We start from the raw sequence: 288,358 nt of genomic DNA, 5'->3' as shown, positions 1-288,358 counted from the left end.
TAAGACCCCTTTGCAGAAGCTTACGGCAGCAGCAACAACATGAAAGTATAACATGATTTAGTGAGAATATCACCTTCTACTTAGCACACTCCCTTTTCTGTAGCTTACAGGACTACAGTTAGACCACCACACTTACCGTAGTTGGTTCCACACAAAGAGCAAGCAGGAAGTCAAAAGTCATCATTAAAAGACTCATGAGGAATGAGGAGAATATGTTCCTCATGCAAAGCTACAGCACTTTGGCTCAGATTGGGGCTAAACTGATAACATACCACATCCCATGCTAAGCGGAGGGAATTTTAAAGCATCTTCTAAGTTAATTTCTCACTAACAAGTACCTTGGAATTCAAAATAGTGCCTATATTTCACAAACAGTTTACTGAAAACTCAAATATTTAATTGTCATCAGATTACACAGCTTACATTCTTCATCACTCTGAAACAAGACATTTAGCTAGGAAACCAAAAAATAATTTGTGAATGATGAAACAAGAAAAACAACAACTAGTTGCATTAAATATCTCGTGGAAAAATTTTATAGCGTGATAAAGTAGCGGAAAGAATGGACATCTGGATGACAGTTTATCAACTGCCTTCTATCCATTAATCTCAGGGCCTCTGAAATCTACTAAAGTCCATCCCCTGTACAGTAAGTATTATAACAGTTGTTTCACTGAGAGGTAAACTGGGATACAGAGATCTTTTTTACGTCTCAAGTCTCTAAAAAAAAGAAAAAAAAAAATCATGCCAAGAAAAAAAAACACAGAATGAAATCAGCAGTTTCTGTTTTCTTAGCTGTCACACCACTCCTTCTCTCAGCTTTATCCCAACAAAACGGTATTTGAAATTGTCCTCATCAAGTTACCAAAAAAAAAAAAAAAGAAAAAGTAAGAGAATAAGCAAAGGAGATCCTACCATCACTGTTATGCTCTCTCCAGACACAAGGGCGTCATAAAACCATCATCTTCAACCTTCATCCATTGCCATCAGCTTATTATATAAGCACAGCTACTACCGCTGTCCCTCTCTCTCTCTTCCCATTCATACAAGTACTGGACCTGCCACCAATAAATAAATAAATAAAGGCTGTATGATCTGTGCTGGTTTCAATGACCAGAAAACTCTTCCCACTAGGAAGATGGCTCCAAATTACAAGAAGCAAATGCAATGCCTTTTTTTTTTTTTTACAAGCACTAGCAAAGAAAGCTAGCATACCTGCAGATCTGCAATCACCTGTGCATAATGGCACACACTAATACTTCTGTTATGTAAAAGAAACTACCCACATGCACAAAGCTAAGCAATGGTATAAGCTCTACATAAAGAAACAAATTTTCTTACTCTGTCATTATGTTAGTAAAGCACTGAAGAACTTTGGGACTGTTCCTAACATCTGAAGATTTAGTTCTCAGGGTACACAAACAACGATGAGCAAGGAGTTCTGCTTATTTAAGATTTTAAATAGATGCACACAAAGATTTCCAACCTCTGCTTGATAAAATGCATCACATAGCTAATAATTAAATGAAAGAGATCTAATAAGATGTTTTCATATTAGGCAAGAAAACTTAGAAAAGCACATATGTACTGTTACAACCATTCAGTAAACTGAATACTACTCACTGCTTCAGGAAGTGGAAAGAAGAAAAAAAAAATACATGTACTAATCAGAAGCAGATGGTGGCTGCTCAGGAATGCTAAATCCTACAGCTGATACTGCCTTTCCTCCATGATCCCTGCCACACTGGAGGACTGGTTCCTCCAGCTTGGGAAGGAAGAAACTATTCATTACAAAAGTACAGCTTCTCCCCGCTTCCCTCCAGTGGAGCCCAACTGCAGAACTCAGGAACATTGCAGGGGTTTGAAGTGGTGCAGAAGTGCAGCGTATATTTTAAATTTCAGATTTTAGAAAATAACTTCCCTTTTTGTTCTTAGGCCTCTCTCTGACAGAAGGATCAGGAGAACTCTGCAGATGCAGTGTTGCAAATATCCCCCACATCATCCCAACCCAGGGATAACCTTGAACACTTGAGCTCCAAACTTTCCCTCCCCATGACTGCTGGGGTATGCAAATACAGAGATAAAAAAAAAAATACTCTCTTCTCTTTCTCTTCACTCAGCACTGCCGTTCCCATAATCACTACCCGCTACATTTAGGTTTAATCCTAATTATGAGCAAACAAGCAGTCATAATCTCAAAAAGCAACTTTAACGTATTAATGCCTATTAGCTTAACAAAGTCCATTCTCTTTCCTCCAAAAAAATCAATTAGCAATAAACAAGCCCACAGACTATGAGTTTTATTAAGAGTTATTTTTTCAGGCATTAACAGGACAAGAGTATAATACTACAGAATTTTTACTACAAAAGTTTAAAAAAAGCTATTTTGTGGAAAAAAATGGTAAAGAAATTCTGTACTAAAGCAGCAGGGGAAAGGATTTGGAAGCTGTATGGCAGCTGTTTCAAATAACCATCATTTGCAACTATACTACAGATTTTTGATTTTACCTTCACAAAGTAACACAAATCTTCATGAACTGTGTACCGTTGAATTTTGTATTAAAGCATTACAGTTAGGGCTGTTTATTTCAGATATACAGAAGATAGTAAAGCTCATTTTCAAATAAAATTATCCATGTATCAGAAAGCTATGTAGAGATGAAATAGTACTGGGTAGAAATTCAAGCTAGAAGGAAGCTACAAAAACATTGCCTTGCTTGAGTACAGTCTAGTAGAGTGCACATATAGAATGTGGCTTTTTGTATTTAGAGATCATCGTTAAGTATTTTATGAGCATCAAAGCTCTGTTAAAAAGCAGATTTGTTTTCTTGAAGAAAAGCAGACACTCATTTTCCTTCTGAGCCTGTTGCTTTGTTCATTTTTTTAAACAGCCTTACAGCCCATCATGAGTGCACTGTGTCACTAAATACAAAGTGATAGTTCTCATTTCTCTCATTTAGTGATGAGGCCACTTTTCAAAAAACAGTTGACTTAGTTTTACATCACTCTTTCATCAGCTCATCTTGCTCCTCTAGGTTATCCTAGCCACTTATCACCCCAAATTACATGCAAAAATGAGTCCAAAAGTCATCTGATTTGCTGTCTTCTCACATTTGCACAGCTTCCACCATAAAGCATGGGAGGACACTCTTTTAACCATTAAGGTGGCAGAAGGAGGGAAGGCACAGGCTCAGTTCTGGTTCTATTCAAATCTTTCATTCTCCTTAGCCTGTAATGGAAACATCAAATATTTTAAGGCATTTACTTTTTTGCAAGTGGCTTGCGTATGTGTGTTGGAAAATTAACAAGAAAGAGCTAATCTAAAGTGACAGATGTATTTCCATCTGAAACTTATTTCTGTGGCCTGTCTTATCCTTGAAAAGGGTGAGCTCCGCACCCTGACCATTGCCGGTCACTGGAGCCCTCCGAGCCTCTCACTGGGGGCCGCTGCTGGCAAAGCCGGGATGGAGCGCCAGCCTCACCTCTCAGGCAGCTAAAGCCACAGTCAAGCCATCATCTTCCCCTCAGAACGTCCCAAATCAGGCAAGACAAACCCTTATGAAGCCCCTATCCATCTTAATAAACACCACTGAATGAAAAGCTGCCTTGACCATGCAGGGCTCAGCTCCAACCGTGTCTATCTCAGCTCACTGAAAGCAGGTCATGAAATGATCTCACTGCCCACAGACGCCTCACTCCTCCCTTGCAAATGAGGTATTTGACACCTGCTTTACTAACTCCCGTGACTTCACATGTCTCCAAAGCTGGTTTTGGTTTTGAGATGCCCAGCCTCTTCCTCCTCAAGTCTATCTTCAATACAGAAAATGCCTTTTTCATGTCCTTTGTGCCAGAGTTTATCTGTCATAAAAGTAAAATATTTCAGGCAGTGCCATGACGAACATTAAGAAAATACTGAGGACACTGCACCACAGATTCCAGTCAGACTAGCTTGCAAGCAACACAAGTACATGTTTGCAAAAATAGCAATGCCTAACAAAAATAAAAATATCCTTTCCACCAGTGTTGATAACTTATGTGTATTTCTTTTGTCAGCAAGCTGTATTTTTTCCTTTTAAACTTTTATAGCAGCCAAAAATATATCTTAAAACATAACTCAAGTTATAATAAATGATGGATCAATGAAAATAGCGACTATAGGCAATATGGTGGCTTGAAGTTCATCACAGATGATGACTGCCTGAATGCAATATTTTAGAATTCAAGTGTTCTGTAATTGTTGCAGATTTTTCACACTTCCAACAGCATACATTTTTAATGCTTGGTTTAAAAATGTTTATAACCACTAAAAGTGTTTAGTGGTTATGTAGGAATCAGAAAAATGTAATTGAAGGTTACAGGACAAATTAATTTGCAAAGTAACTACAGATTTCCATAGAGCCTCCATTGTCAGGTTTTTTCTTCCAACAAAGCTATTCCAAATTTGTGATAACATTAGTGAAACCAAAACCACACAAGTAGGAGGGAATAAAGGAAGGACCAGCGTATCTCTTGCTGAGTTCATACAGCCTCTACAGATGCACTTAACAGCTATACAGTGTTCTCAGTGGTGCCTACATTTGCTGAATTAGTATCTCTCTTCCAAGGACATACACTTTGAAACAAAAATGGATTAAATGTGTTGCTTGAGTTTCCAGAGAGATATAACAGTTACATTAATAGTGACCATATTTAGGGAAAAACACAAGAAAAGTTATTTTTATTTGTTGCCCTTAAGGAAACTTGGAGTCAAGATCAAAGGGCACTTTGATTTGTTTGAAAGTTGTAAATGATCCATTTCCAGATTTTATAAAGTTAGTGTGCAATCTGTGAGTACTTGTGCCATAATCGAGAAGGAAGGCTCTTCAGCTTCACATGTCAATGCTGTAAGCATGTAAATCTGGAAAATATTTTCGAAGCAGGCAGCCATGTGTAAAATTTACAAAACCTGTCATGAAAGAACTGCAGCTGCAGAAGTGCAAACTTCTCGCTGCGTCTTGAAGAATCCAGATGGGGGGATGTGAGAGATTATTTTTTCCCATCATGGAGGGTTCCAGCTGGACTGAGTTGTTGATGCCATCAACTTTTAAAGCAACACTTCACCCAGTAATGAAACACTGATTATCCAATCACAAACAACAGAACAGAGGAATCTCTTTAAAAATAAAATAGAAAAAAATCTTAAGTTAATTACACCAGTATGTGAAAGACTGTGGGCTAATTTATGATCATTTTGCAACATGTCCAGATGTCACTGTGCTAAGACCACCTAAGTTATACCACATGAAAATAAAAAAAGTAAGGAAAAATATCAATTCAGGATAAAACAGCAGTCCAGAGACGCTCTTGAAAAGCAAACATAGGAAACTGAGATTTGAAATATATGTATTCATGTTGTGTATATGTGCATATACACACACACACACTCAGTCTCAAAATCACTCACACCTTACAGTCCTTCTGTGGAATCTTAGGTAAAATAAAGTTTTGACCACCTCTTCACCCAAGTCCTCTCATCACTGCGGAGAAATGGGAGAGTAGAGTCATGTTCCTCCCTTACTAACCCTGCGGTCCCAGATGCTTGGCACTGGACCTCTATTTACCCTCTGCCACCTCCAGCATGTTTGAAAGGACCAATTCAACCAGTTGCTGTAAGCATACAAGGAGGAGAATAATTCTGAGAAGGCTGAAGAGGAGTAATAAGCACACCCCACCCATTTTCCCCACATACTATCCGGTCATCTACTCTTTTCCAGCTCATTTTCTTTGAAGATGCCAGGAAATACAGGGACCGATATGCAGCAGAAGTCTTTGTCAGTGCTTATAGCATCATTATACAATACTGTCCACCAAAGATCAGTGCAGTAGGAAGAGTTAAGCAGAGAATCCCGGGATCAAAAAAAGGCCCTATTTCCAGTTGAGGTAGGCTATCACAGTACTGTGGCTGGTTTACATAAGTTAGAATGTAGTTGAAGAAACAGTGAGAAGTCTTAAATAAAAATTACTATTAAATCACATACCTAAAAAGATACAATTGTCAAATTTAAATCCATGATCTCCCTATAATGGTTCAGAAAAGTTTAGTCTTTTGGTTTAAAAATCGTCCCTTGACACTGAAGCCAATTCTGGGAGATCATCTGTGCCAACCGCCTTCTAAAATCTTCACGGAACTATGCAGTATTTGCTTTCCAATTATAGTTATATTAAAAACCTCTTAGGATATATTTAAAAATGACATGTATAAACTACCAGATGGCACAGAAAACAACGACAATTTGATGAATATAGAAATCAGTGCAACTATTTCTAATACCATTAATATGTAATATTTGTGATATGTAATATTCTGGTATAATATACACTATTTCAAATGAAATCTGCACTTAAATGCCAATATCCTCTCCTTCTGGCTTCTCACTTTATGACACTGACATAGGATCTCATTCACCAAGCCAATTGAAATTTTAATAAAAGAAAGCTGGAGTTTCTAATAAACTCCCGCAGCGAGCGGATAATACTAAACATCTTTAGCAGCATGGTGTTTTTTATTATTATTTTAGCTGTATATTAATATGCTAGTATTTGTAAACTCTCTAGTGTCACCAGATTTATTTCAAAAGGCTTCTCTGGTTTCTTCTTTTGAGAAAAGTGTATGTGACAACGAAATAATAATGTCAGTGGGTCTTTATTATATAGATGTCTAAACTGAAAAAAGAAGATACATCTTACCTTACAAAGGAAAGTTTCAATATTATTTATTTGCCATTTGGGAAGACAATATATTGAATTTTCTTGTTGAGGATAAAATTATAACAGCAAGACTGGCAGCATTTGCCATGTGAAGATTTATTACAGGTTCTGATACAGATAAACTCGTGCTTTTTCCTGCCTCAGCTCTGCACGCACAGCCAGGTGAAATGTGCATAGAATATGCTGCCCAAACACCGGCCAAAACCTACAACTGCTCGCAGCCAACAGTGTGCCGTGTAGTTAGAGAAAGGCTGCTTTAAATATTTTTCAGACCTCATCAGCATCACTCGCAGTCCTGCAAAGTGCCGTCCACCCACAGAGAGCACTGGAAGGCATCAGAGTCCAGACCCAAGCTTTCGCTTTCCACTCTGGCAACAAAGAGCTTTTCCCCATGGGACGCCGGTCGCTGGTCTGCTCCATCTCCTCTCCTTTCCCCTAGGCTTCTAGGATTTTAACACTGCTGCCATTAGTTGTTGCAAGAGACCGAGTAAAGCCTTTGAAATCAATCCCAAAATGGCCCTTTGTCTTCAGCAGATGTAGGGGAAGACATCTAGGAATCAAGTTCTCTTCTTTTGAGCAGAAAAATCTGTCTACAGTTTTTAATTCAAGCAGGTTGCCTGCAGTATTTGTGCAGCAAATCAATTAGCAGCATGTTTAATAACATACACCTAAAACCTTGTACTAATTTTCATAGATACTAAATTTATCTTTCACTTGCTAAAAACACACACACGCAACTCTCTTATCTCGTTTCATAATAATAGCTGTGATTGTCAATGACAAAAAAAAAAATCACTTATTTGATTCCCAAGCTGCCTGTACACTACCATTAATTCATTATCTCTTTCATCTTATTAGTTATGTTCTCAAACTGTACAGTGCGCAAACATTAATTTGAACAGTCAGCTGCCCTTAAAATGCCAAAGTTTGTATTAGGTTTTGGCAACTTTAAAAAAACCTGCACTCATTGGCTTGCAAATGAAATGTATTCACAGAAAAAAATTCCTCCCATAAGCTGAAGCAGCTCATCATTAACATTCAAGGAATGTGAACACAGGCTTCATAGAAAACCATTAAAATATAAGGCAGCTTTCAGCCTATTTTAAGAATTTCAGAGAAATTTTGCATTCTCTTTCCCATGATGCCATGGTGATGTCAGGCTGCATTTCAAGTAAAATGACAAGTGAAATCATTTCAATTCCATGCAATGTGCAAAAAAAAGTCAATTTTTCTCTTGGCAAACCGAAGTCTAAAGTAATTAAGCACTGCTGTGTGGGTGGCAGCTTCTTCCTCTGAAGTCAGCCTGAGATAATTACCATATTAAAGTCAAAACATCATGTGCTGCACTGATAGATAGATGGATGGAGAGATTGGGCATCTATTAAATGATCCATTTTGTTATGCTACCCTGGGAAATGTGCCATTGATGCCAATTAAAAATATATATTCCCTATGTGAGTATTTCTAAGTGACAAAAACTTCTATTCAGTAAATTGAATTTATTATTTACTGATCATGAAGTACTTAAAGACATAAAAAAATCTGGATCGAAAAGAACCTAGGAGGAGAATTACATACTTTACGAAGTTTACAAACCCCTCATTACCCAATTGCCACATTCACATAATGTGCTCTACCACACCATTTTTAGCTAAGACACCGAGCTATTTCCCTTGATCAGAAAATCTGTAACTAAGGTGGAAATATGATACAGTACATAAAACAAACATCATCTAAGACTTCTGAATTCACAAATGTTCTATTGTAAAAAAAAAAAGATCTTTTTCAATTTTAATAATAAAATATCCCTCAGTACACATTCATAATTAAATGTCTTCAAGTCTACATTTTTGGTGTCAGAAAAGTAAATGGACCAAAACTAAGGCATACCAGCAATGATTAATCTGCGCTGTTTGTTGAGATGTATCACAGCAAGGCTTAGCATGATAAAAACGCCCCAAAAATTCCATGTTTAACTAGTATAAACACGTATTACCAACACTGTCTTTAGCGCATTCTACTGTCACTCCAACACTAAAATGTTTCCGTCATTAGGATGTGAAGAAAACACTTCCACTAAAATTTAAAGAGAGAGCTCGGATTTGGCTTTTATTTGCAGGGATTTCAGAGCCCGGCCACTTGCGCTAATGCCAATTTAGCCTGGTATCAAAAGACATTTATGTCGTGTTTTAACAACAAAGGGCTAAAGGCAAGGTTTTGCTATCAGAAGCCTTACAAAAAGAGCCGAATCTCCATTCTACCTACACTGCAGGTTATGTTTGATCTCATTTAAATGCTTTGAATGAGATTTACTCTTCACTGTTGCTATGATAAAAGTCAAAGAACTAAAACTATGTCTCTAAAAATAAGGATAGGAATTTCTGAGGCTCAGAAGAAGGGCTTTTTCATATTGACCAAACATAAATTAAAAGAATGTCATATGAAAATACACATGCACTGATATTAAAATGCTAATGAGTTTTCTCAGCAAGAAATCTAATCAATATTTTATCTCAAATATCAGACTCAGATCTTGCTCTGAAGCACCTTGCTCAAGGTACTCAGATTCGAGAGAGGCCAGTATTTGAGTAAGCCCAGTATTTATGTTACTGTCTACAGAAAACTCTGACAGAGAGTGTTAAGACCTTTCTGTTTAACAGATTTAAGCTAAAATCCTAGGCTGAGTGAAGCTTTCAAATTATCCTGAGGAAAGTTTAAGAATCTGTAAGGACTCAGTCTCACAGCAACTGCAATCCAAATATATTATCCGTAACAGCAGAATTTATTCAGAGTTGTATTGTATTTTCAATTGAACAATTTTCCAAATACCAGCATAATTCAATTTTTAACGTATGGTATAAAATATATAACTTCCGGTATACTAACATGCATATACCTTTGCTACCTCTTATGAGGTATTTAGCACAATGGCACAGATGCTATGAGAATGAAAAAAATTTACATATTCAAAAAAAAAAGGAAAAAATGGTCCTATAAAAGAGTGTAAGTGGGGAAGAAGGCAGAGCAGAGTGAATGAGTCTCCTTACCATCCCCTTATTCAAGGTCAATGGAGTTACTGTAGATTTACTTTAGTTTAATGAAAAACAAATTCTAACAATTTCTGACAACAAATTCAAAGCCTTCCAAAATTAGTATGTTAAATACTAGCAGAAGTAAACTAAAGATTTCTAAATAAATAAAAAATGATGAAAAATTAACTATGTACTGACTTTAAAAATTTGTACTTAAAAAATAACCTATGTAAAGCTTGTTTTAATGTCTCCTCATTTTGAACTTTTTTCAAGGTTCATTATTCACTTTCAGCATTTTTTTCAAGCTTTCCTTTTAACCTAGAAATTTTTCCTTACAATTAATGAAATTTGAAGTTCTCTAATACATATATGAAGTCAAGGGGTGGACATTTAGAAAAACTAAAAACATTGCATGAGGCAAGCAATCAGGCAACAGAAGTGCATTTTCCGTTGAAAAATCAGCCTTTCATTTAAAAAGGTGATTATTGCCGATAGCTTCCCATGCACACTTCCCCCCCACCCCAGTCATCTTTGACAGCCAATTTGCTTTTTGGTTCCCCAGTGCTGCTGCTCACCTGCTGCTTCAGAAAATGTGGAATGTTTAAATCCTTTACAAGTTCTACATTTTCTTCTTATTTAAATTGAATTTTTGGATGGTAGTTTATGATACTTTCATTAGTTTATGGATTTTTTTTAGGAATATCCAAATGTATAAATGTAAATAATCTTTGGTAATTAAAATCTAGAAATTGTACAAAAATGCAGGTTTAATTAATCTCCATTCCTCCCACATTCTTCTCAAATTTTACCCACAATCATAATGCTCAATTTAAAAAAATAAAAAATAAATTTAAAAAAAGTCAAGAAGCAGTTCTCAAATAATCCCCAAGAACATTCCTCCTCCCATCAAATGTAACACACAGCCCCTGATTATAAATTTTAAAGAGAAATCAACATAAGATGACTTCTTGGCAAACCTCCTCTCCAATCCAACATGAAATCACCTTGCATAGGAAGCAAAACCATTTACACACCTGTAGGCATCCTTCCAATTCCTACTAAATCTTTCTTCAGCTTGTGTCATTGCATCTGCATTACTTATCAGCCCCTCCTGTAGAGACGTTTTCCAATTTAACACAGACAAGGAGCTTGTCAGGGCCCAGTCTGCTGGCAGAATTTTTGGAAGGATTTTGAAAACTGAAGTTCAGAGGTCTGACTTTCCCCTCACCAAAATTTGGCACAAGCAAACCCATTTTTGACTTGTGCCATCATCATATTCCTTTTATTAGACCATCACAACCAGCCTCAGACTTACCAAAATTTCATTCTTCTACCCTGTAGATACAATAATCTTGACCTCAGAGCTCTGGCAAAAAAATCCTGTAATGTACTATAAATGGAAGTGTGGACATTGGCCAGTTCTTTTCAAAAGAATACCACCTCATCTCTAGGAAACCTTGAACCAGGATTTCACATCCCCTCTCCCTGCCTCTCGACTGATTATGAAGCAACTGAGGCTACCGCAGTGACCGAGACAGTGGGAGACCTGCCTGTGAGTGCACAGACCACTCCACAACTCAGGTGCAGAGAACAGACCAGACGAAAGCCAGGTCCTTCCTAGTGCAGCGTAGTGTGAAGCCAGAGAACTGGCTAGTTCTAAACCAGAGAACTGCTTGCTCTCTTGAGCAGGTTCCCTTTCTTTTTCTTTATTTCCTCAATAAAGACAGATGTTCATCAATTATTTGATGTGCTATATTCCTATATGGTTTTATAACAGATGTAATATATATATTCACTATATATCAGCATTATAACTAATCTGAGGAGCTTTACAACGTCAGCAAAACTTTGTGTTCCTACAACATTCTGCCAGTGAAATTTCTCTTTGAAAATGCAGAAACATTTTCAATTTATAGAGGACACCAAGGCTCAAAGAAATAGGATAATTTGTCAATTGTCACAAAAGAGAAGTCAGTACATGAAGTAGGCAGACAGCAGAGGTGTCCTAAATACCAACCTCCATAACCTCTTTCAAGCTTAGGTCATGCTTCCTTCCCTCAATTATCTACCTGAAGCCCCTCAACAATCACACCTGCAAAGTGGACACCACAGCAGATTCACATCACACATCTCTTTTTTTTTTTTCTCCAGTGTGTGCAGAGAATATACATGTGTAACTTCCTCAACTGCCAGAGGCACAGTTCTATTTTATTCTTACAAAGTCCAACACCTTTCTGCAGAGGACAACTTACAAAGAAAAGTATTCTCCAAAAAAACAGGGATTAATTTAAATCATGAGAGCGAAAATTCAGGACAAGTGACAGGTTACCAGGCACGCACTTGCCTCTAGCACATCCTATTAACAATTTCAGTGTTGAACAACAGATGAGAAAAGTGAGGCAACAGATGTTGCCCATCTGTGCTGAAGACCGAAGGAAGTCTCCTGCAAACTGAAGCAGAAGACCAAGACAGTAACCCATAAAGCAAGAAAAATTGAGAACTTCAGATGAACGTACTCTCACAATAATGAGGACTCTACATTAGTAGTCCTATTTATAATAGCAACACTACAGGTGCTCATGAGAGTGTTACTTTGTTATGTTACTTGCAATTATGTTTCAATGTAACCCATAATTCTGTCAAAACAAAGCAAGCAATTAGGAATTTCCACATGAACAGGCAAGGTTTCTCCTTCCCACACAAATGGCACAAGCAAACACCTTAACTCACGTGCCTGGTGGGGATTAGGCACCGAAACCTCCTCCTGCCTAGTGCTGCCAAGTTTTGTGCTGCTCCATGTGTAACACTTTTATGACAATTATTAAATGAACTGATTTTCAGTTGCAAATAATCTGCATATTAACTAGGAACTTTAGTTTACAGACTAAGTAAAAAGAGATTACAAAAAAAAAAAAAAAGAAACAGAAGGAAGAAGCATATGCATACTACAGCAAGTCTACGGACAGGCAGTAGCTGGAAGGAAAATGTCTTGGGGGGAAGCCGAGGTACAGCCGAAGGTCTCTCGCCATCATTGTTCCCCTCTTGAACAAAGTCCCTGTTTGTCCTTGGTGTCAGCAGCTGGTCCTTCTCCGCTTGCAACTTTCAGGGGAGCAGCAAGAGGAAGAGCAGAGAGAGGAGGCCATATGGCTTCCAGCACATCAAGCATCAGTGAGCTCCCGATGGCAAGCTGCAATGGTGGCAAAAAGGCCAGCTCATGGTTTCTTTGCCATGGAGACAAAATGCAATTTTCTGACAAAAAAAATTTCTCCTAGTTGAAGAGAACAGAAAAGTGATTATTCTGCTATTGATAAAAAAAAATACATATGAAATTGTATGTAAGCTCTTAAAACCTGGGAGCCTGAAAGAGTGGAAGTCAAGGAACGTCAAAGCAGTAAGAGGCCAGGAAGAGAGGAATAAACAGCAAAATGTTGTGCTGCATCCATTTTCCAGATATTTTTGAAAATTGCTGTTATCAAATAGAAATACACAGCCAGGTAGAAAGGATAGTTTCACACAGTTTTAGAAAGCTCCAGATTACTTCAGACAGTTTAATTTTCCATTAAAAAATTGTTTTAATAGTTAAAAAGAACTAGACTCCATACATTTCTATTTATCACAATTAGCAGTGTTCAAAATTCTCAATTGATAAAGCATTTTATTTCGATGACTATAATTTAGTTTGTCCCTTGTCATAAATAGGGTAAGTGCTCAGAAATATTTAGAAGTACTGTATCTTTTATATAGTACAAGGCACAGTGTTTGTATTCTTGAAGACAGAGTGACACCTAAAGGGATTTTGAAATGCTCAAATCTTGCACACTGAATCCAAACTGACAAAGTCAAGGGCATTTCATATTTTTGAAAACTGATGAGTTTTCAGGTTTGCTGTGGTTGATTGTCCCAAGTAACCATGAAAAAAGGATCAAATTCCAATTTTAATGACATGCCTCAGGGTGCCTGGAGGACAACTGCCATTTTTATCTTAGATTCTGCAGGTCCTCAGTGAACAAAAGGGGGAAATCATCTTTGAATGGATTCCTTGCACTGTTGTCAAAAGTAATCCAACTGCTCTAAATATCTATATCCTAAAATATTTTCTTACAGCAGTTTTTATTAATCTGAAGCATTAAACAGAGCAGAATATTTAAATGGCATTTTTAGCTATCAATTCTCCAAGCAGATCTCACGTTCCCTAACAAATAGGTATTATAACTGGAGCCTTTCATAACTGGAGTCTCTCTATCCAATATACGTACACACGCTAAAAAAAAAAAAAATCAAAATACGGAATCTACTGGCTAGATTTGGAATCCAGGGTGGTATTTGTACGCGTACAAATACTTCTACTATATGTTAGAAATATTCATTAAATTATATCATTCCAGATATACTCCTGAATATAAAAGCCAATTTATGGGAAAAAAAAATAAAAATCAAGTTTATAATATCAAAGACAACAGTACAGCAGAAATGCACATCATGCACGTGGTAATGACGAGTTAGGTACCTTTACAATGGACCTTTCTTTCATTCTCCTGTTAAGTATCTTCCTGAACTCACTGACAGGAAAAAAAAAAACCCTACATTAAAAACATTTTTCCCCTCTTGGGCTGAAATCATAGTAAACTTTTGTGAATTTGTTTCTAGGGACCTGGGGGCAGGGGGGTGAGACATTGTCTTTAACTGTCTATTCCTTAGACATAGAGCATCTTCTGATGCAGTTTTGTTTATTTATGAAAAAAAAAAAAAACATGAACAGTTGTCTGGATGCTATATCTCATTTACTGTCACAATGCCCCAATGAACTACTTAAATGTAGCTCAGCAGCAAAGCGCTGGCAGCTGAGTTAACTGTTTCTGGCTAAAGAGACAATGTATCTCAGCTTTGAAGACATGTATTTACTAGAGGAGAGAAAAACAAGCATTTCATCAGCAAAGTAATACTTGTAGCAAACCCCTAGTAAGAAAAGAACATGGAAAACAGCTCTGAAAAGCTGTTCAAAAGACTATTTACTGTATATCTGTTGTAGGAAAGTGATGTCTTCTGCCTTAAGATAATATTTATTTGTGCAACTGATTTTGTTTTTTGTTGGGTTTTATTTTAAAAAGAGACTCAGTCCTATTAAACTTCTCTAAAACTACAGTAGTTCCTTTTCAAGTCAGAGGTAGTTGGCAGAGCTAATGTAAAACAAAAAGTGGGACCTGAGGCACTCAGACAATAAATAATGACAGACCCTTTCAGCAAGTCTTAATCAAGGAGATTAAAGTAACATGTAACTCCAGATGCATGTTAATAAAACAAGTGGTGAAAAATAATAAACGGAACACACAGAAAGATACCTATCTCTACGTTTCAATTAGTCTTTGTGAACACTATCTTTTTTCTTCCTCCCCAAGCACTTTCAAACATATTGTAACTGTCTTAATTTTTTGACAGTTTTCAAAAGAAGAGTTCACATAAAGAGGAATCTTTGAGTTCTTATTTAAAATATTATTCCTTAATCCAGTACATTTTGTTGGCAGGCTATTTGAAATGGCCTGTGATTAATGCTGGGTTTGGGCCCCATTCAGATCCCGACCAATTTCCCAGGGTGATCCAGGTTCTCACTCTGTCTGCTAGGATTCTGATAAGGATTCCCAGACAGACAGGGCTGTAAAGTCTTGAAGAAAGAGCAGAATTAGAATGGTCTTTATTAGACCACAGATGAGTGTCTATGCCTGCAAAGAAATTCGTTTGCACTGTCTCTACAATGCAGTTTGAACTTTTCCTTTGTTTGGCAAAGCACATCAAGTCTGATTTAATAATTCTCTTTGTGGCTTTGCTTTTCTCTCTACAGCTTCATATATTTACAAAAGGATAGATGCATGAAGACTTCTGAGAAAGTACCAAAAAAATAGCCACTACTTTACATCCTTGTATACAATTGAGAATCATCACCTTATGAAGTAAATAGTATATTAATAGAAGGTATGAGTTATAAAAATCCCTCTGCATATCGAAGTCATGACAATGTCAGCTGCTAGCATTTTACAAGTCATGGTCACTTACTTCACCAAGGAAAAACACAAATCTCATTGTGCATTGAGAAAGTAAGCATTTAGCTCTCCCACTAACAATGCGAAGTAAAAGCTGGTATCCACAAAGCTGAGTTTCTGGCGTGAACTGCTTACAAGTAGCACCTACTACACAATTCACATGCTGTCAATACTGACATTACATTTTATTCCTGAAGCATTCCTAGTTAATAATATCCACAAGCAAAACAAAAGTTAGTTTGTTCAGCAGCAGCAACCCGGCGTTTTGATAGAGACCAGGACTGCACTGGGAGAGGCCCTCTCCAGACCAAGGGTAAGCAATGGTCCCTGTTTGAACACCTCGACATGGAATTAGTAGGAGAGTGTAAGAAATGGAAAGCAGAACAACACTGATTTGCCCAAGCTCAGTGACAGGGAAGGGGGTTCCTGACTCCCCAGCAGGTCACGCAGCCTCTTCTGGAGTCCACAAAAAGTAACACAGGACTTATCTGATGGAGAAAAAGAACATAGCCCTGCAGTCAATGCAAAATACAAACCTGTATAGATTGAGAATACTTTTTCAAAACCAAAACTTAAATTTAGCAGATTTATTTTATATCTATACTGGGGTTTTTTTGTTGTTCATTCTCTTTTGAAATTTAAAGAAATTAAGTTGCTACGGAGTAGATCAAGTGGGGTTCTGAATTTGAATTTTAGGAGGATGTAAGCAGAAAAATATCCACCACTAATTCACTAAAATCACCAAATTTTGAAACATAAAAAATAAGCCACGGGATATTTTTTTTCCCCAAACATTCTTTAACCAGAGGTGGGATTTGTTCATTTAAGGGAAAATATATATCTCTCAATGCTTTTTCTAAAGGGTAAAGAGGCTAAGAAAATAATATATTCAGTTCACAGTAGAATGAGTCACAGATGCAAAATCTCAAATATTCAGCTATCTTTGCTACAGCTTATGCACATAGCAGTTTCAGCAGGAGAAAAAAAGCAAGCTCAAATAAGAAGATTGATCAAGCAACAAAGGAACACAGAAAATGAGACAATAGCAAAAATTAATTAAGTAAATATATCTGAGTACATCTCATGTGCACGAAAGCAGAAACAGACAAACTTCATTAGTTCATGAATGTCCAGTTGCCTCCTCTGAGCAGCAATCCTTCTGCCACAATGCCCCCCCCCTTCCCCAATTTTTCCATATAAATATTCACATTATAAATTACCTAGAGCCAGAAAGAGCTTTTCAGTTTCTCTCAACTACATATCCCTGAGTCAGGATGTGCAGACATGGCGGACAGCAAGGACTGGCATGCAAAACCACTGCACTTCAGAAATACTTGGAGAAATGGGACAGTAATAGACACACTGCTCTATTCCTTTCATTTTTGCTGGATCCCTGTTGTGTTCCTGGAGCATAAAGAGAGAAGCAGCAGAGACAGAGGGTACTCACCCATTCAATCCATGCTGCAAGTGTCTGCCAGCATTAGTTCACTCAGTACACTCCTACCCTGTCCCTCATGAGGGGCACCCCTTCATTCCAAGCCAGGAGGAGGACATAGAGAAGGCCAATGCTTGGCTCCTGTCAGAGCCATAAACCTTTTTCCTAAATATCCAAACCTTTCTCCTCTCTCTTGTCTTGGTGCATAATCAAATAAAACAGATCCATCAGGAAGGACTGTGAGAAACCCGTAACAGAATACCATCCAACAAATGATAAATGAAGGTCATCTGGGAAAGTCGCCAAACCAGAGACATCCCAGTTAGACAAAGGAGAATGTCTCTAACACACATCAAAAAGGTGCCAAGTTTCCCCCAGCTTCTGTATGGAGCTCAGTTAAGTATAGACATCCCACATCAAACACAAACACCAATGAAAATTAAAATCAAGCTACAGCCCTCCAGTGACACCCCAACAATTCATCTAAAGTTAACAGGTTCAACGGATATATTAGAAAAACCAAAATTTGCCAGTGCCCCCTTTTTGGAATTATCTTAAATCTGAAGTACGAGACAGACACTTCTACATTCTGAGGGGTGACCTCATTAATGTTTATAAATATGTAAAGGGCAAGTGTCATGAGGATGGAGCCAGGCTCTTCTCAGTGACATCCATTGACAGGACAAGGGGCAATGGGTGCAAGCTGGAACACAGGAGGTTCCACATAAATATGAGGAAAAACTTCTTTACAGTGAGGGTGACTGAACACTGGAACAGGCTGCCCAGAGGTTGTGGAGTCTCCTTCTCTGGAGACATTCAAAACCCGCCTGGATGCATTCCTGTGTGATATGGTCTAGGCAATCCTGCTCCGGCAGGGGGATTGGAGTAGATGATCTTTCGAGGTCCCTTCTAATCCCTAACATTCTGTGATTCTGTGATTGATTCTCAATTAAAGTAGTAGTCAGTAACACATGACCAGTAATTTACATAAGACATTTTTTCCAGTATTTCATGCTGCTCTCTTTATAGTAGGTTCAGTAACTTTGGTGTTTACAGATCAAGAGAAAAGTTAACCAAAACTATCTATTCAAAGATTCCGAATGCTAAAGCTTGTTTTAAGTTACATATGTATTTCAATTCACATGCTCACTCTTTGAAAACTAAGATCTCAAAACATTATTCTGACATTTTATCCCATTCCAAGAAAATTACATGAACACAGCTATTTAGGAACACATCAGTATAGAAAATATACTGGAAAGGACCTCCTAGATTATTCAGTGATGGTTATACCACCATATGTTTTATACTGCCATATGGACATGTGCATATACCAACGATGGTACATGATGGTAAGAAACCTTTAATTTCCGATTTAATTGCAGGCTATTCGTATCTGTTTGTTGGTATTTGAACATCATCCTTAAACTTCCATAACTTTTTCCTTTGTGTTGTTTGACATAAAATAGGCTCTCCACTGCCCTAAGCACTCCAGAAGGCTTCTCTCACCCTTCCTACATCGAATTTATCATTCTTGAATAGGGGTGATCAAGAATGTACAATGGTATTAATACTTACCTGTCCTCACTGAAAGAAAAACACCTGATGAATGCTATGACCACATTTATTGTTTTCAATGTTGGTATCCCACAGCCATCCCTCCAACCTCTTCACATATCTATCTTTTTCTTTTTTTTTTTTTTTTTTTTTTTCATTTTTCTGTTATCTCTTATTCTGAAGCCCTTCAATATTAAAGTAAACAATCTGGTTTCAACTGAAGAGCATTTTACATCAGAACACCAAACTCCAGGCCAAGGCTACCTTCAGTCCATGTAAGGAAAGCCAGGAGTGGAGGGGGAAGGAGGGGAATCAATGACCAAATGAATGTAGCTTTTAAACTAAAAAAAAAAATAATTAAAAAAAGAACAACATTGTATAAGGTCCTGCCTTACAGAGGTCAGTTAAGAAATCATTTTGAATATCAGAGGCTTTCCAATGCACAGCTTTCACTACATACAGTACAGTGCCAGACTAGCTGGGTTGCTTTGTCAATGCTTTGCTTTCAGAAGCCAACTCAGATCTTTAGAATCACAATATCCTTTAGCCCAAATTCCTCATATTAACCACCTGGTAGTAAGTAGAGCCTTTCTATGTCAATAAAGGTTATTTCTATTCACTCCCCACATCTACTTGTGTGCATTATAGCACTTTTATTTGTCCCTTCTGAAAAATATATCACTACGAAAACTCCAAAGCTCTCCCCCCCGCCCACCAATCTCTTTCACAGTACTAAGAATTGAGAAAATCGCTTTATGTAAAAAGTCTGGAGTATTCGGTCTTGTAGAGAAAAGCAGAACACAGATAAAAGTTCATCTGACATAAAAAAGAAGGATGGTCAAGACAAAGTGTGCTTTGTGAACAGCAAGCCTCAGTGGCCCTCTGAATGAAGAATGGTCCTTCCCGAGGTTAGGAGGCATCTTTTTTCACTGTGGGTGATCCAGGATTAATCTCAAGCAAAGAAGTAATGATTACAAATTACAGACCAATTTCTATCTTGCCTGCTGTGACAAAGATTACAGAAAAATTGGTTCACTCACCAATGATGAGCTCTCCAACATGGTACACACTGAAATTATACAGCACTATCATCCAGATTTTTGGCCCCAATGGAATTCAAATGGCCCTGGAAACATGACCAGCAGTTTCTTCTGCACACAGATCAACAGTCACATTTCTGTGTCTGTGGTCATGAATTCATAAGCCTTAGGGAATTTTTTTTTTAGTTTTACTTTTTCCAGAATTTGTGCCAGTATACTGTAGCAATGAAACTGGCTAGTGAATATGCTCTGTCTGCATTTAGCCTGCACCCAAGGCTAAACAATAACCAGTTGTTCCATCACCCAGTCTCCCCTCCCCAACCGAGAAAGGGAATTGGGAAAAGGAGGGAGACTCGTGGGTTGAAATTTAAGCAGATTTAATAAAATAAGAAAACCAATATCAATGCTAATACAAAAGACAGAGTTATACTTAGCTCATAGAGTGGTGGCAAGTCCCTCCAAGGATAGTTACCATTGAGAAGTAGAAGGAGGTAGAGGAGAGCAAAGAGCCCCCCCATCCCCACAAGCTTTCCCATTTATAGTGAATGTGACGTTAATGTTACAGAACACACCTGTGGGCCAGCCTGGGGCAGTTGCCCTGGCTTTCACTGCTAATGGCCTTGATCACCAGACCACAGCTGGACACAAACTGAAACAAAATATTACAGAAAATGGATTCTATAAATTTTATCCCCATGAAACCAGGACAGCTCAAATTATGGGGCTAGTCCTCAATGGGTGCCTCCACTCGCTTTTTCACAATGTTCATGTGGGTCTGGGGGAAACAAAACAAAGAATGTTTCATTTCATGTTTAAATTCCTTTCGCCATGTAACTCATACCAGTTAGGTCTACTCATAGAAGCCCAAAATAGAACTATATTTTTTTCTGCGGGACATATCACTGCATCAGAAGAGATGAATAATATGGTGATACCCAAGCAGAGGACAAGTACTGAACAGTGGAGAGGATGCTTTTATGGGATATATGGTAACTTTAACAACAAGACAAAAACACACCTCCTGGGGAACAGGTCTTACTAGGCTGAAATAAGGTGCTGTTTCCTCCAATGCTCAGATCTCTATTCTAATTGGTTTATAAATTGTTATCCTTGGATGCTCTAAATGTGTTTTACAAGCACAGAAAATTCAGAAGGGCAATATTCTTCCACAGTGGCATTTCATTCAATACAGTACAGGAAACATACACTCTAGAATTGCTCTTTTCCAGTTCAGGGGCTTTTTGAGTCACAGAAAAATAAGAGCAAAATTCTCCCACAGAAAAGAAAGAGGGTCCTCTCAGGCTAGCTGGAGAGGAGGCAAGGTAGATCGTACAAATCAGAACAACAATTGTAACCAGCCTGATAAGCCTAGTCCCAGTTGAATTTGGAGACAAGACAAATGGTAAAAAGTAGATCATGACACAAATACTCAGGCAGGAGGTTACTGTGTACAGAAATGGTAAGCTAGGGTTGCGATGGGGGGAGTGGGCTGGGGGTTAACGCATCTTTGCCAAAAAGCATCTTTCAATTGAGAATATTAAAGCATTTTTAAAAAGGCAGAACAAAGTGTTATTCTCTCAAGTTTACAGGTAAGGAAACTGAAGATTGGAAAGGCAGATTATTCAGTGTCACGCAATAAGATGTAAAGAGGGCAGAAACAGCTCCCAGGTCTCTTGATCTCAAAATCTCTCCATTCATTTAATTAACTTGCCTCCCAGATGCAGAGAGATATTATAGTGCCTTAGGGCAAATCCAGATTTTCATAACTAAGCAGAATGTGAATCAAAATGGATAAGGAATTTCATCCTAAGTAAAACTCTTGCTTAAGACATAAAAATGCAAAGATGTGTTTTTAAACATCAAATAGTTTGGAAAGACACCTTAGCTCAACAAAGCAGAAGAGGTTTCTTCCTGCCTCACCCTCTACAAACTCATAGAATATACATTCAAAATTTCCCCAGATGAGCTACTGAGTTGGGTGCTTGAAATTTTGTAAGTTTTACCATAATCAGAAAACTGGGAGCATGGCGAGACTGGGGGTGAGGAATAAATAAATGAACACTTTCAACATTTCTGCATCTAGAAAGATCTTGAAGAATGGCACAATGTGCTGGGCAGGCGTGCCTCACGCCGCAAATGCATCGGAGAAAGCTGGACAAAAGTTGCGGGACAACAATTCCCAACCCATGTTTTATGGGTAATCCATTACTTGCAAAAGCCTTCAGTACTGTTAATAGTCATGAGATATTAAGGCAATAGAGAACACAAGAGAGAGCACAAGGCAAAGCATGATGCTGTCCACAGCGCAGGACTTGTTCAGTACTGTCACCAGTGGACCTGCAAGGATTGGAAAAATGCTGTTCTAATTTCATTTAGCCGACTTAAAGACTTGGAGGAAACCGAAATACAGCTTTATTTAATGTTCTAAACTGCTCTCAGTGTATGAGGTGATTGGACAGCCACGCCAGTTTGTGTTCAGTCTACATGTTATGTTTATGTGAGCTTATATCTTTCTAATGCAGCACGGTTACACTTACAGCAGTTTGCAGCTTCCCCAGGAAACCATTGTAAATGGGACCTGTGCCCAATTGTTTTTATCCCAGTTAAGTAAATAAATGAAATATGCTAATTAGCACCCTATTAGCTCACAGCAGGGAGTAATCCAGGGCACTTTGATTGGAAATTATTCTGTCATCCAGGAAGCTGCTCTGTAACAGAATGTAAACTGGCTCAGTTTTCTCTTTTTACCAACTGTGGATGTCATCCAAATAACAGCGACGCCACTGAGCACAATCTATAGGACATAGTGATGTTTCAATGAAACCTCCTTTCAGTCTCCCACAAGTCTGGCCTACAGATATACTGGCAAATCCTAGGACTAGAGATGCTGTCTGCATTTAAATTTGGGGGTCATCTTGTCAAAATCAATTTCAAGCACATTGTTTATTTTCCTCCCTACAACTGCCATTTCTAATAATGCTCCAGAATACTTTCTGAACTTATCACAAGTCATATTAATGTTGGTTTTTTTTTTTTTAAAATGCCAGAAATATTGAGGCTGGGACACACCAGAGGTACATCTGTACAGAACAGGAAAATGTGGGATAAAATAGCCATAAATTCCCAACTTCAATATTTTCAAACTGTAAGCAAAAACAATTACATTTTTACATAATTTATATAAAATATATAGTTTAAATACATGTAATTATATATATTTTACCTCCTAGCTAACAAAGCAGAATTGCCAGCCTATTAGTGACTATCTCTACAGTCAGCCTTGCAACAAGATGATACTATAAGTAATACAGGCACTGAGAAAAAAAAGCTTAATAAAAAAGCAGCATGTTTTCGAATCTGGTCTTTCAGAAACACCCATTTTCAAAGAGCTTTGGGGCTTTTGGGGATTAGATGCTATGACACATCTGTCAGGTTGCCACTGAGCATGTCAAAATCTCCATCGTGGTTTGAGTTACGCAATGAAGCTTAGTTATGTTATAGAGATAACTGGTAGCACACTTTCTTTTGTTATCAAATTTATATGAAAAGTTACAGGGATTACCTGTGGATTTTCTGACTGCCATTTAAACCAGAGACGGACCTCAATTTTTAATCTGCTGAATAGAGAGGCAGTTTGGAGCAATTTCTCTACAAAACTTCTAGGTCTTCCTTCTGAAAAGACCTTCATCGAAGCATTACTATATTGCATAGATTTAAGGCCCCAAAATACAAATAATTTTTTATATTAAAAATGTAATTAGTGATAACAAGCAATTTTATTTTTATTTAAAGCAGTAGAATCTTTCAACTGACATAAGATCTAGTTTTGTTTTGCATGAAATTACAGTCTTAATTCATTAATAAAATTGTGCTACTCATGTTCACTATCATGCCAGAGTTATTTAAACTTGATATCCATTTACGCCATAATTGCAGTATTTACATATGTGAGCGATGGAACCAGTGTTTTAAATTGCAAAGGTTCCATTTTAAAGTTGGGAAATTCAAATTAAGGAAAACAAGACCTTGAGTAGCACACCACAGTCCTCTAGTGTTTCAAATCTACACTAATTACTGTTTCAAAATGGAATTTTTTAAACATAAAGGAAGAGAAGATCATACCATCAAGTGGCTAATTTAATATGGGTCTGCTGCCTCCGGCTTAGCAATGCCAGTTAGGTTACCCAAGGATCAGGTCTTGCTCGTGCTCTCAGGAAGGATAGTTTTCTTCTGTATGCTTACAATCCCTGACAAAATGCAACTCTGGTTCTCAGGGATCCTCTCCTTTAATAACTAAGAATATTGTGTGTTGAGTATCCAGAACTGTTCAGAAACATGCCCAATGGGTTTGTTCATAATAAGTTTATTTTTATTTTTCCTTTACAGCTGAGATGCTGGGGTCTTCACTGAAAACTAAATAGAAAACAGCAGTGACTCGCAGCATGATGTGAACAGACTCAAAGGACTGTTTATATATCTGTAGAGAATATATAACATATATCTGTCTATCTGCCTTTTGGGAATAACCCCTTTTATCCTTAGAATATATGCTTTCCCTCATGCAAAATTGGACCTTGTTTTTTTCAGTACAGAACAAAAAATTACAGCTTCCACAATGTAACACATAAGCAAGTGGTATTTAGAGAAATGAAGCAGCTAAGAAAACTGCAGCCCTCTGACCCAGCATTGCTCCTGAACAGCCGCAGAAGTACTCAGGGAGACAGCCACAACAGAGAACCTGCTGGTGCAAAACCCTCCTGTGAAGTATCCTGTAAATACTCTCACTCCACATCTGATCTCGGAGCAGATCCGAGCCCATCTGTTCCTTCACTACTGGCAAATGTTGACTGAGGAGAGACTAAAAAGCTACATGTCTCTCACCAGTAGTTGATATCATCGAGTCAGCATCGGAGAACACCAGAATATCTAGAAAGAAGCCAGTAGAACCGAAATGCTGCACTGCTGGCGAGGAGACACCATGATCAGCTTAGCATTTATCAGCTCCAGTAACTGTGGATCACGTAGTTGAGTATCCGTCTGCTACATACATTTATTTAACCTGTTGAAAAGTCATGTGGAGAGGTGAACGAGTTCTGAATGCTTTTACACATTTACAGTTGCTGGGAAAAACATTTCCTTGAAATCCATGTGTTCAATATATCCATCTCACTTTGAGTCTGGCCTGCTGAAAAAAATTCACAGCCTGGCATTGGGAACGAAAAAACAGAGAGAAAAATCCCTATTGACACATTAAATTAGACATGTTTGCAGGGCCGCCAGAGATAGCAATTACTCTGCTGCAGCTTCTGTGGATGGATTACAGCAGAAAACACTGACTGCTACCAGGTAATTCTACCTGCTAATTACTTGGGAAGACTCAGGTACTAAACTGACCTGAATGTTTTCATGGGTCCTGGGACCCATTAAAGGAAAGAACTTTAAAAAGCCACACAGTGATGCTGACAGGAACTCTGGAGCTGTTGAAAATCCATCAAAAATATTCTTGCAGTATAGTGATTAGAGTTTCAGTCAGTCCCAATCTGTGCAGGCATTCGCATTTACCAGTGGTTACAACAAAAAGAAGTGCTTTAATGGGGTGGTGATTTTTTTTTCATATAAATTTATTTTTGCAAATGATTACTATAAAAAGCACCCACAGAGCTGGTGCTGGTGCCTGCCAAACAGTGAGGCACCACCAGTTTCAGCTGAGCAGAGGTTAGAGAGCCTTGAAATGCTTCCATTTTGAAACAAGACGGTTGAACTCACTAAGTTACACCAATAATCAAACAGGGGGGAAAACAAAAAAAAAACAAACCAGGAGAAATTTGCACAGTTCTGGAGCACCACCCGTTGCCCCAGCGCCGCCCTGGGCTGCCCACCCCGCCGCTGCTCTGCACTGCAAGGCCAAGGCACTGGTGACTTCCAGGGGAAAACACCCATCACTTTACTCTAAAATTGCTTCTTCTCAAGCAAAAACCGCAATTTGGGGAGGGGAGCACTCATTGGCCGCAGCACTGCAAAGGTGTATTGCTTTAGCGAAGAGCTGGTGGGTAGAAGAAACCTGCGGGACAGCAGGTCTGCCCTGCCTGCCGAGCCCAGCCTCCCCGAAACTGAGGGGCAGAAGCCAAAAGCTGATGCTGAGACCCTGCTGCATGTCTAGGCTTCACCCAAGACATGCAGTCCTTCAGCACAAACCAACCAAGCCTCTCCAACAGGGAGCTAATGCAGGTGGCATTCTCTGCTGCAGAATGGCCCCACACAGATCGTTTTGCCTTGCTATGTAGGATGGGTCAGTCCTGCGACAGAGATGCCCTCCATGGCACAGTGAGCTCTGGTACAACTGTTCTGAGCTACCAGGACTTGCGGGTTGCTGCACAGAAAGCATGAGCTGGAGCTCCAGCACTGCTCTCAAGGGCTTGCTGTGAGGGATAAAATAGACTGTCAGATCCAAACCATTAACCCTCCGAAGAGGTGATGCCTTGCAATTTTTTTTTGTGCCATGCTGAGATGACACCTGCAAAGCTCAGAATTGGGGACCCAAGTTGCAAACAACTTCTATTGTGGCAATAACCTGCCTCTAACCCTGCTGTCAAAGAACACTACGGTCAGCAAATCCTTTCTTTGGCAGCTATTTGCGAAAAGCACTCTTGACTGTGGGATGTCCAAAAAGAAACCCAGACCGAGACAAAAAGATCTTTCCATCATGAAGAAGGTTCTGCATTCAGTCAGGGAGGCAGGAAAAAGACCAGAGGAAAAAGGAAGCTTTCTGTAAGTAAATCTGCATCTACCACCACTTTCCACCCAGCACACTCCCCCCATGGGGGACTGGAGTTGTCCAGTGTCAGACAATAAATCAGGCCAAGGTGTCATGGTCAGGAGCACATAACAAACATTGTAGACACATTGCTAACTTACATCTCTTTGCAGCATTTCTTTTAGTGTCTTCTACAGTACAAAGGACAGTGGAAAAATCCAACAGAGCTCCAATACATAGGCAAAACCCAGATAATCCAGGACCCACACAACCTGCATTTCACATCTAAAAATTCAGATCTTTTACCTGAGACAACCTGCCATTTGTCATTCTGTAAGAATTTGGGTATAATTAAATACTGCTAGAGATGCAAGAAAAGCTGTGTTATTTCCTGTGAGGAGAAAAAGGTGACTTAGAGGTTTTTAATATTATAGTTATTGCTTTTCAGAAACTCTCCTCAGGAAACGTTGGAAAAATCCCTTCTCTCCAAATAGACAAGCCTAAAATTACAGATTCATTAAAGCAGTGTGTGGGTAAGAAGTTTCTTCATATAGTATCACTATGTTTAAAACACAGAAAACAAAACCTACTTTCATCTGCTGAGGATGAGAAATCTACAACAAAAAGGGAATATATAAACAAAGCACACTGCTCCTTGGCACAGTCTTTGCTGTCAAAACTTCCTCCTGCTCAGGGTCTTTTTCCCCATCCTACCTATATTTAAACTATCACTATGCCCAACTGTTATTTCAGGGTTGCATTAAACACTTGAGGATTTACTTATTTAGTAAGCAGTGATGCCACCAACCCCAGCTTGACACAGAAAACATCTGATCAAGGCTCTGCAACAGAACTTAATCCACTAGGCAGCTGCCTAACGTGAGAAAATATTCTCTACACAATGTGTCTCATCACACACTTCTGAACAAAAATATTCTCTTTATCATACTCAACAAAGAGTCCACTAATCTTTTTTTGAGATCATGACACACATAAAATTATTAAGAACAGTGCAGCAGGGACATTAAATAAACAAGGCCCACAGATGAAACCAGTTGAAAATACTCGATATATGCAGTGTAGGTCAATTTGGTTATCTTCCAGCCAGTGTAACTAAACAAAACGAGCAAGGAGTAAACACTTTAATAAACTTAAATACTTTGAGCTGCACTAATTTATCTATTCCATCTGACTAATCTAATTTATCTGACTCAGTAAACAACAAAAGAAATGTGAGCTGCTCACATTTTCCCATAAATAATATCCTGCCATGTTGCCTGTGACCGCAACAACTCTCAGCCGTGTTCCACCAGACTTTCACAAATATTACCATTAGGAACTATTTTTTCTCCTCCAGGCTTCACTTCTCTTCTGTAAAATGAGCAGCTATTATCAACATGCTAGTTCTCCAGCTAGAAAGGGAACCAGGTGTCCAAATCAGGGCTCAGTGGAAGCTGATAATTATGTACATCTACAGATTCTCTGGTTTAGCGGATCCGTGCTACCTCCCAAGCCAACACACAACTCTTGATAATGAGGCTCAGAGGCAGCAGCTGCCCTCTGGCTCTGTACTTCTGCAGAGATGCAAACCTCTTTATGGCAGCTTTGTTAAAGCTGAATTTTTAGTTTCTTGCCTATGACTATACGTTGCTTCAGCAAGGTGCTTAGATCTGTAAGCTATTTTAAATAGGACAACAGTCCCACTGAAAGGAAAGGTCCAATGGGCTTGAAGTTAAATATGCACTTAACAGCCTTGCTCGGTGGTTGCTTCTTTTTGCAGTTCTCCAGATGGCTGCCACAGCAGCTTACTGCAGAGGTGTACTATGTTGCACATGCAGTAAGCTGGTGTCACACTACACAGACACACTGAGAAAACACTCAGAAGGATCATCTTGATGCATCTGTGAATGCAGGACAGGCAAACAGGTTTCCCTCAGTTACACCACATTCCAGCAGTGATTTCCCCTACGACTGTGAGAAAATAATTTCGTTTCTAGTCTCTGTTGCCAATATATAAAAGGGACTAATACTTGCATAATGTCACATTTGCAAAATTTCACCAACTCATGGCATATTGCAAACATTAATGCCCATAAAGCACAATGAGCAGGAGACTGATAAGACTTACTATTCCTACTCCAAGACAGCCCCCAGTGGCTCATTAGCTCATTAGTTGACTTTACAGTTACACACAAAATTTTCCACATGGGCCACCTCCTAGGGAAAACAGATGGTGAGAAAGAGAATTCCTTCCCTTCACCACCATCCCTCCAAAGAAGTAACTTCCCCATTTTGACAGGTATTTTCCCATCATTAACATTTAACTTCACAAAAAAAAAGAAAAAAGTACTGGTGTGTCTTGGACAAATAAACAGCTATACATAGGAGAAACTAACACATTCAGAAGAAAAGGGATATTTCTGCATTTGGAAAATTACATATTTATCCTTGCTCCTTTGCAATAATATTTATCTATGAGGTAAAACCACATATGAATCACTGGGTCGTATTTTCTCCTGACACAGGGATGTTGGTTTAGATAAAGCCACAGACACAAAGCTTCCTTCTTCAGCATTAACACAAAACATTCCAAAAAGATGTTAAAAGGAGGTACCATCTATTTCTGAAAGGTAGAGATGTTTTCCCCAGGTCACCCATGTTTCATATCTCTTTCTCTGCTTGTGTTGTAACGGATTTAAAAGTATTTTTAAAAGACAAAGATTCAGGTATTTTATTTGCAAAACCTATTGCATTGCTTTCAATAATTAACTGCTGATACCTTTGAATGGAAAAGGATGCAAGAGGACCATCACAGTAGCCCAGCACATAGGCAGAAGCACACACACTAATGAACTGTCTAGCTCTTCAATAACAGATGATTTATATAACTACACTGGTTTCTACTGAGTTAAATGTATTTATAACACATTGCAACATATAAATATGCAGCAGGAGGGGACCCCATGCTTTGCATGTCTTTTGATCAGGCACTGTGTTTATTGTCACTCATTTTGAAATTAGATGCCAAAGTAGAAGGGACTTCAATCACAGTAACCCTATCTCATGGTGGTTTCAGAGAGCGCCCTTCAGCAAAATGCCTAATTAGCAGCATTTTCTGAAGATTTGGGGCAGCCAACTTGAGATAATCTGTGTCTGACTTCCAGAAATGCTGAACTTCCAGAAATTCAGAAATGCTGAATTCATAGTTTGCATTGGATCAGCAACAGCACAAGGTAGCTCAGCCTGAAAAGGCAGAGATGCTTCAGAAGACTAGGCATTATAAGACACATAACGGGTGGTCACTTCAGTCTGCACGCACACCCAGCAGCATCACAAAACCTTACATGTTGCCCGACTCCATCAGCATAAAATTAAGCTTCTTCTTAAGAGACAAGCAAAATGAACAGGAAGTCCGTGGTTTGTATTTGAATTGCTGTTTTGAAGATTGTGGCATCTCTTGGTATGTATCTGTTGTAGAGTTAAGCATGAGCAGCATCCCATGCACAGACTCATTTATCTTGGTATGTATTCTCTATATTTTACGTTGTTCTTGATTTCTATTTCTTTCCCTAGGATTCCTTACGTATAGAATTGTGACTTTGGAATCATAAGGTACATCCAAGCACTACTTGAAAGTATTCCTTACAGCAGGAATGAAACTCAAGAAATTTAGGTAAGTTTACAAAATGCCTCGATAATGCTAGAATTAAAAGGATACGGGTAGAGAATCCCCTGTGCCTCCAGCACTTTGAAGCAAAAGAAAGAGATATTCTTTCTTTCCTTTTTTGTCAGGAAAAGAGGTGTTAAAATGGCTAAAATGGATCACAGAACAAAAATGGTCACATTTCCTTTATGCACACAGTGACACAGGATAGATAGAATATTTATATCACCAAAATTTCTACATCTAGACAAGTCAGGAAAGAAAGTGCTTGGTCTAGAGAGTGTGGCAACTTTTTCCTGGTGAGGGGATAATTTTTGTTTTTTTAAAATCTAGTGAACAGTATTTTTGCTTTATAGCTTCTTTTACAGCTGCTGGTTAAGCAGCTGACATGTGAATAGGAAGACATTGCACTGTTTTTATTAATAAGAGCAGCAAGCATCCAAAGGCTGACCCAAACAAAAATGATGTCATGGTTGCAAAGATTTGAATCCACATTTGAATTTAAATTCTTGCAATTACTCAACTGCATTTTTACTTTTAGGCTACAGGGTGTTGTAGGCACAATGTTAAAACAGACCCGCTGCAGAGGAAGTGGACACCAAACCCTCCAATGGCGATCTCCAACTAAGAACTATTTGAACTGTTCCAGCCATGTGCTCATGGGAAAGTGAAACAAGCCTCCAAATTTAGACAACTGTTACTAAAGCTATAGTTTATCTAGCAGAGTTACTGCTTTAAAGACAAATATTTCCAATCCATGCAAGCAAACTGACACTAAGGTACCAGGAAGGGATAGTTTTCAATTCCCATGAGCATAAACTAGTCCAGTTGAAAATTTTGCACAGTGACAATTTTAGCTCCTTGTGACTTAAAAGTTTCATTGCTACAGTAAGTAGCAGTGTGTTCATACCCTCCACAAATTATCAGTATCCTGTGTACCCATCGCAATATGCTGTTACCAGGTAAACCCATTTACTCTCCATGGATGTGATAAAGGAAGGATAAGAAGCACTGTACTCTCCAATAAATAAAAAAAAAAAAAGAAGCAGCTGCCACCACCCACAGTTGTTAATCTCTTCCACTCAAGAATTATGAAGAGGAAAGTAATACAGACTGTAAATTGTACAGCCAGCCCAGAAAGCTCAGTTCAGTGGCACACCACATCAGTCATGTGGCCGTGGTGTGACTTGTTAATAGTCTTTATGGGATTCTCGGGGAGGAGGGTCAGGACGAGGTGGACAACTTCTCCAGGCAATCCACAGCCCAGAGGCATCTGGCAGCTTTTCGTTCCCTGTATTACATAGATACTTTATAAACATGCCTACCCAGTCGTAAGGGTTTTTCTTACAGGTTGCCAAGTGTTTGTTAAAGGTTGATCCTTGCTTAGAGAGCAAGAGAAGGCACCTATTCCATGAGGTTGCCACGGCCCAGCCATAGATTCAGTCACATAGATGCTGAAGCAAAACAGTCAGGGTCATTTAGAGAAGATAAAGATGATCTCCAACCAGGAATCTTCAACAGACAAAAACAAACAAACGTGATCACTACAGAAATCTAAACCAATCTGAGAGGTACCTTACAAGTATGTCTCTCTACTTGCTAGCAGCAAAATCTCCATATGGCTGCATCTTTCTTTGGATTAATTCATCAATCAGCTCAAATGGATATCAACTTGACTTCTCCCTGCCTTGCAAAATTTTTCCCTGCACTGTTACCCTGCTAAAACAACTGGCATCATGTTGTTTCACAATTTCAGAGGAGCAAAGCCTGTCCTAGGACAGGATCTTCAGGTTCAGAGTCAGCAGAAATGCAGACTGTCAAATTCTGCTGCAGCAATGCTGTTCTAGGGTAGCGCTGGCCCTTGCTTTGAGAACTGATCCACAGCTGTAACTCAGCTCTGCTACAGAGGAAGCCCAGACCAAGGGATGAACATGATACTTGCTGTTCCATATCATACAGATTAAAGACACAGGTCAATTCTGTTGGGAGGAAGATAAATATTCTCCATGTTACTACTACAATTAGTAAAATGAGAGCTTGGATTTCACATTAACTATGATCTGATACAAAAAAAACAAAGCATGTACAGTATCATCCTCCATACTGTACATCCAGGAACTGTGAAGAGAAGGGAAAATCCAGTCTTCATGGCTGGGGAAAGTTATAAAAAATTCAGAAGTATTTAATAATTTACACAGTTGGACCACTGACCTTAAAAGTTGTGTTAAAAAATTAAGAACCTTAAAGAAAAGTTATTCAAAAATACAGATTGTACTTAAAATAGGTTATTAGTTCCCCAAAATTATTAAGTATGACTGAATTTAATAACAAATTTCATATGAACACAATTACACGTATAAGTAAATGTGATCAGATTTGAGAACTTCAGAGCACAGCTATGCAGCATCAAGCTGAGGCAGTGAGTGAGTGTGACATCTACAGAAAAAGCCTAGCTGAGGCACTAACAACTCTCAGCTGTGCTCAGCTGCTGTCTGGCATAATACCGAGGATATTGGCAGTCTGGCAAAATATTTATTGTGAAACTCATCTGAATTTAGATTTCATTATAAATGAGACAACAACCCCCTTCTCCATCATACCTCACATATGAAAAATTATCTCTAATTGTCAGATTCTTCCCCTCTATTTTATTACCCCTAATCTATTCACCACACAGGCCAAAGTAAAACAGCACTTGAACAGTGAATTAAGAAACATGGGTATGATCTGAAACCTGGCATAAACAAGGATGTGTTTGTTAACTGTCACTAACATGTCATTCAGTGGAATAAGCGTTAACATGCTACCTGAACAAAAACAGAGATGCAATTAAAAGTGAACAACATATTCTTCACATCTCATTAAAACTGTTATACAGTTTTATTGGTACAGAATTTCAGTATTTTGGCCTGTTGGCCAGCAAGCAATCCCTAGATATACATTCTGTAAAGCACTTCATGATTCGCTGCTAAGAAATAAGCTCTGGACTATTATTTTACTGTACACAATGCGAAGATAACAAGCCCTTCACTTGCGAGAAATACCTTTTTGGGTTTCAGTAAAAAAAAAAAAAAAAAAAAAAAAAAAAGGCAAGCGGTGTTAACCTGCATGCATGAGAAGTGCATCTTTGATTGTCAAGTGCTGAAATATCTTGCTCAATTTGCCCTGACTCAGGAAGTGGTCTCTGATCTCAGAATTGTTGATGCTAAAAGAAGAGCATTGTCTTAAAAGAACAAAGCAGACAGTACTATAAAAATAATGAGCTGGAAGACTCTTAAGCCTTTTACATAATAGAACCTCTCACTACACTGAGGAAGATTCCCTCAAGGCCCAGTGTAGCTCTTTACTTTTATTTTGGCTTAAACAGGCAAACACCATAGCATCAATTAAAGAGGCCACTTATTTACTAAGCATTCAAAGTCTACAGCAGTTAAGAGGATTAATTGTCTTCATGCATATAAAATTTAAACATAAGAGATTAAAGACAAACCAACCTGGTCACACACAACTAACTTCAATTAACCTATCTGCACTCCCTAAGCATTTTTGTAATAAGCACAGACCACCGGTCTCAGTTCAGATCCTGATGCTGCAACAAGTTTTCTCCATGTGAACTGTGAGAGAGTGAGCACTGTCAGAACAGAGCTTCAGCAGGAAAAAAAATGACAACTCTTTGAATCAAGCAGCAGCTGCAATAGTATGCCAGCTGAACCATAGTTCAGCTGGAAGCAACTTTACTGCAATACAAAATTTGAAAACAACTCTTTACAGCTAAGGATAGGACAAGAAACCATCCAACGTTACAAGCTATGGCTGCTCCATTCATTTCAACAGAGTTACTGTGCTGAAGCGATTTACATCTATCACATTAAACATCCCAAAATGGGGACTAGAGCCACTTTATCCTTATGTAATTAAATTAATACCAGTCTCAAGCTTTAGCTCTGCCTGGTTAGGAACCCCTGTTCCTTCTGACCTTCACTACACAGGAGACTGCCAGCAAAGAGCTGCAGCAGTAGTCAGGCTTGAATAGTACACATTGTCAATATTGGTTTTCAGTATTAAAATCAAGTCCAGTTCTTCTTCGTAAGGACTTTTTCACAACAAAATACTATCTTAAATCTTCCTGTGCTACACTACTTGCAATCATTGCTATGGACGAGTGTTGGGAGAGTGGGGGAGGGAGGAAATGTTGTTAAAGACTGTCAGTGTTGTAACCATGGGGTTTATTTACCCAGACTGTACAGGATTTGGCCATAACAAATACAAGAAATTTCATTTAAGCATAAGAACAATGCTTTTTTCCTGTAAGGGCAATTGAACACTGGAACATGTTGCCCAGAAAGACTGTAGTGTCTCCATCCCTGTAGATGTTCAAAAACCAGCTGGACACAGCTTTGAACAACCTGCTCTGGGTGACCCTGCTCTGAGCAGGAGGGTTACACTAGGTGATCTCCAGAGGCCCCTGCCTACCCCAGCTTCTCTGTCATTCTGCGACAACAGTTGAAATAGTGGCACTCACTGCTTCTGGTCTCTGTGAACATGCCTCAGACACCAAGCAGAATACAAGTAACACGAAACCCTCTCTCCACAAAACCAGAAACCTCTGTAACTCATCCACAGTATGGAAGTTTCCACCCTACCCAGCTTCTGATACTTCTGATCGCTTCTGATTTCAAGCCACAACACATCTTCAAACAGCCCCCACAAAGTACCATAATGCAAGTTCCACGTTCAACACAAGATGCAATGGGTTTGGATTTTTTTTTTTTTTAAACAGAAGTAGATACCACTGACAGCTGTCACACTGTGTGCCTTCCCAGTGAACAGCAAGATAATTACATGACAATTAGGTAACAAAGAAGAGTCACATAGCAAAAGTAAACCTAGTATCTCTAGTTTTCCTGACTAATAGTTCACTAGAAGTAGTCTTGAGATAATACCAGTTTTAACCAATAGCTTCATTTGTAAAAGTGTCTATTCAGACAGATATTTTTCCTACTCTTACTCCTACTAGCCCTGTGCAGGCAAATCACCCCAGCCAACTGCACAGGATTGTGAATTTTACTCCTCCTTCTGAACTGCCAGCAGCATTACTGACTAATTTCACTGATTTCCAGCCCATTACACCTGCGCAAGCCCATAGGCTTTTCATAGATGCAAGCAATATCAGAATTTTGCCTGATGAATCTTTACTGCTGGTGATGGCATACAAAGAGCATCCCACAGAAATTGTGCAGAATTGCCAGTTCAGAAGGGTACACCTGGCTGTTGCACCGCCTGCCCCTTGGAGCGAGGCTTTTCCAGCTGCACACCCTTCCTACCAACAGGCCACCTAACTCCAGGTACCTGGAGGAATCCACAGCTCTAGATTAGGAACACTATTTTTTAAAATCAAGTTAGATTAAAATATCGCTTTTAAATAACTATTATTAGAGCAGGACCATATCACTTCCTCTTCTAGATAGCTGTTCCAGCGTCTGGTCTCAAGTGTCCCTTTTTGCCCATAAGAACAGTTAGTTCATTTGTAAAAAAACCCAAGAGTTTCAATGTAAGAACTTGTATGTATGCTCTCCCACAACATTTCATAGCCAGCCAGCTGACTGCATGACTTCCGGGCATCTAAATCTTGGATGTAGAAAGATAACAGTGAATCTAATCGGGCACAGATAGGCCATGGCACATTTCAACAGTTTCTCAGTGATTGCAACCTTTCTGCTAATAAATAAATACAGTAAACCTGTGAAGGTTCTTTAAAATTGATTATATATCCAGTGGAATATAGACTTAAAGCAAAGGAGCAGCCTACGTACCTTTTGCCTGTAATTTCCCTAAATGCTCAGGTAGGAACAGTGTGTTTCTTGCCCCGTTTTCAGGGGAACAGGATGATACATCGACCAAAGGCACTCCCTGCACATCCTCATGTCCTTCAGCTTTTATCTATTCTAGAAATCTTTGGTTTGTGTTTCCTTCCTGAAGGCCCCTTCAGTATCCAAAACAACGGAACAAAAGGTTTAGCTTTGTTGTAAAATATTGCATGTGGTAACACCTGGAAGTGCTGTAAAAGGATTCTAGAATCAGGGAACTGGTTTATTGTTTGTCTTTTTTTAAATGTAGAGCTTCAACAATGTAGCAACCAGTTCACAAAAATATAAACAGTACTCAATTACAATAACTAAATTTGTTTCTGCCTTCACTGACTTTTTGGTCAGCTATGGAGAGGGAGTGGATAATACTAGGTCAAAATGTACATAAAAATTAGGAGAGGAATATAAGAAATTGTTGTGTAATAATTACACAGGCAAAAATACAGTTATTTATCCACTAACATCTTTCCCAAGCAACTACATATTAGACAGAAACAGTCTGACAGCAGATGTTGAACAGTGAAGGTCTTTCACAGTCATGTTTCATGAAACGCAGACCAGTTGCAAAAGCTGGGCATTCATCAAGCAAAAAAGATCCAAAAAAAAAAAGATCCAAAAAAAAAAAAGATCCAAAAAAAAAAAAGATCCAAAAAAAAAAAGATCCAAAAAAAAAAAGATCCAAAAAAAAAAAGATCCAAAAAAAAAAAGATCCAAAAAAAAAAAGATCCAAAAAAAAAAAGATCCAAAAAAAAAAAGATCCAAAAAAAAAAAGATCCAAAAAAAAAAGATCCAAAAAAAAAAGATCCAAAAAAAAAAATGATCCAAAAAAAAAAATGATCCAAAAAAAAAAATGATCCAAAAAAAAAAAGATCCAAAAAAAAAAAGATCCAAAAAAAAAAAGATCCAAAAAAAAAAAGATCCAAATAGAAACAGCAAATTAAACCAAAACTAAGTTACATGGAAATTTGCCAGTTTAGTGCACCTCTGCAGCTGGCTTAGCGAAGCCATTTCACACTTGGCTGAAACGTCTGCATGGTCCCAACCAGCACAACACAAAATCTGAACACCTTCTAATCCTCACCGTGCAACACTGACATGACGAAGGCTGTTGATACTCTGTTTTACGAGCAGAGAGCTAAGAGGTGCAGAGAAATCATAGAACGGTCTGGGTTGGCTTGATCCACAAGAGCAGCTTGCATAGCTAATGCAGGGCTGTGCGACTCCCACCCACCAGGCACGGGGCATTCAGTGCAACAACCAGCACTGGTGTGAAGCTCCCAGCAACTAGAGGTGAGACACAGGGGAAAGAGGCCAGGCCTGGGTGCCCAAGTGACTAATCCAGTCCACAAACAGTTACCTGTTAACCACCTGCTAAAAAAAAAAATAATAGACCTAAGCTCCATTTCTCCTCCTGCAAAAGCCCACCACTGCTTTATATTAAAAAAAACTACTCCTGAAACAAACAAACAACAACAACAAAAAAATCTAAATACGTCACAACCTTGAATGAGCTTTCAAACCATCAAGGTGAAGAATGAATCAAAACCCTACTCGACCAAATTACTGGTAAGTATGAGGTGTTTCTTTCCTGTTGAAACTCCTCTGCTTGATGTAAGCGAAAATGAGAAAAGACACTTTTTCTACAGCTCAGTATCTAGGACATTATCCTAAGATATCATAGGCCCAAATTTAAATTCATACTCCAAAGTAAAAAAACAAAATCAGAATTTTTCTCACTTTGGGCAAGTATTCTGATCAAAACACCTCAGCACACCAGAGCTTCTCTGCTCTTGGTTTCAGCTGCTTCGTGCATGAGCAGCATTTGGCTACTGTCAGCTCAGAAAGCGCGTCTGCGATTCAGCTTCGCCGATCGTCTTGCAGAGCTCTGGCATCAAGTGAAGACTTCAAACAAATGGTTGGCTACGAGGTATTCATAACTGGTGGAGGTAGCAAAGGCTGGATGATTTTAAAAATGTCACTGCCACTTAAAAGGCAAATCAAATGCCTAAGGGCTTACATAGTTGTTCAATTACATTTGAGAATCTGAGCCCAAGTTATCATTCAAATGTCATGAAGAAAGCCTGAGCCTCCAAAAACCAAAGCACTTTAATCACAGCCCCTTCCTTTTCTTTAGCATATTGTATACACAAGCAAAATGCATATCTGTAACTTTAGAAAGACAGCAGAATTGAGCAGACCCCTCACCTCGTTACATACCGCAGGGCTGAAGCCTACAGTGTTCCCTTAACTGGTTAACTCAACTGGTAGAGCATTCCCAGCAAGGGGAAAATAAAAAGTATTAGGCTTGAGGGCACATCAACTAAGTTAAACTGACCAAAATAGCTGCCGAAGAACGTACAATAGAGGTTTTGTAACAGTTCTCCATGCAGGCACTCTACTCCCCAGTAACAGCTATTTTGTTTCAGAGGGATTAGGACAGTACCAAACGGACAGGCGTACAGAATAAACCACTAATTCTGGAATGAAATGGTTCCATGAAAAGACAAACCGTTACTTCTGAAAACCCTCATTATTCAACAGACAGTAAAACTAACATCAAACCAACCAACAGAAGTTTCCCTTGCTTCAGCCAACCTGAAAGGAAGAGAAAAACTACTTCTTCCACATTCTCCCTTTTATAGCCCTGAACAATCACATCAAGCAAGGTGCTCTCAGATTTGACAGCAACATTTACACTGTATCACTGATTTCCATTCCCAGTGTCTGTGAATATTGGGATGAGGGTCTGAAATCCACTATCCAATCTCACCAGTATAGGAGAAATACACACATTATAGGATACTGTAGTATTGAGCCCAAACGTTAAAATGTTAATTTGAGGCATCAAGCTGCCTCAAATATATATAGTTATACTGTATATACATACATACAATAATTTTTTTTTAATTTAAAAAAGAAAAAAAAGATAGGTTATAATTTGAAAATCATCAATTCTCCACAAGAAAAACAGAGGAAGCACAGAGGAAGCCTGACCCCATAAGAAGGGACGTACAGCGAACGGAGGCCATCCTTAGACAGCACTGTAGTCTACACAAAGAAAAGCTCTTGCCCATAATGCAACATGTGCCACTTAAATAACAAAGACTCTTTTTTTAACCTTGTATTTCACATTTGCTAGACTGGCAGAACCACTTTAACCTAGAAGTCTTTGTGTATAATCTTCATTTCTTGTCTGTCCTCTTTTGTTTTTATCTCACATTTTATGTGTATACAGCTGGTAAATACTGAACCTTAGCCTGAACAGAACTAAAAATCACTGAGAAATCCTCACCGACAAAGAAATCACTGCATTATAGGATTAGTCTGTTGAAAAATGTGGTTTTTTTCAAGCTGCAAAAAATGTAGAAACTGACTGTGTGTAAAGTCAAGGTTAGCTGCTGCATTCATGAAAAAGACAGACCGGTTTGTGTCATCAAAGAAGAGATTATTAGTTTCTCAGTCCCAGAGTGTCATTTCACCAATCTTTGACAACCTCATCAGGTGAGATATCTCAAGTCACTTCACATTTCAAAGAAAAAGCCCTAAATAATTGCCTTACTAAAAGTAATAAGGATTATAAAAACTAGAAAGCTATGATTTTATCAAAACAAACATTAACAACATTTTTGAAAGAAATTCTCGGCGATCTTATGTATTTTAAAGCACCATTTTTCATCTACACATTTAACACCACATTGCACTTTTGCAAGTGTCAAAAATCCCAAGTCAGTCAGCTTTTCTTTCTAAACCTTTGCTTCCTTTATGTTTGGATACAAGTTCAGATCCAACTCCCACGTAACAGTACATGATACTATTTTTTAAATTATGTAGAACACAAATTTATGGCAAACGATGCAGTAGTCGTGAGTATTGCGGTGTTGATTACCTGAACCTCAGCTATCCAAAATTCCTGCTAGCTGAAATAAGGCTGTATGCTGCTGTATCTAACTATCAAGGGAACTTATTTAACGTGATTAACTGAAACCCTGATCCTCTGAATTCATGTTGCCTCTGACATTTGGATTATTAAAGCTATAACTGCTCTGAAAAAGAAAAGGCTAAAATGAGCTAAGAGGCAAAGACTATTCTAACAACTTTGTTATTTCAAAAAGAACACCAGGTGCTTACCCGGGCAAGTAGAAGACAGAGTCCCTCACTTTGAATGGCCTATGGTGTACTCGGACATGATGCTCAAAGGCACAGAAAGGCCTGAGACAAAAGAGTACAAGAGATACAGTAATATGATTACATGGTTGCATAGTTAAGGAATGTGAAAATCTTGATGGTTCAGTTGCAAGTCTGCTGGTCATTTTGTGTATGTAATTATTATTGATTTACTCCTTGATAGAATCTCAGAGAGAGCACAGAAAAAATACTCGAATGAGAAGATCTAGATGTAAATGCAGATTTTAAATGGTGTTTTAACTTGGCATTAATTATTTTAATGGTATTTTTAATTCTGTTTTCTAAGATATAATTTTTTTTCCTCTTGACTTCAAGTTATCACTTACTCTGCTTTAGCAAAATAAAGCGATTGAGTGTGGAATGGGCACTGAAGTCAAAGACTCAATAAAAGAGCAGCCTGCTTTTCTATCTGGCCTTTTAAAACATCCACTATCAGAGGGCTTTGGAGGTTTAAGGGATTAGATACCATGACACATCTGTCAGATTATTATGTAAGAAAACTCTCCTGCTGTTTTCTGGGGATAGAATGTCTGCTGTGGAATATTTAAAAATAGTTTTAAAAACAAAACCACACAAAATAGGCAATATTTCAGTTGCTTCAAAGTGTGTTTTCACGGGAAAAAAAAATGATAACTTATTTTTCCTGACCTAAAAACAAGTTATATTTAGCACTCTGACTGCAGGCTTGTATCTGAATATGGATTAGCAGAATACACATGCTTTTACTGTTCACCACAGAGATTATGCAAAAATATCAGGATTTGTAGGTTGGCCTAACTTACCTATAATTTACAGAGACAGGAATCACCAACAGCATGCAAGGAATAGCAATGAAATATGAAATCATAATTCATGTTACATTTCAGTTATATGACTAAAAGCATTTTAAATGACTGCTGATCTTAGGAAGCTTTTCTGTATATAACAAAAGCCAAAATAATTTTGTGAAAAATACCTAATATCCTCCTACTGCTCACATGCTTTGTTTAGGTAACGCAGTTGCATCTTGTCAGTGGTGTGGCAGCAGTCCACAGTCCACATCCCACTGTTGAGGGCACTGCAGAGCAACAACCAGTCTCCAAATTCACATCCTACATGGCTGGAAACCTGCAGCTTCATTAAAATTATTATGAGAAACCGAAGAATGAAACTATCATCCACCACCAGTTCGATACTACAGATTTACACAATTATTGTAAGTTCTGTATTGGTCAGTTCTGATCTTCAGGTTGTGCAATTCTCATGCCCCTGCTGTGCTCTTTTAGACATCTGACCCTTACAGCAGGGGACCAGATGATGCAGGGCTATTTAGGTGGCAAGAGCTACAAACAAATCACAGAAGCAAACACAGCAAGAGTTGAATTGGAAGTTTCTCCTGTTCCAGTAATTTCTCTCTCTTAGCAGCCAAAATCTACCTTTACCAGAAATTCCATTATCAACTGCACAAAGCATTTTAGACTCTGCTTTGCATAGACAGATAAGCAGAAAATAGTTGTCAATAGATGGAAACTAGAAAGAGGCAGACTAAAAATCAGCAAAGATCTAGAACACCGCTATAGCTTTGGATCACTAATAAATATGGCCAAAATACAGGGGAACAGATGGCAGGGGTTTTTTAAATAAACACATGCATGTATAGATATTAAATTTCTCCCAAACCTGACCTTCACAGGAGGACCGTATGACAATGAAAAGTATTCCCTGCTCAGGGATCAACCCTAACTGTTTTTTTATGCTCACAATATCACAATTTGAATCAACAGGGCTCCAGTCTGGAGCACTAGGCCATTACTCTCAAAGGGTGCAGGCTAAAGCAAGAAACTTCTGTGCAGCTGCAGTGTATATTAGGGCACTTGCTGAGCACCCAAAGCTCTCACCGTAGACACAGTCATTTGCTTACCACTTCAGAAGCATCATCCCACCCACACAGTAGCCCTCATTTTCTTAAAGTTTCTCCTACTTTCAGCGAGTGGGAACCTAAAAGCAGCATGTTCTCAGACACACAAATGCATTTCACCAAAACTTCCCAGAATTTTTGGTCTAGGACTGGTAGTTTCACTGCTTGCATTCCTGCAGACCAGAGCATCATGAGCAAAAGGTTTCTGCTGATAAAAGAACAGAGCAACAACAGTCATGAAAATTACAGTCCTTGCTCTAAATAAGAATGGTTCAATAACAACATTGCAGATTATATTGACCAATATATAACTTGGTAGTAAAGGATAAGCACCTTTTGTTCTCAGGAATTGTACACACTTTGTCTGGAAACCCTGAGTCATAATTTGGCTCTGTGTGTACCACTGGCATTCACACTGAAGTCAGTTTAGTTCACATTGATAAGTTTACGCAATTTAATAGTTAAAATAGCATTCCTGATGGGTTGTGTACATACACAGACAACTACTACAGTGAGTCAAGAGAACAGTCAGTTCAACAATTCAACATTTTTCACAAAAAAATAATTTCTAGGAAATATCTTTTTTTTTTTTTGTCTAGAACTATGTACAAAAATGTAGATTCAGAAATCCATGAGGGTCTCTCGTTTAGATGCCTCTTGTGCAAATGCTCCTTCCTCAGCTGGGTTCCCTAGCCTGGCTGTATAAGCCATGATGAGTCTCATTAATTCAGAAAGAGGAAATACTCTTGTCACATATTGGGAGTCAGCATTAGGAAAGCGAGTTCAGTCTACAAAACTAAGTGATCCATAAGGTTCTTCAGCAGCCTTTCTGAATTCAGCTTTTTAAACTATGCTAAACACCTCTCATTTGGACAGAATCAGTGTACCCCTACTCTGCATAAAACTAGCCAAGATTATTTTGCAAAAGCCCATACTTTTGAAACAGGAATTTCAGAAATGCTCTATTTCAATCTTAGATGTGAAGCATCCAGAGTCCTAAGTCTTGAACACTCTGGCAGTCTCAGAATTATTAGTCTATGCTTCTTTCAAATGCTTACTTAGTCTGAAAATATTTGGAAAAAAGGATGATGTCTTGGCTAGTAGTCAGAAAAACATATTTTTACTGAACAGTCTATTCTTCCAGAATTCTGGATTTAAATATTTTGAGCAAAATTCATATGTGTACACACACGTAGATCTGCAAAAATATACACATTTTGTCTTATTTACATGCAGTCCCTATATTTAGACTTTGGGCAGCTTACATAGACATCTCTTCTAGTTGGAATGAAAAACAGGTTCAAGGCAATGTTTATGCACAGCTGGCAAAGAGATGCGAGAGTGGCTCTTCAGGGGCAGGGTCTGCCTAGCGCACACAGGGTCACTCTCTGTGCATGGAGGTCTCAGATGAAGAGCTCCTTGTTCCAACAGACACACCACAACAAACAAACACAGGCTCAAAGCCTCAGGCACAGCCAAACCTTGCTATATCTTTGCTTAGCTCTCCAGAGCCCATCATACTCTCACTCCCACACCAAGCATCTATTGGAGCTACCCTTTTGTTCTTCACAGGGAACTTTTACAGAATACTGAACTCTGAAATTAACTATTTTTTTATTTTTAAATAGAAGTAAATAGAGGCACATATGTTCAAAAATCCAGGCTATAGAAGAACATAATTTTCTTTCCAGTGACCCACAACACCTAGCACTTCCTGGCTCCAACAAGTCTTTCATGTGAGGTTTCTAACTATTAAAAATATACTATCATTTGCATTGCCTCTGGCCACATTTAGATTCAAACTCACTCTTAATGTACACACATCTCAGGTTTCATTTCTGTTACTGTGCATCATCCACATTCCTAATAAACACGATGGGATGCTAGTTTTGCTACAGCAATGCTTCAGCATCTCCATTTTTCCTGTTTTCCTGCTCCCCGACCCCTTCCGTGGGCCTGAAGATGTCATTCAGCTGACATTTTCTTGGACTCCCTTAAATGAACCCTAGTATAACCCATTTGGACTACAGGATCTTTTCAAGAGTCTTTGCAGAGTTCGGGACTCGCCTGAGGGCATCCATGCTGCTGAGCCGTGCATGGCCACTGGCACAAGATGCACATCCGACCTCTGGCACCACCACTGCCCGAGGGCCCCAGTTCACAGTGTGTCCTCCCAAACACAGGCCTACTGTGTGCAGTCAGTGTTACTGTACTGAAGAAATGTCTATTATTGGGATATCGGAAACAACGGGAAAGTTTACAGCACTTAGTTTCTACTGGCTGAGCAGAAAAACAGCTGCAACAAACTTGGGTCTGTTTTATTTGAACCTCTGGACTACACAGGAAATAAAACAAGGAAAAAGAAGTAAAAGCATTCCTTCTCTCCTGCGGACAAGAGGGAGGAGAAAACACTGCCCTTTTCAGCCTGGCCCAGGACAGACTTTGATGCGCATCTCCCCCTTCCCCCTGCCCGCTGCGGTAAGAGCTACTCTTGTTTCAGCCTACATAGATCCTAGGACAGGATCTAGCACTGCTCTAAATGGGGTCACAAGACCATGCCCCCAACACCCTTACACCGGCTAAGGACCACAAGGTATAGTAATATATAGACAATGTAAACAACCAACTTGCTAATAACCAATCTCGTAATCCAAGTTACGAGAAATTAGACAGGTACGTTTTGGACACTGCAGATAAGTACTTTTCTGAAAACAACCTTGTGCATTGCAAATCCTTTGTTCTTTTATTTGAAGGATCACTTATCTCAAGTTTTGCTTTAAAAAAAAGATTCACAGTTACTAACCTAAGATGGACACAATATTTTAGGAAAGAGACTTCAAGGAATTTCCACATGCTTACTTAAATAAGTATCTTTACATATGTGAGGGCATTTATTAGCTTTGAGGCTAAAAGGATTATTCAGCAGAATGAAACCGAATGTAAAATAAAACAGTGTCTACACACTCAGGATGGTGACAATCATTAATACTAAAAAAATGCACATTTCTAGGCTTACAAGATTTTTTTTTCAAGTCAATCAAAAATATAGCTGATATCATGCCAAAGCATTTAAGAAAACTAAAAATGTTAAGCACATTTTAATGACTTCAGCCAAAGAAAATTCATAAATGCAAAGTCTGCTGTTGAAAAAAGTTTCTAGCAGGAAAAAAAAGCAGCAAAGTTTCAGCAAATGTATAAACATGTATCCTAAATGCAATCATAATGAATGAGGAAACATATTGTACATAAACATCTGAAAGACAAAAATATGGTCCATAAAACATATATCATCAATAGCCATAAACCTAACTAAGAATTGCACCACATCCATCACATTCAGAGGCAGGTAAAATATAGACTCTAAAACAGAGGACAATATGTTCCTGCTGACAATATAAAATGGCCACTTGCCTTAAGCACATACAGCGTGCCTATGTTGCTCTCTTTTGGTCAATGTCAGTACTGACACAAATTTCTCTGTGCAACAATTCCAGCCCTTAAAAAGTATTTATTCAACTCTAATTCCAAAACTGATCTTAACTCCTGATTTTAAATACTTTTTAAAAGCTGATTTTCATCATTATTTCAGCTAAGAAATGCCTAAGGGTGCAAAACGTTAGCTGCTTTTGTCCTAGCTCCTTCATGGATGTCCTTCATGTCCTAGCTTCAGTATGGTAAGTTGTTTTGGTTCTTTCATATGGCAATGGCAGACGTACTTTACCACTCTTGAGGTTAAGCCCAGAACAGCAAAGACCAGCAAACAGTAAAGCATTCACTGAAAATTTCAGTGTAAATACTGTTATTTGTGCATAGTAGCAGAATAAACACGATACAACAATTCAACCAAACTGACCTATTCACTTCATGGTCCAGCTCGTTGAGAGAACCCCATCACTGTTCATACAGAAGAGACCAAGCACAGCATCCTAACACAGCCCTTCCCACTTTGTATACTCTCTTGCATCTCACCCTCAGTGCACCTTCCTACCCTCACAAACCACCTGGTTTAAATTCTTCTTTGCCTGACACCTTCCCAACAGTGATATCTCTGTATCCTTGCTTTCCTCAGCTGTTGCCCTATTTTGTCTCCTCTGTGTTACTGTTTGCATGTACATCTGTTGTGCTATAAAAATGTTTAATAATAATCCCTGTCCTTTCCACCTGGGCTGCACAGAACTGCAGTAATAATGTTTATAATTATAATGTTATACCAATTCCACGTGGTAGTTATACAGGGCCAAGTAACCTTCAGGCTATTTCTCATTCAGGGCAAATAATCTAAATTAAAGAGATTAATCCTTAGGGTACACGTGGGCTTACAAGTACTAAAGGATGGCAAATACTTTTTCTCCATTTATTTTTGTGAATAAATCTAATCAACAAAGGACAATCTTCTTAAAATAAGCACCTAAAATACAGCATTCAAACCTACATGTGTAAAAATAGATGAGAATTATTCCTTATTAACATAGGAGAACGCTTACTGTTCTCTTGGATTTCAGTGGCGCAAAACTTAACACCTCTAAATCCTTTCTATTTTACTGAGATGTATTAATACATTTTTGGCATATAATTTTAGTCACCACAGTTTGAAAGCTTTGTCCTTCTTTTTCTGTGAACAACAAATAAAGAAAAACATAGGTTTTGCATAATCCTACCAAAAAGTAGCTACTGAAAAACTTACTGATATTTAGAAAAACCTCATCTTTTATTAGTTTTCAAAAAGCTGTTTATCCTACATGATCCAGATGTACCCACCTAATCTCTAAATCAATGAAAATCACACCAGGAGATGATAGAGTTAAATCTGACGAGAGTTTCTGAGCATCATTAAAACTTCCCTAAAAATCTGTGAGGGAAACTGTGTAGCTAAATTCTGCATCCATACACAGAACAAGAGTAATAGCAGAAGAATGGTTGTGACTGTGCCATTTGATTAGTATTCCCACTGCATCTGCTGCCTCAGGAGTAACTAGAAGGTGTTATACTTAATGCAGCTAACCTGATGAGTGAAATTTTAAACTAATTATTACATATAAACAGTGAAGAGAGATTAACGGAGACATGCTTCAGTCAAACAATTCTGCCAAAGTCATGAATGGTGAAAACATAAACTCAGTAATTCCTAAACAGCACCACACCTCTGGAGCAGAAATTTAGCTGTTTTAACTAAGGGCGCTATGTGTATCTTTGCAACATACAACAAAATCAAAACAATACTGTATTTCAGGGAAAGTATATCAGATAAGCTGCAATAATGGAAACTTTGATATCAAGAGCACCACGATGAAAACATGATTATATGGAAATCTGAGGTTATAACATTATAGAAGACAAAAGATGATCCCTAGTAACGCAGAGAAAGAGAAATTATCACAGTGCAAAGAACAATTTAAAATAAGATCTAACTATTGCTTATTTGAAGTATTATCTGCGTTAAATAAAATTAACAAAATCATTTACTTATAATTCAAGTTTGAATCGAATATCAAATAAGCACATCTAACAAAAAACTTAAAACTGGCCCCAAATCAGTAGATGTGAAGAGTTATGGGACGACCCCAAGAACCCGCCTGCTGCAGGGCTTCTTGGCCCCCTCCTCCTGCAAGCGGTTTCAGAACTCTGCCCACAAGGATGCAGCTGCAGGACCACATCTTGGGCAGCAAAACGTACAGAGGAAACATTCGACTCAACCCTAGTATCAGATCGCTACTACTTCAGAGTACCTCTGGGCAAAAAACAAGGAAATACATGGGCTCAGTTCAAGGACAGACCTTGTGGATCACAGCTGAAGTGTTTGGTATCTACACTCACTGCTTATACACTGTCACTGCGTACTCTTGCAGTTTGCTATACAACCACAATTCTTTGTTCCTCACTTGAATACTGCCTGCCAGCACCTTGACAGGGTTTGTACAATCACTTTGCGTCAGGCAGAAGACAGTACTACTCTAAAGGAAAAGTATATGAATTCCCACAAACTAATTGCAGAACAAACATTTTTAGCTTTCTGCTGTCCTCAGATACAGACTTGTCACTTGTGAGATCAACTACAATACAAGCAAGGACATTTTAAAACTGCATTGCAATGTGTAAGAGCTCAATCTTTCAAACACTTGACACAAGTTTAGGTTTAATGCTTGCTAGCATGGGAAGAGTCACAGTGACATCTACGCCTGAGTTTGGGAAATCACTTGTTCCATGGAATACCACCCACCGCTGCATCTCTCTGGAAACCAGCCCCGACAGACTGCAAGGCAATTTTCAATTTTCCACTCAACACTATTAATTGTCTCTTGATCCCCTGGAAGGACCACCCCGTACAGCTCAGCATCCCAACCCTCTTCCGTTTCTGCGACCCTGCAAGCCAGCTCTAGAGACCAGGAGAGAAACTGCTGCAGCTGGGAGACGGAGCGGAAGGGAAAATTAAGGCTGAGTTCACTCTTCCAGGTTGGAGCTCTCTGCCGCTGGCAGGATGCAGCCTGTTACATCCATGACCCTTCACAGTTCAGACAGGCTAATACACTGTCGCTGATCTGAACTACACCTTAACTGAAACCATTTCAGTTACAGTTGAGCCCAAAGGTGAACAGAAGGCAAAAATTCGCTGGTTACGGCCCCTCAACACAGCTGATATATCCGAGAGCAACTTTCTACCACTGTGGTTTTATGAAGGGTCACACAGATTATTTAGCTTTTTAATTTACAGCTTACAGAATAAATGCAAGGGTAAATACTAAATCCCAATAACCTACAGTAAGTGGGGGAAAAATATCCTGAAACACTGTGCTTTAAAAATTCAATTTTAAAAAAATAAATAAATTGCCAATCACTGGTTTTGTAATTACTTTAACTTTGATCTTTAAAATCTGCAAGTTGACTTATATCCTATTGCTACAGAAATCAAATAATTTTTACAGTTGATAAACACTCAAGTTTACTAGTTAATTAATCCTTTTTGGATTTTTTTTTCCTCTTCCAATTTTAATGGAGAAAAAGTTTAAGCTTTTAATAGAAAATGGAGCAGCATTATATAATTCTTTTACCTGATGTTAATTGCAATTACTGGTTTAAACTAGAGCACTCCTTTAAGGGAAGCTTGAGGAGAGTTTGGGTTTTTCTTCCTTAACTAGAGCAGTAATTAGAAAATACTTGGCTTTTCTATACCTCTGATAATCTGCCTTTTTCTCTTCCAAACAACTGCAAGCTTCCTGTATCGCTAAAATTACATGAATTATGTTTGCAAGTTAATCCCCAAATTATCTGTGACATATTTAGTTCATACAAGTTACACCTTAGTGACATTTCAGACTCCCGAGTAACACTAATATTTTATGTTGCATTATAAAAAGATACTAAAAATGTAATTTTCATGTGATACCACACAACTCAAATATGTAGGAAAAATGAACTGCTTTTAAAAATGAATAAACTTAAAGATGTCACCTTTGATTTGTATTTTTGTATGTGATAATTATAGGCTTGATCCCAAAAGTATTTTTCACTAAGTGCCATTCACCATACTTCGAAAAGAAGCCCTCATATTAGCAACTACTCAGCCTGAGAAATATTACAAACCAGCGGAGCCTGACTGAACTTGACTCAAAGCATATGGTTTTCCAGAAACCATCATGACAGTTTCCTCACAACCTGCCAGCCTAATACCGATAGCTTAAACCCATTCACTCCCGCTGCCCAGGCCCGTCTCCTCAGCAGCCTGACTACCCACAGCTCTCACGGCCCCCCAGAGCTCCCAGGAAGGGACAGCGGGGCAGCTGCAGAGCAGGGCTGGACTTGCATTTGGTTACCTGTGAGGGCAGAGACACCAACCCTGAAGGGCTTGGTGCATGCCTAGTTGTCTCATAGTTCCTGTAGATGAATGCTTCTCAAACTACTGTCTGACAATATCTGATTGCACAAGTGCTGCTGGCCCTTATATTCCACCTGCTAAAATAACATAAGATTTTTTTTAAAAATATATAGATACGTAGTTGATATTAATTTGTAGAAAACTACTGTTATCTCAAAAACTGCTCCTCAGTTAAGTAGGGGTAGGGTCATTTGCATAATTTAATTAAAAGGAAAGAGTGACCACAGGAATTACAGCTTCCGGAAGAAATTTTTCTCAGTAACCAATAAATACCAGTACAAATAGGCTGGGGTAATTGTTTCTAGACTGTGCTCTCACTTGACCTTGGCAACAAGAAAAAGTTAAGTTAGGAAAAATCTCCCTCCCTTCCTCAGCAATTTTGCAGAAAACAGTAATAATAATAATAATAATAGTTAAGAAAAATCATCATCAGTAGTGCTGAAGTAATTCCTTTATTGCCATGGCACCACAAAACCTTAGTCCTTTATGCTAAAGGGCTTGAGGTTGGAAATTGATTATTTCGCTGGTGTTTTGAACAAGCATATCCAGCAGGCTGAGAGAGCCCTCCCTTCTCAGAAAGGAGAATTATTTTTTATGAGCTTGCCCGTGCAGACTTAGAGAACCACAATACAACCAAAGCCCAGCATTAGAGGCACGGGAGGAAGGGGACTTCCTGCAGATGACAAACTCTCCCTGACGCAGGCCCTGCCATCGGCACCTTCGCTACTGGAAATGCTGGCCACTGCACGCAGTGTAACTGGTGACACTACTGACATTGCTGAGGACCACAGGCGAGACAGACACGGTGTGGGCGGCACGACAGCGCTCTCTGCAGCACGTTGGTGCTTTGTCATATGGCTCAGTTGCTTTTAGATTTCCACATACAGTTCCCAGAGCTAAAAATAATCTGGCCATTCACTAGTCTAAAACCAACACAACCAACCTGTGAAACCATTTCTCTCCACAGAAAAGCAAAACTTGGTATGAAACTTTATAGGATACAGACACAAGAAGGGAGCATTGCTAAACTCCAATTACTACACTATATTGCAGAGTGATGGTTCACCAGCAGATGTGCAATGAAAGCAAAGTTGCTTCTGAAAGATACGTTTTCTTTAAAAAGAGTAAAGCACAATGGCACAACACAGTAAAGTACAATTTATTGTTCATTAAATAATTACAGTACAGTGCTATACTTCCTGCTGAGACTCTGCAAGCTGAACTGCAACTCAGGTGAGATAAAAATTCCTAGATAACAAAAATGCTGACATGACAAGATGCATATTAGTGTTACTGGATGTTGCTATCATTGTTCATACAAAAAAAGATTCTTCCTAGAATTGTAGAAGAGGTTACACCGCAGCTAACTAAAACAAAAGTGTATACCAATTTTATTTACTTGACTGTAATAGCCAGTAAAACTGTCCCCACCATGTTGTTGCAATCTGTACAGGAAAAAAAAATTACTGTGAAATAGATCCCATCATTCCAAAAGTTCATCTGAGAGCCAAGCTTCTTCCAAACACAGGTGTTTCTCGAGTAAGAGCAGCCATCCAATTACTTCAGCTTTCTAATCCTAAGTAGGTTTTCTCTTATCGCTAATCATACATGTATTTGTGTACTCGAAAGAAGACATATAACAGGCAAAGATGTTACAAAGTATATTAACTGGATACTGTTTGGGCAAATCAAACATTTTCTATAAAAATATTTGTATTCAAACACAGCTGAGAACATACACTGGGATAGTTTGAACACTGATTCACATTAGATGATCATTCATATTGCTATTAAAGCTTTTTCCTCAAACCCAGATTTGTTTAGATTTGGAAGCAATAAGATGTACAATGCTTACTGTTTCCTCCACCTGAGCACGCTGGGGGCGGGGGGAAGGAAGGGAAGAAAAGCCCCAAACTTCCACAGTTCAGAAAGAACGGTCTGCGCTAGCAGTGCCTTCCTCTACCACAGCGAACAGCCACGCTACTCCGACAGCTCTAACGACGTGCGCAAGGAAGGTACCAGCAGCTTATAAACTGGTAAGTGTAAAACTACTGCACCATACGCTGCTTTTCAAAAAAAAACTCTTGCTACCTATGTTCCCATTATTCACCAGTTGTGACCAGTACTGTCATACTCAGTGGCACACCTGCAGAGCAAAGCATTTAGTTTCTCAGCGTGTCAAAAGGCATATCGTGGCTGAAGGAAGTTAGGGAGCCGTCTCTGGTTCACACCCTGTGTTTCAAAAAAAAAAAAAAAAACCAGCAGATGTGGTGACAGGAGAGGCACACACACTGAAACCACTACATGCAAAAATAAAGATATGCACAAACTCTATGCTTGGCATGCAACATGGTGAAGTTTAGTGCACCCTGAGTATAACCCAACCACACAGCTGTAGCCAATCATGCCAATTAATCTGCCAAACCATCCCACAAATTAAGTGAATTAAAGATTGGAAAGATGCTGTCAGGTCCAGCTTACCAATGCTGGTAGAAATTATTTTAGCTGACAGAAGAACTTACTTTTCACTATGCCAATAAGCTTCCTCAATTGCTTCTGGTTGCATAATGTATTAAACACTAAAGCAACCAACAATGTGACTAAACTTAAACCATCCTGTAGCATATTTGTCTAGTATTATGTCATTTTGATGCAGCTACTTTATTCATTCTCCGAATCAGAACGAAAGAAATCAGATGGCTTGAATCCTACACAGCTGTGAAAAAAAGCTCCCTCCCACGACAGCACACACCCTGCACAGGGAGGGAAGAGGCTGGGTGCCCGATGACGTTACTCAGCAGAATGCCTGCAATCACCTCATAGGGCTGCACAGGAAAGGGTAGCTGGGCTGGAACAAAGTCCAGCTCTTCTAGTCCAGGACTAGAGGACATAGCCTCAAGCTGCACCAGCAGAGGTTCAGGTTAGACATTAGGAAAAATTTCTTCACAGAAAGGGTCATTAGGCATTGGAATGGGCTACCCAGGGAGGTGGTGAAGTCACCATCCCTGGAGGTGTTTAAGAGAAGACTAGATGTGGCACTTAGTGCCATGGTCTAGTTGACACAGTGGCATTAGGTCAAAGGTTGGACTCGATGATCCCAGAGGTCTCTTCCAACCTAGTTGATTCTGTGATTCCAAGTCCGACATATCTCTGAGATTGCTGACTATTTACCAGTGTGGTCAGTTACTAAACATATGTCTACACTGCACAATACCCCCTAATTCGTTAGGTACCGGAGAAAGTACAGATGTCTGCATAGGACAATTTACCCTATTTCTCGTTAGCAATGATTAGTTGTTTGACTAATTTACTGCCTTTGTAAGGGATATTGCGTATCAGTTATTTTCCAAACACTTGTACTAACGAAAGCTGCAGCTGTACGTGGCGCACAAGTCTCTGGCAGAGCAAGCAATGCCAGAGCTGCAAGGAGGAGACTTCAGCAAGAGCTCAGACCATTCAGCACTCAGCAGAGGTGCCTACATGCATGGAATACTTGGGGCACAGGTGCACACTCCTGGAAACACACACCGAGTGCTCACCTCTGTCTGCTCTTGTGCCAGATGCACTATTGCTGAGTATTGCTGAGTCCACTTGAGTGTCACTCAGAGCTGTATTTCTCTTTGCAAAGTACATTAATCCCATTCTTCCTGTACAATGACAACCAGAGTGCTTCTGGTACCTGAGTGAGATCAAGAAATCTGTGCACTACATAGAAGTTTGCAATACAGGTACTGTATGACATTTTTTTAATCTTGAAATGGAAAGCTTCTATTTAGAAAACAGGGTCCTCTATGTCCTCCTGAGAAGCTTCTAAGACAGACAGTGGATTATGGGGAATTGTGGCAGGAACAACTGAGTGGATATAATGCTATAGATGGTTAGATGACACCATGCCACTCAGTTAAAAATCATACATAGCATTAAATAAACAGCTTTTTGTTCTGCTGTGACAGAGCAAATCATTTCCACAAAGATGGGCACAAGGAAAACCTTTAATGTGAAACCTACTCCAGGATAATGCATTTTCTCACCAGATGTCTTGATATTTCATAGCCTTTTTGGGCTCCGCTCTACCTCATGACTGCCACCCTCAGCCTTCAAAGCCAGTGCTCTGCAGCAAGTGAACTGCCTATGCTGCCAAGCCCCGCTGCAGCGGAACGCCGCGTGACGACGCTCAGCAAAACCGCGTGGCAGTAGCTGTGAGCAGTGGCTTGATGAGGGCGCAGCAGGAAAGGCAGGTATGGGTCACTCCCCTACGCTCTTCTACCCTTTGCGATGCGGCTGATAACTCCTGACAGGGGCAGGCACCGAGGGTGACCGACTGCTGTGCAGCCACCTGAGCCAGCATGGCATACCGAGCAGATTCTGTCAGCCACCGTTTCAGCCAGGTACAGGCTCTACTTGGCTCTGTGGCACTAAGAGCAGGGAGGCCTGTTCGGAGTGCATTTCGGGGCCATATACAGCAGTTTTAACTGTATTATACTATAGTATGAGTAACAACATCCATGGTGAAAGGAGGGCAGTTCTAAGCCCAGTATTAAGAGTTCTCCTTACTAAGTAAATGTTGCCTTTTGTTTTAAAATGAGAAATGAGGATACATTTAAAAAAAAAACCACCAAAAATGTATCTGTCTTGCTCCCCCACAAGCAGAATCTTCTCCTGTTCTATATATGTAAATGGTAAAATTATCCCTGATTTCCTTAAGGGTCCTAAAGTGCTACAGGTATTTACACACCAACGGACTCTTCTACATTAACAACCAATTTCAACCACATAGGGAACTGCACAGAGGTGGCCTGCAGGGAACAAAGAACACAGATGCAGAATAACAAATAATGCATAGGAATTTTACCACATACAGAAAAAATTACAAATGTTTTTAGAAAATGCTGCAGTGAAAGATTTTCCAATAAGTATGCCATTTAACAGCAAATTATTTTCTCCTGCAAATGGGAATAAACGCAACAGCTTCGAGTTAACTGTTTTAACACTGCACACAAAGCTAACTTGTGAATATTCACATTTGCTAACACCTAAATTAGATGTTGTAACTGTCAATGCAATTCAGACTTTTCACTTGAATAGACACGAAAAGTAAAAAACTGTAAACTTATAATTTTATTTTTAAATGTGAATTTGTTTTAGAACTCCTAGCCCAGCTAAGGAACCACTCAGAGGTAGTTTTAAAAGCTGATGAATTTGTTTACTTTCCTGTACAGACAATCAACAATTACAGACTAATTCTCCCACAACAAGGACAAGACATTCCTTTCTAGACAGGACATTAACTCAAGGCCAAGGTCTACCAAATGGGTATCTTTATGAGGTATTTTAAGTAATGTTTCCTTTAACAGTACTTCAGCAAAGCAATGCTTTTGAAAAAGTATTTTCCTTGCTCTTCAGACTTTGTATTTGGACTCCCAAGCTTGTTACCAAGACCCTGAAAAGCACTTTCCTTTAGCAGAAAACTCCATGTCCTCCAGCACAGAACAGGTCCGGCCACATTGAGAACACGGTGAGGTACAGATTTACACAGGTAAGGTACAGATTCGGACCCGCAGCATCCCGCTGTGGAGAGCAGCACCCTTCCTGGTCAGCCCCAACGAACATACCTGCAGACTTCAGCAGGCATTTTTCTCCAGTAGAGACTAGAAGAGCAGATGCCATCAGGCCATGCTCTCACAGGATAAGAGCTGTTTCACACCACAAATAAAGCATGAAGTCTTTGTAAGGCTCCATGACCGTCCTTTCCGAGCCCACCCCCACAGCTGCTCACCCTGCCCTCCCACTAGCGCAGCAGAACTGGGGCACGAAGCAGCACACCCGCATCCACACTGGATGGTCACTCCAGAGCAGGCTCCTTCTGAACACCCCACTCAACACACGAGCTTGCCGTAAATTGCACCATTACCAGCGTGAGTTCATTTCAGGAAAGCAGACACGGGGACAGGCATTTTTTACAGCGATTAGGGTTACCCGCAGCCCTGCGCCTTGCGTTTTCGCGCTACCCACGGAGCTGCGGTAAGAACCCGCCACCCCAGCGCAGGGACCGCGCGGCCCCGCAGCCTGGCCGCCCCTCCGCAGCTGCCCCTTACCTGCGGCTGCCTCCTCGCGGGCCTCCCTCGGAGGCGCCTCCCGCAGCAGCAGCAGCCAGCCGGGGCGGGCGGCGGCCCGGGGACGGAGGGCAGCGCCCGAGCGCGGCTGCCGAGCGCCGCTCCCGGCACCGGGCGGCAGGGAGGCCAGGAGGCGCCGGGCTGGCGGGACGCCACCGCCCGCGCTTCCACTCTGCTCTAAACGGAACAATTATAGTAACAACGTAACGGAAAATAAAACTCTCCATCGAAGGGCAGCACTTCTGAGGGAACGCCCGTAGGGTTCCACAGTCAGGGACTGCCAGAGCCCCGCGCGGGAACCTCTTCCCTCACTCCCAGCCCCGCCAGGAAACCGACCTCGCGCCTCGGCGGCACGAGCGCGGCGCTTCCCGCCGGCGCGGGGCGGGGGCGGAGCCGGGCGGGACCCGCCGCCCCAGGTGCGCTCACGCTGCCGCCGCGCTGCCCCCGGGACCCCCCCGGGCTTTTATTAGCCTGAAAATACACAGCTCCGACGTTAAAGCTGCTGCGTGTCTTGTTTCTGTTCTAGAGGGATTGTTTCTAAGACTATCATACAGCGTTACAAAACGCATTACCTTACTTCATGCGTGTCTTAAATGGGTAAAGATCAACCTACGGTCAAAAACCTGTGTGCTTTTCCTTCTAATGACAACTCTCAGACAACCTGGAAATACACTTGAGATCCTTTTGTACCATGAAAGGCATTTTTGATTAATCAGTTGCTGCCCGAGTGAAGGTTTGATGGTGGGGCTAAGACGAGGGGGCAGGAGATCTGCTGGTCAGCAGGCTGAAGGATCTGCCACAGGGGTGCTTGCAAGAGCCCAAGGTCAGGACTAATTACTATTTAAAGGCTCATTTACTAGGACCACTTATCTGATCACAAAGAAAATGATGCTGTTTTGCAGAAGGAGTAAATGTTTCCACCTACAGCACTATCTGGAGTCCCGCTGTAGGTGCAGCCCATCATCCACCCGCAGACCACACGCACTCGTTCCGAGGAGCTGGCAGGGAAGTGCAGCATCACATTTATTGAAAGTATTGATTCACACATTGTTAGGATCACAGTACCACTTCAGGAAAGGTTATCAGAAACATATTAAGTAACGTCAGATGTAAACCAACCACCTGGTCCACTTTTTTACATGCTGAATTTATTTTTTTTTCTAGCTCTGCCCATAGCAGATAGGTATGGTTAGTAGCCCTCATTCTGCTGGCAGAGTATTCTATACAGATTGACCTGTCTCAGCACTGGCTTCTGAGAACAGAGATCATAACATAGTTTAAAAGAAGAAAAAAAGGGAAAAAAAAAAAAAAAAAGGCATGTGAACCTACTATCCTAAAGCTCTGTTTGAGTCTGGCAAGCTAAGCTGGAAGCTGGTTTTATCCTTACAGCCAAAAGCAGAATACGATGGAAGCCTCCCCCAAGAAGAGAGAAGTTACAGCTTTTATTAGGTCTTACAGATAACCTTAGTAGGCTTTATCAGTGGTCACTGTATGGACCAAAAGAGATATAAAATTAATGTGAACGTACTATATTACTAAACTAGTATTACCACAAAAATGAAAAAGGCTTTTCCAGACCAGAAGACTGCTTGTATGTGGCTAATCTCAAAAGGTGTTTTTAATTGTTTACAAAGTCTCATTACCATATATCCTTCAGTTCTAGAGCTGAGGCACTACAGCACAGGCATCAAAAATCTCACCCAAATTCCCAGTTTTACATATGCTATGACTAAAATTAAAAAAAAAATTCCAGACAACTTCAGTCTCAAATCTCTTAAGTCTCTTAAATTTGTCTTAAATCCCTGGATATCAAAAACTTCTAACATACTTGCTCCTGAGTATAACTAGCCCCCAAATTATTTTTTAAGTATACCTGAAATATATTGATAATTTACAAACACGTTTTAGGGTTACATGATTGGTAAGTAAACAAGTCTTTAGTAAATAGTAACTACTCTGTTCTTTACTCAGTTAAAAAACTTAATTCATTTTTAAATCTAGATTAATTGATTTTTTTAATAATTATTTCTATAATGAGTAAGGCTCATATGGCACAATGCTGAGTGGGATGAATGGATGTATGTAGCAAAACCTGAATCATGTTTTCAGGTTACTAGTCCTGTTAATAGTAGGTTCCTGCTCTGGCTCATTTTCTTTTTGTGCCCTTCAGCCAGGACCAGGAAGCTGAACCTGAATGAGAGCTTTCTAATGAATTAGATTTCCAACATTTAAAGGCGTCAGCAATCTAGAAATACTGCCCATTGCAAGGATACATTCTACAGTAGGTACTGGATTGTATGCTAAAAACTACAACAAACCAATTAGTTTAAGGTTGAAATAATACATTACAGCTGCAATATTTCCTAAAAACATCTGCTTTACCACTTGTGCAGTAAAACAGAAAAACTGTGCACTATGCATGCTTGTGCGAGTTGGAGATGACTGCTTGCTCCCAAAGGAAACCTAAAGGTACAGGACATAGGTAATGTGAATGAAAATCTGGTAACAAACATTGGCTTCCATTTTATTACAAGAATCCAATTAGAAGCTGAATGCCTAACCTGGTATTTTTACTGTTTGTGTGCTAGATGCCTTCACTGGCTAAAAGATACTATACCGTGTCCTGTAAGAAAAATAGCAGCATTAAATAGATCTTGTAATTTCAGAGGAGAAACACAAAGATGTCTGCTTTAGGTTTGTTTTACAGAGTTTGGGGGATTATTTTAAACATGTCCAAGAAATTATCAGATTATTTGCGATGACTGTTGCAGTTTTACTGTTCTACTACAGTTTTTTAATCATCATCTTTGTTAAAGGATCAATTACATTTGAGACAATAAATAGTATACTTTACAATAAATAATATTCAAGTCAAAGTATTGTACTTACAAAATAACACTGTAATAGGATTTTCAAGATCAATTCCATTTTATATATTCTGCAGCAAAAATAACATTTCTAGTAGGAAGGAATTACTTATAAACCTAGAAGATCTACACATTCACATGTGTGTGTAAACAACTTAACAATGTTTATTATGTTTCCAGAAAAGCTATGCTTTTACAGTAAATTTTCAGCTAAATGTTATCATAATAAGGTATTAAATATATAACAGTGCTTATATTTAGCTCCATCACAAATTTTAATTTGAAAAAAAAAAATGGAGTGCTATTATTTACAAAGAACAGCAACTTTTATTTTGCTTCACAAATGACTGTATCTGTGTGTGAACAAAACGTTAGGGCGAGGCATTCCAGACGACCTGCAGCTAAGGCTGGACGAAGATGATTTCATGATGAACAGTGAAGGTCCTGGTAATAAATACCTAGACAAGATATGAAAAATATAGCAGAGTTTACAGGCAAAATGCCATTCGAGAACAAAATAATTAGTTGTTCATGCACCATACCTTAAAATCCTTGTATGCAAGAAATTATGTACAATAAATACTATTTATAAAACATACGGGGCGTTAGGCACTAGGTAACTCAGGAAACGGATCTAAACTCAGAGAAACTCCTAGCAAAATTTCAAAACTTTCTATGAGGATCAAATGTCTTTCCACTCCTTTATGTTTAAAGCAAGCGGATAAATAAAACAATGGCATCCTGTGTAACACTACTACCAAAAATTAATACTTCACCCATTGTTCTCTGTTATTATAGTACTACTCATTCAATTTAAACTGGATAAAAAGTGCAACTGATGTTAATCAGCTTATAAAAAGTTAAGTTGTAAAAAAAGTTGATTAGAGAAAAACCAGAAAATTTTAGCTTTCGTTTCCAGCTCTAATTCTCTAAAAATAGACATACGATCGTCACGACTCTATTAAAGCAAGAAACAATGATGCTGCAACCTAGTAAATCTCATCAGTGACTATTCACCTTTTAAATTCAGGCAACTATATAGCCTGTATTTCACGTAATACTACAAACAATAATTTATCACATGCCTAATATTTAAGAATAAATATTTTCATGTTATCATTTCTTAATAGTTAATTGCAGAAGTCATTAGATGAGCACAGTAAGTGTGCAAAAAATAACATGCACTCTAAATCAGAATTTCATAATGAATTATGTCGATGTTAGGATGGATTAACACAACACATTGTAGAAACTATTGCTTAAAAATTGTTGCATCATTCTAGTGAATCATATTGATTAATGATGAATAAGTTAAAAGACTGATCCTACTAATCACATGAATAGAAACAGCATCACACTGTCAATGGGGGACAATCTACATAAGAATGTGTAAGCATTTGGTTTGTTTAAGCTTTGAGAAAAGCTGTTATTATAAAAATATTATCACCAATATATTTTTTAGACAGTTTACAAAAAAATAAAGTCTGATTTGGTATGGGTTGGTGGTGAGCTTGACAGTTCACTGTGTCACCACACTGAGTCCTACCTTTGCTTGACGGTACAGTAAAAAACTCTAATGCTTCCCAGAGAATATGCCATGTAATAGAGAAGATTATTTAGCAAGCTGTAAGGATCTAGCAGTAAATGTTTTTTTTTTTTAAAATTTTTAACACAGGTGAATTTATCAAAATATGAAAAGTCTGACTTTTTACGCAGTTTGATTGTAGCTATTGTTGTAAAGAGATTTTGGTATAGTTTTGGAGCTCTCCTATTGTTTTCTTTACACTTTTAATTTAGTGAGTAAAAAATGACATTAATACACATTAACATTAATACTCTTATTCATTCTCTTCATGACATATTTCAAAAGTGAAAAAAGAACTCTGTGGATGCTTTCATTATCTTCTTCTCTCTCACTGTACAAATAAATTTTCCCAGCTAAAGGGGTATCTATTTGTAAACTCTGAAAGCTTTAGTTTCACAAACATTCATTTCATAAACACAAACAAAACAAAAAATTTGTTTGTGCTCAGAAAAAACAAACTTCTTCAAATTAGATTTTATAAAGTCTTGAAAAAATTGACTTGTGCAGTTATTAAATTATACTCTGATCTCTTCTTGCACTTCACACTATTTTACAGTCAAGAAAACTATTGTTAGTAGTGCATATTCTTATATCATTTAAAAACAGAAACCTAGATGAAAAGTGAAATAGTATTGTGGTTTCTAGAAAAATAGTTCATTACCTTACAATTGTGGGGCGTAATGGGCAAAAGCATTTATTTCCATATGTATATTTCATTTCACAAATTCAGAATATCATGGTTAACCAGCATATTGCTGTATCGACAGTGCAGATGTAACATTTGTGGAGATTAATATAAAAATTATAACTTTAATCAGAGTTGTCAGGACACTCCATTGCTGAAGACATACTGATATTTAGGATACAGAGGGCTTAGATTCCTTTATCCTGTGAAATTTATGAATAAACTTTCATTCAACATCCAAAGAAACACAGAAACTGGAGATGAGAAAGTTCTATTGGACCATCCCTTTCACTGCGTTCCAAAAACAAGCCTGTTAGCTGCAGTACATTCGAGTAATCAGATCAGTTTGAATAGTCTGTGGTTGGTCATGGTGAAAAATCTTCTGCAGTATTAACAGAAAAAGCAATAAAAACTTCAAGGTTGAAGATTTTCTGGTCTTAGCTAATCCAGATGACTTTACCATGCTCCTGCTACAGTTCAGTAGATGTTAATATTCAATATGGTTTGTTTTGTGGCTAACATACTTCTGCTGTGAGCAAACAAATTCAGTTTCTGGTTGGTTTTAAATTATGTTAGAGTGCCTTAAGATCTATATGACAATAACAAATGGGTTCAGTGTATCAAATAACTAGTCTGAGATATAGCAAATAAGCAATTAAGTCATACAACAAGTTTAACAGATAATATATCAAAGGTTTGCTTTTCACATAGTATTTAACTCATAAAGCCCTTCTATGAAATCATGCAAGATGTTTTATATAAACAAAGCATTTGTAAGTTTATATACATGATAATTCAAATTGCCATTATTGGAATAGGTTACTTTTTTCCAATTTGGAACCTCAGTAATTTGAAACTAACTTACACTTAATTCTCCACCTACAACTGTTAAACTGCAGATCGTTCACTCCCACAGTTGGAGCATTTTCAGTAATCCCTATACTGACAATATTATAACCCCTATTGTATCTGGTTGAAGAACTGAACCAGCCAAAGGAGAATCAGGTAAGTGCCAAATAATGTTTTTACTATATGATACTGTTTTGCAAGGTCTGAAAATATATTTATGCCCTGTAAAATGAAATATAAAACTTTCAATCTGTAGGTTTTGGAAATCAACTTTGCAAAACTGTGCAATACAGTAAATCAGATGGCACTTACCTGACCCTTGGCTGGAGCTGTGCCCCTATAGCATCCCACTGCGAATGTGAAGGCAGAAGTATCATACATGTTAGGATACCTCTAGGAATGCAAACGTGGAATCAGTGACTTTGAGGGATCTGAGAAGGGGAAGAAAGGAAACTTTCAGTTCACTTTATGGAAAGCCTTTGCTGCAGCTACTTGGGCAGTAGGCAACCAAGACACTAATAAGCGTAGGTTCACACAAAATGTGTATATCTAGTCTTTTAGTAGCATCTCATGAGTGGGCTAGAGAGATTAGAATAACAGAAACTCAGGATCAAGGGACATGTTGGCAGTTTTGCCTTTTTTTTTTTAAATACATAGTGAACTAGGCTTAAAGAGAAGTGTAATGGTAGCAACATAGACTGAAACCTGTTCCAGTATTCTCCTATATACTTATAATTTAGGAAGAGAATATTGAAATGTATACCTTGTATCATCCCAGTGGGGGCTAATCCCAGTTGGGGATCCTCTTGAATCTGATGAATATTTGTAAACCACCAGCAAGCAGCGTTTACAAAGCTGTACTATTCGTTGGCAACACTGGAGTTGCTCAGGAGTCACCACCTCTGTGCTTTTACTGAACACGGTTTCCCAAGAGCTCCTGCTATGGAAAAAGACATGACTTCATGTTTTCTGTCACAAATTGTAATCCGAGAGCTTTACTGCTTTACATCAAATTTAACAACAGAGGAACAAGAGAAAAAGCACGACCTTGCCTGTTTACAGGAAAGGTCAATACTATTTAACGCAAATGCTGGCAGATTCTGAGTCCAAAACACAAATTAAGAAGTTAATCTTCATATGTGAAATGTCCACAGCCATTTTTCACTTGGTTTGTTCCCTAAAGCGTTTATAGGGCCATTACTTAGGTTTAGCACATAAAGATTTACTGTCACATAATTGTATATGTGTCTTATAACAGGAATAACAAAAAACATTTCTTATTTTTAACAGGCTACCACCTGAATGAGAATGTGATGTGATATTAAAGGAATTAATAAAAATAATAAATTATTTCTAAATGTCTACACAGCATAATAATATTCTTCTTCTAATTTAAGTACATGATACTAAGAAACAAATATGAAATTAATTTACAGATTAGTATGTGCTCTGCTTCCTTACCCAAATAATCATATGAGGAGAGTTTCTCAGTTAAGTCATTCAAATACTACTTATTATTCCATGTGGTCATATGGGGTTGGTCTTCTACAGTTAAGTGCAAATTGAAAAGTGTATCTATAGAAGCATTCCGTTTCAAAATGCAGACCATCATGCTTTTGTTTTCTTACAAAGCCATTTCTCTTTCTAAAAAACCCCAACCCTATCATACCGATGTAAACCAGGGATGTTTTACCACAGAAGATGCCAATAATTCTTTGCATACACCTCAACACTTCTGTTTGTGCAAAATTCTGAGCAGATTACAGATCATTACATCTGTTTTAAAGGCAACATGGTCCCTGTGAAGACTTTTTTTTGGTCAAAATACTATCCAGTAGCACAGATGGTTTGCAAGCTTGAGGTTTTTTGTTTATTTATGAAAGAAGCACTTCAGAGTGAGGAAAATTTGCTGCATCTGGCTTCAACATAACACCCAGGATGATTTAGCCTTGTCCACTGAGATTAGCAGTAGATTTCACATCCCTGCTACAGGAGGTTTGTCCTTAAAACAACATCAAAGAACCAGCAAGCTTACTTCTGCCTAGTGAAATTTTTAAAATTACACTGTATTAGGATGGAATTATGAACATGAACTAAAAGATAAACTGTATGTATAGCTAACTGATTTTTCAGCCTGGCTCCTCAGTCTAGATAACATATTCCAGCTGAAACTGTTCGTCCTACAGAATTTCCACTGCACACATAATTTTCAAGTGATGCAAGCACTTCTCATTAATCATTATCCATATAATGAACTGTTTAAGAAATATTGTTTATAAGGCATCAAAACTCTTTCATTTCATAAATGGAATAATTCTACTACTTGAAGAGCTACTATTTTCTTTAATATATTTTTCTCAATATTGTTTCCTGTCTGGGAACTGTCCATATGTATTTTTACATGGAAATTAATCTATTGTCTTCATTCTTTCCTCATGAAGTCATGTGATGGTTGGTAGAAAGCAGCAAGATGAAGTTCTAAGTATTACATTCATTCAACAGATTCACAGAGCTACACGTAATTATATTCTAATTCAATCCATAAATCTCAAAAATCTTGTGGAAGAAACTCTCCTGATAAATTCCTTAAGTTCTGGGCTTTGAGGTCTGTGATCACTTTCCGAGGTTATGAGGGATTTTATCACTGAGGAATAATATGTGGCCTGCTATAACTATGGCCGATTATGAACATAGTGGTATACAGTTACCCTAATAACAAAGACTGAGATTTGGAAATATATATGTGAATTTTAACAAGCTTTCATATAAATGTACCTGTGCAACCTCCTCCATGTGCTACAGATTCAGTTCATACTCCATTATACTGCAGTCCACAGGGATCAGAGTACTGTTACCTAAGGAAGCTTAATGTGTTATGCTGTAACTTTAGTTTCCATACATTAGTAAGAAATCATGGAGTCCTCACCAGATCCAGAAAAGAGTATTATGCTTGATTGTGCAATAGTGTCAATTATGTGTTATTCTTTTTATAACCATCTGAAGCCAACTGATTCTAAAAGTTTTCTCTTGTTGATTTTAATTTAGTATACAGTAAATCAAATATAGCTTTATGAAACCATCTACATCATGGTTATTTCACTGAGGTTTTCTTTGTTTCTTTTTTCATTCTTTTTGCTAAAATAGCACATGCCTAGCAGAGATCTAATCAGCAAGAGGAAACCTTAAGGCTATTAGCTCTGTTCTTCTCCCAAGCCATAGATCTTTTGAATAGTCAAAGTACGAAGTATATTTTGACATACTCATGTTGTTTCTGAATTAGCACATTAATACCCCTTCCCAACATGTTCCCCCAAATTCTACACATGCCTTATGTTTATTCCAATCTGTTCTTTAAAATGGCACAATGAACTCTAAAGGAAGAGTGATGAGAAGCTGGCCTCTCTGCTACAGCGGTGCTGTCATGAGTTGTCTGTTATGTACTACATGGCAAGAAGGATGCTTGTAACTGCATGAACATACTGGGAAGGTACAAACAGCCTTTCTGTTTTCTTCTGTGAATTCTGTATTAAGTATATTACATGCAGAATGATCTCTACACATACTGGATATTTGTATATTACTTTTACAGTATTTTTAGAATCTTTTATATAGCAACTCCTCTCACAAGGAATTGGATCTTTGTCAAAGAATTTAGCTCCACTTTGGAGTTAGCAGAGTCATGTTCTGCATGAATGAAATTACTGCTAGATGAGAAATCCTGCTCTTCATTGAACTCTTCTGCTGGCTCAAAGACTCTTCTCCTGAGCCAAGCAAGCAGCAGAGTTGTTCAAAAGTTTTAACAAAAACCATTCTTTATAGAGAAAAAACATCCAAAATGAAAATTTTCATGCATATTAGAAGATTTGCAGACTAAAAGTAAAATTCAAAACAATAACCGCATTATTAAAGGGGAAGGTAATTATTATATATTATGACAACAAAAATTGAGCTTGGACTCAAGACTTCACACACCTCTGCTGGCACGAAGAAGGGACTGTGCAGCTGCTGCTGATTATACAAAAAAAAATGTTTCAGATTGAAAACACAGAAACCTTTTCTCACCCTACTTTAACTTTTGGAGTGTGCTGCATTCCCAATACCTACTTCTAGCAAATCTTAAGGCTGACATCTGCATGTTCCCACGGCCTGTCTCAGTGACAAAAATGTGAAGACTCCTAACGGCACAACAACAACAAGCCTTCCTCAATGAGAAGGTAATGGTAAAAAAGCCCCAAAAAATTATGATCGTTTGGATACTCTCAGATCCCTTTTCTTCTTGTTATCCATTTTGCTGGGAAGCAATTAAGAAGTGTATTACATGTATTCTCTACATATGACAAATGACTATATGTGAAGAACATATTGACCTGATTCCTTTGTACATACAACATCCATCAGCATACTATGTGTGTTGTTGTAGTTCCTTTTCAACAAATCTCTTAGAAAACCTTACGCAAGCTAATTAAAACCCCTCCTATTCTTTATATGTTGTATATACTTACAAAGAAAATGTCTTTTTTTATGCAATATATTTCATATTTACACATTTGTATTCTTATTTTATGAAGAAATTTGGTGTGTGGGGGCGGGGAGAGGGATATTATTTTATACCTACAATCTGATCCTCCAAACCTATCCTTACATGAATGCCTTTGATTTCAGGAATGTAGATTTCAAAGTGTAGGATACTGAGCTTTTAATACATGGCCTGATCTTTTTTCGCCCATAGAAAACTTGCATTTGCTACCCAAAGCGAAAACATCTGCTACCCTAGTGTGGACATTTCCTATTCTGTACACACTTAAATTCCCACCAGTCTGGGAAACAGTGAATGCGATCAAGCACAGAAATTCAAACTCATTATTTGTAAAACACAGAACTGACATCACTGCATTTCACATGAGATCTCAGCTGCACTTGTAACTGAACTCTTCCCTTGTAAATCTTGAGCTCAAATAGATATGACAATGATTTCTGGTGATGGTAAGTCCACATTTGACACACAGTGGTCTGGCCTCAGAACTGCGCACTATCCAATGAAAGAGTTGAGGTAAAGCTCAGATATTTTGAAAATTAGATTTTTTTTTTTCCCTTAGATTATTATATTTGTAAATACATTACTAAATGATTCTGTTACTGAAATGGTTCACCTAGATTATTAGATTTCTAATTATACTATATCTTTAGATGGTTTTAAAACAAGTTCAATGTATTACAGCATTCTCCTGAATGAAAATGAGAAACAAAGCATGCCAGGATTGACTGTAATTGTGAAGTTATGAAGAAGACTAAGATAAGAAAAATAGACTTACCCTGAATTACAGAAACAGTTCCATAGACCTTGACCATGGCTCCAAAGTAAACGATTAAATACACGGTTAAAGAGACGGTACAGAGGTAAATTTTCAATGTCTGGAGCCTTCCAGACACGCTGTAGAACTGCACGAACACTTGTCTTGACTATATCCAAAACCTAAGAAAGAGCATTCCAAGCAAATCAAAGCAAAGGCATATTGCAAAACCTAAAACCAACTGTTCACTGATTCACTGCGCACACACACACACAGAGATGACTGCATAGCTATAAATTCCCACAGATGTCTATGTTTCATTTCTGTGCATTCATCAGCAAACTTTTATGATACGCTTTTTCTGTCAATAACATTTTGCAAAACCAAATCAAAATATTTTATTTTTATTATAGAAAAGTTCATTTCTACTTTCGTCAGTTTGTTCAATAGTAGCTCATTTAAATGACAAAAAGAGTTTGAAAAGAAACAAAATGGACACAGACTAGGAGCAACATAATTAACAACCCAAATATTATATACTTGAAGATTATCTCTTCTTTTCCCCCTACCTTTTAAAATACTATCTATTTTATACAGAACTAAAATGTCCTGAAAAGCTGCAAGTTGCTTTTGGATTAATGTCTGTTAAATCTCAGTGTTACCCTAGATCAAACCATTTTAGTTTACCTTCCATGCAGGAAATGGTGTAGTGAAATCAATAAGTAAGAAAATAACTAGCAAGATATTTAAAATAGCAATGTTTATAGAAATGCAGCAGATTATATATGGACTACATTTAAATGCAAGTGTGTAAAGAGGTGGGTGAACAAAATGCTAAGCTGCATTCAGTATAGCTGAGAGTTTTACCCAGTAAGTCTTAGATACTCACTGCACACACACACTTACAGGCGGTCGCGCATCCAACTTATCAGAGTCCTCTTTGATGCGCCTTTGCACATCCCACTGAATTGGGACATGGAAGGTGGGATTCATCTTGCCTGCCTGTAAATATCTGTATGTTCTCTTAAGTCAGGCCTCTAGGCTCCCTCCATAAGCCCTAGAGAGAAACAGGCTCCAGAGTGTCTTGGCTTCTGTCTATTTAGATACTATCAGTACAACTGGGAATAGTTTTGTGACTGAAGTAGTATTTAGGCCTCACACTGGCACTCTGAACAGTGTAAAATCTGTCCTAAAAAAAGGTCTATGGTGCATGTAACCTATTAACAAAAAAGCCAACATGATTTCCTATAAAGGAGACACCCTTACTGTCTGTTTCACAGAACAGCATCTAACAAAAAACCAATCAGGCTCAAGTGGGTGGTGAGAACCAACAGAGGTATTCACTTATTTAGTATAAGATGTTGCAAATTCTAAGATTTAGAAGGTACAATACTTGCCCAGGAAACTTCCATATGTGCATGACAAACTGATTCACACGGTTAAACATCTGACTCTCAAAAGGTGAAGGGGATTTAGTAAAACAGTAAAGTATGGAAGCATGGTGTAGAACTTCAATTTTTTGGTCCTGCATAACAAATTGTTGTGTGTAAATAGTCTGATTAGACAAGATGAAGGAAACAAAGCGTAAATAAAGAAAACGCTTGCAATAGCGCAATGGAGCTGTGTAGTAGAGAAATGCTTAATGGGCAGAAAATCTATAGATGCCTAATAATGAAAACCTCGGTGAAATATGTCATTCATATGTTATTTAAGCTGTTTTTTGAAGACCTAGGATTAGTCTGCATGCATAGGTCTTGCACTGATTCCATGCACATACGCACCCAATGTGAATACAATGCTGTCCTCTCTGTTGGGAATCTTTACGAATGCAGGTGTCTAACACACTAAAACCACACCTGTGGTCTCTTCCTCCCGAAGAGTGAGATAAAAAGAGCAGTAAATTATAACCTAAGAATGGTGATCTTGTTTAGTGATTGCAGGAGCTAAACTCGGGTTTCGGACTGCCTCACACTTGTGGAATGGGTCCAGATTTTCAGACATTCCCTTCACAGCGTTAGCTTACTGTCTTAATGCTTTTCAAGCAGCCTTTTCCTTGTGTCTCACCTGATTAAGGCTTTCCCACACAAATGGCCCGTAGCTGTGATTGTATACATCCATTTGAACCAAGTCCCTAAATTACATAAAGCATCAATCATACATTTCTTTGCAATGTTACACTAATAGTAATTTATTTTCCTGTGTAAAACAGAAAAATTCCACCCTGTATAGATTCTCTCACTAGGCCAAAAGACATGTACTGAGAACTATGATGCCAATGTGCAGCATTTTCTTTTGCTTTAGCACCTGGAGCTGAAGAAAACGAAGGACTGAACCTTGCATCTTAGAGCAAGCTGCAGACTGTCAGGTACTCTGGAAAAAAACCTTTCTTGCTGTTTTTACTGTGTTGATATTGCCAATATGCCAGAGGGGGAAATGCTCCAGTTAATTGTTCTTAGTTTGCAAACATGGCCTCAATCATCCATTTAAGAAAAGAGACAAGGCATTGCACAAGAGCTGGAATTTCATGAAACCTACATCCCCGTTTTTCTAAGTTAATTTCCCTAGTTTGCCTTCATCTTTCTGTTACTTTAATTTACATAATTTACTTTAACATAACCAATTATCTAGGTGTAACAGAACAAGATGTTATGAAAGAGCGTATTCAAAACAAGAGGTATGGACCCTCTGGTAACCATCAAAACACTTTTAAAGAAATTACGTAAAGTGATGTAACACAAAGCAGTCACAACTCTTCCCATAGAAAAGTATCTTTTTTCTAAAAGTCTTGGGAGACTAGATTTCATTTTAGCATGTATCGATTTCATCAGTTTACTCTCAGTTTGCTTCTAAATGCCTCCCATACCTCTGTTGTAATGCTGGAATATTAGGCACTAAGAATATGAGCAGGAGTTTAATTTTTCTACATTGTATTGAATAATTCTTAAGAAAATATACCTGTCAGAGATGAACATTGTGAAATCTAGTACATTGCCCAGGTATTTTCTTCTTGTGTTTTAGAACTTCTCAGTAAGTATAGTGAAGGGGACTGAGTTTCTGGTTTGTGTTTCAGAAAGTTGCAGAAGGTACCTTTGAGACAGATTCCTTACTTGCATAAATATTCTCCACCTTGAGCTCACTTCTCCTTTACCCACCCCATTGGAATATAAAACATACTTCTTTCAAATCAACAAAAGCTTACACATTTGGCAGTCCTCAGCTGCAATGTCATTGTCAAAGTTAATCCGTTTTTATAAACTACCCTTCTAAAAATAACTATCTGATTGCTTGAAGGGATTGAGGTTAAAAGCAGTTTAAAAAAAAAAAAAAGGCAAATCATTTCCAGTGCAACAAAGATGAAGGGCCCACTAGTGCTTCAGGAATTATAAGTCTCCTAAGTCGTAAAAGATGTCCTCAGAAGAGCAAAGAAATCCACATTTCTGATTGTGCAGTTTTTGCTAATAATGACCTGGCATATCAACTTGTATCATCCTGACTTTGTACATGTGCCCTTGGTTTTACATGACTGTCAGCCAAATAAAGGACAGAACCAGCCCTTATTGTAGGCTTTCTGAAATAACACTTAAAGGAGAAAATTCTGACTAGATTGAAAATAAAGTAAAAAAAAAAATACGAAAAAAAACCCCACCAGACAGACACAGGTAAATTAAGCCAGATGGGCTTAGGAAGGGCAACTGAAGAATGTATAGTATCACACAGAATCACAGAATCACAGAATGTTAAGGATTGGAAGGGACCTCGAAAGATCATCTAGTCCAATCCCCCTGCCGGGGCAGGATTACCTAGACCATATCACACAGGAACGCGTCCAGGCGGGTTTTGAATGTCTCCAGAGAAGGAGACTCCACAACCTCTCTGGGCAGCCTGTTCCAGTGTTCAGTCACCCTCACCGTAAAGAAGTTTTTGCTCATATTTAAGTGGAACCTCCTGTGTTCCAGCTTACACCCATTGCCCCTTGTCCTGTCAAGGGATGTCACTGAGAAGAGCCTGGCTCCATCCTCTTGACACTTTCCCTTTACATATTTATAAACATTAATGAGGTCACCCCTCAGTCTCCTCTTCTCTAAGCTAAAGAGACCCAGCTCCCTCAGCCTCTCCTCATAAGGGAGATGTTCCACTCCCTTAATCATCTTCGTGGCTCTGCGCTGGACTCTCTCTAGCAGTTCCCTGTCCTTCTTGAACTGAGGGGCCCAGAACTGGACACAATACTCCAGATGCGGCCTCACCAGGGCAGAGTAGAGGGGGAGAAGAACCTCTCTCGACCTGCTGACCACACCCCTTCTAATACACCCCAGGATGCCATTGGCCTTCTTGGCCACAAGGGCACACTGCTGGCTCATGGTCATCCTGTTGTCCACTAGGACCCCCACGTCCCTTTCCCCTACGCTGCTCTCCAACAGCTCTGTCCCCAACTTGTACTAGTACATGGGGTTGTTCTTGCCCAGATGCAGGACTCTACACTTGCCCTTGTTATATTTCATTACATTTCTCCCCGCCCAACTCTCCAGCCTGTCCAGGTCTCTCTGAATGGCTGCGCAGCCTTCCGGCATCTCAGCCACTCCTCCCAGTTTTGTGTCATCAGCGAACTTGCTGACAGCGCACTCTAATCCCTCATCCAAGTCATTAATGAATATATTGAATAGAACTGGTCCCAGAACCGACCCTTGCGGGACTCTGCTAGACACAGACCTCCAACTGGACTCTGTCCCACTGACCACCACTCTCTGGCTTCTTTCCTTCAGCTAGTTCACAATCCACCTCACTACCCGATCATCCAGACCACACTTCCTCAGTTTAGCTACGAGGATGCTGTGGGAGACCGTGTCAAACGCTTTACTGAAATAGTAAACAGCCTCAGGCCCTCAAAGAGCAGACTGATCACTCTCCCTGTGGCAATTCCTTCCCATAGTGTTGGGGAATGACCTATGGGGAAGGGTTGAAAGAGACACCTTAACCAGTCTTGTGTGAAAGCCCTGTATCTAAGTTGCAATGATGGGCCCAATCCGGTGACTTCTTTCCACACTTGTGGCATCATAGATTAAAGAAAGTAACTCTAGTAACACGTACCCCACCAGTTCCAACTGTCCCAAAGATTCCTGCTGAGAAAATGAGATCTCCATTGCAGCAGCAGTGTGAATTTGTGGCCCTGTTATCTATGTACGTATGTATCTGTCCCTCCCTCCCTCCTAGTAGCTCTTCCTCCCTATCACCATTTTCTGCAAGCCCCAATTAAGACTCTCTCTGGTTTTGGGCAAAAGGCTACAGCTGCCATATGCACACAAGAAAAAAAGACCTATGTGCATGTATATTGGGATTACAGCACTCTTCCCTGTAATTAATAAGAAACAAGAAATCATTTTAAGCAAAGGACTATTCAGTAGAACAGCTATACATATCAAACAAAAAATGACACAATTTCAGCCAATGAAGGTGGTTGCTCTGCTGTTTCCTGTCAATGGCGCAAGAAATAATTCTGCTAAATTATAGATCCGTGCTGCCATTTGAGATGGTTTGAGAAGAATTTGATTAAATTATAGCCTCCTACGTTTCCAAGTTCTTCTTCAGTTTGTCATGTCTAATTTAGTTTTAGAAAGCTGTACAGACACATATTCCATTTAATATCCGAACTTAACTTGAATAGTCAAATATATTTCTATCATATGACATCGCATTAAATGGACATGTTTTCTCTGTCCAGTATGAAAATACAAGCATTTAATGTAATATTCAATAAAATACAATTTGAAAGACTGAGGATCATACTGCTGATTTTATAAAAAGTAATATGAGGGTCTGAAACTGTTCTTCCATTCTTCTATAACAATCTACCAACCTTTTCCAATTATAATATTTATCATGTATGCAGCATTTTGATTAAGTTACTTTCTTTTATGGTCTATAAAAATAGATTGTGAAACTGAGACACACAGAGATTAAATGCCTGGAACTGATATGTGGATCCACATAATGTGTCAGTGACTGAGGCAGAGAAAGACCCAAATACTGCTTTAGGGGCACCAAAGTATTAGTAATAGATATAATTTCTGCTACATTAAGGAAAATAAATATTACACTGGGAAGATGACTTTGACTGACATACGACATACAGGTATGACTGACGTACTACCATATGTCAGGTTTTAAACAGATTAAAAACTCTTTAGATGCTATCCACAACAGTAGCTCCTAAATAGCAGATGAGTGAAGACAGAATGATAAACAAATATAATTAGTCCTTTGCAAGACTAAACCAGTTAGTTGAACAGTATAACAATATCAATAATCTTTGCTTCGCAGGTCTATATTTTATTCAACATGATCTGATGTAATACTGTGGGTCAAAGACTCAAATAACCAAGTGCAATATCACTAACTCTAACAGAGTTTTAATATGTCTGATCTGAAACTTCTGACTGGTTTATGTCTTATCAAATCTGCTGAATCAATACACTTCTAAGAATGTTTGCTAAAAATTAGGTATGTATGTAAGCATTAATCATTTATTTGTTAGCTTTTCTTTCAGCAGACTGATTTTTTAAGAAATTGTTTTTGAAATTATATTCCAGGATAATTATTCTTGTCTAAATACAGAGCAACACAACTTCCTGCAATGGAATTAATTCATATATATAAGGGCCAGTAATTTAGCATCTCAAGGCACTCCCAGCTACTGTTAAACACCAGTAGAAACACTGCTATGCATCTACTTCAGATGATCTTCAGAAAATGAAATATATCACTTACTTTTCGTTGCTTTACAGAATCCAGTTTTACCAGCCAATAGGATGCCACTTTTGTTTTATGATACTTCCAATTATCCATAATCTGTAGTCATTGCAAAACACAAGATAAAGGAAATACACATAGAAACAACTGAAATCTGGCAATTCATTCATGAGCATTCCTAATGCTAAAAACTGCAAGCATCTAAAAGATCTCTGTGAAAAGAACTTTTCTCTAAAATAAATAGAAAAATATTTGCAAATTTATGTGGGGGAACGTTCGCAAAGACATGTGCAATCTTTCAGTTTAATCCTACCCTCTTTTCCACCTGATTCTGACAGTCGTACCCTACAAAGCAGGTAGAAACTTGACTGACTCAGCTCAGATTCCCTGAATGCAGCAATTAAGTTCAATAATGCATAACTGTTAATCTATTTAAATAGTATTTTTGCTGCACAAAGGACATTAGACATACCTTGAAAACATCCTTTCTATAAACGATCATAGATGAACTACAATACTCTCCTTTTACAATATCTACGTGCTACCAAAATAGCTCAAGCTGTGAACATACATTTTTATATTCATTTTGTTATTTTATCTTTCTATTCTTTTCTATTCCAGACCTACTACAAGTTCTGCCTCACTGACAACTAATATACCATTACTTGTTTCCTTCCATGATGAAATACCATTTCCCATCAGAAAGCGCTTAAGGCCAGACAAATTTATAAAAGAATTCTGCAATAAGAAAGTGCGTTTATAACCCTGCTAACGTTGTATGAGAAAGCACCACTAGATGGAGTGCATACACACACAGAGTCCCATATGTACATAAATGCACATGCTCCCATGTCTGAAGGAGAAAATTTAATGAAGCATTTTATTTCTGATTCTAAGATGAGAAACTAAATATGCTAGTTATGAACGCTGTCTTCTAGAATCACGTAGCTGCACAGATTACTAGAGACACAATCAACATTTTGAAAGCTCACAGAGCAAAGGACAATTCCAACTGGATAATCAATTAGATTCATTTTAACACACTGTGGACTATGCTTACTACATCAGAACACAGGTGTTAATTTAAATTAGTAGATACCTCCATATCTACTAATTAATAGAGAAAAATTAATAGAGAAAAATAGAGACTGAGAAAAGAACTTCTATCTTCATTTTTTTCTTTTCCAAGCTGATGTTAGTTTCTTTGCACTAGATATTTAAAAAGGATTTAGGTACCATGTATTTTCTGCTTATATATTTGAATACTAGGTGTTGCTTTTTAATTGCCCTTTAGATTGGGCGCTGTTTCACGTCTTTGATACCAAACAATGAGGCTCAGGACAATGTTGGATGTAAGAAAGGGTAAGCTGGCGAACTAGAAAAGCCAAAAAGAGTGTGACTGGTATTCTTTATGACTAGCAAACTTCTAGTTTGCTTTGCGGCATACTACTGTGAGTTTTCTAGTATGCCTATTCAAGAGCAAGTTAAACATGTCAGGATCTGTACTAACAAAATCAGATGAAATATAAACTGTTAATGAATTGTAACATTCTTCTTAGCTTACTTAAAAGTTTGAACTTTTTCCACAATGAAAAACTGAATTTTCCTAACCTTCCTGATTGTTTTTTCATACATTTTATAAAGACATAGGAATGTTTTCAGTGCTGCTCTTTCAAGGTCAGAAAGTATGCAAAGCTCCAAGCTTTTGAAATCTTTTGAATTATCCTGAGTTATGGAAGTTTTAAGGCCACAGGAGCTCATGAATCATAAATTGAGCTTTCTACTTTCCTTCATTTTAGTGGCCTAAACAGTGTCTAGCCTGTAATTCTTCTTTCTTATTTATAGATACTTACATCTTCTATAATTAATTCTGATTCTTCATCTGTTTTACCTGGGAACCTCATTCTCATGTCACTGATAATGAGAAGAGTCTCTTTTGTCAAAGCAACTTCTTGCTCTTTTGTTTTCTGTTGCAGCAGAGACTCACTCTAAAAACCAATATGAAGCAAAGGAAAATTTTCAGACATGTCATTAGATCCCATTACAAAGATGTTTCCTTGACAAAAATAAATTCTAAATAGGGTGACATAAAATGAATTATTAAAGTGGATAGACATAATATCTAATACATAACTAATACACACATATATGCCTCGTACACTAATGCATCACCATAACTTATAGTTCCAAGAAATTCAAGAAAAACAGTTCAAATATAAGTTTGAAACAGAATAAATAAATATATATTCAATACTTATGATGCCCACCATTTAAAATATAAATTTGAAATTTAGATAACAGACTTGCAATTTAAATTCAACATAATTAAAATAAATTTTTAGTCATAAAAAACTTCCTTTCAGTTCTTCACTGCAACAATTTAACAGAAACTGCCAATTATATGTCGTCGTGCCACGAATTCAGGAAGCATTGAAAAGGACACTTAACTCCTACTATGGTCAGGGGGGTTCTGACAGTGTCTTCAATTGTCCAGGAAATTTTGTTTAAAATATCACTGCCTTTCATACCAACAGCAACTCGAACCCCTACAGTGTCTGCGTACGATGACCTCTGGAGGGGTTTGGGGTTTTCTTTAAATCTTAGACACTAGTCAGTATTTCTGAACCTCTTTCTTTGCTTTTGCATACTTTCGCATTTGCAAGACTAAGTGGGCTTCATTTTATGTTTTTTCAAGGGTGAAATGCAAAATACTTAGGCACTTCTAGATCTTTCTATTTTGTAAGAACTACAATACTTACTTAAAGATATTTTTGCTTAAGTAGGTGATAAATATTTTCAAGCAAAATAAAACGTTTTGCTATATGATATATAATAATGTGGCTGAAATAAGATAGCAAATCTTTCCAAATCCACTTTTGTATATAACTGCTATAATGATGTGTCTGTAATTCCCAACTGTAAATAGCTTATTCTAAACTTAGTTTCCGTACCTTTAGTACATTTGGCTCTCAGCAGCCTCCAAAAATGGCAATATACTGCTCTTTTCTTGCCCAAAGGAGAAATAAACTAATACTTCATCATGCATAAATGGTTTCTTCTTAGTAAGTTACAGTTTATCAATTTTAATTTTATTCTAGCAGTAATATATAGTACATTATTCTTAGTTGCAAAAATAATTATGAACAGAGTTTCATTCACAATACAGTGCTAAATTATGAGTAGTTCTTATCCATTCTGTAAGTAATTTTATTCACATTATTTTAAGAAGCATGACCTAAGCTCTATCACCCAACATAATTGCTCTGCATATCATGATCATTTCTGTGGTGGAGCTTTCTCAATGAAAAAGAGAATACGGTTTCTTACTGATGTTAATTTAAGTGAGTATCCCATTTCTAAGGTCAGATGGTAAGAGACTGTTTTTAATCTTTCAGTAATTTGTATTTGATATAGACTTAATGTGAATAGAAAAATCTATATTAGCCCTGTCTCATTAAACTCTCAGAGTACATCTTGATGATAAAAGGGTACTTTTTAAACTTGAGATAGATAGCTAATGTGATAAAAAATACCTTTAACACGTTGTGGTGAAGACACAATCTTAATGTCTTTCCAATTCTACTAGCTGACTTTAAAGATGGAAAACCATGTTAAGGAGTATTTCACAAGATGTCAGCACACAATTTTAAAAGGATCCTTTTTCGTATTTAGACAAAGCCTCACAGGCAAAACAGACAATGAGCAATCTACCGGATAAAAATTATGATTAGAGATAGTAAATACTCTGAAGCAAGTTAATTAGCATTATGAAAGGATTTCTCACAATCAAAGCTCACCACAATAGAGAAAGGATGCAAATCTGGGTTAAAAGTGCCAATTTGTTTGGCCCCATCTCCAGATGAATTATTTGGGTGATAAAATATACAGGTCAGGCACCAAAGCATGAATGGAACCAACACCCAGTACAATACTGAATGAGGTTGGGGACCAATCCCAGCAAACACTGCCTAGGGATAAGTGGATATGTGGTCTACCGTGTAAACACAAAAAAAAAAAAAATGCCTGGGTTGTGAAGGAGATACCAAAGAGGACGACAGTCTGGTCACAAAAGGAAAAAGTGTGTGGTTCAGAAGTGTATTGTGAAATTACAACTAACCACACAAATTCTAAACAGATGAAAGTGTTTAATCTGATCTATTTATTCTATTAATTATTTAGTTAGACCACCTGAGTCTAAATGCTTGTCTGACAGACAGGCTTCAAAATGAAAGAGGTTTTATCTTCGCTTTCAAAAAAAGATGGCTTCTGAGACAGTTATTGCAGTAGCAAATCCTAAAGACGACAAGAACTATCTATAAATTTTAAATCGTTCACTTTGGAAGTAGAGCTCCACTGCAGTGGTATGGTGTACGCAAATTAGGTACAGTAGGTTGAAAATTACTTACACCTTTTTCTACAATGGACACCTATATAAAGTCTTACTAATGTTTTATTCCGGTACAATGTATTTACCCTTCGAGTATATAGTAGTTTTGAAATATTGCTATATTTTTGTTACTGTAAAGATTTTGAAGGTAGGTACATCCTTATTTCAGAACCAGCAGTCCCCAAACAAATCACAAACTTTTTAGGAGAGGCAAAAATTCTTTCTATCTTCAAAAAAACTATTTAGGAAAACAAGTTTCCCAGTCACAAAAAATCTTAATATTTCCATTCTCACAAAATGTGACATCTGTATTGCTGCACCAGAAACACTGAAACATCACAGCTAGCACTCACTGTAAGACATATGCAGGTCTAGAGATCTTATAGTCCTGAGTTTCTGTGAAAATAGCATTGCCTCTAGTACCTCAGGTTTTCTGACATTGTAAAAATTAGTAATGTGTTTATTGAGTTTTACAGAAATGGAACACATTTTGAACGCAACTGCTGTGTTAACTCACCCCCAAAGAGTTCATTGTTCCCAAGCTGGGTGTCTGAGAGACTCTGGCCGAAGATGGGCTGCGATTTAAGGAATGAGACCTATTCACTGAGGATACACGCTGGATTTGCAGAGATGCTTTGGCTGAAAAGGGGCGTTGCTCAGCTGCTTGTGACTGCATAGTCAATATTGATATTGAACGAGGGCAGCTTACAGAACGCCTTATTGGACCTGTGGGTGATGTGGAGGATGAATATGAAGGAGATTTTACATTTTTAATCGCAGGTTTCCAGTTCATTCTACCTGCAGACAAATTAAATGAATAATGCAATTACTTTTTATTCTTCTAACACCCATTTTTGAGTCTTTGTAACTAACAACATATATGACCAACATGTGTGCACATATGTTGTACTATAATGTATGTTGACCAGCAACTATATATGTAGCAGTCAGTCATGTCAGATCCTCTAATAACACAGACTTTACATGCTCTATAAGAACATTTATTTCTTCCTCATAGTCAGCTTTAATCAGGTAGACTCCAGTCCTCTATAACATGCATCAGATTTATGACAGAGTGCATATGCCCTATAGGTCAAAAAGTATGTGGCTACTATGTGTGACTTCCTGACTGTAAGAATATGGAAGCAGGAGAGAAAATTTGGTTGATGGATCCCATATTTGTAGATCCAGTCTCCCTCATCTGCTCCTGCATAGCTGTACAGTTTTCTAATTCAGTCTTCTGCTAAATAAAGGATGCTGCTATGAAAAATAAAATTTTAGAAGCAGCGTTATATGTGTGCAATTATATGATGAAATTCTTTGAGACAATGCATCGCTAAAACAAAAAATAACACGCTATATCTGCCATGTTCAACAGAACACGCTCACACTAATGCTCTGCAGCAAGCAAGAAAACGATCACCAAAAAAAAAAATCTGTGCAGGCATCTCATCTGGAATATATTACCTTCTATACATCTCCAGATACATTTCTTTATCCTTTCTATATTCCAGCAAATTCAAGCTGAATAAGACTACCTTTTACAGGGAAAAAAATAATATTCTGCTCAAAAGAAATCTAAGAACAAAGAGGAACATTCATACCATTTCCAAGTGTAGCCCTTATTTTTCTCTTTAGCATTGTTGGCAAAGGAATATTGCCAATTCATTTTTTCCTTTTTTTTAAAATTCACTTTCATTAATTTAGAAAAGATTTTAAAGAAGACAAAACAAGCACACCAGTGTTTAACCCTGAGTTACAAATGTTGATACATTCTAAAATACTGAAGCGTTTTATAGAATTCATTATGAATGCCAGACTTACTTGGAAAAGTGATCATTTAACTTACCTGATCGTTCCAAAGATTTGTATTTATTTTCTTCAAGATCATATGAAACTTTTTTCTCTTTTTTTTCATTGTGATCTTCCTTTTCAGTTTCGTCTCCCGATCCTGACATACTGCTACCGCTATCACAGCTACTATCACTATTGTAGTTCTTAAGTTTTCTTAAGGGCTGTGCACTTTCTGGCATTGAACACAAGGGCTAAAGCCAAAAAAAAAAAAAAAAAAGGGAAAAAACACCCAAGAAATTAAATTTCTTCATAATCTCAAAAGAACACTTTACTATCACACTAGGTCCCTGATTCAGGCCGATTCATTTGTATATCTAAACCATCCCATATTAGATTGGAAGTTTGTCCTTAATTTTAAAATAAATGCTTAAATATTTCATTAAATTCACTACACAGTAATCCTAATCTTTCTCACATGAAGAGCAGCACAACATAGTAAGGGGGAAAAAAATCATTTTATTTCAAGTATGACTTACACTACCAGACATATTGAATTACAGTTTGAAACAATAAATCAAGTGATATAGAATACCATTTACAATCAGTTTCAATCCCTCACTACTATTTGCAATAACTGAAGCTATAGTTTAACAATGATCAATGTGAAGTAAAGAAATACATCAGGCAACTTTGGCTGGTACACTTCTGAAAGAGAAAGTGATTAATCCACATCCTGCAGAAAGCAGAAACTGGAAGAACATAGCAAGCTACGCTAGGTGCATTTGGTGTCCCATACGCACATGGGATTCAGTGTCATTAGGTAATTAATCTTGTGCTATTACCAAGGATACTGCAAGACAAAAAGCAAAAAGTAGGAGACAGAGAAACTGATGCAAGAACATAAACTACAAATGAAATTTTTTCTTCTTCCATCTACCATCAGGCAGACAAGAAAAATGCAATATCCTCCATTATATCTATTATCCTAAGGCGGCTCATGTTGTCACTTTTTCCCCTACACGTTTTCTTTTTTTCCAGTAACTCTCAGCTATAAGAAGCTATGGTGATGGCCTCATCTTCCTAGTTACCTAATGGACTGCAATTAAAACTCAGATTTTAAAAAATTAAGATAATAATTTCTGAACATATTTTGGGTCATAGTGAAACAGAAGAACTCTCAGGATGAATTTAAATTGCCCTATTATCTTAGCATAATGTAATGCACCAAGATTTATTGTGAAGGGCAACAGAACAAAGTCCCAAAGATACTGTTCCTGCAAGACACACTTTATAACTAAACATATTCTAACTAAACTTCTATTTCACTCAAGGAAGGAAAGAGATTTCTGCCACTAACTTAAAAGCGACAGTATGTTTATGCAAGCCCAGGCTGTAAGACCAGATAAGGAAGAGGTGAAGAAGTATATCCCATGGAGGAGAGCCCTGGCAATTGTTCAGATTACACAAAGAATATTTTGATATCTATCTATCTGCCAGAAGGACAAATTAAGGTGCCTCAACACTTACTGCTTTCTCAAAAACACCTGTCCTAATCATGAATAGCTGTGTATCACGCAGTTATATTGATCAGACATTCCTGATGAGTTATACAAGGCAAAATAAACATTTTCAATCAAAACTCACAGGGGCTCTAAGGTGAATCTCATTCTCACTTATTATATGCATGTTCCTCACACATTCTACACTAAACAATAAGACCATCCTGAACAAGACTTCACATTACTTAATGAAAAAGAATAAAAAGAAAGGTCAAAGAAACTACAAAAAGCAATAATAACAAATAACAGCTTGATCTGAGTTTAAACTGACCTCTTAAAATAAGAGGTATTTGATTGCTCTGCAATCCTAATCACCTCGATTTTCCCCTTATGCTAACCTCATTTTTCTTTGATTAAACTCATCTGATTTTATATCAGAAGAATAAGAATAAAAGTAATTGCTCATTTCCTCTAAAATATCTGTTATTTTATTTCCTTAGTCCTTTTTCCAGCACAAACAGGTGCAATGTAATAAACAGGAGTAAACCTTGCAGTGTGTAAGGATAAGGTGCCCTCTAGAGGCTACAGATAAACCAGACATTTCCAGAATGTAGTTCTCAACCTAAGTAGACTTCAGTAATATTTTAATTGCAGGCAAAACCACCTTCATTCTGGGAAATTCTTGGCTTGTTTTCTATTCAGAGCTCCTAATCACGTTGAAATAAAAATAAGGCTGACATTCCTAGTAAATATGGAAGAGTTGTTACATGCAAAGCTTATTTATACACACACACTCTTCTACCCCTCAGATATATATATGTACGTATATATATCCTTGTATGCATGGAGGAGGATGAGGAGGAAAATACCTCTCTCCCCTAACTATTCAAGCTGTTCTGTATAGAGTTTTCCAAGTCCTGATTGTTCTTTTTTCCAAGGAAGAGAGTGCGCCCAAGTCAGAGATTCTGACTTCCTAACAGTAGCTTCTGTCAGCAGGCCAGCCACTGACTTTTAAGGGAGGACAGGACTTTATGAGCTTGTGAAAGAACTTTTCATGTTGCATAACATGACATGAAAAGTACTGTTCCTTCAGGCTTGTTTTGTCTATCGGATCTTGCATATGTTGCTTTTTTGATACACTAATAGATCTTTATTTGTAGGATTTTATGGATTACAAGAAGATGAGTTTTACAGGTGGGTTATTCTCTTACCCGATAGATGGACAGGCAATAGTAAGTTCTACTGCCTACCTCACTCACCAGATTTCTATAAAGATATATATTTAGATACTACATATCTCACAGCAGACCCTTTACAAAGAGGTGGCCAATCAAATGCACATTATTAGCCATATGCACCTTACCCCTTAAAGGAAAGGGGTGACGCTCTTTTGGGACAAGATACAAGGACCATCTGCAATGGGCATCTGTATTTCAAAGGGAGCGCATAGGATAATATGCAACCAGGGAAGTCTCCAGTCACATGGCTTCACTGTAGGCATGGTTTAAATGATTGAGAAGTATATCAGGACACTAAAAAAGATGCAGGAATAGAGATCCTGTGCAGCATGAAGTGTGCACACTGCAGGGAAAAGCAGCAATATCTCCTTGGATAAGCTAGTTTCATTGCCTTCCCTGTCAATTTTACAGAAAAAAAAAAGAAGTGGGAATTTTGGTCATACGCAATTTTTTCTTTCTGTAAGTGCAAACAATATTGCACTGGTATAGCAGCTTGTAAGCTACAGAATCCATTTGCCTGCTATAAAAGAAGACCATGTCATAGAGTCTCACTTGTAAATTGATCAAACTTCATCTTAAAACTGATTAAGAGAGGTTTCTCAATTTGGCCTCAGTACCCTGTTAAATGTGTATGGCCTCCAGCTTGGGAATGGCTTGTGTGCAATCAGCGCACAGATAGTATAAATCAAGTCTGTGTGCATACAGTCAACCAGACAGATGCTCTCTGAGGGCTGCTGGGAAAAGACAGCCTTCTGCAAAAAGGAAAAACATGACCGAGACGTTGAACTTGAATTAAGTGACCCTATGTTAAAGAACCGAAAACAAAACCTCAAGGAAAAGAATCCCTGAAGAATGTGGGTTAAGTGTGTCACCAGGGTGGACTGGATTTTTTTTTTCTCTTCTTTAAATGAATCCACCACTGTTAAAGCAGTAGCTCACAAAATCCCCATATTTGTAATGAGGTTCCTGTAAATCTATCTTAATACCAGATTGGGTATGCAATCTCTTTGGATTCTTGCACATATATAAAGCACCCCTGCAAGCTCAGGAAAATTGTCAGCATTCATTTTGTACAGAAATTCCCAGATTTGTACACCATGTTCTCAGAAACATAAAATGCTGTAAAAAAATTTACATGCACCATAAACAAATCCATCAGAGCTCAGGAACATAAATGTAGGCTCTTCTAAGCTGACTTGACCTAAAACATTTGCAGGATATAAGAAATATACTTATTTTAGCCAAGCCCAAACTATTTATCTTTACTGGCTTACAGAGGCAAAGGCAAAGTATGTATTTTTTTACATACTTTGTACTTAAGGCAAAGACTTGCATGAACTATGCACGCAGCCAGAAAGCATTAAGCTAAAAATAATATAAATTCACTTTAAAAGCAGATTTCGGATACGAAACAGGCTCCAAGATATACTGTACAACCCTTTTAGCAAGCAAGTAAGCTACAAATACATCTTAATCATAATTAATCCTTTGAGCTTCCATAGTGCCTCTTATACCATGATCTCAAAATTCCTTAGTGGCACTAATCGATTAAAGATGAAAGCATTCTTTTGAGATGGGCTATGGATATAAAAATCACTTCACACACTGAAATCAAGTAACCTCTTGTACAACAGTTGTGGCCATGCATGACGATTCCTCAAAATAGCTTAGAGAAGAAAAGAAGGATCTCATATCCAGTTAAAATTTTAATGGGATTTAGTTGGACAAATGGTAGTTATGCTTCTCTTCATACTTCAAAACAAACCAGGGTAATGGCAGTCTGAGGAAGAAAACTTCCACCAGGATCAGCTAACTAAATTCCCCACTTAAAATTCTCAGATTACTTCTCTACAGAGTGAAATAAAAAATTGGTATCTAGAAGTCAAATACCTTAGGTCCTCGCTGCCTGGTGCATTTTCCCATTAGTTTTTCATCATCTATTTCACACTGCTCCAAAAGGTCCAAAATGTCTTCCTCCTAGAAATGGGAATTTCACTACAATTAATTCAAAGCAGGACATATCTTATCCTTCCAAAGTTCAAGCACCAACTGGTAGGAATTTGAAATTACTTTGATTGATTACTAATTCCTGAAATAAGACTATGAATCCCTCCACAGGAGGATATAAAAGTATTTCTTCTGATGCATGCATCTCTGCTTGCAATCAACATGAAATTGAAAGTTAACATTTATTAAAGATAAAAGTCTGAAAAAAGGGTTGAACAAAGATTCCTGTAAAACTGCTGGATGATGCCAAATACAAAGATGGGAAATGATTTCTCAGATTTCAAATCAAATCACGTTAGTTGGTTATTTTAAATGTAGCCATTTTCCTACTGTTTATCGCTGACTAAAGAAGTAGGCAATCAGGCAGAGTTTTTGGATGCCTTAAACTAGTGGAGCTGGTTTTATGATATCTCTCATTCAAGTCCATACAAGCGGATGAATAGGCTGAGGACATTACTGGAGGAAGAAGGAGGCAATTACCAGCTCAAAAGCAGTTTCTGCCAACCTCTGGTTTGGCCAGGGGTAAAGGCTGAGGATCAGGGAAATGGTAAAGTAGCTTAAAGCCATCTAGCCTTTCTCCACCCTGGGTCCACTGCAGGTCATCCAGATTCAAGGATCTGGCCCACAAGCTGCACAAAGAATAATAATAAAATGATGGAAACATTATCAAATGCTATTTATTAGCCGTCACACATGATTATTGTGAAACTAATCCACAAGGTCATGAATTCCAAGATAAATAACTCCTAAAGCCAATACTTCTTGTGCTTCAGTACCTTCATTCTTTTTAAAGGGTTATTCATCTCCCGCTGAAGTGAAGCTGCTCTCCCAGCAAGAAACGTCTGGAAAGCAGTGGCTAACAAACTCTCATACTTTTCAAGTAATGTCTTATCATCAGGAGGGTAAATTCGCCTAAAATAGGGGGGGAAAAAAAAGTGAGTTTAAGATAGAAGCTGAACTACTTATCACACTAGGAGCAAAAGTAACACAGCTAATTCAGTCTCTTCTAAAATGCATATGCATCCCATCTGTAATAATTATATAATTTCATATCATAAAACATATACTCTGAACATTGTTCTCTAAATCTAATTTTAACTCAGTGAACACATTCATGTTTAAACCAGCAATTAGCTAGTCAAAAGAAATACCATGCAGGTCAATCCAGAGATATACCAAAACTCAAGTTTTGCAGTACTCTGAAATTTCAATGGGTGTGAATGATGCATATTAACAAAATATTGCATGTAACATTCAGAGCCACAAAATAATTTGTAGTAGCAATAAAAGGCCACAAAACAGTGAAAATCTGAACAATTGCTTTGAGTTAATAGGCATGATGTAAATTAAAGACTGAATATATACTGCACTTGAATGCTCCAAAATAATGAACAGGAAGAAATAGATACAATAAGAAAAAAAAATTTTCTGGTACACGGATGTTCAGGGTGACTGATTTTCCATTAGAGCAGCCATGCCATTATTCTCTAAAATCACAGGTAAGGAGATTACGACAATACGAGAAGCAGGACTGGGTGACTTATTCATGCTCATCAAGCAACAACGGGCTTTGAAGAAAACCACTCCAATCCATTTGTCATGAATGCCTGAAACACAGCCAGAAATGATGAAGGTGGGAGACTAATTTCTAATATATTGTAAGGAGTAATCCATTAAGTTAATTCTGCCTGCACTGTGCAAAGCATAGGTACCATTTATATATTGACTGGCATTATGTTACTTTTATGTTTTTGTGGATCTTTTGTGAACTTTTTACAAGTTTCTTTCTCCTTCTTTCTTTTCAGTCTTTTCCTCCTTGAAACGGCTTCTTTCATGACGATTTTGTTGCAATGAAAAAAGGATGGCTATGATCCCATTAGACTCAGGGCAGTTCTAGAGCAAACTGAAGATGGTTCCAGCTTGCATAAAACACCTGTAAGAACTCTAATCTAGTTGCAGTCAACACTTTTTAATGGTGTTGATTCTACTGCTGAAAAAGTGCCATAGGACAATACTTTAAAGAAAGGATATTCATTTTAATATATGTAGAAATACACTGCAGCTAAAAGCCATTTCAAAGCCATATACATCCTTTTCAGTTCCTCATGAATTCATAAAAGCTTGAAAGCATGGCTCCTACTTCGACCACCCCAGGTCTCCCACTGGAATCAATGGGCTAGTTGTGCTTGCAGACAGACACTTGACTAAGCCAATTCCTGAACCAACACCCACAGATTAAATCAAAGCCTGCTGAGGTTGCTTGAGGTTTCTCTGGATTTTTATTCAGAAAGCAGTATTAATCCATGCAGCAATACTAGCACCCAAAATTTCCATGATTCTATGGCAATGCCTGACAGAAGCTAGTCCTGCTCTGCAGGAGAGCATCACAGGGAGAAAATACTGCATAATGCCAGATAAAATTTCTCTGCATCTCTAGCCAAGATTCCTTCACTACTCAGACTCTGCTGATTCTTCAGCCTTTTTGCAAACACATGCTAATAAGAAGACACAAAGTTGTTCTGCCCTTTTACATGTGCACATTCCTCATGAAATGACACCACTTTTTCCTGAGGAAAAATAATATTTTGGTACTTTTACTGATGTACATTAACAAAAAATCTAAATAAAGAGAACATTTGGCTCATTTTCAGTCAAGAACTGAATAAGCAACCTAAAATATAATCAGTTAAAAAGTTAGACTTTAAAGTTATCGCAAAAGCAAAATGTATTAAAGCATCACGATGTTTCTCTTTCTTATAGTTTAAGTAGCATGAAAATAACTGTTTCATTGTGGGGTTTTTTAATATACTAGTTCAGCTCCATATATGCCAAGAAAGGATGTAATTAAAACTGGAAATGTTACAAAGAAAGACTTTTTGTAAGCAAAATGTTAATTCATGAAAAATGAAAATTTCACAGAAACATCTATCTGTTTAAATGAGAACTTTACTGGGAATTATAGAACATCTGCTCAAAAAAAGCAGAGATGATGAACAGCAGTAAAGGCATTCTAACTAATTCAGAATAAAAGATGTGAACTCAGACCTCCCACGCCCTGGATGAATGTTATAAAGAGTGGGCAAATGCTCCCATCAAGCTCTTCCTAGCTGTACTCTGCTCCCTTTCATCAAATACTCGTAGGCCTTGCTTTCACTTCTCATTGAAGCAAATATCAAGAAAAAAAAAAAAAAAAAAAAATAATAATAATAATAATATCATAAAAGAAAATTCTTGTTTTCTGTCTGTTATAACCACTGAGTTAAAGCTTCCTCTTGAACATATTTTACCAAGGAATCTGAAGATACTTACGTTTAAGCCTCCTAAGATCCAAAATCAAAGTGCATAAATATGAATATAGTATTTCAAATGCCATTCTATCAAAAATTATGGAAGCACAATAAAGTTTCTGAACTTTTGGCAAGCCTCATAGATAACATTCAGATTTGATTTTTTTATAGAGGAATACTCAGATTTGATTTTTTTTATAGGGGAATTCTCACATCCCTATATTGCCCCTCTCAGAGATTAAGAATCATCATATGTGGATGTAGAACAGGTCCATAATGACAGTCATGGTTCTTGGTACACCGAATGTGAACAATCATGTCTTTCAAGCAAATGTCTTGCACAAAACTAGAGTGACTGATATCATATAGACTTCTAAGTGCATGCAAAAATTTGGAATCAAAAAAAGAACTTTTGGAAAAAAAAGCTTTATTACCTAGTGTACATGTATACATTTTCTACAAATACCTATATATTTGTGGCAGAAAGTTACCATTATTCCTAAAGAATGCATTCAATACTTCCTAATAATACAGTCAAAAATAGTTACCTGTAGTTCCCCATATGTCTATTTTCATGCTCCTCTTTGGAAATCTGTTTACGTACTTGTGCAAGTCTTTCCTTCTACAAATCAAGAAAGTAAGACAATTAAAACAACGAGAGCATAGGCCACAGGCAAGAAACAGCACATTTTTTCCTTCCTACCAATTCTTCTTTTCTCCTTTCCAGTGTGTGGCGCTGCTTCTCCCAATCTGAGGAACCTGGCAACAGTTTTTTCACTGAACCTTGACCATACAGTCTTTTTTGAGCCTCAGCCTTCTGTTGAGCTAGATTTCTCCTTTTATCACTTGTCCTGAAACACAGGCGATATTAAGATATGTGAATCCAATGCAGCCAAGATGACATGCACTTTCATCTCAAGTGTATCATCTGTATTTTCCAGTCAGTCATGTGGGGTTTATGATACAAAACTAGAATTGAAACACTCTTTAAGAATTTTTTTTTAAATATTAACTTTTATGGCTACAATATTTCACACTTTAAGGTGTACTGTAATGACTCATTGCTATAATTTAATGTACAAACATGGTTGTATCTATTTTCTTGAAGTGTAGATTTTTTCCAACATATCCCGACTACCCCTGTAGAGCGGTATGGCTTTTGACTGTATGTGAAACTATCATCAAAGCAAATTTCCTGTTTGGCCACATGCCCACCAGTGCACTCATATCACCACTTTGAGACCTGTTTTAAAAATCTTTAAAAAAAAAAAAAGTGTGAAAATTACTATTACCACTCATTTTTTGCAAGCACATGGGCAAGAAGAAAAAATAAATTTGGGTTAATTTCAATAGCAAAACTGACAGCAAGGGAAACATTTACATTTTGAAAATATGAGCGTGGGGAAAAAAGGTCTTCATTTTCTGCTAGTCCAATTCAAATTTAAAAAAAAAAAAAAATCAAAGCAACAGAGAGACAGATTGAAGAAAAGAGGACAAGTTTACCGTATGTTGAGAAGCTTTAATGCATTTAGCAGAACACCCTTTTTTACATCATAGTCTATTTTTTGATCAGTTCCAAAGCTTGGGGCACGATTAATCTGAAAAAAAAATGAGATACAGAAGACTCAGGAATGTTCAAGCTTCACTGGGAACACATCTATTGTAATAGGCTTTGGAGAAATTATCCTTTCAAATATAGCAGAGATTAAGAGAATACATGTTGAGAAGCTCATTTCCGTTTGTTTTTTTTTTAAAAAAAATAGAGCATTGAGTATCCCAGATACTGGGAGCCAGGAGATGTACCTTTCAGCCACCAAGTTATCCAGACATTTACAATTAACACCATTCAAGTACTGGCACTGTGAATCCAGTCTAATCTATTCTTGGTTGCCGCAACCAGGAAACTTACCATGCAAAGTGCTATTAAATACATTATAACAGACTATGTGCCGTGCTATGGTAGTCCAGCACAGGAAGAGTTAAAATCTTTTCTATTTCCCAGTCTGAAAACAACTTTGAATACTTCTCTAAAAAGTAACAACTATATAAGGACAGAAAGAGGCTCTAATTCAAGGTCTTCTGAAGTATATTTAAATAACTATTCAGATACACTTTACAGCAACACCTAGAGATCTAAGTTATTACATCAGTATACAGTGTGAAAACATAAAATAATTAACAGTCTCAGTAACAAAAAGCTTATAAGGTAAGTACAAGTTAAGAGATTAAAAATGTTACCATAAATGTAGAGGAACAAGGGAAATGCAACTGGGAATCAGTGAGACTAAATCACACATGTAACAGCCAGGAGTCTCAACCAACCACCATATAACCGCTGCCAAGCTTTGGAGCCCCTGCAGAAGAACGTCAGCTTCCAGAAAGCTTTAAGGAGGGATAATGAAGTAGCTGCATCAACATTTCTTGGAACACCTTCCAGGCTGGTATAAAAATTTATACATGAGCAATGGGTTCCAACAAGAGGCAGGAATCTCACCTTGACAGTGAATGAGCGCTGCTGGTTACACAAGGGACAGATACCAAAGAACTTCAGAAGTGAAAACTAATACTTTGTGCCCCATGCAAATAAGAAGTGGGATACAGTTAGTATGTTCAAAGCAGAGGGCAAAAGCAGTTCATTAAAATTGTGTTTTAACACTTTAGATACGTTAGAGCATCATAGAGCCTCTACAGTTATGGGACAGAACTATTCCAGCTGGTGAGCCACCAGCTCTCCTGCTGCTGAGTCCCAGCTGCCCCCTCACTTAAGCTCATAGCCGAAGGGTACCTTTTGGCTTTGAGAATCAGCTTGTTTGCTGGTTTTGCAGACAGATTGGCAAAGTGCGCAATGAGATCTGATGTTGAAAGAAATATCACAGTTTTATCTCTGGTTTTCTGGTGATGATACTTTCTATGACTTTTCAATAGCTATAGAACTGAACTGCCCACAGAAGTTTTTAACTCCTCCAACTGAAATCTTCAACTTTGGTTTCGTAATCAAAATTTCACTGAAAATACCACATACAATTAATCAAACTGCTTGTAAGCACAGTAGTTGTGTAGCTCACTGTATTTCATAATTACATACTTGTCAGCAGAAGACCTCGTATCTGTAATGCTTAAATTAAGCAGCATAAGTTGAAGTACCTCCTGTGAAGGCTCCCATTCACAGTTATATTTGCAAAGGATTCAGATTTTACAAAAATTAAAACTCTGTAAATGTGTAAGGTGATACACCATTTCCTTCTTCACCAAGACATGGGATAAATTTCAGCCTGGCATTTCACCTCTTTACCAAAACAGTCAAAGAGCATATTCTCACCTCCCACTGCTGTGGCCTATTAGTATGGAGTAGGAAAAGAAATTTTTCACTATCTGTCACACGTAACTATTGAAAAGACCTTTCAAATATAAAGAGAGATTACTTGAATGACTTTATAAACCCAAAATCAATTCAATAAAATATTACATCCTTTCAATAACAGAGATTTAATCTCTGTTCAATCTGTAGGACAGCATGAACGTTTTAGAGGGATCTCATTCTTTATTAAAGTGATTGAGATTGCTAACAACAGAATCCAAAAAGCAAAAGAAATCTATAAGCCATAAAAATCCTATTACGCAGCACGCTGTTAGTGGCTATCATTGAGCACATCTTTGATTAGAGACAATCATGAAGTTCATCCTAATCACTCATTTCCAAACTTCACAAATTGTGAGAGTGTTAACTCCCTTTTTCTTAGGTGAAGCAGAAGGCTGTTTTTCCATAGCAGTTTAAACTAATGCAAATCCAAGCTGTCTACTCTGCCTACTTCATTGTCTTGGCACTGGGGTTCACAGAGAGTGAGGAAGCTGATCCCAAGGATCCATATGAAGATTAACCTCACCAAAAATTATTTTCACTGGCCCTTGATCATCTCAGGAAGGAATCCTACAAGCACCAGTGCCATCTCGGGGAATAGGGCAGGGAACATGCCTTCAACAAAGGACAGGAGGAGGGCAAAGACCTTGCAGCCAGTACATTGATCATTTTAAGCACCACAGAACTGCCTCATACAGGTGCAGCTTCATATTTAACCTAGTCCAGTGTGACTGCAGGCTGCTAGAAAGGACTGGTGCTGCCCCTCGCTTAGTCCTGCCTTCATGTCACTTCCCTCTTCCCTGCACCAGACCAAGTGTTGTGAAGTCCCTAGGTGAGGAAGTTCTGCAGGCTGATTTAGTGTAAAATTATGGTTTGCTTGGAATGGTAAATGAGATGTCATCCATCCAAACAGCAACCAGAAAGATCTCATTTAATAGACACACCCACCAGACAGAGGCAAGTTACTAGACCAGCTCTTTGGGCAACTGCCCACAGTAACACCATATTATATGTTAAAATCAAACTGCAGTCTTTTTCACTCTATTCACTGGAAAAGTGGGAAGAGTAGGAGTTACTAATGACAGCAAATATTGAGCCAGTTAAACCCATGTGTGTTTAGTGGATTCACTGCTGCTGTTTGAGAGCAAAGAAAACCCATGTACAAGTGTCAGAGAGAAGAAAAAGCCAGCAGACAGCAGGAGAAAGAGCCCCAAAAATGGTTCTCCAAGGCAATAGAAGGAGAGGCTGCCTGGGCACAAAAATCACTGAAAGGAAGTCTTTGTTATAAATAAATAAAAAGAAGGAAAGGACTGAACCAAAGAGCTAAGTGAGTAGTCTCATCAGTTGCTCTTCCTAACGGTAACTGGAAAGGTTCTAAACACTGCTAGACTCTTGGGTCATGGGGCAACTGAGCTTTTACAGCTTTTCTTTTATACATATGTACGTATACACTCATCACATAATTGAAATGCTGACCTTGCTGAAGACCATGGGAGGGCAGAGTTAATGGCGCTCTGTGCTCACCTAACCAATTGTTAACGCCTATGCGCCGCTCCTTTGTTAACACTGCCTCATCGACTGACACAGAAGTGCTTTGTGAAACACATACAGTTTTTGCTGAAGAATATGAGTAAAACAGGTGCTCTCTGTTGCAAACCTACAAAGAAAATAAATTTTTCCTTTTCAAACTTACAATAAGCTGCAATAGAGGTTTTAAGAAAATGTTAGTTAAATCAATGAGTATTTGAAAAATCCGATACTTTTACAGAGGTGCATTTTCAGGTTTCATTATGTTTTTAGAGACTCTTGGGAGCAGAAGAATGGGAATTTCCCATGCTTAAAATTTATATTTACAAAGCTCAGAATTCCTTTGTTAAAGTTATTTACTACTCATTTCTGGACATAATGTTAACAATTCTACTTTACACAATAATGTAACTATTTTAATACTACTTTTCATACTGTTCTCATTTGGACATAACTTAAGCAAGACACTGAAGTGAGAAGTGAGCCCTACTCAAAAGATTAACATGTTCTGATTAACATTAACTGCTCACCCTGACATCAGAGATTGCTCAACTGTGCTTCAGTAAGAAACAACATGAACTCTCAGGTTCTCTGTGTATTTTAAACAAGCTGAAATTCGATTTACAACATTTTTATGTATTTTGAAATGTGCCAGAAAATGGAATATTTTGAGTTTCTGTTCAGAGCAAAGAAAACATCATGGTCTCCCCAGTAGATATTCGTATAATAAATGCACATACTCTTGAAATGGCAGTTCAAGACCTGTGCCTGATCATGTAAGGTGGTGAACACTTCTTTCAAACAGAATGTTTTTAAATCCTCTTAACTTCTGTGACCGTTAAGAGCAATGTGGATATCACAGGGGATTGTCTGTACCTGACAAAGTTACTCAAAATGTTCTCCATCCACCATTTGAATATAATTCATGTGCTCTGTGGAAAGCTGACACAACATGCAGCTGGAAGAAAATGGTTTTTTACAGTTCTAAATTATAAAGGAACAATGGCCAGCCTCACAGTAAAACCCAAATGGGCTTATATCTGTGTGGAAACCACAGGGGCGTAACAAATTTGGGTGCCCACAATGCCAGTTCAGTTACTTCTCCGATGAGAATCTCACCTTAAGTTCTCTGTATGAAGAAAAGTTTAAACTTTTTCCCCTTGACAACTAATTTGCAGCACATTTGCTTTGCATAGTCATCTATGCGCATTTATCAGAGCATCAACAAGGGACGTATTTCCCTATTTCAAAACAATAATAGAAATCCCAAAACATCATGCAGGAAGTTTTTCTAGGTATTTGTTTCTCTTATACTCTTTTTCTTCATTCAAGCAACCTTTCCACATCATGCCCCTATGCACTATTCCTGAATTTCTCCTGCTGTTTCACTGTTAAACTCTGAGGAAAGCCTGACTCTGTCTTCTCTCAAAGCCTACTTCAGGTCTGTAGTTAGATCCCACAAAACCCTCTCTTTCCAGGCGAAGCAAACCCAGTTCACCCAACTCCTCCTCACACAGCATGTGTTCCAGCCCTTTAAGTACCTTAGCACCTTTCTGCTGAACTCACTCCAGTCTGTCAATGTCTCTCCCTTACTCTGGGGTATAAAACTGGACAGAATATTCCAGATGCGGCCTCACAGGTGCCGAACAGTTCATTGCCATCAACTTGCAGGTCCAGTTGGCCGACATCACTGTAAGTACACATTGTTGACTCACGCTCAACACTTTGAGAGAGATAAGGTGTGAGTTAATCTGGTTTATTTTGCTGAAAGCTGGTCATTTTCCACAAGCCATGTTGCTGATTGAGATGCAGAACTTGATCTCAAACAAAAAAGATTACATTTATGCAGCAGCTTTATGAAAAAATGGTACCACAGGAACAATTCAAGTGCCAATGAAATGCAATAAGATACATTTGATATGTATTTCCTCATGGCTGTAGTCTAAGTAGTACAAGAAATGCAAATACCATTACTCCATATATTCAGCTGTTTGATATCTGCATATAATTTTACTCATGTAAGGGGCTAAATACTGGCTATGTGGAACAAAGTGCCTTGCTTTGTCAAATGTGATCGTGTGTAAGAAATCTTGAGAAGTCTTGGGCAAAAACGCTATGTTAAGAAAATTGCTTTTCCCTTAAAATATCCCTTAAAAGAAAAGAGTGTCCCTTATTTTTCATGTGGCTATCCATTGTTTCCAGACAAGAAATATGGTTGCTGACTAATCCGTAAAACAGCAGTGCTGTAAAGTAATCTTGATAACGTACCAGTGATACTGTCACAATAGGTATTCATAATAACTGGTTACCAAAGCATTGTATATGTATCTGTCTGCTGAGAGACGATTATCTGGAGTTCAATGACCCAAGAACCGGGACGTACACATGAATAGGTTGTGTTAATGTAACATCAGCAATTTTATCAGAAAGGCATATCTTGAAGATTGTTGGCAAAATCAGGATTGTATGAGGGACCCCAAAAGCACAAGCAAATGATGATAGCAAAGGCCTTGAAAATCCAGAGACTCTAAGACACAGACCGATCATGTGGCCAAGTAGTGTTCACTACAGGAATGCAACCTTGTGAACTAGATAACACTGGGTTTAGGGGTAACAAAAGAACACAGAGCAGAGTCCAGGAGATGTAAAACAAACCACTTATGGTAAAACTTGGAAACAATGCAAAATTGCTGGCCAGTGAATGAACAGCCAGTAAGTGGACAGTGGCAGTGAATGAATAAAAACAACCCTAAGTGAAGCTAAGAGCAAAGAGGAAGAAACCTACATCATCAACAGTGTGCTCTTTCTGGTAAAGAGCATAAGACACTGACAACTTGCTATAACCACCTACCCATCTTTTTTGGGGGAAGCAGACCTCTCCTGCCCCTTGTTGGCCTATGAATCTCCAGGGGCACAGGCAGGGTAAGCGTAACACAAGAGAAAGGAGTAGATACCAGAAAGCTTGTGCATGTGAGCTTTAACTACTTTATTAATAGGAATTAGAAATAATTAGATACTTTGGCCTAAGATGTCCAAAGTCCTTTTTACTGGATGGATAACAAAGTTTTGAATAGATTTTGCTAGTTCAGTTACACTGAATAATAACTTTGTGAATCTGTATATAAGGTGAGTTTCTCTCATCCACATAAATCACAAGGGAAGCTGGGTACCCTTCACTTGAGGCAGTTATTAAAACACGATCTTTTTCTCCAAGGATCACAACTTTGTGATCCCAACTGGATATAATGAGGTTGAATCAGGCTAGAGTTCATCCAAGAACTTTAACTGTATGCTTTTCCTACATACATAAAATAACCTAGCTTGGAAATTTTGGTCAAAAAGAGTAAAACTGGATTTTCTGGGAACAGAAAGGAGATCTAGGTAGTTGTTGCTACTCCGGATGGAGGCTGCAGGGACTGCACAGATGCTTGCCAGAAACATTTGGTGCCACAAGATGGCAATCACGCATTTCCCACAGCCCTCGCTTCGGTAGAAAGTTCCGGAAGTTCAGCAGCATCAAGGAGCAGGAGAGCTACATCGCATCAGGGCAATATAAACAGAAGTCATCTCAGGAAAGCAGAGTCATTATAATGTTGCACAATTTATTTCTTATAATAGTTTATTCAGCTATCTTTATAACAGAAAAGCTACATGAGCTATGGAAACATGAAACTAGATTTACCATCCTAATCCTATTTTGGCAATTTTCCCGTAACACTGGGAACATTCGGGGCCTTGTGATTAGTACTTGTTACCACTGTTAGAAAGAATGAGTCACTCCCCTAAGGGGGGTTTGGCAAGAGAGAAATGGTGGAAAAAAAGAGAAGAGTGGAAAGCTGGGGAAGAAGCCAGAACTGTTTTAGGAAAAAAAAAATTTATATATAGATATACTTATACACACACACACACTATATATATATTATGTTGTGCGTATATATATACACTGCATATTTGATCTTTACCACACTACATATGGTATGCATACAGCGTGCATACATATACATACTGTGTTTGTTCTGAAAGTGCTGCAAAAAACATGAACAAGCACAGTAAAAATTAGTGGATGAATACAGAAATTGAATTACTAAGTTTCAGAGTTTGAAATTTCTGTTAGTTTAGTTCAATGTCTGGCAAAATAAATTTAAGGATACCTGTATCACCACAAGTAGAAAAGGAAATAATTAGACTCTGTATTTGAAAAAAAAAAATAACCAGGTACACAACTGCAAGTCGTAAAGTATTCTCCAGCAACCCAAAATACCAGAGCAGCATTTCCTACTTGATTAGATCCCTCCCTCACAAACAAGGATTCTGGCATAGTATGATCCTCCTCTGAGACCCATTATCGTAAATGGTTAATCAAACCCCTTAAAATCTCCAAACTGCATGTAAACATCCAAGGAGATAGAGGGGTGTCCTTCAGAATGGATCCACTACACAGATTGATTCACCATCTCTCGTAGAAAAGGTCTGTCACCATTTACTACAAGGCTGGATAAAATGCATACACAGACTTCAGTCTGTACTTAAACAACTACATACACTTACATGCAAGCTACAGGCAACCTAGAGATGATAATCTGCAAGTGTAGAGCTAAATCAAATGGAGAGTAGGCTTTGCTCGACAAAAAGAGAAGTCATCAATGTAGTACAGACTGCGTTCATGCCACGTGCTGCTTTTGGCTAGCACATCAAAGCCAGCAACTATGACTGTGTCTGCATGGCAACAGTGAAGGAATTTTAATTAGAAAATTATAAATTATACTGAACCCCTGAGAGAAATAAGCATGACAAAACAACTGTTGACAGTATTAATGGCCTAAGAACAATGTTATAATTCAGTAAATTAATTGTGCACATTTTGCTCATCAGTAGCCTAATCACATTCATGATTTATTGTCAACAGAGATATTTTTAATACATTTTGCTTTTTTCCTCCAGCTGTACAGCCTCCCAACCAGTTAACATAATGATATAAGGCAATCTGAAAAAAAGAGACAAGTGAACTCCACGTATATGTTATTAATAGTGTAATTAAAGAGACAATAGACAAACCTGAAACATTCCTGGTTGAAAATGTGTTCAAGCACCACTTAACTCTAACTGTACCAGTAACACATCAGAGGAGAAACGTTTCTTCATGTCAATTGTTTGACAGCATTTCATGTATACTGAATTAGTTTCCTCTGTTTATGTGGGTGCTTTTAAAAGCCAAGGGAGAGGAAAAGAACACATATCCCAAAAAAAAAAAAAAAATAAAATTAAGACCACACATTCACAAAAGTTGCCAGAGCCATATACAGAGCCATACTCATGAAGGAATCTATGTAGCACCCAATTGCTATAAACAAGGTCCTTCAGCTACAATAACAACTGAATTAACATCATATTTCTCATTAAAACTTTCAAAAACATCTGAAATGAAACACTCCTCCAGGAAGACAATTACCTTTACCCAAGTCTCCAAAAACCACTGCAAGGCAATGTTTCTATACAGATGCTGCAGAAAAGGCACTATCTACGTACTCAACAACAGTACCTGCCGCAACGCACAGATTGTCTTTGGAAGTTTCCTTACACAGATAAAGATTCAGCTGGGGCTTAGTTAACTTTACCCAGAAATTTACTTTAGATTTGCTTAAAGAGGTTTACCTCTAGGAGCCATGGTTTTAGTTTTCTGTCCAGCAGAATATCAAATCCCAGGACTTCAAAGCAGACACTGTCACTTCCTGGAGCTTGCCCTGGCCTGCACATGCGATAAGCATGAAGAACATGTGGCTCTGCAACTATGAGAGTCTTCACTACTAACTCCTGTAGGGATTTTTTTCAGAAAAATTCATCAGGAGAGAAGACACCAGTATATATTGAACAAATGTGTTTTATATTTTAATCTTATAAATTTAATTAAAGTATCTACTAAAAAAAGATTTTAAATTTCAAATAAATGGTCTATAATAAATAAATTATCCCTATGGAGTAACAGATATATATTTTTTTATATAGCTCTAGAGTATATTGTTATACTTACCATAGTACATACGTACTTTTAGATATGTAATAAACACTAAAGGCATATTGGGAACAAAGTATAGTATAGCCAACCTTCACCCATTTCATTTTGGAATATAATTTTCAATAAATATTCTCAGAATCATATGTCCAGACGATACCTAAGCTCTAACAATCTTAGGCCTATTCCTCACCTAAAGACACCTGTAACATAACCGCTAACTTCAATGGCGCAGGTTTGAGTACACAGATATATGCAACACTGACTACAATTTTGTAAATATTCACACATAAAATTCACTTTATACTCTAGAAAAGTCTCCAAGAGTTTAAATGGGGTGGCTCCTTTTTATCATATTGCTTATGTGAAAAACTGTCTGAAAGGGTTTTTGTCCCTCAGAAAAAGTTTAACATTAAATTTACAATCAAACTCTGAATTTAGTCTTTTAAAAAACATCATCATCATCCATAGTATGTAATTTGTGGCATGCATTGCTGAGAATTTGGATTAATAAAGTTTCAAAAATCATTCTGGATTCCAGTAAAGTGGATGGCAGAAGCAATTAATTTTCTAAGAATATATATACACAAAATAAAGAAAAGCATATTAGTTTTATCTTACTGAAATATCACTCCAGAATTTGGAGACATCAAGATCATTTGTTTCTAGAAACTCAGTAAACCATTTTATGGAGCGTTTGCTTCCTTTGTCTTCTGTTTCGTCCCGTTCAAAGTGTTCATTATGTTTATTGACAGAGTAGTTAGTCAGATGCATATATAATTGACTCTAAAAAAAGGGAGAAAAGACATAAAAAAGCCCTTAAATACAACTCTAGAATGGTCAATTCAAAATAATTAAAAGAAAAAAATATGCTAAATCAATAACAACATAGTCAAACAGTTCATATTTTCAAATACACTATGTGCAGATTTAGTGTTTCTGATTCCTAGAGATTTCATCTACTGAATGTTCCAGAGAGGGGTGGGAGGAAGGTGTTTTTTAGATTTGTTCTTATTTCTTGTTACCCTACTCTGATTTTGACTGACAATAAATTAAATTAATTTCCCCAAGTAGAGTGTGTTTTCCCGTGACGGAAGTTGGTGAGTGATCTCTTTGTCCTTATCTTGACCCACAAGTTTTTTTGTTGTATTTATAAGAAATTTATAAAAATTTACAAGAAATATATTCTTATAAGAAAACCTGTGCTTCATATTTAAGCCAGTTGCAGTCAACTGATCTACCACTCAATATCTGGTTAGGCAATATAATATATCTCCACTTTTACAGGTCTGTATGTAAACAACTACCTAAGAAAGTGAAGAGCAATAATCATAACTTACAGAATGGTTACATTCCACAAGAAGCAAACAATAAAGATGGTATTTTGAAGTGCTGCTTTTAAAGTGTTAAAAAACACTCTGGCATCTGTTTCACAGACAATCCCACATTTCAGTTTATTTATGAGAAATGTTCTCATGATAGTGATACTTTAAAATATTTTTTACATATAAACTCATCTGCCGTGTTAATATCTGCCAAAATTACTCATTTTTGAGTGGCTGGTAGCCATACATCAGGGGGAGGTAAATTTCAAGATATACGTTACATAAATGAGTGAGTGCTCCTTTATGGAGCAAAATGTCACCAGCAATAGATTTGTGTTATCAACTGCATTTAAAAAAAAAATATTACCTTTCCAAGGCCGATTTATATATCATGATTTATATGTTTACATTATCTCCCAGTACAGATAGTAATTCAGCTTTCCACCTACCCTACCATGATGACTGTCCTCATCACAGTGACAGTTCTCTGTCATGTTTGATTCCTTACTTGAGTGTAGTTAAGTTCAAAGCTGACCATAAGCCTTCTGTTCCAATTCCTTTTTGATAAGATAGCCAATAGGTAACGCAAGCCGCCTGCTGTCATTTATCTCACTGCACTTATGTTTAAAAAAACCTCATGAAATTAACAAAACCAATCAACTTAATTTCAGGCTAGTTAACAATATGTTGTATTAGCACTACAAGTAATGAATTTCTCCCACAGCTTCCAATTACTGCTGTGAGAATCATTCTGGAACCTATTGGTTTTGAGTAGTTATAAATGTCATCTTCCCATGAAATTCAAATTATTTCAGACAAAAGCAATTATTTTTCAGACTACAAAAAAATGAAAGTATTTTTGGAACATTTGTTAAACATCTGAACTAATCTTTAGCCTGAAGTTATCTGGAACAGTGTCACTGTGGAACAATGTCATCCAAAGAACAATGTCATTAGTGATAAGTCAGGTTATTTAATACAATAGACAAACTACAACATGAACAGTTGTGAGAACACAGAAACAACTGCCTGTTCTGTTTATCTGCTCAGAACATATTTCAGTGCTGCTAATGCTGAGATTAGTAACAATAAAAAATATTCAAAGCAAACTATTCCAAATATAATATTGGAACTCTTCCAAATATACCATTTGTACTGGGCTCCAAATTATACCTGCATTCTTCAAAGAAGCACTAAGAGACAGTCACAATTTTAAGTGACAAGTAGGGAAAAAGGCTCTCCGTGTGCTGTCTATTGCATAATTACACTGAAGCACCTGTAAAAGTATATGGCATGGAAAAGGAAAGATACAGTAGCAACAGCATACAGAGTGAGGTATAAGAATCTCAAATCTACTAATGCCTCCCAGTGCTTCAAATCTACTTCTTAAAAGACATCTGCATTTCGGTCTGTGCCAGAAGAGAGGGGTGACACCTCTCAAGAGGGGAAGATGCTGCACAGTGAACAGAAGGATTAGTGTCCAAAAACTTCAGCATGTCCCTTACCATTTCTTGGTCCTTTGCAAGTTTATAGGCAGCCCTCCTGTATCATCCTAAAGTTGTGAAGTACATACTCCTTCCCCTGCTGAAGCAGTCACTGACAAACAGCACCAGCAGCAGACCCCCTCACATTCAGGGATTGCAGTGACCACTCTCATGCACTGGTCTTTATACTGACATCTTTTGCTTTCTTTTAGGAAATATTTAAACTCCTTCACATACACACATGCAAAGTTGTATAAGATTTTTATACATAAGCAATAATATGGCTATAGTTGTGATTTTGATAGAAAAGCATGAGTTAAATATATTTCATTTTATTTTTTTCTCTTCAACAATATAAAAATTCAGTGAGATGAATACCAAATTACATCTCATCTTACAGTTTATTCTATTTTACCTCCTCCAAACACTACACAGGTAAAATTCTCCATGCATAAGCAATAAATTGGAATGAACTCCAACTTACCAAATTTGAGTCACTGGGGGGATGATACTTTTCCGTGCCCATTCTCACCAGTCCATCATGATACAAAAATACTTTTAATGGATCACAGGAGGTTACAAGAATATACACACGTAAATCAAACTTGTAGCCTTCCATAAGAAATGGTTTGTCAAGATATTCCTGAACAATCAAGTGATCCTGAGCTTGTAATTTTTCTCCATTTCTTATTAAAGAGATCCTGATAAAAACAAAAGTTATTTTAGAAACAGGGAACTTTGACATTACTCTTTGAAATAGATTTTCATGGTCGCCCAGCCAGGCAGTCAGGCTAAAGTCTACCTGGAGAAAGAGACTTACATATCTGATTTGTAGGGTAGAGAAAAAGTGCCATTCGCTTACATGGCTTTTGGTTTCCTGTCCTTTATGGTGCTTCACTGGATGAAAAAAGGCATTGAGCCATTTCAGAACAACTTTCTGCTTCCTTTGATTCAACAATTTGTAATAATGGGTTCCCTCTACACTTAGAAATTGTTTGGCAGAACGACCAGTCTCCAGCTTTTGTGATTATTCTTGCCCAAGCAGCTCTAAAAATAGGCTTCCAGTCCTTTATTGTCACAACTTCTGTCCAAGGTACAGGTTGCAAAGAATTTTCAGTGCTAACCTGACTCAGTGATGATGTCTGCAAAGCAGAACACCGATCGGTACAACTAAGGATGGCATAGATTAAACTCAGTATTTCTGTATTCCAGTTTCCCCACATCAGAATGAAAAATGGTTTATATACACCCTATAAACCGGCAGTCCCTAACTACACAGACTTTTAAACAACTGTAATAGCTAATATTTTTCATTGTATCACTATTAACCCTGAATTCCCATAGCTTTGTTGCCTTAATCTTATCCTCTATTACTTATGATACATTTCAGTGTTCTGGTGCTGAATAGTCCTAATACACAGAAGTATTTTCCAGCCATTTCTCTGAAACATGCTGCTACCTTTCCCTTCAGCTTATTTTTGCCCTTACCAAGAGAACTGAAAAATAAGGAAATGGAAAAGTTTGGGGGTTTACTTTTACGGTAATTCTGATATATCTTTAATAACTAAGAGCTTTACTATACTGTACAATTCAAATTCATATTAAAAGCAATAAAATCTAAAATTGAAATATCTAAAAACAAGAACAGAGTGAATGAACAGAGAGAGAATGAAATTGCAGTATTTATCTCATTGGTTTTTACTGTGCAGCCGTGGCACAGGCAAAACTCTTTCAACTCAACTGCAGGTTGCAGTCTCTGCAGGGGTGATCCTCCTTTGGCATGGGTGTCACCTCCTTCCAAGAGCGCACCTCCAGTCACATCCCCAACAGTGTCTCCTCTGTTTCTCCTACACCTCGTGGCTGCCACTCTTAAATATGCTTGTGCTTCTCTGACTGACTGCAGTTTTGGCACGCAATGGCGTGGTTGGGTGGTTTTCAGGGCTGTGGATAATTCTGACCTTCTCCCACACAAGACACCCCTGCAACCCCCAACCATCAAAATGCTGCCATTTATGCCCAATACAGTCTCACCCTGTAAGTCTAAGCACAACAGATTAATAAACATAATCTTTAGATAATTCACAACAAAAATAATCCTATCATTAAGAATTATTTGAGCCTCATCAGAAAAACGCATTCTCTTAATTATGCCACATTCAGAACATTAAAATATCACTTCAATTTAGCTTTATATTTTAGCTGTTTCTGGTTAAGTCTTTGTCCCAATACATGAACTTTCTTATACTGATCATACAACTTTAACTACAAACTTCTTACTAGTACACAGCTTCTGTTTATGCTGTAAATAGCACTGAATTTCACCTTTAATGGGTAAGAAGACTGAAGTTAACATGCAACTTACCCGTGTCCCATTGCACCATTAGCTGGTTTGACTATGAATGTTTTCTGTCTACGTTTCTTCTTCAGTTCTTTTACATAGTTCTGAAACTGTGTGTATTCTGCAGGGAAGATCCATGTTCGAGGAATAAAACTATACTCCTGAGGCTGACTCTTGATCATTCTGCAAAAAAGTGTAATTGAGTTAAAATCTTTTAACTACTTTAATGTATCAATCCTCAGGATTAAAAAGCATTTACAATAATTTGACAAGGAAACTTTTTTAGCAAAATGCTGTAATATGAAAGCAAACTTCTGCAGCTGTTTAAGAATAGTTAGAGCTCTATAACATATCCATATGCATACCTTAAGAGCAACAAAAGCAGACTATCTTGTGTCTTTTTGCTTATTGTCGTATCATATTTACTTGTTATGTTACTGGCATCCATCTCACTCCTGTTACAGTTTTTATTCAGTTACTGAGATGATTTAATGCTATTCCTATTCTTAGAAATAGTAAACTTACAACAGAACATGGGATTATAGATCTTTTCTACCTAATAGACTCCTGGATTTCTGTATTCCTCTTTTTATTTTATTTGTTTTTTTCACCCTTGGGAGGGAGGGGAGATATTTGGCAAGTTTCATATTGGTATGTATTTGGGGATGAATGAGGATCAACACACATAAAAAAAGAGGACCTGGGATATTTGCAGTTTCTTCATGGGTGCAAAAAGTCTTAATAACAAGGGCTGAATTTAAAATTAAAATGGAAGCAATTCAAGAAGTCTGTTGTTTCTTTCTAGTCTTTTCAAGGAATGTCAAATGTAAGGAATTGTAGTAAACATACTTTGACACAGGCCAAGCAACTGCTCCTGCACCTCCAATATTAGGCAAAACACAGAAGCTTGGATTTGTGTTTGGTACTAGCATATTGTGATTGAGATTCCTTGAGCACCTTATTTAGTCAAAAGCAAGCAAAGAAAAGCAAAGCAAGACAAGGGGAGGAAAAATAGAAGAACTAAAACAAAAATAAGGGTAAGACATCGTAGGGAACAATCTCTGAAACTGAATCTGGTTAAAGGATGCAGCAAGGTCCTGATCTCTCTGCTTTAATAGCTGTGGCAGCTGAGGTAGTGAGCACATCTCATTTTACAGTTCTGTTGTCTGAATGCAGAAAAGACAACGAGGAAAAATGGTAGGGAATTCAGTTAGTAGAAGTTTCCATCACCCAAAGCTGTGTATCTGGCAGATAAGAAGCATATAGCCACACCAGACTGGCAGTATAGGCTAGATACATATGGGTTAGCTTTAAACAAAATAGCTTTAATACTGGTTAACCAACCAATTTATAGGAACAATGTGGACTTGTTGGTACTATGCAGACTAGTATACCATAGTTCCCAGCAGAATAAATTTAGTCTTTGCTGAGTTAAATACTGGTGCAGCTGGCTTGTTTCAGGTACTCAGAATACCTGAAACTTCATACATAACCCCATATGAATTACTTGGGTAACTCAAAACTACTCTGTAACATAGGGTGGACACATCTAAAATACAAATATCTTCAGACCAACAGAAAGTGACTGGTTGTTTAAAAAGAAATTAACTGACATAAGAAGTTCCACAACTTTGATTTTTAAAAAATGGTATTAGAATGAATTTTAATACTTTTTAATTAATTACAGATTTAAGTATACTTCTACTTTTGTAATGGAAACTAATAGTAGCAGCATAACTTAAATGTAAAAGAGACTTTTACAATATCATTTCAGTTTGCGTTTCTACTGTGAGCCTGCACAATACTCCTGATGCAGCGCAAGGCACTTTTTCTTTAAGTAAGTGGCTCAAATACTAATGGAAAAAACAGAGCTGCCAACCACCAGGCCATGACTGCAGCCAAGCTCTACTGGTATAATAGATACACTGTCACCAAATTGTCCTGCCAACTACCCAACAAACACTCTGCAGAAACCACAATAGCTATAGTAGACTTGAAGTACTGCATGAGGTTCAGTGCTTCTGCAGCTTCATTGTAACTATTATTTTTACAAATCTGGTTTGATGAAAGCCACCAAATATTCACAAAAAAAAGGTTTAAAAAACATAAATAGATATTATAATTCATGATTCATGCATATTTTTAAACTACTCTCCATCTGCTATATATTTACAAATGTTATTACCTTGCTAACTGAATAGCTTATCTAGGCAGAAATTGTCCTATTTTTAGGCAAAAAGCAATGTCTGTGTTAGTTTCCATCCCTCCAAATTATTTATCATACACATCCTGAAGTGTTACATGACAGAGACTTGCCATTTAATTTACTCACAGGTTTCCATACACATACTCCCTACTCAATGAATACAGCTTCATGGTATTCTAGATATATTAATATTATTTTGTGACTGCAAGTACATCAGTTCTATATACCTTTTTCTATCTATCTTATGCATAACTGGGTAGACTACAAACATTTAATAATATGAAGCGGAATACTTAACCATTGTTTACAAGTTCTGGTGCTCAGTAAAACTTTCAACAAAAGAATTCAGCTCTGTTCTTTTCCCTGCTTGGCCCTATTCAGAAATGGCTTAGCAACATCATCAAGTAGCTTGCAGAATCAAGACTTATTCCATTACAATAGCCCTATTTTCCAGCACATCTGCTATCCACTACTGTGGGTAACCACTTCTTCACTGTGCTGCTCTATCCTTTAGCCTTTGCAGTCCTTACCAGGACGTCTGAGAATTAAACAGCAAGTTATTGTTCTTCTGAGTGCTATTTTAGCTCACGGATGTGGTCAAACTGTGCCTTGTTTCTCAGAGTGCTTTCTGTGCAAAAGAATCAAAGGTGTTGAACAAAACGTAGGTTACTAAAGACAGGACTTGTCAGTCTAATAACACTGGTTCCACTGCCTAGGTTTCAAGATCCTCTGACTTTTCAAGTATGAAAGGGGGTTAGTGGGTAGGTATGGTTGAGAACGATGAGTGATCAGTTCACAAACCTTTCAAACGTAAAAAAGGTGCTGCAAAAAAGACCATCTCATACATGGGTCTGTTCCCCTTCCCATTCATCCTCTACACTTTCTCCCCCACCTATTGTATTTATTCTGTAACCACACATCCTTCACATGAAGAGATCTCATCTAAGAGATCATCTACAGAAATTAAGATCTAGTTGGCCCTACAATGGCACCTCTATTTTTTTTTTTTCTTTTCTCTGTTCTGGTTATTGCCCTTGAAAACTATGCTCATGCCTACTTTTGTTCTCAGTTACATTCCTGCTTCTCTCTGTTCCATTACTCTGTGTCCCTACACTTTCTGTTCTGGGCTGTCTTCTTTCATATAACACATGCTACAGGTTACACTGCTCCCTTCCACCCTTCTGCATGTGAAAACCACATTTTCCTGTGATCCAGAATGCCTGGATACTGGCTATAAGAGGAATTCCTGAAGCACAGTTCCTCCTGAATAGCATTTGTCTCAGAGTCCAGTAGACTTGTTCTTTCACTCCATTCCCAACAGCATGCATGAAATGGAAGGGTGAGATCAGTGTAACAACAAAGGCAGAAGTAAAAGAAAAAGAAGAATCTACTCTCCACCGGTTCTCAGCAGTTGTTTCATGAACTCTCAACAGTGCAAAATCCACAGCTATTCTGTATGAGTCAGTATCAGCAACAGAAAAGACTGCATGCAGCAAAAAAGCAAGAGAACAAAATTCATGTTTTCTGAACTATCCTATTTAAATAAATTTTAAGAGAGAACAGCAGCCGTATGGAACAACATCCTCCACTCTACAGACAAGAGCCAGCCCAACCATGTATCGCAACTGAGTTGTGATTTCACATACGTACGTCTGTTTCACAAGCAGTCTCAAGGCATATCATTTTGATTTTCATAAATTATGAATACTAAGTATTGAATTGTGAGGCTAGAACTATGAAAAACAGACTGATTAAAACCCTGCCATACCTACTGACATTAAGTGAAGTCATAACACAGACACATTTGACCCAGAGTTATCATACCAGAGAAATTATTCCCATCTTATCTATAATATGTGCAATCTCCGCATTGAGTACCTTTAAACTGTGTTTAAAAATCAGAATTCAGTAGCTTGAGAGAAGTATAATCAGACTGTATTTGAAAACAATGTTTGCATGATAACAAGAGCCTTTTGTCCATTTTGCACATTTTTTTTAAATCACAGAACTGTAGAAATACACAAGGATACCACTGCCTACCAAGCTGACCAACATTGTTCCACTGTTTCCAGGACCTCTCCAAATAGCTGTTTGTCTCCATGTGCTATCTCTATGTTTTTACTAAGAGTTGAAGTCTGGAAGGGGCACTGAAAAGTGCTTGTGCAGCATGTATTGACACTGGCCCCCACGTAGGACATGTAGACACCATAGCAATGCACATAATATTTGCATTGTAATAGCTGCATACATTCTATATGCTACGTGTTATAGTTACAAAACAGAAAAGGAAATAGAGGCAGAGAGAGAGAGAGAGAGAGAGAGAGAGAGAGAGAGGAAATATCACATTAATTACATTAATACATGAAAACAAATTGTGTTCTGGTAACAGGAAATGCAGTGCAGGTAACATTGGGGGCCAAAATATTAACTCTATTAATAATTGCTCTTTAAACTAATTTAGATGAGAAGAATCAAAATATTCACACACATTTATCCCTAAACTTTTCGTTATTACTAGGCTGTTGAATCATTATTTAGTATTGTTTTCTTACAGGTCTTACGCACAGATTCTCAGATAGGATAACTCCTCAGAACCCAGTTATTCCACTAGAGTGAGGAGAATTTTAATTAGACAAATGAGCCTCTCTGACTTATTTCTAACAACAGTAAGATGCAACAGTAAGATGTTTCATATTTTTTCTATTTGACATACACAAAAATATAGTCATTAACTATTTTAAACAAATAATATCCATCCACATACTAGTTATTTTTTCTGTTCTACCATTACAGGATATATGCCTGGGTGTATTATGTATTAAGTGTATCAAGGCTCTCCTACATTCTGCTATGCATAGACAGAGAACTGAACCCACATAATTTTCCACTGAAGTCAACTGGAGAGATACAGTAGCCCACTCCGATGCTACACATCCAGGACCAATGCTAAAGTTATTAAGGAGCTTTGGAAATTATTCTTGGTCCTCTCATAGCCTTTTAGTAAAAATAAACAAACCTTACAAGCAATAATTGAGTATTGTACTGCATTAAATACTATGGCTGAAAAACTTATTAATATTAAGAGAAAGATTACTTAGTCATGTTTCTTGCCAGAAAATCCTTTCTGCAGATCTCTCCCATTCCTGGAAAATGGTTGATTCTCTGAGGAAGGAGAAAAAAAGAAAGTTTGTACTTTTTAGTTTTCCTGGCATACCTAGTACAATCATTTAAAACATTCAACTGCATGCTCAGGCAAACATAATTAGTGTTACATATAAATTATTTAAGATAATATCTTACATTATACTATGCATTCTTAGCAAAACTAAAGATATTATAAGTTGTATGCTCCTCCACCAACATGAGTATGCCCATTGATTTACATGAAAGGAGACTATCATACTCTTATTCACAAAGCTACCTAGGAACAAAAAATGCTATCACAAAGTAATCGTAAAAAAAGGAATTATTTGTTCACAGAAACTGTGGAGAGAGCTCTGCTTGTTAACTTACTGCTTAAAAGCTTATGAGCAACTTATAAATGATGTTTTGCATCTTCTTTCAAACTCTGATCATTCACAACACCCAACTGGCAGACAAAAGCATGAAAGAACAGCCCCAAATATTTAAACACCAGATTCCAAGTGGTATGAATAAATAACTCTGGAAAAGAGAATAGGATTTTAAAATATGAAGCAGTATAGCCTTATTGCAGTCTGGTTGGTACTGTTTTGTGGGGGGTTTTTTTCCCTCCACACAAATGTAACTGACCAAAAGTGACACATTACTGAACGCTTCAGAGTAAATCAGTTTAGTAAACATATCAGAAATCCTAACTACCACTCTACCTGATAGTTCTGAAGTTCAGCAATCTTTTCTTGTTGCACAGCAGAATCACTCCATATAAGATTAGCTGTTTCATCTTCATCACGTGTTTTCACAAATCCCATTTCTCGTATTACTACACGTACTACAGAGAAATCACATACTTAAGGAATATTTTGAATCTCTAAAATAGATTAATTTTCAAAATTTAAAATATCAGTTAAGATTTTAAACACGTCCAATATTCAACCCTTTGTCTAAGAACAATGTTAGCATGCAAGCTATTATTTATCTTGCAATTTTCCACCAGTCTATTGCAAACCTGTCATTACAATGTTACAGCACTTTGTACTGAGGCTGGAATCAGAACACAACCACTGATGGGAACTGTAAAGAGCTTCAGGGCTTTCCACAATCACCTAGTAAAAGTCCACTTGCACGGCTTTTAGACTTAATCCTATCACATCTGTTAATTTTAAAACAGTGACAACTAAGTGTCACTAGGGGACAAGAATGCCTCCTTAGTCAAGGTACAGTAGTTACAAAAGTAAATGCATGCATTATTTTTATATTAAAAGAAGATAAAAGACTAATTACGTGCCAGGCATAACTCAGGTTCTAGGAGACAAGATTTTTCTGAAGTAGTCCCAAGCATCAAAATACAAAACATTAGGTTTATTGAGAAACCCCTGTAGAATAATTAGAGTATTTAACATTAAATTTACACTGTTCATCTTTCAAGGCTTTAAGTAAACTTCCAAACACATATATAATTCATAATTAGAGGTTTTTTCCACAGCCGCCTTGATTACTTAAGTTTTTGCATTTTAAGGCCTTTCCCTGAGTAACAAATGGGTACTAATAGATGTACAGTGTTCAAAGATATCAACTCAATGTTACAAAAAAAGAACAAAGGTTTCTTACAAAAAAAAATCCTTTGGAAATGTCTCAGTGTCAGCTTGATGCAAAGTCCATTAATTCACCCCATTAGTTAGTAGTTCGCTCACATCAAAGGCTATTAGGATGAAAACAAAATATGTAGCTTCCTACCAATTTCATATTTTGTGCCAGCAACATTTGCTGTGATGACTCCATTCTTCTTCTTTCTGACTTTTCTTTTAATTGTGCTTTGATAGGGTAGTTCCGAACTCAAAGTCAGAGGAGATGTTCCATGGTGATCTTTGAAAAATAATGTAACTATCAATACCTTTATGTCTCAAAAACGTATACAAATGAAAGAAAAATACAAACATTTACTTTGTTTCAACTTACAGGTACAAGCATACTGAATAATTAACACGCTATTTAAAAAGCCAAGACTAGCATACCTCCCTCATTAGGCAAGGATGGCATTATAACCTAAGATAGTGCAGAAGCAGAGCCCAAATTCCGTTCCAGCTTCTCAGAAAATGATGGAACTGTCAAAGCCAAATTATTTAAAGCTCCAGTCATATCATTTCAGTCTCTGGTTGTTGCAAATATTAGTTCTGGAATGGACAGATATCTGTGTTAAAAAAATATGAGAGAGACTTTGTTATAGAGAAATCCTGAAGAAATGTAAACAGAAGAAAGCTAAATATGGAAATGCTTTTAATAACAAGTCAAAAGTAATGCTTATTTTAAAAGATTGATCAAGTTATTGTAAATACAAAACTTTTCTGTTTCTGTGAAAAATCATTTTGCAGTACTGATTTTCAAAATGAGATTTTATTACCTCAATTTCTTATTTTCATTTGTGTATGCACGATTTTTGGCATGAAAATAGGTAACACTAAATTCAATCAACACTGCAAACTTTTATCTCCACAAAGCTCACTGAATTTGTAGCAATTTTAAACCATATTTTATTTAAAAATTTAAAATCAGATACACTGTATTATGTGTTTTCAGGTACCAAATGGGAAATAAATGAAATCACCTTAATAATCTCTTTCCAGTTTTTCATTTTTCAACATTTTTTAAAGCAATTGTCCAATAATCACTTAGGCACACACGGCTGCGGTTTCATGATCACTCCATGACACAATGGACACAATTTCAAAGACACTTTGGGTTGGCAAGTCTCTAAATTGTTAATTTCTAAAATGAGTAATTATTTGCATAAAATACTATTTTTCATATCTACACTGATGCAAAATTTCCATTTTTTTTCTCTACGAATACACTACCACATGTGAAAATACCACATATTAAATAGTTTTTTAGGTCCAGCTTAAGCATGTAAGAACAATGGGCTAAAATATTAGGAAAAAACTTCAGGAATAAAACGCTTCTAAACACACTGCTACAAGACTTCAGGCATGCAGCACTATAAAAAAGTCTGCAAGGAAACAAATGCTGTCTTTGGCAGGCTGCCTCAAACAAATCTACAAGTTTTCAAAACACGCACAATGTAAGTTATTGATTTTTAAATGCTTTCATTTCTTTTCTGCATTTGTATGTGTGGCCAAAGTTCCTTACACTAGCTTTAGATTAGTTTATATTGCCACTTGTGCTGATTGCAAAACTTATTTAAAATAGCTTTATACAGAGCATGAGGAATTTCTTTTGCTATAAATAGTTGAACATTACAGTAAAGTCAAATTCAGCCATGACTTATGTGAAACATATTTGGTCATAAGATTGGACAAGATGTGCATTAGCAAAATTACCAAAACATTACTTATAAATCCTCGGTTTTGGGGTGTGGTTTTTTTTTTTGTGTGTGTGTGTGTGTGTATACACACATGTCAGAGAGAGAAAGAGAGAGATACAATTACAGTTTGGACAAGTCACCCTCTTGGTAAGAAAATATAAAAGCAGATACCTTGAGCTGCAAGAGCTTACTTCCTTTCAAGACACAAATTTACCCTAACAGTCCATTAACACAAAAGGCTAAAAAGAACAGATTATAGTTCTTTTATGACTGTCACCGATATACTAGGGGCCAAATTCTGCTTTGTAACAAGATAACCAAACCTCCCTCATGTCCATTTAGTGGAGTGCCACAAATTAACACTAAAACACGACCCTGTGTATTTAGCCAGAAAATAAGAACAGGAGATGTTTTATACACAGATAAAATGTTCGACCACATAGTAGTAACTCCCAGCCATACCTACTTGCAACATACTTTGCTGAACCAGAACTTGCCAAGAAAATCCCCCCAAATTAAAGTAAAACTGGCAGGTCATTTTGAAGTTTTAATGTTTTGGATGTCGTCATCTGAGAAGGTGTCCTGAAAGTCCTCCTGCCCGCTGGCCTACTAAAATTAGACACAGAGATGGGAAAGCAAAGCATTCATCCTCCTTAAAACCACTGTGAAGGAAAAGCAGTGCTGGGCACAATGACGCACTGAATATTATCTGTTTCTCAAGCTAAGAATACCACCAGAGTACAAGTCATGTTTAGTTCCTGGGAATAATACTGAAGTACATCTGTTAGCCAATTACGGATGTCTATGCACATACACAAATGCCTGGCAGTTGTTCCTCCACTGTACTGGCTAAAAACTTTTGACAAATTTGGAAGAATGTCAAGACGACTAATATTTCCCTGTGAGAAACGCCAGCCCTTACTAATACAGCATGATTTACAAGTATGGTATGGTAATAAAAACCAAGCAGCTCATAGAATTTCATTCAGTTTATAATCACAGAAAAATATCTGAACAAACTTACTATAACACATTGTATTCTGAAGGTGGACCATAAAGCTCCAAACTGCACTACGTTGTTGAATTACTGGTTTTCTTTATACAGAAACTACTCCACTCTTTTGAGAAGAATACTCTTTCGGGTTTAAATAGAATGCACCAACACTCAAGGTCCGTGACTTTCAACCAGTCAACTTTTGGGCACACATACATGAGTTGATGGTAAAGATTTATGGTCACCTTTAGAGTATTCTATGGACAATTAGTAGTTTGGCCATATGGAAAACAAAGCAATTGGACTGACTAACTCTCACAAAAATCTCTGCAAACTGATCACTGAAGTAAGCCTTTTCTTGACAAGATTATGGATGACAATTTTCAACACCACAGCCGAAGCACGCACTCCTCTAATGATGTCAAATCTTGTTAGAGACACATGCAGTCTAATTGTCAAATCCTGATTTAAACCGAGTTCTTCAAAGACGAAAGGGATCATTACTGTACTCTGTATTCAAACTTACTCTAGGATTTTGACTTTTCACAAGCACTATCCTATGCCAATAAAGTTAAACTGCAGTCTGCCTTAAGCTTGTATATAATAATTCAAAATTGGTTTACAATTGCTTCACTTCTCTTAAGTTGCTCATATCCAAACAACCACTTCACTGAATACCAAAACACCAGCAGTTCTAAATTAGAAGTAGCTTTCCAAAATATTGTACATAGGATGCAGTCCTTTCCTTTGTTCCTACTGGAACCATCTCCTTACGAAAGGGCAAATATAGGTCCGATGAAACTGGACAGTCTCAACTTTTCTTCCCACCATGTCAAATGACAGATGAGAGGTACAGCATCTCATCTGGGGGAATACATTACCCAGAGCACTAGCTGTGAGTTGTAGGCTAAGCCATGGGAGCAGTAGACTTGCTCCTGTGTAGACCTCCGTGCTTCGTATGTCCCCAGTACAATAACATGAGAAGTTCCAATTCTGCAGCAAGAAAACCTAAGTCCAGGCTACTGAGGAAGCTGCAATCCTCCCAAGTAAACTGCAATTGTTCCTCAGACTACACTTTAGATGAGCAGTTCTCTAACTGGGCAAATGGGTCACTTGGGAGAGACAGGAATACATCTCTCAGAGCAATACATGAAGGGCTGCTGCTGACAGAGCACTGAGATGCAACACTGCAATGCCACAGGCCCTGGCAGCCACGAGCTCCCACGTGTCTTTCCTCTTTTTGACAGCAGAAATCACCCCAGAGTTACTTCATTCTCTGACCCAGGTCCTCCCCAGGCACCTTTTTCTATCTCACATCTCTTGATTTGTTGTTATTGCCCAGCCAGAGCACAGCTGTCTCAGGCACGCTGCAGGAAAAGACTTCTGGCACAGGCCGCTCTGCGGGCAGCCTCTGCCACCCCGATGGAATCGCCAGTTACAGGGCAAAGCTTGTTGCAGGGCCCACCGGATCACACAACGGTAATGGCAGCAGCACTGTCAGGTTATGATTACATCAAATTACGAGTCAGTTCTTATAACGGTGACAAGCTTTTACTTATAAAATAAGCATAACCTATAACCTGCGTGCAGCTACAAGAATGTAGAGGCACATCTCTCTAGTAACCTACCCGAAAGGCCTGTTTCTAAGAGACTGCTTTTAATAACATGGAAGAAAGTATTCTATTTCCCAACTGGGACTGACGGAGCTTGCTTAACCCTGGCAAGTCAGCTGTCAGGAATCTCTGAATTCACACTCAGACAGAAAAGGATCGCAGTTCCTGCTGTACGTACCATCTCCCTCCGGAAATCGTGACAGACATAAACTGGTGAAGGTTTGTTGCTCACCCATACTGATTCAACGGTGGATGAACAAAAATGGTTAACCTATAAACGAAGAAAGACTTGTGAAGAAGAAATGAATGCATCTTCATCAGGTTAGCACGTCCTTATACAAACAAGCACTTTGAATAAAAGTGTTCTAGGGGGAAAAAAAAGATGAGATGTTATCTTTACCGCTGCCTGGCAACGGTGTAAGAGAGCCAGCAAGAGATATAGGCTGTGCACAATCCTGTCCTAGAAAGAGACAGAAGAAAAAAAGAAAAAAAACAAAAGGAGCTTTTTTCCTCCAGGGACAGCAGAGGTCAGGTACTCTTGCTGGAGAGGGAAGTGTTGCACACAGACAGGGACCAAAGCAGATGCTTAAGTCCATCTAAGGGAACAGTCTGAGCAAGGTATGAGGGTGCCAGGGTGAAGAGCAGGGGACAGTGGGAAGAAGTGGTTTCACAGTTAATGGAATGATCCATGTTTCCTTGATAACAAGTTGTAATAGGCTATAGAAAAGAAAAAACTAAGAGTATTTCTTGCTGTTACACAAATTAAGTGTATCATAAGCGTCTTTGTATTTACCTAAGTGAAATGCTACAAAAACTAGATCGTCAGTATTATTTTAATTTCCTGCATTCTTTGCGTACAGACAAGTAATCACTCACCAACAGTGGAATATTTTAGAATAGATTTGAAAACTAGCAGACTGCTTTCCTCTGAGCCCATTAGTGCAATTTACTCAGTGCTGTCAAAAGTGTCTGGAAACGCACAGGAGCTGGGAAGAAACCCACAAAGCTCCTGACATAAGGAGCTTTCACTCTGAAACAGAGACACACTGAAGATATAGTTACAGAACTTGGCAGATAACCATAGGGATGGAAGGACAACATCACAGCACTCCAATCCCTGCTCCCCAATTAGCCAGAAAATTAAAATAACAAAAATTTCACAGAAACATGAAAAAGAAAGAAGTGAAAATAGTCTTCAGAGCATTGACCTGGCAAACATCTGAGTTCTTTTTTTTTTCAGTCTGACCTAAATAATTACATTTTTTGCTCCCTTAGATCTTAGAGTGTGAAAGTCTGGATACACCATAGTGAGGGGTCTGCTATTTATTACAGTTATACAAAAATATAATCTACTATTGATCTGGAATTAAGCTATAAAACGCAGATTCAAAATGAGATTAAGACATTAACAGAAATTATAATAGAGAAAAATGCCTTTTTCACTACCACCCTCAAACAACAAGGTAATAACAATTTGCAGTAGCTAAACTGCAGAATTAAAAGCATCATACCCTTTCACGATTTTTTTTAATGTGTCTTGACAAAACGTGTGTTGAAGTATTCCTGCTACAACCAAGCACAGCCAAGCAGTTTTATTGTAACACGCTAAAAAAACAATTTGGTTGCAAGTTCTCACTCCTACGGAGACATTCTAGGTTGAAAAAGCAATCTTCATTTGAGGCTCAGCATGTCAAAGTGATAAGCTTGTTTTTAAAAGGCTATCTGTCAGCTGGCTTTAAAATGCATACACATCAGGGTTTGGTTCAAAATATTCTGAAGTCAAAGGAAACCTATTAATTTCAACAGCCTTTGCTCTCACCATCAAATGAGATTAGATGTTTATTCAGCAGTTCTTTCAGATAAAGTGCATGTACAGAGTTCTCAGGTGTCTGATTTGCTAAATGGACAGCTACAAGCTACACAAGAATACAAACAGCATGATTTACACAAAACTGTTTTGAATCATGCAGTTCTGTAAAACAATTCTCTGAACTAGTCTCTCTAAATGGACAGCATTTCTAAAACTTCCAAAATTTCTCTGAACCACCAAACTACCAAAACAACCAAACCAAGCTATGGTAACAGCACTCTACCTCTAAATCCATGAGTTACAGATACTTCAGTGTGAGTTGAACCTTACAACTGCCATTTCCCATCTGAGACTCCAATCAGTAATGGCCCTAGAATCAGTCTTAGCCTTCTGCAACACAGCTTATATAATAAATATAATTTCACAATGCCTATTTAGTAACACTGAAAGCATAAACTATCCTGACCCTTCCAGTCTACCTTCAAAACACAATGCAAAACAGTGTCTGCATCACAGTTGTGAACCTGTATCTTTTGCTGGAGAACGGAAAAGGTGTGTTATCTTAAATGGTTGGAGTCTGGTCAGAAGACAACCCTTCAATGCCAACTCCGAGGCTCAGCCACGCGCGTTGGCACCGAGCCTCGGGAACTTTGCAGTCTCGGCTCATGGGAGATTTTTCTTTTGGTCTTTCCTGACTTTGCACTTCACAGCTTTGGGTTGGGTTTTTTCATTGTTATTATCACAAAAGGTCTATGAAATGGTAAGTATATATCCCTGTTTCAGAAAACAGGAAATGTATTAGAAGCTGTTAGGATGGTGGAAGTGTCACAACATAAGTGTTTCACAGGAATTAATCACTTCCTACTGACAACATACAGAGATCAGAATAGGGCAGAGAAGCAATTTTTTTCTTTTCAGTGTTGTCTTGAAGCAATATCTTTTTGCATTCACCCATTTTCCAAAAGGAACCTTCAAATCCTTGGCCAAGTTTAAATCAATATCAAAGCTTTCGAAGATGAAGATTGATTTTCTCTTTAAAAAATGACCTCTAAAGTGTCATAGCAGAGCATGCAATGTGACTATCCATTGGCTCATTCACAGAATCACAGAATGTTAGGGATTGGAAGGGACCTCGAAAGATCATCTAGTCCAATCCCCCTGCCGGAGCAGGATTGCCTAGACCATATCTCATATTCTCACCCTTCAAAAGCCCTTTCTAATGTGATAACATATTTCAGACTGTTAGCAAATTGAGTAGTATAGAGTTTCATAGTTACATTCTGAATACTGAAAGAGAAGGCCATCAAAGAAAAAAAGGCAGAATTACAAGACTACAATAAAAAGGACAATCCTCAAACCTTTTTCTTGCTCAGTAAAACACAGGAAATATATTGACAAGGCAAGTGAAAAGAACCTGTATGACTTACAAATCAATAATTCATAAATAAAATGCAGGGAATTTTTAATAAACATTTAGCATTCATAATGGCAAGGAAAAATGTTGACAAAATATCCCAAACAACCCAAAGTGCAACCATGTTTTTATACAGTAAAATCTTAATTTCAGAAAATATATATCTGCATCACTCGCTACTAAAAAAAAATATCAGCTTTAATGCTCTACTTTCTGTCAGCAAAAAGCATAGACAATGCATAGCTCTCGCACTACTGTTCACCACTTCAGCAAGCGTTGATAACACCATAAATCTGTCAGCAGGACAGCATTTCACTAACTCTAGAACAGAAAGTATTCCTAGCCCTTGAACACAATAAGTTCCACTGAACACTGCTGAATGGAAACCCATCTCTATTTATTGTAACTACCTACCTTAGCAACACCAACAATCATTCCACTTTCATTTAAAATACTGTTGGAGTGATCTAGGCATTTTCAGCCTAGAAACATACACTATGTTACAGTGCATTAGCCACATCAGTTCTGCAAGCTACAGCAGAGTGGCATGATACCTACTTACCGCCCAAAGGAGGGCTGGACCCCTGTCACCTCAAATGAAGCATTCCCTTTAAAACAAACAGCTGAAGGACTCTTGTTTGATTTGTCTTGGGGACCATGAAGGCAGGAAGCCATGCTGACTGCCAGACTGCCACATGCTAAGGGCCAGTGCTCTTTGTGGTGAGACAGCCATGGCCACTAATGAGAGAAACAAGAAACAATAATGTGCAATAATTATTGTATGTAAAGGTAATACTGAAGTCTGACATTAACAGTGTGGTTTTGGTAGGGAAAAGGGTAAACGAGAGAGTTAGGAGAGGAACTGAGTTGTGGCACCTGTGAGAAGACCTCTGCTCTGCCTTTGACTTTTCAGTGTGCCATCCATGCTCTTCCTTACAGCACGTCAACATACAACAATATGTATCACAGGGTGTTTTTAATTGTGGACACCACACACTAATCATTGCTGGAATTAAACTATTCCTTTCTATTTCTATCATTCACTTATCAAAAGATTTATTTCTCTAGCAAGAGCTAGAGATCTTAGGGATCTACAAGATAGGAAAATTTAACATTTTACATGTATCAGCATAGTTGTCTTAGTAGAACAGAAAAAGCACTAATAGTTTAATGAAGCTGATATATTTGCATGATTTCTTATAAATAGCCCTTAGCATGGGATTTACTAAGGACCTTAAAGGAAAAAAAAAAAAAAAAAAATTAAAAAAAGGGGATATCTTTAGAAGGTTCCCCCTCACACATCAAATTTTCCCTCCCTTGCTTCAAGTTGGTGACATTGGCTTGGTGTGAAAACAGTCTCAAGTTCAGGGATACAAGAACACAAATATGGTTAAAATCATTTGCACAGATTTCTGTGTATTGCAGGAGTCACAGTTTAGCCCTACATGAAGAATGCCCCATTACATCTCATATTTTACAGGCCTACCATTCATAGATCTAGTTCAGCATCTCTAGATGCAGACTGCAGTCATCAGTCATCACACATGGCCCACAACTCTGATTGAGGATTACATCATCCTAATTCACATGCTGCCACATAACAATGTTTTCTAGTTTAACAGCAAGGATGACGCTCCCACAGCAGCCTGAAATATAAATTGGCAGACGTTAGACAGCAGTTTCAGCACCTGATGTGAAAACATTAAATGAAAATCAGGCCCTGAGTAAGTTACCAAGTGCACTCACAAGAAACATCTATTCAAAGTCTTCTTGACCACAAAAGTACAAGAAAGTTGCTCATATATGATCACCAAATTGTTTACCATATTATACTGACACTTCCAATCAATTTGCTCAGCTCCACTGGGAATACTCGTAGGCTTGTATGAGGGTTGATAGACCTCTAATATTTAAATGACTGGGCCATATACTTCTACTCTGTAAAGAATAAATGACAGTCAAATACTTGCAGTTGGCCTACAGTATCACTAAGGCTCCTGCAACCAACACTCAGTGCTAGTAATATTTACAAACAGCTGGTAAAGCCAGACAGAAACTCCAGCAGCTACAAAACATTTCAGCAAAAATATGCTTTCCTCCCCACAGCTTAGTGTTTGGGGCTCAGTGGGGTACTACTGATTTGAAAATATTTTTGCACATGAAAACAGGAGAAAATCAGTAGTTTCAAAAGGATGCGAGTCCTCAGAACCTTCTCTAACTGAACTGACCCAATTTATAAAAATTCCTTTGAAAGGCTGGATTGGCTCCAAACCCTCTGTGTCACGCTATTTATATCCACTGTAGGGGATCTAGAGTCCTCATCAGTAATGAGATGAGATTCCAGTATCCTACTATAGGAATATTTTGTGTATATACTGCTTACCTGTAGAGAAATACAGCACGTAGTCAGAAAGTCTAGAAAAATAACATGCTTTAAACATGGACCCTAAATTGAATACTTTGAATAGTCAAAATAAGAAAGAAAAGTGAAGTGCATCAGACTTTATACACACTAGCTTTAATTTTTGCTTAAAAGAGCAAAGCATGAGCATAGTCTACCAAAAAGTAACTTTCCGGGATATGCTTCAACTCAGAGGATCAGAACAATGTGCCTTCTGAATGGTAAGTACAGCATTACTGATGTAACCCTGTAGTATTGAACAGTTTGTTTATTGAGTAATCATACATTGCCTCTGAGGTACAGAGGCCACACTGACAATGGCATCACAGCTTTTAATACAGTTTAAAATAACTCCAAAATCTGAAGAGATAACTGCCCTAAGCATGCCTATTTGCTTTCATGACTTTAATCACAGCAGCAGCACAGTTCCAAGTTTGGAACAATATCACTGTTAGCCCTGTCCTCGTCTATCTTGGTCAGCTCCCAAAAAGCAACACTTAAAAGCTATTGGCTCTGGAGTGTGTGGGGTTTGTTGTTTTATTTAAAAAAAAAAAAAAAAAAAAAAAGTCATTGCGTGTTGGTTAAGAGCTATGCTTGAGAAATGTATTGAAAAAAAGTCGTCAGCCAGAGGCTAGAGCAGTGGGATATTCGATTCATTTAGCAGGGCTCCATTTGATTTTTCATTGCTTTAATCTTATCCTTTTTAAAGGTGCATTCTTAATGAAGCAGAAAGGCATAAACTTTCACAGTCAAATACATGCTGGCTGCAAAGTTAACTGGTTTTCAAATATTCCAATCAAAGCAATACATTAATTTCTTATCATGTTATAGCAACACACACCATCACCGCCCCCCAAAATAAAACATGATTGAGAACTGATCCACACACTCTTTTTTTTAATCATCATATTATTTTAGGCTGAAAATGACAATGTTTATTGTTTTGTCCTTATGACTCTCTCAGACATATCGCTGACCCTTCATATTATAGAAGGATTTTTTGTAGCCAGGGAGTATTATATTTACCTGATGACCATAGATAAGGAAAAAAAAAAAAAGAACGCCCCAAACCAAGCCAAATGCATTCATAAATACAAAGGTATGGAAAAGTTACAACACACCTATTAACCAGAAGAATAAATCTTTCAGTAAATGTTTAATGCAAAGTGTTAGTACAAATGAGAATGAAGGACAAGACGACTGGTAACCTAAACAGAAAGAAATGGAGAATAAACTGGGATTCATAGTTGGTTATTGATCCAGGACGCTCAATATTATTTCACAAATATGAAACTTCCTCACAATTTTTTATGCTCCTTTGCTTTCTCAAAGGAAGAAAGAACTTTTCTCCAGGAAATTTCCCCATTCCATCATTCAGAAGAAATGTACACAAAGTACAAAATATGTCTCAAGTCTATAGCACAAATGAGATCAAGCCATATGTAACAGGATCTACTCCATAGCCCAGTGAAGTAAATATAGACATTTCTACTGACTTTTGTGGACTTCATATCATAGTGTTCCAGTTCCAGAACAGCCCTGCTGGTGGCACAACTCGGGAATATAATTAAAACACAGACTCATGTGGTAACAAGACCAACCCATGTCTCATCCACATCAAAACTACAGTGCATTTAAATCAAATCTTCAGCACAGTAGAGATTACAGCTAAAAATAACTGAGTTGCCTCTGAATTTCCCTCTTTCTCAACAAAGATTATAAGCTTCAAGTACCACTTTCAGAACTGCCTGGCTGTCTAGAGGCAGTGCTTCATATTTCATAGCTCATGTAGGATGCACAGGGTCAGAAACAGGGATTACTGTACAGGCAATATATAGATATATCGCCACAGAAAAGGCTTCATGCTGTTCTCCAGAAGCATATGTTGTCTAGCTAACGGATCAAAATTTCAGAATATGCTCCTGGATCTAGTTCTCTTTATTATAAGGAAAGAAAAACTGCAAGCTTAAGGATGGATGAGGAAGAACATGATATGGAGAAAAGGTGCAAGAATCCCAGAAAAAGAACTCATTACAAAATATATGTGGTGCACAGAATGCAGAAGCATTCTAGCTGAAGGTAATGTATTTCAATCAACATAGTCCGCAATAGAGAGCAATAGTGGGAAAAAAAAAAAAAACAAACCAAAAACAACTTAGCAGCAGCGTGTGGCAGGGTGATATACCAAATTCTTCTGCATACAGATTACTGATAAGAGTGCAAAATGTTTATTTATCATGGATTTAACTGACAAGATTACATACTGCAGAATAAACAGTCATACCAGGACCTCCCACTGATATGGAAACAGATTTAAAATAATTCTGCAGTAGAAGTAGCAAAATTAAATCACTTACCGTTAGTGTTGCATTGCTGAAACTATCTAGAGTCAGCCCTCTGGAAACAGATTTTTCTATCAATAATTGACAGCTGATACAGTTTCAGGTAGCGCTGGTACATCAGGGAAAGACATGCTGCAGCAGCAGCTCCTTCCCATTTAGCCTATCCCTAACCCAGTTTAGATCTCTTTCTTAACCCTTTCTAGGTATTTTCTCCCTGTGTTTTGGGTGAAAAGAGAAAGGCACGATACATGCTACAAAAAAAGAATACATTATTTCCCACACTATTCATCATGTGACAAGAGCCATGAGAAGAAAGTCAGTAGGATTTAGTCATAACAACAAGCTAAAGAGAAACAAAATCTAAAACCAGAAAATGACTCAGTGACTGGAAAGGAGTGATATCAGAGACATGAGGTACTGGAACCAGAACAAAGATTTTTCCAAATGTAGAATTAAGAGGTCAAGCCCACAATAACATAAAACAGTAGCAGAGAAGTAAGCTAAAGAAGATGAATAGTTCATAAATTGCTGTAAGAAAAATGGTTTTGATTATCTTCTAGCCTTGGACCAATGAGATTCAGGTTTTGAAATCAAACCTATTTGGTTTCAGTGAGGCCAGGACTACAACCTTATAGAGCAATTAAACCACATGAAATCTTAAGTGAAGTAATGGAAAGAGAAACGTTCCTTCCTTTCCTGGGATAACTCTTTCTATTGTATTCTGAAATCATTCACATTTCTTAAATTTGGTTGTTTTCTCTTACAATGTCAATTCGTATCAATTAGAAATTGTTTTCTGACATCATTTCACAATATTATTTTTCCTTGTCACCTTATTTTTCTTTCTCATTAAGAAAAGATTGGTCTGATCAGACAGCTCAGTACATTTTAATAAGGGTGGACTATGGACCATGGCAGCCATCTGTCAATGAAAGGTTTGGAAAATCCTTTTGTTCAAATGGGTTATTTCTCCTCATGGAAAAAGAATTGAGAAAACTCTGGAGAAATTAACTGCACTCCATTCTTTTGTGTCAGTTTTACAGCAGTCAGGCCCACTGCATGTGCCAGACAAGACTGACTGCACTGCTACTGTCACCCTGTCCTACAAAGACAAAGTATTGTGGAGAACCAGATTCTAGTGAGATGGAGGACACATTCACATAAATGTGCATATTTGCACCATGAGTACAAAGAAATAAAGCTCTGAAAATTCAATAGCTCTACCACAGTTTGTTGGCATTTTCCCCAATTCATAAGAAGTATGGTTCTCCCTTTCACACAAATCAGTAGGGAAAAACACTACAATGAAATCCCACAGATGACATTGCAAGCACATTTATTCCTCAAATATAAAGACACAACAGTAGATTCATGTGTATAAATGTAGACCCCTGCAACGTAGATTTTGATCTGGTTTCTCTGGGGTGCCTTCACAGACAGCCTACATAAGGTCCATGTAGGCAGCTGCAGGTATCTGGATTGTGGATGTATAAACTTTGGTGAGATGAATCCCATCCAAGTTGCTCAGCATGAAAATCTCACTCTACATAAAATAAGCAAAAAATGACCAAACAAAAAAACCAACCCACCAAGGATTAAGGCCTCTACTTGGGCCATGATTGGACAGGTACATTTTTCCAAAACTGAAGAAGAGATGAATTCAAGGACTTTGAAACTGTGGGAAATTAGAGGAGGAAACTCGGTGCAACTGAGACATAATTTCCTGTGGAAGCACAGAACCGGTAGCGAAGTCTGGACATCTCTCCTGAAGTCTCTTCCCACAGATGACTTTTCCCCATGGCTCCTCATACTGTCTTGGTTCACCCAGCTGTTGCAGAGAATCAGCCTCAACTGGACCATTAACCTGTCATCCTCAAACAGCTAGAATGGCACTATGCATACGTGTCCCATGACTGACTGAGAGGTATTTCTTCTTTATCAACAAAACTAAATGGTGTGCTGACTATCTGCATCAGACACTCCCAAACATCTACGCACAAGAATATATCTTCTTTTCTGTTTTCATTTGTCATAAATTTTATTTCATTTTCTTGGAAAATATCAAACACTTGCATCCTATATGTGTTTGTATTCCTGAGTGTTGCTTTTGGCAGAAAGGCCACAACGTCCTTTCATTTTCTCTTCATACCTGAGGCAACAGAGGAAAGTAATACATAGGCTTTTTTAAGCGACTGCTTGGCATCATTAACTGCATCATTTCTCAACTGGTGTCCAGAATTTCAAATCTAACTCTGCCCTGTTCCATCATTTTTCTTCTGTTTCTTTACTTGTGGATGCTGCTCTGGGTCAATATCCTACAAGATTCCTAACCCTCCTAAAGATCTTGTAACAGTCCAAAACAGCACCAATTCCTGTCTCATCATGCAGTAACGCTTTATTTTACTTACTGAATATATCCTCTCCATCCTCAGAAGCATTCTTTTCAGAAAATGCTTACATTTTTAAAATCGTACAAAATGTACCAAAGTCACATTACCACATCACTCTTGTTCATTTTTAAGCAAAAAATGTTTTATTCAAATTAATACCTAAATGTTAATGCTCACTAGTAATTTATAGTCTTTCAAAGACTTCAGGTTGACATAAAAGATAAAATTTAGGATATTATATCCCTCTAAAAAGCCACATAAAATAAAATGTAATAAAAAAGGGTGTTTTTTCCTGGGTGAATAAACTGCATCTCTTTCAGATCTCTTCCATCAATAATTCATATAAAGCATTTTAGCCCATTTCTCCCACCCCTCACCCCAGCAAGATGAGCTTGAAAGGATAAAACAATATAACAAAATCACAGAAATGTAATGTTCAATGAACACTAAACACGTGACAACCACCCACAAAAGCAAAGAAAATGCAGACTTCCATCACATAGCTCTATTCTATACTTTTCAAGAAAAGTCCATTCTGAGCAAGCAAATAAGAGCCATTTCCCCATCAAATCTCACAGTCTTCTGCCCTATCAGTCTACTCTTCTTTGTGTTCATAAACAGTATCTAGATCTTTGCCTCTACACCTGCACGAATTCGTTATTAAGCATTTGATTTCATTTTCTCATGCTATACTCCAATGCTTCCACTGCACCCTACAGGGATACTACTGTGCTGGCTTTCAAGCACTAAAAATAAAACAAACACATGTCAACCCAAGGACAAAGCTGGAAGGAAACATACTTTAATGTAACCAAAGAAGAATATATTTAGCATTTTGCTACTAAGCAAGGATGAAAATAAACTTGTCAACACATCGCTGTGTCTAACTGTGAAGCCCGCACCCCACTCAGTTCTTTCTGTAGCATTTGTTATACATGAAAAGTGAATTTAGTCTTTCTTTCCTCTTAAAAGTGATTGTTAGTACTCTACTACTACTGCTGGCCAGAAGGAGCTTCTGAACTGCAGAGTAAAGCACTTCCATCCTTTTAGGCAGTCAGTTTTTCTATCAATTAACAGTAATGCAGCCATCTACGGTGCATTTGAGCAGTGATGCATATTAGACTTCAATCTGGAATCCTTCCAAAACCAACTACAAGCGTAAGTGGGAATCAGCATGCCACTTACTCCACAGAAAGGAAAATGAAAAGTGAGTCCTAAATCAGAATGTTGTTTCCTTTTGTATTTCTTTCATCATTATCGTTAATTTGGGCTCTCCATAAAGCAGTACTGTTTCTGTCTCCCGAGATGACTGCTCATCAAAAACTATTATATTCTTAAATATTGCCTTTGATGCAAACATTTTTTAAATTAATATCTATATTTTTAACATTTTAAACTATTTGAACTTCTATTTTTAACATTAGGAAAATAAATACTACAACTTGGTCTTCATTTTGGAGACCCTGTACTCAGATTAAAACTGATACTGAAGGGGAGAACCATTATGCCTGCTTTATTTACTCCTTTAAAAACACAAAACCAAAAATGCATTCTGCTATGTTAGAGGTTGTTTCCTGATGTTTCGAATTCAAGGCAAGAGCAAAAATGTTGATAAATGAGTATAAATTAACGTGGTAGTATTTTAAAACTATTTTGTACAGCTCTACAAACACTTAACAGAGAAGGCAAAGAACAACATTGGGAATAAGAAAAAGCTAAGACTTCAACCCCTACAGAACCTGTCGGTTCCTGCATCCACCACCACGAAGAAGAGTATCCAGTAGATCGAGGCACTACAGAACCTCCTGGTCTGAAAAAGCTTCTGGCTCCAAGAGGGGTACTACTGTGGAACAGGAAGATTTGCCCCAATACCCAAGAGATTCACTTCAGTATGTGGTCAATGTTTTTTTTCTCCCGTATCCATTCTCAATTACAGATGATTCTTTTACTCATTAGTGTATTAGACATCAGTGAATTCCATTCTAAATTTAAAATACATTAGTATTTTAAATATTAATGTTAAAAAGGCTCACTGGTTCCAGTAAACTTTAAAGGAAGCTCGTAATGTCTGCAAAGGGAGTAGCTGGAAAGTACCATTCTGGCAGGGTTTTAGGTAAGCATTACTGGAGCTCTAAAGAGTTTCCTCATGCTTAATAAAGGCCATTTGAATCCTACTGCTGGACGTCAAATGGCCCCAATTAACTTCCTAGGTGTGTAGTAGAAAATAAAAGTGACTCTGAGGCTAAATATTCCAAAGCTCACAAGGGAAAACCAAAGTCTAGCTAATATCCCCCAATATGTACGCTGTGGTACATGCAATTAATTTTCTCAACTTTGACAGTTCGTACGCATCTTTCCAAATAAAATGAACTCCTGCTATCTTCATACAGGCTCTAGCGTTCTTTTAGGAAAATATGACTATTGCCTCCCCCCTCAGATCATTATAGAGTCATCGTGTCGGCTCTGGATGATGGAAATACCTCATCAAAAAGGTAGAAGACTAACATGCATTCATCTTTGTCTTCAGGGACTGATACAAAGCCTATCGATACAATTCTGTGTCTTTATGATTAAGGATAGATCCGAAAGCCACAACATTTCAACGCGGTAATAACACACAAGATTTTCTGAAGGTTTACAGAAACTTACATATATAAGAAATAGGCATTGTTGATTTCAATAAGCTGTCTTTACACTGATAAAATTGTAGCACAACATCAAAAAACATCAGTGACTCACATATCAAAAAATTATCTTTTTCATCATTTTATCATTTTTAAGACAAGACAGGAGCTTTATAAAAGTAGACGCACGGTAGCTTGGGAAATGTTATCAATTTCTTTATTTCAGATGTTAATATTTCATTTCAATTTTCTTGTTTTTCTAAGGATTTCCATCCTTACATTAATAATGTATTCTCAATTTGTATGATATCTGCAAGTATCTTTTAAATGTAAAAATACTCCTTAATACAACATTAAAACATAGGGAAGAAAAAAAAGGAAAAAACCCCAGAACATTAGAAAATACGGAAGTTCAAGAAATGACTCATTTGCCATATGTATCCTACAGAGATTTTTAAAACTTAGAACAAATATCCACAGATCGAGATTCAAATCAAGAAATCATATTTCAGTCTTTCTTGGTGCTGACAATTCAGAGCTAGCACATTCAGCAGTCAGCATTAGTCTGCCACATTTCACCTTCAAAAATATATTTATGGCTTTCATTATCAACATACAGTACTGTCAAGATCTTAGAAAAAACTAACTGTACAAAGTTTGCAAGATGGTTTAGTGTCTAACTGCTAGCTGACCAATTCATCTCTTAGTCCTTCAGACTTGTACACAACTTAATCTGCACTGCCAATTTAACACTATCAGCTTTGGAAGACCATGGGAAGAAGCCCTTATTTGATTGCAAACCTGATCTTCAGATTACTAAAATGATTGCTAGATTACTGGAATAATTACCTAATAACTGGTGACAGGCTTGATCTCCTGGCCTTTTCTAACACTCCCAAATTGGTGGGCAGATCCTTTCAGAAGTGTGCAGAATGTATCCAAACCATCAGAAATATAGAAAGAGGGCGTTTTTCTAAAAAAATAATTTAAAAAAATAAAAAAAATTTATAACCATTGTTCTAGACTTTCTCGCATAATACTGCCAATACTTATAGGTAAAAGCACATTCTTTCCTTATGAAAGAAATTCCATATTCTCTATGAAATAACTTATGCAGTTTTCTGAAACTTCAGAACATTTGTCTTCAGACAATCTCACTTCAAAAAATAATACTTCCATATGTCAGTGTAGACATCATACTTACCATGTAGGAAAACCTCTGGCATAATAACTGCTTCTGTCATTTTTAGTTCAAAGTAGCATTGATGCATTTCCTATTTCTATTAAAAACTACATCCTAGTACTTAAAACAGGGACAAAAGCTTCTAGTGATGCCAAGTCACTATATATTTTGAGATACTCTGTAGAATTCGGGAGATAATCAATTCCCACTGAGAAACGTGCTTCTAGTCTCTCAATTGTGAAAACAACCAGCAGGATTCCTCTGAGTGTTTTTTAGATAGGTACTAACACCCTGGTCCATAAAATTAATGAGGGATTTAGGCAGAAAAGTATACTGAACCAGGGGGTGGGGGGGGGGGGGGGGGCGGGGTGCTTGTTTGGTTTAGGCTTTTTTTGAGAAGGAATAATATCTAATTTTGGTACTCAAACGTAGGAAAGGCACAAAGCAATCAATATTGAGATCTTAAGTCAGGTTCACAGAGCTCAGCAGTATGTTCAGATTCCAGCATCAATTGCTTTTCCCTTTTGCTTACAATTATGCGGTTTCAATAACAGAAATTCAAAGAGATCCCACAGATTACGGACTTTCAACTAAGCGCAGAAAACACAGGAAGATATTTGACTCGCATCTCCGGAGATTTAACTTGTTCTACATTTTAGCCTCCACTGGGTACCGCTGCCAACAGACGATCCCATTTTAACCTTAACCGGCTCCGAAGAGACCTGGCCGTACGTGCGATACGACCCGCACAGGCGATGGACCTCGCATGCAAAATTGGGGTGGGATGAAAATTAATATCTTCAATGCTGAAACGCCTCCTCTTTCCTTATTCCTCACACTGCGACACGCACGCAGTTATCCTCCCCTCCCAACTCGAGGGCTGCCCGCTGCGTTCAGGAAACTTCCCGAGGGGCCGATGCCCGCCCGCACCGCACCGCGCCTCCGCCGCAGCCCCGCGCTGCCCGCCCCAGGGCCGCCGCCCACCGCCGCCCCAGGTGAGGGCTGCGGGACCGGGCGCTGGCTCTGCGGACAGCACTGCTCCGCACCCCGCACGCCCTCGGCCGGGCTCCCGAGAAGCGGCGGGGGCTGGTGGCTCTTCCCCGCGCTCCCGCTCCAGAGCATCGCCCCGAGCCGGCGACAGACCCCGCTCCCGCACGGCCCCAGGAGGGACCCGCACCCCCTGGCTGCCCAGCACCCCTGTCCGCTGCCCGGCACCCGCAGCCCCAGGCTGGGCAGGGCTGCCCTTCCCCGCCGCCCCTCCTTCGCGGGCGGCGATGCTGAATCACGACGAGCAGCCATTCCCCCGCCTGTCCCCGGGGACGGCGCCCCCGCGCCCCCCGCGGACAGCAGCCTGTCCCCCGCAGGCGCGGGGAGGCGGCGGGCCAAGGGGCGGGGGGTGAGGCGAGGCGCGGCAGGAGAGGACGAGTGCCCCACCGCTCCCTCACCATTACCTGTCGGGGCGGCAGGCCCCCGAGAACTCCGGTCCTCCCGGGCGGTGCGGGTGTGCCACGGGGCTAGGCCGGGTGCAGCGTGCTGAGCCTCACGGGCGGTGCGGCGGGGCTCTCCCGGGCGGCAGCATCCGATCCGGCGGCTGCCGAGCCGGGCACTAGCGGTAGGAGGAGCGGGAGGTTACGGCGGAGAGCTGGGAGAAACCATTCCCCGCGAGGGGGCATCGCCGCTGGCCGGCCAGGCGGGGCGAGGAGGACGGGCCCTCCCACACAGGTACGTGCGCGGAGAGCGCCTGGGGAGAGCCGGGCGGTGTCCGTGGAGCGGGGCAGCCGGGGACGGGGGGCAGCCGGGGACGGGGGCCAGCCCCGCCGAGCCGCCGGTCTCTCGCCACCCCCCGCCCGCTCGCGGTGGGAGCGGCCCGCGCTGCCTCCCTGCCCGAGGACGCGAACAGAGGACCTGGCAACCGCGCGGGCAGCGCCTCACGAGCCCGGGCCCGCGGCGCGAGCGCGCTCCCCTCAGGGGCGGCCGCCGCCGCTTCCCTTCGGCCCCTCAGAGCCGCCCCTTCCGGCCACCGCGGGGCGAGGGGATCCTGGCGCCTGGCTCCGGCTGACGGGAAGCGCCTTAGGACCCCTGCGGGGACTGCCGTGGGCGGGGAGGGGCGCAGGCCGGGGCAGCGCGGGTCGGGCGCTCCCCCTTGGCCTGGGCGCCCCCCGGAAGCACCGAGCGGGCATCGCTGTGAGGTGCGGGGAGCCTGCCCGGGCGCCCGCAGGACTCGGTGGCGGCCGCGAGGACCTCCTGGCTGCGCGGGCAGCAGCGGCGGCTGGCGCCGGGGCAGGTGGAAGGGCCTGCGGCACTGCGGGAGTGCGGCCCCCGGAACTGCCAGCGGTATTTGCGGACAGACTGCAGCTTCGGAGGGTCCTGCCGTCACCTGCTGACATCCGTGGGTCTGTGCTGATCTATAGGAGTTTTCAAACCATTTTTTCCCCTTCCCGTTTGGTTTTATAACCAGTGTTTTTACTCCCGTGTGCGTAACTGCTGTTTGCCACTACTCAAGAGCCATTTCAGTCTTCTGCTGAAATACTTCGCAGCCTAGCTAGCATAAGGCACATGACCTAATCAGATAAATGCATTAAAGATTAAAAAAATGGAGAAACATTTGTCAAATTGTCAAATAAAGATTTTAAAGAATGTTATCAAAAGAATAAAATCTTTCCCCAAAACCACCATCTTTTTTGAAAAGAATAAATAAAAGCCCAACTGAAATTTAATCCATTATCTCAATGGATTATGTGGTATCCTCTTTATCAAGGTTAGGAGCAGTGGAAATCACCATGGCAGTAGATTTAGGCTGATTTATGTTTGCCATGGAACTACCCATAATCTTTTACTGAGTCATTCTGGTTGCTAATGTTTGGGTTTTCTTCTGTTTTATCAATTAACTAACTTACTTTATTCATACTATTACATTTTTACATCACACATTCCTCACTACTACATACCTTTAAAATCAGTTTCAGTCTAACCTTTTCTGCACAATCTCTTGGCTAAAATAGGCCTTCCATGAGAATCTCTACAATTATAGGCTTAGTTTAACATCTTGGTCAGGAAAAACGAATGGAGAAAGCTGACAATATGAAATGATGAGAAGCAAGTTGGTTGAAAATTTAATTGCAACTTGATCAGCGTTATGTTTTTTATTCTGCTTTAAATAATCTTGCAAGGCAAGCTGATATTTTAATAGGAACAGATTGTGGGCTTCTTGCAAATACTAGAATGATTGTTAAGGGCAGAAAGCCACATGAAAAATCCTTTCGGGAATCCTAGAAAGATATCAGGCTGTTTTCTACTGCGTGGTATGGAATTGTAGCTTGTAAAGTTGAAGAATTTCTTACTTTTTAGATATGGTATTTTGCATTGAGTTTGATTACAGTTTACATTGTGGTTTTTACTGATACACGGAAATTATCATTTATTTGCCACTCAAACCTTTGTTAGGCTTGTCAAAAAAAGAAGCAGAGGTATAATTTCTGCCCACGAACATGTAATCTCATGGAAACTCACATGCTTGTTTGTGTAAGTAAATGTTTGTAGGAACAGATCTAAATTTTAATTGGAGAAATCCCATGCTAAAGCAGAGGCAATGGGATCTAAGCTTGTCCCCATGTAAGCATTCTTTATTTTCTCACAGCTGTGAGAAAGCCATCTTACAGGATGCTCACAGGGAAAGGTTTGATTTTCTTTCTGTTAGTCATTTGGAATGCTGCCACTGACTGCAGATGAAACCATTTACAAGGTTTACATGCATTGCATGTTATCTCCGGGTCAAAGCTTGCTTTGGGCCTGCAGCAGATCCTGTCTGCTTTGTTTTAGCTGTATGTCTGCGTTCTGTACCCTAAATCAGGTCTCTACACCCCAAAGTCTGAGATGCACCTCTCTGCTGAGCGAGTTATGTTATATAGCAGGAAGAGCAGCAAATCACAAATGAGGGTACCCAGCTGGTGGTTTGTACTTCACAGGCAAACCTGGAACTTGGCAATATGACTGTGCCCTGCTAGGCTCCTGGGAGGCTTTTTCTAACAGCCTCACTTCCAAGGTGCAGCTAACACTTCCCCTTTCCAGAGGAGGGCTGGTACAAACGGATGCCGGTCTCAGCTAGGAAATCACAACCTATGACACAGCCTCCCAGCAAAGCCCAGAGCCTGGCAGCACAAATGCTTTTTCGCATCACCATTGCTGGGAGGCAGGAGGCATTAATCTCTTCCAGAACGTGCTTTTAGTTGTTGTTTCCCAGAAGCAGCTAATCTGCCTTTTTTATTTTTTTTTTTACTTTTTATAATGTGATCTGCATTCTAAATCACTCTGAAAGTAGATGGTACTCACTACCTCCATGTTGAAACATTAGAGCTAACAAAATTTAGTAAGAAACCAAAACAGGGTATTAAATACACAGTTGCTTGATTAGGAGCATTAAATAGAGTTTATTTTTAATATTGAGCTAGTTTAAATATTGAACATTGATGCACTTGAGACAACAGATGTGCCTAGATAATTATTGTAAATAGAACTAGCAATAAAAATACCTTTTATGGCACGAAGATCATCTTATGAATTTCACAAATAAACAAACATAGGCAAAACAGAAAACTAGAGATCAGGAAGAATGTGCTTTCTCAGAAATCTACATATTTCTATGAATTTTCTTAGTTTTTTCCTGTTTTTCCATCCAGCGATCCTAGGTACCTTTATGACTTTTAATTGTTACAGTAGAAGAATGATGGGGGCAATCAGATCAATCCTATCTTTCAGAGAAAAGTTGATTATTTGAGCACAGTTCCTATTTCACCTTTCCTGTTGTTAGTAACATACTCCCTGAATAATTATGAGCACTGTAATGCTGCATATATGTAATCCATCTCAAAGTCAGTAAATATAATTTCTTCAAATTACAAAGAGGATAATTAAATTCTCTAAAGAATATTGGTCTTTGAACAAAGTCACAAAATGAGCTTTGAAATGCAAACCTCTTTCTCCTGTCCACTCAGCCATCATCTTATGGAAGTGCAGTAGGATGTACAGTCTGATATGGTCCAAAAAACTTGAAGTTGCATTTTGCCTCTGCTTTTGAAACAGGTTGTATCTTCATGCAACTGTTAATGCTGGGGAATGCCAAAAAGACAGAGTTTCAAAACATTAAATATAACAATCATGAAGTTCAAAAGCTTTGAAACAGGACCAGCATGTGGCTGTGTAATATGAAATTTAGCTATTCCAAGAGTGTTTTCTTCTGTTTGCACAACATTCATCTTGGAATATATTTACAAAGTAGTTAATTATGCTTTTCTGAACAGGTATATTTTCCCACTTGCTATAAAACTATGTCCAAACATAGTCTGTGCAGTCAAAAAAATCACCCATTTCCTGACTAGAAAACATTACCAATGAAGAAACAAAGTTCAGCTCAAGTTCCCTCCCTGTACTTTATATTCCCTCAGGACTCTTGCTTGAAGACTTAGCCCAGCCATGTTTTTTGCTTCAAAGAGCAACACCCATTTATTTCATAATAAGCCATCTGCCCAGTGCATTAGCAAAATCCATTCAACTGCTTCCCAGCAGCACCAACACCTGCTAATAGGGAATGGTGTTTCAGGCAGACACTGCCAGCCTGTCACAGCTTCTTACCTCCTATCTCTCTAATCTTCAGATGTACCGTCTGGGATTATCTCCTGGAAATCAAATGCCCAGCAAGATGGCTTGTTATTTTTTTATATATCAACAAACGAGCTTGATTGAGTTCATTGCTGCTGTAAACATCTTTTATTATACAGATCAATGTGAATTTATAAGCTGTAGCAGTATGACACTGACACAACATAGCATTTCATATACAATAACTTTTTATAGTCCTCATCACTCCAAACACGCTCTGAGTGAAATTCAGTACTGATGTAAGCAGATACTGTAATACCAAGGGTATCCATAAACTACAGCCAATTACACTCAAGCTTAAGGCAGCCCCTTTGGTTCAGACATGTTTTTGAACAGCTTTAAGACATGAGCACTTCTATTTTTAACTACTAAAAAAAATATCATTTCAGTGTGTCTTTATCTGTTTAGTAATCAAAGCTTGGAGGTTCTTTTTCAAATAATCTCTTCAAGTTCCCATCTGTTGTCTGCCGCCATTTAAGAAAAAGGGAGTCCCAGGACTTCAGCAGTTTGGAGAGGCGTTGCTTTTTGTTGAACAGCCATCAAGCCAGTAAAAAAAAAAAAAAAATTCCACTGTACAAAGGCTGGAAGATCAAGTGAGGCATAAATTGAAGGAAAGTGGAAATTTTTATTTGCTGGTCAACTAAGTTAATGTGGTCATCTAAGAAATACAAGCAGTCTTCATAAATATTCACAAATTGGGGTAAGATCATACAGTGTTACCAAATCCTACCAAACTTGTGTTTGTGCCATACAGCAGTAAGTAATGCAGGATCAGTATCTCTTCAGAGTGAGGTTTAATTCAGACTGTAGAAGGAACTTCCCTGTTCAGCAACAGAGTTTTGTTTACTTAACCCTTTAAATCAAATCTTGCTTGCTATTTACAACAGGAATTTCTGGTTCTAGAAAAGATAAACAATATAGGGGTTTAACTCGCAGGAGAATTAAGAATACCCCAACACAGGTAGTATTTTCTACAGGCTGAATAATGTCTATTCACTCGTCCTATTATTTTGAGAGATTGAAAATTTGTCTTTATTGTGTAGCGTTCACCAGCAGGAACTATTATCAGAGACTGTAAAATAAACTGAAACGTGTGGAGTGAGGACTTGTGGAATAGCACATTAAGAAATGATCTCACTGAGTTTATGTGGATTTCCAATGCAAAAAATAGCTCATATCTTGAAAGCTGTTCTATTTCTCTTTAAGGTAATGAGTAGGATGCAAGTGTAGAAAGGATAGCCTGATAATAACCTTGATTTCATTAAAGCACCGTGCTTCTGTTTAAAAAATAAAAGACCTTTTCAGCTGATGATCCAGAGCAGAGAGTGGCGGATTATGGGTTTGCTACTCCTAAATCCTATCCCACCCCTATGTTGGACTAGAAGTCTATTGCAGTGAAGTTGGTAGAAGAGAAATGACTCAGTATAACTTCACACTTTATGAAAAGTGCACCGGAATCAGCAGGTCCGTGAAGACTTGACGAGATTTTACCATTCAAAGTTCCATTCACAATTACACAAGATTTAAATTCACGTTCAATTTAATTGTTCTGCATTTTTCCCTGTTTTGACTCAGTTACATATTCTGGTAACTTTGCTCTCATTTGAAAGATTATGAATGATGATGATATGAAGATGATTATATTATATAAATAAGACTGACTTTAAATTCCTTTTTCTCTCTCAGAAAAATGAAGAGTGACATTCACAGGATTCAAACAAAAGTTCCAAATAAGTTAATATTCATTTGTGAGATTCAGTTAGTCTAATAAAGTTACTTCTTTAGACTTTTTTCATCATTTAATCACAAAACCACAGGTTTTATACATGAAATAATATGACATTGTGCCATAAGTTTTTCATAGCTAAAGTTTAAGAGGTGTTTTTTTATAATGAGTACAAGTTATAGAGCTACAAGGATAACAAGAACTAAATGGAGATTTTAATCTTAAATATTACATAAAATGGAGGTCAAAGTTAACTTGTTGTTCATGTATGACCAAGTTCACCTGTCTATATATCTCCCACAGACAGCAATTATTTTATAGACAGCAATGAAAGGGAGGGATATATAGAGGAATAATATCCCATTTTAAATCCAGAAAAGTAGTAGTGTAATAACATATGTAACAGTAATAGGAATAACTTTCTGAAGCAACTCGTCGTAATAAAACACTGCCAGGAGAGGAGACAAACTAGATAAACTTTTAATCGCATTTCTAAAACTTTATCTGAAAAAATATTTGAGTTCTGAAATATCAGGGACACGGAACTGCCAGATTGTTGGGTTTTTAATTCTTCAGAATAGTGTATAAGAAGGAACCTGCTGCTTCATATCAGTAAGAACAAGCTTTGAAATATTTATCAGCTAGCTAATATTTAACCCCTCTGTTTATCGTGTCTAATTGGCAATTCATATTGCAAAGGGTAACATTTTCACGCTCATTTGAATTTCCCCAGTATTTTTTAATTAGCTTTCTAAGAGGCTTTTCACCTTTCTAAAGGCACAATACAAACACACTATTAAAATAAAATTATACGCAGTTGTCACTTTTGTATAGTCAAAGTCTTCTTTCTCATATTCTTCTTTCATTATATATAAATATTTAATCAGTAAATATTTATGTCACAACAGAAAGCAATATAGAAAACAAGACAAAAAGCTGCTGCCAGAAAGCATGTTTATTTTTGCCATATATCACAAATTAAAACAGATCATAAAGGCATGAAGCATTCCAAAAGAAATGTGCAAAGTCAGTCTCTGCAAAAGCATATGCCTCCTCATACAGGTACAGATACACAGGATCTGTCCCTTCCAAAATGGCCTAGTTTTCCTTCAAGGTCCCCAGCTTTTTGAAGACCACTTGTTGTGCCACTGATGTTTACAGGGGTTGTCCTAAGCAACCAGACAGAGAGATTTAAAGGGGCCTGTCCTGTCTGTGCTGTATTCTACATCACAAAAAGGAAAGGAACTTTGCAGAGTGCCCTCCCTATGGAGAAACGCGCAGCCTGGGGTAGGAGGATCCTTCAAATTCTTCACAACTACTTGTTGTAGCAAAGAAACAAAAGACTGCTACAATTATACTTTACACAGACATGATGATTTTTGGTTTTGGTTCAGACTATGGATTGTAATTTTTGTCACTATTATAGATAATATTAACATAATTTACATTTCCTTATGATCTCGTGGGATTTTTATGTCCAAGAAGCAATAGTGACAACGTTATTGAGTGATTATGATTTATTATTTCAATTATGGTAGAAAACAGAGACCCCATGCAAAATTAGGACCCTGTTGTGATGCAGGTGTCCAAACATATATTAAAAGACTGTGTCCAGACCAGAGGTCTGCAAATTATTCGACTCAGCGCCATCAGGGAGTGAGCAGAGAGCTCCACACATAGAGCAGACACATAGGCAGGGATGAATATGGACCGCGTGTGCATTGCAGAGATTGTAACAAAATCACGGGTTCTCCTAGTCATAAGCAGCACTTTTTCCTCTCCAAATTAAACAGGTCCCCTCCCCTACTATTTTCTGTCTTAAAAGACCATATTGCCTATTCTCCTGTTGAATGAGGCAAGTTCTACAAGTTCTCTTCCATAATGACTTCATCCGTTTTCCTTTCTCTGCACATGTATGTGCTCCCATTCTTCTGTCTTTGTTATCCTCTCCCTTTCCCATTTTCAAACCCTCTTCTCTTCTGTCCGGCACTATTTCATTTCTTTACCAGTTACCACGCTCTCCTCTCCGTGGCAGGGTGAAGCTGCCCTCCCCAAGGGGTTCTGCTGCTCACCCCGTACCTCCTCCAGCCTTTCTCCTCTCTCGTCCCTTGAAGTCCCAGCTGCCATGGGACTGCTGCTCTCCACCACCACTGAAACCTTCAGAAGCCTCTGACTTCATCTGTCTGCCTCACCCTGAGACATACAGATGAAAAAGCACTGCATAAATGATAAGTATTGGCAGTGACTGTATTATTAATATTTGCATGTTAAAGGATCATTATACAAAACACTTAGCTGCCCCTTCAAACAGGTAGTGAATAGAAAGGAAATATCCCTTCCCGTCCTCCATAGGGAAATCTCTTTTAACTGAAGGAGAACAATGTAACCTGCATTTATCATTCCTAAGACATTATAGGAATAAATTATTTACCCAGGAGAATGATTTCTAACATGTCTTTTGTGCTTATTCAATATACCATCCTATGCTAACCTTGAGGGACTGGATATGGCTAATTATACTCGTCTCTGCAATAAATTGATGGAATGTTATGGCAGAAATAAAAGAGTTTCTTTCAGATAGTTTATGAGAAGTAACAGCTGCAAAAATAGAAAACCAACCCAGGCCCAGTGTTGCAGCTAACATCCTGATGCCATTGATGGCAAACAATTGAGTATGAAGAAAGCTGGATTTCATTCAAAACTTCACAAAAATGCTTTTCTCCTCAGCAGTGACTTTTATGGCCTTTGCCTCTGCGTGTGTGCTCAGGGGATTAGAAATCTCAGCTGTGGTTTGTCTTTTCAGTAACGACCAGGTAGGGCCCCAGCTGATTTAGACATGCCTGTGACTTTATGTTCAACCCTATTGATGAATATAAGACCTAATGTCCCAATTATTTGTGTGAAGCAAGGGAAGCTAAACATCACCAAAGTGTGCTGCTGAATTTCATTAGCTTTGTGAACTCTTCTTCTTAATTTTAGCAATATAAAGAAGTAGGGGAAATGTCGTAGCAGAGTCCCATGACGCAGTCCACGAGAGGGCACGGAGTAAATGCACGCAGACCAATATGGTCGTTAAGCAAATCTCCTTTATTCGCGTATCTGAGGGTACATTTATACTATTTTACTACCGTGCACGCTCCGTGTGCGTGTCGTCTTAATCCTAATTGGTTAACATACCTTACATGTACTAATATGATTGGTGAGCATGCTTTGTCCACACGCCTCTATATTAGTTCTGATTGGTTTATGCTAACAGGCCATACTATGCTGTCATAACATTCTTCTTGTATCAGTCTTGTTTCGACTTCTACATATCTCGCTTGTCTCAGTAGCCAAGGTCCTTGCTCGTGGTTATGATTGGTCAGTTCATCACCACCTACTACCACCCCCTTGGACATGGCTCGTTCAGTACGTGACCATTGTCTCGTAGAAACCCCACAGGGGAACAAAAGAAAATTGTGTTTAAATCAGAGGATAATTTTTATTGTGATAAAGTAGACAGAAGGGAATAATACTGAAGAGAGATATCAAAGGACAAAAAAGCTGCTGTCTGAAGCGATCGACACATAAAATCCCATCACCTCTGAGTTAAAATGTTGCACCTGGACATAACATAAATAAGTGCAGACATTATCCCTAACATGGTCAGACTTCTGTACATCCTCTATTAGAGACCTTGATTGATTGTCTTTACCAGAAACTATTTGAAAGGAATTACAGCATTGGAAAGAATAAATGCTTGAGTGAAATTTTTATATGTAGACATTTATTGGTTAATATATTACTTGGGAATGGATCTGCCCTTTGCACAAAATTGAATGAATGGAGTTCTTTCATGTAAATGTGATTATTAAAATGGTAACACCTAATACCAATTAAAAAGCCCTGTCTTTCACATTCCTGTGAAAAAACTGTATTTCACATGGTTACCATCTTTTAACAAGGATTTTTTAAAAAAAAAAGTTTCATTGAAAGCACTATATTTATTTCAACTGTTATTAGAAAATGAGCTCAACATTTCAGATGTGAAACTGAGTTTAAAGAAAATCCGGCTTGGACTAAATGCAAGTAGAAGTCAAAGGTCTCTGTTTCAGGAGATGAAAAATTCTTGAAAACATTCCATTTCTCTCTGATGGTGGATGAGCCACGCATCTATCAAATATACAGAACATCTACTAATATCAAAGCACATTCTGCCAATGGCTTCTCAGATTCTGGAGTTGAGAGGAAAAAGCTTTTATGTTGACATTTGCATTACAACCACTTGAAATAACCACTTCTTCTTTGTGTTGCTGAGGATTAATATGTTCTTCTTGGCTAGCACCATAGATATTTCTCCTAGCTTTGTCAGTCAAACACAAACCGAAAATAGATCTACAAATATTAAGTAAATTTTCTAAGTTGGTTTCTTGGCTGCTTTTTTTCGGATGCAAAGTGGCTTTTACTGTTTGTTTGTTGCACAGATTTTTTTTTCCAATAGATTCACATCTATGAATATGATACTATAATTTTCTTTGCTTATTATTTCTCATAATGAAAGGTTACTGGTCTAAATGTTCCTTTAGAGGTTTACCTTTCTGGTTTGTAAGTGTGAGGAAAAGGCACTGCAGACCCACATGATCAAAGAAAGACACTGAGAAGAAATTGGAGCATTTAAAGGCTCAAACTCTGGAAATATCAGAAACTACCGTAAAAGAAGGCAAGAACACTTCAATGTACATCTGGAAGCAGTAAGTGTTATTTAAAAGCAAGTCAACCAGAAGGAGGCTTTCCTTCTGAAAATAGCAAGTGCTGATGCATTTGGCGTATTTAAGAGTTTTCAGCAATCCAAGCAAAGGAGGATACTAATGAAGCTGTTGTTACAAAAAAAAGAGGAGTATTGCATTATAAATAAAAATGAAGCATATGAAAGTTATATGTTTTGAACCTGAAGGTTCGAAAGAATTTTCTAGTTTATAAGATTGGGGAGACAATTTTGTCTGTTACAGGTGTTATGATAAAGGATGGAATTAGCCTGCCCTAGGCTAAGATCTAATGAAGATTTGTAGATTAAAAAAACCCAAACTTCCAGTTTCAGAAAGCCACTGGTTTTCAACAGAAAAGGGAGCAAATAATACAGCAATAGTCTCCTGGGAGAAGCAGACTCCAGATGAGGCAATTCAGAATCTGCCAAGAAACTGGTACTTGAGTAAGTGTTGGACTGGACAGTGCTGTGACACCTTAGATATGACCAAGAGCTCAAAATAGCATAAGGCAAAGATATTAGAGGCAGAAAAGCATGTAGAGCTTGAAATCATAAGCAAGGAATAACACAAATAAAGCAGATGGGAGAAGCTGAATGTTAAGCAAAAGCTTGTATTAATTTGACTGCAAGCGCTGGGGGTCTGAACCATGAACAAACTGCATGTTGCTGACACCTCTGCCTTGGATGACTGTTTTCTTAAGAACAAAGGATACTTGCAGAAAAAGATGGTGTGTGCAGAAGAAATAATAACCATGGGAGCAAAGGGGTCATGTATTACCTTCAATTAGTCATATGTGCACAGCTTCTATTATTTCTAGGAGCTTTGCTGTGACTCTTAAGAGAAAATCAACAGGTTGTAGAAAGATAAATGGGTAAAATTCCAGGTTTAGGGAAGTGATTTTGTTTCTGTTTAAAAAATATGCTTCTAAATATAAATAATAAACCAGGAAAAACATCTTAGACTGTTTTTCTATTTTTAGATGGCACTACTAAAGATATTACAGCTCAAGAGCTGATTATGCATTAAAAAGCTTTTTAGCTAGACTGCTTTACGCAATACAGTGATATGTGACAGTGGGACACAATTTACAGGACATGCATTTGAGCAGAATACAGTGAAGCTTAAATTTAGATATGTTGTTGGACTACTAAAAATACAAGAAGAAAAAGTGCAATTTTTTTTTATCTACTTGTTTTTTGTACACTATCTGATTTCTAGTTTTCAACAATAGTTGATTGTGTCCTCATCATTCCTAATTTATTGGGTGCAGAGTATGTACAAAAGCCTAGTGAACTCTTTGAGTGAACTCTCCTAGTTAGAATTAAAGTGACCATCATTTAACATAGCCTATTTCACTTCCAAAGTGAGTTAGGCTAAATTGAATTAAGGTCATTTTTAATGCTGAAGAAAAATACATACTGAGGCATTTAATATAGCTTAGTCTACTTTAAATTAACAGCTGTAATTACCTTGGAGATCTCTGTAGAAAAGACCTAAAAAGAGAAATTAAAAAACACCACTATTTTTGATTTTAATCTTTAGTCTTTAAAAGGTTAAGTGATTCAGAGTCTCAATATAAAGTAAGAACAAACAAACATCAGTATAATATTGATCACCTCTCAATTATGGTAAGCATGCAGATAATGAAGTCACCTACTCTGAAAGTGCTTTACTATATAGTTTTTTAAACAGCTATGCATTTGAATAACTTTGACTACACAAATAGTATTTCTATTCAAATCTGTGAGTAGACTAGAATCTAACGTCAGACAACTATACCATCAATTTTGATATGTTTCATTCCTTCTATAGTTCATGTGCAGCAATCCAAATATGTTGTTGAACTACTAAAAATGCAAGAAAAAAGTGCATTTTTTTTTGGTTTTTTTTCTCTACTCAATTTTTTTACACAACTATTCAGAAGTGCAGCAAATCAACATAATATAAAATATCTTGCTTTCCTTAGGCTGAGCAAGCTATCATGGATTCAAAAAATTTGGAACACCTATGTAGAAATGCAAAGGAATTCTCTTGATGTGGATAAGGAAACTATTAAAATTAGCCTGACGGTAGCCAGATACCCACAAAAGGATCACAAAGTCCATTACAGAGGCAGGTCAGTAAGAATTTTCCTTAACAGTAATTAGCAATTTCTTCTGAATCACAAATTTGCAGGCAGTATCTTCTACAAATATGCAATAATCTGCAGAACAATTACAAGCAACTGAAAAAAGTGCTGCTTGGCTGATAGCAAGAGACTACACCCCCTCTCCCAAACGATCATAGGAGATAAAGGCCAAGAACTGAGCATCTGGACTTGGCCATTAAGGAAGTCTGTAGTTTATCTCTGCAAAAAAACATGTCTGCTGAGCAGGACATTGATCATAAGACATACCTGCCACCTCCTATGAATGAATATATATAGCCACTATCCACAGAAAATTTGACAAACGCTATCTTGCCAAGGGGCAGCACTGACAGCAAAAGCATATCCCAAATGTACTTGTTTCTTTAAATTATGTTTAAAACATCAGAAAAAAAAACGCCTTGCAACTTTATGGCTCTTGAGACGTTTGTGGTGAAATAAGCGTAGTTAAAAATCAATAAGGGAATACATAGACCCTCTGGTTCTATGTTTACATGGGGTTTTTTGGCCAGTGGCTATCTTGGGAAATATCTAATGCCAAGAAGGGAATGGTGACAGTGGTGAAGTGTTGGCTGTTTCCTTTGGAGCTTCTTGCTTTAAGTGTACTTAGTCACACTGAAGGAAGCCCAAGTTACCCTTAATTAAGAATCCCTCCTTTGAACCAAAATGTCGCCCAAAATTGTTGTAACAGTTGCAGTGTGCAGAACACTTTACTGAGGCTCCAGATTCCTTCTGGATTCACAGTTGGAGGACATCAAAGAACATTTTTCAGGAGATCTGGCAGAGCAAATTGTTGGCCAAGTTGCTCCAGTTTCATTGTGGATTCAGGGGCTGGCAATCTCAGTTATTGTGGAAACATGATGTAAGACCTTTCACTCCTCTCGGTGAGGATGAGTCCTCAACAGGAATGAACTGGGCATCAGTGGATTTAGTCTTACCTGCACCAGGATGTACTTCATCGCTCTCTGTATAGCTAGTGCAGGGAGCAGGGGGAATTGCTGTACTCCAGCTTTCATCCTTTCCCTTAGCACAGCCACATGACATAACTGGTATATTCTTGGCAGGTCTGAAATTATGCTGCAGTGATGAATATTCCTGTTTCTGGGTCAGAAGCTGTAAAATTTGGAAAATAACTTCCATATTCACCAAGAGATACATATGCTTCTTGGCACATTAGCAACCTGCTAGAAAAACATCCCACGCTGGCAGAGAAGGGGTTAGCTGCGAGCAGGAAATGTGCCAGTAGTCTCGAACAACCTGAAAGGAAAACAAAGAGTTAAATGCCAAATATATCAGTCTGTTTAGGAGTAGAGAAGGAGGCTGACAGGGGTATTCAGATATGCAGAAATGTGGGATTTGGGGAACAGCAGTCAAATCTGGTATTCAAACCCTGCAATTGACAGGCTCTGCTGCAACAGTAAGGCAGGCTGGCCATATAAAGAGAATTACAACTAAGGCAGGTACATATTCATAACCTGAGCAGAGCCTACGTCCTCAGGGTGAGAATTATCAATATGGATGGGCAAAACCATCCATCTGTATCTGCCAATCCCTTGCCATGCAGGCACACCTTAAATGCAAGGGAAGAAAATTAAGATGCCTAATGATTTAAATTTAGTGACTTGTTTCAGATGTGTATTGAAAACAACTGCTGTAGTTGCTACAGAAATGACGCTATCTCATCTAGAAATTGGAGTGATTATGGAGTGAAATGATATGTGGCTCCAGAAGTAATTACCGTATAAAAAATGATTTCCATTAAAAGCACGTGAGAGCCTTCGATCTAACAGAAATTTATCTTTTCTGTCCTGAAATGACCTTCACATTTTTAGTTCTGACTCTATGTAGAGTGGAATGTGCAAGTTTCATCAGGGAACTACACATCTGCTACAAGCCTTAGGCTTTATGAGAGAAAAAGATTGGTCTTGCTAGGATATTCCTAATCGATACTTCCCAACAAATATGTAGAAAAATGGAGTAAAACCCACTGTGAGTCACTGAAACTACATCATTAAACATGTATAGTTCTAAAACTGCTGAGCTGACTTTCTTAGAGTATAGCTATTTTTTAAATCTTGTACAGATCACAAAACAAATGAAATTTGAATTTTTTAGATTGCACCATTACTGAAATATTCTAACATATCCAAACAGAACAATTTTCATATTTCCATGATTTGATTTTTTAACCAATTGTGTTGAAAGAAAGAGACAAACTACTTTTGTATGAGCAGTGATACCAAGCATTTCAGCACCAAAGGATTTTATATAAGAAAGATAAGGCAGGCTGAGGACAGGGCTAGAATAAGAGTTGATGCACTGTATGCTGAATAAATATATATACATAGCATATATAATCTATATTACATTGGTATGTTCTGCAATTGATTAATGAATATTAACTTGTTAATATAGCATAACTTGTGTAAGTGGTGTGAATGAGAATGCAAGTGTCCAGCCCTAAGTCCTCGTTTCTGTTATCTTCAGTTAGACATGTAATACTAGGACCATGGAAATGGTTCATTTAATGTTTCACAGCACTGTTGACTTATATTTGTTGTTTTTGATTGTAAGAGTGTATAAGCATTTATGGAAATGCATCAGTGCTGCATGTGTATTCAGAGCATGTGCTTATTTGAGAAGTAGTGTCATGCGTTGCTGCACATGTATACGCAGTGCTCTGCATGTATATATAGGATTTTGCTGGAATACATGCAACGACCAGTCAATCCTTGTCCAGCAAATCCCAAAGGGCAGTAACGGCTATTGGACCTTGGTGGATCCTCACATATGGAGCTTATGCAGCATAATTTGCTAGTGAAGGGATGAGCTGTAATGCCAAAAATGTGCTATAAGATGCTGCAGCGTATCACATTTGTTAGTGCTGCTGCCTTCTCAAGGATATCAAAATGACTGTCAGCACCTGGCTGAAAACCAGCTGACTCAGATTCAATCTGGCCAAAATGAAAATGATGATAGTTGGAGCGGGGAAAATGTTTAAAACTGGGGTAACATCTTTACCTATCTGTGACCATATCGTCAGACATTTATTTAAATACTACAGTGCCTCAGGTTTCTATTTTTTGTCATTGTCTGAAAGATCAAGATGGTCGATGGCAAAAGAACCCTTTTCTCTTCCTAAGCTTAACTTCTCCTCCTGGTGCAGATCTGGCCATTGCAATCTACACGCCCTTCCCTGGCAGAGTGAATTACCGGTAACTCGCTGAACCGCTAGGTAAGTGCATAAAGAAGGCAGAGACTCCAGCTTTGGCAAAATGAGACAGCTCTCTTCAATAGTAGCAGCTTCACCACCCCCAATGGTTTGCAGGTTATTTCCTCACTATGTTTAAGGCTTGTTTCTGATCTTCAAAGCAATAAAGACCTGGCTTCCCCAGAGACTGCTTCTTTAATCGTAAAAACACAGGTACTCCTCCAAAGCAAGCAGTATCACACAGATCAGGATAATGCCAGTGAAAAGGTAAAAATTAAGAGAAAGTCCCTTAACTGAAGTGTTCATTGATAGAACTTCAACCTACAAAACATCAAGATAATTCAGGTAAGTGTTCCCAAAATTTTGCAACTGGACAATCCAGGCAGCTTGTTACCACTGTCATGGTAGAGCCTCACGCTGGCTAGGTCTGCCCAGTGTGCACGTGCAATGTACTCCACAGTCTCAGGAGACTGGAGATTTCCCAGAGGTATCTGCTTTAGTGCACATTAGTGGATGCGTATAAAATCCTGTCTTACAGAGAGTAAGGTAATTCAGTATGAGGCCATGACAGCATGCGCTGCACCAGCAGGCAGCCCAGGGTGTCAGGAGAGGATTTTGATAGCCCCTGTGAAAGATGGTAGCCGGGACGGCTGCCGCCAGAACAGTTCATGCAGCCTGCAGCCTTGGGGAAAGAATGCTGCCAGAAGAGACTGGGTATCACATAAATTGTGCTGGCACAATATATACGGTTTGTGATACGTAAGATTAGCACTTCTGCTCTCCACTCTCCCCACTTTAACGCACATAAAATAGAGCCTTCCTTTTGATAAGCATTTCCTTCCACAGCTAAAACACTTCACAATGTAAATATATATATTTAAAGAGAGCTATCATCAACTTGAAAGTCACGATACCGTTTGAAAACGCGTAGCTGTAGCTATTTATGACATGAGTGGCAGCAAAGGGGGGAGGAAAAAAAAATCCTTCCTGGCAGCTCACTTACTTTCTATATTTTTTCTATAGTCTGCTGAGCCATGTAAATACAGTTTGCGAACAGGCGGCAAGCGCGAGTTTCCTCGTGTACGCTGCCGGGGTGCAGGCCCGGGCGGTACGGCCCGGACAGCGGCCACGGGCCCCGCGGTGGCGGCTCCGCGGGGTGCGTGTCCCGGGCCGGCAGGGATGCGCCGGAGGAGGTGGCCGAGCCCCCGGCGCCGGGAGGGCGCAGCCGCAGGGCCGCGGCGCGCTCGGCCTCCCGGGGTCACCTTGGGCAGGGCGCGCCGAGCCCCCGCCTCAGCGTCCGTGCTCCGCGGGTGGGCCGGCCTCCCGGACAGCGGGCACGGGAGCGGGGGCGCTCCCACGCCGCCGCCCTGTCAGGCCGGGCGCTGAGCGGGGATACGCGGAGGCGGCCGCGCCCCGTCCACAGCGGCAGGCGCGGAGGCCGAGGGCAGCCCGCCCCTGCCCTCTGTGAGCCGCTGTCGGTAAGGCCGGGCGCCGCCCCGGGCTCCCGCAGCCCCCTCCCTCAGGCCGGGCGGCCGGGGCGGCGCCCCCCGCCTCCGGCGGCAGCGGCCGGGGCCGTGGACGGCAGCGTCCCGCGCCCCACGCGCCCCCGGCGGGCGGTGTAGCGGGGAGGAGGCACCGCCCCGGCCGTCATTTCCGCCGTGTGTCGAGGTGGGGGAGGGGGCAGAGCGCTCGCCTCCTCCTCCGCGGCGGCCGGAGACACAGAGACCTAGCGCGGGGCGAGGGGAGCCAACCGCCGCCCCCGGGCCGCGCCGCCCCGCCAGCCCAGCCCAGCCCTGCCCCCGCCCGCCGCAGCCGCCCGGCATCCTTCCCGGCCCGGCCATGGGGAACGCAGCCACCGCCAAGAAGGGCAACGAGATCGAGAGCGGTGAGTGAGTGGGGGATCCGCCGCCTCCGCCCGGCGCCTGGCTCCGCTCCCTGAGGAGGGGCCGGCGGGCCGGGCCCGGCGCGCCCGCCCGGCGCCGCCGCCGCAGGCCCCGCGGCCTAGCGGCTGAGGCGCCGAGCCCCCCGCCCCGCGCAGGCCCGGCCGCCCGCGCCCGCCGGCCCCCGGCTTGGCGCGGCCTGCTCGTCGCCGCGGGGAGCCCGCCCCGGCCCCCAGCCCACCGCCGAGCCGCCCTCCCGCCCGCCTCGGGGTTTAGCGTCTCAGGAAATAAGCGGGATAAATCCGCCTGCGGCCGCCGGGCCGAGGCCGCCGCCGGGCCGCGCGTCCGGCTGTCCCGCAGCAGGTGTCCGTCCCCGGCGCAGGAGGAGCTGCTGGCGGGGCCGGGGTGGCGGCGGGCAGGTGTCAGCGCCTCCGCCAGCCTCCATCCTCACCCCGGCCAGCTCGCTTTCCCCACCCCTGAACACACCCTTGCCGGCGGGGAAGGCTGCCCGCCGCGCCGCGCTCCGTCTGCGGCGGGAGGGTTTTCATCCCGCTGCGGCGAATGTAGGTCAGAACCTCGTAAGCCTGCCCGGATCGTGCGGCCCCGGTGACCCCGCCGGTCCTGCCCGCTCCCCGCGGCACAGCCCCAGCCCCGCGGCGTGTTTACATCGTTCGGGAGCGCGCGGGGCGAGTGCTCGGCGCAAACGCTGCTCTCCTGGGCCCCGGGTAAAATGGAAGACAAAAGCATTGATCTGAGCTTGCCATCGCAGGGTGCTTTTTGCTGGTGGGTTTTTTTTTTTTTTCCTAAGTATTTTAGCATAATCGTTAAATAATATAAAGCCGATTCAATTGTTGGGGAAAAAGTCTCGGACTATTTTTAGTCAGTTAACTTCCTTACTTTGCTTCTAGTGGAAAACTTTGGATATGTTTGTGATGGGTAAGAGAAAAGCCAAGATGCAGAGAGCAGCCAGTTGTGGAAGCTCAGCGTGGCTACCACAATACGCTTTGTTACTGGAAATTGCATGGGCGTTATTAAAATGGAAAAAAGTTTAAACGTCGAAGTCACTCTTTTTTTTTCCAGTTTGTTTACTTTTTGTGTGTTTACTACTGAGGTCTGGGGTAGAATCGGGTCACCGTGTTTGCATAGGCCGGTGCCTGCCCACACAGCATTCCTCTGGCTTCCCAGGGATCTGCATGGGTTGTCTCCAGCTGTGGGACTGGGGGCTTTGCTTGACCTACCTGGTTCTGCTGTGTGGTTTTGCCTTTCAGTTCTTGTGTCTTATCTTGTTATTGTTACAGATTTCACAATCCAAATGTTTTATGAGTATTTGACCGGTATTGTTTAGTGGTTTTATTTATTATTTATTTAGCTGAGTGCATTAATTTTTGATAGGCAGCATTTTAGCCTGCCTATAAAGATGTGTGAAGAGAGAGAGAGGGTAGATTGTTTCAAGTCCCTCAGGTGACAAAACACTGCATTTTGTACTTCACAGTAATTGTATTGCTATTAGTCTGTGCAGTTAAATAACACTACACCACACAGTGTTTACTTCCATTTTAATTAATTCTTTTCTCATATTACACAATACAGTGATTTTTAAGTTGCAGAAGGAGTTTGCTTCAGAACTCTCTCTCTCCCTTTGTTAGAGTTTAAAAATGAAACGCTGCTACAGACATCAAGCTCAGATGTTCAGTTACTCAGTATATTTAACAGCAAAAAGCTCTGTAATGATACAACTTCTGTAACTAGGAGAAGAAATTGATCATCATTGACATACTGCTGGGAAAGACCAGGATTCACTTACTATGGAGGATCAACAGTATATGAATATTATACACATAATAAATTATTAGAAGTAATATTTGGTCTACAGGCAGTGAAAGTTGGTGTGTAATCTATTCATACGATACACAGCAACTAAAAACTAAAGAAAAATAAAATGCGGTGGAGCTTTAATATTTCTGATACATATTTGCATTTTTGAGCCAGTTTTCCTGTTTTGTGTGTTATGTGTCCTTAGTAGGACACATTCCAAACTTCAGGATACTGAAAATGAGGTTGTTGGAAGAGGTAACAGAAAAATACCCATGTTTGACTCATAAAGGTGATGTTATGCCCTTGATCCACGCATGGAGCATATGGTATTCTGTGGATCAAGGACACGCGAAGGTCCCTAAAAGAACAATGAAGGGTAACGCAGCTTCCACTGATAACTGTACTTACTAGTTCATGACGTGTAATTTGAGACCTCTTTCACTGTCTGTGGTCAGCACAGTAAATGCTGTTCACCTAACCGTGGCCCTTATATTCTTCTTGTTTATTTTAGCTTTCCATCTATATTGAAATATCTTCAGTACTTGTTACTTCACTCAGGCTATGAAGAGGGATAAAACCAGTTGTATGAACACCAGTAGTAGAATGGAGCAAATGTTTCAGAGTATTTCTAGCCAGAAGTTGCAAGTGATTGAAATCTGGTTAAGTTTCCTAAGCTTAGGCACCAAAAAAGTGAATTGGGCTTGCATAGCAGGGAGGGCAAGATACATGTGTGTATATACAGAAGATGAAAAGCTTCAGTGTAGTCTGTTAGGGTTTTCTTTCTATGCGCTTCTCTTCCAGGTTCTCCTAATATGCAGTGGGTTTTGATTTGGAGGACGAAGATTAAAAGTGATTCTTTACTAAAGAGAAGCTTAAGTGTTCTGTACCCATTTTAAATTCCGAACATGTTTTAAATGGGTTCATGGTTTTCCACAGGACACAGCACCCTACAAATTCTGAGGGTCTTTTAGGAGAATAAGTATTTTTCATTTGAAGTCTAAAGAGACACAATTGTCAGTTGTCTTAAAAGTTTCTCTAAGTTTGATCCCTCATCCTAATATTCATTTAATTATTCACTTCATTGTCTAGGGTTTTTTTTCAGCTGCTCAATTTACAGTAGTTGAGAAGACTGCTTTTCCAACCTGTGAGTTAAAAATGTCAACATGTGGTAAATTACATTTAAAAAAAAAAAAAAGGCCACAGGGAGTCTAGCTTAACTTGTTGCAATTAATGTAGGAAAATGTTAGCTTTAATATTCATTATCTTGGAATCATTTGTTAAAGTAGCGCACAACATAAAAGAAACATAACTACAACACACCTCTGAGTTTAAAAAAGGTCGCATACTATTTTTTCAATCCAGTAAGCGAATCTGTTACTTTCAGGTTCATCATTGACTTTATATGAAGTAGGAATGTTTTAACTTTACTAGAACTATTTTCTAAACTGGGATGAATGTCAGCCCTGCAAATTGTAAAGTTAGTAGAAAGTTTTGGGTTATTTTTTTTTCTTCAGATAACTCAATAATACAGATTTTTGAAGTAATCACTATGTATGGCTCTGAATTATTTGCACATTTAGATATGCAAGGTAATGTCCTACATGACAGCAAGCAGTTTGGTTAGAAATTAATAGTAATCTCACCTGGTGTTAGTTTGGTTTTTTTTCCCTAGATTCAAGAATACTTAGCTGTAGTATTTTCTGTTTCTTTCTTTTTGTCACCAAACTGGATTAGAGACCAGGTGATGAGAATACACTCTTTGGTGACTGGAAGATTGTATACTTTCTCTGCTTCCGATAGATATTGAAACCACACAGTCTTGGCTTCCAAGTTGTGTTAGCCAGGATTTAAGTGGTCCTTGCTTCTTTTTCTGTGGCAATATGTGGTAGTAAATTGCTTTTAAAATGTATGCTTAAAATTAAACTATACATTATTTTCAAAATGTAATTCTGTACACTTATCTTCTTACCTGGTAGCCAGATCTCCAGCTTCTGGTGCATGAAGAATTAATTAGTCTAACATGACTTTACTAACTTCGACTTCTGTGGGCTTTAAATAGCCAAGTACGGTGTGTGTGATGCATATTCTGCATGTGAGTTTTATGTTCATTCACTCATCCTCCTCAAAGTGTTCCCACTACAGTATCTTCAGTATGACAGAGTTCCTATTATAGTAATTTCTTCCCTTTTTAACTCTTGTTATTATTCTGTAAGTAGTACTCCTTTGAAATGTGCTCGACAGGAAGATGCAGCCTTCTTCATTTGCCTTTGCCAGTAGATTTTAACCTCATCAGGGGACGTTTCTTAGAACTGAAATTTTTTTTTTCTTATTTTTCATGCGCGTTCAGTGCTGGGTCATTCTGTTGTATTTACTCATTGAGGACCAAAAGAGACCACAAGTTTGTTTCTTGGAAAGACTGGATGAAGCAAAGCTTTGCCACTGCTGACCTTGATTAGATTAAAATTGGTGAAGTAGAGGTGAAAAGCTCCATGTCCATTACTATTACAAGCTTGCTGATTCCCTGTCACTTTTCCAGAGACCCTTGTTTCGGTGTTTTTGATCTGAGTGTAGTTTTGTTCAACAGCTGTTGTCTTTTTTCTTTTGCTTATTGTGTTTATGCCTCTGATTTTGAAATGGATCACTTTTGGAGCCTTGCTTACACATTTTAGAACACCAGCTATTGTATGTGTTGTATAAAGAGTAATTAACAATATATTTTCCAGTGATGCTGGAATGGACTGTGTGGATAATATCTCTAAACAATGTATTTCAAGCATCTTTCCTTATGCTTTTGGGCTTGTGTTGTGTCACTACTGATCAATTAGGTTTCAGCAATAAGGAACTCCACCATCTGAAAATCAGAAGTAGTTATAATTACTTGCTGAAGAAATATCTAAAAATTCCTTTGCTCTAGTAACTAATGTAAGACTACCAATATGCACCATCTGAAAAGATACACCATCTGAAAACTCTGCTTTAATTAAAAACAAAATGCTTATTCACAGCTTGGGCTAGCGGAGAGAGAGGCTATCACTCAGTAAATGATAGTCACATGGTAGCATAACAAAAGGTCAGAAGGACCTCCAAGTGATAAATTAGTTTGTGTATTTAGCTGTTGTAGTTAGGCCTTTATTACAGGCTCAGATTGCTTTAAAGACAGAATATTTTAAATTACTTGACCTTCCCTTGTTGCTGGGTTTCTTTAGTGTTATTCATTTACCCTTATATACACATTCGTGGAAATGACACAATCAAAAGTAGTGTCTTGAAAAATACTCAGATTTGTCATATTTTTGGCAACAGTCACATTGTTCCTTAGTGTAATTAAAGCTATGTCTGTGCTGCAAAAATTAACCGTCTCATTGGTACAGGGAGCAGAATGGGGACAGAGGAGTAAGTGGAAAAACTGTAAGGCCTCAACGCTGCAAGTTACGGTGTCAGGGCTGCCCTGCCCGAGCGGAGCGCTGTGCTCCATGCTGCGTGTCAGGCTGTCAGGGAGTCTTCTCCAGTTAGTTAAGTTCTTCCGTAACTGACACATCTCTCCTTTGGACAGAGCTGTGGAAAGGCTTTTGGATGACTGTCAGATTTTGTGTGTTTTACCTGCATCCTTACTATAGACATCATGAAGGGCTTGTTTGCCCAAAAGCTTTTTTTGTTAAAACTACAGCAGTTAGTCTAATAAAGGATATTGTCTCTGCTACATAGCAGGTGGGTTCCAGGTCAGATTGAAGTAGAGTGTATTTTTTTAATCACTGCTTCTGGTCATTTAAGCTTGCAGAGTTTTCAGTGTTAGGAACCTTGAGTTGGTGGGGATTTTTCGTATAAACTTGTGAAACTTGGGGCTAGAACTTGGCAAAGAGTCTGCCCTGCAGTGCTGCTCTCAAGCTTTGTCTTTGTTACAGGTGTAAGGTGTTATTTCATAAGCATTTCTTTCAGGTGTTGTTCTGCTTTACTGTCCTCTGCCACTTTTTTCCTGCCTCTGTGCGCTCAAGTGTGCTGGAGCAACTATTTATGAGACAACAAGGTGGACTGAATTTGAGATTGATCTAGGTTAAAAATAACCCTGCAGAAAAGGGAAAGCAGAAGGGACTTTAGTTAACCTGTATCGGCTTCCTGATCCAGTTCACTGCAGCTACACGAACTGTTGTACCAGTGCAGGTGGGATATGGCCCAGAGGTGGGGCTGGATAGCAGGCACAAAATAGGGGCTGCCTGACCTACTGCTGTTGCCAAAAGCAGAGCAGTGGTGCTGTGGTTTCAGGCTGTACTGCAAGTCTTTTCCTACCATACACAGTTTCTACACTGTGAGGTAGAAATGCTTCCTGGGGAATGGGAGAGAGGACAAAGTAGCAGTGGAGCTATGAGGAGGTAAGTGAAGTGAGAAATGTGTTGTCTTAGGAGTTACAAATCTAAAAGTTAAAATCACCTTCCTTTCTTTCCTCCCTGCCCTCCCTCCCCCCCCCCGCCCCATCCTCAGCATGGTTGGGAAAGGATTACACACATTCCTCTGTGTCATTTTATTTATTTGTGTTATCTTAGTGTTCAGGAGGGCTAGTCATGAATCAGGACCCCATTTTGTTTGTGCAAACACAAGAGAGACAATTTATTCTCTGAAATCCACATATTCTGTTTTGGGTAATAAGGTGAATACAGATAGATGAGAAATACAAGATGAAAGTGAGACTGTTAGTCTGTGTAGCAGAAGAATCAGGATAAAGCAATTGAGGATATGTTTGTAGACGTTGCTACGCAGGGAGCTAAAAGGAAGATACTGGGGTAGCCCTGCCTGTGGTGTTCGGGATCAGCACCAGTAAATGAGAGTCTCTTCAGTGCTTGGTTGAGCCTGTCTCTTTGGCATCCTGCGTGCTGTTTCTTCAGTGTCACAGCACAGTAACATCCACTAAGAGTAAGGTTTCACAAAACAGCTGAGCACATCTGTTGGCTTGTACTGTTTCAAAATCAGTTTTTATTCCGAGACCCTTCATGGGTCACAGTTCTGGTGTTTTTCTGATCCATTGATAATCTGTTTTACATAGGTAGAAAACTATGTGGTTTTTATCTCTTTGGGTTATCTATAATTATTTTGCGTGCCAGATCAATTCACTGAGGTGTCAGATGGCAAGAGACAGATTAAAAGGAAGCGCTGAAAGCACTGTTGGCAATGAAATGGTGAGGTGGCAAGAAAGCGGAGTCTCGTCTCTTAGCATTGGGCTCGTAGATTAACTCAACAGTTTCCTAAGACCTCACCCTGCTAACTTCTTGGAAAAATGAGTACTCAGAACTAACCCTTTCCCATCTGCCTTTGTTCATCTAATGAATTACTTCAAGGCTTGAAGTTTTCAGTGAGAGATGTTAGCACCTAGCAGTTGGACTTTAATTTTTCAAGCTTTTAGACTCATATGAAGATAGAGAAAAATATAGCAAAACATTGCTTCTTTCCATCTCTGCACTTATAATATGGATCTTTTAAGACAATAATATTTTAGAAGAGTTTTTAGTTTAATTTTTTCATTTATTTAGTTTCAGTTCTCTTTTTGCCCATTTGATATTGAAACTAAGAAATGTAACAAAGTTTTAGTTTCGTTGTTCATTTTCTCATTCATTAAACTATTTTCTGCTTTTCCCTGCCCAGAGGGGTTCATCTATAATCATAGAGGGCTTGCTAGCTTGTGATACAATGAGTTCTGGTATATATTCCTAGATATACATGTAGTAAGGGTTGGGCTGTGTGGATTGCTTAACATTTTACTCTGTAGTAAAGGTGTGGAAACACCTTTTTGTTTTGGTGGTTTTTTTGTTTGTTTGTTTTGGTTTTGGTGGTTGTTGTTGTTGTTTTTTGTTTTGTTTTTTAAGAAAGCTGTGATTTTTATGACTTAAGACTAAACAACCGGTTTGGTTTTGGTGTTTCTTTACATTGGGGTATGATCTATCTGTAGTTTTGAGCCATAGTTTTGAGGAGTTTAGAAAATCTTTCAGAAAATCAGAGAGGTATATAAATACACTCTGCATGTTAGAGATAAATGGGCCTCCAGACTCTGAGAAAGCAAAAATCTTTCCATGACATAGGTGTTTTCTACCAGAGAAAGCCTGATGAGCATTTTGAGCCAAGTTCTCTCCTTAGGAAGGTGTCTTTGTTTAGCCTGCACCCGGGGCTAAACAATAACAGTTGCTCTCTCACCCAGTGTCCCTTCCCCGACTGAGGAAGGGAATTGGGAAAAGGAGGGAGACTCGTGGGTTAAAGTTAAACAGATTTAGTAAATTAAGGAAACCAATATCAATGATAATACAAAACACACAAAATTATACTTAGCTACAGAGTGCTGGCAAGTTGGTCCACAAATAGCAATCATCAAGAATGCCAAAGATGGAGGGGAGAAGAGACGGGAGCAAAAAGAACCCCCCAGCAAGCCTTCCCTTTTATAGTGAACTTGATGTTAATGATATAGAATACACCTTTGGGCCAGCCTGGGTCAGTTGCCCTGGATTTAACTGCTGGTTGGCCACAAACTGAAACAAAATCTAACAGAAACTTGATTCTATAAATTTTATCCCCAGGAAAAAAGGACAGAAGGGCATAGAATTACTCTTCTACTTTGCACTGACTGTTTCTTCTGAGAGATGTGGTATCTGTGTCATAGACTAACACTGAAATAGTATGATATCTTACCTGTGATGTTAAAACGAGACATAGAAAACCCTTCTTCAACACATTGTTAGATGAATGAATATCTAATCTGCTGAGTGATTTGTAAAGGTAAGCATTAGTTTTGTTATCCCTCTGCCTCTCTTATCCTTTTGTTAAAATACTGTAATGTTTAAACAGAGAACATCAGGAACTCTTTATTTTATTTCATTCAAGTTAAGCTGCTTCCAGCAAGTATGTACTTGTTAACCTACTGCACTTGCTGTTAGCACTCATCTGTAAACCCACAGACTTCCACAGCTGCAGTGTGGTTCAAGAAATTAAAACAAAGGAAACTGCATTTCTGGCACGAAGATGGAAACTTTAAAGATAGAAAAGATTGTTATTTTGCCTGTGCCCCGAATCCATTTGCTCTTCCCTTGCATGACATGACATAATTAAGGGTGTATGTACTCAGATACATCAGCAGGTGTATTGTAATAATAATTAAGGTTAGTTTTGATTACTGTGATATTAGGCAGTTTGAAATTCTTTGTCTTGTAGCACGTAACAGTAATAGGTTTATTGTATATTTAAATTCTAATTGTTAAGCATATGATAATCTAGCCTTACTTTGCACAGGGGGAAAATGTGACTTAACTGCACCAAAGTCTATCATTAAGATGAAGTTTTTAATGCAAATTACCTGTATTCAAGCATTTTATTAAATGATCCGTAGATTAATGTGGAGCCTGGAGGTTTTAATCAGGGTTTCTCATTGAAAAATAGGGTAGGTGGTGAGAGAGACAGAGGGAAAAAAAAAAAAGCATTACGTAGCTAAAATCATGCCTAACCAATTTGAAAGATCATGATGTTTTCTTTTAACAGGTGTCATTATGATGAAAGGAGATACATTTTCATTGACTTGTTGAGGACTATTTTATGTCAGGCAGTTTTTAAAAATTCAGTGCTTCAGTCATATATTTGGTCCTTGTGAGAACTTGTGCAATGAAGGGGAGGGGTCTCATTGAAATCCAGGACTGTGCATGCACTGCAGATCCCAGCAGTACGGGAATTATGCGTTAAACATCCTGAAGTAGTTGACTACAACAGTGCATCCCATGGTCAAGCTGGTTTCTCTCCTTTGGCTTAAAAATCAACATTTTAGGGGTACTTGTTTATGTGAGCTGAACTTCAGAGAGAAATAAGGAGGTAGATCATTTTGCTTAATTTAATGGCCTATATGAATATCAAATAGCAAAACAAATAAGTTTTTGCAATTAGTTTAAGTTTACAGCAGCTTCAGGGGATGTGGAATCGCCTGGGGGGGTTCAGGGTGTGTAGTGCTTTGTAACGGTTCTTATGGTGTCTGCTGGTTCTTTGGCAAATTAGCAGATTTTTTTTTTTCCTCTTTGAATATCTCAGGGACTAATGATCAGATACAAAACTGACATGAAAACAGATCGCTCTAACACCTAAGAACAGTTCAATTTCTATCTAAAGTTTGTCTGTTGTTATGACATGCTTTCTGCCAAAAGATTGCTCTTTCAATTCTACCTACATCATTATCCAACTGTTCATTTAGTATTCAAATGCAGAATTTATTTCATTTTCATGTTAACTTAGTTTTTTCATGTTTAACTCCAAGGTAGAACATTCTTGAACTTTAAATGAATGGTTTCACTGGTTTTTTTTTTCCTTACTTATGTTTTCATTGCTGAGTAACATTTGTTACCATTTGTAACAAACGTAACAAACCTGTTGCATCTAAGGTGAACACTCAGGAAAAGTTTGATAAGGATGGCAAAAGGTACAGAATGATTTCCATATGAAGAATTACTATGTGACATCTCTTCTATCTAGAATAGGTACAGGATATGGTCTGTAAAATTGTATGTGGCATGGGAAGTGACAAGTGTCCTATGCTTGCCCCATTCTTGCTTTTGTTAAGCAGCCACTTCGAGTCACTGTTTCTATTGGCTTTTTCTTTAAGGACAGATATGGATTTATTCCTAATAAAACATTAGAGCCCTCCTTGAGAATGAGGAACTGTAGAAAAAGAGAATGGAGAGAAACCAGGCAACAGTTGGTAAAAGAGGGAGGGGTGTGGGTCAAGAAATGTAAAAATAGGGAGCACTAAAGCAGAGTATGGTCTGGGTCTTGTCCACATTCTGTCCTGGAAGAGAGAGCTGATGAACGCTGGCCAGAGATACTCTGCCTGAGGAGGTGGAAGTAAATGCCAGGGGTGTCAGAATCATCCTGTGAAGCTTCTTCCTCCTGGTTGCAGCTTGGTCAGAGCCAGCGGAGTTGATGAAGAGATCCTGCATCATGTAGTCTTAGAGGGGAAGTGTATAAAGCTGAGCGAAGAACATCTTAGTAAGAGGTTTTGTAGAAGCTGGAGGAGGGCTTGCCGCTTGTCCCACTCAGGCCATGGCATGTGTGTGTGTGTTCCACTTTATCCCAGTGGGAGCTAAACTCTCAGGACCCCATGGCCAGCAGTATGGATGTGCCCATCTCTTTAAGATATTCTTCCTAGCTGAGCTCCGGATTTAGCCCAGAGTACAAGCTGGTCCACCTGGCATCTTGCCTCTTCTGATGGTAGGAGATCCTGTCTCCTGCTGTCTGGGCAGGCAAAAGGTGAGAGTGAAGTACGAGGGCATAGTGGAATTTTCCAAGACAAGGTGTGAAGATGAACTGGATGTCGTGAAGCCTACTGAAATACTGAGTGACGAAGCATGTGTATATCACACGGGGGACAATCTTCTGCTGGTGTTACAGTTCCCTCAGTCTTGTAGCCAGGAGTTACACTGTTGCTGTAGAGGTGGCATTGCAGGTCAGGGCACCGGTGACTAGCTTCATGCCAGATATCAAAAGCCACATTCTGTATTTTGGTTCTGCCATAGGTGCCAAGTGTACTTGGTGTGTTGTATAGTTACAGCCATCTTTAGCATTTTCCTTTGATACCTGTTACGGTGAGTCCCTTATTTACCTACAGTCCTAATCTTTGTTCACTTAACTGTATTCCTAGCAGTCCTCGCCTATGTTTTCCTGTAGTTTGACATAAGACAGTTTTACGTTGCACTGAAGAAGTCCATTGTTTTCTGTACCAAAGCGGTACTTTTTGTCTGATCTTTTTATCATGATAATTGTAGGTGCTACATGTATACCTTCAAACAGGACTTTTTTTTTTTTTTTAGTGGGTGGTGTTTCTTTAGAAGCTTGCTATTTTCAGGAGCTAAACTGATATTATGAAGTTGTTCCCTTCAGAATAGTTGGGGTTTTTTTGGTGGTGGTGGGTTTTGGTTTTTGTTTGGTTTGGGTTTTTTTTAAGCAGGTACTTGAAACTATGCCATTTATTAAAGAAAAGCATTTGCTGAGTAATTAACAGCAGGAATATAGAACATAATTTGGCCAAATAACTGTTGTGCTTTTCAGCCATAGGACAGTGTTGTATGATGATTTGGTTGAATTTCCAAGTCAGTTATAACCACAATTACTTGTTGGTATTACTTAGAATGGTTTTTCAAGACCTCTTTTAGAAGTGATTTTATAGTTTCTGCTGGGCCAGAGCTGTGTTTTCAGAGTAGAACTTGGTTTTTGCTGGTGTGATGTTTTTTGAAAAAAACCCAAAACTTGTTTGTATTGTCTCTAGCTTGAGGTTTGAGGCTATAATTATGAAACTTCCTTCAGCTTGCTGCTTACAGAGTAGTTACACGACCAATTTTCTTTGGCAGTAAAGCTGACTTGAAAAATTCCTTCCCTGATCACCCCTGCTGCTCTGATTACAGCTACAATTTCCTGTTCCTCCTGTGCCGATACAGCTGTTTGAGGACTGGTCTGAAGTGTCACTGAAATGGTTAATACCCTTCATGGCATGAAGGACCTCTAATTGTGACTTTTCTAATTCATGTTGTCTTAGGCATGTTTATTTTAGCCTCCTGTCTCCATCTGCTTGTAGTCTTTCTTGATAAACGGTCACAGAGGTAAAGAAGGTTTTTATATGCAGCCTTTTTATCTAGCATATACTTAGAAAAGTAGGGTGCTCTGAAATTGAATTTAAGTGCCTCAGGGAGATTCCTCTAAAGTTTGGTTGTCTTTTGTTTTGCTATTTTAACCCATTAATTTCATGGACCTCTCTTAAAATGTGTCCCCACCTTGTGTTGGACTAATACAAAGGAAGGTCGTGAAAGAAAGGGTGAAACATTGTTGTAAGTGGATTTTGCAACTGAAGAAAATTTACTAAGCATTTCACTGAAGGGAAGGAGAAAATGCTAGCATCACACAGTGTTGATCTCAGCTTTTAGGTATGTTAACCTGAGATGGTTTTTAGTTTGAGAGACTCTTTGGAGCCTTCCCTTCAACCAGAGGTGCTGCTCACTGACTTTTGTAATGATATGCATCACCATGCCGTTCTCAAATAGTATCAGCAAAAGTTGTCCCATTTTTGCTTACTACTGAGACGAAAATAGTATTTATAACGTTTTAGTTCTGTTCAATGTGATTGCCCTCATGGTCATCAGAGCAAAATTTATTTTGACGAAGTTATTGAAAGGATCACTAGCCTTCCTCTTCATGTATTTAATTACTCCAGAATGTACTCTGTTAGGACAAATAAAACTGGAAGATGACTAATACATACACACTCATTTTAGATATCCAGCATGTGAGTAGGGAGCAACAGGAGGAAGAAGAGAGACATGCAGATCTGTGCAGCAGCACAATGAGAGATGTGTAAGAACCAGATAGCGAAGCTAGCCAAAGTGATACAGCAAGGATAGCGGTATAAGCACTGAAAATTTAGTATGATCCTCAACAAGAAAAATGAAGGCATCTCTTGCATTTACCTTTTCTGCAGTTGAACTGAACTTTTCACTTAATGGTGAAGATACTGTTTTTCTGCAGGTTGTATTTTTCATTTAAAGTGAAAATAAAGCTTGTAGTCTTACTGCCCTTTCTTTCAAAAGGTAACTTGTAGTAGTTCTGCCTTTCTTTGCGTGAAAATAATCTCAAACAGAAAATAGTAGTTGGCTGGTTCTCCACAGTTCTATTCAGAACATTGTAATTTTCTCCACCAACGGAATTGACTCATTCATTTCCACTAATACATACAAACTTACTTGTTCTGCTGCCAGTCTTGTTAAGAAGACTAGCCCAAAATGCAGTGTCTGGGAAAACAGAGTAGTAGATGTTCAGTATGGAAAGCATGTAAATGCAAGCCTTTCACACGCAGTCCCTTCCGACTTGGTCACAAGAGGAAAACTTTTCACGATGAGAACAATCGGCCGTTGGAGTAATCCCCCAGGGAAGTGGTGGATTCCCCAACAGTGGACACTTTTAAGGTTTGGCTGGGCAGGGTGCTGGGCTGTCTCACGTAGATCATGCTTTTGCCAAGAAAGGCTGGAGCAGATGATCCTTGAGGTCCATTCCAGCCTGGTATTCGATGACGTGTTACGGAGAAGCTGAGTAGCAAAGCAAGTCTGTTGAGCTTGAGATTGTTTTACTTGTGCAGCACTTCAGAGGGGTTTGTAGAAAGTGACTGCAAGTTGGTGAGGAGAGAACAGAGATCAGGTACGTTTGTGAGAAATAGAGTAGTGGTGAGAGTTTAGATTTCTCTCAGATGGCATAGTGGTGGTTGCGTAGCCTGAAGAGGACAAGAGTTATATGAAAAGCAGTCTTGATTTCTCGTTGAATGTACATTTAATCATGGAAAAAAAAGAGACGTTTAGTGAGTTTGGGGAAAATGTATGCTGCAGTTGCAAAAAACGGAATATATTCAGTATTATGGGTGTAAGACACAGTATTGGCAGTTTTCTGAGAGTCGTAGTAGTAAATACTGAAGGAGTAAGACGCAAGAGAATAACGAAATAGTATTATTAGTCCCTATTAAGTGTTTACTAATGATATAGATAGTAGCGATAGCATTGTAGCATAAGGAATATTTTTCCTCCTCCAAAATACAGAAGTACACCAGAATTACGTGTAAAAAAATATAAAACTGTTGGCACACATAAAAGCCCAATTTTTCTTTATTGGTAATAAGGAGCATTAACTTCTTCATGTGGTGGGAAAAAAGGTCTGATCATCCTCTGTTAGACAAATCTTTTAATGAAAGAATATGATGAAACAGTAAATCTCCCTATATGTGGTTGCCTCAAGAACTATTGAATAAAAGGTAGCATTAAATTTTTTCTGGTGTTTCATCATATGGCAGAGCATATTCTGTCATGATAGATTATGTTGCAGATGCTGCTGACATCAGTTACTGTTTGGGAGGTTCTTGTTTCTTTGAGTATTTAGAGGAAGGTTATCCGAATCACAATTACTTGTCTGCTGCAGCAGCAGCAACTTTGCAGTATCCTTTGATAGGACACAATCTGGACCCACAAACAAAAGCAATACTTCATTTTTATAGATGTCTCTTCTTACTGGTGTGGTTTTGTGGTCTAAATACAGCTTAATTGTCACAGCATTGGATAATTTAGAACTGAACTTAGAGGACTGCTAGCTATGTGAAGTACTAAAATACTGTGCTTAGAATTAGACATTGTGGCTGTTTAAAAAGGGACTTCCAGATAATTGTTTCTCAAGTACTTCTTTAGTGGTGATAGTATTTAAGAAGGGACAGCAAAATTAGAACCGTTTTTGAAAGATACCTACAAGCAGATATAAATCTGGTCCTTCAAGTTGTTACAATTTAAGAAGGCAAAAATGTAGTCATAACACTAGCCTAATATTTATAGCTTCTTTATACTACAGTATGCATGTACTGTATATATAGATGGAATTTGCTTAATAACTGAAGGAAAATCTCTGAACAAGGGAAAGAGGAAATTTCTGCCCCCCCCCCCCCCGATTTTTCAGGTTAGAGAAAGTGAGGAGAAGGATAACAGTCTTATTACAACAAATATAATTATGCTCTAGGTAAGATCATTGTTTGTAAACATTTTATTGTATTTTGACAAATACGCTGTTGGTGAGTGATATGTTTGAGTTGAAGTTAGAAGAATGGGAAGAAATGGTAGTTAATATATCAACATTACAGCTTGAAGCATTCATGTATTAGTAATTTAAAATTCTGTAATACACATTAATATTCTGTAGAGTTATGTGAGCTCTGAGGAAATCAGAGATCAGTTTACCTTTTTTCAAGTAAATGCACAAGAGTGGAGATGATGGCCACTTACTGTTCCATTCACACCTTAGTCATCGTTTTTGCCGAAGCCTGTTTCAAGGAAAGGTTTTTTAATATGTTGTGGGGTTTTTTGATCAGGTATATTTATTTTATTCATTTATATAAAAGGAAATAAAGTGTATTTGAAATATTTGTACTCTTATAGAAATTTTTTATTTTTTCTTTTGAATCTCAAAATGTATGGATGATACAGCTATTCCAAACAGTAGTGATTTTGATCAGAAGATAATGGTGTATATGTAACCTCCCTGTAAATAGGCCATAAATAATTGTTAGTCTAGTGGTGGTGGTGAGGTAGTCATATTTTGTAAGTTGGGTGTCTGGTTAATCGTAGAAAAAATTGGACATAAATGCTCAAAGTTGAATTTTAAAAATTATTTCATTAATGGGTAAGGGATCTGCCTTTCTGCTGTTGGCACTTGGTCATACTAGTATGGTACAATTAATTTTTTTTCTTACCTCAATGAATTTTTTTAGCCTCTTAACAAAAACATTTTTAAGAAGTCATTTTCACTTTAAGAAACTGAAAAGCTTTTTGCAATGAAATCAGACATTCTGGTGTTCTGTGTCTATAAGTACAACATTTTCATTAATTCAGGTTGCATGATGCAATATTACTCGGCAATTTATTAACAAAGAGAGTCTAGCTTAGGAACAAATTATTTTGTGAGTATCGAGAGAGTTTGTCTTAGCTCCGTGTTTCTATTTTAGTATATGTAGCAACATCAAAAATGTGAGTATCTTCTTTATTGAAGAGTATTTTCTGTTAAGTTCTTTCCATTAATTGATTTTAATTACAAGCACTATTAGTATTCTCACTAAAAGAAAATATTTTGATTTTGGGATGTATCTTTCCTGCCAACAGGTGTTTATATACCATGTGTCTGTCTCTGTTTTGTATTTTGCCTTCTAAAATCTAGTATAGAAATTTCCACAGACTGCCAATATTGTCGTTCTACTGAACTTTACCCATCAAATACTGCACCTATTCAGGTAATCAGGAAGACATTTCCACTTTTTAAAAAAGGGGACATGTACATCTTGTTGAAACAAGGCGTCATAGGGTACTTTTTAACTCTTTGTTTTTCAAGAAGATATTTTTATCTCATATTTCAGGATAATAAGGATGTTTTAAATAGTAAACACTGGTATCTATTTCAGATTTTTTTTTTTGCATTTTAGTATTTTTAACTACTAGATATTAGTTAAAATTTGCTCTGCTTAGAGTAAAGATTACATTATTTCAGTGTGGTTTTCAGTATCTTACTTTGCCTGATAAGAAGGATTATTCAAACCCTTTGGAGATATGTTTCTTTTGCTACTCCTTCCTGATATCACATTTGGTGTTATGGGTTAGATAATTTTTTAGTGAACGTGAAGAATGGAAATGCAGCTTTCCTGTTCTTGGTAAATAAAACAAAAAAATCCACCAAAACTCAAACCAATCAAACTGATGTTTTCTAATGAAAAAAAACAGGCAGCACACTGGTGAAATATTTGAGGAAGGAGAACTATAGCACTTGAGGAGTGTACCTGGATATCATTTGGTAAAGATGTGTGTGTATGTGTGTTTCTGAGGGGAATCAAAGACACAGCAAGAAAGCCCCAGATACGGTTTGAGCAAACAGTGGAACATGGCCTGTGAAAAATGTAGCAAGGTATTTTTTGGCTGAGCATGGCTGAAGAAGCCTTATTTTGGACTTCTCAGGTTCATTTCTTCTTGCAGAGGTAGGCTTTTATACATTCTTTGTAAATACCCAAGATTGAATCAAGATAATCTGCAGAGAGCAGCATCTCAGCTATTTCTGTTCAAGTGGTGAGTGGCTGATGGAAGCAGGTAACCAGCTCAGGTCAAGTAGGAAGCAATGTGCATTTGTGTGAGCAGCATGGGTTTTGTCTGTCTTGACTGACTTACAGCTGTAATGGTATGTACTGTCCTGATGATTATTTTGCTATACTACCTAGTCATATTTCTTTGCTTTTGATTTATGGTTTATTATTTACATCAGCAAGCTAAACCATGAATTTTCAACTGATGCATCAGTTTCCTTTCCTGTTATACCGATATATGCTTTGTCTATAGAAACTGCTTCTCAGAGTTTGTGATCTCATGCCACCAGATATACAGTATATCAGTTTATTTTGCAAAACCGTTGCTTTCTTCCTGCTAAGAAAGTTTGCAATTCTTATATAAATTTATAAGCTTTAAAAAAATTCTGGTGCAGCTCTTCCAGTTCTGTCAGACATTGATTGTCCATGAATAAAGAATCAGCTTAAAAATGAACTTTTATGTTCGTAGACCTCTGGTAACAATTGGGAGGATTCCTTGCTCGGGCAAATTAAAATCGGTATCATGGGGGGAGGGGGAAGGTTTTTATTAAGGAATTGAACTCGTTTCTCTTATTCCTATGTTCTTCTTAAGATTCTTCTTGAACTTCTTTCAGATGTAATTAGCACATACCTCCCTTTTTTTTTTTTGTTGCACTTTTTTTCCAAGCTGTCTTTCTGTCTGGGTCTGGTTTGGGCAGATTAGTTTTGTGTCTCCATTATATTTTTGTTCAGACTGGAATTTATACAATAACGTACACACATTACATCACTTCAGACTATTTTTCTGTTGAAGTTCTATGTGAAAGTTTTTTTGATTTTATATGTTACGAAAGGTTTAGCAATACAATGGACAGAGAATAAAATGAAACCATAGTTTCCTCCTCACTTATGTTCTTACCGTTCTAATCACTTTGTGGAACAAAAAACAATTTCTCAGTGCAGTATCAGACCAGCTTTCTCCGTTGTATTATAAAGTGAAATGTTCAAGTAGCCTTGAAATTTTAGCCATTTTGACATTACAGTGTTCTTAAGCTGGTATGCTACAACTTTTATTCCTGTGTTATGAGTTAGGGAATCGTAAGATTCTGTATCGGTGACTGTAGATGTACTGGGTACCATTCAGAACCATAGCACAGCTAAAGTAAATGTAAGGATTAGGAAGAAGTCCTGAAAAGAAGACAAGGAGATCAATAGAACTGTTTGTCATCAGAAATATGAAAGGAACCCAGTTATTTTCAAAATCAGCCATTTCTTCTGTTGAAACTTCTCTGAGAGAGAGAGGCTTTCATAGCTGATGGGACAGAGGTTTGTGGGAGGATTTGCTGACGAACCACCTCTTAATCTAGATAACGCCACAAGGTAATACTTGATGTTTAGGTTACTTTTTTAAAAACCTCTAAGTTTCTGTAATCAAAATGAGAAAGAGAGGAAAAAACAATATTGCAGAATCAAATTATAAAAGGCAGGAAATGCAGAATTAAAATTACCTGGGTGACTGTATTTTAACTCTCTTGTACCTATGTTGTAAGAGAGAAAATTGCATTATTATATGCTCCTTCTTCCCCCCATCCCCAAAGGATCTTGCTACTTTCAGTGCACAGGACATTGAGCAGTACTCATTAAGAAAGTTTTATTTATATTTTCTTTATTATTTTCAGTGCATGTCTGTCTGCCTTATTTACTGCACATTATTCTCTTCCTTCAGAGCTTTTTACAGAAACCATTATCTTAGTATACGACTGTTTTGCAAACATTGAATTTACCTTTACAACATCCTGCTAAATGAGGTTTTCTTATTCCCATTTTACAAATAGGGAACTAAGGCACAGAGAGATGAAGGAAAAATGTTTCCCTTTATTTGGAGAGCCCTGTTTGATGTGATAAAGGCTTTATTTCTTGGGGCACATAATACATGAAATCCTCTGAAGTATTCAGGTGCTGTTTATACAGATTTCTGTTGCAGTTACAATTGTTTCTTCTTTGTGAAACAGGCACCCAAATACTGTTTGGTCATTATGGGGGATACAAAAGCAGCAGTACATGCAGCTGAAAATAGTATGGTTTAAGGAACTTGTCACAGAGCAGGGATAGTGTCCACTCCTTGAGGATGGCATTCAGTAGCCTTCATCATCAGCATGTCCTCCTGCTTCCCAGAGTTGCATAGATCTTTCTACCCTACACAAAGGAGTGCTACAGGTAAATTTCCTTCACCACCTAATCCTGAATGACTGCCAGGACAGTTCAGTACACTGTACTACAGGAGGTATCAGTCCATGGAAAAATGAATAGATGACTGTATCTGTTGTTACAAAGCATATGTAAAAGTGGGCCATGCTGAGGTTACGAAAATGATGCTAATTCTAACTCTTTTTGTGCTTTTGAATACCAAAATGCAAAATCACATATAAATAATGTTTTTAGAATATAGTTTTCTGTTTTAAATAAGTTACATAGACATATACTCGTTTATACAGTTCGATTTGTAAATGTCTTCCTATAAAAAGGCAGTAGCTTTTGCTAATCAGTTATTGTCTTTATTCATACATATTCATAATCAGTGTGACAGTATGTTGATAACGGATTAGTTCACTTTATCCAACGTCAGTTGAATCTCTGCTTATTATTTATCAAACGTACAATAAAGCTAAGGGGTAATACAGTAGCTTTTTCAGTGGCAACGTTTGTAGCTTGTATGGTTTTTTTATGCTCAAGTTGGAAGAATTTATTGAAAATTTTGAGAAGACATCCATTTGTATAGATATTACCTCAGGTTTAACAAAGAAAACTTGGGATCCTGACAAGGGAATAGGTACTGGTGATAAGCCTCTGCTTGCCCGAACTATTAGGAAGCTCTTTTGCTAAACTCAGAAGTACTCTTAAAAACCTCATTAAAAGCCCACTCGTCTGTGTTTTGTAACAATAACAGAATAGTGTCAGGTTATGGTATCACAGTATGAAAATTGTTTGTAGATACAATTTGGCTCTTATCCAAGGTCAAACCACAGTATTTGTTGACCTTCCTACTTAGGCTTGATGCACTGAAAATCTGGGGCTGTTAAACTTGGGAGTCATATGATTGTCTAAATCCTTACTTCTCAGTCCCAATGTTCCAGAAAAACAAGGCAGAGGCAGTGCGATCAGGCTTAACAGTCCTATTGCTTTTAACCATTTCTGAATTTCTGTTAGGGAAAGTATAGCTTTTAGGAAAATTATGAGCTTTTTTAAATGAGTTGGTACTATTAAGCACCTTTCATCTGAAAACTGGCAACTAACAGCAAATATTTATTAAACAATTAACTTTTTAGAAGACTTAAGCATACAGCAATACAGTGAAGTGACTTCTTATAATTACTATAGGCTTATAGTAACACTTCTAGTAACTTAAAATAATGTGTATCTTCTTTTTTCACCAGTCACGCATTTGAATTAGCAAGTCTGTTACAGAGAGAAAACTATATCTTATTTTATGGCAATTCGTATATCAATTTACTTCACGTTCTCAAAGTGCTTATTAATTTTAGCTCAAAATAGATCAAATGTACCACATGTGACTGCTGTATCATAATACTACTTATCTATTTTTAAATCTAAATGGACTCTGGGAAAGTACTTTGCAAACTTTTGGCTTCTATCACAGAGCAGGTTTCCTATGTATTTCTGGGTAAAGTGCCTCCTAATGGGGTCGTGTATTATCCATGGGTCTTTCTGGCCATGTTTTAAGGCTTTTATGTTTATTAATCCATAAAACTGAAGTAAAACTCAGATGAATTGTGTAAATCCTTTTTCAAAATGAGCAAGCTGGGGAGACTCAGTCTTCTTTATTTCAGTCCTGAAAATGTTCTGATACTGCAAAGGAAAATGAGATGTATGCTGTGAGTCATGAGCTCAGAATTGTATTATGGTAGTTTGTTTTGTAAATGTTTTCTCTGTGAACTTATATTTAACACCGAAGAAATAATTATTGTTTCCCTGTGTGTGTGTTATAAGCTTTTCAAATTGTATTAAATGTCTCTTATTGAAAATATATTGACTACTGGAAAGCAAACAGTCTTCACCTTTCTTAGTCTCTAATCATGGAGTCATGGCTCAAAAGTTACGTGTAAATTAATATTTCTTTTGTAATGGTCAATTGGGATCGCTTTATCTCCACCGCATGTGGTCCAAGTTAAGTGTTAGGACTTTTCTAGCAGTATCTCACCTCACCAAATTATCATAGTCATGAAAATGAAAAATGTAAGGGAGCATCTCCAAGGCAGTGAAGAATTTGGTATTTTCTAGGTTGAAGGCAGCTGTAAAATAAGACAGATAAATCTAAGGAGAGCAGATGAAATGTTACTGAACTGGTTGGTTCCATGGTTGCATCTGAGTATGCAGTTGTGGTGTACACTAATTGTAGTTTGTCTTTTCAGCGTAGATGTGTGTAATTGCCGTTTGTAGTAATTCCGTCTGAGAGTTACAAAGACAAAAATACCAATGACAAGCAGCACCACAGAGATGGTATCAGTGTTTAACAAAACATGATAAAGGAACATTAATTATCTTTGCAGTCTGAACTGCATCATAATTTGGGATCCAAGGGACTACCCCTAGGTGACAAACATTGACAAACACAATCCACAATAGACTGCAGATGTTTTCATTGCTTAGCCTATGAGCCAAATAGCAATAGTGCTGTGGGGGTTTTCTGAAGTCACTCTTCATGCTGCAGTCTTGTCTCTGGCTGAAGAGATAGCACCCCAAGGTCAGATTGGTTTTTTTTAATTCCTATAAAGACATGAACACATTAGTGATGCTGCAGCCACCAAGTTTTACAACTTAAACATCTCAATCAGTATCTGTAGCAACATCAGTTACAAATTAAGGAGGACAGCAAAGCAGATTTGCCAAACACTAGTGTTTGAGGCAGTCTTTTTTCTCAGCATGCCCAAAGTGTGTCTGTAGTTTAGTATTGATATCCTGAGTCAGCTATTGCTGAGTGAGAAGTTGCTAAAGTATTGAAGAATATTAAAGAAGTGGGTGTTTCATCTTTCATTTTTGCACAGTTGGCAATCAGTAAAATCAGTTTTCATTTCAGTTCTCAAACTGAAACGAAAAGAGATTGAGTTAAATCAGTTATTGGCCTTTGACCTTCTAAAATTAATGTCTAAAACAGAATTAAGGGTGGAATTGTATATAGACATGGAGTGTTGTCCTTTAAGTTTAAATGGCTGAAAAATTAGGGCAGTGAGGGGTTAGGCTTTTTTCTTCTCCATGAACAGTGATAGGGCAAACCTCTTTTAAATTTGCCTATGCTCTTGGGGACTTGCATTGTACAACATCTCTTATTTTTTGTCTGGTTCTGTTTTTTTTCATGAGGCCATAGTTGACACCTGCCATTTTTTTTTTAACGTAAGAGAATAAAACTATTCTAATTGTTTGGGGAAAATAACTGGTGAAGATGCCTTTTCTTGCTCTATACCTTACCCTCAAACTCAGGTTTTGCCTCCACTCACAGTAGTTTTAGATGCAGAGCCCTCACCCTGTCCTTCCTATGCTCCTTATTTCAGTTGTACCTCTGTCCTGTGTCAGCTCCCTGATGTAGTCTTGCGTCAGGACTCAATTCCTTGCCTCTCGGCCCTTCCTCTGCTTTTTTTTTCTTTTTCTCTTTCCTTCCCTCCTTCCCCCTCCCAGTTCTGTTGCAAAATTTTTATTTTTGGCTGAGTGTCAGGGACATTCTGGTGAATTCTAATATCGCGCGTTCCCTGTTTTTGTATCATAGTTATTCCTGAAGTGGACACTTAATGGCAGAAAATAGGAAAATTTTTTAATTTTAAGCTGTGTATGAACAGCTTGCTAATTATTTGTAAGCAAAGGAGAAAGTTTAGTTTCCTTTATCTTTTGCATTTCAGCCTGTTGCATCAATAATTGATCTCATGGTTGCTGATGTAAATATTATTATAATATCTTTAAAAGATCTATTTCACTCTTTTGAATCAACGTGTTTTCTTAGGAGGCCCTAATTTGGGGTTTATTTGACTTAGGACAAAAATGAGACCTTATTAAATGTGGCTTTTGTTTCTGTATACTTTTTATTCTCATACTCTGTAATATGTCAGCCAATTTAAATTGTTTACTGTCAGAAGTCTGTTGCTAATCCATTTTCCTGGCTGATGCAAAAAAAAAATTTAACAACAATAAACTTGATGCCAGTTGAAGCATATGAAACACTAAAGTAAGTCTTACTTTTGATTTAAACAAAAACCAATCAATTTTATTTGAAATTGTTTCCATATTTAAACCTTATTTTTATATTAAATTTCAGACTACCAATTATTTTTAGACTACGCTTATAAATTAGTAAAAACAGGTGGAATGCATGATTAGAAATTTTGGCATATTGAGCAGTCAGGCTGAACTGAAAAATATTTGAATGTATAATATGTGGGACAAAATTATATCAAAGAGCTATTAGATTGCAAAACCAAGGGTGCAAAAGGATGCTTTGAAGAAAGGCAGAGAGAATGTCTGAGCTTGGCCCCCCTGCGCACTGTACAGGATGTGAGTATGTGGCCTCTTGTCTTCCACATGGCTGTGTCCCAGTCAGGTGTCTGTGTACTTCTGTCTCTAGATGTGAATTCACTCCTTTAAAGGAGTGAAACAAATATTTGGACAGTTTTTCTTGAAGTTGAGAGGGAGGAGGGGAGAGAGAGCTTCTAATTTCCAAAAATGCTGCGTAACATACATATTTATATAGTGATGCTCATGTATGATGTTTCATGTAAATATTTTAATTCTGAACATGTGTTGCATTTTTTTTGCAGTATGGAGAAGAATTTGTCTTTGTAGACAAGGAGGAGATTTAAACATTCATGCTGAGTTTGTTGCCCTGCTATTTTCATATCTATCATATCTAGTCTATTCTAGGTGACTGCCAGCATTTTGTTATCAGGATTGTTAGTTACGGTTTTGTCCGGAGTTCTACAGAAAGTATGCTTTTCTTATCTATATTCCTTGAGCTGGTTGCTTTAAGTAGAACAAAATTTGTACCCAGGATATCAGCTTTTCTTTTCTTTTTCTTAGGGTGAGTATATACATACACATTTTTCCTTAGAGAAAGGAAGGAAGAGAAACTTTGTTTCAGCATGAATGGCTATGAGGCTGCAAGTTTTCCAGCAAGTACAAAGCTTTGATCTTCTAGCTGAAGTTGTTGTAACTAAGGAGTAAGATAATCTGATTTTAGGTTAGATTTATAAATCTTTTCTGTGTAGGCTGGGCAGAGTGTTAGGAAGGAACTCAAGTGAACATGTGTGAAGCAAGCATAAGAGAAGGTGGAAACAAATTTGGTATCCTGTATTTGCTTTTGGACAATTTGCCAAGTCTGCTTTGTTAATTCTGTGAAATAACAGATTGATGAACTATATACGATTTTAAATGCTACCGCCTTGGTGGAGGGTGGTGATGAACATTAATGAGATGCTTTTAATAAAGACTGTTCTTGAATCTGAACTAGTGGTATAGCTTTACAATTACAAGAGCAGAATACACTGCTCTGTTCCTAGAGTTCGTGAGTTGAGTTATCCTACACAAAATGAGGAGATAAGATACCTTCAGAGCTTGACATCCATATGGTATATTTTTACTGGGTTTGGAATACCGTTCTCCATAGGGGCTGGCGCTGCACACAGCCTAGTCCAATTGCTGATGGACATAATTTAGAGTTACTGAAGCAGTCATCATTAATGGAGAATGGACTACTACTGTATTTAATCTGCTCTTAATTAGCTCATGGGCAGAGGTCTTTATGAACATATACCTGAAGGTAATAAGGAGAGTACAGAGAGGTAGTTAATCCAGTAATTGTGATGAACCTCCAGAAAGAACAAAAAGTGAGCAGGTTATAAACTGTTAGCCAAATCCAGATGAGTAATGAATCTTCTAGTGCTTCTTTTGTTTTAACTAAGAAAAGAGCAACACAACTTGAATTAGTTCAAGTTATTTCCTTCATGATCGCCTCCTGCTCATTTCCTCCTTTCTCTCTCTCCCCGTATGTCCATATGTGCATTTTAGCCCCGCAACATCCTTAGCACCTTGTTAGGTTCAGAACTGAATTATCAAGGACTAAAGTAATATGTTCCCATTTTGATGTGATTTCCAGGACCTGTCTATTCATTCTACCCTCTGAAAAGTTCTGCAAGATACTGCATGCAGTGTGCCAAAGTAGTATTTTACTTCGGTGGGTATAGTAGGGGTTGCATAGATTTAAGGCATACCTGAAAAGGTAATTCAAATGTAGATTTAAAACTGAGTAGAACTTATAATCGCATTCAACGTGGTGTCCCAGAAGCTATTCACCTTCAGAACCTGGCCATGTTTGACATCATGAATGCCCAACAAACCCTCTGGGAACCGTGCAGAGTTGCATTAGACAGCATATTAGTATTGTTAACCTTTCACAACTTTTCAGAAAAAGTAGATATCAGCAGCATTTTCAAAAATTACAATAATACATCGTTTACCTTATTTGGCTGATAAATCAGTTGATGTTTTCTTCTGAAAGTGTCATCTTTACAGAGGCAAAGGAGCGGAAATGTCAGAGTAGGTTACCTAATAATTCATAAGCTGTCCTTTTCACTTCAGATAGTATTCATTTAGGCTTTCATTTCTGCTTAATTTAAGTATTGGGTTTTTTCTATCATCTAAGAAAGGTGAGGAGAGGGTTCAGTAATTGCAATTACTAAGTTCATTATTTTGGTATTTCACTTAAATGGGATGCCATGTGTTTCCTCCCACCCCTCAAAACAGTCCAGGAAGGTGGATCTTATAGTGGAAATAAGTTTAAAAATTCACCCACTGTATTGCAACTGGTACCTCATTTTGGCAGTTTTCTTGGGTAGAGTTTAACTTGAGAATTGGAGGAAAACCAGAATCTTCCCACATGCCATGTGACACCCAGAAATAACAACTCTGTATTGAGGTTGTTAGGAAAAGTTATGAGTATCTGAGAGCAGCTCTAAGTGAAACATGTTTTTTTCTTCCAGGAGGAAGAAAAGAAGCCTCTGGCTAATTACAAAATTTTAGGTATTTTTCTCAAAGTGGTTTAAGTAAATTAAGATAATAAATTCAAGAGATAACGTGTCTTCCAGCTCTGCGAAATTAGAGGGTTTTTGCTTCCCACACATTAGAAGGGCCTGCACGATGCTATCATAAGGTAAACTTTACCTATTCCAAACAGGAATATTCAAAACTTTTCTTTTTAGTAGTAATCATGAATGGAGTGCCCATATCACTGCAAGATTAAGGATTACATTCCCAGTTATTAGTGGGAATCCCCCCAAATGGTAACGGCCTGCGTAGGCAAACTCTGTTTTCTCTGTGTGCAGTCTGCAGCGGAGGTGTGCGGTGAAGCTGTCAGTTATTTCAGACATGCACATTTCTCTGACTCCAGACTTTTTGGCAGAGATCTCTCAATTAAGGATGAAAATATTTGGACATTTGTCACTTGTCACAGTTCTCAAATTCTGACCTGTGTAGGTTTCCTGTGCCGTTTGGGGTGGGTTTTCTTTGCAAGAGTTCTGCTGATCAGGACAAATCAAAAGAAATACCAGTGGCATCTCAAAAACAAACAAAAAACCTGCCTTTGAACAGTTACTTGTTTTTCTTGGCTTGCTTTCATACATACAGTCACCACATAATAAGCCTAAGCAACTTATAATTAATCTGTGGAAGGCAGAGCAAGACTCTCAAAGCTCTTAGCTTGGGAATTGTTAGCTCCTGGGTCTGTGGCAGCCATTTCTTATTAGGTAGGTCTCTTGGCTTTTGAGACTAAGGTGAGAATGGAGTTAAAGGCATGTATATGCTGAGATGACTTACATTCTCATGAACATTTCATTTCTGTAAATATCAGAAACCAGCGGAGAGAAAATTGGAGAGTGAACTTTGATAGTTAATATTGTTCAGTATCAAATGCATTGGATCTATGCCGCAAAAATTTCTTTTCCTGTTAGTGTTCATTAGCTCTGCAGGCAAAGTGAAAGACCCCTGCGTGGTCACATTTTCCTGCATACGAGTTTGGGGAATTCTTTGGATAACAGTGGTATAGAAGAGTCTTACAATATCCTTGTTGAGGAGAATATGGGGTTGGGTGTCAGTGCGTTGAGATGACCTACTGTGAGAAGCTACTCTTAGTGGCATTTCACAGCATGAAATATAGTGATTTTCAGAATGCATTTTTAACTATTGTTTGCACCTATTTCTCTTTAAAGCAAATTAAAGATAAATACAATTACAACTAATGGATGTTCTTGTATCTAATTAAAAAATAGCTTCAAGAATATTTGCTGTTGGTTTTCCTGTTGGTTAAAAGTTTATATTAAATTTAAGAAAAAAAAATTTTAATCAATTTAAATACTGTTGAACTGCGGAAAAGTGTGTTCTTTGTGCAGTGTAATAGAGTGAGCTATAATAGACCTAGCCAGCATAACGAGAACCTGCTTTTTAGAAAGAAAATCTTTGCTTTTTAAACAAAATGCAGAATTGTCAAACTTCTTGGAATAAAGATGTTATGTATTATCACGCACTGATTTTGCACTAAAAATAAGCAAAATTTGTATGTTCAGCACAGCTTGTAACTTATTCCTTGTAAACTGCTGAAGGACATCACTAGTTTCTTTTGATCTTATTAAAAAAAATAGATCTTTGATCATTTTGCTTTGAGAGTGAAAATGCAATTGCAAGGTTGTAGCTGCTTGAGGATACAGTATTAGGGAATTGTATCTTTTCTCTGCTGTCATTCATACTGCATGCTGAGCTGAAATGCCATGTGAATTGTTTGATTTTGTTTAGAGAATTACAAGTAATGGTGTATTTTATCCATACTTGCTTCTAAAGCCTTTCTCAGAGTTCTGTGTTGTGAATAGAGACATCTATTTAGCAACTTTTAGAATTTTGTTTTATGAATTCTTAATTATTATTCTTAAAATTTTCTTTACTTGTATTAATAAATACCAAATGACACAGCATCTTGGCAAGTTTACATTAAGAAAAAGAAAGCAAAGAAACAGCTATGCATTTAATCTTGTAATGTTTCTATCCTGGAAAGTGCTTTCTGCTTTCCTGTGCTTTAAACAAATATTAAAATAAATTAAATATATTTGTAGTCATGTATTTCTCTCATTCTTAGTAAGCGTAAGAGTGAAAGAGAGATCTTCCAACCATTCTGCCTACTGGCAATTGCATCTTGCAATAAAAAGTTTTCACAATTTCAGGATACCCGTCTGAGCTTCAGTTGTTTTGGCCTTTATTGTAAAGTAATGCTTGGGTATGCCAAAGGGTACTATGGACTGAGAAGTAAAGTGCACGTTTGCTTACCAGTAGCTGGAAAACACATTTCATAAATAGCAAAGGAAATGTTTCATTTCAAGTTGTTTTTTTTTTTTTTTAACTTGGTTGATTATTTCCGTATATCCAAATGCAAATACTATTTAAGAATATATCCAGACTGCTAATAAATAAATTCACCTTACATGAAACAAACTGGATATAAATTATAATTTATAAATGAAACCCTATCACAAATAGGGAAAAAAAATAAGATCTGTGCACTTTGCTGCTACCTCACTAAGAAAAATAGCCAGTAATTAGAAAGTTAGAGGGGAAATAATTCATACACCAAAAAATCTGAGATATTTAGTTGTGTTTATACAACACATTACAGATGAACAACTAAGTACTTTTAAAACTTACTGTTCAGTATTATGATTCTCATACCTCACACTTTGTTTGGTCTTAAACCAGCAGATGGCATTTGTCACTGCATTTAAGTGCAGAGTAACATAAATTCTGTAAACCCAGTGTAATTAACTTCAGTATATAGAGAAATCCTGTTGTCTGAGCTGTACTTCTGATGCCTCTGTATTAATGCAAGTTCCTGTAACTAGGATACTGCTTACTTAGCACGATGTGTACGAGGAGCATTTAACAAACTTTGAAATATCCTCTTACACATTCTACAGCCACTTGTCTTGGGGCCAGCAGCATCCCTTCTGCTTTTCAGGGATTTAATGCCAGTTTTCCACCCTAGCTGCTGTGAGGGATAGTGCTAGATCTCTGCTTATTCAGTCTTCCCCTGTTTTGTAGAATATCTGAAGCTGAGCAGGCTGGTAGGAGTGGAGGGACCAGGACACCCCAGGGCAGTCTGTAGTCTAGAGTGGTGAGGCACAGGAATACAGAATCTATTCCTAATATAAGTAGAGGCACACACATCTCCACATCACATGACCAAATGTTTTGTACTTTAGACCATACTTTATGAAAGCCACTACTATATTCTGATTTGCACTCTGTACTCTTTCATTCTATGAAGAAGCACTATCCCTTCCCATGAAGTAACTTTGGTTTTGCTTGCTTTCTTATTTGGATATTTTCCTAATTGAACCTAAATGTCATATAATCGGGGAACACTCCAGTTTTGGAGGAAAACAAAAATGTTAAATTAAAATATTCAGCTCAAAGTGGAGTCAGTTGGGTTTGTGTTGATTTGGGTTTTTTCCTCTAGGGAATGTGCTGGTGATTTAAAATGCAGACAGACTTCCTGAAGGAGGTGCTAGTTACTCTAGTATTTATCATTCTGGTCTTTTACTGTACAATACAGAATCTGATAGTAGAGTGTAGCTACTACTATAGTAAAGAATTTTTATGTACGAGACTTCAGTTTTGGTGAGCATTTTTCTCACTTCCTCCCATTATCCCATATCAAGAATTAGCTCTAAGCACCAGCCCAGATCTCTTGGGTTTAATTATCATTTATTATGTGAGGCACTCTTGACTCAGGACACGTAATGCTTAATTTGTCCTGGGTTTTCGAACATAAATGTGCCTCTTACGGGGCAGTTCCTTAATACAACTAAGTGGCTAAACCGAGGAAGGATAGACCAAACCTGCAGATTCTAGAAAAAGCAGAGCTTATCGGCCTGAAGCTTTCTGTAGCCAAGATCCCCTCCACAGCAGCTGTGTACCTGCAGGAGCCTTTACTGTTTCTGTGGGAGAGACAGATCTTCAGCATCATTTTTCTGATGGGAGATCAGCCAGAATTCAAGCAGGTAGCTTCTCCTTCAGCCCAGTCAAATATTGAGCAAAATGTCCAAGTTTTTAGTGTCTTTCTTCTAATTCAGGAACTTCATCTTATTCATTTTGATGGATAACCCATTAATGCTCACTATTAATCAGCAATGTATTTTGTTGTAAATTAAGTGAACCAAAACCTTTGTCTGCTGTTAGTTTTTTCACAGAGACGGAGTTACTGAGGTCATATGTTAAATTTCTTCAAAATTTAACCTTGGATTTTAAATAAGTCCATACACTTACCTGTTTTTTTCTAGAGCTCATTTGTCCAAAAGCAAGGGCGTCTTACTTAGTCTTGGCAGACAACTATTTTATGCAAGTATAACAAAAACTGCCTACACAGGTCTTAGGGTACTTTCTCTTTTGCTGAAAAGTAACAGGGTTTGTGCAAAACTTCTGATTGTGTGTCAAACTATCTTAAATAGTGCCATGAAGTAACTATGGAGGGTTATTTGAGTAGCTTATGATCTGTAAGGGCATGGACCAAGCAGATTTTTACAAGTACTTTCAGGAGATTTCTTGTCCTTAAGTGAAAGCAGCTATTTCAAAGATGGATCTTTATTGAACTTTGTTTTATTATGGAGCTATTGTGTAATCTTTATTCACATTCTGAAAACCTCTGTCTTGCAATGTGACAATCCAGACCCTAAGCACCAGTGAGCACATCATCTTGAAGGAAGCTGTAAGAAAAGCAAGGAGGAAGGAGCCGTGTTAGAAAGGAGAGGAATCCAGTTCTCTTTGGCAAATTGGACAGTTTTGTGCTTGTAATGAAAGAGTTCTGTCCCCTTCTTCTCAACACTAGATTTGGGATTACGACTGCAAGCTATTTGACTTCAAAATAACCAGATAATATGTTGATAGAGTTGAGGAAACTTGATCTGCTGCCATGGTATGTGTACATGGAAAATCACATCGTCTTCAATAATGAATTTGTCAAATTTTGACAAGAAAAGTGATGGGAAGAGTGAGAGCTTTTAGCTTGCATAGGAAAAATCAGATGCTGAATTTGACTTTTTTTTTCCCCCCTAAGTTCTTAGTTATTTTTTTATTCCTTTTGTATCATCATGGATAAAGAATAAACGATATTGTTGGAGCATATGAGCCTTAATTTATGCTTCCTGATGAGAGATGAAGGTATTTGATGTCTGCTGCAATTAAGCTTGTGTACAGTAGATGCCAGTAGAGCTCTGCTGAGTCAAAATAGAGCTCTGAGCAGCATTTCCATAGCAACAACTTCCCCTTGGCAGCCCTATTTATAGAAGTGCTGCAGTCCCAGCCTCAGTGCTGCTCTCACAGGGGCTCTCTGGTGAGGGTTAACCCTCTTACAAAACACGTACACGTAAAGGTACACTAAGGCTGCGTGGGTTTACTTTCTTGTGGTTTATTAAACAGGGAAGATATTGGTTGTGTTTATTTTGTTTACACACATTTTGAAAAATCTTTGTCTCAGATTGGAAAGCCGTTAGATCTGTAAGATACCAGCAAATACTGCTCTTCCTTCTGTGTGTTTAAAAAGAAATGCAAGCTAGCGGCATAGGGCTGGACGTATAGTGAAAATCAAAATACATCTGCTTTTTCAAGAAGCCTTTTTCTGCCTCTGTTTCTACCCATAATTCTCTCTGAAATATGCATGCCTGGCAAGACTCAAAATGGATTGTGTTTAATTACATAATTTCTGATGAAAATGTTTTTTTAATTTTTAGTTATGAAATGACTATCTGTATACTTTATTTTATGTCCTTCTCTCTCAAGCTTTCTATAACAACTAGAAAAATATCATACATGTTTCCTCAGACTTATAGCACAGAACACTCTAGGTTCTTTAGTATATACAATTTAACAAATTTTAGAGTTATTAAATGCTTATAAACTTTCATATTTTCTAATTCAAAATTAGACAAATGTTGGCTGCATCTGTCAACTTATAAATATTTTATTGGTCAATAAGAGACCTGCTAAATTCAGCAAGATCTTCAAGCTCTTAAAAATGGAGGAACCCTCACTAACACTTTGTATCAAATAATTGCTCACTCCTTTTGTAATCAATAATAAAATAATAAAGTTGAGCTTTCATTGTTGAAGTAACTGATGCATAAAGGAAAAGATGTGCTTTATCAAGCCATCAATTTTTAAAGCAAATAAACTTTCTTTAACCTCTAGAAAAAAGTTCTTTATTATTCATTTGTAAGTTATTTTTCCATAGATTACAAACAAAATAAATATGCAGAACATGTCACAGTATGTCTTTTTTACTTATGGATGAAGGCCAGCGCTGAAGAGGAGAAATACTAATTTTAAATATTTAAAATAAGAAGATAGAAAAGAATATTTTTATTTAGCCCTTAAAGAGAAGTAGAACATGCATAAATAGGCAGATTGAGACTCAGCTTCGTACGTAACCAGGAAAATAGTAGGCTTCAAGATTTGGAATTAAGACCAGAATTTTAATTAGCTGTAGATCTGAAATTTATGTTGCATCATGGATCTGTTTTTCAATGTCCTGTTAAGGAATACAGTTATTTGTCTTAAAAAGTCCTATATATTTTTGATTGCAAGACATTCATGGTTAACCTTGTTAAACACTAGAGGAGACACTCCCAGTTTTGACGAAGTATGATGGAATTTCCATCCTGTGTATGAAACTAAGTAGTATGGCATTAGATCCTAGGAGTAAAATACATTTCAAAGATATATAGATGTGCTGTATTTTTTAATGTTTTCCTATTTTGTACTTCTTTAAAATTCAGGAATTTCCTGGTAACTTTGCTTGGGAAACATCTTAAATATTTTAAAATGATAATGTGTGCATTTTTCTGTATTCAGTTAAAGCAGGAGTGTGCAAATCATGCCATTACTCAACCCTCTAGGTTCTTCGAGGAAAGGAGGGTGCTCTCTTTCTTGATCCTTAATTTTTAAGGCTTGACTGATAGGGTAGAATTGCTTCTTGGAAACTGAAAAATGATGTTTTAGCAGACTATATTAAAAATAAATTGTCCACGTAGCTACATTATTTCCTGATTCTTTTTCAGCAAGAAGCTGAAAGGGTCTGTGGCTGGGTTGTAGTGCTATGTGTTGTTACCTATGGTTGAGAGAGATACACTGGGCATCAGCTGCCAGGAAATGCACATAAGGCTATGGGCTGGCCATCAGGAAAAGTATAAATGGTTTTGTTGCCTTTATCAGGTTAGAGGACCACAGTGTTAGCCCTCTTCTATGGCTATTATCATTATGTTGGTTTTTATAAATCTGTGGGAGAGTACCTTAAAAATTTTTACTGAAATATTATTTATCAAAATACTATCACTTACGCATGTGATGTTCACATTCATAGATTAATCTCTTACCTCTCTGGGTGTTTTAATGTGCTTTAAAATATTGCCAAGATTTAGCGGGTAGAATTTAGTGAAAATAAAATTTGCCAGAAGGAAATTCTTAAAATTTCTGTGTTGACTTTGGCTGCAAGGAGAAGTTGGAGCTTCGTTATCTCTTGTAGAACACAAATATTAGAAACTAGTTAGAAACACTGAAGCAACTCTTTTACGTTTTTTTCTATGTAAATAACACTTTCCTTAAATTGTATGCCTAGTGGGTTTGAACTGACTGTGTTTGGGAGCACTTTGGAAGAGATGAAGCTCTGCAGGCAAAAGGCACCACCGCGCCAGCACTGAGCGCTTGCGCCAATGTTGCTCAGTCAGGCACCGGCATTGTGAGCTGCCTGGTATACACCAGGTAGTATGTACACGGTGTAGTCTGGGCACCTTGGGTTTAGTTTGCAATAAATATGAACAAAGGGGGGGATTTTCAACGCTGCCTTGCTGTAGAAACTAAGAGACCTGGATGGCAACTGACTAGTCTTCCATGTCTTCAAACATTAATTTAGATAATTGACCTGAAGTAAGCCCCTTTTTTTTGTAACAGAAAGGTTTCCTAGGACACAGACTATCTGTAGAGTAAACGTGATTCAGTGAAAGTTAAATGAACCTAATCAGGCTTGATATTACATGGGTCATACCTTTGCACAGAGTTTGACACACACCTGATATGACATGCATTGAGTGGGTAGAACATCTGGATGTTCATGATCTGGCTGGAGCACAGGCAGCTTTTGCTCTTTTGGGAAGGTGTACGAGCTTAACCACAAGCACTGCACAGCTTTAGATCAAAGCTGGCTCAGGTTCTTCTACCAACTTGGAGCACGAGTAAGATGACCTCAGGTCTGTTTGCACAGGTCTGTATAAGCATTTAATTGTATTTAAAGATTTACAATCTGTTCTAACGAAAAGCAGTACTGGATAGCAAGTGAAAATCCTAAAAGAAGCAGAGCCAGAGAATTTTGCCTTTGATAAAGTACCATCCATTGCTGATTAATGAGCTTTTGGGCAGTAAAATACTATGTCAGAGCTTGTGGATTCTGTACTGGATATTCAGTGTGGATAAATTAATGTTGCATTGATTTGGAAGATTAGTATGTCAATAAGATGAAAGATTAGGTAAAAGGAAATAGGAGATTCCATCTTTAAAAACGATGGACTTCATTTGAAGACATTGAAGTCCACAACGGGTGTGAGCTTCACAGAAAGTCAGTGTGGTAGTATTTTGTACTATCATTGGGCAATGCCAATCAATGCCAAAATTTCCAAGATTAGGAAAGTATATTACTGTCTGTGTACAAATATGACCAGTACTTTCTTTTCATGTTTTACATGTGGAGAAGCACTTCTGTAACAGTTTGCTGCCAGTAATTTGTAGAATTCTGGCAAATCCAGGTTTTCTCTTAGGATATCTTCTAACAATCCCTTTTTGATAACCCATTTTCACTTAAACCAGTTTGCTTCTGTGATCTAAGAGGATAGATATTTTTGCTTCCTATTTTTGGCACCTAATTCAAGTGTCCAGGTTAGTCACTTAGGTACATTCAGAGCCCTGAATTTTGGTGGGCGGAGTTGCTCTCTGGCAGTTCCCACAGCTCTCTGTTGACTCTAGAGGGTTGGCAGACTCTTTAACTTACATAATGTGAAGTGATGTGGATTTTGTAAATTATCCTCTTTCAGATCAGGGAAATGAAATGGTTTAGGTGAAGACTTGTGTGAAAGGTAAGACGACAGTAGTGTAAAGGCTCAGAACCATGGGAGAGGAGAGAGACAAGATGAGCATGCCGTCATAGCAGGTGGCTTTGTTTACTGGAGAAAAGAGCCAAGATCACAGAAAATAATAGTCTCTTGGAAGGATTCTCTGGATGCCCAGAGACTTGCGGTGAGCTACAGAAGAGTGTGGCTGTACAATTCCAGAGAGGCTCTTCCAGCACTGGAAGGCCTACCAGGCAGGGAAATAAGCATCTTCTTGTTGTCTAAGTATTTCTTACACTGCTTTATGAAAGGTGGCATAGCATTACTCTGTCATAAAGTGTTTGGTTATGTATGGCACATAATATATCCCCTCTGCCTGTTTGTGACCTCTGATAAGGCAAACGGATCCCATGGTCTTCACTAGCTCTTGTTTCTGGCAGCAGAGCCTTGAACTGATGGGACGTCGTGGAAGTCAGCATTGATCTTGTGACAAAGCAGGTGGAAGGCTGGAAGGGATAAGGTGGAAAAGGACCTGTAATGGCAGCCAGGGAAGGTTGCAGCACCTGACCCTGACCGGGGAGAGCAGCCTGATCAACAACTAGATAGCAAGTGCTCATCCAGATTTGCAAACCAGTGTGTAAAAAGTAAGCATTTAGACAGTCGGTTCCAAATTTTGAACAGGGGCTGGAGAAAGAAATTACGTTTCCAGAGTGTATCTGGTGCTTGAAAGCAAAGGGTGTTCCTGGGCTTTGTGTAGAGTCTAGAAATTTAAACTGTTGTGTTGACTGAGGCCAATTACAAGAAGTCTACAAGTGCCAGTTAGGAGGAATGTATCTAAATCTGTACAGTTTGTCCCTCGGCATTTTTATTGTTTTATCATTATCTTAGGTGGTTTGTCATCGTGGTGTTTTTTCTGAAGCACAGAGCTGTTATGAAATAGTTATGTAATGTCCAAGGATGGGTATTTGCTGACATTTGAAAACTATTCAGTGAGAAGTATGGTGGTGAAAAATGAGAGGTACGTCTTTAACACGTGTTGACGGTAAGACAGGAGACAGATTGTGGAAAAGTTATTTCAATCTTCCTTAAGAATAGCCTAAATCTTTAAGAAGCCACATCTTATATGTGCAGAGGATATACTGGGAAACCTGCCTAATGTATGTGTTTCTATTTTCATGAAAATGAATATTTAGTATTACCCATTGTAAGCATTCAAAATGACTTAATTTGCAAATCATTATACTTTAATGTTAAATACAGCTTTCAATTTATTTTCTGTATGTTTTGCTCAATTAAAATTGATGCTTTTTAGACTTACTGTACAGTTGAAAATAGTCGAATTTCTTGTGAATGAAAAAACTTTCTTATGCAATTCCAGGAGACTTGCATGCAAAGCTTTTACATAAGCAATGTTGGGAGCTGGTGACCGTGACTTTGTGACTCTCCTTCCAGCTGCCTTTGGGGCTGGGAGCATGAGCATGCTGCTAGATAAGGATCTGCCAGTGCTGGTTGTTCTGGTACTTTATTTCTGAAAAAGTTATGTGCATTTGGTTCATTCTTGGAGTAAATAGAACCCAGTTTGGATAAGTAGAATGCAGTCATGTTTATATGTACGTTAGAATTCTACTTCTTCAGTCTGATTTTTCTCAAGGAAGGAAAATAATACTTTTTTTTTTTCCCCACCAATAATAAAATCATAGTTTATTTAGTAGTTTTTGCAAGTAATCTCCTTGGTTAGAAAGTTGTTTAGTTGAAAACATGAGATTACTAGCAATTAGATTGTAGCTGATTCTGTTTGCTATGATGATGGTAGTACTCCATCTTAATAACAGGGGAAGAACTGCAGAATAGTCACTTTTCTTTTTTCATGCATGGTTGTGGTAAATTAAAAAAAATATCTGCCTTCTGATCTTTACTTCTGAACAAGTTGTTTATAGTATTTCAACGTAAAATGTATATTTAAATATAAAACGTGATGCACTAAAAAGCTGTCAAAACACATGCTAGAGCAATTATTGCAAATTTTTAAAAAAACCCCACTTTTCGATTGACATGAAAAGAAGAGTTCTATAATGTCTGGTTTATACTGCTAAAAGTCTCTTAACAGGAAGTAGAAGAGAGTAGTGGTTAGAAAACACTGCATGCAGGAAGCTTGACACATGCATAGCTCTCAGTGGCTCTGGGTTGTCCAGCTCCCTTTAGATTTTTTTCTCTTTTGCTTTTGTAAAAGTCGCTGGTGTGTGTAGATGGCAGCTCAGAAGGAGGTACCTTGTAACCAGTGCACAGGGACAGCCACAGCGCTGCAGAGACTGGAAGGTTTTGCTAATCGTCTCTTCCATAGGCATTCAAAGAGTGGTGCGCATGAACAGAGAGCGGCTCTGGAAAATGAGAGCCAACATTGCTCTGAACTTGCTGTCCTATGGGACAAATCAAGTAAGTAGGGGTTTTTTGTTTGTTTTATAGATATTTACTCTTCAGTTTGCCTAGTAAGTGAAGAACCTGCATGTTTGTAATCAAATATGAACACTGATCTGTGATATGTTCTGGGGGCAATTTTACAGTTCATTACCTAAAGTTATTAATTTGAAGAACAGCATATTGCATCAGGCAGGGGGAGGTGGGGGGCTGGTTCATGGACTGGTAGCTGGCAGGAGTTTTTGTCCTACGTCCCTTCTTTTCTCTTAAAGCACAATTGACTTGTTTTGGCAAGCCCCCACCCCAATTTTTACTTCTAAATTACTTCCTTTATTTTCAATTAAATCAGCTAGATCAGCAGAAATAGAAAACTCATTAAAGACTGTAATGTTTAAACTTTGGAATAGGCAAGCATTGCTGCACAGATTAAACTTAACTAATTGTAGGGCTTTTTATCGTTCATCATTTTATTTTAAGGGATATATACTTCAGAACGGTCTATACAGTGCTAAACAATATAAAATTGTGTTTGGTTCTAACTATTACATATTTAGTGTGGGAATGCTGACTGTCATTAGCTTTGATTTCTTAGTTCGTGAACAGTTTACAGTATTCTTTGTATGGATTAAAACTTTTCATGATTGCATTTTGGGTAATAAAAGAGAGATTTCAAAAAATACCACAATCTAAGTAAATTGGTATTTGATTTTCATTTTTTTTCTTCTAAAGCAATGCATTATTTTGCAAAGCAATTATTGTCTCTGTGGTTAAATACTCATTTTAAAATGTTACAATATGGTTATTGATGATAATTTTGTTACAGATTTCAGATTCATTGGTGGATTTGAGATAGCGCAATTATTTCAGTTGAAAATAGGCCTTATTGGAAATGCTTAGCATCACACTGTTACCGTGAAGAAAATTAGTGTTTATACATCTCCCTGCTTGCAATTTAAAATATTGTATGAGTAGGGAGTGAATCTGTTCTCACAGGGTAAGCAGTAAACATGGAAACAAAAAGGTGTTAATGCATTGACCTAAAATAGATTAAATTTAGGTCTCTCAAATGAGATGGGAAAGAATCAGCTAGTTTTGTTGGGAAGATAAATGATGAAAGTGCATAAATTCTGAGCTTCCACTTCTCCAAAACATTTTCAGCTTGGTAAAAATAGAGTGTACTTGTGTTTATGCAGAAGCTCTTTTTTATGTAAATAGCTATTTGAAAAAATAACACTGAAGCATTTTTGTTTATATAACATGAAGAAAAAAATTATATTGATCTACTGACTCTTACAAATTGTGACCTGTTTGTGTACCAGTCTCTACTATTTTTTTCCCCTCTATTTAAGGCAGGTTTCCTTGTATGACATGCTTGACGAGGAAACGGACTGTCGTGTCTCTTGATGATAAACATGGTGAAAATGGCTGTTCCACGAATGCTATTTTAAGCCATAATTAAGCACAGTGGTTGCATGCAATTTTTCTGAGCCAAAGTTACCGAGCTGGTAGCTGAATGGTGGTTGATTACGTAGCTTTGGTTTCAGGGTGAAGTTCTGAATCTTTATCCTGAACCTTTACTCTCAATTTGTAGATTATTTTTAAAAACTAATAAATAAAAATACGGTACGTACACATGGACTTAAGTCTACATTTCAAGATTCTCATTTCACTACCACTGTAGTGGAAGGAGTGGTAGAGAAGATAAGGAGTACAGTGGAGGGACTATTTCTGTCTACTACTAACTCCTAATTATATCTTTAGAAAAATATATCATCTATGAAAATTCTTTGTGAAAAATGAAAGAGAAACAGTTTTGGTTTGGGTGGTTTGTGTTTGGTTTTGTTTTTTTCTTTTTTTACCTGAGAGTTCAATGTCATAGAATTGCATAGGGTCACTGAATTCAGGTCGTAGATTAATTTCACAGAAAGCTTAATGAATAAGCAGTGTCTTAGAAACATACTGGTATTTGTCTTGTAAGGATATTTGAATATTTTCAACTATTCTGCCCATATCACTGCAACTTAACGAAATGTTGGTGTAAGGTTTTAGGTGAAGCTACATGGCAGACAGCTTGAATTACGCTTGAATTTTGAGGTGAAAGCACCTTTAATTCCTGAAAAAAGTTTGGAAAGTGACTTCTCAGAATTTTTGTTGGTTTAGGTTTGAGGTAGAATCCATTTGAAAAGCAAGTTCATGTATTTATACCTTCTGCTGTAATGAAATACTGTAACAGTTCTCTTTCTGTGTATGTCCTTTTACAAGTGGTTACTGCTGAAGCTCTGGGTTTGCAGAAGGGGAAGGAGCTGCCGCTTGTTGGGTGGAGTTTTTGTGTTGTCAGTCGTCTGGTGTTCTGGGTTTGAGTAATTTGCCATGTGGTCTATGGCATTAGGGGTTTTTCAGTGCTTGATTTTTAAATTTAACATCTTTGTTGTCTTGATACATAAAACATACAGTTTTTCCAACATGCATTGGATTCTTGATTGATGCATAAAATGAATGTGTTCTGTAAAATCCTCAGAATCCAGGAGGGCAGAGGTGGCTCAGGACACCATGGGCCCTGGAATCTGTTTTAAAAAGCTGACTGAGCGCACATGTGATTGTACAACCTGAACTGCTAACCATGTCAGTTGTGCTGCACAGCCAAAGGGTGAGAGGGATGTAATAATTTCATTATTAGTTTAGACATCTTCACTGTGACCACTTGCAACTATATGGAACCTACGTTTTGATTTTGTTTTGTTTTCATAGTTGCTTGTTGCTCTTTGAATGGGAAAGGAGAATGAGGCTGCTTGGTTTTCAATGTAGAGACAGTAAGATCAGTGTGAATCTCTTATTCTTGAACTGATATCAATATTTTCCAAATCTGTGCATAATAAGAGAACCCATTAACAACTTGGATAACTGAAATGGTCAGGAGAGTCACCACTAGTGCATCTTTCTGTCATCTTCATGGTCTCTGAATTGCAAATGGGTGGGTGATGAATAGTCGAAGGAATATTAGTTGGTCTCGAACTGATTCAAAATAATATCAGTATACTTTCAAATACTGTGGGATGACTTAGAAAGATGTAGCTGAATAATTACTATATATATATACACACATGTGTAAAGAAAAAAACGTGAAATATGAAATAATGTACAGAGTACATTGTGTGAATTGATTAAAGCTTTAGAATAACTACTAGTAGGGTACAACTCAACAGATAATTCTGGTCTAAGGTTGCCATGGAAACAACCAGTGCTTGAAATAATTGAGAACATCTTAAAACCTCCTGGTGTTTGCATGCTTTTTTCCCCCTGCCATTTTGAGTTGCTTTAGACATGAATAGGTAGCATTGGTCAGAACAGAAGTAGTTAATGAGCAAAACCAAATGCTCGTGTCCTGAATATTGATTTTGGTTTACTACTGATATCTTGTGCTTCACAGTTTTTTGCATCACAAGGAGCTCGTAAGGAAGAGCAGCTCTCTGGATTCTGTATGCTCTCTCTTTCCAGTTAGTGTATAAGTGTGTTTAGAGATTGAAGTACTGATTTGGTAGAGATTAACGTACTTCATCAACTGTTGGATTAATATTAGGAGCAATATGTTTCTGAAAACTAGCTTTTCAGCATGAATGGTAAGTCTTTCTGTTACCTTTGACACTATTTTTTTGTTCCGTCTTCACAGGAAAAATCTACCAGGTTTTCCTTTCTTGTCTGCATAGCTGCATCGACTACTGATCTCTTTGTTTTTGTAATCGACTCACTGTGGGTTTCTATTAAAAATTACTAGTCTTAGATGTGCAGGTTTTATTAAACATTTTACTTTGCATAACTGGTATTTAGTATTTGAAATTTTATTTTAAAGCTTTCTTTTAGAAATAACTGTTACAAATCATTAAGTAAGGCACAGAATCTGATTTGGAAATTTTTGTAATTATATACTTGTTGGTTCACTTAATTTTCTGTGCCATTGATAATAAATTATTTTATGTGAATTGATACAAATCAGAGACGCCTTCTGAAATTATTATAATAATCACCTAAGAATTATAAACCGGCTTTTGTTGTTTCTCATCTGAACCAGCTTATTCTTCTGTGGTTTTTAATCTTTCTAAATGATGGGATAGCAGGATAGTTGAGGTCATTCATGGAAGTAGAGAAGGGGGGTTTCATTTGAAATGAGATATTATGATAGACCTAGTAAACTTATCAGACAGGTATTTGTTTTCTAAAACCACTGTGACTACTTATTATAAGGTACTTTGAATTTAATGGAATTATGAAGTACTAGATTCTTACTTGGAATATTTTTGAAAGTTGTATCTAAATATATAAACTCTGTATATTTATTGCCTTAGAAACAGATATCCTTTAAAAATTGTTTGAAAAAAGCCCAAATATGTTAGTTTCTGAAATGATGCCTTTTTGTTTCAAGCAGATAGTCTGGAGCTTTGGAAAATGACTTGAGACTATTAGAGATTGCTTGAAAAGAAAAAAGAGATAATCACTTATATGGGGTTTGTGTGTGTGTGATTTTGCTTTATCCTACAAATTTAATGGACCATTTTTACAAAGGTTGCACTTTTGTACATGGCATGAGATAAAGAGTGGGAGGAGTCATCCCACTGCCTTATTTAATATCAGCTTGTATATATTTATCTCATACAAACGTGTTGAGGTCATCTTCCCTTGGATGAAAAGTGTGGCTGTCGTTTCCTTGGTGTACAAACTACAATATACAAATGTCAAAACTGGTACAGTTGTATGACGAGGTTCCAGAACTTTGTATGTACGTTATGGAGATTTATGTTACAGCATCATGGGTGTTCAAGTAAACCCTTCACGCGGGCTGTCCCTGAAGGAGGTGGCCCAGCCTCCCCGTGCTCCCCGCAGCCCTGCGGGTATGCTGGCTGGTGTGGGAGCCGGTGTGGCCTCGCAGGCTCACGGCCTGCGCTTGTGCTGCAGGGACGCGGCGGCAGCCCGACCTCCCCGCCGACGCCTGCCCCTGCTCAGCCTCTCTGGAAGGCGAGGGCGAAACTACAGCCTGGCTGCCCTGCCTCGGCCTCGCGCGCCGCCTCGGCCTGCTGACGGAGAGGTCTCGCGTGGGGTCAGAGAGTCTCTGCTTCTCACCACTTACTAGACTGGGGTTTCCATCACGTTTTTTCTCTGTTTCTCTTACAGTTAGGTTGTAGCTTCCACACGAATTAAGGTTTGTGGAAGTCAGCTTTATGAATTTTGAATTTTGCTGCTTGGGTGGTTTGTATTTTTTGGTATTCCGTTATGATTGAGTCATTTTAAGGGAATAAATTTTTTACAAACTAGGTGAAAAGGAGATTACAGGTATTTGTTTTGTTGGTTGTTTTGGGGTTTTTTGAGGGGTTGGTAGTGGTGGTTTTCTCCCTGGGGCTTTGTTCCACAATTTGCATCTGTAGATTTAATTCATCTTGACATCCAGTCTCCCAGTTCCAGTAAAAATAGAAATAAATAGCTGCAACTTTTACCAAGTGTCAGGTCCCAGTCAAAAGGATCTATAAACGAGAAGTCTAATTCTGACAAGGAAAAGGTGACTATTTCCTGCTCCATCAAGTGAGGATTAGATTAAGTCTTTGCTGTAAACATTTCCCCATTTAAACCACTTCTGCTTTTCAGTGCACTTTTGTGGCTGTATTCACTGCAGCAGTGTTACATTGCACCCTGTCAGTGGATAAAACCAGATGCTCTCCTTGTGAAAAATTGCCAAGAAGCAAGCGAAACCTCGATGAAAAACTGGAGAGCTCCAGTTATATAATTTTTTTTTTCTAGAAAGACTTGAAATAAGGAAAAACTGGTTTTTGATTTCTTTGGTTTAGGGTTTTTGTTTTAAAGAACAGAACATTTTTGAACAGATAAAACTGGAAGGCCAAGTAACTTTAATGGCCCCAACTCCCAGTTCTGAAAGGTGCTACTCTGCTAGATCTTTTGTTTCACTAGAAATAGGCTTAATACTCCCAAGTGTCACCAAGTACAGGATTGGGCTGGTGCTTTCAAATACTGCAGACAGAGGTAATTGCTGATACAGAACTTTACATTCATAAGATAGTAGTTACTAAATGTGTGTGGAGGCAGATGGAGCAGTATGATGAAAAGAGTATGAGCAATGCTGATAGACTCTGCTGAATTATTGTCCAGCTTTGTGTGCACCAGAGAATAGGAGTGTTTTAAGACTGAGGGTGGAAGGGGAGGTAGTGTAAATATCTTAGTTATGTGCACTGGGAACATCTTTTAAGGGCAAGGGACAACAAGTAGCAGCTAATTATTCCCACTGCTGAAAAGACTATAGAAAATGGAAGGATGCCGTGAAATTTCCAGGTGCCAGAACTATCCATCTTCCTATATGCGTCTCATGGGACTAATGGTTTCTTCCTTTCAGAAATTCCCCAGTGTTACCCGTTACCCTCTGACAGCAGACTAGGATGATTTCTTAGGTGTTGACCTCAGTTCATGTTTTGTTCTGATTCTTGTACGAAATATTTGGAAAAAGGCAACACAAGAGTTGCTGTGTTGATGTAGTTCTTAAAATGCATCCATACAGTGAACAGTCCCTCAGGGTGTGCTCGGCTTGGAGTATAAGCAAAAAATGAGTTTAATAGAATTAGGGTTTCTTCCAAAGGAAAAAGTATTTGGTATGTTGTAATCTTGCATCTCTTGAACTGTGACTTACTTTAGTCCCTGTTGTTACATTTCTTACATATATTTTGTTACCAGAAAGATTTTCTTCTTTCCTTGGTTTTTAGTTTACTTCTCAAATTGTTTATGTAATTATTTGTTGCTGGTTCCTCTAAGAGTTGCTGCTGGTACTGCTGTTGCAGGCCGAAGTTCACAATAAGAGTTTCTGAGCTGTAATTGTTGAGGTTCTTACGGGCAGTTTTTTAACTTGAATAATGTTTTTGGTGTTTTCCTTTATTCATTCTAGTTGCTGACAGATACTCCAGTCCATTAATAATTCATGTGGTTTAGTTTTTTGATTTAAATTTTTTTGCAGGGTTTGCAACTCAATTCTGTGCAAGTTTTATGCCTCCCTTTTATCCAAATACGCATTGACTTGAACCAGTTTCTCTCTAAAGTCCCATTCTTTATCAGAATGGATGGTAAACGCTCTTGCCTACTTCTTGCCTGCCCTAATCCTGAGGCAAACAAAACTTGTTGTTCACTTGATGTGTTGAATTGTGAAATGTGTTTATTTACATAAGACTTCCTTATTCAGGAAGTCAAGTCTCTCTGCTATTTAAGGTTATAAATGAACTTCTGCTGCTTGGCTAGTTACTGCAGGCAACCCTTTCCTGTAAATATTAAAAAGTGTGTTCTGCAGGAGATACGTCAGTATAGCAATGTGTCAGAAGCCCAAATCTTGCGAAGAGATTAAGAGCTGTTTTGCTGATTTACCCTGACAGCTGTGAAGATGTGTCTTACTGGTTCCAGCACATGCATATGAGAATTTGTGTAGTTTTGTTAATGCAAGGGCTGGGACAAAGTAGCTTTGCAGGAAGCAGACCTAGATGTGAGTCCAGTTAAACCAAGACTGGTGTAGCTACTATTATTTTAATGCTTTGTGTAAAATACTTGAAAAAGCAACACAAGAGTTGCTCTTTTCAAGTAACTTATAAAATGCATCCATACAGTGAACAGCCCCACAGTTGTTTAGTTTGCACTATAAAGAAGAAATGAGTTTACTAAAAGTTAGGTTACTTCTAAAGAAAAGGGTTTTTGTGCATGAGTGTATCTAGTATTATGAGAGGCATTGCCTGCTGGCAGGGAATTTATTAGTCATAGAATCATGGAATGGTTTGGGCTGGAAAGGACCTTAAAGGTCATCTAGTTCCAACCCCCCTGCCATGGGCAGGGACACCTTCCACTAGACCAGGTTGCTCAAAGACCCACAGTCAATATGCATATCAGATCAACTACCTGCAGGTTTATGCTTAACTGTTTCTAATAGTGTAACCATAAAACATACTCTCAGTGGTAGCTGCCCAGTAATATGTTATCTTCGTTAGTCACTGAGCTTTTACAAAGAGGGAAGGTGGGACACTAATATGGAAAGTTGGTGCTAGGCAGTTACCCAGTATCTTACAGTGCAGAGTGGTGGATAGCTTAACTGGAGGAAATCTACAGCAGATGCTGTAAACATTTTGCTTGGTACGTGGTTTTGACTGTAAGAGGAAAATCTGATTATTTTGTGTATTTCTATTTAACTACTAGAATTTGCTAACAACCTTTACACAAGAATGTGATACATTTACAAGATATTTTATACGAGTGCCCTAAAAAATTTTGTTCTTGGAACTCATTCTTAAAATGTATTCTTTTTTTTTTTTTTACATGGTAACCATGGAAATACATGCACTGCAGAAAGAGAAGTGTTTGAATTTTCACAATTTTCACACAGTTTTCAGTTTTCTTTGTAAAGTAATACCTGTTATATTTCACACAGGAAGGCAGTCTTTTACACTATAGATCCTGTGGTAGTTGCAACATTTTAGATTACTTGCTGGATAAAGTTCAGCTACAACTGTAGAGGGTGGTACTGCACAGATGAAGCTTAATTCCTCATTACTCACAAAGCACATCAGTGTATGATAGTTGAGGATTTTATGTGTTAATACTTCTTCATGTAACCTTTTATGTATGAACTAATTTTATATATAGGGAGTGTTAAGTACTGCGTTTGAAAGTAATTATATTAAACTTGTAAGTATTAATTTAAAATTTTAACTTAATAGTATTATCTAATAGAATAGTTGAAGATTAATAACTTAAAATTAGAATTACTGCTCAGAAGCTTTTTCAGTAGTCCAATGCTGTACTTTCATGGTCATGTTACAGTAGCACAAACCGTCATTCCTTCAGAAAAGGAGCAGTTCTATCTGCCAGACATAATTGCCCATTTCCACCCCACCTATCCCCTCCCTCACCCAAGGAGGAGCATTCATGTGATGAAAAGAACTGGGAGCTGCTTTGGATTAAAAATAGCTTCCCACGTCCTCCCCTGCCTTCTGTCCATTACTTTTCAATCTGGCCTAATGCCCTGACCTGGCTTGGCAGTCAGCCACAAAGATGCCTTTGCTCTTTCAAGGAAGGTCGTGATAGAGAGGCAGTGGCTGTGGAAGGACAGGACTGGGGTATTTTGTATTTATACCAGCCCATACTGAACACCAAACTGCAGCCTATCAAACCAAACTGCTGTTTCTTGGACTTCTAAGCTTCAAAGCATGTGGACTGTTGGAAGAGAGGAAGCAGATTTACAAATGTGTCATCTCTAGCAGTCTAGAATAATTCCCTTCAATGAACACTTCAAGGGCAGGAAGAGGGTATGAGAGACACTCCTTTTCTTAAGCCAAAGCTTAGTTTTAACATATTCCAGAACTAACTGGATGCCGGTTCTAACTGGTTGTTTTAGAGAACTGGAGCAAAAAATGAACTCTAGTCAATCAGCAAAAGGTTGCTAATAACACTTTCATTTGAAAGGGAAGCCTGGGCAAGAGAGAGAGGTGCCACCCTGAAGGACCAAAAGCCCCAAAGCGATGGAACAGCACTCGCCCACTAGGAATCTGCAAGAGACTTTAGGTCATGTCCTGTGCTTGGATGTTCAGATGAAGCTATTCTGCTTGTCTCCATTGAGGAAGTCTTGCATATAATCAATAATTTAAGATTTGAATAATAAATCCCAGCTTGGTTCAGAGGTTTTGGTTGTTTCGGGGTTTTGAGGGGGGGGGGGGAGGCGGAGAGAGAGAGAGAGAGAGAGAGGCTTTTGGTGTAACTGGAAAATGCAGCATTTATCTGTGTGTGTCTTGAGAGAGGAGTCACTTTTTTAATGAAGTATATTAATTTATAAATTTTCATGAATATTGGGTCTAGATTCTATTTTAGATTAAGAAAGCAGAGTTTTTATCTCATCTGTATTTTTTTGGTGGAAAATTATTGAATTGGGACATGCATGCGTGTACAATTCTGCTGAGCAGAGCTAGTACAAGAGTTGATTGTTAGTGACTGAATAAATTCACTGATTTACATTATATAGTTAAGGGTTTTTAAACAAAATTTCAGGGATTCATATAGAATCATAGGATCGTTTTGATTGGAAAGGACCTTTAAGATCATCAAGTCCAACTGTTAACCCAGCACTGCCAAGTCCACCACTAAATCATGTCCCTGACCACCACATCTACATGTCTTTTATTTTTTCAGTGACTTGGTGTTAGTTGGGTTTGGTCCTCTCTCCCCAGAGTGATCTCTCTTATGTTGTACTTTTGGCATTAGCAGGTTTCACTGCCTCTGGTTGGACCAGTACTTCATGGTTTAAGAAAAAGAATAAGGGGTAAAGATTGAAAATTGGATTTGGAAATAAGATTGATTTTATTATCTATGATAAAAATAGAAGAAGGAAGAAGAAAGTGGCAGTTGTGTGCAGTAGAATATGTACTGCTCAAAATTCAGCAGAGAGAGGTATTATCTCTGGTAGCTGAAAACCCAGCTCCTGTTTTGGTTTGTCTGAATCTGCCACATCTCTTAATGCAGGCTGTTGATGTCTAGCCAGCCAAGTAAAGAGGTGAAAATTAAGTAAGACTTCAACTTTGTTTAATTTACAGCTTAAAGTTATAGCCTGTAGCACTGAAAATTAAGGAAAAAAAAAAAAAAAAGTTGGCTCTTTATAGAGCTCTTAACTGTTGCAAATTTGCTTTTATAGCACTGACAAAATACTGTCTAGCTCAAGACCTCATAATAGCGGACAAGATTAAAATAAGATTTTGCCTGCATTCTAAATTTTGAGTTGTAATGGATGAGAACAACTTGTGTTTTACAATTGCTGCACATTGCAAATTAATTCCTGAATGTGCTCCCCCAAAACTCAGATTCTAGTGCTCTCTTCTAGTCTTCAGGCACTGCAGCTGTAATTGCTCTTAATTTACTGTTTATCCTGTTTCTCTCCCTTTTTCTCCATGGTTTTTCCATGCCCTTCTCCTCTCCCCTTCTTACCAGTCCTTTCCAGTATTCCACAGAAGTATTTACAGTGTGCAGTTAGATTAATTAATAGCACTTCTGTTTTAATAGCAAACTTGTATGCAGTTAATAATTCTTACATGATCCTTCATTTACTAAGAACTTTTAGGTTTTGTATTCCAGCAAATGAGCTCTTTCAGAACTGCTCTGTATGTTTTGGGATTATTTTAACTGAAGGTTCTTATCCATTGCAGCTGAGTAAGTTAGTTTGCCCTGCATCACCAGTTTTTAACATAATTAATGTTTAAAAAAAAATATAAGATCAAAACCTTGCTCTTAAAGTAAAAAATTGGATAAATGAGATCTTAAATTGATGCAGAGTTTATTAATCTAACCTTTGTGACTTTGCATCTCTTAGAGCAGAAAAAAGACAAAATTCTTGCTGTTTGGTTTTTCACAGGAGAAGCCAATAAGTGCATCTCACTACAACGTTAAGACAAGATTGACTTGCCGTGTACCAGGCTTATATTGCATTGGACTTTTCCCCACCATTTTTGTATTGTGAGAAACAAAATGTTTTGTTCTTGTTGACGGTCTGTTTCAATGATACCATTTTAGTTTGTGTTTTGAAGAGTTTCCCAGCTATTAAGATGTTAACTGGTGCTCACACTATTTCCTTTGAGTGTAGTAACACTTAGTTGTGTTTGTTTTCAAAGACTTGCCAGGATAGAAAAATTTTGCTGTAAGCCTTGTGATATTTTTCCTGCTAATCGAAAGAGATATTTAAAGGTATTTAAGACAACAGGTTAATGGTGTAAGAGTGGGACTTAGAACTTGAATTGTATGCTTCTCACTTGCTTCTGAAATGTGATACCATAACCACAGAATTCACTGAGGCATCTATATACCTTCGATAATGTTTAAGGCTATAAATATTGTTTTTATAAAAATGAAATATACACATATATTCACCAGAATCTCTTCATATGTATTTATTTTTCCATTAAATGAAATTTGGAGATTTAATTAAATAGCCCATTTAATTCCAGACTTCAAGTGATTATATTACAGTTTTGGAATAGAAATTGAATTGTATTTTGATAAAGGGCATTTTAAATACCAAGCAGAGATTGGCATTTAGCAGAGCAGATGGGGGTTTGCAGTGGTGCCCAATGTTTAGTCTTAATCAGTTTAGTTCTGGCTTTCTTGCCATGAATCCTATCCAAATACTTTCTTCCCCCCCCCCCCAAAAAAATTTTCTGGCTTGCTGGCTTTTGTGGGAGATGTGCTTGAGAACAACAAATACTGTGCATGTGGGAGGTGGGAAAAAGGCAAAGTAATTCATGGTAACTCTTCAGGACTGCTCCATCCACAGATGGAGCCTTTCCCTCTGCTGTCATTGCACCCCTGCAACTGAGAGCTCCAAAACATTTTCATTTTTTCAGGGGCTTTCCTCTGATTCACTCGCTCTTAAACTGTGTTTTAGGTCAGAGTACTCTTCATAGTAGTTGTATGCCATTTGTTAACAATTTTTTTAATAAGTTTGCTAACTTTTCATACAAAAGTTCATCGATAAAAATATGTGCATTGTGTGAATATACTGTTAGATAACAAATCTGCTGTTTGGGGGTACGTTCAGGGTTTTTTTTTTTTTGTTTTGTGTGTGGTAGGGTTTTTTCATTTGTTTGGTTTTGGGTTTTGGGGGGTTTTTTTAATACCTTTTAATACCTTCTTGTATGTAAGTATTACCTAGGATCCTCTTGATCTTTAGCTCCACTTCCCTTAGAAATCTCTTCCAGCAGACTTACCTGTTTTTACCACCATGTTGCCTTGGTTCTGAGTCCAGCTCTCTGCAGGCCCAGCCTCCCACCCTCTGTGATACGCAAGGGATAGCTTATATCTTGCCCAGCTGTGTGTGCACCTGTAGCATTTCTTCTGACCAGGGTTTGAACTGAGGCAGTCAGGAGCTATGAAACCACTTCAGTTCTTTCAGTTGTAACTCCTTGGCCATTACCCCATTTCTTCCTACCCTTTTCTGAACTTCCCCAGATTTCCTATATGCTTTGGGTGTTTGCATTGCATAAAACTTGCTTCTCCTGCCAACGATTGGTCTTGCTGGTCATGAAGAGCTAGGTTTGGGCTGTGCGTTTGTGCTTACCTCATCTCTGGACTACTTGTGCATCCTCTCCACTTCCAGACGATGCCTTTCCTGACACTTCCAGGTGTTTTGACCACTGTTGTGGCACTCATTCTGCCAGGGCTGTTGCTCCTGCTTTGCCCTCTCCTTCCAACACCTTCCTTTCTTGAGCAGCAGCTTTTCCTCCTTTTGTTTCAGCCTCCTTCCCTCCAACTTCTGCTGTACCAGTGAAACCAGTCTGAATAGGGTCTGTTTGCTGGTCTTTGCGTACACTCCTTGCATCCTCATCTTCACTTTGCGCAGCCCTATATGAGTGATCCTTGCTCTTCAGTGCTTACAGGAGCCTGTATATCAACATCCTGGGTTCTGTTTTTTTTGACAGTCTTGAAAAATTCAATCATACTTGTATGGCGACCGTACAGGATTCCCAAATGCATTCCAGTTTGCATACAGCAACTCCAGCTGTGCAGCTCAGACTTTTCAAGGGGTTTTGTTGTTGCTGCTGTTGTGTAACAGGACTGAAGTTTGATTGTGAAATTTTTTTGGAGACTGCTTGCCATTTCTGTGCTATCCACCACATGCCATGCAATTCACAGATGCTGGTTTTTGGAACAAAGTGCTAAGTAGTGGGAAGATCACATGATTACAGGTTTTATTGTAATCCAGCATGCTGCAATAAAGATAGATACACTTGTTAGCAACAGTTCCTTGGGTGTGTGTGTCTTGGAATGGATTAATTATTAAAGGTACCAACTTGATCTCCTGAAGTTTTGTAAGCTGTGCTTATTTCTGTGATGCATCATTTTTCCATACTGAATTTAGCTGCCTTTGGTTTTTTCCCTCTTTTCTTCGCTCAAACATTCTGTGATTTAGCATGAGTCATTCTGTCTGTGTGGGAAAGTGCTGGTTTATTACAGGGTCCGTTCTTGAGTGGGGAGGGGAAAGGGTGCAATGTGTTTGTGTTTTCTATGTGTTTGTTGTGGAAATGCATAAAACTTTTTTTTTCTTCTCTTTCTTTCCTCTCTTCATCATCTCATCTGTGTGGGTGAATGTTCCTGCAAACCCTTGGGGAACCTATAGAGACTTTTGGTATGCTCATTCCTTCATTAGTGCCCAAAGTCACAGATGTTAGGAACAGTTTAAAGACTAGAAAAGCAAATGAGAGTCACATCGTAACAATGTAAAGTGGCTAAAAATGTGCACTTGCGGAAAACTTCTGTCATCTTCTAATAATAAACCTATTTGTTTGCATCATCACAATAATACCAATGGCCACTACTATCCAGTTGGTGTAAATTTTGATTCTGCGCTTGAAATGTAGAAATGAAATGTGTTCTCCTGTAGCAAGAGCTAACATTTTGTGAACGAGAGAGAATTTTCAAAAGTACCTATCCTATTTCAAATTCTAAGCCCCATTTTCAGAAGTGACTGAGGTGTATGCACGTAAGTTGCCTAAATTCTATTTGAAATCACCCACTGAATTGTATTGTGGTGTAGGAGCCCAGGTGACCTCTGAAAATGAGAACCAGGCACAATTTGACCCACTTTCTCATTAGGAAGAAAATGTAATTCTAAAAACATACCACAGAATATGAAATCATTTTTAAAAGATAGTGATTTTAAGATAAATGAGTGCCATTAGGTAGCTTTATTTTGAAAATACATGTTCAATGCTGCTTTCCAAGAAAAAAAGAGTGAAAGTAAAGTAGAATTGAGGTAGAAGTTTTGTTGAAGGAGAGTTTGTGGCGTATTGATGTTCTAGAAATGAGATATTCTTCTCATGCTTCCACAGTTTGAATATTTCCAGCTGGATCACATTTTTTTCATAAACAGCATTCTTTATTCTGTAAGTAGAACAGAGACAAAGATGACTACATGTAAATGTTATTGTATATTTTTATAAATACTGAATAATTATATTTCAGCGCAAAATATGTGGAAACTTAAAATATTTACTTATATGAACAATGGAAACTGCATGAGGGATATTTAAGACGTACTATAATAGAAAAAAATTAGACCGATTATTTCAAGTTTTGGTTGTGCTGTATAGTGTCGAAGTTAATGTTCACTTCTAAGCTACAACCACTTAAGTTTGAAGGCTCAGGTTTTCGGTAATCTTAATGATCATCTTGTTTTTTTTCTTGTCATTAAGAGAAAATAATGTTCATGCTACTTTGACATAAATCGATGTTTTAAAAACTTTATCAGTGGTCATCACTTGTATCAAGTCATCTCTGTTCTCCTAATGGAAGAAGGATCATCAGGCATAAATCTGAGCATTGTTAGCTTCCCTTTTTTGTGTTGAGAAATTATTTCATGCCACAGGAAATCCTGTCCTTTTCTCAAATTAGGATCATTAAAAGTCATTACATGAGTAACCCCAATAATTTAAAAACAATGGAAATATTTTCCCCACACAGAGTAAATATGTCAAATGTTTTTCTGATTACCTACTAAAATATTTTTAACTCTCAGGGAGTTTTAATGCCAATTTAAAACAGTTCTTCTGATATGAACTATGTTTTTCTTACTCTACTTAACCATAAGTTTAGGGTAATAAATATGTTCCTCCTCACTCATACTGCTTGTTTCTCTTACAATAAAATTACTCAGTGGATATCACGCTTTAAATACTTTTCTAACCTTGAGGTTTGCCAGAACTTTGGACAGTTACTCTGAAATTTCCATTATATTTATGCTGCTCCATCAGAACCAGTGATGGTGGGAGCAATAAACCTCCCTTGAGTGTTTTGTGATAGTTGAGTCCCATAGCACACTTGGGGGGGGGGGGGAGGAAAGCAAAAAAATTAATGACAATCCTTCTCCAGCTTTTACTGCTACTGTAACTGTACTGGTAATAGAGAGTGATAAGAGAATTTTTGAGAAGTTCTCTGTATAGACATTAATATTATCTGACAAGAAAAGTACAAAAAAGTTCTGATTCATCAGATGATTGCTTACAACCCCTTATAAACCTAATTTTTTATGACCATCAGAAGGTAAAATACAGTTGCTAAAACATGTATTTCTAGGTATTGACCAGAATAATCTTGGCACTTTGAGTATTTTTAGAAATTGCTCGTGGTGGAATGTCACAGTACAGAAAATCCACTATTATTAACATTACATTATGTGAAATGATTCAGAGAACACAAAAAACAGTATGATATTTTCTTGATTCTGTGACTCCTTCAGAACCACAGCAATATCTGAAACACCTCTCACTTATGACTGTGCATTAAGTAATCTGCATTGATCTGGCTGATAATTGATATTCAAAAAATGGAACAGCTGAAAGATGATCTGAACAAAATATGTTGGTGCACATTTTAAACAGTCATCCAGAATTTTGCTATCATTCAATTCCTTCAATTTCAATGGAAAATCAATATTAAAAATACATACTCTCTGACTGTGGGCATGCCTAATGTGCAGTGTTGTTGTAGCCCTGTGCTTTGTCTTTGCTTGCAGTAATGCTGTCCATTTGGTACTTGAGCTTGCAAACACTCTTTGAATAAAGGTGATGGGGGGAAAAAACAATGAGATTGACATTACGCTCCATCAGTTGAAAGAAAAATGTAACTTTTATTTAACAAAAATAGATTAAAAGTCTGTCTTTGTGCAATGGCTTTTTATAAAGGTCAGGTGTTAGTGGTTTTTTCCCAGCTGAATTAAGACCATCTTGCATCACCTTAAAGCCTGCTTGCTTTTACAGTATTGTGAGTTATTAGAGCTGGTGTAGTTTAAGTAATTTGTGTAGAATGATGTAGTTACTCCAGAAAGCTTAGAGGTCACCTGGAGATATTGTAGAAGTTATATAGAGGCATTGCTGCTTGCTTTCATACATGGTGAAAATACCATATTACAAGTTCAAGAAAGAAGTTGATAATGAAGTTTACGTATTTTGTTAACAAAGCATCTCCACTGCATCCATGATGAATTACATTAATTAAAATGTACTTTTTTTTGTGTGTTTTCAGTGAAAGAGTTCCTAGCCAAAGCCAAAGAAGACTTTTTAAGAAAATGGGAAAGCCCCCCTCAGGTATCAGTCATTTAAGCGTTCAATAATTTTCTCTATTGCATTTTTTTGATTATTTTATCACTGTGTTATCAGTCTGTAATGAGCAGCGCTGAAAACAGAAATAAGTTCAATGCAATTTTTCAAGGAGTTCCCATTTTTAATGTCAGTTTTATCATTGAAGTTCATCAGCAAAGACTCGGGTCTTCTCCAGATTTAAGCTGATAAAATGCTTATACTGAACAACAGCTTTCTCTTACCAAGAATGACGTTCGCCATCAACATAAGACTCAAAATCTATTGGCGTGTTCTAGCTGGCTTTTTATAACACTAAGTGTTGGCACATCTGTAATTTACCCTGTTAATAATTTCCACCATGGTATTAAAGGGAATTAAGGGTATTAAGTCTACTGCATGGGGCTTGGGGGCAGGTTAAGGAGCTTGTTAGAGAGACATCTTTTGAAAGTTGAACTTGGGGGTTTGGGTTTTGGGGGAAGGGTCATTGTCATTTTTAAAGCAACATTTGAAATGCTATGGTAATGAATATCTGAGAAAATTCACTCAGTGGTATGCTCTCCAGATAGCTTTCATGTAGAACTGTCTCTAGAGCTTGGGATTTTTTGAGTGTTCTGCTGTTCTTGTTTGTGAAACATGGGGGGGTTATTTATCTGCATGTTAAATTCATGATCTGTTTACTGCTAAATGTTTCTTACTAAGCATGTGTCATCTGTACGGACAAATTATGGAAATGTTGATACAATTCAGTTAAGTCTTTTTCTGTTCTAATGAGTGCAATGTAAAATTTCTTATTAAAATTTGACAGGCACAAAATTATAACAACAGTATAGTTGGCTATTGTTGTCCTTGATAAATGTAGTTTTACTCAATCTTCTTTCATAAGTGAATTCAATTCGTAGAGTTAAAATTGTCGTTGGGTATTAGATTGTAAATAATGTCATTATATCCTTGTACATGTAGAATACTGCTGGCCTAGATGATTTTGAGAGGCAAAAAACCCTTGGAACAGGATCATTCGGGAGAGTTATGATGGTGAAACATAAAGCCACAGAACAGTATTATGCTATGAAGATACTGGACAAACAGAAGGTTGGTGTAATTTATAGTGTTTTTTTTGTGGTACAAAAGAGTTTGATGTAGAGAAAGATCTGGTAACTGTGGCTAAACTGTATTGCATTTACTGTGCTTAGCCCGTGGCGCTTGGATACTGGTGATACTTTAAACACTTGACTTTCTTTTTTTAGCTAGCAGATTCAGTTGTTGGGATCATGTAGAATTCTTACAATGGCCAATAACATTAATGGCAGGCTGAAGAGGCTCTAAGTAGTGTCCAAGGCATTATTAATAAAACGTTATCAGTTAAATTCTTTGCTTAGCTTTTTTAAGGTGGCCTATATGTTCTTTGGCAAAAGCAAAATGTAGTGCTGTAGTTAAAATTAATAAACAAACACACTTTTCCAGGGTAACACAAAGTTCTGGAAGACTCTTTGGATCAGACATTCTCAAAATTTTCATTTGTGAACTGTGATTTAACAAATTGTTTGCACAAATAATTTCTTTTCCATTCTTGATCCCATGAGATGTTACTTTTTGTATGCATAATTATGTAATCATCCTGATGCATCTGTAGTAACTGCATAGATAGAACAGTAATCTCTCTCTCAGAACAGCTGTCACACAATAGGCATTTTCTGTGTTTAAAACTTAAATGCTATAGTCTGAATCGGTATTGTTACTCCAGCCTGAATTTTTTTAACAGCTTATTGCTGTTAGATTAAGTAAGCAGTGTCATTTGGTAAAGTCTAAATTTTAAATAAGATAGAATTCTGCAATGCAAAGAGGTATTTTAAAGGAATTTATCAATACAATTAGTTTTTAATGGTTTTGACAAGTTTTTCAGAAGTACATTATTTAGATTAGTACATTCTAAAGTTCTCAATATAAGAGCTGTTCTTAGTTGGTAAGGCACTATATGTAACTTTGCTGCTATATAACAAAAATCATATTAAGAAAATAGTAATCTGGCAAAGAGAACTTAATGATCAGCAAATGACAAAATGAAAGTCAGCGTTGCCTCAGTGTGGACACTTGCACTTAGGCTTTATTACATACCTGAGTAATTTTCTATAATGGAACTATGGCAGTGACATAATCAAACCGTTTTCCCTGAGTTGCGGTCCCGGTATTCTTTACATGTGATTTGGGGTCCTGGACCTTGAATAATGTGCCATTTAATTAAAGACTGCTTTATAATGGTCAGACAAGAAGAAACTAAAGTAAACTAACCTTTTAAAGTCAATTCTGGATTTTTTTTACTTGGAAAAGCTCAATTTTTTGCGAGTTCAGCATTCTCCTGTAACAATGGTTTCTAACTTTTATTTTAAAAAATTCCAACTTAATTAAAAAGACATTCCAACATAGTGCAACTGAAAGACAGCCCTGACCACTTCCACCCATGTCACCCATTGTTACCTCAGTATGGCTGGTGGAATGCTGAGGGGAGCATTGCTGTAACACGAGGCATGATGAACATCCCATTGCTACACAGAGAACCCATCATCAAATTTCAGATTTTCATTTGTTATTTCTTTGAACCCTTTTTCGTGAATGGCTGAGCCCTTGTCACTGGAGCAATTTAGGAGATTACGTCTTACTTCAGAGAGCTCCCATAAAAATAGTCTGAGGATTTAAAAAAAAAAAAGTTAGTGGAACTCATTACTGCCTCTCAGTCTAAAATAATTTGGAAACCTATAGCTATAAAATTATCTGGTAAAAGCAAAAATTCACATGTTTAATGACTGCAGTGGACTTGCAGTAAAAGATTCACAGGATTAAAGATGTTTGCATCCAGGTATCAGTCTTCTATTAGAAAATTAGATGGGTTTGTCTACAGTCAGAAGTCTGAATGGTTGCTTTATGAAATACAAGTTTTTTCACCTCAACTTGGCATATATAATTATATATTTATGTATTCTATTAGAAATATATTAGTGTTATATTAGTAACGTCTATTAATTGATCAAAAATAGGATATGGTTTAGGGAGAACACATTTCTATCACTTTGTGTATTATAGAAAACATACAGATGTCTGAAATTAGGCAATGTGCAGGCTGCCTATAATTTTTCATTTACATTTTACTTGAAACAAGAGAATGTATATTGTGTGTCCCTTTGTTATCCAGTCTTATGCTTGGTTCATCAGGATATGAAAAAAAAAAAAATAGATGTTGATGTAGCCAGTACATTTGTGTGTAGGATTGTTATTCCTTTATTTGTCTGCCTTGATTTAGGAAGGCTAGTTTCATTACGTAATTGTTTTTGGAAAGAAAATGTGGTTAACAAAAGCTCGGACACAAACAAGCTGTTGGAGAATCTGCCGTTACCAGATATCACTGGATCTACAGGAAGCTGTCATTGGACGTGCCCTGAGCCCGAGCTTAAATGTGAGCAAAGCTGTGTTATCTGAGGCTCCAGTTTGATATTATGAAGTGTTAAAGAGCAGCTTCAGCCTGTGGTGTTGCTGCCATCACCCTCCAGTATCTAACCAGCAGAAGATGCAGGAAGGGTGGTAAAGTGCTGTCTAGCATTGCAGCTGAACGCTTCACAATATCAAACTAAAACCGTAGCTTGCTTGCTTTGATGGCCAAGATAGTTCAGTACCAGAGCTTTTTAGGGATGAGGGGGACACTTCCCACAAATGAGCTGATTTGAGCAAAATTTTTATTTGGTCCCTGAAGATCTGTGATTCAAAAGAGATTTAATATTTTTAACTCAACTATTTTTTTTGTACAACATTTACTTCAAAACAGTAGTGTTTTTTTTAAAGGTACTACCTTTTGCATCTAAAAGTTAAATTTAAATATGGTTTCAGTCAGGTTTGGAATATCTTGCTTCTCTATTATTTATAGCAGTTAAATTTGATTTCTGAACATGTAAAAGCAGACTTGTTTTGATCACTCTTGTACATTTGCTCCTTCTTTCCTATGAAAAAAAAAGTAACTTTACTTGGAAATTATGCTGTTCTCAAAATAAGATATAGATAAATTGTGCAATAGGGATTAAGTAAAATGGAAAGAATTGATTATGCAGTGTTGGGGTTTAACACAAGGAAACCAATTGTTAATTACTGAGAAAGAGCAACGATCAGAAATCTGCCACTTGCTGCCTTGTTAGCAGCTTAACATTATAATGGATTCTAAGAAGGCAGCATTTAATTTTTTTAATACTTTTGCTAAGCAGTTTGCTAAGCAGAAAAGCAAAACTCATTGAAGGGTCTGGCAGAAGTAACTATTGGTTCTAAGAATGGAAACTTTGAATTTCTGTTCTCCTTAGTCTTCTCCATACTAATGCGTGAGCTATATAAAATAAGTCAGTTTACTCCTGTTCACATATAACAAAATTCATAATTAAATGTCTGACACAATTTCCTGCCTTTCTTAGCCAAGAGTCCAAAGATCAAATGGATTTTATTGAACTGTCATCTTGCTGCAGAAGTATCCCATTACAAACACAAGCAGTTCTTAAGAAAATTAGAGATGTTTTACTTGCTGATTCCTATACTCAGCATGTAGTAAGAAATACTGTTTCTAGAATTTTCTGCAAACCGTATTCCATGAGTATTACTCTCTTAAAATGTCATTAGACTTTTTAATCCTTTCTCAGCGCGGTTATTGTACTAGTAATCCAGAAAGCTTTTCATTATCTGTAAAGTTACAAGCTTGCTTTCAAGTAATTCTTTTACACTGAAAAAATTATCAACACTTATGAAATGTCATACTTAAATGGAAGCTTGTTTTTTCTCTCCTAGGTCGTCAAACTGAAGCAAATAGAACACACACTGAATGAGAAGAGAATATTACAAGCAGTGAACTTCCCTTTCCTTGTAAAACTGGAGTATTCTTTTAAGGTAATCATTATTTTGAAAGTAGTTGTTTGGGTTTCAGGGAAATGCATGCTCAAATTTTAGATATTAAAACATTGAACTTCTACAGTACAGTAGTTCTAAGTATTTTTGTTTTCAAAGATGCTTCACCTGTCACTGTTGCCAGATCTTGAGCAGGAGTTCCTGCTCTTGTGTGCACACTTGCACAGACCCCAATTCACTGGATGATGATTGAAAGGACATCTCCAAATAAATAAGTAAAACCTAAATTAAATTAAACTCTTAGAGATTTCCCTTGTTTCAGAGGAAAACTAGCTTTTTATACAGCAGGGAGCTTTTAGGCATCATTCTGTCTTTTAGAGAAACCAAAGGATGTATTTCTGTGCCAGTATATGGAACGGTAAATTTGTGATTGTTCTGCAGATTTTTTGCTTGAGATTTATACTGGAGACAGGTCTTAATGACAGTCTTAACCATGAAGGAAAGAACTTTGAGATTAGCTTCTAATTTCATGACAGTATATTCTAGTCAGTCTGTGAAGAAATTGAGTATTTTCCTAATTTATAGTGATGTGTGTCCTCTAAGATATTTCCTTTTTTTTTTTTTTTTTTTTAAATACTATTTTAAATTAACAAATATGTTCTACCTTAATCTTTACAGTTTTGAGGTTTGGGGCTGGGGCTGTTGGGGACAAGAATACCTCAGGCTGTCAGTTCTGAACTGTTAAGAGTTACAAGTTCTTGTCTTGCAATAAGCATCTTATGCTCTCTTCCTTCAGCTCACTTACATGCCATTCTGTGTCAGGAACTCACTAATTACTTTAAAATAGATTTCTTGAGAGATATGATGCTCCTTTAGTCACGTGTTTCTGCACTTTTTTGAGAATTTCTACCTGTGTTGCTTTATATTTGTTAAGGTCATTGGATGGCTACGATTTTTCATTTTCATTCTTTAGTCAAATATACTGTATCTAGGAATTATAGAGACTATAGCGTGCCTAATACGTATTTGTGTGTGCTTACTTGCTTCCTTAGGACAATTCTAATTTATACATGGTAATGGAGTATGTTCCTGGTGGTGAAATGTTTTCACATCTAAGAAGAATCGGAAGGTTCAGGTAAGATTATTAATGACCTTATACCTTTAGAAAGGCTTATGTTGCTAATTTGGGAAGAGGGTTTCATAAAATCTGTTACTATTGAAGAAAAAAATTCTGAATGTGTAAGTGCATTTAATTTACCCCTCGTTCAGTAGACTTAAACCAGTCAATGAAAAATTTGTAATTACTTCTAATTTTTCAGTTAGTTAATGCAGGCATTCGTGATCTATGCACGATAGAATCTTGGAATTCTTATGCATATTGTCACTGAAATTGATGATAGTTTCTAAAAGTAAAATTTAAAGTCTAAGCTCTATATTGTGCGATATGTTCATCTTGATTTGCATGTGTATTTTAAGTGCAAGACTTAAATTAAATTTAGGGAATGAGTGTGTCAATTCTAAAATGTTTGCTTCCCCCCTGCTTGTTACACAGTAAAAGAACCAGTTAAAAGAATTTAATTTAATTTGTCTATCCCCAGCAGTTACATGGTTGTTTCAGTATCTTAGCATAGCATTGGGGTACTTAATATTCTTTTAATTCTTCACAGTGAACCACATGCACGGTTTTATGCAGCTCAGATAGTGCTAACATTTGAGTACCTCCATTCATTAGACCTCATCTACAGAGATCTAAAGCCTGAAAATCTTTTAATTGATCAGCAAGGATACATCCAGGTATGATATTCTTCATATATTTAGGGAGTGGAGTCTTGTCTTACAGTGTTAGGGTTAGGTAATTCTAGCAAATGTGTATAGAATAAATGGTCTCAAGCTGGTTGGCATGTTAGCATGTATTCAGGGAGCATTAAAATGCCCTACTGCTTAGGAACGGTTAAAACCAATGGATTGTACTTCCTCTGACTAAAATTAAGTATGCACAATGGAGCTGTCCGCAGTTGAGCGAGTTGTCAAGATTTCCCTTGGGGTCTGTGGTGAGAAATAGGTGATTACATGGCTCTGTTCATCTGACCTATTTTATACATCTGCCCTAGAACAAGACGAAAGGTGCCCTAAAATGTCTGGTTCTCTGCATTGTCTGTATAAGTAGTTCAGGATAACCAGCTTAGATGTCAACATCAACAGTACAGTACTTAATTTCAATCAGATGAATCCCACCCTTGGAAAGGCCTAACCTTCTCAGCACATCTGGAGTAAGAGCTGAGTTCAGATCAGAATTGCAGTGCTGCAGGTGACAACTTCAGTTTTACAACAGTCTCTCATGGCACCTTCTGATCTTCCTTTTAGCTCTTATGTTTTTGACCTAAATGGCAGATGGGAAGGTGGTATACAGCAACAAGCGCTCTGCAATGCTTTGCAGTCCTTAAACTATAGAAGCTTTTCTTTTCTCATTGTGTCACCTTTTGCCATAGCAGAATCTAACAGGAAAATACATAATAAAAATGTTTGAGAAGTGGGAAGGATTGATATCTTTTGTTTATACCTGTAAAATAATTTTGCATGGTGGATAAAATAACACTGTAGGGAGAAGAGAAATACAAGTTCTACTAACGTGGTTGGGGAGCACCATTAATGTAAAGCTATGAATGGCTTACTCCAGAATTGGTGACTCTCTATATGCAACGGTATGTTTTTGTGATGGTGGACAAACTGCAAATGATAATGCGCCCAGCAGTCACTCTTCCCATGTGATGTTGGTTCACTTTTGCTTTTGAACAGAGAGAGGGGTTTGTGTTCATATGTTGATACTGCAGCTCCAACTAAATTTTGTTTAGAAACTCCATTCATTTTCTTTTTGAATTTTAAAGCCATTACTGTTTGTCCCGTGTCTGCAATGTGTTCTTCTTACATAGACTGATGTGCATTCACAAACACAGAAAGGATTCTTTGCTGACAGAAGCAGATCTGTATAGTCAGCACATCACCCTCTCTGTTCAGTTTCAGCTGTGATTGCTGTTGTTTCTACCAAAAATGAAGCAAAAGCTGCCTTGACAGTTTGGAGTTTGGCTTGTTTAATTGTGACAGTAGTGTATCGGAAACATGAGCACACGTTATTTTATAATTAGCAATGATTATCATTGTGGTACAGTATGTTTTCTCTGGGAATGGGTTGAAAATTATACCAAGAAGGAGGATGCAAAAGAAACAGATCCCCAAACAAGCATAGACTTGATAGTTTGAAACCGATCCCAGAATTTAGCGTGTAACTCCCTGGCTTCCGTATGTGTTCCACAGTACGGTCCAGGAAAAATCACAGAGAGGATGATATCGCATACAGAGTTCTGAAAACTTAATACAGAAAACATAACAAGTGGAATGAAGAATTTATAATGGCCAAGAACTTGCCATTTGTGAATACAGTTACTGCTACGTTTCCACACCCCCCCCAGTCCTCAGATGAACAAGTTTGACTCTGGTGATGTTTTCAAAGATACTCAGAATCAGAAGTTACTGGAAGACCTCTTTTATGTTGTCTTATTCCCACACTAATTTTACATATAACGTTTAGACACTTACGCAATAAACTTCTATATTTACAAGACTGGCGGATATCTTGACCCTTTTTGTGATTCATTTATTTGTTAACCAAAGGAAAAGATAAATATCTTGTTCATATTCACGGTCTTTAAACTTTCAGCAGTATAAACAGTCTGATGTGAAAAGTATAAGAAAAATTATTTATGTAATTGCAGTACATGTGGGAGATTAGTAAGCCATAGTTCCTGCTGATTTTTGAAATTATAAATAGAAGCTTGTATGAGGGGAAAAATACCTATTTTGTGTTATTTGTTGATTTTATCATGAGAAACCTTCTAGCTATCTGAATTGGAAGTATCAGAAGGACTGGCTACTAAAGGTACATCTGACTATACGATACTATGTGATCTGAGAAACAATTTTTTCCTCTGTATAAAACAGCATTACAAAATATTTCAAAAGTACTTAATTTTAAATTTCTTTGTAGAAATGCACTTACAGTCAATTCCTTTCTTCTGATGACAGGTCACGGACTTTGGCTTTGCAAAAAGAGTAAAAGGAAGAACTTGGACGTTATGTGGGACTCCAGAATACCTGGCACCTGAAATAATTCTCAGCAAGGTACTTTGTCTTGTTATTCAGTCATGCATTTGATGTACTTAAAACTTATCACCCAGTTATTAAACTCCAAGGGATAAACAGTTGCTGATACTTCCAAAAAGCAAATCTTGACCAGTCAGCTCTTTGAGTTACACAAGATGCAGTCATTGCATTGGAAATATTTTTTTAGTGTACTAAAACTTAGTCCAAAGCAGGGATTTTCACATAACTGTGCAGAACTTTCTACATATGCTTGTCATGTAACTGTTGAGGGGAAAAAGAGATTTAAAGAATCTGTAATTAGGTTATTTAACTAGCATCCTTATCAGAACAGCAGATCTGAGCGATTACATTCTAAAGTGTTAACAGACTAGAACAGAAGCTCCAGAGGTAACAAGAACCGCATATTGGATGCATCAGTAGTCATTAAATAACTAGTTGCAGAGTGTTTGAGATTTAAGGCACTTTACATGAAATCAAACATGACAAACCACTGGTTTTACATATGAAGTACAAGCAGTCTAAGCTTACTGTTGATCAGTTAGTTTCTAGTACTTGCACTAAGTGTTTGAACGTAGAATAAATATTATTTATCATATAGCTATTCAACTGTAGCCCTTCATGTTTTGCAAAGGAAAAATATCCATATAGTTTATGGAACTGCTTATGATATAAACAATGTTAAATTATGCATTTAATATGTGGTTTAATTAAATACCCTTTGCAGGTTTTTAAAAGTAAACCAAAAATACTTTTATTTGGAGAGAAAGTGTTCGTTATTTGCAGCTTTTTTGCACATATGCAGCTAAAGCAGCTGAAGAAATTGCAATGCGCCTACTACAAATTCTCCATAGTAGATTTTTCAGGAAAGACTGAGTCTTAGCCCTGAGCTTTGTAAAAGATCTCGGAGAACACATATAAAATTGATGGGGTTGGTGGGATTTTCTGTCTTTTTTAAATACTAAATAGGATTTACTAATGATTTTATGTTCAGGCTTTAAAGAGCAGATCATTAATGACTCTATAACAGCTAATTAACTAAACTTTTAAGCTCTTGTAGCTAGTTTACTAAATATGTAAATGAATGTTCTAAAATGCAGATAATCAAGCAAAAAGATGATAGTATACAGTATAGGAAGTATTGTTATATTTAATGAAATTTTCCTAAGCTTTGAAAGAAGTTTCAATCATTCTCTAACGAGATTATTTTGATTTTGAATAAATAAATACATTGTGCCCATTTCTGTCACTTAGAGAGTCATGTCACATCAGTGTAAAGACATCACTGAAACTCAGCACAGGAACGTGTGGGCAAAATGTTTCACTCATCGCTGTTTCAGTGTCATCACTGTATTAGGTTTTAAGTATATTGCTGTTGGAATCTGTGAGCTTCAGTTTGAACTAGGTTGTAAGTTCTGTATTAAACAAGCAATAATGCATTTGCTTTCTTTGTGTTCCATAGATATATATTAAAAATCTTAAACTATGTTAGAAATGGTACTAACAGTGGTATTTCTCATTTTATCCAGGGTTACAACAAGGCAGTGGATTGGTGGGCATTAGGGGTGTTAATCTATGAAATGGCAGCTGGATATCCCCCGTTCTTTGCAGATCAGCCCATTCAAATTTATGAGAAGATTGTGTCTGGCAAGGTGAGTGAAGGCTCCGTTTATTTTCGCAAATGCAGTTGTTTGTCTTTGCAGAACCTGTTTTTTGTGTGGAGTAGATGCAGAGTTTACTGGCTACTAGACAGTGAGCAATTTGGAAAGAATATGGGAAAAGTTTGTAGTGTATACTTAAGTACAGATGTTGTTACAGTAATATTAAAAATCAGAGTTCTAAAAAGCTGTTCTATGCCTTCAAATTTAAAAAGCAAGTTATTAAATTTACAGACATTGTGAACATTAAATCTTTTTATGCTTGGATAAAAATGATCTAACAACTATTTAGCTGTATGCTTAATTTGCCTAGCTTTTTTATTTTCTAGAAATATTTTTGCAGCTTTTGAGAAGCTCTAAAGAGTTTCCATAATTTAATAATTAAGTTTCTTTACTTCTGCAGTCCTGTAGTTCAAGACATGTCTAATGTTCTGTTCAGCTTCATTGTTATATAAAATTTTAAAAAAGTATTTCAAACTTTTCCCTTTTATTTTTCATGAATATCTCTTAGTGTGCCAGATAGCACAAAAATGTGATCATTCTGTTGTTTCTTCTGCCAGCCAATGTTGTCCCTTCGTGTTTCTTTGTGCTCACTTGATTTGTTGTGGTTCTTCTCTTCCTTGTCTCTACGTGAACACATGCTGTGCTGCATCTTACGTACTTCTGTAATTCTAATCAAGGGAAGTGCCTCAGTAGGCCCTGTGGTACACTGCAATGAGATAGATAATAATCTCTATTTTCTTGCATTCCTACTTGATTTGTTTTTAGAGGAAGAATAGAAAATGGCCCCTATATTTCCTTTTGTGTGAACATTGCTTTACTTCACAGGGGAAAGAATCAAATTTGTATGTTGTTTTTAATGTTATGGATATATAATTTTAGGTAAGGTTCCCATCACACTTCAGTTCAGACCTGAAGGATCTTCTAAGAAATTTACTCCAGGTAGATTTGACCAAACGATATGGAAATCTCAAGAATGGTGTAAATGACATAAAGAATCACAAGTGGTTTGCAACTACAGATTGGATTGCCATTTATCAGAGAAAGGTAAGACCCTTCCTGATCAAAACTATTACAGGTCTTTAAGGGGCTGAAGTAAAATTTCTAATTATTCTGCTTATTTTTTGCTTTCCTAAATCTGTCACTTTTAATTAAACTGAGAAAAGGTGAAAATAGTTTAATCTTTGAGACTCTGAAGAGTATATATTGGTTGCATTATGTTTGTTTCTTGTTGGTATTTTATCCTAGACCTCTGTGTATATTCATGTTCTCTTAACATATGTGTTGTGCTTTAGTCTATTTCTGGAAAGTCTCAGAATGAGCCATCTCCTGCCTCTCTCACTTTTTATTTAACCCCTGCTATAGTGGCATCTATAAATACTCCTCCACAGCAGAGAGGAATCTGTTTTCCTTTCCAGCTAGTTCTTAGCAATCAGACTGTGCTTCAGTGTGGGAGCTCTAGCCAAAGCTAGAGCTTTCCTTTTTCTGCTAAAGAAGCATGCTTCCTCCTTGCTCTTGCTTTATCTGTGACTGGGACAGGACCAGCTGTAGACAGTGTCTACTCAAACCTCAGTGTCTACTGAGGAGTGTTTGCCTTCTGACACTACACTTTGACTGCAGTTCCATAAGCTGCGGCAATGGGAAGAGCCCTGCTGAATGCTTTTTTCCTGGCATTTTTAGAATGGTTTTCTAAACCTGCCTGACTAACATGACTTTTAAAGTGGTTTTTAGAAAGTCCATGCCCAGTCTGCACTATGAACTTCGGGCCTGCAGAAGAATGAAAGCAACGGAGACAACTGGGAATATTTTCAGAGCACGAGCAGCCATTAACATATCAGTTAGAGGGGAGCACGTTAGTGGCTGCCAGGATGAATGAAGCAGAGCTAGGAGAGGAAGCTGGGGAAAGGGATGAGGATGATGACAATTCAGTCTGGGTCTGTCTTCCAGTAGCTCCAAAGCTGCCTCTCCCCTTGAAGGTAGAGTCAAAGTTAAACATCTGTGGATCAGTGAGTTACTAGAAACAGATTCCGAAGAAATTATTTGTTCTCTTAAATGCAACCTCTGAATTCTTGGTTTTTCAATAGACAACAATAAAAGACTAAAATAACTTCATTGGTATTGTCCCAGAAGACTCAGGTGGAGAAATAATTTTGTGCCTAGATATTGGTGAAGAGGTTAGGGTTAAGCGATAACATTTGAAGGAATTGGTTTACATTGTTGAAATGCTAACAGTCTTGATTATAGAGACATGAACTTGCTGCTGTAACAGCAGTATTTAAAGGCCAAACCTAAATACTAACAATAGTTTATAAAAAGAAACTGGTTGTTTGGCTACACAAACTGGCAGTACAGTTGTTGTAGTATTCACTAATGTATTAATTACTAGAAGACAGGGTACAATTAACACATCCCATATTCTTTGTATTAAGTATAGGTGTTTTTAAGAAAAGATTCCCCATTGCAGTATTGTAATTATCTGTTCTTTGCTTTCTTAATGCCTGTTTACAAGGCAGATTTATAGGCACTGAATTTCATTCGCCAGCGTGCTGTTTGGGGACACCCAGGCCCTATAATATTAAATCAGATGTTTTAATACTGTGCTAAATATTCTTAGCATTGCTAGTGTGCTGCTGTAGAGAATTACTTTCACAGAAACAAGAAATATTTTAAAATGTGAAGTAGCAGCACAGTCAGAATAGCTATTACTAGTTTTAAAGGATTGTGAAAACTGATGCTAAATAAGTTTGAAGCTTCTAATTATGAAGAATAAATACTGTAATACTAAGGATCTGAAACAACAGCATGGATTGTAGTATCATTTAAGCAATTGTAGAAATAGAGCAATAAACTTTGGGTTTATACTATCTTTTCACAGTGGCTGTTACCACAGCATGTATTTTCCTGAATAAACATAGTGGTCCTTGGCAGCTAATGTAATGTGAATAATTTGTTATGCTACAGTCATAAGTGAACCAGTCACTTGAAATACTTAATATTTCAGATAAGATCAAGTCTTGTTTTCTTTGTGTGTTTGTGTAGCTGCTTATTAAAATACTGCCTGATAATATGGTTGTACTCAGGGCCAAACAGGTATTTCTACTATAAACCAGTGTTATCTCCTGCAATCTCTTTTTAGCGATTTCCTTAGTGAAGATAACAGGAAAAAGTCTGAGGCATCTCATTGGAACATGTTCTAAAATTCCAGCAGTAAATAAGATATTTCTTGTGCTCTGAGCTTTGTTGTAAGAGAGTAATTGAAAGTCAGTTTAAGAGGACACAGAGACAGAATACAGGTAATGGTGGATGTGTGGCTTTGTAGGCTAGGTGTATACACAGACTGCATATTCTCTCAGGATAAATCACCTAAACACCTATATTGTTTTAGGAACAAAAGGATACACACATGACTACAAATGCAGAAAGTTAGTGTTCTTTCTTGGGGGTGTATAGTGTTATCACCCCAACTCAACAGAGTTTAATTTGTATTAGTCTGTGCTGTACCTCATTAGTATACTGATTTCCACGTGCACACACACTCCCTGCCATCAGTAATCTGCCCGGGGCACTGAGCAGTTCCGTGGTTGCACAGTGTGATCTGATCCCCTGCCTCAGCTGGAGCCACGCCTGCCCTGCTTATCTGTCTCCTCACCGTGCTGCCTCTGGCACATGTCCTCCTTGGGAAGTCCCAGAGAGAGATACTTGTCTGGTTACTTTGCATTTCCAGGTTTAAATTTGCATCACCTCAATAATTTTGCTTACCATAAAGGTGGATAAATCAGGCACCTGTCAAATGAAAAAGAGGAATGTGATACTGGTAATCATGCCTCCAGCTCCAGTTTGTCCTAGACGTGTTGCAGTAGAGCATCTCTCTCTCCTTCTCCCTGGTCTTCCATTCTCTTTGGTCCCTTCCTTGCCATCCATTCTTCAACATTGTCTCCTATCAACCCCAAACCCTGCTTATTCCTTTCAGCATGCAGCTGTTTCTAAAATTTAGGTTATTTTAAAAAGTAATTAAGCTTAATTTTGAACTTTGAAGTGTGATAGACTAGAAGGATTCAGATTTGAATTAACATTAGCTGAGTGAAGGTGGGATTTAGTAGTCCGTTCCCTAAAATAGCATTTCAGTGTCTGCAAGTTAGGAACAACTCTTTCTTTTTTTTTTCTGTATTTTTTTTTCCCTGACTGTGTAGGGACAGCATAAGCTGTTAGCCAGTAAAAATCCAGGTACATCCCTGTGCAGACATATCTTCATTTAATGTCATCTTTAGTTTAACTTCCAAGACGAGTAGAGGCTGAAGTGTGCTAAATTGGGACAGAAAGATTGAGACTGTTAAGTTGTAGCCAGACCCAAGGATTTTATTGTAGGTCAACCTCAAGAAGCTGCAGGTTCCCTCAACTTTAAGAAGCAGCAGTTAAGAGGGTCCTGGAAAATGACTGGTTCCAGTACCTAAGTGTGACTGGCTTACTACCATACAGTTGACATGAGATGCACTGAATCTCAAGGCTAATCGAGTATGTATGTGGATCTGAGAGGATGTGCAGGCAATCTTTACCAGAAGGGGTTTTCCATCATTAATTAGAGCTGCACTGGCTTTCTGTAAAATCTTTTAGTGACTCCTTCAAGTCATTGCTGGTCTCTCAGTTGTGGCCTAGTTTTAAGAAGGCTTTCACTTCTCATTTACAGTTAGGTCCTAGGAGGAACTTTGTAGGAGATGCAGAACAAGTTGTTTTAAACTTGCCTTAAGTTAGTTTTTATTTGGAAATAGAGGATTGTGAGTAAGTAGGAGGAGAGGGGTTCCAAACTGCCCAGAGATTTTTGAATAGTGTTGATGGCAACCAATCTACTCCGCTTCCACCATGACTGTTCCATGCAGCCCTCACCGTGCTGGGAGCCGCACCACACAGCTGATGAGCTGGGGGAGCAGGGTCTCTTCTGCAAGAAGAGAACTAAACTTTGTTTTGAAGTGGTAGTAATTTTTTTATTTATGTTTGTCAGTGAGATATTATTCTTTTTCAACTTACGTTCATACATCTAGGCCTGCACCTTCTTCGTCTGGTTTTATTTATATGCAACAACTTTAAGCCGGTTCACTGTAATATCTGGTTTCTTGGCAGGATTTGAGGAGTAATGGGAGTATTGCTGTGCTCATTATCACAGTGTTAAATCTAAAGGTATTAGGCCAATAACATTTCATGTTCTTTTTTTTTTTTTTTTTCCCCCAAATACAGGTAGAAGCTCCGTTCATACCAAAGTGCAGAGGCCCTGGAGATACCAGCAACTTTGATGACTATGAAGAAGAAGACATTCGTGCGTCTCTAACAGAAAAATGTGCAAAAGAATTTGCTGATTTTTAGTAGGAGTAAGAGGACAAGATGACATCAGGGCTCACATTGGGATCTTTGCACTCTGTTAACAGATGAGGTGGAGCTGAGACCATCATATGTCAAAACAGTTACCTAGTTACTTCATTCCACAAAGCTGACTGAGGTCTTTATTGCCATCTTCCATGTGTGCAGTTTGCACCAACCCTTCTAACTAGGCACAATTAAGCAAGCACTGTTTGTGCAGTAACACAGAATAATAGACCACTTTCCTACTTAACTTTGGTTTCTGTCGTTCTTTGTTTCTGTGTATTGTTCATTTTCCCCCTTAAAATGAAGTAGTTTTTTACCCAAGAATGCTCCATTTTATTTTGAATAATGTATTATTTGTGTGAGTGAAATGGAAGGTGTTGCGGCTAGTGTGATTTAGACTGAAGTGAAAGATAAATGTTGCTTCTAGTCTGTGCCAGCCAATAATTCTTGTCTGTCTTGTGTCTGATGCTACAATTTATAATAATTTTTTAGTAGCTCAGACTAAACCTAGCCAACATTTTTAGCGTTTTTGAAGGTAGTATTTATCGCCATATAAATGTCTGCTAAATTAATTTAAAAACGTTTCTTCCTGGAGACTGACCAAAATTCAGTAGAATCAATTGGGTGGCTTAAGTAGGGGACAGTAGCTAGACCCCGTGCCTTGGTTTTCTACATCCCTGCAGTTTTCGTCACTGCCTCCTTCCTTGGTATTTCCCACCTAGGCAGTAGGTAAATTGCCATAACCAGACTGTACCATGGAAAGCTTACAGTCTTGTGAGAGGGAGTAATTCCACCTGGTCTGGATTTTGGACCATATTGAACCAAGTCAACTTACCAGCATTTCAGTTGACAGGTATGAAATGGCTTTTTTAAGAACATGAACCCTAAACTCTTAAAGGAAGTTTTGGTCAGTATTGTAGAGAATATGATTCACTTTGATTCACATTTTCTTTTTTTTTTAAAAAAAAAAAGCCAATGCTTGGGCTCCCAAAGTATTCCTTGTTTTGAGCCTTTTTTTATTAAAAAAGGTATCCATTAAAATAAAAACCACCACACCACAAAAAATGCGCTCTGCCATTAGCTATGAAAAACAAATGGTTTAGCAAATGCAAAATAATGTTCTAGATGCATCGCTGGATGAACACGGTTATTTTTTGTTACCTGTTAAGAATAAGAGGTTATTGCCAAGTTTTTATTCTGGTATACTATATTAGTAAACTGAGGAAGGAATACTGCTACAATCATTTTATTTTTAATTACGGCACTTCATTCACGAAGAAGAGACAAAGTTTAAAAACTGCAACAGCTGGGTTTATTTTAGTTGCGTTGTGTCTTCATTTCTAACCTACTTTCTTTCAATCGAACAGAATGTATGGTCACACAGATATAAGTATTTGGGCTTAATTATGTTTTGTATACTCTCACCAACTGACTTAAATGATACTGCTACCATGTGCTAGCTTTGGGCACTTTTACACACTTATTTCAATGTTAATAATCAGTGGCTCAGCACTTTTTTGGGGGGTTGCTTTTAAACGTATTCATAATACTTTTATTTGTACACTTGATTCTGGCTGTCTCAGTGACCTGTCTTAAAAACAGCACATCTAAACAGTTTAAACTAGACTCATATTTTATGATAAATTTACATGCATACAAGGATTAATTGTTTTTAAAAAGAATGAGCTATATTGATATAATTTTTTGAATGTCAGTGCAAATAAACCACTGGCATTCTTTCCTTTTAATCTGTATGGCACTCCTTTAAGAAAAGCCTTTGTAGACATTTTACAAAAGAGTATGAAACGTACCATCCAACATTCTGTATGTTTAGGTTGATGAGCATTTTTGCACAACGTCATTAGGAGGCTGACACTGAATGCAGTCTTTGTCCACCCATATTTACATATGTGCAAGAAAGTATAAGATACTTTGCTGTAGCAAATTTTATGTAACAAAGATATATCCTCACATTAATAAATTTAAAGAAATCCTTTGTATGAAAATGTTAAAATCTTTTGTATTTCATTTAGACCAAGGACATGCTGCTGTATGCTAGCTGTATGCGATAAATTCTACAGTAACTTTGTTGTCGTTTATGAACTTTAAAAGATTTTAATAAATGTTGGAGATCACAATTTGATTCTGTTATGATTTTAATTTTTAATCATTAACATTTATAATTCTAGTAAGGTTCAGAGATTTTTCTGTTTTGTAAAATACTGTAATCATTCATCTTGCGTGTACAATAAGACAAAAGTCTAGGAAATTGGTTCTGACATGTCTGCCTGATACTCAGATTAAATTCTATCTGGGCATAAGTGGAAAAGTCATCTTAATGCCATGATATTATGCTGTTTTTTAATTTTATGAAAATCCTGTTAGAAAGTAAAATACTTTTTCAATATGGCATAATAGACTTCAGTATGGAAATGAGATTCTATTTTGGAGAAGGAGGGGAAGTGTGCAATTTCCAAGGCATTAGTGAGTACATTTGACAATGTGAGTATTATACAACCCTCTCATTTAAACACAGTCATAAAATAAAACTACAGAGTATTATGTTACCTGTATTTAATTTGAAAAATCCTTTTCACAATATGGAAAAATTGTATATCTATGACAGTAGAAGCTTGTTAATTTTACACATTTGAGGAATTAAGTGTTGAACTATATGGTATATTTTAATTGTACTCTAGTTGTATGTAACTTTCATTTCCAACATAAAGGATTGTATCTCATTAAGTAAATTGCTTTTTTATTATCTTGTCAGTTGCATTAAAACCCTTATTTTTAAATCCTTTAAAGTATTTTACTAATTTTTGCAAATAAGTAGATGTTTTTAAGTGCTGCAATAGTGTGCAATATAGTAAACATTTATATACAGAAGTGCAAATTAAATTATGTACAACACTTGTGCTGCTTCTTTGTGAATCAGAATGTTGTATGATGAGAGTCATTGCATCTCCCCACACACTGCAAACAGGGTTTGAAAGCAAGAGGAAAAGGTTATGAAACATACTGCACATATTAGTTGGGACCCATTAAGCTTTACACTAACGAGGGTGTTTGGAGAACATTAAAGGCACTATGAGAAGTCAGTGAGTTGGACTTCTTAGACAATCAAAGGCAAGTGAGGTGATCATTAGCTGCAGTATTGTTTGTCTTCATATTTTCACATTCAGACTCGATGCTTTTTATTAAAGATAATTGCCTGGTTTTAAACTCTCTGCAGATCCCGCTGTACAAACTTTGTGCTGTGTCTCATTGTGCTGTGAAACAACTGATAGAAGTAAAGACTGTTCATGGTCTTGGCATTGTCTGTCTTGAGGCTTTTTCTGCAAGTGGTGTTCGGAGAGGCTCTGGTACCTGCTGTCTGTAGCGCAGCTCCTCTTCCTGCTTTCTCAGCGGAGCTTCGGCCTCTTTGCTTCTGCTGCTGTACGCCTGCTGACTGTGGTTTTGTGTTCTTGGTTTCGTCGTACAAATGCTGTATTACATTTTAAAGACCTCTGCACTTTCTCTAAAGCTGAGCTAAGAAACTGCAAAAAGATTGTCCTGCTTTTACTACAGCTCCAGTGCGAACGCAGCCCGTCGAGCAGCAGATTTGAAGGTGTCATTCAAATCCGTTGTTCTTCTAATTTGCTGTGTGTAAGGAGAACTTATCCCACATAAGGATTTGAGAACCATTCCATAAGAAACTGGTAAAAAGAAGATTCCATTCTCCAGCTGGGGTGTGTATAGCTGGTCTGGATGGGGGCGGAGTTGTATGACCATGATAGTTACACAAGTGTGGGTCTTGCACACATCTTAAAAATGTTTTTAACTGACAGCTTGAGGAATCAACTGATTTAAGGCCTCTGACAGAAGGGGTAAAATATGAGTGACTGATGTCAGGCTGGGCAGTGATCACTTCCAGTAAAAGGGTTGGAGCTCCACAAGGATGTTTGAATGTCTTATAGATAGTAAATATTTGTTGCCTTACATAGGAATTATATAAAGTGTTGGGTTTTTTTAGAAGGATTAGGCAGGTATTTCAGGGCAAGATAGTATCTCAAGATAGCTTCCCTTCTTAACTTTTGAATTTGATGATGAATAAAAGTTTGAATTAAATCTGAGGTCCAGTCACATTTTGACCTTTGTAGTTGCTTTTTTTTTTTTATGTATAGTATAAAAAGGGATGCCTGCCTGAAGGAAACCTGCATATATTGAAAATGTAGTTTATTCGTACAGTCCACGACTACAAAAAGTTCCTACCTATCCCCTACTGTGGGATAACAGCAGCTTGAGGTTTCCATGAAATCATTAGGATGAGCTCCCAATACTCTATTTCAAAGCCAGTAAAATTTCCTTTAGAATCCTTACAGTCTGGTTGTCTTATTCCCTCCCTCAGAGGGTCAAATACAAATGTTTTTGCAAAAATGTATTTCTAAAATTGTGTTTGTGTCTCTTTGCTTTAAATTTTAAAAGCAACATTATTTGTGGTATTCATTTGCATTTGCTCATGGTCAGTGAAGCATGTAAGAAACACCCAGTGACAATCTTGCACATTCCTTCTTAGTGCTCAGTTTACAAGATTTAGATTTTGATAGATTACACAGTAGCAATCTAGTATCTAAGTGCAAACTCTGCTCTTTGTGCTGAGAAGCAGCCTATCTGAGGATGAGGCATCTTTGCTAAGGGCAAGATGGAGAAAACACTGTGCCCAACACATGAAGATGGTTGCAGCACAAAAGCTCTTTAGGATGAAAAAGTTGTTCTAGTTGGAGGGAGTTTGAGGACAGAGGTCAGTGATCTGTTCCCGTACATACGCGACCAGAATAACAGATGTCTTCCTCTGCTGGGAAGTAGAGGTCAGAGAGACTTCTTCCTTTGCCTTTCCTTCCAAGGTGCTGTGGAAGATTGGAAAGGACACAGCTGTAGGTATGTGGACTCAAACGGAGCAAGGTCTCAGTAGCCTGGCATGCAGTGTGGTACGTTCTGAGTGTGTCCAGTCAGTTACAGGAAGAAATACTGGTGATTAGGGCAGTGAAGAGAAAACTGGAGTGCTGGAAAGGCTTGATTATCTTGATGGTGAAAGAATTTCAGAAAGCTAGTTTGATTAAATAAAACTCCCAACACTTTCTCATTTACATTTAGTGGTGTATCAGTGCTTTGGTCTACACAGCAGTATGACAAGAACTGTCTTCTACTGTGAGTATTGTTCTTTACTGTTATCTACATTGCTACTTCGAATGTGTATATAGTTATCTAAGTAATGGTTCAACGAAATGAATGCTTGATTGGGATGTCGTTTCAACTTCTTCCATCTTTATCATCATCTTTCTACTTCATGTTTGCATAAAGTGGGGATCCTAGGCATTGGAACTCACATTAATAATACGTAACACCTTGGATGAGTAAAACAACGTAATTCACCTATCTCACACAGGTGTGTTGAGATTAAGCAATCAATATGTGGTTATTTCATAAATGCCCAGAGTTTATAAAATAATCTCTCTTTGAACTGCCACCTTAAAAAAAAAAAATTACAATGTGTGTCCCCAGCAAATACATTCTCTTTATTTCCCTTTATTCTCTTACCATACATATCGGGAGTATGCGTCGGGCAAGCTTGCTTACTGGTGGGAAAAACTAAGGAGCTGAGCAGGTGGCCTTAGTAAAAACTTAGTTGTACCAGAAACAAGGTCATGGTGGCAGGATCATTCTAAGAGCTACATGATATAACATGTATATGATGTAGTGATATAGTTTGCTAATGTTAGCACGTTAGTTCATGTCAGGAGTGTGGTTCTCCTTCTATAGAAGTATCTGCTCTGTGATTTAGGACGTAACCCAGGGACTTGGCTCCAGGAGGATATCCACATCAGAGAGCCACCTCCCATTGCCAAAGCACCCATAGCTCATTCATTCTGGAAGGGAATTTCATAAGGGGACTGCGTCCCCTTAAGTGTAGAGTCCTGCATCTGGGCAAGAACAACCCCATGTATGAGTACAAGTTGGGGACAGACCTGTTGGAGAGCAGCGTAGGGGAAAGGGACCTGGGGGTCCTAGTGGACAGCAGGGTGACCATGAGCCAGCAGTGTGCCCTTGTGGCCAAGAAGGCCAATGGCATCCTGGGGTGTATTAGAAGAGGTGTGGTTAGCAGGTCAAGAGAGGTTCTCCTCCCCCTCTACTCTGCCCTGGTGAGGCCGCATCTGGAATATTGTGTCCAGTTCTGGGCCCCTCAGTTCAAGAAGGACAGGGAACTGCTAGAGAGAGTCCAGCACAGAGCCACAAAGATGATTAAGGGGGTGGAACATCTCCCTTATGAGGAGAGGCTGAGGGAGCTGGGTCTCTTTAGCTTAGAGAAAAGGAGACTGAGGGGTGACCTCATTAATGTTTATAAATATGTAAAGGGCAAGTGTCATAAGGATGGAGCCAGGCTCTTCTCAGTGGCATCCATTGACAGGACAAGGGGCAATGGGTGCAAGCTGGAACACAGGAGGTTCCGCATAAATATGAGGAAAAACTTCTTTACGGTGAGGGTGACTGAACACTGGAACAGGCTGCCCAGAGAGGTTGTGGAGTCTCCTTCTCTGGAGACATTCAAAACCCGCCTGGACGTGTTCCTGTGTGATATGGTCTAGGCAATCCTGCTCCGGCAGGGGGATTGGACTAGATGATCTTTCGAGGTCCCTTCCAATCCCTAACATTCTGTGATTCTGTGATTCTGTGGGTCGACTGCAAGGTACGTTTCCTGCCAAGAGAAGTATTGCAGTGAATGCCAGGGGAAAGATAACTCCCTAAAGTCTCATAAATTAGTTGGTCCTTTTTAAAGCCACTCAAGGAAACCTGAAATATCAACACAAATGCTTTTTTATTCAGGATTTGTACAACCCAAGCTATTCTTTAGGGCATTCCTAGTATTGTGTCTGAAGTTATTAAACTGGTCTTAATTCTGCAACTCCTTATTGACTAAGAGAACTCAACTCTGACTTTTCTGGAACTTTTTTTTTATGTTCCAGATTACTACAAAAACCTGTAAACTGTAATGAATCACGATTCCACCTTCACCTATCTTCTAACAAAATGCTGCCTTGCTTTGCCAGTAGATGGCACGTTTACTTGGTGTGGAACAGTGTGGATAAGACATGTCAGCTGCGGAGCATAGTATGAATAAGAGACTTGGAAAATATTTAACAGCAGTAGGGAATGAGAAATTTCGACTGTACCAGTCACAAAATATGTCAGATAATATATGCAATATCAACCATGAGTATTTGTTGTTTATGTATTAGTAGATTTTGCCTTTAAATCTTTTTAGAGTTAATTATTACTTGCCATTTTTTTAATCTGTTTTTCATATCAGCATCAGCAAAAAAGGAGTTTTTGACACTAATTTGAACAAAAGCATTTTTTTCATAATACGTATTCTTGCACAAGCTGTATGAAAATTCTACTAAAAATCCCTGACTGATAAATCCTATTTTCATTGGAGGCTAGAATCGGGGGGGGGGGGGGGGTGGGGGGGGCAGGTGTCTGTTTTAATAACACACAATCACATTTCTGTATTACGTGCACTTGAAAGTTCAGAAATACACTGCTTTTAACCAAAGATTCTCACAAAAAAATGAAAAATAGTTCTAAGCTGGTTCATTAAATATACAGTATTTATAGTAGAAAGGATATACATTTTTTAGTGTTGGATGCTGATCAAATTTAGATGTACCTCTGCTAATCATAGTTATAATGTTTACAGGCAAAAAAGATTGTTCAATATTTTTCTGAATGATGTGATCACCAGAGCAGCTGGAGCGAAAGTAAAGTTACAGCAAACGTGTTCTTGAGAGCATCTCTGATCAGAGCTTCATCAATCAATTCAGAGCTGAGCAAGTTTTTAAAAGGTCCGTTTAACTGTTATAATCTTAGCGTAACTTTCGAATGTCAAGTCTGCTCATGTTCACATGTGAATATCTGTTTGGTTTTGGTTTACATCAAAAGAGAGACTAGAGAGGGGAAACAGGGTCATCTAACATGTGACTGGAATGCTTACCCTGCTGTAACAGTGGTTCCTTTCTTGCAGTCAGTGGTTCTGTTTGCAAGCACAGCTGCCAAACAAGACACGCATCCTTTGATCTTTCATATTTACACACAAAGCATAGGGTTGTCATGATTCCTTTTGGCTTCCTCATACTTCAGTGCCTATGAGCAGGTAAAGACCCCATAAGCTGCCCACTAGCACCAGTGACTGAGAACTGCAGAAAACACCCTTCTCTGAGTCTGTGGTGCTTTCAGTGGGCTGAGAAACAGCATCCTCCATGGCTGATCAGTGGAAGAAATGCCCTGTTCTGGTCCTCCACACCCAGTATCCATTCTGGCAGTTATATCAGAACTGTAACAAGTAAAGAAGATGCTGGTGTTTACCAGGACATGGATGCTTTAAAAATTCTGGAAATCTGGATGTTTCTAAAGCAGGCTAAAAGTGCCTGCTTCTGGCTCGCTCTGCCTGCCTACTGGATATCTGGTGGAAAACCTTCACCGCCCTAGAAACTCACTGAATGATCCACCTTAACACCTCTGCAAAGTGATCATTCCCCAAAGTGGCTACGGTTAGCAAAGGTGGACACCCTTCTAGATCTTGCCACTATCCAAGTGTTGTGTAAATCTCTGTGCATGCTCAGAATATTCTTTTAGAAGAAAACCATAAAGGAAGGGACTGGTTTGTCTGAACTCCTGATACCAAGGTGAGTTTGTGACTAAGCCTCTGCTCCTCCTTTCTTTATTGAGTGTATACATGGTCCTGAATCTTACTGACCTGGGCTTCTAAGAAAACCTCTTGATAGGAAGATGACGTAAGAATGTTACAACAGTGCTTTTAAGGGGAAATCCACGACACCCCAGAAAGTCTGTGTAGGATCGAGTAGAAATCTCCATACGCAGGTGTGGAGAAGGCTCTTAGCGTCCCCATGCTGCAAACGGGGGAGAGGTCAGCACAACTGCATCGGGACATTTTGATTGCTGCTCTCAGGTGGCTCCTGAGGAAACTAGATGTTAGTCTTATCTATTGTAAAAATAATGCATGAGTTAGGATCGTAGAAGTGGAGGAGGTGTTTGGGGTTGTCCCTACAGAAAATACTTTCCAGCTTGTGGACTAGGTATCTATGATGGATGTTCCCTCAGTCTGGGTGTGGGTCTCCTCTGTCTCTTGAAAAGGTGTTGTGCGAGAGCTGCATGGGTTCATAGGTACACTGGCTTCCACAGGGCTCTGTCCTGGGCCTGGATCCCAGGCACAGTGTCCAGGGAAATAAAAGCTCATACGGGAGGCTGGCGAAGTATTAGAAGTCACCTTTACAGCCAGGACTGTCTTGGTATTAAGAAGGCAGCAGCCTTACCCCTGTAGATATTGGCTGGAGAATGAGGAGCAGAAGTGCAGCGCCGACCCCGAGACCACCGCAGGGGAAAGCTGTCTGGCAGGAGCCTGGTTCCTGCCTCCCCTGCAGCAAAAGCACCTGTGAATAGCACTGTCACCACTAGTCACCAAGTGGGTCACTGGGCCACCAAGGCGTCAAAGTCAGGCTTTTGATGGTTTTTCAGTGATAGGCAAGTTCTTCACTCCTGGGAAAAAAAACTTCCCAGCAAAGTGCGAAAAAACCTAGCACTAATTTCTCAATGTAGTGTTTGAAATATAGTTGAGATTTCTGCTTGTGTTTTATTGACATTTTTCTGTCTATGACTGTATTTTTCCATTCTTGTGTGCATCAGCATGTTGTGCTTTTTCATTTGCTTCATTTCATACAACCAAAGTGCTACCTTTCAGATTTCCCGTAGATTTAACAGCTATTTCACTGAGATGTCTGAGCCGTATTTATATAAAATATTTTTATTAGGCTGGATTCTGTTTTACAATGTTTGTATTTCATATGAATGCTTTTTACAAGCTTCTTGCTGCATTATCACAAGCTAGGCAAATATGTGGCAGGTACTACTGCTGGTACGGGCAGAATGAGTTGTGTTTTATACAATGATTTTTTTATATATATAAAGTATAAGCTTTAAAATAACAAGGGTTTAAGTCTGGACAGTAGCTTTATTAAATATGAGCAACTACCAGAATAAGAAGGAGCACAACAAAATAAGTAGGGCAGGAAATTCTCAGTGAAGTGGATATAATTCACGTGCAGGAAGACTAATTTAAGGAATTCAGTCTTGGAAACCAGAGGAAGCAAGGGCAGAAAGGTACTGCTGGCCTTGCGTTGTAGGCAGCTGCTGTACACATTCATTTTTAGCCTGGTGTGAAGAGGGTGCAACTCTAGTCATCTTATTGGAGATTCACGATTACAAAAAAAAATGTTGAGTAATGCTTATTGTGTAAAAAGGACCTTAACATACTAAAGCAAAGAATTAAGGGACTCCTAATCAGGACAAAACAGAGGGTCTTTGCCATCCTGTTAATTACTGCCTTGTCAGTCCATCCGAGCAGTGCCCCTCCTGTCCAGGCTTGCAGCAAGGGAGCCGTGTTGCTGATTCAGCACTGTGCACCTGCAGAGCTCTTAACCCATGCGTTGATCCTGAAACCCAGAGCTTTTACAAAACTTTCTGCACATCTATGGACCCTGGTTTTTACCTTATAAGAGCATAGCCATGTAACTGCATGGAATATAAATCGAGGCTGACTGGCTCTTGTGCTCTGACCTGGTACTTATACATGCGCTTCAACTTAATTGCCTTAGAAATTAATGCCAGGTTGGTACAAGTCACTCTGCTGTATTCTTGCCCCAGGTTTTCTGCCTTCCTTCCCTCCACAGTTGCTTTATACCAATGCTATCTTTGGCCTTTTGTCTAGGCTTTATTGCAGAACTTCAGAGCAACATGACAATGCTCAGCCATTCAGAAAACCCTGTCAGGGCAGAAGGGGACCGTAAAGAAGACATAGCACGGCTTTTGGGTGACCTTCCTAGCCTTGGCAGGAATCGAAGAGAGGAGCTTTGCTGCTGGACTCTGTGGGCAGACTGGAGTGCCTTGCAGGGAACTGTCCCTCATTCCTCTATGCAATGCCTACATAGAGAAGGGAGAGCAGGATGATGGGTATTAAGCTGTCGATGCTGTGGAGCAAGGTAAGTGGCAAAATCCCATTCAAGCAAACTAGAAAGAATATGGACGGGAGTGGAAAAAACCTTATCTGAGGAAAGACAGTTTTCTGGGTGTAGAGAAAATTGTTGGAAAGGTGCAACCAGGACCAGTGACAAGGATTTTGCCTCTTTCTGAGTGTACAGTAATTGTCAGGGACTGTGGAAAAGACCCTGAGGTACTTACTAGTCCTAGGATGTCTAAAATAATCAGTGCCATATGGGTGTGATGAAAGACCTCCATAAGTGTAGTGTGAAGCCAGGGGCTTTTCAGAGCAGACAGGGAAGGCAGAAGGTACTGCTGAGACCCTACTGCACCCCAGGGTGCAGCTCCAAATGTCTGCTCCTGGGAGGTGAATGTACACAAAGAGGAAAGGGGAAGGAGCTCAGAAAATGTAGAGCTTATTACAGAGAGTCTAAAAGGGCCAGGGTCATTCAGACAGCTGAGTCTATATAAGCAAGTAAATACCAGAGAAACAGAGAAGTCAACTGTCAACTATTAAACTAAACAATATTACTGCAGGAACAAATAGGTATAAACTGTCAGTGTATTTTTCAAGTTGTAAATTAAAAGTTCTTAACCACTAGTAAAGGGGAGCATGATACGGGCTTTCTGACTGGAGAATTGGGGCGAGATTCCTTACGGGCTCAAAACCTGCGCTGGATGCGGATGTGGGTATGTGAGGGTTTGCCTGTGATGGCAGGAGATCAAACTCCACGGCCTGGAAGGTCCCTTTTTCATCCTGTATTGCTAGGAAGGAAATGATGCAAAAGGTGGTTTTAGACTATTGTTATTAATAGACTGGAAATAGCTATAAATTAATTCAGTTTGGGTGGCGAGCAGTCATCTTAAACCTGTGTCACTTCCACATCTGTGACAAGAACTACTTACAACAGCCCGTGTCCCCTCTCTGTTTCCCCTGCCCCCAGCGCTGCACATTAAGAGGAGCTGATGATTTTTGGCCGCTAACCACGTTTGGATGAAACCCCGCAGCATTTTGCCTCTCTCTGCTTTACTGTCGCCCTCACGGTGAGGCATTTCCACTCCGGCGCCGGGAGCCACAAACGATCGCTGCCAGCCCCGAAATGTCTCCCTCAGCACCCAGAGGAAAAGCGTAGCGCCTTCCCGCCGTTACCCCACGCTATAGTTCAGTCAGCAACGGCAACCAGCTGCTCGGCCAGCCACATCCCGGGCCGCTCCCCGCCGGTGCCTGTGCGCCGAGGGGCGGCGGCCCGGGCCAGGCCAGCGCGGCCGGGCGACCGCTCGGCCTTCAGCTCCCAACAGGCCCCGCGGCCATCGGCGGGGCGGGCGCTGAGGGAGCTGACGGGCGGCCACTACTGCGTGGGGGCAACGCGGAGCCCGCCGCGTGCCTCTGTGCCCGGGGATAGCTCCAAAACGTGCAGCCGTTGCTGACGAAGAAGAATGTATTTTACACACGAATGTAATCCATTCTACCCTGCGTAAGGCTGGTTTACGCAGAGGAGCTTTCCTAGCTTCCCTCAAGGTGAAACCACGAAAGTCTTCTATTGTTCCCTCACTCAACTTTCCCTATGAACATGTTTAACCATGTTTTTACCCAGGACACTGGAATAAGGAAGGTTTAAAAGGCTTTATTTTGCTCTGGGGGAGCTGAAATTCAGTCCCCGCTGCCCAGGTAAGGGGGTGCTATGCTCTCCTTTGCCACAGGCGCGATGCATTTTGTCTTTGTGTATTGCTGTCACTTCCAGTGACAAAAAAAAATAATAGCTTTTCAGTAGAAAACTGGCCTTTTCCAATATCTGTAACACAGGGCCAATCGGTGTCCGATATCTACGCTGACTTCTGCTTGTTTCTTCTTGTGTAACAACAGCGGTTCAGAAACAGGCAGGGCTGACCCACCTGGCTCTGCCAGCCCTGGTCTCGCTTTGTTCCCTACGTGGCCTGGAAATGTTTTTTTGCCAGAAGTGGGATGCAAATAAGTCAAACAAAAGTCTAATTCACCTTCCTGCTTTGTCTCCCTCCAGACATAATCTCATTTTAATTAAATTACCTTACTCCAATGAATGAAAATACGAAGCACAGATCATATTCCACATTGAATTTTTCCACAGCCTGTTTTCTTAAAATTCCTCTCTCTGCTATTCAAGGTCTTTTAGATGGAACGCACACACTGTGTGAGCCTCACTTCGGATACTCTACGGGCTAATTGAAGAACATGATGGAAGGAAGGGGAGAGTGTGAGTAAAATATCTGGTTTATATTTCTATCCTCAAATGTCAGTTCATTACCAAAGTTAGAAACCAGCTCATGCAGAAAACTCATTATGGTCTCATTTAGAATACTTATTTCTTGAGAGACAAAAAAGAATTGCCTTGCATGGCTTACTTGTCCAACACAAATATGCCACATTTTACAGTACACTTTGGGATGTGAAGTAAAGAGGGTTTTCTTTAGGATGCAGTATGTTCAATACTCTATTTAACTTGTTTATCTGCATTTAGTTAAAATCCAAAGCAGTGAAGACTCCCACTGCTCTCTGTTCTCAACACTCCTGTCGATACTCGAGTCACATTATTTGCATAGATTTTGCAAGCTTTGGTTATTTATTTGGAAGCATGTAAGTCAGGCAAAATCAAATGGTCGGGGAAGTCACATCTACAGTCCTTTGCACAAAAGTGCACTTTTCCTGTGATTTTAGTGCTTGTAACTGTGTCCAGTAGCAATTAGGTGACTTGGATCTCTGTTCACAAGCACAGCCAGGATGCAGTAAGCTGCTTCTGGGAGTGAGACAGATGCATGGTGCCTGGGACAGCCCTGCATGCCCATGCTGCTGGCCAGCGGGCCCTGTCAGTGCTGGCAGGGGCACTTGAGCCATGGAACTGCAACTTGCTCTGCAGAAATTGGGCTGAAGTCACCAGTTGGTTCTGTGCTACTAACCTGGACTGTCAAGGATGGTCACTGCATCTGAGTTGTGGTTGGGATGCAGCCCTGGTGCTGCGGGAAGTCTGCAAAGCCCATCTGTGGGTAAGGCAGGCTGTGTTGGTTGGTTGGTATTGTTGGCTTGATTTCCCTAGCACAGACAGCACGTCATCCATGTAACACTTCTGTGCCATTAGAAAACATCCTGAATAAAGGGAAATTTGCAAGAAGAAACTAAAAATCAGTATAATAAAAAAAAATTGCAATTGCTGGAGAAACTTGCCAATACTTGCATTAATCTCTGCAGGCGAGATGTTCTTGCCAGTGGGCCAAACTTAATCATTTGTAGGCACCTAGAGTAGTACCTTACTGTACAGCAAATCCCGTGGGTATCCGTGGGTGTCCTTGCGAAATACGGTACGGTGCTTATGTGAGTAAGTGATGGAGCTGTCCCCAGGAATTGCTATCTCTGTCCCGGCAGTGGCATGGTGGTGGTGGTGGCATGGTGGTGCTGTCCCTACTCACTCCTCTGTCCCATCACCCTGAGCCTGCCGATGCTCCAGTTCCAGAGAAAGCCAAGTGCCTGGTATTCACCTGCAAGTTGACAAACACATTCTAGAAATGAATATTATGTAACTTTATCAGTTTTCAAGATCTGGCTGTTCCTATTTCCCACCTTGTGTAAGATTTCCTTGGATAAGCTACTGCGTCCTTCAAAAAATATCTGTGGACTTTTCCCCTTTCCCCCACTCCCACCGTTACTTCATACACTCCAGTGGGTAGGAGGAGTAGAAATGTTTACAAGGAGGTCCCAGAAAACTCGGGTCATGAATCTCGCATTGCGAGCTCCTCTCCGGCGGGTTCGCGGGTGCCCGTGCCCGCAGCCCCCCGGCACCGGCGCTACCGCCCCGCCGCGCCCCCCCGCAGGTAAGCGCTGCCGGAGCCAAGCCGCTCCCCGGGGGCGTCGGTCCCCGCTCCCCCCTCCCACCGCCACCCCGACAGACCTCCCGGGGTGCCCTCCCGAGCCTCCGCGGTGCGGGCGCTTGCCAGGAAGGGGGCTGCTGCGGGGCGGCAGGCGGGGGGACCCCGCGGCCCCCTGACCGTGCGGGGCGGGGGGGGGGGGGGGAGCGGCGCAGCGCTGCGCCTTTAAAACGTCCGCCATGACGCGGGCGGCGGTTGGCGCGGGCCGTGTGTGGCGGCCGCGTCAGGCGGGCCGGGAGCCAGGCGGGGCTGCTGCCCGGTGTCAAACTGAGCCGCCTCCGAGCGCCCCGCTGCCGGCGGGGGGGCGGGAGCCGGGGGCTCCGCCGCGGCGGAGCAGTCTGTAGCAATGCTTTGGTTTAGTTGCTCGTAGGTAGGTTTTTCTGTCTTACTTCCTCACCCCCCCCCCCCCCTCCCCAGCCAAAAAATGACAATGTGGTGCAGTGCTGCCTGGCGAGCGGTGTCGGAGATGCTGGTGAGGTGGTGAACGCGTGTCACACAGCCCCGCCGGAGCCGGCTCCTCGCCGGCCGCGGGTGAAGGGGAGCCCCGGGAGCCCCCGCGCCCGGGTGGCTGCGCGGGGCCGGCGGCTCCGCGGAAGGTGCCCTGCCCCGAGCCCCGCACCCCGGGGCGGGGGGACCTTCCGCAGGCAGGCTGGTGCGGTTGTCGTTGTGCAGTCACCTCGGGTGAACCAAGAAGTGATCCGAGGGAATGCGCTGAGTTATTTGGTCAGCGGTCTGAGAAGCAGCATCTTTTTGATTAGTTTGTTACTGTTTTCTTGGTGCTTTACGTGCTGCTAGCTGTATAATAAAGGGTGTGGGGTTTGGTTTTTGGTTTGTTTTTTTTTTTTAACAGCAATATTAATTGTTATCCTCTATTTTTGCAAAGTTTTTGCTGAAGAGCATGATTTTCCTATTCTGTACTTCCCAGAGCTCTGTGACATTTCACTGGCATCCATTAATGCTACAGCAAGAACATCCTGAGTCCTTGGTCAGTTCTTTGGTGCTCTCTGAAATAGAAATGGCTTACTTGAGAACAGAAAGAAAAGGCTCCGGTCATTTCTGCATGTTCTGTGGAGTGGTGGAAAAAGCTGTGTGGTGAAAGTACTCCAGCACGCTGCAAGGAGGGAAACAAACTGGATTTTCTCTTGTGTCCTTCATACACTCCTTTCCTTTTCAGAGTTCAGTATACTATACCTATAGAAGAAGCTGTGCTAGTGCATGAAGGGTGGTCTTATGGATAAGATACCGATTTAGGCCTCAAGAGTTTGGGGCTCAATTAGTAACTCTACTTAACCAGCTTTATGTGCAAGCTGGGTGTAAGTCACTTTGTGCTCATCTGTATCTCAGATTCCCCATTTGTAAAACAAGGCTATGGATTTCAAAACCTCACTAGGGATAAGATCATACGGCTGTTTGGATCCTCTGCATAGCAGGGTGACTGAAGGCATAATAAGCCCTTTTGATACCTAGCTGTATATTGCAGGTCAGTCTCTATGTGTATGAATATATAGTTTGATCAAAATTTTATTAGTTTCAAAAAGGATCGAATGTAACATTACCTTCCTGGATTTTCAGGCACTAAATATTTCTTGTGTTTGCAGCACAGGTCAACTCTTCCTAGTTCATTAGCTATTGTCAGTTTTGCCAGGCTTCTGAGGAAAGCAGTCTTTGACAGCACCTTTGCTCTCAGGTGGAAACATGGTTGTGTCCCTCTAGAATGCTTGTTTCTGTTACATTATGTTCTCTTTTCATACTACCAATAATTAAACACAGCTTTTTTCCCCCCTATTGATCAGTTGCTGAAGTAAAAGAAACCTCTATCCTCCCCATGCTAACTGTTGACATGGAAAACAAGGAAAATGGCTCTCTGGATGTCAAAAAGTAAGTGAATCCATAGTGTTCAGTGTATGTAAACAGCACATGGATTTTGATTGTAGTTTTCCTTTGACTTAATGCGGTTGGCAAGGGTGGGCACCTCCATCTTTGCTCATTTCAAACCTTCTTTGTTCTCAATTGCTTTTATTGTGTTTCAGCTTTGAAATAGAAGAGTCTTGGGCACTGAATTGATTAAAAGTAACATGTGGGAGGACTCTGTAGCAATGGAGAGATGCAGAAGCTAGTAACTTCAGTTAGGGGTATACCTTTCTCCTCTCGACTAGAGACTAAAGCAAGTGGTAGCACTGTAACCGGTACTCTACCTTTGCTCACCTGTCCGCTAGTGACTTTTGCCAAACTGGTGCCTGATGGTGTGTCCTGTGTGGAAATCTCCTCTGTCTCTTTCAGTGAGACATAGGCCCTTCTCTGCTTACTGCCCAGCCATCTAGAGCTGAGTAGTAGTAGCAGCAGCATACATCCTTGGTGTCAGTTCTCTTTGGGAAGAGATATTTTAAGCTGTTTGCTGGAGAGACCTAAACTGCTGGGTTTTTACTTCAGACCTAGGTGGGAATAAGACATGGTGTGCACTGCTCTACAATTTTCTTTCATGTGGTAGACTCCAGGCTAAGGGATACGAACTGTTTTGGAGCCATTTCCGTATCCTTAAAGGTCAGCAATTCTTAGATTAGGACTAGCAATTCTGAATGAAGTCATGATCTGAGAAGTGGAGTTCTGTGTGGAAAAATTTGGCCTTGCTCCTTAGGGTTATAGAAGCCGTGGTGAGATAGATATATACATATATAAATATATATATTTTAAAAAAAAACACACAAAGAAAGGTACTAGAGAGTTCTTAGTCTGTTTTCTCAAACTGCAGCGCTTCTGCAAAGTTGCACCTCGTTCTTGTCCTTCGAATCTCTTTTCCATAAGCCTTCCAAGCAAACTTGACAGTATTTAGGCCCTAGGCACTAGAGTAATGTAAATGATAATAATAATAAACAAATAATAATAATGGTCACTTCAGGAAGCTGACAAAACACCTGATTATGACACAGCATCAAAAGATCTGATGGCAGCCATTAAAATCAGCATGCTCCCCCTTCACTTGAAACATTGGTTACACCACACCAACATAAAATGCATGTTCCTATTCTGTGACTATGAATAGATTATACCATGTAAGTCCTTCAAAAGCCACCTTCAGTTGGCAGTCTTGCTTCTACAATGAGGACTCCGTGGTGGGGGGGAGAAGGGAGGCAGTCAAAGCAAGGATAGTTTGTATTTAATCATTTTCCCCTGAGGCTTAGGTGATAAAGGCTCAACTACTAATTGTGAAGGTGGCTTTTTAAAACTGATGGGGATTGTAATTAAACTGATCAGGAGCTGTGGTTTCTAAGTGAATGTACACAGTATGTATGTGTGCATATCTACAAAGGAAGTATTTGGCACTTTCTTGAAGTGGTTATAAATAGCTTCGATAAAATCTGTTCACAGCTATATCTTTTCAGGCCTTGCTGCTTCTGCCACACGATGGCAATAAAGGCACAGGGACAGTGGTGAAAAGCAGACAAGCCTAATCTTTATTCATTATCAGTGCATCTAGTATCTCGTTAAAAAGCCTAAAATGCCAGTCCTCTTAAGATTTTACAGTATCCAGGATGTCTGACACAAACCAGTGTATGGCTAAGCCATGGCTCTGTTACATATTCCCTTTTCTTGTCTAAAGAATAGAGCCATGTGCAACAGCAGGGCAAGGAGGATACTGTTAAAGTCTCAAAGCCAAATGAGCATCTGTGTGGGTAGATGGGTTAAAATCCAGCCAGCCTCCAACAGTCTGCCACATGCCTTGGAGTCTTCTGCAGCTATAGCTGTGGAAATTGGCTCCACTTGAGGTCCAGCGTGATGCTGTTCCTTGAGGCAGGAACTTGCAATTATTTCCTGTGATTAGTTAATGACTAAGGTAGAGCCCCCAAAGTCATTGCAGTTGGGCCTGGGATGGGGCTGGACAAACTGTAGTTCCCTATCGGTAAAAGAAGAGCTACATGAAGAACTAATGCACCTGGGCTGAAATACAAAATTGTGGGAAGGAGGGTTTGGGACCGTATTTAGTTTGAAATTAAAGTGTTTTGGGAAGTAAGCAAAATACAGTTAGGAGGTATTTTTACAGATTGAATCTTTTATTTGCTGTTTAGGAAGAATTAAATTCAATATCTTTTAGGATTTATTATGTTTTTTTAAAATACTGAGTTGTTGGGGTTTTGGTTTTTTAGTTTTTAAGTAGAAGATGAGTCATTGAGAGTGATAGTCTATGTCTTAGGGAAAATGCAAAGATTTAAACATAATTCTTCAAATGCTCCTTTTACAAATACATGTAGGTTTTGTGTGATGCTTTTCACATTTTACCTCTTAAGCCTCAGAACGTTCACAACACCGAAAATCTTAATTGAAAGGCATTCTTTGATTTAAAAAAAAAAAGTGCAGCTCCAATAAGGCCAGATAGTCTTATTTTCAGTTTTGCTGAATGTTGATGGGAGGCACTGTATGTGATTCTATTCGCTTCTCTTCATGGCTGATTGGAAAAATGGTTGGCCCTTGATTCACTCAGTTGTTTTGCTGAAAGACATACAAGTCTGGGCAAGACACAGCTGGTGAAAGTTGGAACAGAAAAATTTGAAGGATAGGACAAAAATGCTGTCAGGAGAGTGTAATCTCTGTTTCTTTTCCAGCTGGTGCTGTTCAAAGTCAAAGCCCTGCTTCTAAGCTTCAGAACCTGAAACGGATAGGATTCTGACATCTGCCTTGATCTGTACATTTTTGATATTTCTTCATTAGCATTATGGTTAAGCATGCAGAACAGTGGAAAATGTCTGGCTTGAACTTTGGGACTTCTAGTTGGAGAAACATGTTAAAGAAGTTCCTGCTTTTGATGTCTTGTTGTTCATCCTCCTAAACTGCTATAGCAAAGGCAATCAAGCTCACTGTATGTCTTTTTTACCACAAATTTGCAGATACACAAAGGTTATCTGAGAGAGAGTGATGGCAGGTTGAGGATAAGAAATGCAGGAGAAGGATAGTAATATGAATGATTGGTTGTTTTTGCTACTGTGGAAAGCAATTGCCTGAGGTCAGTCACAGAAGGAATTAATTCTGATTGTGTTTAACAGATGTTTTCTCAGATTCATAGCTATTTTAAAAGTTCATAGATTTGTCCAAAGATGAGTCCAAAACCAATTTTGGGAAATTTTCTATATTGAGCAATTAGTGCAATCATTGGTGCCTCTCTTTTTTTTTTGTTTTGCAAGGTAAAGATGGTTTCCAGCAGTTTCTACCCATGTTACAAGGAAGCACAGTCTCATCTGGGAACAGAATAATCCACATACTGCAATTCTTTATAAGTACTTGGTAGTTGAAAACAAGCTGCAGTCTTGAAAGACAGGTATTTGGTACCTCAGTCATGGTAGTCTTTGTTCTCCAACTGCAAAGGCAGCACGCTTGCAGGAAAAGATCCTGACTGATTACCTTTGGCTGATGTGAAGATTCGTATACCTCAGAGCGGTACCTCAGTTGTCCCCAGCATCAGGTCTTTGAAATGGAAGAGAACAGGAGTGACTGTTCCATATCAGGGCAGGGGGAGGTGTGTCAAAGGATATTTTTCCTGGAGGAACAAGGAAGGAGGGGATGTACATGGGGTGTGCACAAAGCAGCAGCAGACACTCTGCACACGTTTAGTGATTACTTGTCTGGATTTGCACTTTGCAGTTCAGTAGAGAACGGGAGACCTCCAGATCCTGCTGACTGGGCTGTTATCGATGTTGTGAATTATTTCAGAACAGCTGGATTTGAAGAACAAGCCAATGCTTTTCAAGAACAGGTAAATCTATTAGGAAACACCTTTTGACTGCCACCAGTTTCTCACATTGTACATTTTTGCCATGGACCTGGTTATATGCTGTTAAATTGGAGTGAAAATCCCACATTAATGGAGGGATTTGAGTCTGTTATTGGGTGCAAATCCATGGGACTATGATCTTTGAGTAATAATATTGTTCCACAGGGTGTGGATAATGGGTTGGAGTTTGTTTAAAACAGTCATCTGAAAGGTGAGGAATCTAAACAAATTTTCTGGCTTGGACTCAGCGTCCCTATACAACCCACTCAGTTTCACTATCTTGTTATTTAAAATGTGAATGGTAATTCCCTTCTTCCTTAGTGTATTGTGCAAATACGCTCATGAGTATTTATAAAATCCAGGGCTCCTAAGAAGCAAGTTGCTTTTGAAGACGTAGGGTGAAAAAGGGGCTGCTGTGTTGCATTGAACTTGGCAGTGCAAGTGAACAGGGAAAGGACAAGTTGGCAATAAAGGGGAAGAATCTTTCTAGAAACAGGAGCAGCATGTTTGTAGGACTCAGTCTGAGAGAGAGGTTGGGTCTTCATTTCTGGGCCTTGTAACTGCTGATGCGAATGGATGGCTTCTTTTGGTAGTTTTGATCAGCAAAGAGCTTAACAGTCGTGTGGCCCCTTGTAACTCACCTATCAGCACACTGGTAAGGTGTGTTAGTGGGGCAGGATAGGGAAGTTGGCTTACCTGGCCTAAAGCCCACCTGTACCATAGAGAAGGAGCTTACCTGTCCATATTGTCAGTTCAGCACCTTCCCTGAGAAGTCTATAGGTTTGCGTGCGACTACCAGGAAACTAATTACCAACACTTGTATTTAGTATCAAAATAGACGGCTTGACTTTCCAAGGCACTGAGCTAGTGCAAGTTATTGGCAGCCTTTCAGGGAAACTGTACATCTAAACGTGAAATGACATTACTGTTGGTCAGGTTAATCTTGCTGACCTTCAGCACCTGGACAGTGAAATCCCATCAGATTGTGATTGATGAGTATAACAGAGTATCTAAATCTAGCTCTTTGTTCTTGGGGGTGAAAACCTGGTGGTTGGGTAATTCTCTGGCAGAGTGCAGAGAGGGGCTCTTTCTGCAGCTGCTACTAATTTTTCAGAATTTGATGGGTAAACAGGCAAAAAAATTATTTAAGTGTATCCATTCCTTAATACCAGCATCCATGTCTCCTCAACAGCCCTGGAAATGTGGCTTAAAAAAACCACACAGGCGAAGTAATTGCAGCCTCTGGGTTTTTTTCCTTATACTGAAAGAATACCTCTGACTTTCATCAAATATCTTAACCTCCCTGCATCTCAGATGGCTTGTCAATAATACTGCAGTAATTACTACTGATCTTGCAGCAGCAAGGTGAGGCTAACTCATGAGTTTTGGCAAAGCAATTTGCAACAGCCTGATGGAAAGCAGCATAGAAGTAGAGTGTAAAAGGTTTTATTAGTATTCTGCAGCGAGGGCAAGTGGCTTCAGGAGGATAGCTGAAGTAAGCTGCTTTTTATCAACGTGTTGCCAGGGCTCTGCTAGGATAGCCATGGGCAGAAATGTGACTCTGATTCTGCTGCCAGCTTCACTTTATGCCAAAGCCTCAGAGAGAGAGGCTGACAGCTGCCACCAAGATATGGCCAGGACATGTGGGATGGACACTCACAGCAGAAGTCATTGCCACTTCCTTCCCCCTCCATTCCCTTAGCAGCAAGTGCCTGGTTCTCCATGGCAGCTCTGCCAGCACGTTCCCTGTCGGCACCAGGAACAACCCTGTCCCTAACCTCTTACCAGTGGTGGTGGTCGTCTGTTTCCTCTACACCGTTTCCTAGCCACTAACTTTAACTCTGTGTACTTATGGTATTTGTTACCAGGATCTCCCAGGCCTTCCAGGTTACTTTGAAGTGACCAGGCATGCAGCTGAAGCTCTGGCCATCTCCGTTTTTCTCTGTTGTTTGTACTGCAGCTTGCCAGGGCCCCAGAAACCTAAATTCTTTTGATCTGCTACTGCCCTGAATACATACTGGAAAGGGAATGAGGCTATAAATGGTAAAGGAAAGTATTCCATTTCACCTACAGCACCGGGAAATTGTTTTCCACTGAGCTGCTTCAGTAGGGGTAGCACAATGGTTTCCTTACAAAACATCCATAGCCCAGAATGTAATCATGAGATCTATTACTAAATCAGACAAGCCAAGAAGCTGGTGGCACAGGATAACTAAAGAGAGAGGCAGACCAGATGCAGGATGAGGGTGTGAACACCTTCAGAGAACGGCTGTCTGCCAGTATGTGGCTGAGCTTTCTCTTGGAGCCCTGGGAGCACAGGGGGCTGTGGCTCACTCGAAGTCTGAAGCTGCTTGCCATGTCTCAAGACATGCTAGCGCATGCCTGACCTTCGTTATTGCCCATGTGGCTTCTTGACCATTAATATTGCAGTAGCTGGATAAGCCCAGGTAACCCAGTGGTAGTTTGCTGGCCTCGCTGCAATGCCTTACCAGAAGGGAAACGGGTTTGATGCTAGCTTCTGTCCACTGCTCCGTTCTAGCAGAGCCATGGCATGGAGGAGCATGTAGACATGCTGGCTGCCGTGCTTTCGTGTTAGCTGTACTGTAAAACCTTGCAGTTATCAGTCACTTGGAGAAGGAGCAAAAAGAGTGCTGGGAGGACTTGAAGATTAACTGGTCCTCTGGTTATTTGCTGAAGACAATACACTATTGCTGCTGAGGTCATTCTGGCACAGTGGGGAATTACTCTTAGCTCTAGTTCTGCAGGGGGGTGTCTCTGCAGATGACATTAAAAAGGCATACGGAAAGCTGGCATTGAAGTTGCATCCTGAAAAAAAAAAATCCAGAAAATAGAGAAGTAGCAGAGAAGAAGTTCAGAGAAGTCACCAAAGCATACAAAATCTTACCTGGTGCCAAAACCAGAATGACTATGACAATTCTACAGAAGCAGGTTTAAGTGGAAAACTAAAAAGAAGTGGAAGAGGTAAAGCTTACAATACACACAAAGATATAACACACTTGAATTCTGAATACATAATCATTCGTTTCTACCCAGATATGTTTAGAGAATCAGTTTTCTATTCAGTGAAAGCCTTAGTAGTTACCAACATTTCTAAAATCCACAGGGAACCTTGGGAAGAAGAAGGGAAAGGAATAGATGCTTTTTTCCTATTGTTGGAGTTTCTCCTGTTCCAGGTACTGGATTTACTTCATTTGGATCCTACCAAGCTGGAGGCTGTTCTTCCTCCACAGCATCGTTGAACAGCAGCAGAAAAGGCAACTTCAGATCAGTCATAGCAATGAGCAAAATGCTCACTGGTGTCAAAATTCTCACAGAAAGAATTGTGATGAGTGGAAAAGAGAGAAAAGAAAATGGTTTTAACCATTAACGTTCTCAACAGTAATGGGAAAGAGGCACCTGCTATAATGGGGTAAAAAGTTATTGGAAACTTTTTTCTTTTAGAAATACTCTTACATTGTGCTCCTCTGAAGGATTAGCAGTCATATCTATTGGGGAGATTTTAAAGAAATTCCACTTTCAGCTGATCTTTGACTATGTTGTGGTTTGTCCATGTATTTTGTATTTGTAAACTTTATCAAGTCATAAGAGAGATCAGCCTGGACAAATTCATGGTGAACTGTAATATAAGTCTTCCTCTTTTCACGCTGAGTTGTAGTCAAGGATGGCATCTCTCATGTTTCCAAGACAACATTTAATATTTCTAAGGAAGATGCTGCAGTGAGATAAATTGATATGTGATGTTTATAACATTTATAAAAATACAAAATCATGGCAATATATTATCATGAACACCAACAATATATGCAAGCATTTGAACTGGTTGTTGACCATTGATAACAAATTCAACATTTAATAGTGTTTTTTTAGTTAAAAGTAAGACACTAGTCAATGCATTGCTGTGTAGGCGTAGCTCCTGTTTCCCGAGTAGTGCATTGTGATTGAACTGTAGGAACATGTAAAGAAAAAGATGGTCCCGTGTCTAAAATGGAGATGGGGGTTGAGAGATGTGGATTCTTTCTTTTCCATTTTGACCTTTGAAGAATCATTTGCTGGTAGTTTTCAAACATACAAGTTTTGAGGTGGAAAAACCCCCAAAGCCTACAGGATTTCTAATCTAAATAGGTCAGAAAGCCAGGGTTTGAGAGAAAAAACAAACATATCTGTGATTTAAAAGTGGGAATTTTAAGCAGGAACAAGTAGAGGTTGTTGAGACCTAAGCTGGGAAGTTGCTGCTTTTAGCCTCTTCCATTTTAAGTGGAGGAAGAGAAGTTCCCTCGGTGCTGAGCTCCACAGTCAGGCCCTTCTAAAATGTCTGATTGCAGGAGTCTGTCTTGTCCCCACAGGAAGCGTGGGAAGGTTGGCGTTTTAAACAAGGCACCTGCAGTTATTAGCAGATACTGACTAGTCCAAACTTGTATATTGCTGTCAATGGTAATTCTTCTGAAATGCACTTAATAAGCTTTCTTCTTAAGAGCATCCTTCCCTTAATGGCTGATAACTAGGCAATCTGCACATGTACCTATTAATTTGAAACAGATTTACAAGGAGGGAATTTTGAAATTAGGCTCATTTGCGTTTTGTGCTTGACTAAATAGTGTTTATGCCTTAGCATAGGTGAGCGCTTGAAAAGCAGACAGCAGAATTTAGCAGCTATAAACATGGTTTCAGGAAAATAAAGGCTACTATTTCTTTTCTCACTGCTCCTCTGTAGTAGTCTTCCATTTGTTGCATGACTGTTCTCATCTGTTAGATTTGTACATTTGTCTTTATCAACTCTTTAATTCTTCTTATAGGAAATTGATGGCAAATCATTACTGTTGATGACAAGAAATGATGTACTGACTGGACTTTCATTAAAACTGGGGCCTGCGCTGAAAATCTATGAATATCACGTAAAACCTCTACAGACACAGCATCTAAAGAACAACTCTTTATAGCGAATTGTCTAATTGGGGTCACGTTGTGCCTCAAACAATAAATAAGCAATTTGGTTTCATGTGATGGAACTTTGTAAAGAGAGAATATATCTATTAAGAGTTTAAACCAAATTACAATATATATCCTATTGGATAGAGTTGGCAATATACTATATACTGAGTCTGAACTGAGAGAGGTGGTGTGTATTTTTTACATAGTACATAATGATTTTCTCTTATAGGAATTGTCAATGAGCATGTTGAGATAGCTACATCACTGTATCCCGAACAAAAGGGAGGTATGTCATTCTCATTTTTGAGCCAGACATGTTCTTGATTTCATGAATTAAAATACCAAAAAAAGAAAGCCCAAATAAAGTTTACATGCATCTTTGGGAGAGAGAAACCAATTAAAGTAGGTTTTGGTTTACATTAAAGACCTACTGAAATTACTACTTATAATTTTAGGATGGGACTGACACTTGCCAACTCACCCTTTTTTGCAGAGGGTCCTATTTTGACCTTATTAAGGTTTACTTGTGGTATGCTGCAATGTTTAAAGCTGTACATAAAACTAACATAACCCCTTCGATAGCAGAAGGCATTGCTGACAGGTGAAACTGGGTTGTGTATTTTTTGCTGTCCTTTAAATTTTCAGCTTGTTTTCACCTGTTTTTAATAGCAGTTCTATGTAAAGTATAGTTGGTTTTAAAAAGTTTGTGTTGCTTTGCAAAAAAACCCTTCATTTTATTCCTTTTTTTTAATTTATGATAACTTGTTTTCTAACATCATGCAGAAATTTGTAAAAAGAGTAAAATTCTGCACATTTTTAATATTGTCTGTTGTTGGTGTTGTAATGGTTAATTTTTTTAAATGCTTTACTTAACTGTTTGAGTACTTGTTTTAAAAACTGAAAGAAGCTGTCTCATCACCATACATCTCTGTTAAAAGAGAGTCTTGTTCAATCTGTTTGTACCAGTTCCCTATTTGACAGGTTGCTTGCTATATCCCAATAAAGCATTGCTTATGTTTGGATTCAGTTTACTTTACAGATCTTTTACTTTCTCTGTTTCTTTGTTGTGGTATATTGGAGCTCCTGTTTTTCTCCTTTTTCCCATTAAAAAGGTACCAAAACCTACTTAATATTCTATGTTCTTGTGATTACTTTTAACGCCACCTACCAAGGTATTTAAAGATTTCATTATTTTTGCTTTTTCTTGTCTAGTGTTATATACTGCTGAAGGAGAGAATTTGAAGCCCTAGTCACAGTCCACCAGTAACATCTGTGCTTCTCTTACCCCTTTCTAGAGCTGTCAGTGGTGCAGAGGCACTGTGCTGGCCCTGGTACAGCAGGGCGATTTACCCCGGAACGCCTGGGAGATAGCCCACCGATGGTGCTAAGCACTGTCTGGGCTCTCCATCTTCTGTGGCCCAGAGAGCTTTGTGATTACCCCTGGAACTGGGTAAAGCCCCTGGATGTGGGGTTGCATCAGGGAGGCTGAGCAACGGAACCGGGAAGACGGAAATAAGCAGGAGTGTGGTGAAAGTGGAAATGGTATGGGAGGAAATGGTGAAGGGGTGCAGCTGAGAAGGGAGAAGGTAAGAGAGGGTGGTGCTTTCTGCCAAGTGGGGACAGGATTCAGGGAGAGGAAGGAGAAGCTCTTGTAATCTCCTGCCTAGGTGGTGGCCCTGTCTTCGCCTCTGACTTGGCCAAGTGCAAGGTGGCTGTTGATGCTATAGTGCTAGGAGAGTTGCTTATGGTTTCTGGTGTTGAGATTTGAGAGGAGATAAAGCCACATTAATAGCTGTGCTGTAGGTAAAGCTCATAGTATATGGTATCATACATAAACTACACAGCAGCATGCTTTCGTGTATACTTTCTAACCTTTACATTGTACAACATATTTATTTGGAATTTGAGACACGTTATAGGAGACAAGGATGTGTTCACCATTTCTCTTTCTATGCCTTGTACTGTGCTCACTTCAGGTGTTGGTCTGTTAGCAGCAGGTTTGTAAGTCACAGTCTGAATTCTGCTTATGATTTTATTTACAGTTTGGTAGCGTCCAGAGACACCTACTGGGAGCAGGGTTCTTCTGGAAGAGTAGATTAAAATAGCATCATCCCTGCCTTGCGGAGTTTTCAGGTACAGTCTGTATCAGGCTAATTACAGGCTGCAATTGACAAACTATACATGAAACTTCTAAATATTTTAATATAGAAGCAGGTATGTTTATGAAAAGGATTATGTGAAGCAGCTGCGTGTAGCAGTCCAGAGATGGCTACCAGCCCTGTATTTGTAGAGTTATTGTTGGAGTAGAATACATAGTGCTATGTTACTGAAGGATGAATTGAATATTCTCTTTTTCTCTATTTGCATGCTTGGTGTGGGATTGACACAGAATTAAAAGTAAAACATATTTATTCCATCAGGGAGTAAAAATCTCTGCTGCAGAGCCACGAGAGCTCATTTGCTGATTACCGAGCACTGTGCTTTCTTTTAACATGTTTTAATGAGCAAATGAATTGCATTCAGAAACATACGAATTGTATTCCCCTTTTGATCAGCACCGCTAACTGGTTCATAGAAGTAGAGGCCTAACAGAAAGCTCACTGCAAGCGTGAAAGGGAATTTGGAGGATGTTACTCAGAACTAAGAATTTCTTTTTACTGTCTCTGATCTTTATTGTAGTTTCCTACTGTTCTCTGAGCTTTCTGATGCAGCTGTTCTCTTTGTGCAGGTGACTGTTCTGGTTTTTGTCTGTTACATTCTCCTTGCTGTTTCTGGGAGAACAAAAAATCTTTTTAAAAGAGACTGGAGGGTTTGAAAGAGGAAGTCAAAGCGAGATTATTTTTAGCTACTGTTCCTCTTGCAGAAAACACAGCTGCTGTTGAGATGAGGAAGCAACTGATGGGCATTACTGGATACTGTGTCAATACTGCAGTTCTGAGAGTTGCAGAGCTATGCAGGAATCCAGTTTATAACATGCTCTTAATGTGCCTGCAGCTAGGAGAGTTCCTCTTCTTTAAAAGCCCTCCCTGTGTTTTGGGTGGTGGTTAAGCTGCCGGGTGTCCAATTGCTCAGCTGATGCTGGGTGTGAGAGTGCCAATGGTCTCAGTGCTGCTGGTCTCCTCGCTTTCACACTGAACCAGCAGTTTAGAGAGTGGCCTCCTTCTCCTAGAGGCAGCTTTAAGGAGCAAAGCAGCAGTCAGCTCTCCTGCCCTGCTGCCGGTTAGCACAAGAACAGAGAGATATGCTGCAGCCAAGGTCCTCCTATTCCCTCTCCATCCTCTTCCCTGTCCCTCCTCTTACCCTTTTCATAATACCACTAGTGCACACTTATCAGAATCTTTCATGGCACTTTTAAAAATTATTTGAAAGCATTACCGTATTCCTTTTTTGATATGATGGTTGTGAAATATATATTGATATTGTTCATCAGCTCTGATGTTTGCTCTCCTCTCAAGCTGTAGATACGCAATGCATAGCACGTTCTCTGTGCATCTGAATATAGTGCCAAGTACCACACATAAAGCACAGATAAGGCAGCTGTCGGCAAATTATAGAGGCTGTGGCTGTGCCTGTCCACCAAGGTCACTTTCTCAACCCAGAGAAAATGGTTCTGTCTGCTTGCTGATATCTCCCATCCCTGTGTGCTATTGTTCCCTTTAAAACAGTTTGCTCTAAAGTGCTGCACTTTATCAATTTGTAGAAAATTCTCTGCTTGTATAATTACAGGACAGGGCTTGGCAGCTGTAGCAAAGGGAGTCACCCTTGCATCACTCCTGGTTAGAAATGGCCCAGGCAAAATGTCACATTAGGCCCTTGCTGTCAGTGATTACTTGCTAAATGAACTCTTCTCTTTTCACTGCTTTTTTCAACATTCTACCAAGTCCTTTACCTCTTCTTCTTTTTAGAAATCAGCATTTAATTGGTCTGTTATCTTCAACACTCCTCTTTCCACTGTCACACTTAAGTTACAATCAGTTATCTGAAAAGCAGAGGGCCTTACTTTCTGTGAGTCTGGGGGAAGCTGCAAATTTATTTCTCATTTTTTTAATGCCAATATTGTCTAAAATTTGAAGGCTGAGTCTGCACAGGACCAGAAAAACATCATCTCACTTTGTCTCGTTTTGGTTCTTTAGTTCCAAGTCAGAACAGCAGTTCCCTCCCTTCCAGGAGTGGGTTTTGGCCCAAAAGTCATGTGGGAAATCAATTGACTGTAAATGTGCATGTGAAGACTGTAACTATCACCAGTTCAGTAGGTAGGAGGATGAATGGAGTGGTATAGAGAAGGGTCTGCTCTATTCTCTCACCTTCACCTCAGGGACAATTTACACAGGCAACGGATTGGCTTCTGCTTCATCTAACAGAGAATGAGAGGACTTGGTGCTTGGGGATGTCAGCTAGGAGAGCCCATCCATGTCCCATTCCATCCCACCGAAGGCCCCCGTACACCTTCACCTCTGCATTGCTCAGTTTTGACAGCAGTTTCCCCTGGGGAGGTGCAGAGGGCAGTGGCTGTCATTAGCTCACTGGCAGCCTGCAAGGGCAGTCTCCATTGGGATAATGGGCAGACTGATTTCATAAGTAGCTTTCACTCCTGTTGGGAAAGGCTGGTTTATTTTTAATATGATAATATAACAAGGTCATTAAATTATTTTTTGCTTAGCCCCTATAATTAGGGAATTGTTTGATTTGGTGGTGTTCCTTTGGATCCCAGATGTTTATTCAATTTACTCCCCAGAATAACATTAGCTGGTAGACGCTGTAAATTTGGGGAATGCAACTGTAACCTCAAGCACCTGGAGAGCCCAAGGGGAGCACCATGTAGACTGTAAGTGGCACTTGGTCTCCATGTGAAAGTTTCATTGCTACTGAAGGCTGCTGGTGAGTACTGGAGACCACTGTTGTATTTATATGCTGCACTCGTGAGCATCTTTGTTAAAGGAAGAGTCAGCAGTTATGACTGCTGTATCATCATCTGATCTGCTGATAAGGCACCAACAAATGTCTTGGCATTGGAAGGCTTGCATTCATCTCAAGATGTTCTCTTCCCCTTTTCCGATGATTGCTGTAATCCAGCTGCCCCTCTATAAACACTCTGCAGTACTTGCTATGTTGAGGACGCCCCTGACTTTGTAGCAGCTAAATCATACCAAAAAAAAGGGAAGGAAGGCTCATCATTTGCACCGATCTCTGATTCAAGAGTAACATTGCTTTGTCTTCTACTAGTGGATTGCAGCAGGAGAAAGGAAGTAAAGAGTAAGGAACTTGTAGCTGAGTGTGTTTCCCAGATGGTGGCCAAACCATAGGGAGAACTGTGGAAGTGGGTGTGTGCATGCCTGAGTGTAGCAACCCTGTTTTGCAAGGATACTCCTCTTCTACTCCCTCCTCCTTTCTGTATAAATACCACATGCCAGTTTGTCTGGGCTTCTCTAACTGGAAATATGTGTAATCCAGACGATCTGGAAACATTGTGGGAGTACAAGGCCATTAAAACTTAAGGTTTTGTCTTTTCCAGTCAGATGTAGATGTTAAAGTGGGAATTCATGCTTAATGCCACTCTTGAGACATGGCAGAAGCCCCCCTCAGTACTTGGGCACTCTAGTTTCTGCTGTTATGTTTCCCTCTGCACGAAAGGTGTCTCTACCCCATTCTTTTTTCTAGTTTTGAGTCCCTCCGATATTGTTTGGTTTGGGTTTGTTTTTAGCTCTGAAGTAGCCAGGTAGGAGAGAGACTTGTCCTCACTGATTTTTTTTATTTTCTATTCTCCCCCTTCTTTGATTTGTCTGATATTTTTTACTATCACTGTAGTTCTCCCCGCTCTTCCCTTCCCCTCCCATCTTTCCTGCTTATCTTCTAATATCTCTTGCCTCTGTTACCTTATGTTCCCATTCCAGGCTGGCCCCCGTGTGCACCTGCATTCATCAGGACCTGAGCTACAAACGCCTGTCCCCACAGGCAAGCATTTACTTGCAGCAATACGTGATCTGCTGTGGTGAGCTGACAGGACTGAATGGTTACCTTTGCTTCTGCCCCCCAGGTCTGTGAAGTACTCCTCCAGCTCTCTCTGGCAGGCAGCAATGGGGTGTGTGCACCTTTCCTGGTTCTCTCCACCGCTTTTTTTTTGTGAGCGTGGCAGAGGTGAACTGCTGTCCTGGTGTGTAGTTTGGGCTGGATCTTGAAGGGAACGTGGTAGGCTTCAACTCAATGCAGCTGAGAGCTTGCAAGTCTGTAATAAAACTATGTTACAACTAACCCCAGCTCATGTTGTTTCTTATTTCATTGCCATAGATCAGTCATACACCAGCTGATCTAGTAAGTGCCGTTTATACATATATTTTTATGTATATGTATACATACACATATGGGACCAGGTGTGTGTGCATGCATTCGGGTACATGTGTGTGACTTTTCTTTCTCAGCCTGCTATGAATGGTAAGGTTCAATCTCAGAATCACAAAACAGTTTATATCCTAATTATAGTTGAGATGTGAGATACATTTTTGATCCTATAACTGGAGACATTTAATAGGTTTCCTTTCTAGATACAGCTGTGCACTTTCCAGGAAGAAGATGGTTGGCTGTTGCATGTAAACGAATAGTGGGATTCTGACTTCAAAAGTATTTATATTGAGATTTCTAGACAGAAAGGGTTTTTTTTTTGTCACTTTAAGTCACCTCTGTTCAACTTAGAATAAGGGTTCTGTACTCATAATAAAAGCAACATAAAACAAAAAAAGGAAAATACAGCTTTAAAGAAGAAAAAATGTAGCTGTAATAGTTAATAAAAACTGACAGGTTTAAATGTGTGTTGGAAAACAGGTAGCCTGAATATATATAGAATAATACAGCCAGTAAAGACAGATCGCTTGTACTGACCGTGAAGATGACATTTCATCTCTGTTTTAGATATTGGCTAATGAGTTTAGCTACTGCATTTTATCTATGTGACATTGGTTGTCCATGCAGCGTGATCAGCAGCTGAGGAGGATTGCAGTTGGACTGTCCTGGGCAGCTATCAGAATTGCATAGAAACAGGATGTGAAAGAATTGGACACTACCAAGATGTTTGTGCACTTGAAATACCCTGTTTCTTGGTAGGAGGCTCCAGGCCCTATAAACTACTGGGATATAGCCCAGGACCAGCAAGAAGATATATTTTAAATGGCAATTTTATGATCTGCTAGCTGCTGCTCATTTTTGTCAAGTGTGATTTCATCAGCAAAGCATCACAGCTGCCTCTGAGTAAAACACAGTAAGCAACTTGAATAACTCCTCAGGACAGAAACTGAAAAAAAAATTTGTCTCAATTAAAATAATGCAAGTCCATTGTGGAGACCAAATCTAATGAAGCCAATGGGAATTTGGTCAGAATGATTTATGCCATTGTTATCTGAATCTAATTGCCATATGGAAATTTGCGGCTTCTTCCAATTGCCTAAATACTTTCTTTAGAAGCAGTCTGCCCAGGTAAGTGACTCAGGTTTGCAGTGCTGGATGGAACTGTGCCGAGATGCCTTTAAAGACTTGCTGAACGTCTGCATGTCTGTGGAGGTTTATAGAAACCACATTGCATGAGTGTATATGTGTGCTTGTTGCCACAGGGGAGTCCAAATAAACGACTGGTTGCCGCTTTGTGTCTTCATTCTGCCATGAAGGTTAGTCCACTATTACCTTACAAGCTCACAAATGAAGCACAAGTAGTAACAATAGGAAATCTTCTGCCTAATGCAATAAATTTCTCATAAGGTAGAAAGTGAGTGGGTTGTGAAGATCTGCCTTGTTTAGAAAGAGGTAAATATTGACATATTCAGTAAGGTCCTTTTTCATCTGTTTTTAACAATTGGTAGTGAACTGTCATTTGGAACAAGACTGGTTGCTTTCTGAGGTAAAATTGGCTGAACCAAAACATTTCTTTTTCTTAAAATGTTTGCATTTATATAAAAGTAGTAAATGGTTTCATTTCTTACTTGGTAAATAGTCAAATACTAGTTTGTTTTTTGATGTTGCTCTTTATTTGCCCTTAAAAGATACATTAATAAATTACAAGCACCTAAAAATAGCAGAAATAGCAAGACATAAGCCCACAAGTACAGTACAACACAATCTAACAAGGTAAGAACGAATGTCCCCAGCAAAAGCTAAAATTGTTGTAAATAAAACTTTCAGAATTGGCTAGTGGCCAGAGAACAGCGTATCTGGGACAGATTGACTCTGTGGTATCATTTTTCCTGTTGTTTTTCAGGAGGTATCTCAGGCTTGTGAACAGTGTCTTCCCTTTTCATCTGTTATGTCCTACTCACCAAGACAAGTTCCAATCTTGCAAAGCACCTCAAAATGTCACACAGTGGAGGACACATTCCTCATTTTTGGTGCCTATGAATTTAATGATTGTACCCAGAGGAATGCTGCAAGTCTGCCTAAACTGGCAAGGCACAAAGGCAACTGAATTGCAGTTTTGAAAGTACCTCTGGGCACTTCCCATTGGATTTGCAGTCTGTCACTTGGAGTGTGTGAAAATGACGCCCGGAGAAAATGAGAGCAGTGGTTAAAAGTTGTCAGAAGTTGAGCAGGATTTCTGTTGCAAATGTGGTAGCTGCAGTTTGCAAGACAAGAATGGTTGGTGGTATAGTTGTATCTCTATGTTCAAAGCTGTCACCTGGGGTAATCAAGTAAGACAGGCATTGTCTGTCTGGATAGCTTTCTCCCTGCCCCTCCCGAAAGTAATAGGGTTACCTAGGTTGACTCCTGCCTGCTCAGAAGTAATTATGAGATTATTAGACTAAAGAAAACTATTTAATTAAACTTACAGAGATAGCCCAAAACCTCAAACACCTCAGTGATTAATATAAAAGTAATTGTATAGTAACTGTATAGCCTGACGAGTAGCAGCAGCAGCCATGCAGTCAGAATACATGCAGAGAAATTAGTCAACAGCTGTAACTATTCACACTGCAAAGGAGCTATAATAGATACTTTTTTTTTTCTTTTTTCATTTCCCTCACAAAGAAATTGGCATCTGACTGATTCCCTGTTCAGTTACTGGGTCAGAACCTCAGCTCTGTAGATCAGTGTGGCATCAAGGGGTCATGACAGGTTATGTCAATGAAACATCTGGTCTCTTGTCTGTATATTCATTTCGCTGAAGGAACATTAATAAATAGAATATACAGAGTTGCTGATTTTACATGTCAAAAGCATGTTACAGACATTATCGAATCAATTGTTTCAGTAGGAGGTCTGGGAATAGCTAGTTTAAAAATTAATTGACTATAATGTTTCCAGCTGGGATTTTCAAAAGAGCGTAGGGGATTTCAATCCGCAAATCATACTGAGATTCAGGGACAGACTTTGACTTCTGAATTCCTGAGGGTCCTTCAGAAAACCCAACCTCAGGAGTTCATAAAGGGAAAAGTAGTCAGCAATGGAAGAAGCCAATAAGGAGTATACATCAATGGGAAAGCCATGCTGTTCAGGTTATCAGGAAGGTGTGAGTGTAGCCAAGGGGTTAGATTCCCTGGGCAGCTGCCAGTCCACACTGACTTTGCCTCTCCTTTAGCATGTGGCCTTGTGCTTCTAAAAACTTCTTCCTGCCGAGCGTGCATGCACAGGAGCCATAGGGAGTTTCCACTGGAACCAGAACCTGCAGGGGATGAGCACAAACAACAGAGGTCATTTCTGAGACAGGGATGTGCCAGCGCCATCGCAGCAGAAACTGCAGCTATTCACCTCTCAAAGTCATGTCCAGGCCCTTCCCTTCCCTTTTGAATATCAGTGGTAGACTTTGCTGTTATCTAAAGTGAAAGTGTTTCTATAATGTCCACCTGAGAGAGGGCAAGGGTAGGACAGGACGGCAGTAGAATCACAAGACTTAGGGAAGGAGGCCAGAGCATAAACACACTATAGACCGTTGATGCAAAATGGAATAACCGAGTTTCTCTCTGTCACGTGAGGATAACAGACTTTTGGCTGGACCTGGCTGTCAGCTAGAGCAGCTGGGGAGGGAGGAGCAAATGTATCTCATCCCCTACATCTCTCACCCTCTGCGTGATCCTAGGCTTATATCTTGCCCACTGTTGGACCAACCTGCTTTGGCTCCTAATGGCTAGAGAAACATCCCTTCACTGCTCCCTTAGAGTGCTGGTTGTCTGTCACCTGGAGTTAGCCTATGGCCTAGCTAACCTACTTGTAACCCCACTGCACCAAGGATGCTCCCTGGCCTCACTGGTGCTGCCAATGGAGCAGAAAGAAGAACCATAGTGGGCTAGCTTTTCACACTGCCTGGCTATGTGAAAGGACGCTGTGACGTGTTCTGCTTGGTTAAAACTGCACAGGTTGACATTATCACTGAAAGTCAAATTCAGTGGAGAAAACAAGAATGATTTTTCAGATGTCATCTCTTTTACAGATCCCTTTGATCTCCAAAGCATTGCACTATGCTGCTTTAGCTTTTATCAACAACACAAGGCAGCAATTATCCTTCTGTAATCAGTGTAAAACTCTGTTAGAGGTACAGTGGAGCTTTCACTGGGGCTGGGGGAGAAAGTTTGCTCCCTTTAACTCTGTTCTATGCAGAACTGCTGCTATACTTTAAGGCTGAGTATTGCTAAAGAGTCCAGGTAAGTTGTGTTTGGAGCATTTACTTACTTCTTTGTCATTGGTCAAGCCTAGATTCTTCATGTCTACGACATTATAAAAAGTGTTGTTCAAGACAACTTCAATGACCTGTACCTGAAACCATGAAAACGGATGACACAATGAATTAGGGCACCTTCTCAGCCAACAGCCTGGCAATCTTTTCACTCGCTGTCAAGAAAAGCAATGCAACCCCCCCACCCTCCCCCATATGTACAATTGATGAAATGCAATCTAACATGTAGACAATGTTGTAGCACCCATTTCACTTTTACTCACGTCCTGCCAAGCACTGAGTGATATTCTCCCCCATTATGTTCACAGCCGGGGAGCAGCATATGAACTTCTCAGTGTGTTCATATTTTTTTCAGACCATCTAGCTGTACCACCAAACAGTTTCCAGTCTTACTTAGAACTGTCAGAGGAAATAATAGGCTCATTTTGGTGTTCTCAGTGGTCCGATTAACATTCATTATTGTTTAAGTAAAACATCAACAGGAGGAAAGAAGATACCTGTGACACTTTGGAAAGGACGAGCATCTGGATAGAGTTGACAGTCTTCTGGTAAGAGGGTGAATATTCCCCACAGTCGGGTGGCCCAGAAAAGGCTTCAAGGATACATTCACGGATTTTGTTCCTAGAGGTAACACAGGTTCTTACAAAACCTTGTATCAGCTACCTCTGTCTAGATCCATAATGTTTTACTGTGGATTTCTTTTTAATTTTCGCTGTCTTTTCTGACAAATACATGGCACATGGGATTTCATGGAAGAACAATTTCTTTGTCCTGTCACCTCCAAATTCCCACCCCCTCAGATCTATAATTCACAAATAGGTGTTTTGCTAAAAGTATTTAACAAATTCATTGTTAGTTTGTTCTCCTAAAGTGTTCTGTACTGAACACTGAACTGTCCTTTAAATACTGTCCATTGCTGCACCATCAGAGAGAGGAGCACCCCTAAGGTATGCCTCTCACCTCTGGTACCAAGGGCTTAGCACTGCCATTGAGATCTGTGAGAGTGGCTGGTGCACAGCAACTGCAGATCTGGCCCTTACACCTGCTCTATTGTATAGAGGGACTTTGGGATCATAGATTAGGTAATAAATATTATTTGATTTGACGTATACCATATGTAATCAAAGTCAAAATCTCTGCATTCGCCGTATGACCATTTGCAGAAGAGCTCTCCGCATAGAATCCTGTCATTCCTTTCAGGAAGTGTGGTGTATTTATCCTTATAGAAGCCTTCGAATCCAGACTGCGTTGTCTTCATAAGCTTTAGATCTTTAATTCCAGCAAAAACAACCAGAGGACCTGTAATCCAAAAATACGAGACAGTATGAGCTCCTTTTCAGGGAGAGAGAAATAAACCTCTGGAGCACACTTGCAGTGATAGCTCCAGAGCCATGAAGCGGTCTCCCCAGGACTCTCGTGTGCCTCTGTTGCAAGCCTAGCTACTTTAAAAAAATTATTTTCTGCACACTGATGTGAGCAGAAAGGTAAGAAACAAGACCGAAACTACTGAAATCAGAGCTCAATCTAGAAAGCAGAGAATCCCATCAAGTGACCCGCAGTCACGGAGAGGTAGCGACACCCTTTATCTCACCTTGGAGCTGGAACATGCACTGGGTTGGCTCTCACATTCAGGGACTACTAATCGCTCTAAAGGGAAATGAAACACGCTACTAGGGCTGTGGAGTGCAGGAGAGGTGAGGAGAGCCTTTTCTAACAATGTAGATGAGTGTAGAAACTATCTGTACAAAGCCTTGGAGCCTCAGTCAGAAATTTGCTTTACATACCCAGCCTGCTGTGAGTTTTGCATCCATAAGAACGAGAGGGCGAGGAGCCAATGCAAATCCTTGCAGTTCAGCTAATTAGCAGGAACTGGCACTGATACAGATGCCACCCACAGGTTCAAACTAACAGTGTTTTTGCTCTTAGCCACTATTTTAAAATGTGCTGTTGTAGGTCACTGCTGCATGGGTGGATTATCATCTTCTGAAGACCAAACAGTTGTGTCCTGAACTTTTTCTTCTGACAAACTTTTTGGATGGTGGCTGAACAATTTCAAGCAGTCAGTCATTTAGAGCACACCAATCTGATAACTGAAAATGTCACTGACCAGAGCTGCCAAAAAAGCAGATTCAGAAAAGAGAAGCTTCATGGCACACAGGCCTATCCAGAGCCTGTACAGCTGGTCAGTGGCTGAAGCCCATGCTGCTGTTTCTGTGCTGCCCTTGGTGCTCACACTAGCTAGTTCAAAATTAATCCTTGCATACATCTGGTGCATAGTAATCCTGCATTTGACTGGGAAGACTGATAGACTTCGTCTTTAAACTGTGTCTTTGCAGGAATTTATACTGGAAATAATTCCACTGTGATGGGTATTTCTAAATGGCATGAATGTTTAAAGTTTGTTTTTTTAAACAGCTGTGTCACTGGAAATTGTCAAAACTGCATTTTATCTGTTTCTTCTCTTCTTTACATTAATTATTGTTTTTGAAAGAGTCCAAAGAAGTATATCTATAATTTTGGTTACATCCCCCTGTTATTTTCTAAAGATTTAAAAAAAATCTAAAGAAGAGACTGTCCTTGGACAGGATATTCTGGGGTTTGTTCAGATTTTGATTAACTCATTGCTTAGGTATAAGATTGTAATACACGGGTATTAATGTAATGCAGATACTATCAGTGAACCTGGAGGTATCTTTATCTCATATTCAAATACGTAGCCTTGTTTGAAAGAGCTCCTTGCAAGACTGATTTACTGCAAGGCTGGCTGGCTGGCTGGGCAGCAATCGGCCTGCGACTCACACTGGAGAATATAATGCCTAGGCAAAGTTTTTGAGGTGAACAGCCCGTGCTGTGCTTTCAGTGTGTTTTGTGCTTGTGATGTCTTCAGTTGTCAAATGATGACGCTGTTAAGTTACTTATGATGTTTTCAGTTTCCAAAAATCTCTGAGCCTTTTATCAGCTGATATAATGGCAAAAAATAAGCCTATAATTTTATTAAGCCTCACTAGGTTTCTTTTAATGATGAGAAAGTGTTAAAAGATAGGATTAATTGAGAAATAAATTTCTGTGTCTGGCTGATAGGTGCATAGGAGGATGCTAAAGATAGAGAAGGTTCTCTTATAAGAAAAATAAAAGGGATTTGAAAATCTTCTCTTTGGTTGTTGTTCACCTAGGCAGGGAATCCTAAAGAAACAGCTAAAGGGCTACATGAAGGAAAGGCAGTTTCTTTAGTAAGCCTTAAAGGCTTTTTGTTTGTGTAGAACCTGAAATTGCAGAATTTCTTGCTGAATTTTCAAGGTGATGAAAAATTTAATTCAATCTGTACATTAGGAGCAGCAGCTTTTCAAGAAAGCATAAACTCTTTATTTTTTTTTATTCAGGTTTCTTTCTTAACATTTTCCTGAAACCTCAATACTATTGAGGCTGCCAAAAATACAGCAGTAGTTAACATTACTAGGAATGTTAAAAAAGATTAGGCCAAGAGGCACTGGAGACTTGTACGGGCTCTCTCTTTGCTTTTAGCAGGAACACAGGGACAATGGTCAAATGAGCCTTTCAGAACTTGTGTCCTGTCTGCAAGAGAAAGTGGTTGCCACTGGTCCTAACACTGACACGTTAGGAAAATAGGGAGAGAGGGTAGGATGGGAAATAGTTCTAAGTTACATTAGGGCAGTAATAGGTAGATACCAAACTAATGCCTAAAACCTCTAAACCCGCTGTGTGATACGATGTAGTGGTCTCAGCTCAGTTCCTAGTAGTCTGAGAGACAGGTTAAATGAAACACCAACACAGTGAGATTGAATTTATGCTCTTGTTGTGAGTCATAGCAAGAAGAGATAATTTTTACACTCCCTTTGGAATGCCAATTTATGGACAGACAGTTGAGCTTGAAAGCCTATGATGTCTTTTAAGTATCACAAAACTCTTAGTGAAGCCAAACGGTGCTTTGTTTACACATGGTGTGCAAAAATAGTAAGTGCACTCTGAAGTATTTTCATGTGAAAAATTGTTTGCACATAGGCCTGAGTGCTCATGATGTTCAAGCCAGCTTGACTTGCAGCAATGAAATTGCATCTTTCTTAGAAATAAAACCAAGGCATGCTGACAGGATTTTGAAAATAACTGCAAACTACGCAGTTGGCCAACAGCAGTGTGGTGTCGTGATATAGTCTCATAGGGTAATGATGATAGTGAGACTGCAGAATATAGTATAATGTAAAAAAGTGAGCAGACCATTCTCAGAAGGCTATTAAATCATGTGACAATATATAGCAATTCCGTTTTATGTGGTGTTGTAACCAGTGTATATTTAGGATATACATACAAATGTGAGCTACAGTAGTTGTTCAGCCATGTCTCAGACGAAGGAGTGCAAAATTAGACCATAAAAATATTCTTTGTTTTAGACCTCTGGAGAGGTTTGGCTATGCTGTAAGCCCTGAAACACCTTTTGCTACCTCTAAAGCCATCTTCATCTCTCATTGGCAGAAATATTTACAGAGAAGTAGGGGAAGTTGCAAATTCTTTTCTCACCATTTCGGCACTGCTCAGCTTCACAAAAGCGGATCCCATCAGGAGCACATATAAACGAGTGGACGTGGGGAACACCATTCTGCAATTTAGAGCAGACGTGAGTAAAAGTGCAGTAAATAACATCTTAACTTGAAAACAGGAACTAAGAGTGTGACAAATGGGTCCAGCATAAACAAACTGAATGTATTTGTATTTTAGATACCTCGTGTAGGCGTTGCCATGGTACTTCTTGAATGTACGTTTTGACGTACGCCACTTGGCAGAATGTCATGAAGTGTTTGCAGATATCTATAGCAAACTGTTCTAAAGTTGGGATCTAAAACAGCAAACAGTATTATTAGAAAGAAGTAATTACCTCATGTACAAAAGTAGATTGTTCTGATTGTTGTAAATATTTGGGAAGGATCAATGTTGTTAAAAATACAGTTTTCTCTCAATTCTGGTTTTGTACACTGTACTTATCATTTGATCAGCTTGGGCATACACTGCAAATAGCAGCTACAGAGTCATGTCAAAAATCTCCTGTTCTGTGGTATAGAGAGCTGCAGTCCTTGGCCTGAGAGAAGCTGCTACAGAAGCTTTACACTTTGAGGATATAATGCTGAAATAATCATAGCAATATTCTGATTAAGCTTTACAGGCTAAAGACGGGATTTCATTACTGAGACAGAATTTGCGCTACAGATGATTGTCATTACAATAGACGCAATTGAGGTAGGTAAGAACACAGTTAGAATTAAGAGAAGTCTCACATACTTCAATACCTTCTGTTTAAAAGTGCTATATAGGAATAATGCAGTATTAGGTGCTATTAAATTTTAAAAAAAAAAGATGGAACTTATATGACAAATCTACAAAAAATACTGCTAGCTTTGTGAGAAAAAAAGGCTTTGGAAAACTAAGAAGGAGTCCACAGGATAAGCACTGGGGGAGGAAAAATTCTCTCCCAAACCACTGAAGGTGACATTAGTACCAATCTGACATGCCGATGGGGGGAGAGATTCTTTTGATGCATTTTGAAAACAAAAAGTTAGTATAACAAACACTTCCAAATGAAGTCATAAGAAACAGCAAGGCTAGGTAAAAAATAAAAAATACCCCATTTGTTTTGGCCAACGCAAGGACAGTATTCTTCATGGTGTCGGTAGGTATCACAAAAGAGTTGTTTCCATCCAGGTACTCATGAGCAGAAGTCAGCCGGAGATGCGTGCACACTTCCACTTCTTTAACAAAGTGCTTCTTCCCTTCTCTATGAAGGCGAAGGAACTTAATTGTGTTCTTGCCATATTCGCAACTGAGGACTTCTACATCCTTGATCTGCAGAGAAAATACGTGACAGTTGTAAAGGCATTCAGTGGAAGCCTGAGTTATGCTTGGTCAATGAAACATAAACAATGTTTATGGCCTTTATTTCTGCGGTTACCTGTGATGAAAATATTTCCATTATAAATTGCAAAGTCCTGATGGGAAGAAAAAATGTTTTAGGAAGATATTACTGCATTAGTAGCAGCTGTGATAGAATTTTAAAATTTTATGGGGGGCAGATCATTTAACATGAGTAACAGTGAACTTGTGTCTTGTTCGTCATCTTTGGATTCGTCCTGACTATATAGACCTTCACTGAGTCTTCCCTGCACCATCTCTTTCTGAAGCCAGCGTGTCCCAGGACATTCAGTCACCGCAGGTACAGCCGCGTAGAGGGCAGGCGGCATTCACACCCGCGCCCTCCGCAGCCACCCTGCTGGGGCCGGCTCTGCCAGCCTGGGCTGCGCCTCTCTAGATACAGCTCCCGATTTCCCCTGGCACCAAGAACAGACTTCCACCACCTCCTACTCCTCTGGCTCCCAGCTCTTACAACCGCTCTCAGGCTCCATGTGTGTGATGCACTGAGCCCTCTCCGTTTTCATGCAGAAGTTGGCTAAACGCGGTCAGCATCCTGCATGGCAGAGCCCCCCCCTGTTAGCAGGCAGAGCCCCCCCCCATTAGCAGGCAGAGCCCCCCCCCGTTAGCAGGCAGAGCCCCCCCCGTTAGCAGGCAGAGCCCCCCCCCGTTAGCAGGCAGAGCCCAGCGAGCATTCCGTGTCCCCAGGGCTGCCCCCCGTCACACACACAGGGGCACGGGGACTTGCTGCTCCGAGGCTGAGTGGAAGCGGTGAGTATCAAAGCAGTTCTTCCATGAGGGGTGGGAGGTTGCTTTGTGAGCAGGCAGAAGTCTCAGAGAGAAAATGGAAACAGCCGTCACATTCTTGGCATGTTGTGTTTTTATTACCCCCTCTATGCACGTTGCAATTCCCCAGAACAAGAAGAAAAGACAGGCTGAGCTGGGCTGGTTGAAAGCATTTCATCACAACTGTGTTTATTACAGTACTGGTCTCCCACAAAAGGGATCAGAAGCAAGTCTGAGCAGCAAAATTCAGGTCCTGATCCACACCTTCAAAATCCTGGCTTTCTGGGATCGTTGTTTTTGTTTGCGCTAAGCCCCATTCAGTGTTATCCTGCTTCTGTCAAACACACCCAATGTACACATCTATTACGGTGTTGGGGAGGCTTACCATAGAAAGGAGGCAAAATACTGTGAAGGTTGTGAGGATTTCTGTTACACTAAAATATCCAGAGCTTATTGCACTAGACTTTCCCTGAGGCTGAAATATCCCATATTTACTGTCAACATCTTTCAATGTAAATGAGCAGCTTTTAATGTAAGCATAATGGGGAGGGAGAAAAGAGCTTCCATTTATATTTTGGTGTGGAAAATATTCTATGTGTGAGTTGCTGAAAACATTATCAGATGTAAAATTGCTTGATTCAGACATGTTTGTTCCTAAAAGAAATGCTAATGCATTTAAAAGATAATTTAAAAAAAATATTAACTAATTGTAAGTAAATTACTGTGGCTCAGAGATCAGAGCGTTTTCTCTGCCTGTCAGTCCCTGCGGGCTCAATCCCCCCAGACAAATGAAGGCCCCCGGAGCCAGACCCAGGCTGGGCTCAGCGCTTCACCCCTCTTTGCAGGAATGGTGCAAAGGCTGTGCTCGCTACGAGGGCTGGATGGAGAAGTAAGTGAGATGGAAATGATTTTGTTTTGCTTGTCTGAATACAGAGGTTTTTTCAGATAGTTATAAAAAATTCATATTTCAGTCATGCAGCACTAAAAAGAAAACAAAAAGGGTTTCGGTATCTGCAGTTTGTTTTTTTTTTTTAAAGCAGAATACCTTGATTTTAAATAGTCAAAGTGCTGCTTCCTAAAATACAATAAGTTTTCTCAAAAGCATAACTTGACAACTGTCATTTTGTTGCCCACAGAAGTCCCGAGCAGTTTCCAGCAGCCCCCGGGAGCCCCGGCCCTGCTGCCGACAGCCGTCCCTGCAGCAAGAACCCGACTTCCCGGGCTGGCTCTGCCGTCCTGGGCAGCCACACCGGCTGTGCTCACTGCTTCGTACAGCGGGAGCTGACAGCTAACGCGACACAACTTCTGCTTTTAGAGTCTACTCAGTGCTCGCCCTGTGCAGCCGAGAAACCAAAATGACGGCAGGACCTGTGTGGTGTCACCCTGCTTTGCTATTGCTTCTCTCCTCCGCGCCCCTGTGGGCAGCTGAGATTTCCTGCAGGAATGAAGATGGGGAGACAGTCGATTGGTAAGTAAATACTGCGCAGGGGAGAAACACTAGGTGAGTAAATAACGCTTGAGATTAAACCATGTGAAGTAGGTGGATCACTGAGAAGCAACGCATAGCAATCACTGTTTTAATCCTGTTTGTAGTAGCTGAATTTTGCATTTGGAAAACCTAGGATAAGTTATTGAAATGTGGTTTCATTTCACTGAACCAGCCACCCTACTGCATTATGACTAACTGCAAAATAATCACTGGTTTACACAGCGTTCATGTCTCATCATCAAAGGGAGCGTAACCTGTGTTCGGGTGCCAAGGCTGCGCTCGCCGGCGGCAGCCCTGGGGGGCCCTGGGCCCCAGCACGCCGCTCGTCTGGCCGAGGGAGCCAAGCCGAGCGGAGAGAGCAGCCACATCTTGCCCTTAGCCTCGTCACTCGGTCCCGAACAGCAGCGTGGTGGGACTTGTCCCCTTGCTGCCGTCGCCGAGGGGGAGCAGAGGCTGAGCCGCCCCCGGAGGGGTACGGGGGTGGCAGCGCGGGGAAGCGCCATCTGCGCCTCCCGACTGCGGAGGAGAGGCTGTTCCCCACCGCCGGAGCTGCCGGCGCTCAGAACTGGTACCGTCTCTCTGCCAGCAGTGAGCCCGGGTTTGGGTATTAAATGATTAATTGGATTAATGCTCTTTGAAGATGAAAGACACAAAGTATAATGACATACCATCCAACACAGGTTTAAAAAGCAAAACAAGGGCTCTTAAAAAAACCCACGGAAGCCTCTCAGAGATAAAGATCAACTGATTTACAAATAAAAGTGTCTTTCTCACAGAACAATGATTAGTTTCGATATAAGTGATAAAGAAGTAGGTGCTATTCTTGCATGCCCCTTCCCTAGCAGACAGAGCTAACTGCAGGGAAGGCAGGGGCTGCTCATGCCGCAGGCAGACTACTCAAGCAGGGGCATAAAGCCATCTTTGCTCTCTGTTGGCATAGCATCAAACGTATGAGGGTCCGGTCCATCCCTGTGACTTGTTGCCCTTGCCAAGGCCCTTCTGGATAATGTGAGTTTTTCAGGAATCAGACTCTTAGTTGGTGCAGCTGCCCAACTTAAAGGGATGAGAAATTCAATCTCTCCACAAACTGCAATTATTCCTTGCAGAATGAGTCTGTGTGTGCTAAAGCTAAAAAGAAAAACAGACCAAAACCCAAACAAAACAAAAAACCATCTACCATCAGTTTCTTAAATGAACACAATTTTTGTATCCAAATTACCTGGGAAATTCTTTGAAATCTAGGACTAGGAGTAATTCACCCGTGCTGCTATGCGTGTGAACACTGGCGACGTGGGACCCATTCCAGATGGGAGCGGGGGGTCTGCACAGGGAAAACCATGTCCTCTTCTGCCAAGTTTAGCAGGGAGAACATGGGGGATTTCCTTTCCCATGTGCCATGATCAAATGAAAAAGAAACTTGCCTATCTGCAGGGGTCATCCTAGTTTATTGACAAGGAAGAGTCAACTTTTGCCTGTTTCTGGATTTGGTTGCTATGAAGCTGACAGGAGAAGCAGAACTGAATCTGCTGAGAAAAGCTTCCTCTTAACCAAAAGATGTTGATGCCCTTTCAAACAAACACAGCACTGCAGGTTTTATATTCAGTTAGCAAGAGCTTTATATGAGTTCCTACTATTCAGTGGTTTCATCCTGTGATATTCCATAATTACTCATTAGTAGTCTTCATGCGCCCTTTCATTTGCCACTAAACCAGAGGAATCACTTGCCTTATCTGCCCTGATCCCATCTGTGCTCCCCAGCCGTGCCTGCAGTTCCTGTCCACACACAGTGCCCGGGCTGGCAGAAGCCCCCCCGCTCTGTTTTCATTCCACTCGAGAGCTTGTCCCACCATCTTCACTGCACCTTGCGCAGGGGCTACCACAGCAAACGGACATAAGATCAGCTCTCTAACGAGGGCAGAAGGTCTTTCCTTTATTCATCCAAACTCACTGTATTCTGTGGGAAGCTTTTCGTGCAAATAAAAGCCAAAACTCTGCTTTCTGAGAAGTGTTGAGTCAAGAACTGAAGCTGTGGATGCACACTGTGTGGGTTTTTTTGGGGGGTGGGAGGGGGAAGAAGTAAAGATGTGATTATTTGTAATAAGTTTGTGTTCAGTCACAAGCAAACAATGTGACAACGCTAATCGAGTATAAGCAGATTTGCTTTTCCTTGGTTCTCAGGAAAATAACTCTCAGTCTGCTCCTGCAAATGCCTAAGCTCTTGAGAAACTTCCTGTGCACAAATAGCAGTGAAGACTTTTATACAACTTTAATTGCTAATACACTCAGCTGGCTTTCTGGAAAGGGCCAAAACATGCATCCACTGGGCACTGGCCCGCAATTTACTGATAGCTCAACTGCTGGCGTTTCTGTAAGCGTACCTGCGAATGCGCGTTTGTCAGATGCAAGGCTGTGAACACCCTGAGAACATAAATCTTCCAATGCATTTCAAAGAAGTTTGGAAAGGCTTCGTATACTAATTCCTGGATTAGCTTGCACTACTGTAACTACTGCTATTCCTCTCCTTTCCAAATCTTCATTTCAAATAAAGGGCTGCTTGTGACTCCTTGTGCACGGAGAGCTCTCCCCGGCCTTGATATACAAATCACTTCCTTCTCTTCTCTGTGATCTGTCACCAGCAACAATTTCTCCTGAGCCAGTTAAGGAACATCACTCACTCAGTGGCAATGCCAGCGGATTACCAGGATCACCAGTGGTGTGTGTTTCTCTTCTGCCTGTACATGTACGTTTCCCACGGATTAAATGTTCCTCTGGCAAAGTGATTTCCTGCCACTTCTTACCTGCTTTCAGAGATGCCTTTTTTGACCAACTCGAGACTGTAAATCAACTGGGCAAGGCTCACTCCTCCTGATATACTTGAAGGGTTCAGCACAGTCAGGCTGCATTTTTGGTAAATAGTATAAGATTGAAAATAATGCCACTCCATTCTTTTACGATTGACATAAACAACAAATTACTCAAGTACAGCACACAAAGAAAGTGGCTCAATTAATTATATTGCAATTAATCCCATGGACTTGTGCGCTGGGAAAACCTGTTTACTTCATCAGGGACATTAATATGAACTGAGCCATTTACTGACAATATTGAGTACTCTACAATTTTGAAAAGATTTGTGTTTCTGGCTAATGGTTTGCGAATATCCAGTCTGCAACAGTGCAGCAGAGTGCGAGTCTGTTATGAAAAGTAGGATTGGAACCATGTTATCACATAGCTTTATACTTATTTTGTTGTTTTAATATGTATAAAAATATCATTGTGCACTTTAATAATTTTAATATGTAATTTTATCTATTTCATATTAAGTTATATTTATATAATACAAAAATGTATTGGTAAGAGGTGTCCAGGTTGACCATGAGAATGTCAGACAGAACCTGAGGTTCTCTGCCAGAACCAAGAGCAACAGGGATTTGGTGGCTTAAGGGGACTGTAAACCAGGGCTACCTCAAATCCTTTCAGGGTACCAACAGCAGTCTGGCCGCAGCAACAGGAGTTTGGTGCCGAATCAGCCTCCCTGACTTGCTAAGAAGCAGAACCAGTTTGTCTGCAGCAGGTCCTGTGCTGCCGGACTGCTGCTGGTTCCTGCGCTGGGCCACCTCCTCGAGGCTGAGATGCCCACACCGCACGCTGGTGGCACTGGTCCCCCTCCAGCGTAGGCATCCCTGGAGTCACCCTTCTCTTAAATCCTCAGGTGGGAAGGAGATACTGGTTTACACATTCAAACAGGATGGTTGTAAAAAATCACTTGCTCTTCACTGTTGCAGGTTTGCTCTTTACAAGTTGCCGAAACACGCCAAAGGAGAGATTCCCATGCTGGGGCTGGAATACATGTACATGGACGCCCTGGGTCCGCAGTGGCAGCTCGGTAAATACCTCATCAACACGACACAGGGTGCTCTGGGACAAACACTGAACCAGCTGTACGAGACGTACCAATCCAAGGCAAGTGACATTTAATTATCATTTTGTTAGTACGCTTACTTGATATTACGTGCAAATGAAATTAAACCAGCCAAAATAAGCATGTAGAGGTATGGCCGGGCCTGACCGTCTAGATCTGCTAAAACACATCAAGAGGAGTGTCTTGACAGCTGGGCAGAATATTTGCGGTTTTGGCTACAATTATAAATTATCCTTGAACTTCTGATTTCTAGTCAAGCCTTTCACACACTTAAAGTATTGCCCGTCAAAAAAAAGAGTATTGCCCATCAAAAAAAAAGACATAGTCCCTTTGGCTTCTTCTCTGCCATTCATGTTGAGCAACGTCTGAAGCTGTGAACTGGCTGTGAACTCAGACCAGGGCCAGTGGTGACTATTACAGACACTCGTCCTAAACCCTCCCACGTGCATGTGTTTCACGCTCTGCCTTAAATCAAATCCATGTTTTGCTCTCCCCACTGAAATCACTGTGACTGCTTCAGCAGCGATATGCGGCTTCTTAGGCCTTCCCCGATGCCCCCGCCCCGAGACAGACACCTCATTTATATGTGTGTGAAGCAATTATAAAACACCACAAGATCTGCCTATAGTTATTTTTTTACCACCTACATCGTATTCTTGAGAGTCTGAGTGTGTCTTTGCATTTCTGCTGTGGGTTAGTGGTAAGGTGTCATTAATTTATAGGTAGAAGGGATTCCCAGAAGTCAGTCAAATATTAGCAATCCAATCAACTGTCCTATTCCAGGTCTCGTAAGTGTAATAAACTGTTAACAAACTCAAAGTACATCGGGAGGAGAAACATGTCACAACTCCTTTGAAGCTCTCTATTCAGGAGCAATAAGGTGCAGCCATATGCAAATATTTTGCAAAAAAAAGCATTAATTGCTAATCCTTCATAAGAACACTTGTCAAGTCTATTTTTCCTCAGCGAACGTTTTCACTGGATCTGGTTGCTAAATCAGAGAGAGACACAAAAGAAAAGAGCAGGGGAACTTCTTTGCAAGAAAGTGCCAAATAAACCCTTGTAAATTGTCTTAGTGAGCACATTCAACCTCCTGAGGAAGGGCTACTGCAATGGCTGAGAGAAATTCCACTTTATATTAACTGGGACCCTAATGCTGAGTCTTTGGGTTTATTTTACTGTAACTTCTGCGGAGACTGTGTCAGCTGAATTGGGAGAAGGATTAGGCTCATGATGTTCACACAGAGAAGTCCTGAATTCTTTCTTCTCTTCCCAGCAGAAGATGTTCACTTAAATGCCTTCCTTTTACCGAACGTCATGTTTCAGAAATGTGTGTTTTCCTGCAGAAGGACAACATTGCATATGCGATATACAACGATGAGGTCCCCGAATCAGACTCCGATGGGGGAAAAAGAGGACACACCAAAGGTACAGGGAGAGTCCCAAGCTACTATTTTCTCCTTTCTAAAGTTGTGGATAGCATCTACTTGTCTGTTCGTCTATCTGCATATCTAAAATTCCTGCCTAAAGCAAAACTGGAGAATGACTTGCATGAAGCGTGGTTTGTTGTATATTTATATATGCTGCAGCTTCTGTTTTGGTTTTGCTATGCCTGTGTGGCGCTGAAGAACTCCTAGGGCTTACAGACCCTTTGTTTTCAAGAGCTGAAACTCATATGGCTCCTTTCAGCAACTACAGACCACATCATCCTGAGCCTAATGGCAACAGCAGTACAAGATGTGAAGGGAAAGGCACCCTAAACATACATCCCTCCAAAATCTCTCTCTCTAGGGCAAGAAACTGCTGCCAAGATCATGGAAGCACTAAAGTATGCAGATCAAGTAAAGCAGGACTTTAAATCAGTGTAAACTTCAGTGGAGGTCTAAATGTTCCCTTGAGGAAGCAGATGGGGTTAGCTCAGCCTGACTTGGGGATGAAGGTGATTTGCAGGGCTGTATTTCCAGGCTGCAGCGATGGGGATGGCTCGGGAGCTGCGCTCCTCCCCAGAGCACCCTGCTGCAGAGGGAGGCACGGCCCATCTCTCTGCTGCTTCCCCGTGGAGGAGAATTTGGTCTAGGGAAGAAGACACAGTGTTGACAGAGTCTGTTCCCCTGACACAGTGAATATATGAAGGGAAGGAAAAGGACCAGTGGAGAGAGGCTCACAGCCACTAAATCACCAGATTTTTTTGAAGATAACATTTGAGCAGAGAAAGAGAAAAGGTTTTAAAAAGATTTTTTTTTCCAAAAGAAAAGTGGTGACAGTTTGAGTTAGGCTATGCAGGATAGAATTAATGCAATTTTAACACAATAGTAGTGTCTCCTATAATCCATTAATCTACACTAGAGCCAGTTTACTGTAGACATTAACACATTGAAGTGTGGTGCCTGCAGCAGCAAATCCAAAGTAAGACACAGCTGTATCATCTCAGAGCTTTTTCTGTCTTAATTAATTTGCAATAACTTTTCTTTGACAGGGTTTCTGCTCTTGGACAAATCACAAGGCTTCTGGGTGATTCACAGTGTGCCCCTGTTCCCTCCCATCCCTGAGGATGGTTATGGGTATCCAGCTACTGGGGAGTCCTATGGACAGACGGCCATCTGTGTAACCTTCAAATATGACCAGTTCACAGAAATAGGTATGAAAAGCTTCTCCCTAAGAAAGCCTTTGCCCGCTGCACCTCTCTGACTGCTTGCCTTGGGGCTTCACCTCAAAAATTGCTTGTTCTTGTCCTTCATTATCAGATTGGGAAGCCAAGTGGGGCCTGCAAATGTTTTTCTTGGCTTCAGCTGTGTTTATCCAATGATTTCCTGTGTGAATGTGGGAAATTCACTCTTCCACTCTGTCTCCATCTCCCCATGGGGACTATTGGGATAATAATAGTCACAAGTGCATATCAAGGGTAGATTCAGTCCATGCATACAAAATGCTTTGGAAATATAAGGTTAATAATTTTTAACAGTAATAGCTTGTTCAGCTGCAATTATCTGCCATTCTAAAAATGTAAGGCAACCACTGCTTTAGCTGGAGTAGTAGCCTTGACACGTCAGAAATATGAAGTATGGAATAATCATCACCCAGAATTTCCCCAGGTACCTGCTGACACATAAAATACCAATACTAAAAATAAAATAAAGAAATCTATACCCATAAGATTCAGAACAATCTGACTGTGATATCTGGTACTGGAATCCTGAAAAGGGACTATCAAAAAGCATTATAAGAAATCATACTGGTGTGTTCCTTAATGCTTTTCACACTATTTTTCACTCTTTTCTCAGTTAGGCTGTGCAAATGGCCAGGCTGGCCACACCCAGAGCTATCTAAACCAGGTTCCTGTTTGTGGAAGCACATCTATGCATTTGTTTAGGGAAAGAGGACAAGAAAATGAGACGCATACAGTAATGCTTTTCCTGCTCCATCCTCTGAGTTTCTGGTAATCTGTGGTTGAGGGATTTTCTGAGCCGGAAAGACTGGAAAGTTCCTGACGGACTGGTCTTCCATGAGCTCATCTAATGAGCCCATTTGTTCCCTTGCTCTTTACCATATCCATGGCAAGGACTTCTACAGTTAAGCTGCACACTGTACAGAAAAGTAATTTTCTTCTGCTAATTCAATCCAGATGCTGAAAGTCAAGTTCTGTTCTCCCTAAAACCAAACTAGACCCTTTGGCAGCTCTTCTGTTTGCATTTGGCTTGGCAACTGTAACTGACTGGAAACTACTCCTGTAAATACGGACAGGCTTGAATTTACTATGCCGTCTGTGTGCTTAGAGGCTTGAAGATGAGCACGGATGGAAGTGGCAGTGGACCGAGACCACCGGTTAACAGTTCTGCTAAGAATAATGAGGTGTAAGTGGAAAAACCTGAGCCTGATCTCCCAGCCAGTCTACGTGCTGCAGGGTCAGTCAGAATGCAAAGCAATGAAACATTGTTTTGGTTGCTAAAATAAGATACTTTGACACTGAACTCCTCCAGGAGATAGATAGGCTGTGAAGATTAAGAAGGATTTAGGTTTCCTTTCCAAGGCAGAAATTTACTTTCTTGATTCCTTTGCTTTAACCCATTTTAATTCTGCATGTGTTCATTTCTTTGGGTTTTTCTCAGACCAGCAGATGCTGAGTTATAACCCAGAAATCTACAGCTGCTCCATCCCTAACATCTTCCAAGCCGATCTCCCAAATCTGCAGAAGCTCTGTGCAGGGTCCAGGCTGCCCTCGGTCCCCTTGCGCCATCTCTCCAAACTCCAGTCAGCTCACGGGGAAACCTTTCTCCACTTTGCGAAGTCACACTTGTACATAGATGGTAAGAGAACCTGTTGCTCTATCTATCACACATTCTCAAACAACTAATAAGCGATTAATATATTCTCTGACAATTAGTATTTTCTTTGAGGGGAAAAAAAGAAGTTCAGCTTCGGAAGTAAAGAAAGAGGGCAGGGAAAGGTTGTCCCATCATGATATTTCTCTCAGCCTCATGAAACAAAAAGCTGTCTGGTCCTTCAAACACCTTCTCAAGGTGTTCAATAATGGGATTTTAAGAAAATGTTTTTCCTTCTATTCAACAGTAACAACAAAGAACAAAAATGGAGTTTGAATCATCTGCACTTTTTTGTTATGAAGAAGGCTTGAAATTGTTTTTCTTTTCCTTTTTTTCCTTTCCTTTTTTTTCCCTGCTGATTGCTTGTAAAATGTTTTCCAGGAGAAGGAGGAAAAGTAGAAATTAACTTCTGAAACAAAAGTCAAAATAAGGCGAGGGGACAAAATCCCTTCTGCCCCACTTCATGCACTGGAATGAAACAAGCCCAGTCTAGGTGATGCTTTTCAGTCCCCTCTTAAATGATGGAATGTGAAAGACTAATTTCCTACACCCTGTGTTATTCCACAGATATCTACGTGGCCTGGGTGGCTCAGGAACTGAAGTGCGATTTGTTGGCTGAATCCTGGCAGCATTCCGGCCAAAAACTTCCCTCAAATTGCTCTCTCGACTACCATGTCTACAACATAAACCTAATAGGGATGCCATTGAATTCCACCTTTTATTCCATTAACGATCATTCCAAATGGGCTGTTTCAAGGGAATACAAAGATCAGTGGACCTGCATCGGAGACTTAAACCGCGCTGCCGAGCAAGCTTGGAGAAGTGGTGGGTTCATCTGTACGCAGAACGAACACATCTACAAGGCCTTCAGACATTTGATAATCCACTATGAAAGTTGCACTGAAGCTTCCACATTGATATAACGAACCATTCCTCCCAAACAGCACAGCCCCTCGTTACAGAGAAAGTGTAGGAAACGTCTCCCATAAACCATCTTTTCACTCTGAAAAATGGCCCCGTCAGTCGCCCGATGTGTTACACCTTCACCTTGTTAGCTATCAAAGCAGGTGGTTTGCAGGTAAATTACGGCTATTTTCTCTGGGTGCTGGACCAGCAGGTGCTGCGGGTGCCAAGCCACGTTCTGCTCTCTCCTCGGCTCCTGGCCGAGACGCTGCTGCACGAGGCTGCACTGAAGCACATCGCTGTGAGCGACCGTGCACGGGCGTCCCTGGGGAACTCGTGAGTGATGCTGGACACGGGATGAGAGGAACACCACAAACCTGGCCCATTAGCTGGGTTGTCGGGGCTGGGCGGTTAGCAAGGGAAGAGTACCCCAAAATGCTTCAAAATTGCCCCATGTTCCAGGCGATTTGAGATCAGTCCCAGTATCGCTGCTCAGCTTGGGGTGAGTCTCTTAAAGAGCTGACATAATTAGATACAGACAGGGAGGCTTCATTTTCACATGATTAATTTTTAGAGAAGAAATGAGCTTTAAATCATTTGTAACCAATGGCTTGGGAGTATTTCTAGTGCTTTTAGTCATGTACAGCAATCTTATAAACAAACAAACATGTCCAAAATATGAATAAGCAAAATAAATTAAGAGTGAAAATGGTCTGTTTACAGTCTCCCTCTTCCATCTTTATAGCTATTTGTGGTTGGTTACAATGTTTTATAGCTGCCAAAGGAAAAATGGAGACAATTAGGAAAAAAAAATAAAAGAAAAGAGAAGAAAATATTTGAAGGAACATGTTATTTCACTTACATTTTCACCCTACAACAAACGTGGCTGTTAATTTTCAATACTTCCACTCTCAGGCTTAGGACCTGAAGTTTGCAGGGACTTGCTATAAAGACAAAGCTAATTTGCAAAATCCGAATACACTCTTGGGTTCAGATTTCAAAGGTGTATCTATCTCTTTTTAATATGTTCCTAAATATATTTATAGGGTTATATCTCACTTGTATTTTTTTCTCTGAATTGCTAATATAAGCTCCAGTCTGAAGAGTTGGCTGTCCCGCTAATATTTCTGTTTTGCTGTGTTCATAGTCCATACCACTAATTCTCCACAACAGTGTCTTAAAAGGAAGTAGGCATAAAGAAATGCCCCACAACCACAAGGAGTTGTCGAAGATTTTCTTCCCTTTTCACCCTGAAAAATCAACCAAAAAATGAAGTGTATAAAGTACCAAACAAATCAATTTCAGAAAACATTTGTGCATATTTCTTGAAGAAATAAAAATAATGTATCAACTGGTCTGCTTAATGAGGAGAATTGTCCGGGAACAGATTTCATATTTAGTCGATCTGGATTGAAGGCAAACCCGAGTCTCATAGCTCAGTGAAAATAATGTAGATAGTTTAGATATTCTGCACAAACCAGGAATTTTTCTTTTCCCTGCATATGACCAAATAACATTTGATAAATAATTTGCTTGATAATGTTTTTTCTCTGATGCTTGTCAAATTGTTTTATGTATCTACTTTGAGTTGTTTTACTAGCTGTGGTCAAGCAACACCCATTTGTGGCAGCGAAAATTGCCAATGATGCAGAATGCTGAGCTGTGGGATGGTGGGGCATCACTCAGATAAGTCAAGATAAAATTAATTTCTCTTGTCCACCTTTTCCTGGCAGACACTAACCTAACCTAACCTGTCTGAACTCTTGTATCTTGCCCACACATGCCCTAAGTGTACAGGAACGTTGAGAAATCCTCCACTGGAGACACTGCTGGTGAGGCTCACTGTGGTGCATCAGAGGGCACCTGAACCTGTGACACAACCTGTATTTCTTACGGCAGATGCCCAGCCACAGCATTTGGGTCAGAGTTCAATATCAAAGAGTCTCCGTCCACTGGCTGTCACCACAGTGTTGCCACAGCCCTGCTCCCCAGGCTAAAAGTCAACGGTCCATCACTTGACTTTAAGTGCTGATTGTTATTCTTAACTGTTTGACCAATTGATAGCCGTCATAAAGCTTCACAAGCCTACTTTCAACATTCCTCTTTCATTATACTCAAGATGTTGGTAGCCTCCATTTTAGCTGTTACTGAAGAGGCACAAACAGCAGTGGGAAGGTGGAGAGAAACAGTTGTACCGTACAACATTACAAGCACCTGAATAGCCAGGCTGTGCACACACTCATTTCAGTGGTGTAGCAATAAAAAGGCTGCAGTTCTGGTTCTCTCATTTTTTTAATGGTAAGGTTTTAATTCAGTTTTGCTTTCGTTGTGTAACTTCCATATTTGCATATCCCTGTATTTCTGCTACACGTATTATGAAACATGAGCAGACTCTGTTTCCTGAAAGGGACTGGTAATCAACCAGATGAACCATACAGATTTTTAAAGGGTTTGTAACTCTCAGGCTTCCTGTGCAAAGGCAAGACCATACGCCACTTACTCAACCTCATACGCCATCACAGCACGCACTATGATCAATCATTGGTGTGAAATATTTATTTTTGCATACTTTATGTATATATCCATAGAGTTTTTAATTTTAAAATGTGCTGTTCTTTTTCAAAATGCCAAATGCTCAATACCTGCCTGTCCCAGTGACTCTGTGCTGCCTTTGCTGTCCACTGCGACCCTTTTGACTGGACAGACGTTCTCCTGCGGAAGGGGACATCTGGCACTGGCCACTCTGCGATTTCGGGGACCTGCCCAGAAAAGCTGATCCTGAAAAAGGCTAGAAGTCTGGGACCCAGGCATGGAGAGCAGAGAAAGCTGGTCTCTCATCTGGAAACCCTGAGTCTCTTCTCCTCAGCGTGCAGGTATGGCTATTCTGACCCTTGGGCTCTGTTCTAGTTGTACTAAATGAGAACATTTATTATACATGAAAATCATTTGCTGAGGGAGTAGGAGAGGCCAAAAGCACACATTATTAATCCACTAAACATTACTGTACTGCAGCCAAGTTTGTACCAAACACAATAGTCGGGATCATTGTTTGGTATAAATTGCCTTGTAATCATTTCCACAAGCCGAGGCTCAGTCCCAGCACGCCTGACAGGCTCGCAAGGGGCAGGAAATGCAAACACAGCCTCTTGAAATACACGGCTGCCACTCACTCCCCCACCAGCACGTCTCCCACCCTCACCACGGCTACTGCCATCCCAGAGCAAGGGCACAACTCTGTCTCCCTGTCACTGCTCCAAAAAATTCCCTGATGATTTTCCTGTAAATGCCTGTATCCCCACCGACGCTTCTACACCACCAGTAATTGTGGATCGTTAGGGTAGAGGTTTGCTGTGTTGGAAGAGTCCAATTTTACACAGACTCAATGCAGAGGTCAAAGGATTAGACATTAGCCTGACTAGAAGAAAAGCTAAAAAAAAATGAAAAAAAATGAAGGCATAGAAACTTAAACTATGTGAAGTTTAATTCCAGCTAACCAATTACAATACTGGAAAACAGGCAGAGGCATTGCAGCCTGAGCCCACTTCAGAGGCCAGCCTTTATGGTGGGATTGCTTCTGGTGTCTCCATGACTGAAAAATGTATTGAGCCCTCATGATGGGAGTGATGAGCGATGTATTGGAGAATTTCTCAAGGACACCTGGGGCTCCATGGCAGCTGTCTGCCAGCACGCCAAGGGAAGCTTTGGGAGAAATTTCTCTGACTGAGCTGGGAACCTTCCCTTCTCCAAGGCATGCTAACTTAGCCTGGCACTTGGACTTGTTACAGAGGTTCTGAACCACAGCAAAGTCTGCTTCAAAGTGTGCTAGGTGACTGCACTTTTCAAAAGTACAGAAGTCCTGCAAAGCCCAGGAGGTTTTGATCATTTCGTTGTCAGTAATGCCCATTCTTACAGCTACCCTTGCAAACCACACACGCTGCTCCCCTCCCAGCACACTTTGTGTAGTTTTCTGCTCTCAGAATGGAAAGTTCCCAGTAAACACGTCTAGTGTAAGTGCCTGTGTCAAGCAGGGCTTCCTCAGCCTTCCTGCGGTGTGAAGGGTTATTTCTGTGAAGACATATGGGACTCTCTCATCCCTCTCTCCTATTTAGATATATACACTCCTGACTCTGGACAGTAATGAAATCCTCAAGAATGCCATTGTGAGAATTCATTTTAGTGTATCAAAGCATCCTTGGCATTATTAGCATAGTCACGTAATTATCCTCAGAGAAACTTACGCCCATATGTTAACACCCATAAATTATTGTATGGATCTCTTATATATCTTTATTTTCAGTTTCTGAGAAAGATAAATCACCAGGTACTTAGCATAGTAATTGTTTCAGAATGTCTAAACTGCCTATGCCATGAGTAAAATGTTCAGGAGGCAAAGTAGTGCTGGCAGTGTCTTCTAAAAGCTCAGTGTATGCCAAAGCCTAACTGTGCTCGGAATGTGATGCACCTCTTTTATTTCACAAGAGATTTCTTAAAAAGACATTAATTTAAAAAATGAGAATGGAGATGAATAGAAATTTATGTTAGGCAAATGTGGAAAAAACCCCTTGTAGCAGGCAATAAATTCTTCATAGTACAAGGCAGAGCACCTGACCTGAAATTTCAAGCTACGATATAAATATCAGTGTTTTTTAGATACCCTGAGTAGGTTAGCCATATCTGACACTTTTCTGTTTAGATTGGAGATACCAGATTAAAGGTCTAATCTGCTGAATTTTCTCATAATCCTTATGAACTTGGCATGAACTCAGTAAAAGAAGCTGCATACAAACTCAGAAATCAGTTGTAGCACTTCCAGATCTTGGCCTTGGACAGGAGCTAGCTCATAATGTAATTTTTTAATGCAGGCCCATTGTATGCTTATCTTTATGGTTTTTTAACTGATTTATCCTGGTCTTAAGAGTATGCTATTCTATGCATATTTGATATGTTCATTTTACTCAAACTGTTAAATACAAAACATCAGGACTTGAAAAAATATATCTTGCTTTTTATGAACAGCTGTGTTACGCTTTTACTCAAGTGATTTCAGTAAATCCTCTTGATTTTATTTTTTTTTCAGTTGAGTTTGTTTGCCATTTCTACACAAGGTATCTGGTGACTACTCTGATTCTCCCGTAAGAGTGATAAAAGTAAGGAACATTCTTCCACTCCTTTGATCACTTTGCAGCTTGGGAACTGCAAACTGATATTCAAATATTCCAGGCTCTACCGGAGCTGAGCACAGTATTTAATGTTGCCTGCTAAAGTGCTGGTGATTGCTACAGCGCTTCACTGTAGAGCAGTTGCTAGCATTGCCTAATTTATTAATCATAGAAATTTTGCATGCAAATTAGCCATGCAGTTGTGCATCATAATACAGTAACCCAAAAGTCTGTCTTCATATGCATTAATGTCTGCAAATAAGCATATCACATTACAGCAGTATATGGCTTCCCCATGACATTCCAAAACCTGCCAAAAGCTCACTAGAAGCCCTATCATTTCTTTTTGTTCCTTACTTCTGACTTTCTAAAGTGTGAGAGTATTTAGCTCCAAGGCTTTTTTGTGTCTGTCTTTTTTCAGGTTTCGTTTTTGGGCTGTTTCTGCCTGCCAAAAATCAGTATTTCTCTTGCTATAATGCAGTTTTAAAAATGTTTTTTTGCACTGGTATGAGTATGCTCAGCACCACTGTCCACCACTTCATGTTCAGGATTAAAAATTCCCAGATCAGCACACATTTCAGAAAGTGTTTCCTTCCCTGCTCTGGAAGCTGCTCCAATTCACATACCGACCTCGTAAATCCTAGGCATTGCACAAAGGAAATCTGCATCTTTTCCTCTTGCTTTCTAACTACTCCAAATACGTCTTTCAGGAAAGTCAAGGTGAGAATGAGGGAACTGCTAGTTTTGCATGGGACATTTTGCAAGGGAAGACCATGGAAGAAATGTTGCACAGCAAATAGGGACAATTAATACAGTTGTGTTCCCAGACGCCCCCCAGCCTGCCCTCCTCTTTCCTGCCCAAAGACGTGAGAACCAGAGAAATGGGAGCAAAGAGAGCTTGCAGGAGAAACGGAGAAGAAAACTCAGAAGGGAGAACAAGACAACTGAAGGTGAGCAAGAGAGAAAAGGTAGGGGAAGAGCAGAAGGAACATTAGGATGGGTGACACCAGGGAGGTCAGAGACCTTGAGTTTGGTGACAGAGAACCATTAGGAGTTAACTGTGCAGAAATTCAGTTAACAGGATGTTTCATTTAATATGATAGTTACTTAACATTTATCCATTTTACAGATACAGCCTCTGTAGGCTATGCCAGAGAGAAATGAAGATGAGAAGCATCAATTGAAATGACTTAGCCAAGTATTAAAAAAAAAAACCAAAAACAACCCAACAAACCAACACCCAGAAAGAAAGTCGCTACCTGCCCATTACCAAACTTACAAGAGGTGGGGCAAGGCAAAGTCAAAAGCATTAAATATGTAAAAGCAGGAGGGAGAAATTCACAAGCTAAGTGAAACAGGTTGAACTGCACATATTTGAACAATATGCAAAACCATTTTTTTAAAGAAGGAAGCTACTATTAAGGTTTAAAACCAATTAAAAAATACAATGAAAACAAGAGATGCAAAGCATTCACAAAAGTAGCTGCAGATCATTTCATTATGGATCATGACACTAAAGGTAGCTTCATTCATTCTTGTGGCATTGAGAGAACTGCAGGCAAAAAAGGTAAATACAAATACAAAAGAACATACACAGAACATAAATAGCAATAAGCAAACTGATGCCTTTGACACTTTGCTCTTGGGATTATTATTACTGATATCTTGACAACATATGGCCTTTTATTCTCAGGTAAAAATCAAGCTTAGTTCAGAAACCTTCCCAGTTTTATATTTTCTTTGGTTTCATCTCTGATCCTACTTTGCTCTCCAGCACTAAATAAACCACCATCGGTCTAATATAGTTGTTTCTCACTGCACTGAGTCAAAATCAGCAAGCATTCCTGGATACTACTTACTGTCACTTGGCTCATGGTGGCCTGCTGTTTTGTCACCTCCTGGTCTTGGATCTCACAGAGGAATAATGGCAGTATAGAAGCTGCAGCTCTATAAAAAGTGTCATCCTAATATCAGAGGAGGAGCTAGGCATAAGGGGTTGGCCTCACAAACGTAAATATTTCATAATTTATTTAGTAACATGGCTTTTCTTTTCCCCCCAGGCAAAGGCTTTAATAAAGGAATAAGTCTACTGCAACAAAGGAAACAACAGGAAAACTAGAGACAAGGACAGATCCTAACCCCATTAATATCAGTGGGAATTTGCCTTCATCTTCAGTGGGAACAGAACTTCAAAGACACAGGCACCACTCATAAAACCTGAACGATAAAATCTGAACCTTTCATGGTCTATGACACAAACCATGTTTAGAGGGTGGTAGTGTAGTCTTGACACAGTGGAAATGTCCCCAGAAGGAGTTTCACATCCTGGCTGACCACAGCCTTGTCCCCAGTGCTGCCAGGGTGGCTGTTAGGACAGACGTCAGAGAAGCCATGTGCCCAAATCAGGAAGAAGTGATATCCCCACCTTTAGAGGTATTTTTTTTACATCTCATTAATTTAAGACATTCTTTCAAAGCCTGTCTCTGGCAGAACGAAGACAGAAGGCTGTATCTCTTCAGTCCTACCTTGTGTTGTTAGCACTGAGGAAGATGAGCTGTGTGGATGGAAAGAATCTTTTCTACTCCAGGGAGATTCAAAATCTTCCTCGAGGACTAAGAACACATCCTGGGTGCACTCTGCCTGCTAAATGCTGTGAAAAACCAACACGGGAAAGCCAAGATGAGGGAACTCATTCCCAAGCATCTCTGCAGGTCTTGTTTTGGTACTGACACCATACAGCAAAGTAGAAATTAAAAGAACAGAGGTACCATTCTTCTGCTAATAGCAGAATTAGTTTCCTTCTCTTTCCTTTGGATGACTCCTTATGCTTCTTCCATTCCCGGGATTGCACAATAAGACACAGTATCAAGTCACTGTATGATACTGTGCGTAATGTACAACCTGGAGAGGTTGTTACACTCTTGATAGGTGCGTTCATCTGCCCCACAAACACACAGCTCCTCATAGTCCTATGTTAGCTCTTTAAGAAAAAGTCCCTCTCTTTCCTTCATTATTGGTCACCAAAATAAGTCTGACAACAGACCAAAGTAAACCAAATTCCAAATAATGGTAGGTGTTTCAGGAAAATGTGCCATGGGAGTGTGTTCCCTTAACTAAGGCCTCCTCATTAGTTTCGAATTATATTTCCTATGGGATCTGCACCACCAGTCCATTGCAGGACATATCAAGAAAAAAATGACAAACATTTTCAGAAAAGCCCCTTTAGAAGAAATATGTTTACAATATGCTAATATGTTTGTGTACTATACGGCAATGATTTTCAATCCCTGGGTGTAGAGAGGACTATGGACAACCTTTAAGAAAGCCACAAATATGACTACAAAATACAAGTTCGCCCATATTTTCAATACATTAAATTTCTTAAGGAAGCCTATGCCTCTACTGGAAAACTATAGAGGAATTTCAAAACCTATGCTTTTTGCAAGTCAGACCCATATTGTATGTCAAAATATACAATTGGGGTTTTGGGGCCTTTTTTGAGAGAGCGAGCATTGCTCAGGATCCTGCAGGAACAGAGAACTAATGGTTTCAATATTTTTTCCAATAAAACACAGTATTTCTTTAATGCTAAATTCCTTTGATTTCCAGTGCCCTCGTTTTTAACAATCAGCATGTATACAATCAGTCTAAGAAATGAGGAATGAAGCATGTGGTTTGGCTGCTTTGAAAATCATACAATAATGCTATTTGAGTTTGTGGGCCTAGCTTAGTAGTCCAACTAAAACAACCGTCAGCTAGACATAGTGAAATGCCGTACTGCAGATAAGAAACTAACCTTTATTTCATGGTCCCCATCTTCTCTGGGTATATGAGCCCAGCGCTTTGTGGGATCAAGTCACACTCCTAAACATAATGCTATTGAGCACAACCAATTTGATTAGATTAGTTAAACCAGTGTGGTAAAGGCAAAGTGATACTGAGCAGCTTCACGGCCCCTTACCATGTAGACCACAAGCACGGTATCTTCCCTAAGCCAGGGAAATTTCAAGGGTTAACAGCATTTGAGGTAAGTCTAGTGTAATTTAAATGTAGTATTGTATGAAGCATGACAGCAAGATCAACTGAGTAAAAAACTAGAAGAGCTAAATTCTGGACAAATTTATGAATGCACTGCACAAATTAATATAAATTTGTGCAAAGTATTCAGGAGAAGAGAAATGTGTTTCTTCTAAGAGGATGTAGGTGTGGCTACTACAGTGTACCAAAGAGATTAAAAAAAAAAATCCTGATGATGCTGTGTTCTTGTTGTGTTTGAAGTAGTAATTAGAGTCTGGCGTCACGTTTGAATGATAACTATTACTTTCTTCACACAGATTTTTCTAAGCTTGAGAGACCAGTTTTCAAAAGCTCTCTAGCAAAGCTATTATGTTACCAGTATTACTGCATCAGAAGAAACTGTTAAAGGATGATTAGAAATATGAGGGTGAGTCCTGGTTTTCCAATATCTTCTCAGGATTGGGCTTCAAAAATGAAAGTCAGCTTTTCTGACAGTAATCTCTCATAATTACAACTGAAAATGATGCAATTGGCAAATTCTCAAGAGCCTTGGAAATTGGACCTAACACATTCAGAGGCATCAGCCTTTAAAATATGCACACATAGACACTTTTTGCCAATATTCTCAATTAGAACTCATGGTTTTGTTCTTAAAGAAAAAATGCTATTTCTTTCATTGCTGATACAGTTTTGTATCTGTTACTGCTTTGAATTTTCTGTTTTGAATCCTCCCAGGAGGAGGTTGTTGCTGCAGATGCCCCAGACTCTGCCAAACGATTGGTTTTCTATGCAGCTCAGCCATTTCCCTCCACTGCAGGTATTAGATGCCCCAGCTTACTTCACTGTAACTCCAATTCATGTTTTTTTTCTTCTTTGGACTTATTAAAAAACAACTCTTGGACTGAAAAGAAAGCACTTTTACCGGAAAAGATATTTGGATTCCTTTTACTCCAAACTCCCATAGCACTGTGTCCCAGATGGCTTAATACTGAAAAGTATTCCAGTAAGTCTTGTATATGGATGTATGAACATACTATATACAAAGAGAAACTTACAACTGAAGAGCTCTCATACTATAAAATAAAACATTCAAAAGTCAGGAAATATAGACCTACATTTGCCTGTGCAACTTTGATTTCACTTATGTATGTCTGTCCTTTACAACTGGACCAGCTTTCATTTCATGTACAAAATCTACAACTTTCTCAGATAATGGGTAGGGGTTTTGCTCATTTTTAATCCTTTTTATTAAGTATATAGTCTTCCGGTATTATTTATTGCTCATTAGCCAGCTCCGTCCCAGAACCTAATTCTGTCATGGGAGTTTTATATGTTTAGCTCCCTGAAGTATTATGGTTCTCATGTTTGGTCTAGGATATGTAGTAGTGGTACAAGAAGGATGTATGCCTATGGGTGGATGGACAAAGAGTATTTACTATTAACATACTCAAACTGTTCATTTCCTTCTTTCTGTGGGTTCCCTTCCGGTACACTATAGCAAGCTCTGCTCCTAAACAATTTTGCTGAGTTTAATAATCACAAGATTGTCCTGGCTTCATGCTAAGCCTTTACCTAGTAACAAAGCTTTTCTTAAACCCCATTGTAACACTTTTCACCCGAAGTACACAGTTTGGTTTCTGCCACACAGTCCTCTGCTAGTACTGTACATACATAATGTCTTTTCCAAATCACAGTAGATGGAAGCTTGGTTTGAGAATACACTGGAACATCCAGGAGTATTGAAGTTTTAGGTAGTGACTGTTAAAAATTCTTGGAAATGTAGGAAGTATTTAAAGGCCAGATGGTTCAGGAAGCTAACAGGAGATTAACTGGCAGCAAGATGTGGGACAACAAAAAGAGTGAAGAGGGTTATCTGCTGCAGCTTGCTTTTTGAAATGAGAAAAATGGAAATGATTTATGAATGCAAACGTGAAGAGGACAGCATTTTCCAAAGAGTTTTGAACTGCAGAGGGTTGTGGAGTGCCTGCCTCTTCCTAAGGCAGGATAATACCTAGAAATACAGCCAGGCGGTGAGGGTAGCAGACTGACATCTTGCCTGAAACAACAAAATTACCTTATTTAATTTCTGCCAACACGCATAATGGAATGAAAGATCTTAAACTCAAAGGAAAACAAATCATTGCGTCCCCCAAGAGATGGACTGCTTCCTCATGAGATGGCATTAAGGACAGGCTGCTCTCCATGCAAAGCTGGAGGGGTGCCCAGCGAAACAACAGCATGGTCAATGGATGCGGTTTGTCCTTGTCAGGGTGGCAGTCTGTTCCCAGGATTACCAAGCAAAATACAGCTGAACGAACAAGTGAGAACAAAATTTTAAATATCAGCCTCAGCTTGTATAAAAGCTTGGAAAATTATACATTTAGTTGTAAAACAAACCTAGAATGACGTGCTAAAAATCCTCAACACAGACCTGCAAAGAGACTACAATCATCTGTGCAGTATATTCTAGTTAAGTTTTTAAAAAGTACAACAGAACTTGGTCTTGATAAATAACTTGTGCGCAGCATCTAGAACAGTTTTGTTGGCATCTCCAGCAACACCATCACTCCATCTCTCAACAATTCTGTGGTTGGCAACATATCAACAATATCAGCCCTGCAGGTTGTGTAACAAGATAATGATGCAACCCTTAGGGATGAAGGTGGAGGTGTTGCTAGGATGACAAAGACCCACCACCCACATACAGTAAAAAAATAATCAAGATTAGGTGAGGCTGCAGTCAAACTTGAAACATTAAAAATACTGTTTATTAACAATTACAGAACCAATTAAACTGAATTTATGTAAACTATTAAATTAACAGATTAGAAAGCCTGAAGTGACCTCTGTGATCTTCTAGTCTGACTTCCTGTATAATGGAAAGCAGATTTCCATGAACTAGTTCCTGTCTGAACTAGATTGTATCTTTTTAGGGGGGAAATATCATATCTTGGTATAAATATCAACAGAAAAGTTACCATAATTCTTGGTAACCCTCCCGATGGTTAATTATGGGTAACTATAAATTAAGATTGCAGTTCTTGGATCTCTGTCTGATAGAGCTAAGCCATGTATTTTCAAATGGATATTTACTACATAGAAAGGTACATAAAGGGCCCCCATTAACTTTCTCTTTGATAAGCTGAATAGGTGGAACTCTTTGAGCCCCACATTAGAAAGAGAGTAGCCTAATCCTTTAATCATGTCTCATGCCTGTTCTATGAAATCCCTTTAATTTTTTGTCACTCTTTTTGAATTTGGGTTGCAAACCCTGTGTACAATATTCCAATTTGCCTTGCCTCAGTGCCAGATACAAAGGAAGTATAAATCTCTCTATTCTTTCTCAATATTTACTTGCTTGAGCAGTCAGGAGTTAGATTCCCCATTCTAGTCACCATGTCAGAGAAGAAGCGATTGTGGCCTGTTAGTCTCCAGCTCCTTTTCAGTGAGTCTGCTTCCCAGGAGAGGACTCCCTATGAGATTTGCTGGGCCCTTGTTCTTCTTTCTAGAATATATGTTATGATTATTTATTTGTATAAGGCAAAAAAATGCTTTCACACTGATTTTGTAGAAGAATAAGACACAAAGGGACTTACCAGAGGTTACCATGAAGTACTTGTAAAGACGGAAACTGAGGACAGGACAGGTCTCCTGAATCCCATACTGGCACTAGTAGTGCACATTTATATTTGAAGTTGAATTGCAGAGGCCATGACCAGATGCATTGTCAGCTGATGGATATAATCCTGGTATTAGACTGAATGCTGTCATTTCTTTTCAGATGCATTTAAAACTTTCCTGATACAAAATAAAAAAATAGGGCTTGAACCATTTAGCCTAGCTCTCTCCTGACAAAGGTAACCATGTCGTACCTTCTCTTTCATAAATAATCCCACACAAACTTAGGAAATAAAATATTTTCCCAAGCAGGAGGAAAATGTGATCAAGTTGGAAATATAGACAAAAGAAAATATTATCTTTGCCAATTCTTTCTTGTCATCTTGTACAGTAACTTTTACTGAAATCATGCTTTTGATTCTGTCCTCTGTCTCCTACTGTAGGGAACAGAGAGTGTCTTTGGCATCAGCCGGTATTGGGTAGAGCACCAAACGTGCTCAACCATGTAGACCAAGCAAAAGAGGTACTGTAATAAAAGGTCTAACTTAAGACCAGATTTCATTATGAGTTTCATTTCTGTGTTCAGACAAACCCTGTGCACCAGACAGGATTGGCTCTGACAAGCTTCTATGGTAAAATGCTATAAGAGGCTGAAATCTAGGCCAGAGCTAGGGATAGTTCTTGGGAAGCTCTCTGGATTTCCTGGAGGGCAAGGTGTGGCTCCGTATGAGTGAGGTAAACGCCAGTGATTTTCTGTTACTAGTAATTAGGTGCAGCTTGAGTTTCATTAATAAGAGCTACATATGCATACTGGAAAAAAGAGTTTATCTGACACTGGGATTACTATATGTTGCCAGCTAAATGTCTTACAATATTCATTCCCTTTGTTATTTTGTGATTAGCACTTATAAACATCCAAAAGCATGTTCACATTTTATCAACACATAAGAAAAAAAATTCTGCCACTGAGAGTTTATAAGATAAAAGAGAAGGTAATCTCCTGGTAAATCTACAAATTATCCCACCAATCTATCTAATATTTTGGAACTACTTCTTCCATTAGCATTTGTTTTTATTAGCTTTAGTCATTTTGCTTTTGATGTTGTTCATGATCACTACCAAATACAGAAATATGCTTTTCAGAAAGTTATCCTGAGGTGGAATATTCCCAGCATGGAAATACCAGTCTTAAAAGATGTGATAAACGAATAAAGGAAGGAAACAATCTCATGGGGGGAAAGGGGCTGAGGAGCCTTAAATAAAAGAGATACTGCAATTATAGTGACCATCAAAATTTAGCAGTACAAACGGGAAAAAACCCCTGTAATGTAGCTAAAAATGTCTGTTAAATTATTTTAAAAATCCATTCATTGCAGTCTCTAACCATATACTATTTGAATATTATAGCAGATAT

At 39.0% G+C, this 288,358-nt stretch overlaps 5 protein-coding genes and 2 long non-coding RNA genes across 16 annotated transcripts; 3 read left to right on the top strand and 4 right to left on the bottom strand.

The window, feature by feature from the left end:
• Positions 1-57,202: 57,202 nt before the first annotated feature.
• TTLL7 (tubulin tyrosine ligase like 7) lies at positions 57,203-131,784 on the bottom strand. Of its 8 annotated transcripts, none has more exons than XM_068406676.1 (22): positions 131,360-131,783; positions 129,575-129,698; positions 111,831-112,006; positions 111,553-111,681; positions 110,526-110,647; positions 109,772-109,839; positions 104,496-104,654; positions 102,618-102,834; positions 99,946-100,110; positions 98,967-99,125; positions 89,933-90,027; positions 89,133-89,280; positions 88,978-89,051; positions 85,919-86,054; positions 85,026-85,112; positions 80,454-80,649; positions 79,122-79,402; positions 76,071-76,205; positions 74,236-74,316; positions 67,495-67,655; positions 62,946-63,122; positions 57,203-59,521 (listed from the first exon to the last, which is right to left on the bottom strand). In XM_068406676.1, exons 3-22 carry the CDS (start codon positions 111,853-111,855, stop codon positions 59,401-59,403), a joined length of 2,736 nt encoding a protein of 911 aa, XP_068262777.1. In that variant the 5' UTR covers positions 111,856-112,006; positions 129,575-129,698; positions 131,360-131,783; the 3' UTR covers positions 57,203-59,400. The 8 variants fall into 8 exon arrangements, 5 of the variants coding, with proteins under 5 accessions (XP_068262777.1, XP_068262776.1, XP_068262778.1 ...); XM_068406678.1 differs by lacking the exon at positions 129,575-129,698 and adding an exon at positions 62,574-62,613 and having other exon boundaries at positions 59,376-59,521; positions 131,360-131,784; XR_011048665.1 differs by lacking the exon at positions 129,575-129,698 and adding an exon at positions 62,495-62,613 and having other exon boundaries at positions 59,437-59,521; positions 131,360-131,784.
• Positions 131,785-143,556: 11,772 nt separating this feature from the next.
• On the bottom strand, positions 143,557-148,580 carry LOC137666469 (uncharacterized). The gene is made up of 2 exons (XR_011048653.1): positions 148,395-148,580; positions 143,557-145,437 (listed from the first exon to the last, which is right to left on the bottom strand). It is a non-coding gene; the product is annotated as an uncharacterized lncRNA (long non-coding RNA).
• A 371-nt stretch (positions 148,581-148,951) lies between these two features.
• PRKACB (protein kinase cAMP-activated catalytic subunit beta) lies at positions 148,952-223,278 on the top strand. Its single transcript, XM_068406005.1, has 10 exons — positions 148,952-149,276; positions 204,388-204,449; positions 205,404-205,532; positions 209,253-209,351; positions 210,362-210,444; positions 210,977-211,103; positions 213,390-213,485; positions 214,994-215,116; positions 216,005-216,169; positions 220,352-223,278. The coding sequence occupies exons 1-10, from the start codon at positions 149,231-149,233 to the stop codon at positions 220,475-220,477; spliced, it is 1,056 nt and encodes a 351-aa protein (XP_068262106.1). The 5' UTR covers positions 148,952-149,230; the 3' UTR covers positions 220,478-223,278.
• Positions 223,279-234,193: 10,915 nt separating this feature from the next.
• On the bottom strand, positions 234,194-235,541 carry LOC137666694 (uncharacterized). The gene is made up of 3 exons (XR_011048681.1): positions 235,486-235,541; positions 234,847-235,075; positions 234,194-234,686 (listed from the first exon to the last, which is right to left on the bottom strand). It is a non-coding gene; the product is annotated as an uncharacterized lncRNA (long non-coding RNA).
• SAMD13 (sterile alpha motif domain containing 13) lies at positions 235,342-247,541 on the top strand. 3 transcript variants are annotated; one of them, XR_011048680.1, is made up of 5 exons: positions 235,752-235,832; positions 237,256-237,340; positions 241,094-241,205; positions 246,038-246,459; positions 247,469-247,541. XR_011048680.1 is itself a non-coding variant. In XM_068406863.1 (4 exons), exons 2-4 carry the CDS (start codon positions 237,288-237,290, stop codon positions 246,179-246,181), a joined length of 309 nt encoding a protein of 102 aa, XP_068262964.1. In that variant the 5' UTR covers positions 235,342-235,408; positions 237,256-237,287; the 3' UTR covers positions 246,182-246,894. The 3 variants fall into 3 exon arrangements, 2 of the variants coding, with proteins under 2 accessions (XP_068262964.1, XP_068262963.1); XM_068406863.1 differs by lacking the exons at positions 235,752-235,832; positions 247,469-247,541 and adding an exon at positions 235,342-235,408 and having other exon boundaries at positions 246,038-246,894; XM_068406862.1 differs by lacking the exon at positions 247,469-247,541 and having other exon boundaries at positions 246,038-246,894.
• Positions 247,542-255,675: 8,134 nt separating this feature from the next.
• Positions 255,676-263,063, bottom strand: LOC137666860 (uricase-like). The gene is made up of 8 exons (XM_068407120.1): positions 262,989-263,063; positions 262,450-262,668; positions 261,554-261,667; positions 261,352-261,430; positions 257,931-258,117; positions 257,316-257,439; positions 256,815-256,898; positions 255,676-255,810 (listed from the first exon to the last, which is right to left on the bottom strand). The coding sequence occupies exons 1-8, from the start codon at positions 263,061-263,063 to the stop codon at positions 255,676-255,678; spliced, it is 1,017 nt and encodes a 338-aa protein (XP_068263221.1).
• Positions 263,064-264,872: 1,809 nt separating this feature from the next.
• On the top strand, positions 264,873-274,818 carry DNASE2B (deoxyribonuclease 2 beta). Its single transcript, XM_068406860.1, has 6 exons — positions 264,873-264,985; positions 268,792-268,969; positions 270,275-270,356; positions 271,405-271,566; positions 273,035-273,232; positions 273,815-274,818. Exons 1-6 carry the CDS (start codon positions 264,873-264,875, stop codon positions 274,168-274,170), a joined length of 1,089 nt encoding a protein of 362 aa, XP_068262961.1. The 3' UTR covers positions 274,171-274,818.
• The last annotated feature ends 13,540 nt before the right edge of the window (positions 274,819-288,358 follow it).

This window comes from Nyctibius grandis, chromosome 8 (assembly GCF_013368605.1).
Source record: "Nyctibius grandis isolate bNycGra1 chromosome 8, bNycGra1.pri, whole genome shotgun sequence".
In the NCBI taxonomy this organism is placed as follows: Eukaryota; Metazoa; Chordata; class Aves; order Nyctibiiformes; family Nyctibiidae; genus Nyctibius; species Nyctibius grandis.
This window is presented reverse-complemented; position numbering and strand designations above follow the sequence as displayed.

What these genes read in the sequence shown, in the direction of transcription:
- TTLL7 (XM_068406676.1), bottom strand. Translation starts at nt 111,855, where the DNA reads ATGCCATCCTTGCCTAATGAGGGAG. An exon ending in ATCCTTGCCTAATGAGGGAG is followed by an intron (nt 111,682 to 111,830) that starts GTATGCTAGTCT and finishes TATTTTTCAAAG; the next exon opens with ATCACCATGGAACATCTCCT. An exon ending in CCAGGCAGCGAGGACCTAAG is followed by an intron (nt 80,650 to 85,025) that starts GTATTTGACTTC and finishes TTTTGGCTTTAG; the next exon opens with CCCTTGTGTTCAATGCCAGA.
- PRKACB (XM_068406005.1), top strand. Translation starts at nt 149,231, where the DNA reads ATGGGGAACGCAGCCACCGCCAAGAAGGGCAACGAGATCGAGAGCG. An exon ending in AGATACTGGACAAACAGAAG is followed by an intron (nt 205,533 to 209,252) that starts GTTGGTGTAATT and finishes TTTCTCTCCTAG; the next exon opens with GTCGTCAAACTGAAGCAAAT. An exon ending in TTGCCATTTATCAGAGAAAG is followed by an intron (nt 216,170 to 220,351) that starts GTAAGACCCTTC and finishes CCCCAAATACAG; the next exon opens with GTAGAAGCTCCGTTCATACC.
- SAMD13 (XM_068406863.1), top strand. Translation starts at nt 237,288, where the DNA reads ATGCTAACTGTTGACATGGAAAACAAGGAAAATGGCTCTCTGGATGTC. An exon ending in GGCTCTCTGGATGTCAAAAA is followed by an intron (nt 237,341 to 241,093) that starts GTAAGTGAATCC and finishes TGCACTTTGCAG; the next exon opens with TTCAGTAGAGAACGGGAGAC. An exon ending in CCAATGCTTTTCAAGAACAG is followed by an intron (nt 241,206 to 246,037) that starts GTAAATCTATTA and finishes TTCTTCTTATAG; the next exon opens with GAAATTGATGGCAAATCATT.
- LOC137666860 (XM_068407120.1), bottom strand. Translation starts at nt 263,063, where the DNA reads ATGCCGCCTGCCCTCTACGCGGCTGTACCTGCGGTGACTGAATGTCCT. An exon ending in CATGGCAACGCCTACACGAG is followed by an intron (nt 261,431 to 261,553) that starts GTATCTAAAATA and finishes TCTAAATTGCAG; the next exon opens with AATGGTGTTCCCCACGTCCA. An exon ending in TTTGACTTTGATTACATATG is followed by an intron (nt 257,440 to 257,930) that starts GTATACGTCAAA and finishes TGTTACCTCTAG; the next exon opens with GAACAAAATCCGTGAATGTA.
- DNASE2B (XM_068406860.1), top strand. Translation starts at nt 264,873, where the DNA reads ATGACGGCAGGACCTGTGTGGTGTCACCCTGCTTTGCTATTGCTTCTC. An exon ending in ACGAGACGTACCAATCCAAG is followed by an intron (nt 268,970 to 270,274) that starts GCAAGTGACATT and finishes GTTTTCCTGCAG; the next exon opens with AAGGACAACATTGCATATGC. An exon ending in GTCACACTTGTACATAGATG is followed by an intron (nt 273,233 to 273,814) that starts GTAAGAGAACCT and finishes GTTATTCCACAG; the next exon opens with ATATCTACGTGGCCTGGGTG.